Source organism: Hyaena hyaena, unplaced genomic scaffold (assembly GCF_003009895.1).
Source record: "Hyaena hyaena isolate Hyena2069 unplaced genomic scaffold, ASM300989v1 scaffold_24, whole genome shotgun sequence".
NCBI lineage: Eukaryota > Metazoa > Chordata > Mammalia > Carnivora > Hyaenidae > Hyaena > Hyaena hyaena.
In genome coordinates, this window is record NW_024080656.1 from 5,712,503 (window position 1) to 5,988,434 (window position 275,932).

General features: G+C 38.3%; 2 protein-coding genes across 2 annotated transcripts; one reads left to right on the forward strand and one right to left on the reverse strand.

Moving 5' to 3' along the window:
* The first annotated feature begins 116,106 nt into the window (after positions 1–116,106).
* On the forward strand, positions 116,107–240,667 carry GRXCR1 (glutaredoxin and cysteine rich domain containing 1). Its single transcript, XM_039227047.1, has 4 exons — positions 116,107–116,508; positions 187,321–187,563; positions 228,596–228,661; positions 240,430–240,667. Exons 1-4 carry the CDS (start codon positions 116,107–116,109, stop codon positions 240,607–240,609), a joined length of 891 nt encoding a protein of 296 aa, XP_039082978.1. The 3' UTR covers positions 240,610–240,667.
* Positions 226,592–230,035, reverse strand: TRIM61 (tripartite motif containing 61). Its single transcript, XM_039227048.1, is given in 5 exon segments — positions 226,592–226,779; positions 226,782–226,880; positions 226,883–227,010; positions 227,012–227,080; positions 230,028–230,035. Coding segments are annotated over 5 exon segments (492 nt in total).
* Positions 240,668–275,932: the final 35,265 nt, after the last annotated feature.

A 275,932-nucleotide genomic window follows, 5' to 3' on the forward strand; every position in this document is an offset into this window, starting at 1 on the left:
GTGACCCCCTCATTAGTGGCAGTGCATTAGCAGAGCTCTGACCTAAGAAATCATCTTCCAAAATTCTTTCCCATTAAAAGAATCAAGCATTTAATCTGCTTTTCTGGGGCACCTGGATGGCTCAGTCAGTTGAGCGTCCGACTTCGTCTCAGGCCATGATCTCACATCTTGTGAGTTTGAACCCTGCATCAGGCTCTGTGCTAGCAGCTCAGAGCCTGGAGTCTACTTTGGAGTCTGTGTCTCCCTCTCTCTCTCTCTGCCCCTCCCTCGCTGACACTCTGTCTCTCTGTCTCTCAGAAACGAATAAACGTTAAAAAGCATTTTTTTATCTGCTTTCTCTATATGAACTATGCCCCAGGGTAGATGAATAGTTAATGAGGGTATATTTCTCTCTATAATAGTATTATGGTTAATAAATGAAGAATGAATAATAGGATGTGACTATTAACTATTTTGTGAACACTTAATGATAAAGTGGATTGAGGAAATGATCATTTATAGCTATTACAGCTGCAAAAAGAAAAACTACCAGATATTACATATTTCTTGATAGAAGTATGTATCACCATCTATAAAGAACTCTTGCCAAAAATTTTACCTTGAAATAAATCAGGCTGCTAGATTTAATTACCAGCTTACAGGAAATATAGGGCACAGAAGAACATGTTAAAAAAAAAACACCATGGGGAAGCAGACATTAAAATCCAGTGTAGAAAATTTATTAGGCAAATAATCTGAGTTTTTAAAAATTTCTTTAATGTTTGTTTATTTTTGAGAGAGAGAGAGAGAGAGAGAAAGAGGGCAAGCAGTGGAGGGGCAGAGAGAGAGAGGGAGACACAGAATCCAAAGCAGGCTCTAAACTCAGAGTGGTCACCCCAGAGCCTGATGCGGGGCTCGAACCCATGAACCATGAGATTATGACCTGAGCCAAAGTCAGACATTCAACTGACTGAGCCAGCCAGTGTCCCTGAGTTTTTAAACAAATAAATAGAAAAGAGGAGACTGGACATGGAAAATTCTCAGGAGATTTAAGAAACACAACGTCAATTGCAATGTGTGATTTTTATTTGAATCCTGATTCAAACTAAAGACTTTAAAATGTGTAAGGGAATCAGGGACATTTGAACGCTGCTTATTTGGTGATATTAAGGAATAATTGTTAATAGTTTAAATGTGATAATAAATGACATCTTGGCTGTGTTTGAAAAAAATGGCTCTCATACTTAAAGATATACAATGAAGTAAATATGGATAAATTGATACCGATGTCTGGGGTTTCCTTCAACATAATGCTGAAGAACTTGAACCCAATCAGTTTCTTCCAGAGCCTAATGATGATGTTATTCCCTTGTAGTAAAGAAATAAATACAGATAAATAAGCTATTTGTTGGAGAAGAGTGAATTGCCCAGTTTTGTTGATCTTTGGGTCCTATGTAAGGATTGTGAGAGATACACCTATAAAGGTAGATTAGGGCCAAAGTTTAGAAGGACCTTGGGAAATAAGCTAAAGAACTTGAAAAGAAATCATCATTATTAAAAAAATTTTTAAGGTTATTTAAATTTTAGAGACAGAGCATGAGTGGGAGAGAAACAGAGAGAGAAAGAGACACAAAATCTGAAGCAGGCTCCAGGCTCTGGGCCGTCAGCCAGAGCCTGATGCAGGGCTTGAACCCATGAACTGTGAGATCATGACCTGAGCAGAAATTTAGAGTTGGATGCTTAATCAACTGAGCCACCCAAGTGTCCCTAATGGTAGATGAATTTTGATACATACCAGATTTATGAAAGATGAATAATGAATTTTAATAACATATTCTTTTCCTCATAGTGATAGGAGCACTTTTTTCATAATTTTATTTTGATCACCTACATTATAAATTTCTAGTCTTAAAGTCTAGGAGAACCAGAGTTAAAAAATAATATACTTGCTCTGTGTTTTGCCTGGAGAAGAATTGAGCCCACAAGGTTTCCTACTATTATGTTTACCAATTAAGATTTTAAATTCTCTGTGGTGTTTTTATTTTTGTTTTTCCTCAATGTAATGTTTTTTGAATCCATTGTATTATATATCATTTCTAGAAATATTTCCCTCTATAGTAAAATGCTGATTTGTGACTTTGTTTTGCAATATTTTTTTAATTGGACTTTTGTAGAAGTCACCTGAATAATGATTAATAAGAGGCAGAATGAATTTTGTGTGAAAGTTATTTCAAAAGTCATTTCTTGCAGTTGTATGTGACTGCTGTTGCAATTTTCTGGGCAGACTAACCAACTAATTTGAAAATTAAGCTCTTTGTATGATTGTATGTTTCTCTCCTTTAGAGTAATGAAGACATTGGAAAGACATCATCAAAGCAGAAATAGGAAGTTTATTGACTCTTGAATATTTAGTGTTTTATTACATTTACCATAAATTCTGGTTTCCTAAGTCAAGTAATATGAAAAGCATCCAGCTATAACAGAGTTTATGTTACCTAGAGATTTCAATTTAACAATTTGCTTTCAAGTTTGAGATATGATGGAAATCTATCAAGTTTCCCAAAGCATGTCTAGCAGAGCAAGGTTGTACCTAAGTGTGTTAGCTTCAGTTTCTAGAAGCAGAGCATGGGATAGAAATTCTTGTTCAGGTGGCTTATCAAAAACGTACTTGATGAGAAATGAAAATAGATGAAGATGAAACAGGAAATAAAAGACAAATAAGAAGCTGAGCCAGATCGTGGGCTTAGCTGGAGACTAGCTTGTTTGATCCCACAGGAAGCTGTGGGAATGAATTGTACAACAAAGTTTCTCCCCCTGAGTCATGGAACTCAGTCACTGGCAGTGGTCTTCCCATAGGAGGGGTAGGTGGTAATAGCCCATTAGGCAAGGCTGTTCCTGTTCCTGTGAGGGCAAGTTTCCAGAGATGGGAGTAGCTGTGAATCATCAACTAATACAGTTGTGAGGGACAAGTTGACCCTCCTGTTTAAATGATGATGGTTGTTTACCAACAGGATTCTTTACAGTCCATTCTTTGAGTTCAGATACCCAGAGGTCACGGCACAGCCTCTCCAGAATTCTGATTGGAAAACCTTACAAGGGGGTTTCTGGGAGGAGCTCTTTAACTGCTGCTGCTGCAGTTTGCCCTAGGATCACAACTAATATGCATCACTTCCTGCCTCCACTACCAATTCTAAATTCCTCTCCCCAGTGATTAGCACTTCTGCCAATCTGTGCGGTTTACCTAGTGGAATTACCCAGGCATCATCCTTATTCTGAAGGGTGTGAAACCTCTGGTCAGTCTGCCTTTACCCAGTAATGGTTTCTGTGTTTTCCTATTTAGAATTACAGCTGGGAATGAAGGTTACATGGCTTGTCTGAGTGTTCAGCATATTCTTCCTTGCCTCTGATCTGTCACCAAAGTTATATTTCTTCCTGATTATCCTGGCCCATTATTGCTATGAGTATAGTAATCCTTTTCTCCACTTGGTGATCTCCTGGCATAAGGATCCCAAAGTAAACAAGAAGCAGTATCAACTCTAAAATTTGTGGGATTCTTGCTGCGTCCTTGGAGGAAGGATTACACAGAACCTAAAATTGTGGGGACAGCATGTGTGTTTCCCCACATGGGTTTCTGGCGGGGGGGAGTGTGACACTGGTGGGACTGTTTCTTCCTCCATCCCCTCTCAGACAGTTTATTCTATTATTATGGACATCGCACTCTTGTATGGCTATTAGATTAAGGTCTATGCTGAATCATAAAAGATAGGGCCCCATCCTTTCAAGGTGTTCTCTTCAAGCTTCTATTTTAGCTGCTCATTTAAAAGTCCACTTCAATCTCCTATTGGCTTGGCAGCTTAGGTAGGAACAATGGATGCTATTGACACAAGACCACTGCTGCCCCTCCTTTGCTGTATAGTGGGTATGTAGGCATATGGTAATGTTATGCAGGATTCCATGACAGTAAATTAGACATTCTCTGAGCCCTAGGTAGTGGTGCTGGCTGAGAGGTGTGACCTGAAAAGGCAGAGCTGTACCTGGAATAGTGGGTCAAGCACAGACAGGATGAAACAGTCCTCTTTCCATGGTATAAGTGTCTTATTGGTCTTATAGAAAGATAGCACCATTTCGGCACTCTACTGCTGGCTAGCTAGATGTTCAGCAGTGGCGATAGTGAGATCAGTACTGGTGAGAGTGAGATCATGCCGATGCTCCATGAACCCACAAACCATGCAAAGGTCCATTTCTACTACCTGGCTATTCTAGGTCTTGTCTATTCTATTCCAGCACCAGAGAAGCTGAAGACAGAGAGCAGGTGACTGAGTCATCCTGTCTCTTTGGCTGTTGCATGCCTCTTCTGACATAGATTCTCTCTAGTAGATGTTAACATGTGATATAAAGGTCCTCACCTCATTTGAACCTTTTTTAGATATATTGTTTTCTAAGTGGTTGCTTTAGTTTTTTTTTTAATTAAAATTTTTTTTGAATATTTATTTTTGAGAGACAGAGACAGAGCATGAGCAACGGAGGTCAGAGAATCTGAAACAGGTTCCAGGCTCTGAGCTGTCAGCATAGAGCCTGACACGGGGCTTAAACCTATGGACCACAAGATCATGACCTGAGCTGAAGCCAACACTTAACAGACTGAGCCATTCAGGTACCCCTGGGTGCTTTCGTTTTTATGATGATATGTGTAATTGTGATAACAATGTGCTGGAAACATTTTACCACTTTAAGTGTAGAAATCTTACTTCCATTAGGTCCCTTAACCATCTCCACTTTAAAAATTTATTTTCTCTACACACATCATGCACTCCATCATTTGGTATTGTTGTTTTTTGCCTCAAACATCAAACATTATTAAGAAATTCAGGAGAAGTATAGTCTATTATGTTTACTTCCCAACCACCCTCCTTTTTTTTTAAACCTATTATGTTGTTAGTTCTTCCTTTCTGAAGTCATGTACTTTCTGTTTGGAGAATTCCCTGTAGGCATTCTCTATGGGTAGGTCTGCTACCCTTAGAGGTACAGATTCCTTTAGTTTTCCTTCATCTGAGAATGTCTTAATTTGCCTTCATACCTGACGGATATTTTTCCCAGGTATAGAATTTAGGGTTGACAGGTTTTTTTTTTTCTTGTAGCACTTGAAAAATGTGCTGCTTTAGATTAATATAAACCAGCACTTCTTTTATTTTTTTAAAGATTATTTATTTATTTATTTATTTTTAAATAGTTTATTGTCAAGTTGGTTTACATATAACACCTAGTGCTCATCCCAACAAGTGCCCTACCCCATGCCCATCACTCCCCTTCCCCTCCTCCCCACCCCCATCAGCCCTCAGTTTGTTCTCAGCATTCAAGAGTCTCTCATGGTTTGCCTCCCTTCCTCTCCCCTACTATTTTTCCCCTTCTCCTCCCTCATGGCCCCCCGTTAAGTTCTTCCTAATCTTCCTATATGTGCAAATATATGGTATCTGTCCTTCTCTGCCTGACTTATTTCGCTCAGCATAAAACCCTCAAGTTCCATCCATATTGCTACACATGGCCAGATTTCATTTTTTCTCATTGTCATGGAGTATCCCATCATACAGATAAACCACATCTTCTTGATCCATTTGTCTGTTGATGGACACTTAGGCTCTTTCTGTGTGTTGGCTATTGTTGAGAGTGCTGCTATGAACATTGGGGTACATGTGCTCCTATGCATCACCACCCCTGTATCTCTTGGGTAAATTCCTAGCAGTGCTATTGCTGGGTCATAGGGGAGTTCTATTGTTAACTTGTTGAGGAACCTCCGCACTGTTTTCCAGAGGGGCTGCACCAGTTTACATTCCCACTGAGGGTGCCCGTTTCTCCACATCCTTGCCAGCATATATAGTCTCCTGATTTGTTCGTTTTAGCCACTCTGACCAGCATGAGGTATCTCAGTGTGGTTTTGATTTGTATTTCCCTGATGATGAGGGATGCTGCGCATTGTTTCATGTGTCTGTTGGCCATCTGGATGTCCTCTTTGTAGAAGTGTCTGTTCATGTCTTCTGCCCATTTCTTCACTGGAAGAAATGTTTTTCAGGTGTGGAGTTTGGTGACTTCCTTATAGATTTTGGATACTAGCCCTTTATCTGATATGTCATTTGCAACTATCTTTTCCCATTCTGTCAGTTGCCTATTAGTTTTATGAATTGTTTCCTTTGCCGTGCACAAGCTTTTAATCTTGATGAGGTCCCAGTAGTTCATTTTTACTCTTGATTCCCTTGCCTTTGGGGAGTGTCAAGTAAGAAATTGCTGCAGCTGAGGTCGAGGAAGTTGTTTCCTGCTTTCTCTTCTAGGGTTTTTTTTTTTTAATGTTTTATTTATTTCTAGGAGAGAGAGAGAGAGACAGTGTGAGCAGGGGAGGGCCAGAGAGAGAGGGTGTCACAGACTGAAACAGGCTCCAGGCTCTGAGCTGGCAGTCAGCACAGAGCCCGACGCGGGGCTCGAACCCACAAACCGCGAGATCATGACCTAAGTGAAAGTCGGACGCTTAACCAACTAAGCCACCCAGACGCCCCTCTTCTAGGGTTTTGATGGTTTCCTGCCAGACATTCAGGTCCTTTATCCATTTTGAGTTTATTTTTGTGTATGGTGTGAGAAAATGATCTAGTTTCATTCTTATGCATATTGCTGTCCAGTTCTCCCAGCACCATCTGTTAAAGAGGCTTTTTTCCATTAGATACTCTTTCCCTCTTTGTCAAAGATTAGTTGGTCATACATTTGTGGGTCCAATTCTGAGTTCTCTATTCTATTCCATTGGTCTATGTGTCTGTTTTTGTGCCAATACCATACTGTCTTGATGATTCCAGCTTTGTAGTAGAGGCTAAAGTCTGGGTTTGTGATGCCTTCCATTTCGGTTTTCTTCTTCAATATTACTTTGGCTATTCTGGGTCTTTTGTGGTTCCATACAAATTTTAGGATAGTTTGTTCTAGCTTTGAGAAGAATGCTGGTGCAATTTTGATTGGGATTGCATTAAAGGTGCAGATTGCTTTGGGTAGTAATGACATTTTAACAATATTTATTCTTCCAATCCATGAGCATGGAATGTTTTTCCATTTCTTTGTGTCTTCTTCAGTTTCCTTCATAAGTTTTCTATAGTTTTCATCATACAAATCTCTTATATCTTTGGTTAGGTTTGTTCCTAGGTATTTTATGGTTTTTTGTGCAGTTGTGAATGGGATCAGTTTCTTGATTTCCCTTTCTGTTGCTTCATTATTGGTGTATAAAAATGCAACCGATATCTGTACATTGATTTTATAGCCTGCAACTTTGCTGAATTTATGGTACAGTTCTAGTAGACTTCTGGTGGAGTCTGTCGGGTTTTCTATGTACAGGATCATGTCACCTGTGAAAAGTGAGAGTTTGACTTCTTCTTTGCCAATTCTGTTGCCTTTTATTTCCTTTTGTTGTCTGATGGTTGATGCTAGGACTTCCAGCACTATGTTAAACAACAGTGGTGAGAGTGGACATCCCTGTCGTGTTCCTGATTTCAGTGGGAAAGCTCTCAGTTTTTCCCTGTTGAGGATGATGTTAGCTGAGGGCTTCTCACAGATGGCTTTTTGGATGTGTAAGTAAGTTCTTTCTATCCCGACTTTCTCGACGGCCTTTATTAAGAATGGAAGCTATATAGGGCGCCTGGGTGGCTTAGTCGGTTAAGCGTCCGACTTTCGCTTAGGTCATGATCTCCTGGTTCATGGGTTCGAGCCCCGCATCGGGCTCTGTGCTGACTGCCAGCTCGGAGCCTGGAGCCAGTTTCAGAGTCTGTGTCTCCGTCTCTCTCTGATCCTCCCCTGCTCATGCTGTCTCTCTCTCTCTCTCCCCTAGAAATAAATAAAAAAATAAAAAAAAAAAGGGATGCTGTATGAACCAGTACTTTTAGTGCTAATATTTAATTATATGGTTTAAGCCTAAATAGCTTCTTTTGATTGGGAAAAGAAAAGGCAGTATACAATTTTGTTCCTTATATTGCAGAAAATATTTCTTTTTTAGGGGAAATACACATGAAAACAGTTTTTTGGCTGCTCCCAATGGTAGTTGAATACTAGGTACTTGGTTATTGCTTATGTTTTCTTCTGAGACATGCAGAATGTGGAAGCAACTGTTCTGAGGGCAAAGTGGATGAAAACACACACTAACAGTTTTGTCCAAATGAGCAGCCTGCTGTGTCCAAATGAGAGAGAGGAGAGCCAGTTACACAAAAGCAAAAATCCATCTTGGAAAGTTCTCTGAGGTGAAGTGTAGCGAGTTTGGAACCAGGCATGCCTGGCTTTCAATCCCATCTCCACTGTTTCTGAGGTGTATGAATTTGGTGACTAATTTATCCTCTCTAGGTCTCAATTCCCCCATAGGTAACATTGAAATAATAGTACATGGTGTTATTGTGAGAATTTAAACAACAGACTACTAGCCATGCAACTCATTCTCAACTGTCTTTCCAGGGTGTTTCAGTTGTATTTCTTCTTTCCACTTTCATGTAAAGGAAATGTAGGGAAAGGTTAAGGAAAACCCACTAGAAAGGGTGTTGGCTCCATCTTGAGAAACATGATGAACTAGAAAAGTTAAGATTTATTGTGAATGGTATAAGTTGAATCTTTTATTTTTTTTTAAGTCGTGATGTGACTACCTCCTAAGTTCATAGAGGGTTACTATTATTTACTTAGTTTATTAGTTTAATTATTTTCATAAAGGTGAATGTAAAGACAAGCTTATTAGTCTAGGTCAAATCAAGGGAGTGATATAGCAACTTGAACAGGAAAGGTTTTACATAAAGAATTATTAACTACAACAGGACATTGGAGCAATTAGAGCTTTGCTAGTAAGAAGTAAAGAAGACATTAATGAATACAGTATAACAGACATAAGGGCAGTTACTATCCAGGGCTGAGATAGAGAGTTCAAAGAATAGACCCCACTTTGCCCCTCTCCTCCACAGCTGAGATCAGAATCCTATGGGAAAAGGCACAGTCCTTATTGAATATCAGAGAAGTCACTGTGTGGGTACCCTGGGGGAATGTACTGGAAATCTACCCTCAGGAACCGGCCAGAATTCTGCTTTTTAGGGCTCCAGAGAAACTTGAGGAGGTGTCTCATGTGAAACAGTGGTACAAATCTGCCCGAATGTGGTGATGACCACTGTATTGCTGGCCACTGTATTTCAGGAGACTGGCTCTGGAGAAGCTGTATACGCTGCAGGAATCTGGTGCTGGTTCCTACACTATCAGAACGGGACACTGAGCATGAACTGTGGGAGTCGGCCAAGTGAGGGCATCTGACCAGAGAAGCAAAACCCTTTGCTCCGGCAGCATCTCTCCAGCTCCCTCTACTGACAAAGTCTGACATTATGTGGCAGACAGTAGAAGATATTTAAGGGGCCCAGATCCATTCTCACAGAGCAAGCAAAAAGTAAGAATTTGAAACTAAGAGGTAATTATTTATTACTGGCACATAAGAGATGGAGAATTCATGATTGGAAATCTGTGTTAGAACTTAGTAAGAGTGATTGTCTTAATCTTATGAAAAGCATTGGCTTAATTATTCAAACCATGATACCACTGCACCAATGCCTCCTGGCGGTAATAATTTGAAATTGCATTTCATATCTCTGCACCAGTTAGATCTTTTATAATTGAAATTGTATAATGTAGGCTACAGGATTGTGGCAAACATAATACTCTATATCCAGAGTTCCTAAATTGTAAGTTGCATTTAAAAACTTTTTTTCTGGTTACAGGTACTTAGACTGCAACATAGATATTATTGTATAAATTTGAATATGATTTGATTTGATCCTGAAAAATTTATTTTAGTATTAGGGTCAGGAGTTTAAATGATAGCTAATTACAATATTATTGACTATGTTTCCTATGCTGTACTTTTCATCTGTGTGACTTACTTATTTTATAACTGGAAGTTTGTGCCTCTTAATACCCTTCAGCTTAGATTTTGTTTGGAAGTTCTCTTTCCCTTTGTTTTACATGGCCCTATTTATTTTTCTCTTCTAGGCTTTTGTTGTTGTTGTTGTTGTTGTTCTGAAGCGCTTAAAGTGTCAGTATTCCTAAATTCCATCTTTGATGCTCTTTCTTATTCTGTATGTTTTTTTCCATGGTGGCAGTATAACATCACACTTAAAAGCTTAGAGCTTCTAATTAGAGAAATCTTGAATACTAGCTCTGCCACTTCCTGCTTTGTGATCTTGGGTAACTTAATATCTCTAGTCTCAATGTCCTCATCTGTAAAAATGAGGTATCCTCTCTTACCTCCTGGAGATTTTGAAAGGAGATATATGGAAAGCCTTTATCATAGTGTTTGGCATATAGAAAGTGCCAAATAAACAGTACTTTTGATTATCTATTTGTCTACTTCAAATAATATTCTTATGATTCCAGATCTTTAGCTTAGGCTTCTCTGTTGGGCTCCAGATCTCTATATGAGGTAGTTTTAAATGCCATTTGTGCCTGTTATAAGTCAATGATGGGAATTACATCAGTACAAGAGGGATTGAAAAAAAAAATAAAGATGCTTTAGTTGAGTTTTGAATTGAAGGCAAGGTAACAATTAAGTTAACTTATTGAATTAACAATACATTGCCTTTTGTATCAAAATTCATGCCTTAATTTTTGGTGTTGAAATATCCTTTTATAAGAATGAAATGTTGATATTAGTAGATGATAGTTTTTTTTCTTAAAGAACACATCCTGTCTTTTCAAAAGAAAAAGCTGGAAGTCTTAAACTGATCCCTCATATTTATTTGAAAATTTTGCTTGTATGAGAAACCTGAAAGCCTAGGAACCTCTGATCTGTTGGACAGCTTTACTTGAGTAAACCATAAATGCCTCACACTTGACACTATAAAAAATATACTTGTTATCTCCTTCTTTCCCTTCACACAGAACCCAACTCCTTTTTATTATATATTATAAAGGGTGTCATAACTATCCATCCCAGTTAATTGTCAGAAGTGAGTTATCTTCAAACTGCCCCTGGTCCTGTTACTATTACATTTAATTGGTTGCTAAATCCCTTGGTCTGTCTCTTATTATTTCTTGATTCATACCCATTACCGCTGTCATCTATTTTTGTTGAAATTGTTTCCTTCTTGCCCCAGACACCTTTCATTCCAGCTCATCCTATTCTAAGCTGCTAGAATAGTCTTTTATTTTCTGGCCTAACACCCCCCATACCATCTTCTTTGTGGTTAAACCTTTCAGGAGAGATAGAAAGTCCCTCCTTTGCCATCTGCTACTCCTCCTTCACGTGGATCCCTCATGCCTGCCATGATAAACTGTTTGCATCTCTATTGAATTGCCATCTTTGCACAGCCGGTTCTACCAGTTAGTGAATATCATCTCCTCATCTGGAAAATTCCAATTAGTCTTCAAGGTTCCATTCAAGTTTCTACCAACAAGACAGATGTATAAAAACTGTGTTTGGTATGTTGGCACATTTTCATACCATTTACTTTCAGTATTGAATAGAAGGGTATGGCTGAGGGTACAGCAGGGGGATAGGAAGAAGGAATAGAATTCACACTGTTAGCATAGCTATGCATTCTTAGCCTATTAGCACTGATCAATATGAAATGTGGCCTCTCCTTTTAGGTACTTAGCTATGTCTTCTATGCTGTGTGTAATAATAACCAGAAATAGATTTTTAAAAAAGATTATCAGATGAGATTAGCCAATGTAACAGCTTGTCTTCTTGAGGAGAAGTTCTAAAAGCTTGATCATTGTCCACTATTTTCTTAAGGGATGGCTCTTGTTGTGAATTTTACCTCAAGGATCAGAGGATACCCAGAAGTTCCATTGCTTATCCTTAACTATGCCTTTAATCTCAGTCATTATGTCCAGAGAGGCATATTAGAGAGAAGAAGCTCCCTTTCCCACTCAGGGAACTGACTCCAGGAACAGGCTTATATTACCTAAGCCTGATCAACGGCTTAAATGTTTTTGAAATCCATCATATCATCTATGTTCTTGATATTATGAAAGTGCCTTGACACTGTTTCAGTTAAGATGATAGGTCTGCAATTCAACACCCAACTAAGCATTTGAAACATTTTATTCTCTTACAAAGCATATGAAAGAGGCAGTACATCAATTTCATCAGCTCTGTGATGTCATCATGGACCCAATTTCTTTCCATCCTCCTGTTCCTCAGTACATTTAATTTTTTATCCTCCTTTTTGCATCAGGTGGCAATGTGCCTGCTGAAGTTCTAAGCATCACTATGAAATGCCATCATCCCAAGTAGGGAGGAATCAAGATGAGACATTAAAGTCACAATTGATAAGACCAACCATAATCCAGTCCTTGGGGAGGGGCACATTACCAACCCTTTTGTTAGCAAGGAAGAAGGGAGAGAATGGCTATTGAGTAAGCAACTAACATTGTCTGCCACATATATTCCTTCCCTTTTAACTATATGAAATCTAATAGTGTTGTATAAGTGCTCCCCCTTGGCATTTTACTTCTACTATGTCTGTATCCAGACCAATTTTTTTCTTCGCCCTTGTTTCCCTTTGACTTTCTGTAATTTAACCCTCCCTTCTCCTAGGACCTCCCCATCACAACCCAATGGATTTAAGCAAGTCCTACTATATATTTACTACTATATGTTTGGTTGAACGATGTGAACTTACTAATATTAACATAGTTTTCCAACAAAAATTTCACAGTTTGCCCAAATAATTTAAGATTCATAGAAGTAAATGATAACTATGGGAAAGTAAGTACATAAAATTTACTTAAAGCCAACAGAGAATGTTTTAAATGATGAAAAAAATCTAATTTGCAACTGAAACCAGTGATAATTTAATTGGACATCTTCTTTGGAAAAGAGGAAAAAAAGTCACCTGCTAATAACATGAGTCACATTGCTAGAGATTGACAATGGTTGATAAATGTCTATTTTTATTTCTTAAATTTGAGTAACGTAATCTAGTCCTACCTGCAGAGAGAGAAAAGGTGTTATTTTATGACTTTCTTGTAGAGTATGATCTACTATTTATTTACCTTATGCCTTCCTCTATCCAAGTTGGGTATATCACAATGGCTGCACAAATAGTGGCAAAGGAGTCGAACTCAATAGAGAAGAATTAATCTTCCTACAGTAGGATACTTAAAATTAAAAAAAGATGAGTGGAAAAAGCCAGCACAGAGAGGAAAGATAAGATAAGTGTCTCAAACACTTGAACATGGAGAAGATCCAGCACTTTGCAGGGAGCCATAGCCAGACTTTGTAACAGGAGAGGAAGTCATCTGGAAAATGGCGTTTCTCACACACCAGCTGTAAGTCAATCTCCTGGGTAAGAGTATCAAGTTAAACAATCCTCGTAGGTCTCTTGTGTCTATGAATGTAATAAGATTCCAGCAATAGAGTCATTCTTTTGTTCGGTGGTTTCCCACTTGCTGCTCATATCCTGCTAAAGTCATCTTCTTCTCCAAAGTCTTGCCTACCAAATTCCATGTGCTTAGTCCCTTATGTCCCTTTGGTGGGAAAAATAGATCAATAGTATCAGAAGTCGCCCTGAGGTATAGCCAAATACGAAATAAAGCCAAACTGTGATGATTAAATTGTAGGCTCTTTAACAGCTGGACAGGGACTGTATGAGTCCTTCTGAGGAATTATGAAATGAGAAAAAAGAAGAGAACTAAATACAAATACATAAATGACAAAAAGAGAAATCAAGATTGTCAGAAAGTAAGGGGATAAAAACACACAAGGCAATAGCAGAGTGAGAGAAAAGATTTGTAGTAGTTAGGAAAATGTGGATTACAGTTCTGGCTTCACCACTAGTCATGCAATTTTGAACAAACCACTTAATCTTTACTTTTTAAAACCAGCTTCATTGAAATATAATTTACATTCAGTACCATTCACCCATTTAAAGTATACAAATCAGTCTTCTACAGTATATTCTCAGAATTGCATAATAATTATCACAATCTGATTATAGAGCATTTTATTACACCCAAAAGAAATCTCATACCCACTAGAGAGATTTTCCCCTCCCCGTCTTTGACAACCACTAAGCTACTTCTGTCTATAGATTTGCCTTCACTGAATATGTCATGTAAATTTCACTGATGTAATGATTTCAAGGTACCTCTGTGTTATAGCACTTTTCAGTTCTTCATTTTTATTGCTGATTTGCATTGTCATACTTTATAATTTTCTTAAAAAAGCAAAGAGCTATTTACCTAATATTTTAGATCACCTCTGTGAACTTTTTTTTCAGTTAATTATCCTTGAAAGAAAAATAAATTGTTACTCCTTGTCTGGGAATGGCTAAGATCATTATAATTTCTTTTATGAAGCAGAAGTAAAAACTGAGAAACAGATAAACATCTGTATTTTCTGAAATGTAGAGGAAACTTACCTCAGGCCTTGTGACCCCAAGGACACAGTGCCATCTTTCACTTGTTCCTCATTAGTTCATTCATTCAACAGGTGTTTAGACTTCTGTGTGCAAAGAACTATGTATTCCTTTATTGTCCCCAATGGAGGGATATGGAGGTAACTAAGACAAAATTAATTCTTACTACCCTTATCAGAACCACCAGTCCTGGGAATAAAAATGTCTTCATCTGTTGCTTGCTGAAGTGTGGCATCACCAGAACCAAACGGAGAATGAAGAGAGAGACAGCCAAAGGGCTGGGAGGCACTTTCTTCTCAGGTTTTATGGATATGGAGGTCAGTTTGCTCAGACACTTATTGAAAATATAAAATCCTTCTGCTTAGTTGAGCTTATCTCAGGTAGCTTTCTTGTTGTTTTTTGTAATACAACCCTATAGGAAATCTTCAAGTACTGGGTGAGAGCTCTGAGTTGTTTGGGGCTGTGGAAAACTGGAAGAAGTATGTGGTGGCAGACAAGAAAACAGCCAGAGGACACAGTCTCTGAGATCTTAATAAGAAAATTGGTGATGAGGAAGCTTATCTTGGGTAAAAATTTCCTGTGGGTAGAAGGCCTTTGCCTCCACTCACCCACTTTATGTAATATCCTTACTTAAGGCTTCTAAACAGCATTAAATAAAAACCACAAAGTTGGTCTTTGGGTCCCTAAGCTCATTCTTTTATTTTATATACCATTGTGCAGGTAGTTCTAGACTCTAATATTAAGTTCAGTGTTTCACAGTTGAAACATAGGTAGAGACCCTAGAAAGAACTCAAAGGAATGTATTAAGGAGAAATATAAGGCTTGTGTATAAAAATTTAAAAAGAAAGACTCTAAAAAGAAAACATCATGCTATTATTGGCCGTGAGGAAGAATTGGAAATTTATTTCATAAAAATTAAAGAATGGTTGCTCTTTACGGGTCTGAACACAGTATAATTACAAATATACCTTGATAACGGAGCAGCTTAATATTAAAGGAATAGTTTAACAATAAAAAGCCTATCATTTTTTGGCAACTTTATGCCTTTTCATATGAAGCCAAAATAATTGACCAGATTGATCCAAGTTGTGCAGACAAAAGCTAATAGTGAAAATATATATTCTGAACACACTCTGGTGAAATTTACCCAAGAAAAGGGAGAGAAAGGGACATATCTAAATATGCTGAATACAATTACAATACTCTGAAGGAAGAATACTCTTGTATAAAAAAACTTACTTGTAATGGACAATTTCACAGAAAAAAATTACTTAGAAAAATTGAATAAAACTCCAATAAACCCCAGAAAATCTTAATGGACCTATAACATCTAAAGAAACTGGATCAGTATTTAAAAACCTAGTCCCCCTTCCATTTAAAAAAGCCAAAATGAAAACCAAACCAGAAAAAAAAAAAACATATAAAACAAATTTAGATAAATTCAAAGACAAGTTATACTGCATCATCAAGAAACAAATTAATTCCAAAGCCATATAAATCCCTTCAGAGAAAAGAACAGGTAACACTCTGCAAATAATTTAATGAGACTAATATTATTATGAGGCTAAAATCAAATAAGAATTTTTTAATAATGAATGATTAAAAGTCATTCTCCTTGTGAAACAATCAACAAAACTAAAAGGCAACCGACAGAAGGGGAAAAGGTATTTGCAAATGACATATCAGATAAAGAGCTAGTATCCAAAATCTATAAGGAACTCACCACACCTGAAAAACAAATAATCAGGTGAAGAAATGGACAGAAAACATGAATAGACACTTTTCCAAAGAAGATATCCAGATGGCCAACAGACACAGGAAACCGTACTCAACGTCCCTCATCATCAGGGAAATACAAATCAAAACCGCACTGAGATACCACATCACACCGGTCAGAGTGGCTAAAATGAATAAATCAGGACACTATAGATGCTGGCAAGGATGTGGAGAAATGGGAACCCTCTTACACTGTTGGTGGGAACACAGACTGGTACAAACTGGTAAGCACTCTGGAAAACGGTGTGGAGGTTCCTCAAAAAATTAACAATAGAACTCCCCTATGACCCAGCAATAGCACTGCTAGGAATTTACCCAAGAGATACGGAAGTGCTGATGCATAGGGGCATGTACCCCAATGTTTACAGGAGCACTTCCAACAATAGCCAAACTGTGGAAAGAGCCTAAATATCCATCAACTGACGAATGGATGAAGAAGATGTAGTTTATGTATACAATAGAATACTACTTGGCAATGGAGAAAGAATGAAATCATGCCATTTGCAGCAACATGGATGGAACTGGAGGGTATTATGCTAAGTGAAAAAAGTTAGAGAAAGACAGATACCATATACTTTCACTCATATGAGGATCTTGAGAAACTTAACAGAAGACTATGGGAGAGATGAAGGGAAAAAAAAGTTACTGAGAGGGAGGGAAGCAAACCATAAGAGACTCTGAAATACAGAGAACTGAGGGTTGATGGGTGGTGTGTGGGAGAGGGGAAAGAGAGTGATGGGCATTGAGGAGGGCACTTGTTAGGATGAACACTGGGTGTTGTGTGGAAACCAATTTGACAATAAATTATATTTTTAAAAAAGTCATTCTCCTTTGTGAATAGAGATTCAAAATTTCTGAACAAAATTATTAGCAAACCAAATCTCACAATATATTGAATAAATATCTCATGGAAAAATTGGGCTCTTCCAAGGAATTCAAAGAAGGTATAATTTAAAAGTACATTGCAAAGTATGATACAACTCTTCATTTAAGTTATTGTTATCAAAATTATTATCTTCCTGATAATTTAAGAGCCCAATAAGGGCAAAATTGTATCTATTTCGTTCACTGTTTTATCCCTACTTCCAAACATATGTGATTTTGGTAGGCACTCAAATATTTTTTTTCTTCCCATTAAGTTGAATGCCATGTGGTTGGATATCATAGAAATTTAGTTTCAGAGGTATTTATAGAAACCAAAATGTGTCAGATTTTCAAGTCAATTCAAAAGTGGAAAAATTATTTAATCTTTTTAAAAGTTATGTCCTAAGGAATCCTTTCCAGTTCTTTTGCAGTCAAGATGGCAAAAATATGTACCTAGTACTCCATTCTTGGCTAATATTGGACTGACCCTTCATCCCTGAGTCACTGATCCTTCCTTAGAATCCTTTTCAGCATGGTCCTAGAGTTACTTAGTATTAAACAATTGGAATTGGCAGATGCAACACAAATTGGTATTTCTATATTGTCCCAGGGGAAAAAATCACAATTTTTACTGTAGCAAAATATTTAATTATATATTGACTGATGATACTAGCATAAAAGCAGTCTCAGGGAAAGCCTCCCTTTTAATGTAGATTCAGTGTCTCCACTTTTCTTTCCCACTGGAATGAATACAGGACATATGGCAATAGTTCAGGACAGATTATTATTTCAGATTCATCTAAAATCACTTTTGGCGTTTAATCTTAAAAAAAACTTAATGGTTTGGTGAAGAATTTGGATTGTAATTGCAACTTGGTTTTGGCCAAGCCAAACAACGATTATAAATACTCATATGTCTAGATGCTATATACCAAATTATTGTCCTTAAACCTCTTAACTAAATTCTAGCCAGAAACGGAGACACATTTCACAATTACTTTTTGGAAAGTTTATGTTTAGTGGCCAAGAGGTTCAAGATAGTTCTAATAAATCATATAATAGAGACAATCTTACTTAAATTGTAGAGAATTATCTTGCGAATTTAATTTGAGGTTCAGAGGCAAGATAATCAGTATCATTTTCTCTAACAGTCAGGCATTTTTAATTGAGTATTGCTACTCTATCCTTAGGGGTCCTTTTTTCAATTTGAGCAATCATAATGTTAAAAATGTCCATTTCAATTAGTCTTGCACCAGAGGGTACCATTTGGCCATACAAATATCATCAAAGAGATCTAAAGATGCTTTTTCTGTGAGGACTTAGTTATTGAACTTCCCTGATGAATTTATCTTTCTGCATACAAATCTCACTTTCTCTACAAGCAAAGACTGAAAGGTGTTTTCCAATTTTAATTTGCCTTATTATTTACAGATATAATGCTTTTCTTATTTAAATTAAAAAAATGAACTATCAAAGCTTTTCATTTTTTTTGTATCTGTGTATGGAGGTTTAAAATATATTTCCTAGCATTTTTTCAGGTAGTCAACTTAAAATTTTTTCTCTCAGAGTTACATGAAGAGTAATTCAAAAACTTACTAAAGACAACAGCATCTCTTAGAAATATGACCCTATAAAAATTAGAAAAATTATGAAACTTTCTGAAAATAGTTGGAAGCATTGGGCTGGCTGACATAGAATTTGAATGATTCAAAAAATGTGCATAAAATCATAACAGAATAAAAACAGTGCAAATCACTCAAAATATTAGCCTTGTCCTTTAGACTTTAATTTTTATGGACAGATTTAAAAAATTTTTTTAAGTTTATTTATTTTGAGAGAGAGAGAAAGAGCAGGGGAGAGGCAGAGAGGGAGGGAGAGAGAATCCCAAGCAGGCTCCATACCATCAGTGCAGAGATGAGATCATGATCTGAGCTGAAATCAAGAGTCAAATGCTTAACCGACTGAGCCACCCAGGTGTCCTTTATGGAAAAAAATTTTAAAATTAAGTGGTTATATAAATTTTAATAAATAATAGAAATTATTTGGTATATCAAATTATAAAATAAAGAGGTTGTTATACTTTTGTGAGGAGTTAAACTTTCAGGTAGAGATATCATAGAGAAATGGTAAAACTTAACTAAAAATATCAGTGCTTCTAGGAGGAGCTAATTCTATGTGTTGGGAAGAGATATTTCAAGATTAGGCTAGAAATTTTTGTTGCCGAAAGCAAGTACACTTTGAAATGTTCTGATGTGGTGTTGACAGGACTCAGGAGCCAACTTAAAAAGAGCTTTCATTGGCCAAGCTGTGACAATTTGAGCCTAAAAAAAGTTAAAAATTAAACTGATTAAAACAGAAAACAGCAGAGCCTAGAAGAAGCTGTTATTCACAGTTATGCTTACAAGGAAATGAGGCTTGATTTTCTCTTCATACAAAGGGTACTATACTCAGGTTAATTTCTTTAGAGGAAAATAATATTTTTCAAGTTCAATTATGTATATCTGTATGTATATAAAAATTTTAGGATGAGTAAGATGATATCCACACGCAAGGGGTAATAATGGCCACTACCATTGTTATTGATATTTTATGGAATCTACTTTGCTCACTATTCTTGTGTGCTTTTTGATCTCCCTTCAGGGATCATTTGTTCTCTTCTAGAAGTATATTTTAAATTTTTTTTTTTAATGTTTTATTTATTTCCAGGAGAGAGAGAGAGAGACAGCATGAGCAGGGGAGAGAGAGAGGGAGTCACAGACTGAAACAGGCTCCAGGCTCTGAGCCATCAGCACAGAGCCTAATGGGGGCTCGAACCCATGAACTGTGAGAGCATGACCTGAGCCAAAGGTGGATACTTAACCGACTGAACCACCCAGGCGCCCCTAGAAGTATATTTTAAGTGCTCTTATTTAGGATGTAGTAATGGAGGGATATGTTTTCATCTAATAACTTACTTGTTTTGTCCTTATTCTTGAATGATATCTAGTTGGATATACAATTCCATATTGATTTTTGAATATATTTTTTAATACATTTTCTCAAAAATTTTCTGGCTTCCATTGAAACTGCTGACTTGTTTTTGGTCCAATTGTCATACTGAGATACCCTTTCATCTGTGGATGCTTTTAAATTCTCTTTTTGTTCTTTATATGCAAAGAATGACTGTATTTTTTGTTTCCTCTTGTATCCTCACAGCTCAGAATAGTGTCTGACAGTACCTGCTCAATAAATAATTTTTGAATGAATAACTTAAAAAAAAGTTTTACTGTAGCTTGAATCTGACCTTTGAATAAAATGAGACAAAGTGCTTGAAGAATTTAGTATGGTACCTGGCACATAATTAGTACTCAATGAATGATATCTTCCAGTTTTATTGAGAGAAAAATATTATTAATCTATGTAATCAGAAGAGAAGGAGATATTTATTCATCTATGAGTTTACATTTCTAGAAAGTAAGCAACACACGCGCGTGCGCACATAGACACACACACACACACACTCGCACACACCATGTCTTTTCATTATAATTCCAAGTTTAAAAACAAACATTGACTTTGTTTCTTATTTTTTCCGCTTTGGCACCCACCAAAAGTAAGATTTACAAAACAAAAAGAGTTACGTCTCCAGTTCTGTTTAATGGGGCTACAAATATGAAACAAAGATTGCTTGCTTAAGAGCAGGATATGGTCTTTACAATCCGAAGAGAGGTTGAGTCTGCCAAAGGCCATTTTGATGAAACTTTGTTCATGGAGTAAAAGCATTAGGCCAACTTTTGAAATAAATTGTAAATGAAAGGGTTAAAAATAGTGACTCAGGGTAAAACTGATATTCCTGGGCCATGTTGTTATAGATACTTGTTCTTGCAGTATTAATAAAAGGGTTTCATAAACCCTTTTTCATAAAAGGGTCCGATTCCATATATACCAAGACTTTTAAACTTCTCTCTGAATACCTTTAAAGAATTGAATAAAATCTTTTCTAATTATGTTCCAAATCCATCAAATAATTCCATTTGAGATGTCTAAGGAGATTCTATGCCCATATTTTCATTCTGCTTATTTTCTTAAGGTATGGTTATTCAAAATTTCTACTTGGACAGAGTTCATTATATTAGATCAAATATTTAGAATACTTATATTATTCTGGGGGCACCTGGGTGGCTCAGTCGGTTAAGCATCTGACTTCAGCTCAGGTCATGATCTTGCAGTTTGTGGGTTCAAGCCCTATGTCAGGCTCTGTGCTGACAGCTCAGAATCCTGCTTCGGATTCTATGTCTCTTCTTCTTTCTGCCCCTCTTCTGCAGATGCTCTGTCTCTCTCTGTTTCTCAATAATAAATAAATGTTTAAAATTTTTAAATAAAATAAATGATTCTAAACACACACATTCAATAAAAGTCATCATGAAATTAATTATTTGATTAAATTATATTTACTTTGCTAAATGTATACTTTGCTTAAATTTATAAAGCCTGCTTTCTGATAACATCTTATAGATGATGACATTCAGTGTTCTATGTTTTCCACTTGGGGAAATTTGAACCAGATTAGGTTACCAACATTACTAGAAAGACTCTCCAATGTTTTATAAGATGGTCCTTCAGCTTGGAATTTTAGAGTGAGTGAGGTATTGATTTGAACTCCAAGCATGCTTAACATAGTCCCTCAAAATGCTCAAAAACTACCTGCTGCATGAACATCTGTCAGCCATGGAGTAGGGAAAATTATATTTAACAAATGTGAGTGCTTTTTTTTTTTTTGCATGTAGCAGGGAATAGTGAAAATTTTGTTTGGTTCTATATACATATCCCAATGTGATGCATTTATATTACATTTTGTTTCTTTCATGAAAAACTGACCATACCTTGGAAGTTGCAAATCTAAGTGCCCAGATCAGTTTATGGCTTCTCTTTTTCATCTAGCACAAACAAAAGGGTGTCAAGAGAGCAGAAAAAAGTCATTTTCCCAAACATCCAGTGAATATATGTTCTTTAGAAAGTAGAAAGGAAATTAAACTGTGGCTGAACCATTTTTCTTTTTTCTTTTTGAAAGCTGTCAGCTGTTTGATGTCCATGATGATCATTTTGATGACTCTAGAGGCTGCTGGAATAATATACTTACTTAGCAGAGCCTGAATATTTCTGAAAATTGAAAAAGACAAAGTTCGGAAAGATAAATTTTGTTTCTGTAGTCTTTGTTTACAATTTGTATTTGGTGAGACTTATCTATAGTGTGTTGCATTTAGGCTGTGTAGTGGTTGCATCTTATACCAAATTAAAGAAGAGAGGTTAAGCCTGAAGGATGTTTTCATTTACTTATTGGTACTTTTATTTATACAAATTTAGGTGAAAATGATCTCATAGGTTCCTATAAGCTCTACAAATCAATGTCCCAAATGACTCAATGATTGTGCCTTAAATCTATGGCCCTTAAGAGGATTTCTATATTATCACTTGAGAAATAATTTTTACATTTATTTTTAGTAAGCAGAAGTTATGGGGAGCCTGGGTGTCTCAGTCAGTTGAGCGTCCGACTTCGGCTCAGGTCATGATCTCACGGTTTGTGGGTTTGAGCCCCGTGTCGGGCTCTGTGCTGACAGCTAACTCAGAGCCTGGAGCCTGCTTCAGATTCTGTGTTCCCTCTCTTTCTGACCCTCGCCTGCTCATGCTGTCTCTCAGAAATAAAACATTAAAAAATTTTTAAAAATGAAAGCAGAAGTTATATGAATTTATAAGTCGATTATGGATTAACACAGCTGTTGCTTGGAGAAGAGAAGCACTGTATGTTTTAATACCTAATATGACCTTGTTAAGAAATGTTATAATTAATGAGAATGAGTTCAATGCATGGGCATTGGATTTCAGGCTACCCAGGTTTGAGATCTTGGAGTGGTATATCAGTTAACTTCTTTTATTGCAAAGAAACAAATATTGGCTACATTAAGCAAAAAAGCAATAAATTAAGCAATTAACTAATAAATTTATTGGCAAACTATTGAGATATATCGTTTTTAGAGATTGGAAGACCATATTTTGACATAGGCAGAAACCAGTAGTTTTGGGCATGTCAGAGAAGCAAAAACTAAAGGAAATTGCTCAAGATAGGAATAGTGAGATCAAGATGCTGCTTCTGATTGAATGGGACCTTACCATGTTTTAAAACCTCGCACTACTTCCTCAAAAGTCGAAGTCCCACAGAAGAGCAGCTAAACTTCGTCCCTCTTCCATTGCCAGAGTCTAGTGGAAAGATGGATCCAGCCCTTCAACTTTTGTAATGGAAGTCAACTATTTTCTACCTATGAAGACTCTTCTTAATGAATGAGATACAGTTCCCTAAAAGGAACTTGGAATGCTGTGGGAAAGAGTCAGTGATACTGGGGACCAAACAATGACAAGTGTGCATTATGCCTGATTACTTACTAGTAATGTAATATTGTCAAGTTACTCAATCTCTCAGCCTCAGTTTCCTTATCTGTAAAACGATTATAATCCCTGCCTTACTGGGTTCCTGTGTGTTTTAAATCAGGCAATACCTAGAAAATACCAGGTGCATAGTATTCACTCAATATATATTGGTTATTGCTATTATTATTTTGTACATTATATGGTTCTTTCACGTACATTTGCTTCTTTAGATACAATATCTCATCAGGTAACTGTAATAGATTTTATTATCTTTGTTTTATGGATAGGATAAGAAACTTGGACTTAAGAGGCATCACCTGAAGCCTAAAGCCTGGTTTTCCAAACCCTGTGTGTTTTCTATCGTTTTTATTGTCAAATTGGCTTACAACACCCAGTGCTCTCCTCAATGACCATCAGCCATTTTCCCCTCTCCCCCACACTCTCATCCACCCTTAGTTTGTTCTCTGTATTTAAGAGTCTCTTGTGGTTTGCCTCTCTCCCTCTCTGTTTGTAACTATTTTTTCCCTTTCCCTTCCCCCATGGTCTTCTGTTAAGTTTCTGAAGATCCACATATGAGTGAAAACAGATAGTATCTGTCCTTCTCAGACTAACTTATTTCACTCAGCATAATACTTTCCAGTTCTATCCACATTGCTTCAAATGGCATGATTTCATTGTTTCTCATTGCCAAGTAGTATTCCATTGTATATATAAGCCACATCTTCCTTATTCATTCACCAGTTGATGGACATTTAAGCATTTTCCATAATTTGGCTATTGTTGAAAGCACTGCTATAAAAATCGGGATACATGTGTGCCTATGCATCAGAATTCCTGTATCTCTTGGGTAAATTCCTAGTAGTGGTATTGCATTCAGTATAATCCCAAGCAAAATGGCACCAGCATTCTTCTCAAAGCTAGAACAAACAATCCTAAAATTTATATGGAACCACAAAAGACCCTGAATAGCCAAAGTAATATTGAGGAAGAAAACCTTGTGTTTTCTTCTACAGAGTGCAGCTTGCCACTGCAGTATCATTGCTGTGAAAAAAAAGATAAGGGAACAACACTGAGACAGAGGTTTTTTTTTTTTTTTTTTCCTGAGAAATACATCTTCCATCAGCAAGAGAATTGTATGTTCACTGCTTGGCTGCAGGTCAGTTTGGCTGTTGTATATATTTCCTGGAAGCAGATGTTCTGAGAGTGAAATCCTGATACACACTCACAGGATTGTATTTGCGTGGCACTTCCATCCTGTGATCTTGCGGCTTCATGAAAAGCACATCCAGGTTTGTAAACCCATGTTTTGGAAGTACAGCTGCTCGCCCATTAACAAAATGTGAGAGAACAGAGAAGTACCTGTCATACACTGTTGAATTTTCCACAGCAGTTCACAGCTATGCGTGTGGGCAGATCTGCATTCTTCCCTTTCAGCTTGACACCTAGACACCTGTGTGGTGGAGTGGGCCCAGCTGTTTGATAACAAGCATAGATTTTGGGGCAGATAATTTTACTATCTCTGCCAGTGTGACTACTTCAAGTCTAGGAAGGCTGTTTCCAGAAACCAGGAGGAAGCTAGCATTTTCCAGCTTCCTTTCTCTGGGGTCTATCTTCCTTCACTGCTCTCTGTGGAACAAAGAAGCAGAAGTGTGCTGTTAATAGTAAAGAAAAAAATCCCAGTTCTCTAATGCTAAGAAAATGAGCAGGAAAGGGACCAGCAATCGAGGAGAATGCATTTGATTTCTTCTGGGACCGAATGACTGATTTCATGATGGCCTTCTTTATTTTTTCTACATCACTTTCTTAAAGCACTTGAAGGGAGATTTTGAAAACCACCCGTGTTGCAAATTGTCTGCTACGACCTGCTTGGTTTTCAGCATTCTCTTTTTTACTCGCCCTTTGCTGCCTGGCATTTGAGTTCTTACCGATTACATCTGTGCCTCCTGTGAGACTGTGAACTTCATGAGGACTGGAGATGAGAGCTCATCCATTCTTTGCGTCCTTTATTGCTTCTCAAAGCACCATCTGTGGACCAGAAGTGTTGGCATCCCCCGGGAGCTTGTTAGAAATGTAGACGATCCAACTTTGCTGTTGACTTACCAAGTCAGAACCTCCATTTTAACAAGATCCCAAGTGCTTCATATATACATTATAAATTAAGCAATATTGCTCTTTAGCACTTTTCATACATTACATGTTAAATAATAGTAAAGACAGTATGCGTGTGAAGCAGGTAATTATGTATCAGTTATAGAATCCCCTCCTTAACATTCTGTAGTAACCTCAGAATCCTAGAAGCCATGAGCACTTCATACTTCTGAATACAGATGAAGTTGGTAGTCTCAGAATCTCCTTGATCAACTCAAAAAAATTTTTAAGAAGGGAAAAAAAGAAAATTGAAATAAAGGATCAGGCAGTGAGCAGGGATGGAGGAAGAGAGTCATTGTACATCAAGTTTGGCTTCGTGCACCAGACAAGGATAGTGCTTGCTGCCTACAGATGATTGCTGCGGTGAGCTCTAAGGAGGAGTAGGGGTTCTAAGGTGCTAGCTCCAGTTTCCTCATCCAGCCTTAACTAACTCACTCACTTTTCCCTCATTCATTTGTTGATTTCTCTGCTCACACTTAGAAAAAAAAAAGCAGCCACCTCAAAATATGTACACAAAAAATAAGCACAAAACAATTTCCATCTCAAATCCAAAAAGCAAAGTATAAAAACCACTTCACTAAGCCATACATTATAATATCATCAGGGAATAGATTGTTAATGTACTCCATGTACAGTATACTTATTGGCTTTAAAATTTGTAATTAAAGGATAAGTAGTGACTTAAAATTTTTTATGTTTATTCATTTTTGAGAGAGAGAGAGAGAGAGATCACAAGTTGGGGAGGGGCAGAGAGAGAGAGAGGGAGACACAGAATCTGAAGCAGGCTCTAGGCTCTGAGCTGTAAGTGCAGAGCCTGACGTGGGGCTCAAATCCATGAACTTGTGAGATCATGACCTAAGTTGAAGTCAGAGCCTTAACCAACTGAGCTACCCAGATGCCCCAGGAGTGACTTTAACATAAGATTGCCACTGGTGCTTTCTCTGCTCCTCAAATTTCCCCGTCGGAAGCTAACTATTTTGTTTAGCCACAGAATTCATTTTGAGGGTGATTATGGTTGTATGAATGCAAAGTGCTATTCCAAGAAGTTATTTTAGTTGAGTTTTCTGTTAAATATTTAATGATGAAGATGCTCTGTGGCAGGGACTGTGGTAGGAGCTGGATAGATAAAGATGAGTGTGAAACATATCTGCTCTCGAGGAACTTTTAGGCTAATGGGTTGGGCAGACAAACAGATCATTTCAAGAGACTAAGAGTTTGAGCAAGGATGCCCAGGATGCTTTGGGTCTCAGGAGAGACCCAAAATTGTGCATTTGGAGAAGAATCAGGATCAAATCTATATATTTTACATTTTTTAATTTATTTTTTGAGTGAGAGAGAGTGTGTGAGCAGGGAAGAGGCAGAGAGAGAGGGGGACAGAGGATCTGAAGTGGGCTCTGCACTGACAATCACGAGCTCAAACTCACGAACCATCAGATCATGACCTGGGCTGAAACTGGATGCTCAATTGACTGTATTTTGTCAAAATGTCAAAAAACTGTTTTTTGAATAAAGAGAAGTAGGTGAAGAAAGGAATGTTGGAAACACATTCCAGGAAGAAATTGCAGTGAGGCTAAAAATGCTGATATATGAAACAGCATGGTCTGTTTTTCGAACTTTGCCAAGATGTAGGAAACCACAGATGATGAAGCTGAAGAGATAAGCTAGGGCATTAAATATGGAAGTCTCTGGGAAGTATCTGCCAAACTTGCCATGCTTAAGCTTACGTATAGACAAATAATACCACAAATTCTATGTTAGGAAAAAACCCAAACATTTGTTCAAAAGAAAAATGCACCAATTTTCAACTTTATTGTGAAAGTATTTGTTCTTTTTCATTAGGGTGTGATCTTCCTCAATGGGGGAATGTCTTACACAGTTGTGTCCCTTCACAGCATATTGAGGGAAAGAGGCATGAACACAGTGGGAAATAATTATAATTCAGTAAGACAGTATGTAAGTCAACACTGCATTTATTAGGGGCATTGAAAAGATCACTTAATATTTTGTGTGGACTGTTTGTTGTGACTTAGACATGTGTATATGACTAGTGGTAGAGTGGTAAGCTGACATCTAGAAAAGGGAATGAAATTATAGTCTTTGTTTTTGCAGAAACTACTACTGATCCATTGCAAAGTCTAGAAATGTAAAGCAATGGTTATTAGGAAGAAGCATATTATTATTATTTACATCGTAAGGGGAGGGAATAAAGTACTTATGTATTCCCCATATACTCTCTACTTTCTTCTTGGTAAAGAGATGTTTTACAGTAAAAATTAAACTCCATGAGGGCTAACATGTTTTTTTTCCTCCTGTTGAACTCATAACGTTTAAACACATAGTAGGGACACAAGAACTGTTTTTTGAATAAACAAATGCATGAACCAACTCATTAATTTCAAAGGGGATGGGCTGCATTTTTCTTAGCAGTCTTAATTACCTAGATTCTATCATTGATAAAGACAATGAAAACCAGAGGGAATAATGCCCCTAAGCACATGGTGGTGAGCAGTGTCCGAAGGTGGGAAATCCTGTTGGTCAGAGGATTCATCCTCTATTAGACAAGGTGAGGAAGTGGGTGAGGGGAGCTGCATAAAATTTGAGTTGAAAGTAAAATATAAAATTGTCTTTGGAAATTCTAATAAATTTCCAATAAAAATATATATAAAATAAATTAATATATTCTTATTGATAAAATACAAGCAACTACAAAGACATAGTAATAAACCAAATAACGAGCTCAAGTTGCATCTATATATACATGGGATCTGGGATCGATTTACTATGAAGCAAACAAAGCTTAGCTTCAGGGCCCCTTACTTGCTTTAGAAGGGACAAGTAAGTAAGACATTCACATTGTTCTATGTTTTAGGGAAGTTTGCAAGAGTAAGTTATTTTTACCAAATTAGCAAGGACCACTAGCTTTTGCAACTCTGCTCCTTCATTGCACTTCTCTTTTTGTCTTTTGGTATTTGAATGGCCAGGGAACAATCTGGAGTTCATTTAAGAGGAAGTTGAGTTGAGACTGTGCCATTTTAATTGCAATTTGGAAGATATAGAAAGGATATGAACAAACAATATAGAGAAGAAGAAACTCAAAAAGGTAACAAGCATGTGTCAAGATACTCACATGAACTGGTAATCAGAGAACCCAAAACTAAATGAAACATCTCTGTTGTAATTATTACCCCTGTCAGTTGGGTAATGACAAGTGTTGGCAGGAATGTGGGGATATGGGTATCCTCATGCCCTGGTGGGAGCATAGTCTGAGTGTATTCATTTTGGAGATAGTATATTATTAATAAGATATATCTGTTTTCCTATGGATCTAGAATAATGCTATGGATTATTTCTCCTAATGAAATTCTTCTGTGTAAACATGTTGCCTGAAGTATTGTTTCTGGTACTAGGGAAGAGAGGCAATTGAGCCGTCTATCATTAGGAGAGGAGATAGATAGAATGGAGTATGCAGCAGTTAGAAGCAATGGCTGCGGTATTCACATAGCAGTATGGATGGATCCTAAAACACAGGGCTAAAAGAAACCAGTGCAAAGTAGAATTTTAATGTAATATGCAACATCTAGTTAAATATGGAATGCAAATATGTGTACATACATGTTCACAAAACAGTATGCATGCTGCAAGAATGTATCAAAATAAAAGGTAAACTTAAAGACTTTAAAACTTTAAACATAGGTCTCTAACTTGGTTCCTTCCCTCCTGCCTGATTTTCTTCTGACCTTAGTCAGACCCCTTCATTATCAAATTAATGGAATTTACTAATTGGAAAGTAATTGAAGATCTTCCAGAGGATGCTATATAATGATTTCTTATCTAAAGAATCTTTATAGTAGGATATACTTGGTATGTCCTAATTGTTTCTTATAAATTAGTCTTCAGTTCATGGCTTTATGAGCCATAGCTAGATTGAATATTGGAGGCTAATTGTATAGAGTTTCTAGATACATGACTAGAGAGTATAAATGTTGAGAGACCCACAAAATGAAGAGACTTCTTTGTGCTATTTTGTATTGGCCTTAGTGCTTGTCACTCTGAATCCAAAGTGCATCCCAATGTGAAAAAGGGATTTATAAAGATGTCCTCTAATGTGATATGGCTCTTTTCATATAAACTTGAATAATCATCAGTAAAGCTTGGTGCTGGGTATAACTTGGATTTTGTGAGTCTAATTGGTGATTTAGCTAGTGCATTGTGATAGTATAAGCACATTATAATGGTTGCCTGTGGAGTACGGAGAAAGAACTAAGAAGAAGATAAAAATAAATAGGTGTTGGGAGCCATTCTGAGCCACTAGTCGAGAAAACTCCTGGTGAGGTTAAAGCAAGTTTGCACGGTCTCTTGCCAATCAGATGATGACCGATATCTACCCCCACTCAGTTATTTCTGCTTGAGCACTGACCCCTAGGGTACCTTGTTGATCAATGTCGGGAGTGACTTGTCCCCTTATTCCGGCCCTGGTATGATTGCACCTTGTGAAGGAACTTATTGTGGGAACTTCTTCTTTTGATTATGGGAACAGACATCGTGTCTCCAGCAGGTCCTGTTTCCCTCCGTACTTTCCCTTGAGCTATGAACAGGCTAATGACCCCGAGTCATAAAAGATTGACCTTTACACGTACAATTCTGTTTCTACCATTGCGTTAGTCCAGGATGTTCATACAGCTCAACATGTAAATCAACTAACCAAAAATGTCTTTCATGCCCTAGCTATTCAAGAAATCATAAAACTAGACACAAAGGTAAATGCCCTTGAAGAGGCTATTCTATGTATTGGAAATGAGCTAAACTCTTTAAAGGTATGGTTGGCTCTCCGGTGCAATAAAGCATATAACTGGAAAATAAAGTCTTGCCCGGAGACAAAGAGCCTAACTTAGAGAAAAGGAACAGATAAGGGCAGAAGATAAGTTAGTACATACACCTTTGCTAACTGATGGTGTATAGCAGCCCCTTCCCTAAGGCCTACTTTCCACAAACACCTTCCCTTACCCTGGCCGCTATGATGAGGATGGATAAGGGTATCTACAAACCTGTGACAATCTTAGCGTTATTAAAATGTGAACACCTTGTTATTTTCTTAGTTACTCAACCTCACTATAATTGGGGCAGTTCTGCAAGAAGACTTCTGTAAAACCTGTTTTTGTACATTTTCCAAAAACACCGTATCACAAAGAGCTATCCGTTGTAAAAATTCCATTTCCTGATGCCATGTTAACATTTGACCTATAAATAAAGACACCAAAACCGACAGGACAGAGATGCCTGCCTAGTGATCAGAAAGGATCTCGGGGCTCTCTCACTCGCTGACACCGTCCATCCTTCAGGGACCCCTGGACCTTTGGAGCCGGCGCGGCCTCAGACAAATAGGTAAATATTAGTAAATAATATGAATAAGGGAAAGCCTAACTAGGGCAAATGATGATAATATGTTATGAACTGAAGAGGTGATCTAGTCAACTCTCATCAGTGAAGGTCCGATAGAAAACTATATACAATTTAAAGGTACAGAAGTGAAAGTCCCATCCATGTCCCTTATAATAGGTAAAAACTGTTTAGTGTGCATGCTTTTAAATACATATATACTATATATGCTATATGTGTATGTACATATAAATATACATCATCTTTTATATAGACCCATTCTCATTGCTAAACTATGTAAAAATAGAAAGTTTATATATTTGGAATATTTGGATCGTTGTATGTAAATCCTACCTTCATCCTTCCCCACCAAATGTTCTAAATCCTCAGGACTTGTGGAAATAACCCACTTTTCCTCATTGGGATAGAAAGGCCTTCCTCTTCCTTGAAGACTATGCAGAGACTTCAGATGAGGCAAATGCCTGAAAAACAATGCTTGTTCTCCTTATTATCTGTTCCTGCCTCCCTTCCTGGTCACCAGACTCATGTCTAACATAAAATCTCAGTAAACCATACTGGGAAAATGCAGATCCTAGAAAAGGGGAGAAATTGTATACAAAGCAGCAGTAGGACCGCCTAACACCTGCCAGCAGGAGCCATGGGAGTTTGTCTAGCTGTAGATCCTGAGTGTTCTTGGACACTTTGTCCAGGAGTGGACCAAGAAGTTGTCAGTATAACTTTGGATAAGGGCAAGTTTGATAATGACCCTAGGAAGTAATCCCAAGATGCTACTAGAATAAATCTCGGAAGCTTGGAAAAAGTGACAAAGTACTAATCATTGATATGATGAAGTGAGTGTTAAATGAACTAGAGATATAAGAAATGTCACAGCAGACTGTAGAGGAAGAGATCAAAAGGCTCAAAGAATGGATCTGCTAGAATGGATATATTGAAAGATTGGAAAATCTTCCACAGACTCTGTTCCTTGGAAGAGCATGGCAGGTACTCTTTCTTACCAGGTCAGTGAGGTTTGCAGTAGTGCAGGCACCAGCATCTCCAAGAAGCTCAGTGACAACTCTCCTTTGTAGTCCAGGGCTGATGGTAGGAGGTACCCCAAGACTGAGCTCCAAAATGACAGTAGAAAGGATAGAATCCCAGAATAGCAGAGGCCAAATGATAGCACTTAAGTGTCAGAAGCAGAGTGGGAATAATAACTGTAATTGGCAGCAAATTAGGAATAGGGCTCAGCAAGACCTGACCCAAGAAGGCAGGACCACTTCATGGATGTGTGAGTTGTGCTTAAGTGGGCCTCTAAGTTTCTTTAATGCTATGCTGTCACCATCTTGAATTTCATTATAATTCTTTAATTCATTAACACAGAGCCCCACATTTTCATTTTTCACGGGGTCCCATATATTATGTCACAAGGATTTTCCAGTAATCTATGGAAATGGCCCATAGAACGTGGTATTCCTAGGGGCAAAATATATAGGTAGCCAAAAAGGGATATTGCTTAAAATATGTAATTAGAAGAGATCAGTAAAGGATGGGCAGAAGATTTTAATGGAAAGTTATGATCTCTAACCCAGATTTTAGGCCTTAGTGATTTATCAGCCCTAGAACTCATCAGTGGTTGGAGAGGCCAAATTCTCATCATGAAAGGCCTTTTAACACCATAGCAAATGTATACAGTAATAATTCTCTTAGTCCTTTCTCAAAGGAATTTATCATCATTTACCTGCGTAACTAAACACTGGGGTAAAGGAAATTTTCAGATCTTTTAACAGTTATATGCAGAAATTATGGAATATAGGGCCTGACTTTATGCTGAAACCTAGAAACCCAAAATGCCATCATGGTCTCCTCTAGTGCAGAGATGATAGGAGGTGGAGGTGTTAGTATTTATATGAGCAAATAGCTGAGTTGTTAGGCTAAAGGTATGAAAGAAGATTAGAAGGACAGGGACAAGGAAGTCTTGGGAAGAGTCATGCAGATGGACCTAAGGGAGTGAGTACAAAGTGTGAGGATCTTTGTGTTGTATGTTAATGCTCACGAGAGAGCACTTACTGCAGCAGAACCACTACACCACCAAACAGCCTTTGTCCTTGACTATCCCAGTGCTTGTGCAATGGGTTCAAGAATGGAACAGCTACATCCTCAGAGAGGAGCCTATGCATGGGCACAACTACTCAGACTTTTTCTCCCCAAGTTTGTTATACTACTTCTGAGGCAGAATGTTCAGACTACAAGCAACAGAAATCAAGAACCCCTAGTATAATCCTTCTAGGAAACCAATTAGCCACATCAAGCCACACCAACAAGTTGATTGCATCAGGCCCCTCCACCCTAATGTTTCATTAATCAACCACACATGAGAATGAATAAATCTTCAGAAAATGAATTCATTGTCCTTTCCTATGCTTGCTTCCTTCCACTTAAGATAACTTTGGAAAGCAACAGCCAAGCCACAGCACTGACAAGCAGAGATTATGTGACTCTGGCACTTGATGATAATTCATCATGAGTGGGATTGACATGTTTTCTGGATACTCTTTTGTATTTCCTGCCCACAGTGCCTCAGGCAGCACTTTTATCTTAGGGCTCATAAGGTGTATGATCTACCAACATGGGTTCCTCCATAACATTACCTTGGACCAAGAGACCTAATTTAGGGCAAAGGAGGTATGGTGGTGGACACAGGACAATGAGACCCACTTGTCATTCCCCACATTGCACCATCTAGAACTTCACCACCTGAAAGAGTTTTAGAAGGGCCTTTTTAACACCCAGTTGAGCACCAGCTTAGAGTTCATAATCTGAGTGAATGCGGTGATTTCAGAATATGGTATACACCTTAAACCAATATTCATTGAATGACATTCTGTCCAAAATAGGTAGAATATATGATCTGAGAATCAAGAGGTGAAATAGGAGTGGACCTACTCACCCTGACCCCTAGTCACCCATATCTGGGAATTTGTGTTCTGGTTCTATACATTCAGAAGTTCTGGCTCATACTCTGATCAGTGTAAGGCAGTAGGGCTGCTCCTGCATAATGGAGGTACAGAGGAGTATATGTGGCAATCAGAGGATCCAATGGGCAACTGCTGGAACCCCCATTCTCAGTTTTTACAGTACATAGACAAATAGAGCAACCAAAGAGTAAACAACAGTTCAAATTCCTCAGTGATAAGGGGATGGGTCACTCCACAAGACAAAGTAGTTTATGCAGCAGTAATAGGAAATCTAGAATGAGTGATGCCTATCACTTAATGGCCGCATAAACAACTAAGCAGTGGCAGTTGTAGTTTGTCCCATGACCTTACTTTTGTAAGTTTTTCCAGGAATTATGACCAGCCAGAATCTCAGAAAAGTTGCACCTGAATTGAATAAACTTAATGAGGGAAGTAAACAAATCTGATTGATACAAGAGTTGGACTCCAGTGGATGCTATTAGACTTCTGCTCAGGTCTCCTTTACCAGTCCAATGTACTCATCCCTAAATGCTATGAATTTTGTCTGCTAATAGCCTAAGCCAGTCATTCTCTTCAGTGGAACAGAAGCCATCAGAGTTTCCATGCTCTTTCTCCAGGAGTATTCCTTAGCTAGTGACTGATTAACACAGGTGTATAAAAGGCCAGTTGTATAATATTTATGCTCTATATCTCCCTGTGGGTTTAGACTGTAAATTGGACTCTGGGTGAGGCTATACTCTTGGTTAGCCCCTTCACCCCCTCTCTCCTGCTTCTTTTGCTCCCTTTATCTAGAAAGCACTCTCTCGGTACATTATGGGCACCCTCACACCTGTCTGAGGCTCTTCTATGGAATCAGATGTAAGTCTGCTTGAGGTAGGTAGATATTTATTATTTTACTTAATAGGAAGTTCTGAGGTAGGGGAGTTCTGAGTTTGGTTAGTTCAGTGACTCACTGACATCATCAAGGACTAAGACTCTCTCTACCTTTTTGCTCCTCTATCCTTAAGATGTTAGGGTTTATTAATTTTAGGGCCTTTCATTATTGCAAGATGGCCATGGCAGCTGAAAGCATCACATATTTGCAAAACAAATTTCAAAGGCTGAAGAGCCATTGTTCCCTTCTCATGACTCTTTGTATGAGTGAGAAGTGTCCTTAACTCATCTTCTTATCTCAGATCTGAAAGCCTAGAGTTGCTGTTTACTTGCCCATTCTTAAATGAATCTGGTTTAGCCACCACGAAGGGGGATGAATTTACCATTATTGGTTTAATCTAAAAAATAATCACCCTTGGGTGAGAAGAGTTCTAATTTTCTCTGAAAATTATGACAGTAATAGGTAGGAATAGGAGGAGAGAGATTGATATTTGGTCACAGTTGAGAAGTGTCTGCCCTAAACTTGAATTTATTAACTATATGTATTCTTGTATAAGCACTGCAAAAACACTGTTAGGCATATATTTCTCAGTTGTTTTGGGGGGTAGCAAAATTGAGACACCTAAGATAATGCCAAAGCATCAATCTCTTAAGACTTTAGTAATCTTAAAGAATTTGTCATTGTATATTTTTTCTGACTCACTGGTATATAATAATAGCTCCATGTGTTTTTAGAGGAAACTTTTAATAGTAAAGTGTCAAACTAGATTTCTCAAATAAGCTTTCTTTAGCTTCAAAAAAAATACTCTTCAAATCCACTGAATGTATATGGTACTGAGTCATTTCTTGGTGGGGCTGGGAATGTAACAAACATTATTAAGTACCTATTGTATGCTAAAGGATTCTTATTGTGTTCGTTTAGTTAATCATCACAGCAACTCTCTGGAATACACTTGCATACAATCGACTAAGTGTGGCAGACTGTGTTTTCCAAAGATGCCCTAAACCACATTTTCCTTCCCATATTTAAAAAATAACTAATTTTGACACTATTTGCATTAAAAATTGGGTTCTGTATCTCTGCCCCTTTAAAATGGGTGGTCCTTTGTGACTGTTTTGACCAGTAAAATACAAGGAAGTGACACAAGGGACAGGACTTTTGAGGTCAGTCATAGAAGGCAAAGCAACCTGTACCTCATTTACTTGTACTTTGCTCTTAGAGGCTTCAGTCACTCTGTAAAGAGGTTGACTGCTCTGAGACCACGCAGCTGTGAGAAAGCCCACAAACTATCCCATGCACAGAGGCTGCATGGAAAAACTCTAAGGCAATAGGAAGGGAGAGACATGTCTGGACAGTCCCCAGATGTTCCATGCTCTTGCTGTTGTAGCTCCAGCCATCATCTGACTGCTTTCACCCAGGAGATATGGAGCCAGAACTGCCCAGCCAAGCCTTTCTCAAATTCCTGGCTACAGACACCTCAAGACGTTAGAGAATGAGTGTTGTTTAAGCCACTGTTTTTGCAGTGACCGTTATGGAGCAACAGATAACTAAAACAGATTTTGGTATTTGGAGATTGGCTTCTACCATGAAAAAAAAAAACACAAAAAACAATGATACATGTGGACTGGATGGTATGTGAACTTGAGAAGTCTGTTAATAAAATAAAAAAGCAGTTCCCAAAAAGGACCTCAAGTAGCCTGGTGTTAAACGATTAGAGAAGAGTGAAGAATGTTTTACCTGCCATTTCCTTCTTGCCTTTGTTCCCCACCCCATCACTATGGTGGAGAGGTGTTATTAGGGAATCCAGGAAACTGAATCTATAAGTTTCTAGAGATTAGGCTATTGATAAGATTTCCTTTTTCTTATAATTTACTAAGATATTTGTATCTCTATCAGTTAACCATTTGTTTTATTTCCTTTCCTTTGTTCTTGGTCAGCCAGGAGTGCCTGAGGAATATCATACTTATCCCACCTGGGGAGAGGGTACAGTATGTTAGCTTGTACTTTGCCCCCAGCAATACAGATAATAGAAAATGTACTGTTGTGACCAAATCGCGAGTCCCAGAGACCTCCAAGGAGCCGGCACCGATGTAAATACAAAAAGGTCTTTATTACAAGCTCGAGCAGGGGCCCACCAGCCTACCAGTGTCATGGCAGCAAGTTGAAGCGAAGAACAATAGCGAACAGGGTTTTTAAGGAGTAAGGGATGGGGGTGTTACAGTACATGTAGCATCATCACATAAGCACCAATTACAATTGTACAGCACCCCTGGTAATAGCTTTGACCATTCAGTATCTGTGAGGTGTTCATTACTTTTGGTGGGACCCAATCATGACTCTTGAGAATCCTTTGAAAATGACCAATTATGAGGTGAGTTCAAAGGGCCCACGTGGGGTTCTGTCAAGCAGTGAGAAATTGGCTAGTTTGTATCTGCAATTCCCAGCCTTGACTCAGACCATAGGAATGTTTCTTTTTTTCTTTTTGATTAGCTGAACTGAGGGCGGTCTAAGGATGGCTTTAGCCTTGAACAGTCTGAGGCTTTTCCTGGGACTGGGACTGGGACTATGTGCAGCCCGAGGCTGCTCTTAATGGAGGACTTAATTTTTGGCTCTTCAGTACCTAATATACCCAGTTATCTTGCTAAGAATATTTCCACATAGAACATTGAAAGTGCTACCTTGCTTCATCTTACTGCCTATTATAAAAGAGAGAGGGATGAGTTAAAAAAGAAACAGTTCATCTTTCAGGTGTAATTTAGAGGAAACATAAGCAATTAGGGGTTTGGTGGATTTGAAACAGGCTTTTCATTCCTTCCCTCTCCACATGCAAAAGATTCTCAAAGTAAGAAAGTTTATCAGACCAGACATTAAAACTAGAGAACTGTCAGAAAATCTAAAGATAAAGCAAATTGCGTGTGCTTTAAGAATCTTTTATTAAAGTAAGAAAGCTGTGTTTCCTATCTTCAAAAAAAAAAAAAAAACTTGGAATCTGTTGTAGATTCTAAACAGGCAAGTAAGCAAATACATAAAATTTAGTGTCATAGCAGCCCTTATAAAAGTAAGCACAGAGAGGGAAAGGGGGGTGATGGGCATGGAGGAGGGCATTTGTTGGGATGGGCACTGGATGTTATATGGAAACTAACTTGACAATAAATTATTTAAGAAAAAAAAAGTAAGCATGGGGTGCTATGAGAGCATGTAATAGGGACACTTCATGCAAATAGGATATAGGATGGCATCAGGATAAGGCTTTCCAAGAAGGGGCGTATCTAATCTAAGCAGTGAAGAATAAATGGGAGTTAGGAAAGGTCGGGGTGGGAAAGGGGATGTTTTCAAGCGGAGGGAGTTGGGGGATATTATAGGAGACCCTCAGAAAATCTCCTAAAGGAGGCCTGAAACCCTTGACTTGTCTTGTAGTTCTTTTCCCCTTATGTAGGAATAAATGGGATCAACCAGCTCTAAAGATTCTCTCTTTTTTAAAAAGGTTTTTTGTTATGGAATTTAAAAAACATATGCAAAAGAAGAGAGAATTGTATAATGAACCTTCATGTCCCAATTACTTGGTTTAAAAATAGTCAAACTCATGACCAATCTGGTTTCACTTTTGATTACCCCCTCCTGCATTGCATTATTTTAAAGCAAGTCCCAGGCATATATAATTTCATCTATAAACACTTTATCTCTAACGCATAAAGACTCTTTTTGATTAATAATCACAATACCTTGATCACACACACAAATCAACACTAATTCCATAATATTGATGCTTCCTTTTGAACAAGCAAGGCCAATGTTGCTGGATCCTTCTGGGAATTAGATCACTTAGATCATGCTAATGCATGAAAGAGAATTATTCAGTATTTGAGGTCTGTGGTTAAAAATTTCTTTTGGCAGGGGGAGGGGGGATGCCTGGGTGGTTCATTTGGTTAAGGCTCTGATTCTTGATTTTGTCTCAGGTCATGATCTCATGGTTGGTGGGATTGAGCCCTATGTCGGCCTCTGTGCTGACAGCGCAGAGCCTGCTTGGGATTCTCTCTCTCCCTCTCAGTACCTCTCCCCTGCTCATGTGTGTTCTCTGTCAAAATAAATAAATAAACATTTTTAAAAATTCCGGGTTTTTTTGAGGAGGCAAGGAGATTAGGAGTTACACTAGCTTCCTTTTTTAAATATATTTAGGGGTAGTAAGTCCAGAAAAAAATTTATCCTTAATGCTCCAAGAAGTTATGAAAATATAAGAAATGGAAGTTGCTATAGGCTCTTAATTTTGTTTCTATGTATGTTTTCTTTAGGACATTTGTTGCGTTGTACCTAGAGAGGTCTAACTGTTGATTTCAGGCAGTCCTTCTGTGGTCTACTCTTAGTGCTAACTGATCTCATCTTAGACTGGCTTAGGTTCTGAGCTGATCTGGGTTGGTGAAGCTCTCTTACCATTACACAGAGGGACAAAATTCAGTGCTGCTAACTGCACTGTAATAACAGGAAATAAAGAGAAAGGATGAACAGAATCAGACCCAGTACCATTGTACCTTGGGACTTGTGTTTAAGTATGAATTTATAATCATATGCCATCTGGCCTTAGAGTAGTAACTGCAGGTGTGGATGCTCCAATTTGGCTGATCTCAGCATACATGTGCAAAGATTTAAGAGACTTGAGAGCATAACGTGTTCTGAGATCTGCAAGGATTATTGCCGAGTACAGAGTTGATAAGGCAAGGGCTGGGGGAAGTTAGTGAGCTCCAAATTGTAAGTAAAGAAATTAGAAATTATTGGAGTATTTTAAGTAATAGATTTCTGCAATCAGATTTGTGAGAGAGAGAAACATAGGAGGGCACAGCAGCCGATAAGATCACATTTATCAAAACAAGCAAGAGATGATCAGTGCATGACTGAACATAGTGCCATTGAGACTATGAGTGTGGACAGTGTGGAAAGATGTTTACAGCCAAGTCCACAGTACTGGGAGGCCAGTTAGATAGGAAGTTGAGAGGAAGAAGTTAGGGATGGCTCTCATATTTGTAGCCTGTCTTAGAGAACTGTGGTGTGGAGATTTCCAATTGCAATGTTTCCTGGCTGATATGTACATTCTACTGTATTACTAGTCAGTGACCATTGCCATTCTACACCCCATTCAGTACTATAACAGTAGCATTTCTGAGGCTGAGGCCAAGGCCAGAGAATTAATTGGGGGATCAGGGAGTTCATATTGGAGGTAAATGTTTTATTCATCCAACATGTCCTCTGCTCAGTGTAGAAAACAATTCTCAAGTTCCCATGTTCATTTGAACTTCTTCGTATTCCCTAATGCTTTATTTTTAGTTACTCTTACACTAAAATAAGGCTCTATTTGGTCTTTCCATACTGGGGTCTACTTGATCATATACTATAATCTTATAGGTTATAAGAAAAAACAGAAACACACTTTGATTTAAAGGCTATTGCATCCTAAACTTCAAATTAATACTCCCATAAATTAGATAGGACCTCATGTACTAGGTTTTTCCTATATCTTCATATTGATTATTAAAATCTTTAAATTGGTCTTTATCTCTCTTCCAGAAAATAAGTATAGCTCTTGGGCTGTTTTCCTTCTAACTGAAACAGAAGATGCAGCAGAATATTTAAGAATAGATTGTTCTGAGATCCAGCACTGAAACAGGCTTTATAAGCTTGTTCTCTACTTTCCTTGTGAGGACTGGCATTCATTTTATATAGTGACACAAGGATGTGGGGACAGGACCTTTTTCACTTTCGAAGAATCGTTTACACCAGCATTCTGGGCTGGAGGAGTTTCTTACCACCTGTTTTCTCCATAAGCTGTTTCATACCTGTGTAATACGTATTCCTATACCAGATTTCAAAAGTTAGTCCCCTTGCATAGCTGGAGAGAAGTAACACAAAGGCAACATTTATTATCTAGAAGCTAGGCACATTTTCCCCTCATATCTTTAACGTCTAATCTTTTTTTTCTCTATTTTTCTAGTTATTCATGCAGCAGCAAAGTGCACTACCTACCTGGGGTAAATCCACTGACTGTCAAACATGCAAAGACCAAGAAAGGATTTTTGGTAATTTTGTAGTAATAGGACAAATATTTAATAATACTTTAATTTATTATCTTGTGCCCATAAGTTAGTTTTATTGGTGATTTACTACCGTCCATAACTTACTGGGGTCTGGCACTGATGGTTGATTTACTATTCTATCAGTTACTTAATTAGAACGAATTATTCATAGTTTTTCCTGATGAGCGACCTAATTATTATGCTAATCATAATAATCTAAGTCGTCAGTGTTTTCTAAAGCATCCTGCCTAATGGGGTTATTAAATATGTGTATAATTATAGTCTTATAAAAATTCAGAAACATGCTTTGACAGACATATTTATTTATATTTAGGCTTTCAGAAACATCAAATGTAAGATATCTTTCACCCTGAACTCAATTAATTTCTTAAATGTCATTTTCTTTCCTTAATATAAAACTGTGAATGAGTGTGACAAATAAATTGCAACCAACTTCACTACATATACTAAGAAACAGAACAGAATTTTATACCCAGTCAAGTCCTGCCTTTGAGGACTTTGGCTTTGCCAAGAAAATTGTCCTTCATGATATGGGGATTATATTGGAGGCAAAGAAGTGAACTGACCTAATATTTATTGTTAAATGGTCAAATCTTAATTGTTCACAGGAGAGGCAACTGTATTATGGGTTAATTAGCTATTAACTGTTCGTACTTGGGACATTTCCTCCCTACTTCTGTATTTGTTTACAATACCTCAGGCCCAAATTAATACATTTGCATGTGCTTGTCTTACTTCAGGGCAAAAGTTAATATTTGAAGGTATTAGGATATTCTGTTGCTTTCAGTAATAATAACTACATCAAAACCCAACTCCTCAGGGCATCTAATGCTGAACATCTGATATAGAAGACAATTATAAGATATTTGGCTGTTAGATCTCAAACCAAGCATTTGACAGCCCATGGCTAGGCCTATCTAGCCAAATACAAATCATGGTTAAAACACACATTATGCTCAATTTTGTTGTGATCCGGTGGTTAAAAGAAAAAATTTTTTTTGAGATTTGGCAACAATAACTGATGGCTTTTGTGAAACATTAAGATTATTCAAAGAAATAAGATTGGCTCCTCTTTTGGCCATAACTTCATTTTTTTCTTTGGAAACAGAGATAGAGATAATGAAAAGGAACATTTTCTATTATTTAATAGTTTATACTCCCTGTGAGATTTTTTCCTTATTTTTAACTCCATTATTTTCTCTATCATTTGTAAACCATCAGTTTCCATTTGAAGATCTGGAGATTCCAGGAACTGCAAGTGGAAGACATTCGAGGAGCTTCTGGTCTTGCTTATAATTCTCCTCTTCACCCTAGTTCTAGAAATCTCTGGTACAGCTGTGATACAAAGCTAACTTGTGTGCTGTGGTCTGAGCAAAAGTCTTCATGCCCATCTCTCTGGACGTATTGTTGAACAGGCCAGCCCTGCTCATTCCCTTTACACTGTGATGATGATGATTCTCAGGTTGCACGGCAGGGAGTGTCCTTTCAAGTGTTAGAAGGAACATCAACATTACATGGTTTCTGTTCTGCTTGATTTAAATAATTTTTGAAGTTACATGGGATACAAGTAAAAGAAAATTAAACTAACTCCTATTTCTGGCTGAGCCAGCTTCAGCTTAACCTCTGGCTCTGACCTCCTTTTTCCTTTGGAATCTGCCTTAAGTCTGTTCAGGCTGCTGTAACAAAAACACCACAGATTGAGTGGCTTATAAACAGCAGAATTTATTTCTCACAGTTATAGAGTTTGGAAGTCTGTTGTTAGGCTGCCAGCGTGGATGGGTGAGGGCAGATTTCTCACTGCAGCCTCACATGGCACAAGGGACAAGCAAGCCCTCCCAGCCCTCTTTTATAAAGGCACTAATCCTACTAGTGAGGGCTCTGCCCTGGTGTCCTAATCACCTCCCAAATATCTCATCTCCTGGTACCATCACCTCTGGGGTTAGAATTTTAACAATTGCATTTGAAGGGACATAACATTCAGACTATAGCAGGGTCTATAGAGAAAGGACACTACAGAGCTGAAAAGCTTTATCAAGACTGTTTTTCAACTGCCTTGTTTTCTTCCCTCCCTACAGGGGACTTAATCTTAGCTCTGGTTGCTTAGACAGTGTTGTGCATGATTTAGCTCTGAGATACCTCTTCTTCAACCTCTCTTTGAAGTCCAGTTGCTTCACTTTACTGGAGTAGGAGGAGGGAGAGGATAAGAGATAACGATCTCTTGCCTTAATTGGTCAGTAACAATGCCCTTCTTTTGTTGCTTTTTAAGCAACAGTAACTTAACATCACTGCCCTCTCTATGGCAGGTAATCAAATAGGACACACGTGTTAGTCTTTGGAAGGGTGTAGGAGGTGACAAGGCTGCACTTTTCATTGTGAGGTCCAGATCTGGCTCTTTTCCTTCTAGCTCCTCCCAGCTCTGGCCAAAAACAAGCCATCTTTCAGCTTCTTGTTAGGGAGATTATGTCATGGGTGAACTGAGTGGGGGTCTGCCTAGATGGTCCATGTCCACCTCCCTTCTCTGTTGGTCACATGACCTATGGGAACCTCTGGCATCATTGTTGGGGCTGTGATGAACAACTCTGTATATCTCTCTTCAGGGATCTTGTAAGACCTTCTTTGGGAAATACACTGAAGTATGGAACTGCTGAGTCATGTGGTTCATATTTTGACTAGAACCAAGTTGCTCTCCAGAAAGGCTGCACTAGCTTATATTTTCACCAGCATGGACAAGATTCTTAACTATCAGTATTTCTATGAATGGTTGACATTATTCAGCTTTCTAATTTCTGCTGTTCTATAATAACTTGTTTTAATTTGCATTGCTGTAATTACCAGCCACTTTGACTTGTCATCTATTTGTCAGTGTCTTTAGTTTTTTTTCTGTATATTAGATATTCATATTTCTTGCTCATTTGTCTCTTTGGGTTGTTGTGTCTCATTATACATTTGTAAGAGTTTCTTGTTATTGTAAACGTTAATCGCTTGTTGGTTTTGTACTTTGTGAATATCTTCTTCCATTCTGCCAACTTTATATTAACTTTATCCATAGTTTCTTTTATTGACCAGAAATACTTTATTCTGATATAGACAACTTAATTATTTATTTCTTTGTGCTTTTAAAGCTCTGTTTAAACAATCTTTCTGCTCCTCCAGGTCTGTAGCTATTGAATATTTTATTCTACCAACTTTCTAGTTTTATCCTTCACCTTTAGATACTTATTCCTGTTGTTGTCTAGTTTGATATGGAAGGTTAAGTAGGGATTCACCTTGCTCAGACCATTTTACTAAATAATTCATTGTTTTCCCATGAATTTGTGATGCTAGCTTTCTCTTATATAAAAGCTTCCCATATACATGTTTTGTCCCTGAGCTGTTATGTTCCTTTGATCAACATGATTGTTCTTGTGGCAATATCTTAATTTAAAAAAATGTTTATTTATTTTAAGAGAGAGAGAGAGAACACGTGAGCAGGGGACAGGCAGAGAGACAAGAGAGAGAGAGAATACCAAGCAGGCTCCATGTTGCCAGTGCAGAGCCTTACACAGGACCCAGTTCCATGAACTATGAAATCATGACCTGGGCTGAGATCAAGAGTCAGATGCTCAACTGACTGAGCCACCCAGGTATCCCCAATATGTTAATTTTTAAATTATGATTTAAAAGAAGCAATATCTGACAGCTTGGCCCTCTTTCCCCCCCATCTTTTATAATGTTGGCTTCCTTCTATTAAATAATAGAATAAATTCATTTAATTCTTAAAAATCCAACTAGGACCGTGATTGATATTATATCAGATTAATAGAATGATTAGGAAGGATAAATATCTTTGTAATGATAAGCCATCTTACCTAAAAAAATAAAATGTCCATTTAATTTTATATATAATCTTGTATGACCTGTATTAGAGCTTTTGTTTTCTCCATAGTTATTGTGTGTTCTTGGTTATCTAGATATTTTAGAGGGTTTTTTTCCTTTTCTTTCTTTTTTGCTATTGTTATATTTTATAATTGGTTATGGCTGGGGTAACTTAATACTATTGATTTTTTAAGTTGTTATATCCAGTTAAATTTCTGAACTTTCTTATATTTAATTGCTTTTTTGGTGATAATTCTATGGTTTTATTAGATGATAATATTATGTACAAACAGTGACTTTTTTTTCTCTTTCTCCTAAATATTTTTCTTTTCTTCTAGTATCAGTAAGACTTATAGAACTGTATGTCAGTTGTGGTGATGCTGGGTACTGTGTCCTTTTTTAAAGGGTATGCTATCTGTGTTTCTCCATTAAGGGTAGTGTTTACTATAAGGTTTTGACAATGTTCACCAATGTGAGGAAGTTCCCTTCTAGTTTTAGTTTGTTGAGATTGTTGGAAAAAATAATAGGTCCTGAACTTTATTAAAGTCTCTTTGCATCAATAAAGTGATTTATTGTTTTTTCAACTTGCTAATGAGATAATGGTATTGGTGAGTTTCATGAAGCATAGCTATTTTTGCATTTCTGGGATTAACCTCATTTGAGGTGAATGTGAACTTTTTTTTTTTTTTTATGAATTGTTGGACTTAGTTAGCTAGCTGTATGACCTTGGGTAAGCCACATAACCTTCTATGCCTAAATTATTTATCAGTAAAATGGAGATAATAGTCAAAGAGTTGTCTTTGAATTACATATGTTCAGAATTTAGATGAATGCCTAACATGTAATAAGACCTATGTAAAAGTAATATAAGTGTAATAGAAATATAATATAACTGTGAATTGTTTTTGGGCACTATTCAACCTACAAGTTCCAGAAAATTTCACCCCCTTTCTGTATCTCCTGAAACAGCACATCCTGTGGCTCCCCTCCCACTGTTATTGATTCCTTAGAGTGTTTTTACTATGGATCTTAGTATGTTAAACCACCTGAGGCCGTCAGTGCCCAAGAACATTTTTTACTGTGCTCTCTCTCATCTTTGACCTATAATTTGGTTGGATAGAAGATTCTAAGAGGATAGTTCTTTTCCTTTTATTACTTACAAAATATGATTGTGCTGAATTTTTGCATTTAGTGTGTGGTTGAGAAGTCAGATGCCAGTCTGATTCTTTTTCTTTTGTAGGGAGCCATTCTTGCCCTTTGTACTTTTTTTTTTTTAATTTTCCCTTACTATGTTTTTGATATCCTTCATTTTAATAGTAATGCACTAAGGGGGCGCCTGGGTGGCTTAGTCGGTTAAGCGTCCGACTTTGCTTAGGTCATGATCTCGCGGTTCGTGGGTTCGAGCCCCGCGTCGGGCTCTGTGCTGACTGCCAGCTCAGAGCCTGGAGCCTGTTTCAGTCTGTGACTCCCTCTCTCTCTGACCCTCCCCTGCTCACGCTGTCTCTCTCTCTCTCCTAGAAATAAATAAAACATTAAAAAAATTTTTTTTTAATAGTAATGCACTAAGATGTGGATTTGTCCTTCTCTCTTCTGCTTAATAACCTATGAGTTTGTGCCCCTTTTCAGTCTGCAGTCTTTTCTTTCTTGATTTCTGACAATTTTATCCTTTTTGTTTGTCCAAATTTTACTGCTACGTATGTTTTCTCTATTTATAGGAACTCTATTATCTACCTGTTACCATTGTATATATATAGCACACACATATATATACATACGTATATATGTAAATTTTTATTATCCTTTTTTGGTGCCTCTGAGAATGTTTATTTTTTTACAACTCATTAATTCATTCTTCAACTTACTTATCATGGTAATTAACTTAGTGTGTTCTTTATTTTAGCTGTATTTTTCATATCGAATATTTCTATTTGTTTTTTCATCATAATTCTCATTACTGCTCCATGTTACTAATATCTTCTCTATATTCTTATGCTTATTTTGAACTTTTCCCCATATTTCCAATAATTCTGTCTCCAAGAACTTATGTGGTTATTTTTCTTTTTAGCAGTGGTTGCAGTGTTCAAGTATCTGTTTTTGCTTGTTTGTTTTTGTTTTTTTAACTCATGGAATCATATTTCCCTGCATCTAATATGTGTATGGACAGGGCCAGAGACAAGGCCCTCATCCAGAATCATCTGGGTGAACTTAAGGAGAGGGGAGAATAATGATCTCCAGGTACCAAAAAACTACTGATGATATATCTCCCATTTGCTACCATTCCTGCATGCAACTCAAGAGTTTTATCTTTAAATTAATAAATATAATTAATTAATTAAGAGACATTATCCCACGTGAGATAAATCAGACTGAGAAAGACAAATGCTATATTATATCCCTGTGCAATCTAAAAAAGCCACAAAGAGAGTAAGATGGTGGTTGCCAGGGGCTGGAGGGAGACGGGATAGAGAACAGATGTTTAAGGGTACAAACTTGCAACAGATAGAGGTAAATCCTAGAGATCTAATGCACAGTAAAATGAATACAGACAACAATATTGTATTATAACCATCAAATGTGCTAAAAGATTAAATCCTAATTATTTCAACCACTAAAAAGAAATGATAATTATGTGATGTGATGTGATTGAGGTGCTAATTATGGCTACAATAGCAATCTTTACAATAGGTATCAAATTAACATGTACACCTTAAGTTTACACAATGTTGCATGTCAGATATGTTTCAATAAAAATATATTTTAGATCTACAATTTTTAAAAAAATTTTTTTTTATGTTTTTATTTATTTCTAGGAGAGAGAGAGAGAGACAGTGTGAGCAGGGGAGGGTCAGAGAGGGAGGGAGTCACAGACTGAAACAGGCTCCAGGCTCTGAGCTGGCAGTCAGCACAGAGCCCGACACGGGGCTCAAACTCACGAACTGCGAGATCATGACCTAAGCGAAAGTCGGACACTTAACCGACTAAGCCACTCAGGTGCCCCTAGATCTACAATTTTTTTAATAAAGAGGTGCAGCTTTGGAATATATTTGGAAAATCATATATTTTCATGTAGTGTTCACCCTCGCAGAGATTTTGCAGTGCCTTCACCAGGAGGACTTAAACTCATGTTGCTAATTTCTATGGTGAAAGGCTGGGCTATCATCATCCCAAACTATTGTGGAGAGAAAAAAGAGCTGACCTAGAAGTTTTTCTTCTCTTACTGCTGGTTTTAATTCTCATTGGCCATAGGTTGCAGTCAGTCATCAACCTTCTACACCTACTCCAGTTAGAAAAAACTTTGGTTACTCCAGAGTTTTCACAAGTGAGTATATTTTCTGTGTCCTGTGAACTATAGCGCCCTCTTGCTTCTGTGTTCCTCTAGGGTTGGGTTGAAGAACCCAGGAATCCTTACTATTTTGCCATCTGTTCTGGAACTAGGAGACTGTGATTGTACTTTCATTTTGGTAATGTGCTGATTTGACTTAGTAGTCCTGACATGCCCTGGGAGCATTTAGACTCAGAGAGGAACTTTCTGTATTTGGCACATTCTCAATGCTGTGACAAAGGACAGAGTCAAAGCTGATTGCTCTGCTGGGCTTTGACTGGGGGCCTTGTTATTAACTAGCCTCAAATGAAATTTTAAAAGAAAAGGATATTTTTCACATTGGCATTTGAGAAATTGTGCTACAGGAAGCGGTATATACATGTCCTTTCCCTTGACAGAGAACACAAAGTACTGTGGATTGTTCAGGGTTCCCTCAACACATTTCAGCAAAAGAAAAGCTGACATTTTAAATTCATTGCTAATCCTAGACAAGAGCTTACTAAATTTTTCACTCAAATGTATTCACTAAGCTACCGTTAATTATAATATTAGTTACATAACTAGACTCTAAAGTAATCAGTCATTAAATTGAAAACATCCTTCTGAATTTCTTTCATTCTATTATGCTTGGTTTAGACTTGATACATATGCATAAAATGTTGTTCATCATGGCCACTAGCAGTTATCCGTGGAACCAGCACATTATTTCAGAGGGTATTAGACCTTGAGTTGTGGTGTATATGGAAGTGTAAAGCAAGAGATATAATAAGGTTGTATTTCACTCTGGCCTCATCTCTCTCAAGTATAGATATTAGAGTTTTTTCTTTTATTCATCACCATTCTTTTTGATGATAAGGGCCCCATTTCCTATTTTTGGTGGTCTTTTATTCTTTTGGGTCATTGCAAAGAAGAACGTGTCCACCTGAGACAATTAGGTTTAGCAAAGTCTTAGTTGTAGAGAGACATTACTTCTGCCTACGTATTCCATGGACGACATGCCTGAAATTAATAAGTGGCTACTGTCATCTGTGAACACTCTTACCAGATGACAAGGAGAACAGCTAACATGGTTCCTCAACAAAGATGACATTAAAATATTTTCTTAAACTTAGTAATTTAATATCACAGCAATGTTTATTGAGCATCCACTATGTGCCAGGAGCTTTTCTAGACTTAAGGAGATACTACAGTGAGCAAGTTAAATCAAGTTCTCTCATTGTTAACAAGAAGATGAAAAGCAAACAAAGTATGATATAGTAGTACATTGTGTAAGCATGCTGAGTAAGATGATAGAGTGACTGGGAAACTACTTTAGCTTGGGTGGGAAAGGAAAGCCTTATTGTAAAATGACATCTGAGCTGATGCCAGAATGATATGCAAAGATTTGAAGACACAGCATCCCAGGTAGAAAGAAGAGCAAGTGCAAAGCCCCAGAGGCATATGTTTTCATACAGGGAACTAGGATCAGTGTGGATTGAACTAGGTAATGGAGGGAGAGGTGGTATGAAATAAGATTGGAGAGGTAGGTAGGAGCCAGTTCATTCTGGGCCTAGCACCCTCACAAAAGAGCTTGGGTAATGAGAAGCATAGTCAATCCAATAGCAATCCTGTCATCTGTACCTTTAAAATACATTAAAATATGACTACTTTCTTATCATACCAACATTTTCACTTCTTTTAATCAGGAGAATAACTGGATCAAGTGAAATAAAGTAAAGCAAACTTTAAACACTCTCTGCAGAATGTATTGTGGAGAGGCAAGTGTAGAATTAGGGATATCAGTTAGGAGGTTATTTTATGGTGGGAGATAATATTGGCTTTGGCTAAGTCAGCAGTGATGGAGGCAGTAAAATATACACATTGGTATATATATTTTGAAGGAGTAGTTGACAGGACTGCTGTTGGATTGGATATGGGAAATGAGTAAAAGAAAGGAATAAAAGACAGCTTCTAGGTTTTGAAATGAATATCTAGGTGAATGGTGGAACAATTTATTAAAGTGGGAAAGACTGGAGGAAGGACAGGTTAGGGGGTGGAGAGAGCAAGAGCTTTGTTCTGAGATACATATTAAACATTCTAGTAGTGTTGTCAAGAAATATGTTGGGTAAATAAATCTGGGATCAATTGAGTTGAGAGCACATATATGGTTTTTAAAGCTGTCTGAATAAATGATATAACCTAGGAGAGACTGTAGATAGATTGGAGAAGACAGCCCAGGGACCAAACCTTGGGGAACTCCAATATTTAGAAGTTGAGCAGAAGAGAATCTTGCAAAAAAATTGAGAAGGAACCTGCAATGAGGTAAGAGAAACCAGAAGTATTCTATGATTCAGACCGTAAGGGAGGAAAATGCTTTAAGAATAAGAGAATGGTCAGTTATGCCAAACATACCTGAGAATTCATATGAATGAAGACCCAGAAGTAACCATTGGATGTGGTAAGATGGAGAATATGTCTGACCTTGATAAGAGTAAGTAGAAGAAAGAATGAAACATGAGGAAGAGGTGTTAGCAATTAGAGAAATCTCATGAGGAATTTGCTATAAAGGAGACATAAATTTAGGTGAAAGTGGTGTGTGTGTGTGCGTGCACGTGCGTGCATGCACGCACGTGTGATTTCCTTTTAAAGGAACAGAATACCAGAGCATCTTTGGCAATGATACAAGAAAAGGAAAGCTATACAATTGTTGTATGCTTGTACAAGCCATAGTGCTATTGCTCCAAAGGTGTTCATCACTGTGGTTAAAGAGTGAAGCTGAGGCTACTTAAAATAAAGGTGGAAAAATATGGATGAGGTCAGATATATCCCATATGAACATCCACTGTAGGAGTCACTGAGGTATGTGCTACTCCCCCATGCTGAAGCATAGGAACTCCCTGAAAGTAGCATGAACCCTAAACAAAAGTATGAAGAAAGTAAGTGAAGATTCCTTTAATCTCTCCATTCTCCCATGAGACCACATGTCCTGGATCCCAGAATTTTTACAATTCCTTTTATTCTCCTGCTCCTTGACCTCAAAGCACTAATATTCTGTTTGGGGTGACAAACACTAAACAATAAACACTTAAAAATATAATTAGGAATTGTCTCAAGCAAAAGGAGTAGTAAAGAGTGCTATCAGAGAGGGAGGGAGGCAAACCATAAGACACTCTTAAATACCGAGAACAAACAGGGCTGATGGGATGGGGGGGGCGGGGAAAATGAGTGATAGACATTGAGGAGAGAACTTGTTGGGATGATCACTGGGTGTGGTATGTAAGTGATGAATCATGGGAATCTACCCCCCAAACCAAGAGCACAGGGTATACACTGTATCTTAGCCAACTTGGCAGTACATTATATTTTTTTAAAAAGAATGCTATCAGAAAGAATCATGGAGCTTTAGAGGAAAGCTTTAGTGTAAAGTGGTATTTATATGAGCATATAAAAGTAGGGCTTGGATAGGCAAAGAATGGGAGGAAGAAAATTCTAGAAGCATAGTTTGCCTCAGGCAGACTGAGTGAGGGGAGAGTGATGGGAAAGGCAAAGTTGGAAAGGTGGATAAGACCCAGGACTTGATTAGAAGTTGTGCTGTTATTCTAAGTGCAGTGGGGAAACTATTGAAAAGTGTTAGGATGGTGGTAGTGTTTTAATAGCATCAGATTCACATCTTACAAAAGTTACTCTGGTTGCTGTGTGGAAAAAAGGATGAGAGAGTGGGAGACGAGAGTGAAGGAGGTGAGAGACCACTTAGAAGGCCCCTGAAATAGAGCCAGAGAGAGTCATGAGTTGGACCAGGTGCTAGCGTAGAGACCGAGAGAACTGGACACTTTCAGGACATATTTAAGAGCAGAGTTTTAAACCTTAAGCCTATTGACATTTGTTACAGGCTTTCCAGTTCATTATAAGAATATGTAGCAGCATCCCTGGCCTCTCCTTCTGCTGGTAGCATTCCCTGATCTCCCCATTATTAAAAACAAAAATGTCTTCAGACGGGCAGGTAGTCCTTATTAAGTATCCCTTGGAGACAAAATCTCCCCTAACTGATAACCACTATCGTAGAGAGACAATTCATAGGAATGAACAATGGATTAGATGTGGGTGGGAAATATCATGAATGACATTGGTTTCAACAGGCAAATACATGGGTGTTGATTTATGGAAATGCAGTGATTTGAGGAGGAGAATATTTGGGAATATGCGTATAAATATTGGGAGTTCATCTTAGATATGGGAAATCTAGATGCCTGGAAGACTCCAAGAGAAGTCAAGGAGATACTTGCTTATATGAATGAAGGTATAGAATCATGGGATTGGACATGATCACTGATGGGGAGAGTAGAAATGAGAACCAAAGAGGCCTAGGGACTGAACAAAGAGTAACTCTAGTAGTCACAAAAATTTTATATAAAGGAAAAATAAAACCCAGCATGTTTCAATAAGTATGTAGTAAGTGATACTGAATGAGGTGGCAAGTTCCAGTTATGTGAGGATTGACAACTGTCCATTGGAATTGGCAAGAAAGGAGGTAACTCTAGGGGCCAAAGTCATAATGGGGTGGCTTGAAATGAGAATAGAAATTGGACCACATGTGCAGACAACTATTTCAAGACTTTTTTCAAGCAAGGAAAAAGAAGCAACTAGAAGAAGGTGTGAAATCAAGGGAACGTTTTTTAAAAAAAGGCAGATAGTAACATATGACTAAATGCTGCTGGAAAATCCATTAAAGAAGGAGAGAGGTTGAAGGTAATGAGAGAGAGGTAATAACAGATTCACAAAAGTACTCTGGTATGTAGGACACTATTGGCTTTTACCAAAGAGAAAGTTACTTTCTTCACTGTAACAGAATGATAATATTAGTAATGATGATGATGCTAATAATGGTGGTAGCTGATATTTATTGAAGGCTTATTGTGTGTGCCAGGCCTGTCACATGGTCTGAGATTAAATAGGTTTAATCTTCCCAGCAAACTTGTGAAGTGAATCGTGCTACCATATCCTCCGGAAAATGAGAAAACAGGACTAAACAGATTAACTAACATGATCAAGTGGCAGAGCTTAGAATGTACCAGATCTCAGTCTAGAACTCATGTTAAATCACCTTATGCCAGAGCCTAAGCTCTTTAACAGAAGCAGAAGAAAAAATCATGCCAATTAACTTCCAAAAGAATTGTTAAAATCCATGAGCTCTTGGCCGTTACCATGAAGTTTTAGGATGAGCTGGACTTGAATCACAGTTACCTCTCACAATGATATACTCCATGTTTCCGTGTACTTAACCATATTCTGGGGTGGTGGCTGGTTTGGTCTCATATCTTATATTTATTTATTTATTAAATAAATCTCGTAAGCCAACGGGAATGGTCTGGGCTCAGGACAGACTGGTCTTGGATTGGAAAATGCTACAAGGTTCTTGAATTGGCTCCTCTCCTCAAATATCCTTTTCTGGATCAGAAGCAAATGTGGATCTTGCTTTGTGCTAGGGCCTGTTTGTGAGACCAGCTATGAACTCTTGTTATATAGCCTTTCAGAGGTTAGTCACGGTGCCCCTGAAATTGGTTGGTGATGGGCATAGAAAAAAATACCATTGGCTTGACTGACCCTGGGTCTTTACTCCTTATTCCTTACTCCTAAATTCTGGTGACTGTTTATTTTGTATTTACAAGCACAGGATCCCTGATATTTGACCATGGTATCAATCAGGGACTGATCTATCTTGACTTTTGGTTTTCCTTCCAAGCTTTCTACAAATGACCCTTGTGTGTGTGTGTGTGTGTGTGTGTGTGTGTGTGTGCACGTATGTGTGTGTGTGTGTCTGTATCTGTGTGTCTGTGTAAATGTATGTGGTTGTATTTTAAGGATATCTTCTACAGTTCTTTTTTTAATGTTTTTATTTATTTTTGAGAAGGGGAGGGGCAGAGAGAGAGGAGGACAGAGGATCCAAAGCAGCCCCAACACAGGGCTCGAGCTCTTGAACCACAAGATCATGACCTGTGCCGAAGTTGGATGCTCAACCGACTGAACCACCCAGGCACCCCAAGGATATTTTCTAACATCTAAAGCCTGTTATGACAAAATATAACCTTTGGCCATTTTCTGAAGACAAGTGAAAAAAAGCAGTTCAAATTTTTATCTAGACAGGTATATTTATAGCAGTGCCTTTTTTTTTTATTTTACAATGTTCCTTGGATAATTTGCTTCCTTTTTTAGTTTTCAGAGTGATGACACACAAATAAATTAGTGTTTCCACCTCTACTGCCATTTTTGGCAAGAATAAACGTTCTCATGTCAAGGTAACTAAAAAGGAAGGCAGGGACCCAGACACAGTAGACAAAATAGGAGCCTTACTGAGCAATTTATGTGCCAACACTTCTCTTTAAATGTTAACAGCAACAAGAAAGAAAAAGAAAACATTGCTGCACGGTGAATGTGAAATGTGTGGCTCTTATGTTTAGTGTGTAGAAGTACTTGAGCCACTAATATCTTTCCAACCTGGAAAAGTTCTGAAAGACCCCAGCTTTTGACATATCCCTTCCTCCACAAATGTGTAAAATGTAGTCATGTTCTTCCAGAGGTTAGACCTTTCCTTTGTTTTCAGCTCCCTAGAATCCACTCTAGTTACTAGATCAGAAGAAATAACAAGCAAAATGAGAGAAGTACAGTGATACCCTGGTTTGTGAGCATAATCTGTTCTGGAAACAGGCTTGTAATCCAAAGCACTTGTATATAAAAAGAATTTCAAGCACCCTTGGCTCAGTTGTGATCATGTGACATTTGGCATCATGTACTACTCATATTGTAAGACATCGCTTGTTTATCAGGTTAAAGTTTATTAGAAATGTTTGTTCATCTTGTGGAACATTCATTGAACAAGTTACTCACAATCTAAGGTTTTACTATATTTGAAGCCTATGGGGTAGGTGGAAATTGGGGATTTTCTCAAGTCGTGTGAGCTGAAAGTCTTCTATATATAAATGTATATTTATATATGTATATAGACACACAGCCCTGAGACTTTGCAGTCATGTTTCTAGATTGTTCTTTCAGTATTGGAGGAAAATGATCCAATCAGAGGGTTTTGTTTTCAGAAGTAGTCACAGGGTCCAGGTAACAGAGTGGCTTGTACCCCGAGTGGCAGTTTGTGAGTATTGCAGCTACAACCCCCATCTGCACATCGCCCTGCAGGGCATGCCAGCTTCCTGTCTCAGAAGAAAGCATTGTCCTTTGGGCATTAATTGAAACCTTGAGACACACGAAAGGAAATGTAGGAGTTTAGAAAACTCAGCTCTGCTACGGCCAATGTTTGGAGGTACCCAGGGGTCAATGCATGAAGCAACGTAGCGAATAAAAGGCTGACCTTCCTTTCATTTTGAACTGGGGCCTTACATCGCCCCAAGCATTTTACTGTCCAGGAAACCAGATTTGAATCAATAACTGGGAGCGGAGCCAGTTCAATCATGCAGCTCTCTGAGGCCCAGCTGAGTGACTGACAGTAATATGTTTTTGAATGATTTAAGGAAACCCAGAGGACTGTTGACCAGCAGGACATCCCAACATTATTAGCTTCCTTCTGATATGTCAGGGCTGCTAGTGAATTTTAGTTTTCCCAAAGGTTCTTTCTGACCTTGGAGGCAGCACTGAATGAGCTTCCAGACTCTCAGATTTGCACTGAGTTCAACTGATATTTCTTTCTAAGAGTTTAAAGGTTCATAAATTACCACAGGCTTTTGGTCCTGGAGCAGTCAGGGCCCTTGGCTGAGATAAATGTGTTCAGTAAATGTGTGTCTTGATGGACTGGACTTTTGTAACTAGTCCTCTAGTTTTGGGAGAAATAAAAGGAAGTATTATAAACATAAGAGATGAAATATGCTTTATAAAATCAAAATATTTATAAAAAAGGAAAACATTCTAATAATTTGGTGTCAAGCTGGGACTTCTGGTTTAAAAAAAATCTTAAATGTTATGGTGCTTTTACAGTGTTTTTGTACTTTGGCAGGTTTTCTCTGATCCTCAATGTATAATACCATGCAATTTAATTTCTATTTACTTAGTGATAACATTTGGTTGAAGTCACAACCTGGAATTCTTGACTCAGGAGTTTCATTAATCTCAATGTTCCAGTCCCTAACTCTTATCTGTATAAGTAACTATTGCTACAAATATAGCAATATTCAAAGTTTTATTGCATTAAGAAAATGACAAAGTAGTTGGAAGAGAATGTTGATGTTGATTCTAAACAAGTTATCTAAATTCTTAGTCACGTTGAGGAAAGAACGTCAATTGACACTCAGTGTTAAAATCCTATTTCCTTACAACAAGCTAGGTGACCTTGGACAAAATTTTTTGAACTACTTTGATTCTCACCTTCAATATTGGTACAGTGGGGGAACATATTTACCTTCTATAGTATCACTTATTCACTTCACAAATATTTATTGAGTAGCTACTGTGTGCTCAGTACTATTCTAAATATTGGAATACAGTGTTGAATAAGACACACAAAGTCCCTATCCTCATGAAGCTTGCCTTCTAGTTGGGGAAGGCAGACAGTAAATAATTAAATAAATAAACCAGTTCTGATAGTCTTAAGTGTTACGTAGGGTATAACAGTAAGAATGCCTTAGCAGATAGAGGCAGCCCTCCATCAGATTGAGTGATCAGGGCAGGCTTCCCTGAGGACATGACATTGAGGCTGATCTGAATGATAAAATAACACTAGCGTTGTGAGGGATGAGGGCAAGAGTGTTCTATGCTGGAGAGCAGTAGATGGAAAGGCCCTGAAGTAGGACAGAGCTTGGAGTGTTTTAAAAACAAAAGACTGGGGGGCATCTGGGTGGCTCAGTCAGTTAAGTGTCTGACTTCGGCTCAGGTCATGATCTCATGGTTTGTGGGTTCAAGCCCTGCTTTGGGCTCTGTGCTGACAGCTAGCTTAGAGCCTGGAGCCTGTTTCGGATTCTGTATCTCCGAGAGAAAGATAAAGAGAGAGAGCATGAGCAGGGGAGGGTCAGAGAGAGAGGGAGACACAGAATCTGAAGCAGGCTCCAGGCTCTGAGCTAGCTGTCAGCACAGAGCCCAACACGGGGCTCAAACCCACGAACCATGAGATCATGACCTGAGCCGAAGTCGGACGCTTAACCGACTGAGCCACACAGGCACCCCCATAGTAAGGATTTAGATATTTTCTAAGTGCTGTGGAAATTACTGGAGACTTTTAAGGGTTGTGATTACATGGTATGATTTGTATTTTTAAAAGCTAACTGCTATGTAGAGAATGGACTATGGCACAGATGTTAAAAATGGTAGCAGGAGGAACAGTTAGGAAACTACAGCTGTATTCTAGGTAAGGTGATGGTGGCTGGGACTAGTGAAGAAGTAGCAATGGAAATGGAGATAAAATGATGTATTTGGGATCTATTTTGAGGGTAGAAATGATAAAACTTCTGATTGGTTGAATGTGAAGAGCTCAAGGGAGAAATCTGGGATAGTTCCTAGGTTTTTGGTTTGACAAGAAGAATCAATCAAGTAAGGAAAGACTTTAGAAGAAACTAGTTTGAGCAAAGAAACTAAGAGTTCTGTTTTGGATATGTTAAGTTGAGTTGTATGTTGGGATACAAGTAGAGATATCAAATATGTATCTAAAAATAAGTTGAAGAGACAAGCTCGATCTTAGGGCAGAGGTTTGGGCTGGAGACATAAGTTTGGAAATCATTAGCTTTGCTGATAGTTAAAGGCATAGGCCTGTAGGAGATGACTCAAGGAGAAAGAATGAACACAGAATGGAAATGGTCGAGTATGAGCCCTGGGGTACTCCATCATTTAGATGCCAATATTGACAAGAAGGAATCAGCTGAAGATTTGGAAAAGGAGTAACAAGCAGAGGGAAAACACAAGAAAATTTTGATATGTTCAGGGAAGGGTTAATTGTGTTTGTTGCTATTGAGCAGTAAATATGAGGACAAGTGACTCAAGATAAGAATGCTTCATGGGAGCAATGGAGATAAGGCCCGACTGGAGTGGACTCTTATGGGAATTGTAATCTACACAAAGCAAGTGTCTGGTATACAGTATGTGTTTAATATACAGTGGAAATTACTGAGAAAGTATTTGGTGTTAGATTTTACAGATTGCCTATAGCAGTCATTCTCCTTGCTTCCTTCCCCCATCCCCTAATTCCTTTCCTTGGATGATCCCTCCCCACAATTTTTAAAAGTTTTCCACTCTCCCATATCCCTAGGATGAGCCACTATTAGTCCAGGTCATTCTTGGTGATGTCACTGCCCTTGCCAGTGACTAGCCCTGGCCATAGACATTGTGGCCCAGCCCTGCCTTGTGGGATATGAAGAGCAGCCTAGTGAGAGCTTCTGACAAAGATTTTCTTTACTAATAAACAGATACTCATGGGAAGAAATGCACCTCTCCTTTGTATAATATTATTACATCTGTTTGGAATATCTGGAATTGCTGCTGCCATCTGCATAGGGCCTGGTAGAGGAACTCTCAGGGATACGCTATGGATGAGTGGAAACATGAAAACCCATCTTTGTAGACCTAGATCTCAGTCTCATGGTGGTACAAAGCAGTCTTTAAATAAGTGTTTCTCTGGATATTAATTCCACAAAGTTCTCTGTATGATGCTGATACTACTTACAAATTACCTAATGCTAGATACTGTTCTAAGCTTTACTTATTTTTTTGCAGCTGAGTAAGCTGAGACCAAATGACGTGAAGTGATTGATCTAGGGGCTAGTAGGATGTAGAGTGAGAATCCCAACCCAGGTACTGTAGTTATCATGTGAATGCTGCATCTCTATAGGTCATACTAAACAGGGCATATGCAAATAAAGATGTGTTTATTAGGTATCTGTATTTATTTCTTTTTATTTTTTTTTAAATTTAAAGTTTAATGGACATTAAGGCTTTTCCCATAATTTGGCTATTGTTAAAAGCACTGGTATAAACATTGGGGTACACATGCCCCTATGAATCAGCACTCCTGTATCCTTTGGATAAATTCCTAGTAGTACTATTTGCTGGATCATAGAGTAGTTCTATTTTTAATTTTTTAAGGAAGTTCCACATTGTTTTCCAGAAAGGAAAGGGAAAAAATAGTTACAAACAGAGAGGGAGAGAGGCAAACCATAAGAGACTCTTAAGTACAGAGAACAAACTGAGGGTTGTTGGAGGGTGGGGAGCAGGGGAGAGGGGAAAAAAGGGTGATGGGTATTGAGGATGTGATGACTCATGGGAATCTACCTCCAAAACCAAGAGCACACTATATACACTGTATGTTAGCCAACTTGACAATAAATTATATTTAAAAAATGTAAATTCAAATTAGTTAACATATACTGTAGTATTGCTTCAGGAATAGAATTTAGTGGTTATCACTTACATATAACCACACCCAGTGCTCATCCCAACAAGCGCCCTCCTTAATGCCCTTCTCCCATTTAGCCCATCCCCTCACCTGCCTCCCCTGTAGCAATCCTCATTTGGAATTTAAGAAACACAACAGATGAATATAGGGGAAGGGAAGGAAAAATAAGTTAAAACAGAGAGGTAGGCAAAACCAAAATGCAGAGAAATACAGAGAACAAACTGAGATATCTGCATTTATAATGATGGGTTGTTTTCAGATTATTTCCTAATAGTGCCAACTGATTTGAGACTGAGTTTCTCCCTTTGTCCACTCATGGGCCTGGGAATGCCAAGGAAGTGTGTGTTAGCCATCTTTGGTCAGGATACATACTGGCAGTACCAGAATCCAGTTTCCAAAGATTAACATGGCACAAATGAACACCCAAGTTGTATACATGGCTAATTTTAAAATACATATGAAGTAAGAATAACCGCTATTGATATAGAGCTTACTCTCTTCTCATGTGCAGTGCTTAAAGTATATTGTCTTACCAAATCTTCACTGAATCCTGATCTATTGTGTAAATTTTATGATTGAGGAAAGTAAACCAGGAAGAGTTTAAGTATTTTGCTCCAAGCTATTGAATTTTAATCCAGGCTTGTCTCATTCCAGAGACCACATATTTAACTATCAAATGAATGCATTAAATTTCAACTAAAATTATGGCATAAACCTGGAGGCTATCTAGCACACTGAAGTGGCAGATTGTCTGTGAAAGGGTTTGTACATAGAGAAAAGCCTTGGAGGAAGTATGTAATATCGCCAATAGTGTTGAGAATTACATTTAATTTTTGTTCTTTTTAATGTTTCACTGTTATTAAAAGAAAAACTTCTTAGTGTTATTTTTAAAAAATCAGGTTTTTTGGTCTACAGATCTGGTGACCAGATGCTGGGCAGAGATGGATTTCTCAAGGTCATGTAGGATCACTTTGCCACCAACCACCTCCTTTCTTTTCCATTCTAGCTTCAGTTGCCGTCACCTCTAGGTGATGAAATATCCACTACTCTCTCCTTTTCTTTTTGCTCACAAAACCTGTGCAGGTTTTTCTTTTTTCTTTTTCTTTCTTTTTTTTGCAAATCACAAATGTCTTCCCTCTATATCTCGGTGGGCAATACTGAGTAAACAGATTGTTCATGTCTTTGCCTCTCTGCTCCTAAAACATTCTAAAGACAAACAGAAACCAATTGCCTAGCTATTTATTTTTTGTTGCATTCATTGGTACATTAAATAAGTGAAAGCAGTATTTTCTTTTTTTCATCATCTGTAGATTAGTAGGCATGTGTCTTGAGTTGAGTTCCTTTTCTATTAACTCTAGCTAATGTCACATATTTAATTACAGAACATTGGGTGATTACTTGGTAAATAACCCCAATCACCTCTTAGATTTCTACTGCATCAGTATTTGTATAGCAAATGGAACCTTGATAAGACCCAGGTTGATTGAAAAATGGATTTCCTGTACATGGCACCAGTATTTTTTTTCCTGGCAGCCCAGTTATATTTTGCAGGTTTGTATTGCCTTTCAGAATTTGCATTCTGCCACCTTCATATAAAACTTTGAAAGATATTTACGGAATGCTGTTAATGATATTGTAGAACACAGGTGGCCAGGTTGGAATTGAAATATATCTGCAAAAGATCGGAGAGAATTTTTGTAACTTAACTATTCCAGACAGGAAATGGCAGATCTTATTGTGATAAGAGCTGAAATACTATCAAATGCAAGTAATTGTGTTATAAGAAGACATTAAAATTCCATGATATGTCCTGAAATCTGAGTTAAAGGAGTGGCTATTTAATGAATGACACTGTCCATCTCTGCCATCTGTCTTTAAAACTTAACTGTATTTTATTAAAATCTACTGTTTTATTAAAATCTTAAACACACACACACACACATTTATTTAGAGTGAGAAGGAGAGAAAGAGAGTATGAGTGGGGAGAGGGACAGAGAGGAGAGAAAGAGAGAGAGAGAGAGAGAGAATCTGAAGCAGGCTCTACACTCAGTGTGGAGCCCAACGCAGGGCTCTGTCCCAAGAACCTGGGATCATGACCTGAGCTGAAATCAAGAGTCAGATGCTCAACTGACTGAGCCACCCAGGTGCCCTGGGTCTTCTTGTTAAATTTATATTAAGTACATTTGTGTGATTTTCTTCTCTTCATCAGACTGTTGCCAGTCCAGTTAGAGAGACCCAGCTGGAGAAACTAGGAGGGGAATAGGAAAAAGGTATTTTTCCTCTCTTTCCTCTCTTACATAGGAAGGTGAACATTAATTCTTGTGTTTGTTGGCCGCTTATGCTTTTCTTTTATAAATTTCCTATTCATGGGCTTATTTTCAGAAAACTCATAGACAAAAAATTCTCCACAATATTCTTGTAAGATAGTACTGCAGTATTTTTATAAAGAAAGGAAAAGAGAATGGGTATTGATTGAAACAGACTTAACATTTGAATGAAACTCTTAAAATCTATAGAGTGCATTTAAGAAATACAATGCTTTGAGAGAACACCTTTCTTGCTTCAGTAATCAATGTGTAGGGCAGAACATGTATTGCTTTGTAATTTAAAAGAAAGATAATGGAAAAAGTCGAATTTTGGTATAATATGAAATATAACAAACACATTTCATTATAGAGCTCAGAGGGCTTTGCAGCCATTTCTTTGAATTACAGAATCAATTGTGAGTTTGACATTTTGTGATGAAAACACCAAAATGCTGCAGCTGGTTACCAGTTTGGAAGGAAATGTGCTTTGTATATAATTAATAGAGACAAGCTATTACAGAGAATAAAAAATAAAATTAAATCAAATAAGCATATATATCAACTGCTGGGGGAGATGAAATAAAATGAAATAAAATGTAAATCATTTTATTTTGGATGAAAATAGCATGCTTTGATAATTATAGTGTGAGGCTTTATATCCATTCTACTGTGGCACTAAGCATCTTCACTAAGTGAAAGAAACAGTAGATGTGACTTTAAGCAATCAATAGAATTAGCATGAACCTAGAGCCAAAACATTTAAAGCAGAAAAAAAAAAAGAAAGCCAGATTTGTAGATCTGCAGAATGCACATGAAAGATAACAGGCTTACAAAATTCTTGTTATAATTGAGGGTTTGCACAAATGTACTGAACCCACAGTTAGTGAGGAAGAAACTCAAGGAATGGGGTCCATTACCTAGAGCATTAACGTACTAACAAGGGCAGTAGTCAGCGTTGGAGTGTGATGTCTGTGAGTGCACTGTGCATACACTACTTCTTTTATTTGCCACAACTCATGAGGGAAGCGTTATGATCTTCCTAACACCCACAGCTACGGATGGACATAGCTGATTTTCAGAACCGTGTTTCTTTTCAAAGCCTGTGTTCTTACCACTTAGAGATGTTGCCACAGCATTTACCTAACCCCATTACTTTTGTTCTTCTCCATCTCTGCCCCAACTCATGCTTGCATACATTTTATACCAAAATAGTTATAGAGTTCTTAATATACACAATTTCCTGTGCTAAAAAGCCCTTAATATATCAGGGAATTTGATGGCAAAGTTTCTGCCATTCATGGAACTTGATCAGAGGAGACCAAGAATTACAGTCTCCTGATAATCATCATCAAACCCCAAAAGTACCAGACCCATGTCTAGGCACTGTCTATGCAGTCTCTATAATTTTTGCAGCAATGCTTTACTGTGCTGTTATCAACTCCATTTTGCAAGTAAGGAAACTGGGGTTCAGATACATTGGACGGTTCGTTCAAATTTCAGCCAGTGTGCAGTGTCTGATCTGGGATTCTAGCCTCAGCCTTCAGGAACTCCACTGATTCATTACCACATCATACTGCCTTATTCCCATGCCCCTCAGTTCTTCAGTCAATTTCACACCTGAAATACAATTCTCAGTGCCACCATCTTCTGCATTTTTGTCACTGCCTTGTTGCTATTCTTCATCGGAGTCACTTCTGTTGCCAGAATTGCCCACAGATAGGGTCATTTTTGTACAAAGTAATGTGTTTCAAAATAATGTGGTAATATTGTCTCTAACGGCCCTACCCTCATCTCCCACAAGAAACACACACACACATATATATATACACACACACACACTTAATGTGTGTTCACACCCACATGCCCACACCCACATACTCCTTGGCCATAAGGGCATGCATTAAACAAACTAATATTCACATGTTAATTAAACAGTTTCCAGAAAAGTCAGACTCTAGAAGCTTTTTGTTTTTCAAGGCACGTATATGCAAATTCAGAGCAATTTTCAACTGCAACTACATTAGCCATAATGCCTCTAAATCAGTCTTCTTTTTAGGATGCCTCATAATCTTGGGTGATGTGATGCAACTTAGACGCATCTTTCCAAATCATTTCAATCACTCCTATAAATGTGTCATAACCATATGCTAGCTCTGGCAAAGTGATAAATCTTCCCTCTACTGTAAACTATATGCTCAGACTTGTAGGAGTATCTGTTTAAGGAATGTGTGAGCTATAAGAAGCAGCTAGCTCTCTCTTGATATACTTTGAATTCTTTGAAGAGCATTAAAATATTTCAATGTAAAGTATCTTAATTAAACAAGTATTGCAGGGTCCCGATCTCAGAGTGTGATTGGTTGACATCCTCCTCGGGTTAACACAGTTGCCCTGCTTCATGACATAAGACAAGTTACTCAGTTCCAAATTTACTTTTTTAAGAGTGGGTATGATATCTTTAGTGACTAAAACCTGACCAAAAATTCTATGACATACTTCCCATCAACCAGTTGAATATATGTCCCCTCTCTTTGGAATGGGTGGGCTTGTGACTGCTTGACCAATTGAATACAATTAGGTGACATTATGTGACTTCCAAGGCTAGGTCATAAGGGTCATGCAGCTGCCATCTTACTCATAGGAACACTTGCTTTTGGACCTCAGGGCCTCCATGTAAGAAGTCTTTTTTTTTTTTTTTTTTAATGTTTATTTATTCTTGAGAGACAGAGCATGAGTAGGGGAGGGGCAGAGAGAAAGTGAGACACAGAGTCTGAAGCAAGCTCCAGGCTCTGAGCTGTCAGCACAAATCCTGACATGGGGCTCGATCCCAAGAGCCATGAGATCATGACCTGAACTGAAGTCAGACACTTAACCAACTGAACCACCCAGGCGCACTTCCATGTAAGAAGTCTTAAAACTCTGAGTCACTAAGTACTGCGGTTGATGGCATCAGATAAGCCCAGCCTTCCAGCCATCTCCACCAAGGTGCTAGACATGGAAGTGAGGCCATCTTGGGCTTTTCAGACCAGTCCATCTTTCAGCCAGATACCACTGAATGACTTTCATTGACATCATGTAGAAGTTTTACCCAGCTAAGTTCTGCCTGAATTTCTGACCCACAAAATCATGAAACATACTAATTGTTGCTTTAAGCCTCCGTATTTGGATAACTAAAACACAGTCTCATCCATTGTGAGGTTTATTATAAGACTCTTAGCTCAGGGCCTGACTTCTAGTAAACACTCAATAAATGTTAGCCATTGTTTTTGTTTTTTGAGCATCTGTTGTGATCACAAAATTGCAGAGAGTGTTTTGAGGCATAGAAAAGCAAAGGTATACTCTTTGCTCTTACAGTTTTGGAAGCGGCAGTAAAAATGGATACAATGAAAAGATAATGTATGTATCATTAGAATAGTAAAGGTTATAACTGCCAGAGGAGTTCCAAGAAAGGAGAAGTAGCCACTGCAAAGAAAATGGTTCTTGCGCTGAAACTGAGGCCTCATCTTCAGGGGGAGAGGAGAGGAATATTTGTTGGCCTAGAGATTGTAAGATAGTTTATCTGATTTGGGGGAGGGGATTGTATTTAAATTCCCATTTTATAGATTAAAAGATGAGAGAGGTGATACATGTGTTTTGTTCACCTTCTATGATGCAGAGGACAGCTAGGATCAATAGCAGTTAATTAAGGGAAAAGGGACACCTCACCCTATGCAGGGCTACACAGGTTTGTGCCCAGGAGCGGAGTGAACAACCAGAAGCTGTGGGAGGTAGGGTTTACGGAATCAGGAGTGGGCCCTGGTTCCCAACGGAGGATGTGACTTAGCTGATTTCAATAATTCCGAGGGTTTGCAGGGAACTGAAAACTACTACTCAGGGATAAGCAAGAACTGTGTCTGGTCCTTTTGATAAGGAGGGATGTTAGGCTGGGTGACCTTACGTGCTCTATTCCTGCCTGTGAACCAGATAGCTAAGGCTATTTGAGGCCTTCCTGATTTTACCAGATAACATAAATTTTAAAATAGCATGTGATATTGAGGCATGATTTTCAGCCTTATACTACAATATAGCCTGCTTAGGATGTTTGGATTTGAACTCAAGTGTGTCTGGCCCTGTCTGTTCATCTGGCTCAAAGTACATGCACTGGATGCAAATGAAGGGTAGGGCAAGTGTATGAATACCACTGAGTGAGTGCTACTTCTTTTTATGAAATGCTTCTCCTTTTCATTGAATTTAATCTAATTACAAAGCACGCAATACCCTAGGGATGCTCATGGGTGTTATACTATAGTTACCAACAATGTCACCATTGGTGGAAGGGTGCACAAGTGAAGGGTGCGCAGGACTACTTTTCCAACTTTCTGTGTCAATAATTATTTCAAAATAAAAAGTTCTTAAAAATTCTCTCGGGCCTAAGGTTCTAAACTGTGGTCCTGGATCTGGAGATATTCACTGTAATCACTGTGGGGCAGCCCAGTTGTGGTTGATTTTACTGTGATTGATCTCACACTACATTGCTTAGGCAATTATCCACTCTCTCTTCTAGATCGTAGCTTTCCCTCTTAACTACATTATTCCTGTCCACATACAAACATCATTATTTTTTTCCATCTAAAGAAGAACTTTCTTTGCCCCACCTTATTCTCTGACTGCCTGCTCCCCTTGCAGCAAAACTCTTTGAAAGGATTTTCCTTACACACAAACTCTAAATCTTCCTGTCTTTTTTTAATGTTTATTTATTTATTTTGAGAGAGAGAGAGTAAACATGCACATGCGTGAGAGTGGGGGAGGGGCAGAGAGAGAGAGGGAGACAGTGAATATCAAGCAGGCTTTGTACTGTCAGCACAAGAACCTGATACAGGGCTCCATCTAATGAACTGTGAGGTCATGACCTGATCCAAAATCAAGAGTTGGATGCTTAACTGAGTGACCATCCAGGAGCCTCTTCCTGTCTGTCTTTCGAATCCAAACCAACCAGGCTTTTGCCCCTAGCACCTCATGCTGTGGTCATCAATGAAAGATACTTCAAGTCATGGTCATCAATGACATCTTATTCCTAAATTCAGGGTCCATTGGCCTATCAGCAGCATGATAGGCTTAATCAGTCATTCTTTCTTGCACTGTTCTTGGCTTCTACAGCACTATCTCCTTATTTTCCTTCTATACCAGTGGTAGCTCCCTTCTTGATCTCATTTGCTAGTTTCCTTCCCTTTATTTCATATGTTAATTATGAAATGTTCTATATCATAGTTTCTGAACCTCTACTCTCTCTGTCTATACTCACTCCCTTGGTGTTCTTATGCAATTTTATGGCTTTAAATACCATGTGTATGCACAGACCCTCAAAATTAATAGCTCCAGCTTGGATCTCTCCCCTGTGCTATAAGTCCAGAATTAAATGTCAAGATTTCCATTTGTCTAATAGGAAGATCAAATGTACCATGTCCAAACTCAAAGATCCTGATTCTTCCCCCAAACCTCATTATTTTGCAATTATCTCCTACCCAGTTAACAGAAACCCCACAAAATGCTCTTTTCCTCACATTTCTCATTAAGTTGGTCAGTAAATATTTTTGGCCCTACGTTTAAAAATGTAAGCTAATCTGACAGTTTCTCACCACCTCTATTGCCATGACTTTTGTCCAAACCACCTTTGTGGATCATTGCTGAAGTCCCTGTGTGGGAAAAATCTTGTGCCCTATGTCATATACTCTCAACTTACCTTTTTAGTCCAGCCATTGCTTCCACACCTGGCTGCTTGTAAGTGTAACCTGGTGGTACCTCCCCTCAAATTATCTCTAGCTTTCTCATCTCTTGTTTTCCCCCAGGGTTTCTTTGTCACCACTGAGGGTGATATCTATGGGAGCTTGTTCAGTCACTCTTGCTTTCTATTTTCAAAACTAGAAGTTAAAGAGAATTACATCTCCATAGGATAACACTTGGCTGGTGGGGAATGAGAGCTGCTGGGGAAAAAGTCCCTCTTCCATCTTTTGGGTGGAAAATTCTGAATATCAGCTTTGTACATCTTCAGAGGCTTCCCTGCATGGAACCCCACTTACTCACAGCAGCTAAGCTTCATAGAGCTCTTAATTGGCTTTATTTCCCTGTTTCATTCTTCTTAAGTGCCCAGTCCTCTCCTTTGGGATCACTTTACAAAATAAGCTATCTGTGGGCAGCCGTCGTCTCAAGCATTGCTTTTGGGGAAACCCAAGCTAAGCTACCTTCTAGTTGGTCTACTTCCATCCTTGCTTCACAGTCTAGTCTCAGCAGAACTAAAGTGATCCCTTTTAAAACATGACATTTCTTTCTCTTTAAAATTTCAAATGGTTTCCCATCTTATGAGAGTAAAAGTGGAAAAGTATTATAATACCTTCACAGGCCCTGCTAAATCTGTCCTTCCTGAACTTATCTGACCTAATCTATCTCTGTCATTGACTGGTCACTGTCCTATGGTATCACTGGTCTCTTTGCTGTTCCTTGAGCACACTAGGCATACTTTTCTTTAAGGGGCCTTGAACTTACTGCGCCCTTTTCATTCAGTTATCTGCATGACTCATTTCCTTCACCTCCTTTAGATCCTTACTCAGATGTCACCTTCTCAAGAAGGTCTACTCTAACCATTCTGTTTGAAATGGAAAACTGTACTTGACAATGTAATATTCTTTTTCTTGTTTTGTCTTTCTCCATAGCACTCATTTCTCATTTAACACTTAATATTTACTTATTTTAGTATGTTGTTATTTATTTATTTAGCCTATTTTCACAAGGATGTAAGCTCTAGGAAGGCAGGGATTTTTGCTCATTTTCTTCACTCCTGTATCTTCAGTGCCAAGGATAGTGCCTGACACATAGTAAGCATTTAATGTGTATTTGTTAAATGAATGGATTAATGAAGAGTTACTTTTTTTTGGTGTTTCAGTCACCTAGGCAGCTATAAAGATGTTACATTAGGACAATAGACATATTTTCCCCTTATCTTCTTTATCTTTTATTCTGTTTGTAGTGTCTCTCAAATTCAGAAGTTTGAGTAGAGCCAACATACAATAGGAAACTCTGTGGAAGGTTCTGCTATTTATTAGCTACTGAATAAAGTCTTTTGATATGTCACTCTGGGAGGAAGAACTAAGTAGAAGGAAGACACATTCATTATAGACATTATTTGCTTTGGGGATACCTTCCACTTAGGTAGAAGTTCAATTGTGTAAATGAAGTGACAGAAGACAATGAAGATGTCACTGTCCAAATGTCTGGATTACTTTCTTAAGACCAAAACCCACAAGTAGACATTGTGTAGGGACTTCAATTTCTGCTAACATGTAATAACTTGGAGATATAACAAGCAATTAAGGGTTATTTCCATGTGATTACAAATTGTTTCTAATAATATTTCTACTCGAGTATTTGTCACGTTCATTTTATGTCATTTATTAATACATTTCATTTTATTAATTTCGTTAATCTTCCATGGCTAATTCAAATACCATTGAAAAAGAAAATTCACACCACACTTCCCCTCAAAAGCTTACTCCTTCTAATTTAATTACTATTATTGTGTTTTAGCAAGCTACTGCTGCAAACAAAGTTAAGGTTTTTATGGCATAACCTTCTGAACCTAGGGCAAGTATAAATCTCAATTAGATTATAACAAACTTGTTTGTATTTATAATTAAACTTGAAAATTAGAGCTAGTAATTTGGGTCTGATACATTTGAGATATATTTATTTATGTCTTCATAATACCTGGAACATGTTGGCCATTCTTCATTAGAACCTCTCTCAGTATCGTTTTCCATTGATTGGGGTCTTCTGATTTCAGCTTGTTTCACTAATCTAGACCTACTTTGCAATGTATTCAAAACAACTTTATTTTATATGGGTTGCAGGTAGCAAATGAAAAGCAGGCATGAGTTAATGCTTTGGGCTTGGGTACAGAATATTTTGGAACATACATAAGTTATCATTAAGTCTGGATATAAGGTATCTTAATATATAAAGACAGTTGGTCTAACAAATGCTAAGTTTTCTTAGAGGAGGTAGCATGTAACAGCAACATCATAAATATATGTTATTTATGTGTATCCCTCAATTTATAGATTATGTTAGCTTCAGAATTTCTACATAAAAATAATAATAACATTATTTTGGACTCAGGTCCAAAATTAGGTTTAATTAGGTAGAAACTAGGAGCAGACAGCAACAGGGGCCAAGTTGTAAGAAAACAAGTATAAACTGGTGGAGAAAGGCCAAGTAAAGTGAAGGCCATAGAGGCAGCAATATATTTTTTTAAAAAAATGTTTAAGTTTTTTATTTCTGAGAGAGAGAGAGAAAGAGAGAGAGAGAGAGACAGTGTGAACAGGGGAGGGTCAGAGAGAGAGAGAGAGAGAGAAAGAGAGAGAGAGAGAGACAGTGTGAACAGGGGAGGATCAGAGAGAGGGAGACACAGAATCTGAAACAGGCTACAGGCTCTGAGCTAGCTGTCAGCACAGAGCCCGACGTGGGGCTCAAACCCAGGAACCATGAGATCATGACCTGTGCTGAAGTTGGACGCTTAACCGACTAAGCCACCCACGTGCCCCAACAATAGATTGTCTTGAATACGCAGAGGTTCAGCCTGCCCAAGGTGACATTTGAGAAGTAGGTGGAGATTGTGATGTCCATGTCTTTCTGACCCCTGTTTCCTATCCTCTCTGGGGTAGGATGCTCTTGAGGTTCTCCTCTTTTCTTTTGAGAGTCTATGTCCTTTCCAGGCCCACAGTGTTCAGAACCACCTCACAGAGGGTTGGGCTGTCCTGGTCCCTTCTTCCCCTACAGAACTTTCCAGCTCAGGGTTCTAAACCTTGAGGGATTTCTTCTAGACAATTTGGTAACAGAATTGCTTAGGGATTTGGTCACCAAATAAATATCAAAGGATAAGTAGGTCCTAAGGTATATGTCACCTTTTCCAAGCTAATTCTATGAAACTTACATTGACTCAATGAGAAGAAATAGGAATTTCAGGCAGATCAGAAAGGAGACAGTTTCGGTAAATAATTTGCCTTGATGCCTCCAGAATTCCATCTCATAAGAGATCTTTCTAAAGTGTTCAACATTCAGAGAAGAGATTTACCTCAGAATCATAGGATTTATAGCAAAAGAGGGATTATTTCTGTCGATATTTCCTAATCTCCTAATCACTTCCCCTGCACATCTCACATAATGTTTGTTAATAAACAACAGTCACAGAGAAAGAACGATTTCTGTTTTATAATGACCTCTGGTGTCAGTATTCGTGACATGCACCAAATAGTTGAAAAAAAATCCATAATTGAAATATGAAGGCAACTTTTTCCAGATGCTGTGGGACTGAATTGTTATAAGATATTGGCACTTTGGCTGGTTGCTTTAATTCTGATTTGGTTGCTGTAGGTAGAGCATTTTTACAGAAGGCTCTGTCAATGGATGGCAGAAGTAAATCGGCTACTGAAGGGATATAAAGGCTGCTGGAAAAGCCCTCTGCCATCTGCCCCCTAAAATACTTTCCCTGTTTTCTATTGCCTGAAATTCCATAAATGGAGCTCCAGATTTTCCCTTATGCTTCCTTTGCCTGTGAACATAAAATAACAATACAGATTCACCTGGGGAGATACTAGCAAAATCTCCATGCTTGGGCACAACCCCAGAGTGTCTGCTTTTATCATTCTGGGCTAAGGCCCAGGTATTGGTATTTTTTAAAAGTCTTTGGGTAATTTTAGTGTGCAGCCAGTGTCCATCAACACTGGGTCTGTGGGACACCTAGTGTGCTCATTTGCACCTGAAATAGCTGAATATGGGCTTTTTGTTTTTGTTTTAGATCAGATATCTTCCTGCAAATCAGGTTACTAAAAGGGAGAAGGGCTGTAAAGAAAGAGATGTCTGGATGCTAAAGGAAACTGAGCGGTCAAACCAAAGAGAGACTCGGAGTGGAAGACTTGGGGATTCCAAAAACAAGCATTGTCCATTTCACAATACTTGAAGGCCAGGTTTGTTAGTATTAATGACAAACTGAAGAAATGCCAGGTAGAAGGATCCCTTGCCTCTTTTCTCTCCCCTCCCTTCCCCTCCTATTCACTTCCCCTCCTTCTCCTTCCTTCTCCTCCCCGCCCCTCCTCTCCCTTTTCCTCCCTACCTCTCCGCTCCACCCACACCTTCCTCTGGCATTCTTGGAGCCAAACATGCACACACGCTAATCTGGAGACAGCACAGGGAGTTTTAAGACTCTGTGACCACTGTCACTGCTGCTCTACAAACCTCTCAGGGAGATACATCATCTCTCCTTTGATTTGAAGTTCTAGATTAATGGGCCTGAAAATTGAATTAGCTCAGTGACTGTTCAAAGATCCATGGTGAAATGAAAACAAGCTGGAATAGAAATGACCTGTGGCTAGTTGCTGCAGAAGCTTTTCAGCCTGGAGTTCTCAGAGTTAAAGTGAATCTGAAATGGTAATACAACGCAGACAGATCAAAGTTGGGGTTATAGCTAAAATATTAAAAAATAATCTCAAGGGTCAAAATGTCATAGAGTGAACAACCAGTACCTGGATATCCTTCCCAGCTGTAAATCCTTTTCCTTTCTTTGCTTAGAATCTCCTGAAGTTTTCAAAGTAACAAGAGTGGCTAAAGAAAATGAACTAATTGAGGGGTGCCTGGGTGGCTCAGTTGGTTAAGCACCTGACTCAATATCAGCTCAGGTCATGATCTGGTTCCTGAGATCAAGCTCCATATGGGGCTCTGTGCAGTTGCTTGGGCTTCTGTCTCTCTCTCTCTGCCCCCTCCTCTACCCCTCCCCCTGCATGTGCATGTTCTCTTTCTTTCTCTCTCAAAATAAGTAAATAAACATTAAAAAAAGAAAAGAAATTAATTGAAGGTGAGATAAAAGTAGTCTTTGTAAGGAGTTAACTTATCCTTTTAAATTGCTTAAGGTTCTAGAAATTACGTTGGCTCCCTGACGTTGCTCTGGAACCGGTCCCTCCAGGAGTGGATTTCCCCTTCAGTGAAGCTAATGCGCCCCTTTCACCTACACTAGCTCCATCTGGGGCCCTAACGATGAGTTCTTATGGTCATATGTTTTGTAAAATTTGAAGAACATAAGCTATGTTAGCAGCAACCAGCTAAGACTACTTGCTCCCACCAGATTTTCCTTTGACATGCTTCCTCTCCTGGAATGTGGTGTCAGAGTGACCGCATGCATTTTGGGGGGATCTGACTAGGGGATTTATGGGATACTTGGCATAATTTGCTGTCACTTCAGATTATACCCACATGGCTGCTCAGCATCCTGGTGTACACATAAGCATCTTGACCTAAAAGCATAGTATTGTGACATAAACCAGCTCCAGAAACATATAGGTAAAGGGGTGAAATGAAGCTTGGAATATATGGAGCCAGAAACTAGACTATGAAAAATTCTCCCAACTGTCAGGCAGATATATAAAATTGTTAATGGAGGACTCAGTTCACAGTGATACCTAATTAAAGCAGAAGTTCTTTCTAGTCAATTAAACTCCATCTTTTTTTAATGAGAATTACATGAAATAGAATTTACCAAAAATTCCTGTGTTTATAGGACATAAATCTATAGCAGTAGAACAGACTGGTGAAGTTCTGTATTTTGCACATTCCAGCCCATCAGATGGCTCTTTAGCATATCTGGTATGTTTTACCTTAGTGAGATTTGTCAGTTCTAGACCAAATGGCAGATAAAATTGCCTTCAATAAAGTATAACAATCAACCATGGTCAAGGAAAGATTGACTTAATGTCTAATCTCTGTGTTTGGATAATATTTTAAAATTGTTGGGTGATCAAAGGGTATGCAGCAAAAAAAAAATAATGTCAGAAAAGTTAATATAGAGGTATTTCTGGAAAATGATTAATAAATAAATATGTTACATTATTTTTCAGGATTTGGTAATATTTTCATTTTTAGTAAGCTTTAAAAAGTTTGTAATTTGCTGTGATTGCAACTATATAGCCCTTTTATATCTATCTTATATTCTCAATTTTGTTTTCTTTTCTTAAAGAAGTAGCTTCCAAATTGTCTAAGTGTCAGGCTAGACAAAACCTGGACCTGCTCCTCTTTCTGTGGTAGAAATTTTCATGGGCTTGGGCAAGTCATAAAGTATGAGTATAGAAGGGAACTTTACCCCATGGGCAGATACTTTTCTACTTGGTCAAGAGACAGAAGATGGTTTCTCTTCTGGACTATTTATTGGCTGGGTGGACAGACCCACATCTCTGAGGGAGAGATAAGAGGAGAGAAATGCTATTTAGAGAGCACCCAGTAGTAAAATGCCAGGATTCTACTAGTGCTTTTTATTTATACATTATCTCACTTAATTTTCACAACTGGTTTATGAGAGTGGAGGAAGCTAAGAGGAATAGAAAGATGAAGAGCATACCTAAGTGAGAGCACCGGAATTGGAACATATATCTGTCTGACTTTATGGACTGTGATTTGTGTCCTGACTTACAAATTTAAGACTCTAAGCTTCCTCAACTATAAAATGAGTGTAATTAAGTCTTATTTACCTGCTTCCTAGGGTTGTGTCAGCTGTCGACTGAGCTAGCGTCTGAGAAAGGACTTTAGACATTACCCTATAAATATGAGATAACATTATTGTCTAAGGATCTGAATGCAGCTCATATGATTTGGGGCATTCTTTTATTTCACAGCTCTGAGCTAATGCAGCAAGTGGGATTACATGTAGTGGCATGGTAGGTGTTCTGTGCCCACTGAGGTTAGTTGTTTCCTGCTTGGACCCCAATAGGGAAGTGTCTCTTCTTATCTTACAGGTTCTTGATTCCACATCAGGGGAGAGGACATAAGTGTAGAAAGATAACCACAAAGGTAAAAGGAAATAAAGGTCTTAGAGCTGAGTTTGGAGGGGAAAAAAGGCACTGAATATACAGTATATTAGAAGAAGTCATCATCTAACAAAAGTACTTACTAAAGATTTGATCAATTCCATGAACCTTGTACATTTGTAGAGTCTCAGAATAATATGTTAAATAATATGTTAATAATAACAGGCTCAAATAACAAGGCTACTACCAGAATTTTCAAGAAGATAAATCCAAATTGGACCCAAACAGTCTATTCTCCTGGTGGGCTGGATAAGGAAAATGGGTTCTTTACCGAGAAGGAACTTTTGGTTAACCTCAGGATGAGGTTGATGAATTATTTAGAGAAAGCTGTGTATGTTAATATTCAAGTTCAGTGTTATCTTGCTATTTACAGTTTCAAATAGATTTCAAAGTATCTGTTTAGTAGTTTTCAATGAAACCATTGTTTTTCTTCAAACAGTATGAATTTAAAAATCCTTCTAAGTATTTTCACAGATAGGTGCTTGAACCAGGTAGATCATGTCTAATTATTGTAGTCAAGATTCTGGCTTCTGGAAAAAGTAGAACGGGGGTCCGAAGAACTGCTTCACAAGGCATTTTACTGAATGTGCTATGTGACAGGGCAGACTGATAAGTGGGTTCAATCACATGACACCTTTTAGATGGAAATATTAAGAATATATATTAAAGCTTTTATGTAGTGGAGGTGGTGAGAAAAATTTTTTTCTAAGAAGTTATGTGGAGAGACTCAGGTGTTCATTCCTTCATACCAACCAAAATATTTGTCAAACTATTTCCTATTTTATCTGTTTCTTATCTTTCCATTTCCCTTTTATAATTTTCTAACTTGTAGACATTAAAGAACTGTAGAGTGCTGAGACAACTTCTTAGAAGACATAATGCAGATTTTCAATTTAGTTAACTACATTATTCATTCCCCAGAAGCAGACCTTTGTCTGACTTTATTTAGGTTTAGAAGCTCAGCTCACTTTGCAGGCATCTAACTCACTAAAATTATATATGGGCAGGAAAAAATTACTCAAAAGATAAAGTAATCCTGTAAAGGGTGTTTTAACTTTGACTTGATTCTGTCTACTTTAATGGGAGTGAGACCAACTTAGACTGTGTGAATTTATCCCAGGAATGCTATCTCACACATTAGAAATCAGCATCCCAGGTAACATCCTGGTTAGTCTGCCCATTAATTGAGCTCCAGATACAAGTCACTTATTTTATTTTTTCTTTCCTCGTCTAGATATCCTCTTCTAAATTATATTTTGCTTGGTTCTTATTTTTAATCTCTGCTTACATTTTACTGGTTTATTGTGTGTGTTCTGCTGTAAGTCATATTACATCTTTTGTGGAAAGTAATAAGGCATAAAACAAATAGTATTGGCTGTTTCAATTTGTCTTGCTTGTCTCTTTTGTTTTTATCTTTACCATCTGCCTCAGAGTTATCAGAATTCTGATGATATGGTGGTCTGCCACACCCCTGTTGCCCTGACTTTCACTTTCAATTCTAATCCAAATACCACCTATGTTTTCATAGAGAAACAGGTGCTTGGACTGAAGAGTGTACGTGAAAACTTTGACCCTGACATGGGCTGGAATTTTAGGCCTGGAAGTTGATCTGGGCTAAGAATATGAACTTTTTTTCCTGAAGAGAGATTATACCTTACGAGCTGTGTAATCCCAAGAGGAAAAGCCTTGCTAGTGTATGTATGTCATTCCAGGCAGACCTGATGATTGTGAAGGCTTCAGAAGGTCACTTTGATCCTCACTCTGCCTAAGAGAGCACCAGTCAAGTTTCTTCTGGATGTTTGTTCCTGGGACTGAAGTTTCCAGTTTTCACATCCCTGTTTGTGAACAGCAATACTTCCTGCCACTTGTTGGGTTTCTGTCACTTCCAGGTACCCTATTAGCTTGGTATAGAAATAGATTTATGTGTGAGCAAGGAAATAATCACAATCTAGGGGGACCCAGTGGTATGTCTGAGTTAAAACAAGCAGAGGATAGAAGGAGAGAGGAGGAAGAGTGAGGGGGTAAAAGGGAGGAGGGGAGAGAAAAAGAAAGAAAAGAAGGCAAAGAAAAGAAAATAGGAAGGAAGGAAGAAGAAAGGAGGGGGAGGGAAGAGAGAATTAGGGAGAGAGAAGAGAAAGAGAATAGGAAAGCTTCTAGCATGGTGATAAAACTGTTAGAGAAGACATATGACTATAAGAATGACCACAACAAAATGTTTTTTAAAAGACTCAAGATTCTATTATAGCTTTGTAAAGACTTCCTGAAACTTAAAAATCTGATAAATTTAAAATGTAAAAACTGAGCAGATGAGTTAAGCAGAGATTAGTCACCATAGAGATCAGCCTGGAGAGTCAAGTGGAAGACACACTTCAAAACACAGCAAAAACAAACAAACAAGCAAACAAACAAACAAACAAAAAAAACCAAAGAGAATGAAATTGGAAGGAAAAGCAAAGAGATGTGGAGCACAGCATCAGGAATTGTAAAATGTGGAGAATAAGGATTCTACAAAGGAGAAAAGGGAACAGGTAGAAGGAAACCTATTACTCAAAATAACAATTAGGAAAGTAATAGTGGATGGGAAAAAAAGACTTGTATATTCACATTGAAAGTGCCCAGGCAGGATTGATTTCTGTAGCTGAGAGCTGGATGTGAGGAGGAGAGAGAGAAAACAGGCTGGTGGTACTGGCCAATCATACACCTTTGGGAAGTCCATCGTGCTTTTGTTGTGTCATGGAGGAACTTTGATACTTCGGATAATACCATTATGGCCACACCTTAAATTTGTCACATGACATGTGAGCCCTTGTTTCATAGGCTTCTACATGAACTATTGTTATCTAATGAGTGAAAAAATTGTGCATAAACACACCTGCCATGTAAGCAAGTGGTTCTTGTTATGTGAGTTACTTTGAACTCCTCTGCACCCAGGTAGGTTTAGATGTACAAAATTGGCCTGAAAACTGGATTTAGGGTTGGGAAATGAAGAGAGTAAATTTCTCTGCAATTAGGAAAAATTTGACAAATCATAAATAATCTGGAAAGGAGGAATGAGATTGCATGTGGCTGGGGTTTGGTGTAGTGTGAAGTATCCGATGAAATCTCCCACCAGGAATTGATCCCAAGACAATAATAAAGGCGTCTAATGTCTAATGCTCTTGAAATTGTGTTTCTGTGCCATAAACTCTTCATGGTTCTTCCCTTTCTTCATATTCAGTTAAATCTACTACTGTTAGGAATACCACTCTATGTATTTGAAGCAGAAAGTAGTTTACTACACAAAAATACGTGTTTAGGTAATAATTGGAGAGGTTAAAGGGAGAGGTCTAGGTTGGGTTTCCAGAAACATCTTTAGGAAGATTGGATCACTGTCCCACTAGGTGATGGATGTCTCTGAAGCCTCCATTGCAGCCTTGCTTGAAGCAGGGAACCTCTACTCTCACAGAGTCTGCTGTTCAACCCATGGAGCTGGACAGTAGTGGCCACTGGAATGCTGATGGTGGAAGATTTTATATTTCCATGACCTTTCTTGACAGCAGCCATACCCAAGAGTTGCAGGAATATGGTGTTCACTGTATTTCTGCCTTGGGAATTTTATGAAAAGTTATCTGTTTAGCAGAACCTAATTTACTAGCTACAGTACCTAGAAGATATTTGATGTATAAGAAAGACCATCCATAGGATGAAGTCAAGGGCTGATTTCACAGGGCCAATGAAGTAGAGACAGAGAAATCATTAATATTAGTGCATTGGATTGTGTGGGGGCCATGAAGATAGTTCATAAACAGGAAATTGGGGGGAAGTGGGATCTGGGGAACAGAATGATCATGATGCCACAATCTAGGTTACAATTGTCTTTACAAGACACCTTAAGATAATTTTGATTATCTTAAGGTGCCTTGTGATGAGTTAAGATCATGGAATAACTATACCCCCTGTCATATTCCAACTCATGGCAAACATTAAAAATCTACAATGGCCGGGACACCTGGGTGGCTCAGTCAGTTAAGTGTCTGACTCTTGATATCGCCTCAGGTTACAATCTAATGGCTTGTGGGATTGAGCTCTGTGTTGGGCTCTATGCTGACAGTGCAGATTCTACTTGGGATTCTCTCTCTCCCTCTCTCTCTCTCTCTGCCTCTCCCCTGCTCTCTCTCTCTTTCCCTCACTCTCAAAATAACAAACATTAAAAAATTTAAAAAAATCTACAGTACCTGCTATTCCATAGCCCTTAGCATCTTCAATTAAGTCTTTAGAAATTCAATTTACTAATTTACTGGAGTTGTCACTAAGAGAGAATTGAAAACTATTTGCTATCTTACTTGTCAATACTTATGAGACAAACTTAAATAGTCTAACTTGCTGCAGTATCACAGAGCTGTTACCATTTAACACTTGATGACCAAAATCATGTGGGCTACACACAGAGCTACCAGCCATAAATACTATTTGGTATTTATAGAATTTATTAGAAGGCAGTGGCTATGTATGGCAATAGTGAGAAAACAGCAAGTGAACAACAGAGGATACTAGGCAGGGTAGGCTGGACATAAACCTGCCTGTGCTTCAGAGTGGCTGGCAGCTTAGTCCATCAGGTAAAATGTTCTAGAAGAATTAGCAGAACCATTAGCTCCACTGAAGTAACTTACGTTCATACTTGTACCTACTGTTCCATATTGTTGATGGTCTTAAGAAACTTGTTTTCATCCTATGATAAAAGCGTGGAGAAAGCAAATACAAATATACTGATAATGTGTTAAAAAGTTTCCTATGTAACATATATTTATGTATATGTGTGCTCTGAGTTGAACTGTGTCTCTCCAAAAGTCATATGTCCTACCCTTCAATACTTGAGAACATGATCTGATATGGAAATAGGGTAATTATAGATGTTTTTACTTAAGATAAAGTCTTCGGGGTAGGCTTTATGGTCTAGTATGAGTGTTGTCTTGATAAAAAGAGGAACTATGTAACACAGATACACAGGGAAAAATCATGTGATGATAGAGGCAGAAGTTGGGATAGTACTTATACAAGTCAAGGAATCCCAGAGACCATTAGTAAACCACCGGAAGCTGGAGGCATAGACCATATTCTATCACAGCCCCCAGAAAGAAACAACTCTGCTGACACCTTGATCTTGGACTTCCAGCCTCCAGAACTGTTGGGACGATAACCATGTGTTGTTTATGCCATTCAATTTGTGGTAGTTTGTTATGGTGGTTTTAGCAAATGGATACAAAGTATAAAAATTCTAAGAAGTATATAAAGAATATTAATTGACAAAGTAAAAATTAAGGAAAATGAACATAATGACATGTATACTGTGCACAGACTGTGCACACAATCAGGTATCCCCTTTCCAGATGATGGGACTTGGGCCACAAATTTCAATATGGCTGAACCAGCTGTAAGAATGTTCTGTACTCTTATAGACCAATGATGAATTTTAAAAAGGAGGAGGGCACTTGTGATGAGCACTGGGTGTTATATGTAAGTGATGAACCAGTGTATACTACAGTGTATGTTGACTAACTTGAATTTAAATAAAACCTTGGAAGAAAAAAAAAGAATTTAAAAAAGGTACTTAATCTCATAGGAGTGATATGAAAACTTCTGATTAAGAATAGAACATTTGGAAGCAATCCCTAAAGATCATGAATCAGTAAAGGAAGATGAGTCAGAAGTATAAGGTTAGTGTCATTTCAAAAAGTATATGTGGACATATTGCTTCATTTCTGGCCTAAAATGTCCCCTGTGGTACAAAAGATAATCAACTTTCTAGGAATGTCTAGAGTGAAAATTACCTGGCCTATTGACATTTAGATTTTCAAATGAAATTGGGTCTACTTTAATTGTATATCAAAAGCAGGCAGGTAAGTAGATGAACCAGTGCATTCAGCCCAGTGGTGTCTGCCCCAGAAAAGATATAAAGAGGCCACTCTTTATCTAGGAGAAATCACTAATTTCTCCTCCAGGAGAACATATGTTCAGTCTTTTTCAGTTTATAATCAAGTCTTAAACACAACACCTATTGTATTTTGTAGCTCGTTTGATTCTCAATGTTGGAGAAAGCATTTTTTATTAATTTGTAAAACTCTAGCAGTTATACTGAAAAGTTTTTAAAAATTTTTTTTCTTTTAGAGCCCCAGCATTTCTGAATATTTTTGAGAATGTTTTTTTCTACCAGTATGCATACTTTGTAAGAAATAGGCAATTGCAGAAATGAGAAATATTTTAACTTTCCATATCACATAGGAAAATTATGATTATATATTTCTCCCTTTGGGAGAATTTATGTGCTGTCAAAAATTACCATTTCAATGCATTCAGTAAAGGCTTAAGTCTAAGTGGGAAATTAAATATTATAGGACAATATGAGGATTATTTTGCCATCAGTCCAAGAAAGAAACCAAGAACTTCTTGGCATTTATTTAAACTAGGGCTCAAACAATGTTTTGAAAGTTATTTAAGTATTTGTATGAAATTAGCTAGTAGTAGCTATCATTTATGGAATGTTAACCATGTGCCAAGCACTGCATTATTGCCTTATTCACTTATACATACAGCATGTTTATGAGGACCAAAATCCTGTATGTGAAAAACTAGGGAAACTTGAAAGTTGCTGAGCTGAATGGATCTCAAACCCAGGGCTAGAGTCCCCTGTCCACTGAAACACAAGCCACAGGCTATGCTCACGTATTTGAAGGTGCTAATTCACTAATACCTACTAAAAAGCCCGAAAAGGTTTTAATCAATTAAAAATTAATTAACAATAGCAAACAATGAGAATTGGAATGTTCTGCTTTGAAATGTAAAAGGATTTAGTATAGTTGAGGTGGGGTGGGGTGCTCAGTTCAATACTATAAGAGTTAATCACCCTGCGGGCATATTTATTTAGATGTGTTGGTTTGAAATCTCAGAAGTTCCCTGGATGAAATCTGAAACTCATCCCTGCCCATGGAGGGCAAAGAGAGACCAAAGAAAGAGTCCATTCCAGACTTGTAGGTAACAGGTTTAATAACCAAGGGAACTTACGTACGAGCCTTGTCTTAGACAGCTGCAAGTCCAGTAGATTTCTGCACATACCTGCCAGAACCTTTAAGTTTATTTAGTGGCCTTAGCTGGATTCAGTCACATATGTTATCCAGATGGCCTCAACAACACCTTCTCTCTCAAGCCTGAGTGCTTGAAACAGCTCCTACTGTGGGAACGGTGGGCAGAGCATACATTCCAAGAATAGGGGAGGAGGTGAGGAGCCTCTAAGTGCCCGGGTCCAGCTTGAGGGCGAACTGACAGTTCTGTCCCCCCAGAGGCCATCTCGGACATACTGTATAATGTGTGCTGTTTTTAATAATGTTAAAAAGTTATTTATTCTGTTAGGTTTACATGTATGTTTACTAAAAACAAAATAGGAGATACTCAGCATAATTATTTTGAGACTCATCCAAGTTATTGCTTGGATCAACAGTTCATTTTCTACTGCTGAATAGTATTCCGTTGTATGGGATGAACCACAATTTTTATATCCATGGATTTGTTGATGGACATTTAGGTTGTTTCCAGGTTAGGTCTTTTACATATATAGCTGCTTTTTTTTACATGTAAACACGCATGTATCAGTATTTCTATGTACATATGCTTTTATTTCTTTTTTTTAAATTAATTAATTTTTTTTTAGGGGCGCCTGGGTGTCTCAGTCGGTTAAGCATCGGACTTCTGCTCAGGTTATGCATGATCTCACAGTCTGTGGGTTCAAGCCCCACATTGGGCTCTGTGCTGACAGCTCAAAGCCTGGAGCCTGCTTCAGATTCTGTGTCTCCCTCTCTCTCTGACCCTCCCCTGCTAGCTCTCTGTCTCTGTCTAAAGACATAAATTAAAAAAAAAATTTTAACATATATTTTAATTAAAACTTTTTAATGTTTATTTATTTTTGAGAGAGAGAGAGATAAGTGCAAATGGGAGAGTGGCGGAGAGAGGGAGGCACAGAATCCAAACCAGGCTCCAGGCTCTGAGCTCTGAGCTGTCAGCACAGAGCTTGACATGGGGCTCGAAGTCACAAACTGAGAGATCATGACCTGAGCTGACAATGGACACCTAACTGACTAAGCCACCAGGGTACCCCTAAAATTTATTTATTTAAATTCAATTCAAGTTAGTTAACATACAGTACAGTATTGGTTTCAGGAGTAGAACCCAGTGATTCATTACTTACATATAACACTCAGTGGTCATCCCCAAAAGTGCCTTCATTAATGCCCATCACCCATTTAGCCCATCCCCCCACCCACCACCCCTCCAGTTAAGAGTCTCTTCTTGTTTGCCTCCCTCTCTGTTTTTATCTTATTTTTCCCTTCCCTTCCCCTGTCTGCCCCTGTGTTCATCTGTTTGATTCTTAAATTCTACATATGAATAAAATCATATGATATTTGTCTTTCTCTCACTGACGTATTTCCCTTAGTATAATACACCCCAGTTCCATCCATGTTGTTCCAAATGGCAAAATGTCATTCTTTTTGATTGCTGAGTATTATTCCATTGTATATATATACACCATATCTTCTTTATCCATTCATCAATTGATGGACTGTTGGGCTTTTCCATAATTTGGTTATTATTGATAGTGCTGTTATAAACATTGGGGTGCATGTGCACCTTCAAGTCAGCATTTTTGTATCCTTTGAATAAATACCTAGTAGTGCAGTTGCTGGGTCAGAGGATATTTCTATTTTTAATTTTTTGTGGAAACTCCACGTGTTTTCCACAGAGGCTGCACCTCTGTGGTGCATTCCCACCAACAGTGCAAGAGGGTTCCCTTTTCTCCACATCTTCACCAAAATGTGTTGTTTCCTGAGTTGTTAACGTTAGCCATTCTGACAGGTGTGAGGTGGTATCTTATGTGGTTTTGATTTGTATTTCTCTGGTGATGAGTGCTGTTGAGTATCTTTTCATGTATCTGTTAGCCATCTGGATGTCTTCTTTGGAAAAGTGTTTATTCATGTCCTCTGCTCTCTGCGCATTTCTTCACTGGATTATTTGTTTTGGGTATTTAATAAGTTTGAGTTTGGTAAGTTCTTTAGAGATTTTGGATACTAACCCTTTATCTGATATGTCATTTGCAAATATCTTCTCCCATTCCATTGGTTAACTTTTAGTTTTGTTGATTATTTCCTTCGCTGTGCAGAAGTTTTTTATCTTGATGTTCCAAAAGATAGAATTGTAAGGAAAGCTTCCAAACTCATTCTGTGAAGCCAGCAGTACCTTGACTCCAAAACCAGACAACCATCCCAATAAAAAGGAGAATTACATCATATCCCTGATGAACCTGGATGTAAAAATTTTCAACAAGATACTAGCAAATTGAATTCAACGGTACATTAAAAGAATCATTCACCCTGATCAAATGGGATTTATTTCTGGGATGCAAGCCTGTTTCAATATTTGCAAATCAATCAACATGATATACCACATTAATAATAGAAAGGATAAGAGCCATCCTTTGAGCCTCTCTATAGATGCAGAAAAACATTTGACAAAATTCAGCATCCTGTCCTGAGAAAAACCCTCAAGAAAGTAGGGATACAAGGAATATACCTGAACATCATAACGGATGTATATGAAAGACCCACAACTAATATCACCCTCAATGGGGAAAAACTGAGAGCTTTTCCCCTAAGGTCAGGAACATGACAGTGATGTCCACTCTTGCCACTGTTTTTCAACACAGTACTGGAAGTCCTAGCCTCAGCAATCAGACAACAAAAAGAAATAAAGAGCATACAAATTGGCAAGGAAGAAGTCAAACTTTCACTCTTCACAGATGACATGATACTCTACATAGAAAACCAAAAGACCACCAAAAATCCTGCTAGAACTGACACATGAATTCAGCAAAGTCACAGGATATAAAATCAACGTCCAGAAATTGGTTGCATTTCTATACACAAATAATGAAGCATCAGAAAGAGAAATCAAGGAATTAATCCAATTTATAATTGCATGACAAAACACAAGATACCTAGGAAGCAACGTAACCAAAGAGGTAAAAGATCTATACACTGAAAGCTATAGAAATCTTATGAAAGAAATTGAAGAAGACACAAATAAATGGAAAAACATTCCATGGTCATGGATTGGAAGAACAAATATTGTTACAGTGTCTGTACTACCCAAAGTAGTCTACACATTTAATGCAACCCCTTTCAAAATAACAGCAGAATTCTTCACAGAGCTAGAACAAACAATTCTAAAATTTGTATGGCACCAGAAAAGACTTCAGATAGCCAAAGTAATGTTGAAAAAGGAAACCAAAGCTGGAGGCACCACAGTTTTGGACTTCAAGCTGTATTACAAAGCTATAATCATCAAGACAGTATGGTACTGGCACAAAAACAGACGCATAGATCAATGGAACAGAATAGAGAACCCAGAAATGGACCTACAAATGTATGGCCAACTCATCTTTGACAAAGCAAGAAAGAATATCTAATGGAGAAAAGACAGTCTCTTCAGCAAATGGTTTGGGAAAATTGGACAGTGACATGCAGAAGAATGAGACTGTACCACTGTCTTATACCATACACAAAAATAAAATCAAAATAGATGAAAGACCTAAATGTAGAATAGGAAACCATCAAAATCCTGAAGGAGAACACAGGTAGCAACCTTTTTGACCTCAACCACAGCAACTTTTTACTTACTAGACATGTCTCTGGAGGCAAGGGAAACAAAAGCAAGAAATGAACTATTGGGATCTCATCAACATATGCTTTTATTTCTTTTGGGTAAATATTTGGGACTGGGAATCACTGGGTTATATAGTAGCTGTATGTTTAACTTAAGAAACTGTCATAAACTTTGTAAGGTAGTTGTGCTAGTTTACATTCCCATTAGCAGTGTGTGAGTTCCAGTTTTTCCATATTCCCCAAATACTTGGTATGGACAATCTTTTAAATTTTAGACATTCTAATAGATGTGTAGTAGTATCATATTATGTTTTTAATTTGAATTTCCTTAATGATGGATGATGTTGGACATCGTTCATATATTTATCTGTGATCAGCAAACCTTCTCTGCAGAGTGTTCAAAGCATTTACTTTTTTATTGTTTTTTTTTTCTTATTACATGCTGAAAGTTATTTATATATTTGAATAAAAGTCCTTTCTCAGATATGAGGTCTTCAGGTATTTTCTCTAAGCCCATGATTTGGTCTTTTTTATTCTTTTAATGGTGTCTTTTGGAAAGTAGAATTTCTTTATTTTGATGAAGTCCAACTTATTAATTTTTTATTTTATGGATTGTGCTTTTGATAACATATCTAAGAAATTGTGACCTAACACAAGGTACAGATTTCCTCTTGTGTTTTGTTTTAGAAATTTTATGGTTTTAGATTTTACATGTATATCTATGATCCATTTCTGAGTTAATATTTTTCTATGGTAAGAGATAAGGCTTGAAGTTTATTTTACATGTATATGAATTTTTATTTGTTAAAAGACTATTCCCTGAACTTTATTTGAAACTTTGTGGAAAAGCAATTGATTATGTATGTATTGGTGTTTTTCTGAACTCTATTCTAGCCCAGAGAGATCAGTTTGCCTATCTGACAACTGATTGACTTAATTGCTATAGTTTTATGATAAGTTTTAAAGTAAGATGTGAAGGACTCTCTTCTTTTCTTAAGGTTATTTTGGCTATTCTGGTTCCTTTGCATTTCCAAATAAATTTTAGAATTACTTGTTAACTTCTACAAGGTTCCTGGGATTTTCATTGCAGTTGTGTTGAATCTATATAGTCATTGTGGAAGGATGTCCCCTTAACTAGCCTGAGGCTTGTGATGATCCACAGACATGACATATTTCTCCATTCTGTTAAATCTTCTTTGATTTCTCTTTTCAGTATTTTATAGTTTTCAGTGTTAGGACTTGCACATATCTTAACAGATATACCCCTAAGTAGTTCATATTTTTATGCTACTATAAATTATATTTTTAACCACAGTCTTCAGTATTTGCTAGTATATACAAATCACGGTTGATTTTTTTTGGAACATTGATCTTTTATTCTGAAACTTTGAAAACTCAACGTATCACTTGTAATAGCTACGTAGATTTTCTGCAAGGATAAATTACCAGGGCATCTGCAAATGACTAGGTATATATATGGGTGGTAGGACTATGAGGGAAATTTAAGACGACCATCACATTCCTGAGTTGTTTTGTTGGGTTGATATTGATACCATTAATAAAGATGAGAAATAGAGAATTAATGTGTTTTACAAGAAAAAATATGATTAAATTTACTGCTGGATACATTGACTTCTTCATTCCCATAAGAGTTCAAATGAAAATGTTGATTAGACAATCCTATCCATGCTTAGGGGAGGAATCAGGAATGAAGATATACGTTTGAGAGTCATCACTATAGATGGTGGCCTGCCTTGTAGGAATATATAATGTAACAAGCAAAAGAAGAATGTCAAGGAAAGAACTATGGGGAGCACGAACTTTAATTTAGGATGGAGAGACTTGGATATTTTCATGGGCTGAGACAAGAGAGAGGAAATTAGTTTAGAGGAGGACTTTTCAATTTCCGTTTCTTTAGCACATTGTTCTGAGTCACTAATATCTCTTTGAATCCAAAAGAAAGTATGTGGATTCCTACAGGGAATCATATCTCTGTCTCTGGCTTCTGTCTGGGTTCAGGGTTCATGAACATAAATTTGTTTCTCAGCCTGACATTGCATTTCTGAAATTGCAAATCTGAGAGACAGCTTCTATATGATAGTGAGTCACCTATATGTCATAATTACTTTAAAAGGGCTTTTATTAAAATAACCTTTTTTTTATAGTTACAGAACTAATGCACGTGTATGTAGAAAATTGGAAACAAAACGAGCAAAATTAGAAAGAAAACAAATATCCCATTCCCACTCCCTCAGGGATCACCATGGTTAATACCTTAGTACATATTAGTATTGTACACCTTGTTTTGTAAGCTTCTTTTCTTAGTCAATGATCTTCATCTTTCCTGTTCAGTAAATTTCTATCTCATATTAAACCCAGCTTATATTCAAATTCCTATAATTGGCTAAAAATGTCCTTTACCGTTGGTTTGTCTAAATCAAGACCACACATTGCATTTGGTTATTATGTCTCCTGGGTTATTTTAATTTAGCAACATGTTTTTTCTTATGATCCTGATGTTTGTATATCAAAAAATTAAAGACAGTTTTTATTTTATTTCATTTCATTTTTAGGGGCGCCTGGGTGGCTTAGTCGGTTAAGCGTCAGACTTTCGCTTAGGTCATGATCTCGCGGTTCGTGGGTTCGAGCCCCGCGTCGGGCTCTGTGCTGACTGCCAGCTCAGAGCCTGGAGCCTATTTCGGAGTCTATGATTCCCTCTCTCTCTGACCCTCCCCTGCTCACGCTGTCTCTTTCTCTCTCCTAGAAATAAATAAAAAACATTAAAAAAATTTTTAAATGTTTATTTATTTATTGAGAGAGAGAGAGAGAGGGAGATGCGAGCAGGGAAGGCATAGAGAGAGAGGGGAGGGAGAGAAAATCCCAAGCAGGCTCCAAGCTGTCAGTGCAGAGCCCATTGTGGGGCTTGAAACCGTGAGCCGTGAGATCATGACGTGAGTGGAAATCAAGACCTAGATGCTCAACTAATGTAGCTACCCAGGCACCCCAAGACTTGGGTTTTAAAAAAGCAGCCAACTTATTTTGATAGAGTTGTCTACTGGAAAGTACTTCATAACAAAAATCAGTAATGAGTCTACTCGTCAGTTTACTGGCCCACTAGTCCATACTTTGTCAAGTCACGCTTATTTATAGAAGATGCAGACTATGAGAGCATGTATGGTGGAGTAATTAGTACTGCCTCTGTGGGCTTGGAATGGCAAGACCCAGTTTCCCTTCTATTTCTCTTATGATTCCTATGCAGCCTCCTCTCCACCTCAAGCACCAGCCTTTGTGGTTCCTACTCCACAATTTTTGTTTCTTGTATCTTAGTGTTGTCCCAGACATAAGGCTGGTAGCTGCTTCCTCTGTCTCATGGGTTTTAAATGTGTCCCCAAATTCTCTGACATTCTTACTACTAGGAGATGAGGCCAGTGTCCCCTCCCTTTATATCTAGGCCAAACTTACCAACCCACAGAATCTGGCAGAAGTGACAGTGATGTTTGAGGGCAGGTCATAAAAGGGGATGGATCTTCTACCTCTCTCTTTTGGATCACTTGCCATGGAAACCCGACCCATGAAATAAGAATTCTGTGATGGTCATGTTATCAGGAAGATCAGACCACATGGAGAAGCGCTGTGTGAGTGTTCTGGACAAAAGTTCCTGCCAAGGTTCCGGCCAACAGCCAGCATTGACTATCACACATGTGAGCAAGTAAGCTTTCAAGATGACTCCAACTTCTGCCACCATCTGCCATAACTGCATGAGGGAATGCAAGTGAGAGTCACCTAATGGCACCTACTCAACTCCCAGAAGATTAGGGTTGAAAAAAGATAGATTGTTGTTGTGTTGAGCTCCTAAAGTTCAAGGTACTTTGTTATGCAAAGCTAGAGAAATGGAATGGTCAGTGACTCATTTCTGAGTTACTTCATCACAACTGATTTTCTCACTTATCTAGCATCTGTGTAACCGATTCCAGTAAATGTCCTCTCTTTGAAATACCTAGGGTTGTTCTGGTTCTCAACTAGAACCTTACTGACAATCCTTGCAGGCTGGGCCTATGCAAAACAGCCAGGGAAAATTAAAAAAAAAAAAATTCAGATTGCATGTTGGTCTTTTTTAGTTACATGTTTTTGGATGTAACCACTATCAACTGATTTTCTAAAAACAACATTGTAAAATGTTTCTCTTCTCTCAGAAACTATAAATGCAACCTTTTCATAAAGTACAGAAAATTACGCTACATTTGAATAAGTACAAGTCATCAGAATTTCAGTATTTGTTATTTAAAGTTCTTCCAAAATAAATGTGATTCCTTAGTGGCATCCTTTTTTTGCTTTCCTACAGCAAAAAACCACCTTTTACTTGTGTGCCTACTGCCTCAAAAGTGGAAAGGTTTAAAAACATACCTTTAACTTTATTTTTACTTTAATGTGTTTTCCTTAGGAAAGTTATAGCCTGTGTGTGTAAGGTAAGGAAATGTAGTGAAGAGGATTTTGGCACGGAGTCATCCTCACTACTTAAAAGTTGGCTCTGCTTGTGATCTGCGGTGTATGTGGGAAGATGCCTGCTGTTCCCAGAAGCAGTCATGCGCCCTGGGGTGCTTAAGATGAGGGGCTTAGATGTATGTAGATGGAGGCAGTAATTCCAAAGCGACTGTATGGGGACATTCCTCTCAGGGTGTCAGGCTCTGTTGGGTACTGTAGGGGTTTACATTTTATAGCCTCGTAGTGCCTGGGCCCTGAGCTGCTCAGATTCTAGGAAGCTAGACTTTGGTGCCAGTTCCATGGAAAAGAGACACTTCCCAGGACAGACTTTGCCTCAGTTTCAAAGCCCTGTTTTGCATGGGCAGCAAGTCTGCTAATATGGTTAGTACCATGATATTAATTCAGCTCTCACAGTTCCCTTTACCATTAACTCCTTTGTCTCTGATTTTGTTCTGCATACTAACCATGACCTGCGAGAGCCTCAGCCTTCTCCAGTTCAGCTTTGGGCCTGAGATCCTACTCATTTCCTAACACAGGAGAGACTGAAGTAGGAAAGTAGTTGGTCAGGTGGTGGAAAACAAGTTTTGCTGCCAAAACCCACAAAACCAAGTGCAAGCCCCCATAAGGCACTGAAGTGCAGCCTTACCTCAATTTCTTCCTTGTTGATTTCCTTCATTCTGTTGGATTTCTATGTTTCAAGTTCATTGCATCAGGTCCTTCTGGTACTAGAGCTTAGTCCTGAACCTTGTACTCTAATGGGTCTCTGATAACCTGCCTAGTTCTGGCCTAGTTGTTTGCTAGTTCCCTTTTTACTATTCATGTCTGTAAGCTGTCTCGCATTTACTTGGGCACACAATGGAGTCTTTTCCCAGAGAATGAGGACTCAGAACCCCAACTCAGTCCCCTCCCCCCATCTCACCTTAGCTTTGTGTTGAAAAGACCGCTACCCTGACTCTTCTATGGCTGTGCCCCACCTATCCCACCCCTCATTGAATACAGATGCTTTTCTGAATGGGAGATGAGTGTCATACTCTTATGGATACTGATTGTTCCTTTTTAGTCAGTTTTCTCCACCTTGGGTGACACTCATTCCTGGTTTCTTCTCTTTTCACTCCCCTTTCTCCTCTTTTCAGTCAGTCCTTTGTCTCAATCTGCCTAAACAATGACACTCTTCTTTGGTCTTAACTTTTTTCTTGGCCTCAACCAGGCTTCAGTTTCATTCTGTTGTTCCAAATAAAATAACATCTAAAGCTTTGCATTGAAATTTGAGAAGGAAGGGAGATAAATGCCTAGGTAAATGGAGCCCAACAGGTGTGGAATAGAAAGGAAAATAATGGAGAAACAGGTGACCAGCATTTATCAGGAAGAACTATTAGGAAAGAGGATCCATAACAATACTTACAGCCTCAGGTGGCTATATATTCAACAATATACAGAGCACAGCAATAGACAAAGTGAACTTAAAACTTAAGAGCGTAGATATGATCGATCTCTTAGGCATTATTCAGACTTGGTAGCATGGAACAGTGGTAATGGAACAATGTCTCCATTGGAAGCCAGACCTAGTTTGGGTAATGTTCCCAACTATCTGTCCACGAGACCACTCTGGTTTTTTCCTTTGAAAATTGATTAAATGTATTTTAATATCTAATTTTTTTTCTAGTTCTGGGGCTCCTGGGTGGCTCAGTTGGTTAAGCATGTGACTCTTGATTTCAGCACAGTTCATGATTTCATGGTTTGTGGGTTTGAGCCCTGCAGTGGGCTCTGTGTGACACTGTGAGGCTTGCTTGTGATTCTATCTCTCTCACTCTCTCAAAAATAAATAAACATGAAAAAGTTTACATTTCTTTCTAGTTTTGACATTCTGTAAACATTTGCCCATGGACCCATTCTAACGATTGCACCTATAAATTTATGGGTTTAGCCAGCTGCTGTTTTCAGGTCCTTCAAGAGGTACACATGTCCCAGAAATGGAAGAAAAATTATACTTACTGGAAGATGACCAGTAAGTATATGAAACCAACTAGATCAGTAATAAAACATTACACACTGTTGGGCAGTATTCAACTGGGTTCATGGCTACCAGTATCAAGTGAGTTTGTACTGCCATCTCTCAGAGACTTCTGTTTATTTTTTCACACATTATGCTTCCGAAAGAGCTATTTGAGGGGACTCTGGGTGGCTTGGTTGGTTAAGTGTCCAACTATTGGTTTCAGCTCAGGTCATGATCTTGTAGTTTTAAGAGTTCGAGCTCCATGTCAGGATCTGTGCTGACAGTGTGGAGTCTGCTTAGGATTTTCTGTCTCTCTGCCCCTACCCTACTCACACTGTCTCTGTCTCTCTCAAAATAAAGAAATAAAAAACTTTTAAAAATTCAGAATATCTATTTGAGTGAAACCTACTGCATGGAAGCTGTGAGGAGCACAAGTCATAGAATAAGGAAGCATTAAGAATAAGAGGCCAGGAACCAGCTTCCTGGAAGCAGGAACCAGCAGTGTGAGAGGAAAGAACATCAATGAGTTGGGTCTTTCAGTTCTGATACCATGATGTCTGTAATCTGGAGTGCAAAATTCATCCAGCTTTGTGTTTGAATATCAGCTCTGCCTTAATGATTTTGAGTAAAGTATCTAGTGTCTCTGAACCTCAGTCTTCTCATATGTAAAGTTGGAACAATATTACATATTTTGTAGATTTACTTTAAGGACTAAAAGAGGTAACATATGGAACATTTTTGGCACAAAGGAAATCCTTAATAAAAGATATTTTTTTATCATGGTTATTTATTATTTATGAAGCATCCAAAATGGAGACTATCCAGTAGGGAGTGCCAATATAAACTAAAGTGAGTTTCTCACTTCAAATTACACATTTTCAGTATCCGGGTTGTTGGTTCTAATTAGACTTCACAATTTAAAATTACACAATTTAATTTCTGAGACATTAAGAAAACTAGAGTTCACAAATGAAAAACCAAGAATATTTTGGCATTCAAAGCAGCCAATGGTCTAAACTTATCTAAATAGGCCATGAAAATGGAATATGTTTTTATATCTTCCAAGTTTGAGAAACAACTTCTCAGCTGAATGTACCAGTTATGATATTACTTCCAAAATAGCAAAAACAGGTTTTTTCCCCAGGAACACTTCTATTTAAAGGGCTGAGATTACTTATTAATGGTAAGTTGCCACCACGAGCTTCTTTTTATTTATCCTCTCCTGTTATTTGTGAACTAAGTAGACAGTCAGTAGAGGTGGTACAAATATGTCTTTGGACAAACAGTGCTTTTGGACATTTGTGCCCTCAACTGTGGCTATAAAAATATGTATCTTTTTTGTAAAGAAAGTGAGGAAAAATCAGATAGCATCTGTGGAACATTAAGAACTCTTGTGAAGGAAATATTTGGGTAGATTTTCTTAATTTTTCCCTAGTTTGGGAAAAATAATGAAAATAGTGACGTAGAGTTATATATTTTATGGGTGTTTGATAAGCCAGTATTTATAGGTGTTCTATAAAGCATGTTTTTGAATGAATGAGCTACTATCCAGTTTTCTTTCCATTGAGGATGAAACTCAGAAAAATAGTAAATTGTCTATTTATTTTGAGAGCGCACACACACACACACACACACACACACACACACACAAGAATAGGGGAGGGGCAGAGAGAGAGAATATCAAGCAGGCTCCATGCCCAGGCCAGAATCCAGTGTGGGACTTGATCCCATGACCATGAGATCATGACCTGAGCAGAAATCAAGAGTCAGACGCTTAACCAACTGAGCCACCCAAACACCCTGGGAGTAAATTATCTTTAAATGTGCAAGCAATATTTCTCTATTTGCCTTTTTTGCAAAGGGGTTTAGTTTAGCATTCTTGAAAAACATACCAGCAGTAGCCACTAATTTTTTTCTCAGAAACTGTCTATAACCTTCTATGTCTAAGCCTAAGTATCACATCTACCCACTTCCATATTTCTCAGCACTTCATTTATCTTCTCAGACTATACTGGAAGTTCTTGGAGGACAGGGGTTAAACAAGTTTTGAATCCCTGCTGTTTAATGTGACATGTGCTCAATGAAATGGGTTGAATGAACAGTTGAAGAATAGGAACAAGGAAGGGTCTTGGGGAAGGAGCAGGGGTGATATGCATGCCCGCAGAGGCAATGCTGCTAACAGCCACAAGATCAGATTCCTATTTAGATGGGACTTACCAGAGAGGGAGGTATCTAAGATTCCAGAGTATCAGCAAGGCTTTGATTAAGATTCAGTTCCAACTGAATGTATTTTCCAAATCCTCCTAAGGCTATTGGTCTGAGAGAAACTGAAGATAAATCAGTCCAGTGGTTCTTAATAAGAGAATTATTAAGAACCCCACCCTCTGGGGTGGGGGCATTCTGGAAATTATGGGAAAGTATCTTTTATTTAATAATTGGGAAGTGGTTTCCTCTGTCATTTAATAAAGATGGATCCAGGGATACTAGATCTTGCCATGTGTGGAAGAGCCCTGCACAACAGATGTATATCTATCCTGTACAAATTTCTTATTTTCTTAGCTTTGAAACTACCTGCATCTGATGTATGAACACAAGGTGCTTTTTAATAAAGCTTTCATATACAGTTTATTTTCCAGGAAATGCAACTGAGGTGTAACTTGAAAAGGAGTATAGTATTTTGCTCTGTTTGAAAGTTTATCAGAAGTTATTCATCATTTCAGAAAATTATGCCATTGTGTTGGCCATGCAGTTGAATATTGACATGACACACCCTTGCCAGTTTGCATTGTGCCTATTATACCCAGTGATGGGTGATTCTTTGTCCTCGTACAGGCATCAGACCACTTCAGTACATCTGCTACTATGTCATGTCCAAGGGCTTCCATAATGAAATATAGATGGTTTTTATAAATTAGTATCCTTTTATTTCTTCCTCAGGCTAGAGTTAGAGTATATACTGAGTTTCAATGGGAAGGCAGGTTAAATAATTATAAAAACCTTTTTTCTGAATTTCTTAGCCAGAAGCATTTTCAGTCTTTTTTTCAGATTTTAGAAAACTAGTGAAATACATATACCTAATATAATGTAATACTCTCTGTGGAATATGGGACCTAAAACCAATTACACTGATTTTGTTGTAGCAAATATTCATAGTCGATGGGATAAGTAATTTATTCACATCAATTGAAGTCAGGGGATAGAGCCATGTGAGTTTAGGAGCCAAACTTTGATAAAAGTTTTCAGATTTCAGGTTTCAGCTTTAGAATTGTATGGAATGAGTATATTATTTCTATGTAGATCAATTAAAGTGCCTATGCATTTCATTTTGGGATAGTAAAAGGGATATTAAAATATTTGGCAGAAAAGGAGATTTAGGATATGATACAGTTAGGGATCATTGATACAGTTGAAGAAACTCAGACTTTTAACCAACCATATGCAGTGAATCATTGACTGAGTTATGACTTAGCATCTGAAATAATTCCCTAAGGCTAGAGTCCATTCATAAAATATTGAAATGTACAAGCCAGGTTATTTATCTCTATCTGCTTTTACAACAAGGGATTGCACTCAGGGCCACTGGTGCTTTGTTGATATGAGAATGTTATTTAGTCCTCTAAAAAATGAAACATAAAGCAGCAGTTAGAAAAACCAGATGAACTCTCCAGGTTGTTAAAAAGAGGTTTTGTCCTTTTCCATTTCCCATAAAAGCCCAGCTGTACCTTCTAAAATTGGAATTTATTCACATGCTCTCCAGGTGCCAGGGCATAAAAATCAAATGTGGAGAAAGCTGAAACAAAATATTTCAAAAATAGAAACAGGAAATGGGCATAGGGAAAGAAGTAAATGAAAAGCAAGTAAATGGAAAGGTAGAAAGGAAAGAAAAAAATGGCAATATGGAAACACTTTGATGGGGTATAGTGCATGTGTAATTTTATTAAACAGTGAGTTTGTTGGATAAGAAATGACAGTCTTAATTGTTTTAGATAGGTTGGGTGCTCTAGTTCATCCATTCAAATTATCTGGCTTATAATTTTACTTGTAAAAACTCAAATGTGTGAGGTTTTATCTGGCTGCACTCAAAGCCAATTAGTAGGAAGTTTGGAACAAACCCAGATGTACCAGTTCTGAGTGAAGTTTTCTCTTTCACACTGAGGACTTGGGGTGAAGCAGAGACTCTGAGGAGAAAGGACACACCTCAGATATGGTTAGAAGGGCACTCAGGAACACTTGTGCATGTGGCAACCATGTAGGGAAAGACAAAGGGAGAGGATAGGGTGGGAGAACAGAAATTCTAAATCTGCTAAAAAGATTCTTCTTTTGGAAGAAGTGGAAATTATGAGAGAGAAGAAGGTGAGGAATAATTAAGTTCTATTAGATATTTACACTTAGGTAACAAAAGCACACCTTATTGGCAATGTCTGATGGCCATGTGGACATTAAGGAAATAGTCTAGGAGGTAGCTTTGAACCATCAATATGTGTTCATTCCAAGGTTCCATTTCCCTATAGGCAATCTGTGCATAATCAACTCCGGAGAGTTAAAGTTTTTCCTATTTGGAATTTTGGGTCCCAGAGAAGTGAGCTCCAGAGACTTTATGCCTGGATGGTGCTTTATAGGAATAAGAAGGAGCAACCCCTTTGGTGAATTTTCCCCAGTGACTCAGAATTGTTGTTGGTAAGCAGCATAAAGCCATTCAGACCAGGTTAAGTAAACAGGTGATTAACTAGAGGTATACATGGCGGGTTATTATGCCAGACCTCATGAAGAGCCAGGAACTGGAAATCTCTGGGAGTGAAGGCAGCTATTTTCTTTATCTTATTCCCTGTTGGAGGTTCTTAGAATTGCTGTACTCTAATTCCAAGTAATCTTGCTAGGACAGCCAAAGGGCGGGGTTATATGACCCACTGTGCACTTGGGGGAGCTGCTGAAGCAGACACTCTGTAGAGGCTCACCCAAGGCAAGCCGTCTGAAAATATGCCTGCTAAGCGTCATTGGCAAAGCATACTCTTGGGAATGTGGAGGGAGGTGGGTCCGGAAAAGATTGGAGGAAATAACAGCATGGCAACCAATTTGCAAAAACATCCTGCTGTATTAGAATGTTAAAACATTTTTAAAATAAGACTGGATATGGGCTTAGTTGATTACCTTTACTATTATTTCACCAGATAATGAAAGTAAATTTCACTATTTAGATGGGAAATTTTTGTCTCATTCCTTAATTTTCAAATTCATTAACAAGCATTTTTGGAAAACCTTCTAAGTGCCTTCCAGTGCCATCATTCCAGATGTTGGAATATAGCATTTATCACAATTATTTTAAATCTTTGCTCTAGAACAGCTTACAGTGGGAAGACTGTAAGAGATAAATCATTGTGATCTAAAGAATAATAGGGGAGCCTGGGTGGCCCAGTCAGTTAAGCGTCTGAGTTCAGCTCAGGCCATGATCTTACAGCTTGTGGGTTCGAGGCCCGCGTCAGGCTCTGTGCTGACAGCTATCTCAGAGCCTGGAGCCTGTCTTCAGATTCTGTCTCCCTCTCTCTCTGACCCTCCCCTTCTCTGTCTCTCAAAAATAAATAAAAAAGATAAAAATTAAAAAAAAAAGAATAATAAAGTGGGTTGAGGGAAATAGTGACAGATTTTTATCTAAGCTGTCAGGGAAAGCAGAGTGACTATAACATTTACTTTCTTTCTATAAAAATGTTTAATGTTTACTTATATTTGAGAGAGAGAGACAGACAGAGCGCAAGTGGTAAGGGGCAGAAAGAGAGGGAGACACAGAATCTGAAGCAGGCTCCAGGCTCTGAACTGTCAGCACAGAGCCCGATGAAGGGCTTGAACTCACAGACTGTGAGATCATGACCTGAGCCAAAGTCAGACACCCGACTGACTGAGCCACCCAGGCACCCCATCATTTACTTTCTAATGGAGGTATTTTGAGTATGGTAACAAGCACTATTTAGTAATTCTGGAATAACAGACATCAGCTGGGACTGTCCCAGGCAACCTGGACAGCAGTCTGGTCACCCCACTGAGAGTGTGACATTATAAACAGAGACCAGGAGAAATTTGGAAGCAGGTGATGTATTTATTTAGGGGGAAATGATCCAGAAGGAGAGAATGCTTGAACCCTTCTGCACAGACTTTGGGAATTGGGAACTTATAATTTTGGAATTTCTAAAACAAGAAGAGGAATGCACCATGGCATTGCCTTTCCTAGGAATGGCACCGAAAGGATTAGCCATATGAGGCCTGGTTGGCCTGCCCTGTCAAAGGCTGACCACAGATGTAGGTGATTGTCAGTGTAGGCATAGAAGGATTGCCATTTAGGAGACACCTTTTCCCCACTATGGTCACAGAACATGGTGCTAATATGAGGTCGCTTTGTAAAAGGCTGAGCTGAACTTGTGGCTCTGTTTTGAAAAGTCTTTTCTGTCTAGAGACATGGCTCAACCAAAGCCTGATAGCTCCTGTAGAGTAAAAGGTCATATCTAGAAGGAAGAGGCAGCAGTTTACTCTGTGACCATAGTATGACCTTTGCCTCACACATGAACCTCTGCTTCTAGTGCCCTCAAAAAGCTTGGACTGCTCACCCTGGTCCTGAGCTCAAGCTCAGTTCCTTAAGCACAGTGCATCTGCCTTCCTGTGTCCACGTCTTCTCCACATGTCTTGCTCAGCTAGATGGGATCGTGTTCTGTCAAGAAACCATATTCTGGGGTTAGTCAGCCGGGGAGCCCAGCAGCTTGGGGAAGTTAGACCTTATGACATATTATCTCCCCCCTTCCTCCTCCCCTTCATCATCATAAAGTACCTATGGGCACAAAGGGATTGTTCTGGATAACAGTAGGCAACAACACATTAAGATGAATAGCTGTTACTCATTGGGGTGTACTTTTGCCAGACACTTAAATACATTAGGCATTAAAAACTCAAATTTTCACTCACCCGTCAGGCAGGTATAATGCTGTTAGGTTTATCCCCATGAAGTTCCTTAGACTTTATCATTTTTGGCCTACAGAAATGACATTTTCATAGGGGTTTAGACGTAAGAGTTTATAGGCAAAGAAAGTTCAGGGATGTTAAGAAAAATAAACTTACCAAAGTTGCACACCTTGACTCAGAACTGGTGTTTTAACACCAACAGGTTGGCTTTCGGGTCTATGATCCTTGCATTTTGCCTCACTGAGAGCTGTGTTCCGTATAAAATAGATAAATTGCTTCTTTCTTTGGAGAGTTTCAGGATAGAACACACAGATGCAGAGGCATTTGTAGAGCCTATGAATCCCCCTAATCCTGCAGAGAATGGACCCACTGCTGGGACATTTAGATCGGAGGGAGAGACCCTAATACGTAAGCTCATAAACACTAAGAGGGTAGTGTAAAGTCAGAAAGAAAAGGGAAAATGGGCAAAAGAGTCAACTCAGAGGAAATCCTCTTAAGAGAATATGAAGGGACATTTCATATTAGGCAGTGGACATTCATATCCACTCTGATGTGTATGTGAAACAGGAGCCTCCAGAAGCTGGCACCATTTCCCAATGGGGTTCTTCAAATCCTAGGTTCTTCAAGAGATGTCTGAACCGAATAGGCTGGGAAACTAACTATATTCTCCTGAACTCAGACCAGAACCAGTAATGGAAAGGAGACTGGGAACTAAGGAATATTTCTTTGTTTCTCTGTCCTGCTAGACCTTCCAACCCCAAACTCTGCTTCTGTTTTCCTCTGGATATCTGCCTTTCCTCTTTCCCTCTTTTACAAATGGCTTTCTCTCTTTCTTCATGCATATGGTGAATGATTATCCAAGAATGACCCTAAATTTTAGTGCCCACAGACACTGATGAGAATCACTGTGTAAAGTTAGAAATTCTGCAGACAGACAAAGCCAAAGGATTAGGGTTGGATCTGAGGACTCCAGACGCCAGGGAGAGGTTCCATGAACACTCCCTAAAGAGGGGACATGGCACAATAGGAAAACGGACATGTTTGCAATAATTGGTATTAAGCCAAACTAAGAAGCTAGAAAAGTCTATTTTTATGGTTTTTTTTCCTCTTTCGGTCATCTTCAGTCAGTCTTCTTCACAGTCCACCCGACAATTAGGGTCCATCTTCCCTCTTCCCAAGCTGTCCCATACTGTAGGAGAATGTATACTAGCTGTGCTTCAGGTAATAGATGTCTGAGTTTGTAAATAATTACATATTTGACTGCCAACCTCACAGCCTGATTGAAAATTAAAGTTCTTTTTCTCTCTAAGAAGCTATTTGGGTGATCATTTTGCAACAGCAGCTTCTTCAGATCCTATTTCTTTGACCCAGTGTGAAGGACACAGCATGTGAGAGCCATTGGAACTTAAAGCACTAACCAGATGCAAAATCTCACTATCATGGCTTCATGATGAGTTGAGAGGCACCCGGATAGCACAGTAGAAAGTGCTTCTCAAGATTTTTGTCTCAACTGTCCTTGAGATGTCTAAAGATGTCTTTGGTCATCTTTTAGATCACAGAATTTCAGTTGATGACCATTGCCTATTTCTAACAGGAATAAGAAACCTGACCAAAGAATAAAGTTAATGATGCTTGGTCATTTTCTGTACTCACTTATTGATACTTCTTTGGAGTATGTGAACTGTGCTAGCTGAGCCTGGGTTTTGTTTGTTTGGTTTTTTTTTTTTTAACAGACGCCTGTAACAAAAAGTTAGCTGGGTTTTAGGGATGGCTAATGTCTCTATGGGCTGCAGAATGTTATTAAGGCTTGATTGCAATCTCCTGACATGATAAAACTGAATTAAAGAACAGGAACTGCCTGCTTGGCAGCACTGAGGGCAGTTGGAAAGCTCAGCAAAGGAACAGGCATTAAGGAAGAAAGAATGCTGACAGAAGCTGGGCAGGCAGTCGAGGCTATTTAATTAAGAGGGGTGGGTGTTAATTAATTTATTTTGGGTGAGGGAGATCTGATTTCTGAGCTAGACTACAAGCTGTTGCCAGTCTAGTTGGGGACAATATCCTAACAGCTGTAGGAATATCGTCCATCATCTGGGTAGCTGACCTCATATCATTATCCATCTTCCTGTGTCCAGACTCACCGTGCTGTGTCAGTTGGATGCCAGCAGCTCATTTTTCTTACCCTTCCACATTACTCTTGTTTCTTGATTGTCTCTGCTTCTTATAGCTCCAAAAACTCCCCTGAAGCCCCCAAATGATCCATGAAAGAAAGAAGGTAGAAAGAAGGAAACCAGGAGTTGAGCTGGAAATTACCACTCCTTCCAGCGTGGCATAATTTCCAATGTATGAAATCTTGGCTTCCTATCCTTTTAAGACGGGTCAACTGCTATCTAGAAAAAAAAGGTTAGTCGTTGAAATTCACCAAAGCAAATGTCAGGCTTGCAACATCCTGATTTTCTATCTGGTCTCTGCTTTCTCACTGTGAAAAATTACTTTCTCTCAATTCCATTGTTTCACATAACAAAGGGCACATCTCATGATGTCCTCCCACATGCGGTTCCCTGGAGGCATTTATTATAGTAATTAATTTTTCAAGGGTAAAAAAATGGTGTGATATATTATGAAATACAAACAGAAATGAATTAAAATTTGGGGGTAATTTTTTAAAAGTTATTTTGATATAGTGGAAAAAAGCACTGGATCTGGGTACAAAAGCTCTGGTTCAAGCAAGTCCCTTAAAAATCTAAGGAATCCTGTATATATTTGTTAAACTTACCAGTCCATAGCACTTAAAGGGTCAATTTTATTGTGTGTGAATTAACCTGTATAAATACAAAGTGAAAATCTGAGGAATAACCATAATTAGTAAGTATGCAGATAAAACACACTCATCTGAAAATACAGAAACGGACAAAAAAGTCAAAACTAGCCATAACATGTCAACTGTAAGATAATGACATATCTATGTTTTGGTTACAAGAAGGTGACTTAATTATATCGTACTGTTTGGGGTGTTTTGTCACCACGGGGCCATGCAGAGTCCCGGATTTCCCACTTCACGTATTCTCACTTTTATTTCCCTGTTCCGTCTTATGTACACCTACAGAACATATTTGATTTATATCACTCTTGTTAAATACATAGTGTTGCTTTGTGCATGCATTTGTTTTTATTCTACTTAAATGATATGTTAGTGTCTGCAGAACTCATTCGATTTCTAAATTATTTAGTCAGTACTAATATTATATATTAAAGATATATTGAGTTATATGTGAACTTAGCTCGATTCTGATTTCTACATAGTATTTACAGGGCTATTGTTTCCAGTTTCCCAGAACCCCACACGATATTGAAACAAACATTTTCACACATGTCCCCTTATGGACCTTGAGGTAACATCTCTAGGTTATATAATTCTGAGTGGGTTTCCTGGATCATGGGATCCAGAATGTTTGCATAAGTGTATACACCCACCAGTAATTTTAGGAGGCTTTCAATTTTCCACATCCTCCAATATTTATGTATTTAATATAGTTTTCTGTCTATATGTTTTTAAATATAATTCTTTTTCTAAAATTTACTATTAGACTATTTTACCATGACTTTTTTATTATTTAAAATAATATTCTAGTGTTGTATTCAAAGATAGATCTTAATTATTGGACTATTGTCATTTCTTTAGCTGACAGCCTGTTTGGTGATATACTTCTAAGATAGGACAGAAACAAGTCTATGGTTAAGGCAACATAATTCTCAAATTAATAAGTTGAATCACTGATATTTGGACATGGGTAGTGATCTACTTCTTACCAGTGGTGGAGTATTCCTAAGTGTAGGTCTTAGGTTAGAAGAAACTAATGAAACTTTGACTGTATTAAGAGAAATAATTCAATAGGTAAAATGATAAACTGAAGAGAAATAGAAACCTGTTTCTGGAGTAATTCTATGCATGATATGTTCTAATAGTTAAGTTGCTGTGCATGCATTTAGTCAATGATATAAAAAAGCAACAGGGATATCATTGCCTCTTCTGTAGAGGAAGACTCATTGGCCAGAATTACCTTATGCTAGAAGGTAATTTTTAAAAATTTCTCCATTCAGGGACACCTGGATGACTCAATTGGTTAAGTGTTGGACTTCGGCTCAGGTCACGATCTCATGGTTCATGGATTCAAGCCCATGTTGGGCTCTGTGCTGACAGCTCAGAGCCTGGAGTTTGCTTCAGATTCTGTCTCTGTCTCTGTCTCTGTCTCTGTCTCTGTCTCTCCCCCTCCCCCACTCGCACTCTGTCTTTCTTTCTCTCTCTCAAAAATTAATAACATTAAAATTTTTTTTTAAATTCTCCATTCAGCCATATGTTTAAAAGTGGATTTTTTAAAATTCACTTTTTTATATGCTAAACTTTCTTGTATGTTTTTTATGAGGTTGAATAAAATTAAGCTAACAGTTGTGTTATATTCTACAGTGATTCAATATTTTCAGATGTTATATGTACATCTTGGTTATTCTTCCATTACTCACACCATCTCTGATACAAATCCTTAAGTTTTTATTGAGTGTTAGACTGATACTCTGAGAGTGTCAATGATTTGCTATACATTGGTTTTGGAGAATTCAGTATTGACATGTTGAGCAAGAGAGTTGATATTCAGAAATATTTATTTTAGCATACAAAAATGAAATAGATCCATAGACTCTGATTAAGATTCTCCTTTGAAAGAGTCTTCAGCTTTTTATAGTGAAGATATTTTATTCATATAGTGTACATCATGATCAACATAAAAGGAATTCCAGAAATCCTAGTGTAAGAAAAAGAAAGATAAGAGTGCTGATCATGTAAAATGTAACATTTTCTTTTCTAAAATGTAACATTCTGCCTTTGTCTGAGATTTCATTAGACTTTTACATAAGGGCTGGTGAGGAAAACTGAAAGAGATGAAGTAACCGTCAATGAAAATGTTCTTTTTTGATGATAGGATGTTATTCACTATGCACTGTGCTAATCAGGACAGCCTAATTTAAGGCATATATTTATGAAGGACAAATATATTTCTTAATAAGGGAGCTCAAAGCAAACTGTATACTAGGACATGCCGGAATTTTTTCTTGTGTATTTACTCAGAACAACGAGAATATTTTCTGTGAAGAACACTATTTTTTGAGTACTGCCATTTAAGCACAAATGATTGCAGAAACCTTGGGAACTTTTGGAGGTTAAAATATTTATGTTCAAATTGCTCTGTGTTGACATTGGAATTGGATGTCAACCTGGAGAGGAGGAAGTAGAACAGGCCAGCTTCTGTGTCCCTGGAGATTACCTTGTTTGTATTTGTATAGGAAAGGCCAAGGGCAATGCCTGGCACAATAAACCTACTTAAAAGTATTTGCTGAGTAAATGAATGGGTTGGGAAATTAAGCAGTTCAGTTTGTGAGGGACAGAGTGAAAATACAAAGATGAGGACTGTTTTCCTGACTTTCTTAAAGGTTGGTGGCATTCAGCTTCAACTCACATGTTTCATTTATGTAGGACTTAGACTGTAGATGAAACTCAGATGTTTCATTTATGGAGGAGTCAGATGTTTCATTTATGTAGGACTCAGAATGGTGGAGATAAGCAATGAATTAGGAATAATATTATCTTGTTGTGCCTCATTTCCTTCAGTCTGGAAGTTGGACATATTAATATTTACCTCTGATCTTTATTTTTCCTATGCTTCCTTTTTCTGAATTATTTTAAATTTATTGTGTGTTGCTATATTGTATACATTTTTGTAGCCTTCTTTTAGTCCCTGTGAGAATTGGGTAAATATAAATTGAAATAATAATACCTGTTTTGTTTTAAATCAAATTAGATACCCAATAAGTAAGGCTTCATAAATTCATCATTAAGCAAACATTTGTAAACATATGAGAGGTCATTATTAACACATATTCTGCTCATTACCACTTTTTAAAAAGTTTATTTATTTATTTTGAGAGACAGGCAGGACGAGAGGGGGAGGGGCAGAGAGAAAGGGAGAGAGAGAATCCCAAACAGGCTCCATGCTGTCAGTGCAGAGCCCAATGCGGAGCTCGAACCCATGAACCACAAGACCATGACCTGAGCCAAACCCAAGAGTCAGACCCTTGACTAACCCAGGCACCCCTCTGCTCATTTCTATTTTAAGTAAAATAAAAGCTTATTTTCCCCAATGTAAGTCACAGCTAATGCACTGCCCCAGCTCCTCATTCTACACATCCATATTAGAGTTAGTGCGCGGCTCACCATTTAGTCCCGAATCCCTCATCTGTAAAGTGGGTGTTTCATAATCCGCTATTGTCAGGAGTGTTATAAGATTAGATCAAACAGACAGTGTCTCTTTCTGTTTTACCCAGTTCATTCCTTCCCATCCTCCCCCTGCCGGTGGAGACTTCACCCCACCTGCGATGTACATATCATATATGCTGTGAGATGTGATCAGTATTGGCAAGAGAACGTCTTGGGGATTTCAGAGATGCTCCATTCCGAAATATCTGACAGACCTGAGCTTATCCACATAGAGGGGTGAGAGGAGCCACACAGTGCCAACCAGATGGAACTGGAGTCCTGGGGAGAGAGCAGACAGGCAGAAAGGGAGAAGGATAGTAGCGAGATGGGGATGGGGAGGAAGAAATGTTGGATGCCTCTCTGAGGCTGACTTTATTGGATAGAAAGGTGACCCCCTGCCTATAGCAAATAAATTAATAGTTCAGCCTCTGGATCCCAGCATGTTCCAGACCTCTAATAAGAATGCATCCTTTGTGATAATAAACTTGTTTCTTACCTGTGCCTCTAGATGTTACACAGCATTAAATAAAAGTTATGTGTATATGAGAATTTTAGGATATGCCCATATTTCATTGAATCTAACATGCTATCATCTGGAAGATATATCCTTATTTTATGAACCACCGAGAACAACAACAACAACAAAAAACTAACCTAACTTAACCACGGCATGATATTTTAGTATGGCTTGACAATTTTAAACATATGGAAAAAGCTCTTTCAGATGTATTTATATAGAGATTGTTCTCATCTATCACTCTTAAGCATACATATAAAGGCAAATAAATATAAAATAAATTGATTAGGATATTCCTAAATGTGTTTGCACTCAGAGTTTGAATCTTGTTAATCACTTTTCCACTCAGAGTCATTGATGTGTGGCATTTTTCACACAAGTCCTTTCTGCATTCAAAAGCATTGGTGATGCAGTGTTTATTAAAAGTGTATTTTGCTATTATCTTGGATTTTCTTTAAAACTTTTTTTTAATGTTTATTTTTTGAGAGAGAGAGACAGAGCATGAGCAGGGGAGGGCCTGAGAGAAAGGAAACACAGAATCTAAAGCAGGCTCCAAGCTCTGAGATGTCAGCACAGAGCCCAACATGGGGCTTGAACCCACAAACTGTGTGATCATGACCTGAACCGAAGTTGGACGCTTAGCCAACTGAACTACGCAGGCGCCCCAGTGTCTTGGACTTTCTTCCAAGCAAGTGAAACCAGTCTATAAGTTTTAATGTGCAGGCACTTATGTCATGACTATCACAGACTGATCTGAGGGGCAGATGCCCACCAATTTCAGAGATGTTAACATGCATGAAAATGCACATCTTAGAACTGATAAAACCTGGCCTAAATCCTCAACAGTGCTAAGGTGCCCAGACCCCTTTATGAACTACCTGAAAGGCACTCTGGGTTGAGCCTTGCACACTTATGCAATGGTGAACAAATGATGCAGGCTTCCACAGCCTGTGAAAATAAATGACTCCTAAAATTACAGTAGCTCAGAGCCTCCAACAAATGGATGGTTGGACCTCAGGGTCCCTTGCTCCAAAGCCTCCAGAATTACTTCAGGAAAGGGGGTTCAGTGAGTCTCACATGGAAAACGGCACAGCCCCATGTGGCATGCTGTTCCCCTTTGGCTCATGCTTATCAATACCCATTGGCCCCTAAGCTGCCTGAACGGGTCTAACAGATGTCACCCCCTGCCCCTGCCCCTCGTGAAACCACAAGGTCCGTGCCCAGGTTTACCTTCTAATGCTCCAGCGATTGGATTGTTAATCTCCAGAGTGTCAGGGATGTGGCAGTTTCTATGCAGAAGAGCAGACAACAGTTTTCTCAACCCCTCATCCTATTTTACTCCCTGGCTCTCAAAGCATCAAAGCTTATCCCTGGAGTCCATTGAATCTTCCAAGAAACTCCCCGCTTCTGAAGCTAATGGTGGGTAGTCAATATAAATGATTAATGAATTTTTATTTAGTTTCTAATATGACATATATTCATACTGGAGAAAGATTCTCTGCAAACAGAGCAGATCAAAGTCAAATCAGATTAACTAAAGAGTTCCAAATTTATATATGCAAAAGCTTTGGAAACTGCATTAACTCGTTTGCAAAAGATGATGCAAATAGAGATATCTGCAAAGGTCCGCTTTTAACTGTGTAATGGTTACTTTGGGAGATTTGACTGGACCTTGTGCTGTCGGGGGTGGTGTACCTTTTCAGCCGCACGGCTCGGAATCCATTTTGCCTTCTCTTTAGGGGAGTTTGCCTGGCCTTATGGGCCACTTGTGTGCTCTTACCTAACTTTCCAGTTTCTCTGCGGACTTGGAACCACCATCCCACAAGGAAAACAAAAACTCTAGATCTCTGAACAAATGCAGTTGTGTTTTTTGCTGTCTTGGCTTCCTGTTTTTCTTCTTGCCAGCTTTAACCTTCATCTCAGACAGTAGAATCTGCAGTCCCCTGTTACCCTGGCAACGGTGGTGGGATAATAGAATTGGGTTGTCTCGGGGCTGCATTCTGGCATTATGCTTTTGGAAGAAAAACAACAACATGATTATGAAATACAATTTGTGGTAAATTTATGGCATTTGTTGGTAAAAGATAATGTATGTCAAATTTTCAATGATTGAAAAAAAATTCAGCCATAAGAATAAGAGAGGAAGTGGGTCTCAGGATAAGGATTTCTTTAATATGTATTTCCTAGTCAGCTTTGCATGTTTCTCTTGACATTTTATTTTTTTCATCAACTTAAAAATAATGACCAAGCAAAATTTAGCCCGGTAGTCTCTGAGAACATTGCTATTTTACCTGAATAGATTTAAAAATCTGTAAGGATCTTTTACACTTTCTGCAAACACATTCTGGAAAAATAAATTGCCACTCTAGGGATTTGCATGGGATTTACATTCGCATGCTACCACATTCAGCACTGATGCTCTGTTAAAAGCCACCACTGATTTGAAAAACTGCTTTTAGGTTTTTAGGCTGATGTTTCTAAGATTGTGACTCTATTTCTCTGTTCTCTTATTTCTATTCTGATTCTGGAAATGTCTCAAGGATGGACTCTGGCCTTTATGATACTTAGCAGGATACCTTGAGTATCTCTGGATCTGATTCAGTATTTTTAATACTTTATTTATTACTCTTTATTCTCGAGTGCCACTTTCACTCATTCTATCCAACTTTTTCTCCATCCCATAGCAGCTGTATTTCCTTGGATGGTTCCAAGCAGAATTGTGAGAAGTAACCTTCCCATGTATACAATAATTGTATGCATAATTTAGTTCATTGATTATCTCTTTATTAGGAATTAAAAGATGTTGAATCCATATGCCAATATCCTGGAGTAATATTACAGTTAGTTTAAAAATCTTTCTACCAAGGGGCACCTGGGTGGCTAGTTGGTTAAGCCTCCAACTTTGACTGACATCATGATCTCATGATCTTGCGGTTCCTGAGTTTGAGCCAGCATCAGGCTCTGTGCTGACAGCTCAGAGCCTAGACCCTGCTTTGGATTCTTTGTCTCCCTCTCTCTCTGCCCCTCCCCTCCTTTGTCTCTCTCTCAAAAATAAATAAATATTGAAAAGTTAAAAAAGAATCTTTTTACCATAAGACATATTTTATAAGTATTCTACATAGTGACAATCTGATTGAAGAAAGAAATAAAAATTATTTTTCTCCCTTTGAAGACTCTTAGCCACACAGAACACTACACAGTACACATGAAATTCCTTACTCAGGGGAAAAGAGCCAAGTCTTTGTTTCATACTTGAGAAGCAAGCTTGAGAAACCTACTTGTATGAGCTTGAGCTTATAGCTACTTGGTGCTAAGTGGATTGGATGTTTGAATCCCTTGGCTTTTGTAAGTTGAAGGCAGCCAAGTCAAGTTTTTAGCACTAAAAAAGTAAACTTGATTTATTTCTCTTTGATTTTTTTCTGGGACTTGGATTCTATAAGCAGAATACAATATTTACTCTGCTAATCCAACAATTTGAAATGTAGTGTAGATGGTGCCTTTTATGGCACCAGTAGCATTATATGACTCAGATATTTTACCTGAAAATTAAACATTATTTCCCACCTCACGTATGGACCAAAAGCAGGACAGAAAGAGATGGAAGTAATAATGTCAGTTGTTAGTTACCTCTCTCTCCTAAAATGTGAGGTCAGACATTAAAATCTAACTTAGCTAATTTTAATTCAGCAAACATTTTTCTGAGCACTGTTTATATGCAAAACACTCTGCAAGATACAGAGGGGAATCAAAGAAGAAAATTGAACTGTAAAAGTCCATTTGGGGAAGTTGCTTCTCTGGGGACTCTTTATTGATCTTCCTTCATCTGTGGTTGTGTTAATTTTAGAGACTTTATATAATTATCCAGTGGAAATGCTGGGGTGTGTGTTGAATCCATAGCTGGGCAGTGTGGGATTCTGAGAGAGCCATGGTTTCTCAGGATCCATAGTGACAGGATGTAAAGCAGCACTGAAGCCTTCTACCCCCAATACAGCATTTAATGTATGATGAACTCTCAGTCTAGAGATGTAAAGAGTCAACAAGGCTTTGGAAACTGGAGCCCAGGATCTTAGTGATGACAGACTGGTTCAACCTCAAAGCCCTAGAATCAGACCAAAAGCAGAATGGGGATTTCCTTGACTTATGTCAATCAGGTTCATCTGGTTCTGTTTTCTCACTTTCCTCCAAAGAGTACCTACTGTATATTTAACTAGTTCGAGTAACTGAGAAGAATTTATGGTTATCATTTGTTGAGCAGCATGGTAAGCACTTCATATATCTGATTTTATTTAATCTTTCCAAACACTCTTTGCAATAGGAACTACTATTTGACAGATGAGGAAACTGAGGCTCAAGATCACTTAGAGGATGGCTGATCCAAGATTCAAATCCAGCATCGTGTATACCCACAGCTCCCATTCATAACTAATCTGTAAACTAAGAAATCCTGCATCTTTCTTGTTATATAGTAAGAAAATAGTCTTGTTTTCAAAGAATACTTACATAAATGCACTTAGTTTCTTCTCTGATTAGAAGATTTCTATACTTCAAATTAATATTTGAACTATGAATTTACATTTCTCAATATTGTATATGCTGGAAGGTTTCAGGGACAGTTTATTTTCCCTATTTCACTGATGGTTAGTAAATCTCTTCCCCGTCTAGTCACCATGTAGTTAAAATATAAGAATCAATCGGTTCTCTCCATCCAAACAGAAGTTCTGGGAGTACCAGGGAGTGAGTCATGGCTGATTGCTTCCCTGTTTACAAATGTTGCTGGAGAAAAGACAATTACTTTGTAAATGACTGTCAGAGTTTCTGCTTCACTTTCTGTGACCAAATTTTACTGTTTTGAAGATCAAAAAACAAAATAGTGAATGTGTTAGTTATAAAATAGCAGCAAATGGAGACATGTACATATTTACTATGATTGAAAGGAATTTTAAAAATTATGCTCCAAAAGCCAGGAATATGTTTAAAATTACTTTTTACCATGGAATGGTAATCACATACAGAATAGTATGTGGAGCAATATTTGGAGACAGAATGAGTAAAAGAATAATTAAATTTTGATGTCCTGCTTTCTCTACAAATAAGAAAATAATTAGATGTTCTGATTAAAAAACTGATATCTATAAGAAATATCCAGGCTTAGCTCTAGCTGCTAGGTTATCATTTCTATTGGGAACTGAACAGGGGTATTTATTTTTTCTTTGAATTGATCATTAACTGTATTTTCCAAAGTTGTTCTAGTTTTGTTAATACAACATTCTATCCTCTATTTAGCTTCTAGAATTTATCACTTACTATTTTAAACAAACAGATACCCATTCATGCTAAACTTATGAGTATTTGAAATATTTCTATATTAGTAATATGGTTTACAAGTTTTGGTTCAAGTTTTGAAGGGGGATCATAAATTAGGGATAAGGTTAAAAAGGAAAAGTCTTGTTAGTATTGTCTTTAAAAAAAACAACAAACGTTTATTTATTTATTTTGGGAGAGAGAGATAGAATCCCAAGCAGGCTCTGTGTTGATAGCACAGAGCTAACACAGAACTTAAGCCTGAGCCACACTGAAGACCCAGATGCTCAACTGACTGAACCACCCAGGTGCCTCAGTATTGTCCTTTCAAGAACGGCTTTGTAGAATGGAAGTCATGGTTGTTTTCAGCCACTCTGCTTTTATTTAGTTCTTTGAATAAACCTGCTGAGTTTTGGCCTCAGGGCCTTTACACATGCCACCACAGCTGAGGGACTATCTCCAACTACTTCTGCCCACCCCAAACCTTTAGATGCTCAATCTCTTCTGATTTTGGTAGACTCTAATGTCTCATTTTCAGAGAGGCTGACTGTAACTCCCTTCTTTTTTTTTTTTTTTAATGTTTTATTTATTTCTAGGAGAGAGAGAGACAGCGTGAGCAGGGGAGGGTCAGAGAGAGAGGGAGTGAAAGACTGAAACAGGCTCCAGGCTCTGAGCTGGCAGTCAGCACAGAGCCCGACGCGGGGCTCGAACCCACGAACCGTGAGATCATGACCTAAGCGAAAGTCGGACGCTTAACCGACTAAGCCACCCAGGCGCCCCTGTAACTCCCTTCTTTTATCATTTCTTGTTATATCCATATCTTTTTCTTAGTAATGCTTGTTATAATTTTTATTATATCTTTGTTTATTGTATGTTACTACTTCTAAAGGCATGGAACATGTCTATTGTGTTTACCTGTATAGATTCAACAGTTCTCTGATATTTACTAAGGGTTCAATAAATATTGTTAAATGAATAAATGATTGAAAGAGTACATCTGAAGGAAGAGAAGAGGGAACTTCTTTCCAAAGGGAGGATGCTAACCTGGAAAAGTGATTAAAATATAGGGAATAATAAACTGATTCTGGGAAAAGGTGGCTAATGGAGTAGTTAGAAGGTGCTATATTAACATCAAGCAGCTGGAACAAATTGTAAGCAGAACAAGAGTGGAGAGTGCTGTGAATAGTGTTGATGTTTTCTATTGGAGATAACTGGAAACTCGGTTATTTCAAGGAAATGGGATTATATGTTAGCTTAAAATACACTGCATTGAGCTCTTGCTATTTTGGTTAAGCATGTGTTACCAATGGAAGGCATGAGCATAATTTTACATATCTTTATATTTATCATAGTGTCTTACTGTGTTTTATCCTTGAATGGCACTCAGTAGATACTTATGGGATACTCCTTGGCTGAATGAAAGAATAGTTGCAAAGTTACCCACTGAAAAGAGCACCCTAATTTTTACTTTACTTTAGGTAGGTATGTTAATCACAATTATCAAGGCATATTCTCACACTAACAGATACTTCCTTATACTTGCAGCAAGCTGGTTTCCAGTTTACTGGACTTTCAGTTCATCCATAAAGGAGAGATGACTTTTAAGTAGTATCATTATTTTAAAATAGTATATAAATTTAGATATGAATATATATGCATGCATTGATATACATACACTATGTATTTTTAATATATATTTAAAATGTTGAAACTAAGATATAATTAATATATACATTTTTTTTTTTTTTATTTCTAGGAGAGAGAGAGAGAGATAGCGTGAGCAGGGGAGGGTCAGAGAGAGAGGGAGACACAGACTCTGAAATGGGCTCCAGGCTCTGAGCTGGCAGTCAGCACAGAGCCCGACGCGGGGCTTGAACCCACGAACCGCGAGATCATGACCTAAGCGAAAGTCAGGCGCTTAACCAACTAAGCCACCCAGGCACCCCTAATTAATATATACATTTAAAATATCACAAAACTCAAAATCATTTTATTGAATTCTCTCTATCTTTCCAGTATATTTATTGACCAAAATCTTGTATAGCCACAGTCTTGACTTATTCAGGCTAAAATTAGTTGTTTCCATCCAGAGGACACATAGTATATGTATACACCATCACACATTGAGCAGTGTGTTCCAGGCACTTCCAAGCACAATTCACTAAGGTAGATATTGTTTCCTCCTTTTCCAATGGAAAAATTGAAGATTTGAGAGCTGAAAAGAATATTTTCACTGAGGTATGCTGGAATTTGAACCTAGGATTCTTGACTTCAAAATCTTGCTCATGCTATATACCACTCTGTCCAAGTCAAACACCTAGAAAAATGGAGCTGGGAGAGATTAAATGGGGGAGTTCAGGACAAAAATTAATTGGGACAAGCACAGAATTTTGGTATTTTTTTCTTGATTAGGCTCATATTCATGCCTTACCCTATGGTGTATTGTAAAGATCTAGACATTTGGATGTAAAGCTGAATTATTTTTTCTCTTCCTCCCTAGTAAGTATTTCCTCTCTTATGTTCTCTTGTTATGTACTTTGACTACACGCTCTTTTACTCTGCCAAGTTAAAGCCCTTTTATATTGTCACTTAGAGATAGTGGATATAATATTTGATCTTTCTTCCTCTCTCTCTTTTAGTATCTCCCTCCTCTTTTGGCATTAGAATTCTTTAATATTTGATCTCTAATTTGATTAGCCATGAGGTAGAGATTTCCATTTTTATTTCAGTGAGAACTCTATATGAGAAAATATTCAGAATGAAAGTCATCAACAGTATTTAAAGTTGGGAAACTATAACATCACTGAAATACTGTTTTTCAATTTGACAAAATAAACATTGTTGAAAATTGGTAATATGCACTGTTGGCATTGGTCAGAGACAGTTAAATAGGAACTCATATGCTAGTAGAAGTATAAATTACACAACTTTTTGTATCAGCAATTGGCAATTTATATCAAAAACTTTGCACTAAAAATTTTTTTACCTCATCAGTTTTACCCAAAGGAAATGATACTAAGGAACTACTTAGATATATGTACACTGATTTTTGAATAAGAACATTTAGTGCAGCATCATTTTGCTATATATTTAAAAAAATTTTTAATGTTTTATTTATTTTTGAGAGAGAGACAGAGCATGAGTGGGGAGGGCCAGAGAGAGAGGGGGACACAGAATTTGAAGCACTCCAGGCTTTGAGCTTTCAGCACAGAGCCCGACACAGAGCTCGAACTCACAAACCGCAAGATCATGACCTGAGCTGAAGTCAGACACCCAACTGACTGAGCCACCCAGGTACCCCTTAAATAATTTAAACGTCAGGCAACCCAGAAAGAGAAATAAAATGTGGTACAGCTAGTGGAAGACCTTTTAATATACACATTAAATTCATGTTTTTCAGAAATATATAGGAAATGACTCACAATATAATGGTGAAAGAAAAAATCAAAATGTTAAATATATGAGAGCATATTAGGTACTGATAGACACCCTAACAAGCAGTCCTTAAACTTCCATCTTCACTGCTTAACACAATAAAAATTTATTTTTTGCTCATAACATAGTTCAGCGCAGGGCAGTGATGGTTGTGAATCTGTATTTGACAAGCTCAGTGTATGGCTTCAAGATTGCTAGGGTCATCCAGTTAGCAGATGGGGAAGGAAGAGAAAGGGCATGGATGGGGCACTCTCTCTTAACTGCCTTGGTCCACAAATGATGCATGACCTTTGTTCACAACCCATCAGTGAAAGCTAGCACTTGTTCCTTCTCCCCTTAAATTGCAAGAGGCTGGGCAATGTAGTTTCATGACCATCAGAGCATCCCATCTTCACAGATACTTGGAGATGTTTCACAAAATTATTAACATTCTCCAGGGAGGTGAATTGTGACTCTTCTTTTTTTGTGTGACTTTTATTCTCAACGTTGTGCTATTGTTGTCTGTATTTTCTAAAATAAGTGTAAATTAAGTTTATTTTTTATTTAAAAAATTTTTTAATGTTTTTTATTTGTTTCTGAGAGAGACAATGTGAACAGGGGAGGGTCAGAGAGAGAGGGAGACACAGAATCTGAAGCAGACTCCAGGCTCTGAGCTGTCAGCACAGAGCCCAAGGCGGGGCTCGAACCCACGAACCATAAGATCATGACCTGAGCCAAAGTCGGATGCTTAACCAACTGAGCCACCCAGGCGCCCCCTTTTTCTTTTAAATATATTTTTTTAAAGTTTATATCAGATAAAACCATAAATTAAAAAAACATGAAGTGTGGTATGAGGGCCAAGTGTGGATTCTCCCTCTGGAGGTGCAAACAGGTTGGGACATTCACCATAGTGTATGTTTTAATATGGCCCTTGTATCTTAAGAGATTCTTCAGTCACTTGCCAAAGTGTCAGAAGATGCACTGGGCACAATGTCAGGAGGTCCCTTCTGTATGCATGGGTGATTTGGATATACTATTTATTAATACAGATAACCTGGATTGCTTTGCCTGATCTGGCTGGCTTGGAGGATTTTCCATTCTTCCTTCAGTGTCCCTTATGTTTCCTTCCAAAATCTTTCCCTCTGTCTAAGAGAAATTTCAGCTAGCAGAAGTAGGAAGTAACAAGGCAAATGTTCTCTCTTCACAGTTTGTTAAAAAGTTATTCTTTAGCAAAACCACTTGTGCATGAAGATGTGTATTGAAAATGCATCTTATGCAATGCTGACAAAGCTCAAGAGATGATTTAATAAGAACTAATATTAAAAGCTCTATGTTGGCAAGTAGCACGTTCACTGCCCTTTTGAAAGATCACCTGCTGACAGTGGAAGACAGAAGAAAGAAGCACTGGGGGAGGACTATGACACATCCCATCCTACACATTAGATTCCATACTTTATCTCTGGCCTCCGCTTTGGACAGTGAGTTATAGAGATAATCTTCTGCTAAAGATCCTTTCCAGCACTCATTTCCAACACTGAACTTTGGCTTCAAAGTTCAGGTCTTTCGTTTCCTTGCTCCATACTTATTTCTTCTTTCATTACATGCCACTTTCTTGCATTTGTCCTGTTAAAGAGTCCATCGTGGCTATTTAATATTTAAAGGCTGGGATCATTTGCAGGTTTTAGTTTAAAGGTAACCATAGCACATGCACATACATTCATTATTAATAGCAGAGATGCACTGTAAGTTCTTAGGAATCTTCTTTCGATGTTAGTTTCGTATGGGTGCTGCAGTTGCAAGAATGAAGCTCTGATATTCCTGTGTCCCAAGTGGACTAATGCAATAACATTGATCCAGAAATTATGTGAACTGTTTATGTGGCTGTACTTGATCATGCTAAAAAGGGACACAAAGACAGAAAATGACAGGCCACGAAAAGTCCGGTTTCGGATCGCGTCATCTCATAGCGGGCGAGTTCTGAAAGAAGTGTATGAAGATGGGCAGCCATCAGGCTCCCTGGATTCTGAATGTGCCAGCATCTGTGGGATAGATGGACTGAGTGAGTCTGATGGACAGCAAAATGGACACATAGGATCGGAAGTTGATGAGTATGAGAACGACCAGGATAAGTTGCTGGTATTAGCAAGGGCTGCCAGTGAGAAGAGTTTCGGTACAAGAAGAGTCCACATTTTAAGCAAAAATGGCACAGTCAGAGGCGTCAAATACAAAGTGAGTGCCGGCCAAGCTCTGTTCAACAATTTGACCAAAGTATTGCAGGTAAGTCAATGCACTTTGCTCCTCCTGGACTTTATTCCTAACTCACCAGGTCAACACTTCTCTGCCCTCCAGCTGAAAGCAAGCTTCTCTTATTCATGACTCCTACATACTTCATGAGTCACTCCCTCGTCTAAGATATTGTCTCGACAGCCATTGATTAAAAAGAGGGTCATTATGCTTAGCAAATTAGAGGGATTCTCAAAGTCAAATTTCTAAATGGTCTTTTCTTCCAGTGTGTAATGACTAAAACAATGTGTCTGTTTCTTTACCAAGATGATGGTGTTCAAAGCATCTGAGCACAACTTAGGAATTAATTTCTGGTTTAATACCTTCTAGATACCAGAATAGCATTTATCATCATTTGTATAGATTTTAAACCAGAGAAGACTGAGTGCTGCATTCAGTGGCGTTGGATTCAGTGAGGATGTTAGGAAGCTGTAAAGACAAACTTTACCTTGCCCCCACTGCTCTGGGGGTTATAGGTTTTATCTGAGGTGCATTTCTTCTTTCATTTGCCCATAGGAAGTCTAGAGTAGCAATTGAAAAAGTTATCCCTCTGTAAATGTAGAGATGAGATCCAGATTTTATAGGAAAAATGTTAGCCTTTAAAATGTGATAGACTCTGCACAGTAATGTAGGAATGCATTATTCAGGTCCCGAGGCCTTGGGCAATGATATAATGTTTAGACAAGTTTTTGAAATTGCCCAGAAGGATTGGTAAAATGATTTTCTGTTAAATACAGGGATCATTATTTCAGGAATAGAATTCATAATCACTATCATTAAGGTAGCATAGCAATATTTTTCATTATAATACCATTCTGTATTATTTTCAATATTTAAATAAAATCTCCTTGAGGAATTATCCAGTGCCTCTGCATTATATAAAGATGTAATAGTGGTAGGGAGAAAGGATTTTATCCAATAGTATTTGATTATTTTTCATTTCAAAGAAAGTATTTGGAAAGATCACATAACCAGGATTAAAATGAAAGAAATTAAAGGCTAAAAGCAGTTAAAATCAAAGGTTATTTTCATATGTAGAATTTCATATATAGATAGAATTTGCCCATGAATTAGAGATGAAGGTGGAGAATAAAAAATTAGAAACTGATGATTGTGTTTTACTGATTTGGAGAAGATATTGTACAGATTTCTAAAGATCATCTTAGTGGCCTCGGTGTTTCACCTAATGTAGAAATTATTATTGCTAAAGTATAGACCAGGACTCTAATAAGTTTAAAACTGTTTGTATTTATTGTGATTAATTTAGTTTTTGATTGACTCATGATTTGAATTGCTCTATGATCTGGAGGGTCATTTATACAGCTTCTGCACCAGTTATAGTACTTTGATTTGAATTTATTCAGATCTCCCCCCAACATTATTATTTTTGAGTAAATACTTTAAATCTTCAAATCCTACAAGAAAATCCTTTTTCTCCTTATAGCTTTATCCTGAGTTTATAAATTCACATATAAGAAATAGAAGAAATTCTATAATCAAATGTTAGTACTACATTAGTTTATAATAGTTGTATATTTTTCAATGCATAATTCTGTCACCCTTTTTCTTGTGGAAAACAAATCCAGTGAAACTGTCATTTTCTAATAACTTACCCACATTCCATTTACCCTTTGTTTCAAGAGGACAATAGTGGTTACTAGCAGTCCCTCAAAGACTGATATTTAACCATTTTTTTCTATCTGGTCCTTCTTTCTGTATAATGTGGGCAAAGTAATGGCATATTGCAGGTAGTCACAAATTTTGCCCATCATCATTACTTTCATTATCATCATCGCCATCATCATCATGGAATGTTCTCTGATCTCTCCAGAACAAAACATTAAGTTAAAGGAGCTCCTTTCTTGGATGGGGGCTGCTAGTTGTGCTATTTCAAGGGGCTCCATTCACATCATTGTCTGTGTAAATAACACCCCTCGGAGTTGTGCAATACAACCTATGCAGAATTATATAGAGAGCTGACTTGGATGCTTGCTGCTGGCTAAAGGATAAGTATGTCTTTAAGAGTGACAAATGTCTTAGACATGTGCCTTAGGGTGACTCAGTAGGTTTCCATAGGCATCCCACAATGCAGTAGCAGAGAAGCACAAGGGACTAAAAGCAGAAGTTACCATTCAGTTACTTCCCCACATGGTTATGGGATGAGATGTGTCTCTTCCCTGGATCTCTGTATATTTTCCACATCCCTTAGAAAGTAAGCAGCAAAACTAACTGGATGTATCTGTAATGTAGCAATTTTTCTCATGGAGGAAAAGGTGAGGAGTAGTATTTTGGATATTTGATTAAGGTTTCAATGCACAGTCTTATTGAAGCAAGGCGCTATAATTGAAGATAAAGGTTTCTCTTCCTGTTGTAAGTTGTAAAATCTTAAAGCATTCAGCTTGAAACTTGAGAGGAAACCTTAGTTATAAATAAAAACTTTCAAAGAACCTGTAAATAACTTGGCTTCCTCTCTGTTAGTTTCCGATTCTGTTATTCCTGTCTCATAAAATATTGGCATGAACCTTGCAAACATTTCAACTGTGCAGAGAATTGTCATTGATATTATTTGCCTCAAACATTTTTACTTCTTAGGAGCACTTATTTAGAAAGTTGTCTATAAAAGGGATATTAGAACAAATTCCCATTCATTTGTTAATTAGTTTATAGAACTCTGGGCAATTGAGGATGTGCAGTATTAATTCAGGTTTTTGAGGGTAGTCATGGACCATGAGGTAAAGAGAGGGCAAGTTACTTGGATGTGAAGATGGGCCTTGTAGAGGGTGGTTCACTGTTCATTTGTGAATTTCTCAAATTCTCCAACTGGTCTAGATTATGGCTTTTCAGATACAGGTGCTTGGCTTTTCCATTTTTCCCAGAAATAACAAGAATTTAATGCTCAAGTGAGGCTAGTTTGGAAATCTGAAAGCTGGAAATTTGAGAACCTAGTTATGGCCTGGAAATATGCATTTATTAGAAGCTGTTTAGTTGTTCATCCATACAATGAAATTTGAGCATCATGACCTAGTGTGTAAAATGGAAGTTCATCCAGTTTGCTAGAGTTAATTAAAATATTCCTTTAATATTTTTATACTATTTTTTAAAAAATTTTTATTTATTTATTTATTTATTTATTTATTTTTTAATTTTTTTTAAATTTATTTCTAGAGAGAGAGAGTGAGCAGGGGAGGGTCAGAGAGAGAGGGAGTCACAGAATCCGAAAACAGCTGAGCTGGCAGTCAGCACAGAGCCCGACGCGGGGCTCGAACCCACGAACCGCGAGATCATGACCTAAGCGAAAGTCGGACGCTTAACCGACTAAGCCACCCAGGCGCCCCAAAAAATTTTTAATAGTTTATTGTAAAGTTGGTTTCCATATAACACCCAGTGCTCATCCCCACAAGTGCCCTCCTCCATGCCCATCACTGCCTTCCCCTCCCCCCATTCCATCTGCTCTCAGTTTGTTCTCGGCATTCCTTTAATATTCTTTATGTCTTCAATATTTAAGGGTGAAAACAAAGAAGTTATGTATTCATCAGTTAGTTGTTCTTCTGATCATGTTAGATCATCAGGGAGGTCTTTCTTGAGGCAAAAATAAATACAGATATCCTGACAGACTTGTTTCCTATTGTATCCTAATTTATCGATCAGTTGGTTCAGAAATGGTTCCTGAAATTACCAGTACATTCTGATGTAGCTGTTGTGTTTTAGTTTTCTTTAAGAAATTCTGCTGTAAAGATAATTCTACCTAGATAAATGATTTTACTCTCCATTACTGGAAAATTTTAGAAGAAAATTATTTTGTATTTATTTTTTAAAATTAGTGACTCATGCAAGACAAATTGCAAAACTACTATGTAACTCATAGCTCTTGTCACTCAGTACATGATTAGATTTGAGATACACTTTGATCTTAGCAGCAACATATTTCCAAAGCTTCTTGGGGTGGGTCAGTGATGCAGATAATTAAGGTCATTAGTTTTTTCTAATTTGTTCCTATGGGATTAAATTTCAGACAGTAATTAAATATCGGTAATCTTGTCTTGACTCTATTTTCAAATTTGTATAATCTGTTGTATATTCAGTTACAATCTTTTTTCTGTAATTTCTATACTTTTAATTTCCTTTCTTAAAACAAATTTAAAGGGACCGTATTAGAGAAAAATAGATGCAGAGAAGGACAATAGTTATACCCCATATTATAATTTGCTGGCTCCTTTCTAAAAACTCAAACATATAACTTTCATCTTTTTTTTTAAAATATTTTTATTTATTTCTAGGAGAGAGAGAGAGAGACAGACAGCGTGAGCAGGGGAGGGTCAGAGAGAGAGGGCGATACAGACTCTGAAATAGGCTCCAGGCTCTGAGCTGGCAGTCAGCACAGAGCCCGACTCGGGGCTCGAACCCACGAACTGCGAGATCATGTCCTAAGCAAAAGTCAGACATTTAACCGACTAAGCCACCCAGGTGCCCCTAACTTTCATCTTTATATTTAAACACACATCTGTGATTAATGTGCTTATATTTATGAGCATTTTAACATTTCAAGATAAGTAAAATAAAAATAATTTTACATTTGCAGAAGAATTTATATTTTGCAAATGTTTTCAGATACATTATTTTACTTGATTGTTCCAAAGATTTTGTGAGGTAAGCAGGGATAGTGCCTGCTTGTAGTCCAGTGAAAACGAGGTCATACTCTTGATGACTCCTTGGTCCCAGTGGTTTATTTGGAACACTCAGGAAAACAATAACAGTAATACTAAATATTAAGTACTTGCTAAATGCACTGTTGTTATTATTTATGTGCATTGACATTTATTTCTCATAGCAACTTCATGAGGTAGTATCGTCATTAATTATTTGAGCATATTCTCTGTGTATGAAACATTGTTATAGGATTTAAAATCTCAATCAGAAAAATTATTATGTAATGTTCTATCAAAATAAGCATCCACTAATGGGAATATTGCCATTTTTAGCTATCAGGAATAGCAAAAGCTGTAGGATATTTTATGGAATTCCAAATGATGCAAGAAACTACGTTACAACCCAAATATGAGTTGGTATGAATGATATATTTTTTTATGTAAAATTAAACAATTGCAAACTGATACACCTGAAGTCCTGTTGTTACCAGACAGAGACCCAGTTCCAAACTGTGGTTTGGCTGTTTACCTCTCAAAAATCAATACTCAAGAGGCAGGTGATGGTGAGAAAGGAAAGGTTGCTTTATTCAGGAAGCCTCAACCTGGGAAGATGGTGGACTAATGTCTTAAAGACTGTCTTCCCAGTCCAGGTGAAAGTGGAGGGTTTTAAAGGGGAAGGTATGAGAAATGGTGGGGGCTACATGCAGGGGAAGCTGATGCTCTGTCAGTTAATTATATGTCAACACCACCCTCAACAGGCTTGCTGGCATCAATGGCAGCTGTTTTTAATGGGGTCAGGCCTTATTATCCAAGAAAGCCTGGTCCTTTATTCCTCAAGGCAAATGATCTGCAAAATTTCAAGGTAAGGTGGTTGGTTCTCCTACAAACCAGTGGACTTAGGTTAGCAGGTAAGGAACACATAAGTCTGAAGTAGGTTAACCCTTCAAACCAGTTGGAGTGCTGTTATGGCGACCACCTTCCACATACCAGTGCTTTGCTACTCTTAGCCACAGCATTTGACACTGATGCTGATTAGGATTTCAGTAAATGTTTTTCCTTTGAGTTAATGAATTAAATGAAATTCTCTTACAAAGTGATTATGTTCTTCTTTTCCATCTCTTTTGGGTTTGGAGATTTCTCTTATTGGATAGGAATAGATTTTGCATGGTGAAATGTTAGTAGTTTCCTCCATTCAGTTCTTTCTGTTGTGGGCTATCTTCTAGATTCAATCAATCATTTTCTAATTGCCATTTGCTACATATCTATTATGGAGCAGGCACTAAGTAGATAATGTGAGGAATAGGACCCAACTTTCGCCTTCATGGACTATTCAGTAGTGTACTGTGAATTGTTGTGTAAAGTGAGTCCTGGAAGAATTCAGACATAAAACTTGACTTTATTTTCCTTTTCCAGAGGATTTTCCCTCTCTGTTTTCTTATTGGCCTAACATAGCTTCTGCTACCCATTCTTCATTTCTCCCATGCATGTATTTTTCTCAATTTAGTCTTTTTCTTATTAGACCATCATTTTATTGCATCCCTTCCTTCAACTTCTCTTGCTTTCTTTCTAATTTAGTTCCATCTCAGGGCCCAAGAACTGAAGGGTAATCTTTATAATTAATGACTCTTATCTTGATCCTACAAGGCTCCAGTAGTCAGTAACAGTGACTCTGACCATGTGTCTTATCCAAATTCCATGAATCTGACTACAAATCTCTCTCGTTAATTCAATGAGTATCTAGTTGGAATATTTCTTATTCTCCCTTATTCATCAGAGCACTTGTATCATCAGGACATGGGATCACTGTGACATTTTAATTTGTGGAAAGTTGAAGCTTAAACCTAAATTCTGACTTTAGAACAACATGCTGAGTAAACCCACAGATTCCACAAGATGACTTGAAACTGCTTAATGAACTCTTACTGATAGAAAATGGTTACCACATAATTAGGAAATTAGCACCTGATGTTTCCAAACATTATAAGAGCAATATAATATCAGGACTAGACAAACATCTTTGGGTGGCCCTAATCATGCTTACAGAGTTTCTGATATTTTCTTTGAAACCCAGTGCCTTGAATTTTGTATAAAAGCAATATAAATATTTAATAGTCTATAAGTTGATGTATTATATAAATATGTCACTTCTGTCACTTCCTTAATCACTATTGCCTGGAAGGAATTTTAGAAATTATAGACATGCTAAAATGTCATACATAAAAATTTTTAAATGTTTATTTTTAAGAGAGAGAGAGGAGAGAGAGACGAGAGAGAGAGATGGAATGCGAGCAGGGGAGGGCAGAGAGAGAGAGAGACACAGAATTGGAAGCAAGCTCTAGACTCTGAGCTGTGAGCACAGAGCCTGATGCAGGGCTCAAACCCATGGACGAAGATATCATGACCTGAGGTGAAGTTGGACTCTCAGCCGACTGAGCCACCCAAGCATCTCCATACAGAAATTTTTATTAAGGGACTTTGGTTCATGTACACAAGGTATTCAAGTAATATTTAGGATATCTATGCTCAATTTTATTTTTGTAATAATTCATTATCTCACCTAATTTCTGACAAATTATCTATGCCTTAGAACATGTTGTTAGGAAGAAAGAAATAGGTGCACATTTTGTTCATGTAACTCCTTCAACGTTACTAGAACAAGTCATAGAAATATTTATTATTTTTTTGATTCCTAAACAACAAAATTGTGTTAGTTCACAACCTGTGGAGCTTCTTGGGTGAAGTCTGAAACGAGCTCCCATACATGGAGGGCAGGAATTGACCAAAGAAAGAGGCAGGCCACTCCAGATTGGTAGGTGGCAGGTTTAATAAGCAGGGGAACCTACAAATGAAACTTGTCTTGGGTAGCCATAAGATGAGTATATGTCCATACCCACTAGAATTTTAAAAGTCTACATAGAGGCTGTAACTGGCCTCAGCCACAAATGCTATTCAGATGACCTCATGACCTCAACAACACCTTACTCTCTCGAGGCTGCATCCTTGAAACAGCTTCAGCTGTGGGAATAGTGGCCAGGGCATACATTCCAAGGACAGGGGAGAAGGGGAGGAGCCTCTGATTGCCTGTCAATTGACATAATGTCCTCTTGATTAACTCCTTCAACAATTAGACCATGGAAGAGTTAAGTTACCCCCTTTTTTTTTTTTGCACCTTTTATATAACTAATGGTATAGAATTAAAGATCTTTATTGTATGAAAAGTCTGAAAGCTTGACTATTCCACAGAGTGGGTAGAGTAGTGAAAGCCAGGTTGTTGATATGCAAGAGATAGTTTTAGTTAGAAGACAAGGCCTGAGGGAATTGTTCTAACTAGTCAGTGGATATCAAACAGAGAGAAAGATTGCCAGTCTGGTAGAGATTGAATGAGGGTCATTTTAGGAAACAAGAAGAGTTGGATGTGACCTCAGGGGAAATTGGCAGGTCTAGAGATTGGAGAGTGAGCTTTATGGAATAGAGAGGGTCAGCATGGACAAGCTGTGGGATTGTCCTGCTCATCAGTGCTCCAGAACCAGCCCATACTGATAGAGCAGCTGTGCTTACCTGCATGTTACCTTTGATGTAGCGCCAGGTTCAGTGTCCTCTCATGACTGACTCATGAGCACCTTCTTTTGACAGCTGTCAGCACACTGCTTGGGAAACATCTGGCAGAGGTGATACCCTCTCATGCTTAAAGATTCTGCTGAGCTCCTTCCAAACCATTCCAAGTAAATACTGCCCTTTTCAATGACACGGGATTCATCATTTTCCCCAGAAATAAAGAACAAGGTCTTTGGCTTCCAGATTAATTATGTAGTTATGTTGAAGAAAAAAGTGTGTAGTATCCATATTTGAGGGGATTGAACAGTGGTAATTACTCACCTAGTATATTACTTTCCTATTGAAACAAATTGCCGTAAACTGAGTGGTTTATAATAACACAGATTTGTTACTTTATAGTTCTGGAGGTCAGAAGTCTGGAATGAGTCTATGGGACTAAAGTCAAGCTTTCCATAGGACTTTACTCTTTCTTGAAACTTTAGGGGAAAATCTGTTCCTTGCCTTTTCCAGCTCCTGGAGGCTGCCTGGGTCCTGGTTCTGCATCACTCTGACCTCTGCTTCCATTGTTACATATTTTTTTCTAACTTCTTATCTTTTCTCTCTTATAAAGACCTTTGTGATTATATTGGGCCCACCTGGATAATACAAGATAATCTTCCTATCTCAAGATCCTTAGTGCAATAATATCTGCAAAGCCTCTTTTGCCACATAAGGTAACATATTCATAGGTTGTGGGGATTAGGACATGGACATTTTGAGCCAGCCATTAATCTACCTGCCATACCTGGTAGGTACAGTAAACTCACTTTGTCTATGAGAAAACTAAGACTTTATGGTAGATTAAACTTTTCTCCAAATTGGACACACTTCTGTCATGACCATATGTGGATAAGAGTGGACTTCTACAGCCCTTGACATTAGTTTTGGCCATATGACTCCCTTTGGACAATGGGATGGTAATAGATGTGGCACAGGCCAAAGCTTGAAATGTGCTTGCATGGTTGAGTTTTCCCTCTCGTACTCTTTTTATCACCAAGAGGACATACTGCATGATGCTGGCTGGTCCTAGGAAAGTGAGAGACATGAAGAATAGATCTGGACCCAACCATCATTTTGAACCCAAATCCTTCATAGCTTAGCCCCAGTCTGCTGACTGCCAGCTAAATTAGACTCAAGAGTGAGCAATAAATATTTAATATTGCATTTAACTCTGGCGTGGTTAGTTAAGCAGCAGGAGAAAACAGGTATAAGTTCACAGATTTTGAGTTCCTTGTTCAAAGTCACATGATGGTGAGTGATATAACTACCAGAAGGTTTGACTCCAAAGCTCACTGTTTTATCCACTAAACAACTAGTGTCTAACCACTCTTGGATGCCTGAATTCTCTCTACAGTATCTCTGCCAAGGTCTTACCTAGTCTTTGCTGGGGATTTCTAGGAAGGGGGGATTTCCAGGGGGAAGAGATTCAGAGTCTTTGGCAAGACAAGGATTCAAGTCTCACTCTCCTGTGGGTATTGAACATACTGAAACTGATCATACCAGGATAGAGCAAAGGCCATCTGTCACCCACTTCCATGAATGTAATTTAAGACTAAAATAATATGTTTTTGGTGACCACATCATACTGTTGTGATGTTGGCTTGTTGACTCATTCAAACATCTTTTCTCAGTGGAAAGATTTGTGAGGTTAAGACTTTCATTCTCATAAAACATCTGCTTTTATTTAATGTAATAACTGTTGTTAGTTTTTTTATGTGTGTTTATATACAGGACTCTATTCAACAAAATTTAATATTTTTGTGTTAGTCCAAGATGTTAATCCTTTTGGACTCTGGTCTTGTAATTAGCTGTGCCTTAGCCTTTATAGACTTGATGGAACACAGTTTTGATTATGCCAAACTATCAGCATGGAATAACATTGAGTAAAAAGAATTGACTCTAAAGGAAATAAAGTATTGCTAATGAAGAGGCAAATGTATTTTTTTAAGTATTAGAAACCAATAAATTTAAACTAGTGGTCTTTTTAATACAGAAACAAATAATGTGTAAGTGGTGATACCATACACTGTATCAGCCTCAGAGGGTTTCATGAATTTCCTTTTATTAGGCTCTTTAACAATGATCTTTACACATTACTTGTATAGTGCCAGAAACTTTGTTCAGGAAGGGAGCAATTTGTCTCCTAGCAGTCATGGATCCTAATTCCTACAATCTCAGGGAAATAACTGTGATTCTGGGAAGCAGATAGCTTATAGTCATGGCACAAATTTTGTGCATTGAGTCAGTCAGATCAATACTCAGTATTAATGGGTTTCTAGAGTCATGGAATTTTATTCACAATGAAAACACAGCAGCCTGAAAGCTGAAAATTTGCCTCTCTGAGTACCTTGTGCTTTTAACTGTAGTTTTAGGACAACATATAGTTATGCACATTTATCAGTTAAAAGAAAGTATAGGAAATTTCTTACCAGGTTAATACCAATAAACCAACCAAACTTAACTGAGGTTACTAACTCTCTTTTTAACCATACAAAAAACTAAATTATGGAGCTTTGAGACACAGCATCACAGATTCTCTTAATTAATTACAACTATCAGGGCTCCTCTTCTAATTGTGGACTTTTTCTTTTCATATATATATTTTTCATTTTCTTCTTCTTCTTAGTTTTGCCTACTTTAGCATCTTCCATGGCCAGTTATTTCTGCCTCAGTTACAAGTTAGCTTTCTTAAAAAGTGTTTTTCATATTTCTAAGATTTCTAGAATTTCAAGAATTATACCCCCAAAGAAGTGACTTGGTGGTGAGAACGTATGAGGACTGAAGCAGACCCAAAGCCTGTGCTGGAAATTAGGTAGCTCCGCACTGAGCCTGCACAACAGTCACTTCCTCTCTCTTTTCCATCCTTTCTTTCTGTTGGAGGTAAATGTGAGGCACAACCAACCGCTGCTGGAAAGACGATTTGACTTGATTTTTCCATACTAGATTCAAAATGACTATTGGCTCCTATTTCTTAGAGTGGGCAAGAAGTTCTATACTAGTCATCACTGGGGATTCTTTCCCTAAGAATAATGATCTGCAAGATATTCAGGCTTGAAGGGATCAGAAAACCTAGGAATGGTCCTGGTCCGTGGATTCTGGTGCATACATCTGCATCTCTGCTTCTCCAGCCCCTGATGCCGCATTGATACTGCTCACAAGCCCTTTCACGTAAGTTCTCTCTCAGAATGCCCAACTTCTACTTTTTCCAATTTTTGGAACTACCTAACTTCATCTTGTGTATGTCCAGGCTCTTGAAAACATAGCTCTATTAATTATTCACAGGGGAAGGAAGAAAAACCAAATTTCTAAGAATCCCCACTTTTCTTTGTGAGCAAAAGAAGAGACAAGCCATAATTCTTTAGTAGCTTCTTAGATGATTTTTGTATTCTCTTTCCCTCTATGAAGGGGGCAAGGACACTATTCTCTGGAGGGAAGTGACCTGGTGTCAGATGCAGAGTCTGCTATTTCCTGGGTGGGTATTCTGGGGAAATTTACTTAACTTTTGTAAGTCCTTAGTTTCTCATTTCTGAAGTTGGGATAATGATCATGATTATTTCCTATGAACTATTGAATATAAACCATTTTGCACAATGCCTGGCATGTTATAAGTGCTCAATAAATATTGTTATTATTTTTATTATCCATCTTCTCAACAAACTATGAATTGTTAGGGAGGAAGACCTTCCTGTGATCTACAAGGGCCTTCTAGCTGGACTTAGAATCAAATTGACATAATACAGATTAACACAAGAAAATAAAATTTAATAGTGTATGTAAGGGAATCCACATAGACATGTAAATCCCAAGAAGAACAAGGCAACATGAAGCTTACATGAGCTAAGGGAGGGGTAGAGTCTGAAGATACAAAGGAAAGAAAGATCATTAGCAGTAAGGTAAAAGGAGATGTTTTGAAAAACAAAGGTTGCACAGATAAGTGTATTACACAGATAAGTGTATTAGGTAAAAGGGAGTCTCTGTTAATAACTCTTCCTGACACAGTCTGTCCTTTCCAATGTAAATTTAGGCAGTTGAGGACCATGAAGAGAGCTTTTCTACATCTACTGAGTTTTTATTACTTTTAATTCAAAATGATGTTCATGCCAAATTGGCCCATAGAGTCAATCATTGCTAAGTACTCTGCTAGGCAATGAGGGCACAAAGATGAATAAAACATGATTTCTGTCTTCAGAGGAACTAAGTTCTTATGAACAATACAAACTCATAGATACTATAGAATATGGTAAGTACTCAGAGCTTACTGGGGGACAGAGGCAGGACATCTGAATTCTGTAAATCTTATAGATATTCTGTTCCCTTCACATAACAACTTTTAAAACTAGAGTGGCATAGGAAGCTCTGGGCCACCCCTTAAAAGGCATTATGGTACTGCAAGTTTTGTTGGCTGAACTCACTTCCTTTTGGGAAATCTTAGCTTCTGCATCTAGACTTGGCTTAGCCTCTGCCACACAAACCTGTTTTCCTGAGGCCAGTTCCTATGTTTGAGTTTCTCATTGGCTTCAGCCCCTAACTGGGTGTTTGTCTTGGATTCTGTAGTTTTAACTTCCTATGACTACTTACCATGTGTTTGCCAGCCTGGCCACACTGCACTTGGCTCTGTACTTGGGAGCTCAGCCAGCTACCTAAGTGTCTTGTGTCTGAGGATTCCTGTATAACACCTGTCATCCTGAAATCCTAGCGTAGCTCTTCTGAACAGAAGTGGACTCTCTCTGTTCTTTTGTAATAGCCTGGATAGACTTGTTATGCCTTTCAACATTAATCAGGGAATTATTTGTAAATATATGGGGTGTGCTGTGCTATAAGCAACAGATCAGACTACTAGAAATGGCTTAAGATATGCAGACATTTATTATATCAATTAAGGAAAAGTTTAGGAAGGAGGAACCAAATGACAAAACAGCATGGAAAGTTTTTTTTATCCCATCTCATGTCCATGAAATATAGCCAGATCAACACTAAACCATCTTGCACACCTAGAAAACTGATTTGAGATTAACACAACAATCTGCACAACCTGAACCACAGAACTCAGCAGGCACATAGCTCAGAGAGGTGAATTGGGGGAGACAGAAGCTGCTGTGGATGGCACGGAGCTGTTTTTGCTTGCCAAGAGAGGACAGAGATGGTGGGGAGAGTACGGGAAAAGTACTGGTGGAGAGAACAGCTGGAGAGAAAGTGGAAAAGTGGAAACAGCTGCAGGGACTGAACTAAAAAGGGAGAAAGGAGAAAGAAGAAGGTTTAAATTCCATTAAGATTACTATAAACAGGAGGAGCACAGAGTCTGAAACTCTGCAGCTAAATACCTGGCAGTGCTCTGGTGGGAAGGGTGAATCCCCAGGAGCAGAGTGGGGTCCAGGAGGTTCTCAGGCCACATGAGGAGAAGTGGTTTCACTGCTGGAAGGACTTTTTATAGAGGCTGTGCAGCTACCCAGTCCCAGCAGACCCCAGAGAACAACCACATTCACTCTTGCTGGAACAAGGTCATTAGGGAGAAAGCCTGGCACCAGATGTGTGTTGTGATGTTCCATAATCCCTGAAACACTGCTTCTACACAATTGCGGAGCTTTTTCTGGAGTAGACTGGCACCCAGCTGCAGTCTCTGAGCATCATCAGCAGCATGGTCCTGAGAATATTCCTGGGTGTGGCCAGCACCCAGGCATTGCTTGGTGAAAACCTCCCACAGAGGATCTGAGCAGGTCAAAGGTGCAGTCCTTCAGAAGTGAGGGATCAGAAAACACAACCGCATCTGAGATAAAACTCAGGAGGGAGGTGCTGCCTGGCAACATGATATTGTGGTCAGACTGTAAAAGCGAGGAACAGATGGAAGCCAGAGACAAAGGACGGGTGCACAATTGCTGGTCGGGGAGAGCAAAGTTCCAATACTAGAGACTGGATAGCTGGGTGATGACATTTTCACCCCTCCCACGCATGTGCATACACACCTACAGGTGCCACAACAATCTACCCCCGTACACTGACCACTTCCATCTAGTGGAGAACAGAGCCGTTACACTAAGCCCTGCCCAACTGGGTCAACCTTGCTCTTCAGGAACACCACAAATCTCTCTACCTGCTTAGTTTATGGACTATAAAATGCTTCATAGTTTGACTTCTAGGAGAAAACAAGGTCATTTCAATCATATTTCAGTCTGTTCTCTGGTCCATCTATTCAATTTTCTTTTTTTTTGTTTCTTTTCTTTTTCTTGAATACAGAAAGAGAAAAAAATTATTTTATTTTCAAATTTTATTACAAATATTTTTCTTTACCTTTTTCTACTAAATTTTTTATTTTTTGTAAATTTTTCAAATTCTATTTTACTTCCATCATTTCAATTTATCCTATTTCATTGTATTAATTTTCTTAAATTTTCAAACGTTTTCCACCCTCCACCTTTTTTTTCCTCTACTCTATCAAGCTCCTTTCAATAACCAGACCAAAATACACTTAGGATCAAGAATCATTTATTTGATTTGTGTGTGTGTGTGTGTGTGTTGTTTTTAATTTTTTAATAATTTTTTTAATTTTAATTTTTTTACCTTATTAATTCCTTTTCTTCCCTCAAAATGATGAAACGAAAGAATTCACCCCAAAAGAAAAAGAAGAAAGAAACGACAGCCAGGGACTTATTCAACGCAGATACAAGCAAGATGTCTGAACCACAATTTAGAATCACCCTAATAAGACTACTAGCTGGGGTCGAAAGTAGATTAGAATCCCTCTCTATGGAAATCAAAGAAGTAAAAGCTGGTCAGGATGAAATAAAAAATGCTATAACTGAGCTGCAATCTTTAATGGATGCCACAGCGGAAAGGGTGGATGAGGCAGAGCAGAAAATCAGCTATATAGAGGACAAACTTACAGAGAATAATGAAGCAGCAAAAAAAGAATACTAAGGCAAAAGAGCACGATTTAAGAATTAGAGAAATAAGTGACTTATTAAAAAGGAACAACATCAGAATCATAGGGTCCCAGAAGATGAAGAGAGAGAAAAAGAGGTAGAAGGCTTATGTGAGCAAATCATATCAGAAATCTTTCCTAATCTGGGGAAAGACGCAGGCATCAAAATCCAGGAAGCACAGAGGAATCACACAAAATTCAACAAAAACTGACCATCAACAGGCATATCATAGTCAAATTCACAAAATACTCAGGCAAGGAAAGAATCATGAAAGCCGCAAGAGGAAAAAAGTCCTTAATCTACAAGGGAAGACAGATCAGGTTTGCAGAAGGCCTATTCAGTGTGCTGAATCAGAAAAATATGCAGCCAAGAATTCTTTATCCAGCAAGGCTGTCATTCAAAATAGAAGGAGAGATTAAAAGTTTCCCAGACAAACAAAAATTAAAGGAGTCTGTGACCACTAAACCAACCCTGCAAGAAATTTAAAGGGGACTCTATGAGGGGAGAAAAGATGAAAAAAAAAAAAAAAAAACCCAAAAGCAACAAAGACTAGAAAAGATCAGAGAAGACCACCAGAAACTCCAAATCTACAAGAAACATAATGGCAATAAACTCATATCTTTCAATATTCACTATAAACGTCAATTGACTAAATGCTCCAATCAAAAGACATAACGTAATGGAATTGATAAGGAAACAAGATCCATATTATGCTGTTTACAAGAGACCCACTTTAGACCTAAAGACAACTTCAGATTGAAAGTAAGGGGATGGAAAACCATCTATCATGCTAATGGTCACCAAAAGAAAGCTGGAATAGCCATACTTATATCAGACAATCTAGACTTTAAAATAAAGACTGTAACAAGAGATGAAGAAGGGCATTATACCATAATTAAGGGCTCTATCCACCAAGAAGACCTAACAATTGTAAACATTTATGCTCCAAATGTGAAAACAACCAAATATATAAATCAATTAATCACAAACATAAAGAAACTCATTGATAATAATACCATTATAATAGGGGACTTCAAAACCCCACTTACAGCAGTGGACAGATCATCTAAACAGAAAATCAACAAGGAAACATTGGCTTTGAATGACACACTGGACCAGATGGACTTAATAGATATATTCAGAACATTTCATCCTAATACAGTAGAATATATATTCTTCTCCAGTGCATGTAGAATGTTCTCCAGAATAGATCACATACTGGGGCACAAATCAGCACAAAAAGATCGAAATCATACCATGCATATTTTCAGACTACAATGCTATGAAACTTGAAATCAACCAAAAGAATAAAATTGGAAAGATAACAAATACTTGGAGACTAAATAACCTCTTATTAAAGAATGAATGGGTTAACCAAGAAGTTAAAGAGGAAATTAAAAAGTACATGGAAGCCAATGAAAATGATAACACCACAGCCCAAAACCACTGGGATGCAGCAAAGGTGGTCATAAGAGGGAAGTATATAGCAATCCAGGCCTTCCTAAAGAAGGAAGAAAGGTCTCAGATACACAACCTAACCTTACACCTCAAAGAGCTGGAAAAAGAACAGCAAATAAAACCCCAAACCATCAGAAGACAGGAAATAATAAAGATTAGAGCAGAAATCAATGCTATTGAAACCAAAAAAAAAGTAGAACAAGATCAATGAAGGCAGAAGCTTGTTCTTTGAAAGAATTAAGAAAATTGATAAACCAGTTTGATCAAAAAGAAAAAGGAAGAGACCCAAATAAATAAAATCAAGAATGAAAGAGAAGAGTTCACAACCAACACAGCAGAAATAAAAACAATAATAGAGAATATTATGAGCAATTATATGCTAATAAAATAGGCAATGTGGAAGAAATGGACAAATTCCTAGAAACATATGAACTACCAAAACTGAAACAAGAAGAAGTGGAAAATTTGAACAGACACATAGCCAGTAAAGAAATCGAATTAGTAATAAAAAATCTCCCAAAAAACGAGTCCAGGGCCAGATGGCTTTCCAGGGGAATTCTACCAAACATTTAAGGAAGAGTTAACACCTAATCTCTTGAAGCTGTTCCAAAAAATAGAAATGGAAGGAAAACTTCCAAACTCTTTCTATGAAGCCAGCATTACCTTGCTTCCAAAACCAAAGACCCCACTACAAAGGAAAACTATAGACCAATATCCCTGATGAACATGGATACAAAAATCCTCAATAAGGTATTAGCCAACCGGATCCACACCATTACTAAACAACTTTGGTAAGATTTAATTTTTATTTTTTGCAATTTAAGTCACATTAGATCATACTACTTGAATTACAACTGCACTTTAATAGTGATCACATTTCATAACATTTATTTTGCTTATCTTTGTTTTTTTCTGTCTTTCCAGGTTCATTTCCTCTTAATTTTTTTTTTTTTTTACAGTATTCATTCCTTTCGATTTCTGGCTGCTATTTATCTTTCCTAAGACCTAGAGCTTTTTACCTGATTCTCTTATTCTAACACTAAAACTTCACAGCCATCAAATGACATTAGGGGTGGTAAGCAATTTATTATTAACTAACCGCAGTCTAAGTCTAAGCCTATGGACTATCTGCCAGATGCATAGCAGCACACTAATTGTGTAATTTTAAACAGGTGCATTCCACATTTGACTTAAACTGAGCAGTCTAAAACAAAAGAAATTCCCCCAAATAGTGCACATTGCTTTATTTTTTCCTTATGCTTGCCTACATTGAGTCAAAAACAATATAAAATACTGAACACAGTGACTCCAGAGTCGCAGAGATCATTCCCACGGTTTTCTTCCTTCTCTGTCTGACCTCCCCCTTCCCAGCCATTCACCTCAGGAGCTCTGCAGTCAGTGAGGTGGAACTCATTTCACATTTGAGGAGAACAATGATAGGAAAGCTCTCTGCATGCAGAGCAGGGCAGACTCTCTCAGCAAGCCTTTCAGCAATGCTGCTCTGGCTTTCCCGATTCTGTTAGTCACAAACAAGCTTTTTAAAACACTGACTTACAAGAATATTATTAGTACTGGTTATAAGAGCAACCCTTTATTGAATGTCTACATGTGACAGAACTTATCTTAGGTACCTTTCTAACAGTACCGTTTCTTTAATCCTCAGCAAATTTGCAAGGTGGATATTAACTTATTTTACATAATAGAGGCTGACAACATCCCAGAATGATTCAAAGGACAATGAAAAAACATTTGTCCCCAATTATTTTGGCCTTCATTTTGATCTACCACCTGAAATTCTTTTCTTTTGTTTTCCCCCACTTTTCTGCTCCAGCAATGTCTTCCGCTTAGGTTGAAATCTCTAGAAATAGAATCTGAGATTGGGTTCTTGTGAAAAGTGATATACTGAGGGAGTACTCTCAGAAGTAAGGGGTGAAGGACGCAGGTGAGGGCAGGGGAAGATAGCTCAGTCAAGGAGTGGTCTTGGCTGGAGACCAGCTGAGTCTGGGTACTTGGAATACAAATTGTACCCTGGATTTGTTTCCACCTTGCAACAAGGGGCTGGCATTTTGTGTGCCTGTGTCGGTCTGTCATTGACCATTGGCTCTCCATGTACGTGGTTTATGTGTGTGTGTCAAGGCATTACCCATTCTGCTGAGATATTTATCCAGAGAAAGGGGATGCTGTGAGTTTTTAGCAGCCAATATTCATGCTTCTTGGGAGGTGGGTCAGCCAACCTTGTGAAGGGAGTTCTGGGTGTATCCACTACAGTCCACCTCTCACCCTCTCACCAGAAGATTTACTGGCTTCTTCCATCAAATTCATTTCATCGAGGCACAGCTTTGTGACAGTCAGTGGGAGAGTTAGTGGGATATAAATTATAGCCCCCACACTGTGGTTGCTCTCGAAATGATAACTGGTATTTATTGTCTCCCTCCTTTACCATCCATTTTAGAGCCCCTTCTCCTACTTAGCTAGCACTTCTGCTGGTCTAGGTGGTTTGCATGAGTGGGTGGCCCATATTTTTAGTCCTTGTGGAGTCTAAGCCTCTGATCACTATGCCCTTCTCAGGCAGTGGTTGCTGTCTGTGACAACTTACATTTAAAACCATGTGAATACCAAGAGAGGCACCTGAGTCCCAGATATATTTCTGTCTGCCCCTAATATGTACCAGCAGCTCTATATCTTTGAGACAATCAGGGTCAATTCCTTCTACCAATATGATAATTCCTTTTAATACCAAGTAGATTACTGTCATGGTGAACCTAAAGTAGAGAGATATCAACTATAGTTTTAAGTTTAGTGAGCCTCTCACTGTGTTACTTGGTACAAGTATTCTCTTCTGGGACCAAGGGCTTAAAACTAATAATACCTAAAGTTGTAGTAATTTCCCAGGTGGAGGCCTAAGAATGATGGTGAATGGGATCATTCCTACCACTTTCTGTTGGTTCCTGGACCCATGAATTGTAGGTATTGGCAATACAGCACCATATAGTAACCACCATATAAGCCTACCATAGTACTGGCTTAAGGTATAAGTGGAATACTGAAGAATGATGCCTCTTTCCCACAGGGTATCATCTTTGAGCTGATGTATTATCTGTACCTTCAATGTGATACTCTAAAGCTCTATCAGGTGACAGGTTCTGGATGATATAGTACATGGTATGGCATGGTCTTGGTCCTGATTCCAAACCCTAGGGGTTGGTGCTGTCTTTCCACTTGAGGCTGGCTAGAGATTTTGGCATAATGCCCTTCTTCGCTACAGATACTTTAGTAACATGGAATCTTCTGTGTTGTATCAACCACATTTCTAGGTTACTTATATTTCAGCCTGCAGCTGTTCTTTCTATGAGCCCTATCCCAAACTAGCAACCTTCTGTGCCACTTGATAAATGGATGTGTATCTTCCAACACCTGAAGAGGTCCACAGAGCACTTTGCTTCTTTCTTAGAGGAAGAAGGGGCAAAAATAATTTGTCCTTTCCTTTTGAGAGGAGGTTCCAACATGTCTCAAACCACCAGACTCCTAGGTAAGCTCTGTGGAGTTTATCTCCCACACTCTGGAGCAGTGTGTCTTCTATTCAGGTGCTTAGTATTCCTTGCTCATCAGGTCTTATTAAGATGAGTTACTAATACTGGTGTAGCTGTGTGAGGTTCTGTGTAATGTCAATAGTTGGCTGCAGTCTCCTGGCTCCCCCCTGCAGTCTCCTGGAAGGAATTATCCTCTGTTCAGAGGAAGCAGCAGAGAACAGCTAGTAGCCACCAACTGCAGTATCTGAGGACAGTGGACCAGCCTGGTGACAAGGAGGGGTAGGGACACACCCTAGCACCCACTACACCCTGAAAACATAAAATGATGTTATCTGGAGACAAAGGAGGAGAAGCATTGGGTGGGGAAGGGCTCAAAATTGAGGATACAAGGATCTCATGAAAACCGTGCAATGAAGAGCAGTGAAAGGCAGTTGACATTTCGATAAAGAGAGGAAACTAGGGTGCTGGCTGCCAGAGTTCAGAACAGCCTGGGGCTTTCCTGTGGAAGTGGCGCTGATATGGTGGAGAGAGAGTTGTTACATATTCAAAAAATTAGCAAGTCGGTTGTGAAAACTTGACAGTTTGAAATTGGCTATGGTGGGAGTATTCCCAGCACAGAAATCAGCTAACACTGGAAATTAGGGCTTTTTGCCTCTCCCTGAAAATAGTTTACCAGCACATCATTGTTACTAAAACATTTCTGAAAAGAATATCAAAACAGGAAAAGGTGAAGAGTAAGAGAGTCCCCAAACCCACAAACTCCCCCTACTTAATAATTTACCCTAGAGCCAGAGCTCGGTCCTGCACATTTTTCTTTTCCGCAAATGCAATCAGAAAGTGCCATCTGGCTAGCCATTTTTGAGGCCATTATTGTTATTTTTTTCTCATGTAAAAAAAATCCATTTACTTCCAGGGTTTTCTCAGTAACTGTATGTTGCCATAGATATGAAGGAACTCTCCCTGTTCTGGTTTTCAGTCTCTTGTGGATTCTGTCCTCATACAATTGAAAAGCTAATCATGTTACTCCTCTGCTGACAACAAGCCAATGGTTCTTGGCAGCATTTACATACAAAATCAAACTTGAGAGTCTGCTGTATGAGCCTGAGTTCTTCTCAGAAGCAGAATATGAAATGAGGACTTGCATGCAGGTAGTTTTTTGGAGAGGTGATCTCAGGGCAGGAGGGAGAGATGGAGGGATGTGGAAGAGGGAAGGAGATAGAACCAATGCAAAGGTACATTGATTACTGCCATATTCAACTAGGGTCCTTTGATCCTGCATCCTGCTGGGGCCTTCTGGAGAGTATCTAGAATGCCTTTAAGAATCCACATCAACAGGGAGAAGCATTCTTTCCCTTTGGTGAGGATCGTCCCAAGAGATCTATATTCCCCCACTCACCACACACACTTGTAGGCTACATGTGCTTAAGAGCTGAGTGGTCTTCCTTCAGTGCCCCACCCAGAGGAGCCAGAGAAAATCCCAAGCTGGAAGCATGGCACTAAGTCACGGTGAGTATCTATCGGTACAAATTGACACGAAACTTATATGGAACCATTTCTGGAAGCCGTGATTGGGAGGTGGAACAAAGGAGGCAGCAGATATACATGGCATATAAAGCTTTCCTTGATTTTCCAGTTTACTCTTCCAGGCTCGTCTCTGGACATGGTATCCCTTATAGCTCATATGTACCAATCCCTTACTTTAACCAAACTTTGCCATTTTATATCATCTGATTTTTTTCCATTTGTTTTTGGTACGTGCTGATTTCTTTTTCTTGAAATGCTGCCCCTTTTCTCTCTTAGTTAACTCAATCTTTTAAACTAATCTCAGACATGCCTCTTTCCTAGAAGCTTCAGAAGCCCAGTTAGCCTTAAGTGCCTCTCTAGCTCTACTAAAGCCCTATTGCAACATACTATAGCTCTAACACAGAAGTCTGTGTACTACTCAGCCTTCCAACAGCTCTGTGAGGGACTGAATTTTAAATTTCCATGTCCTGGGTGCCTACCACAGTACTTCACTGCATAATACATGTTCCATAAATACTTGTGGACTAAATGAATGAGTACATTTTGATTTTGCCATGGACTACATTTCCTAAACAAAGAAAACCTAATCTAATTTAAGTCCATTCCAAAGAATTGAAAATACATTTATTTTGAAAGAACTTTACTAGGTATCCAAGTGTGTCTCAGATATATATAAAGTAAACAAGGAAATAAAAATTAAACTGTAAAAAATATCAAGCAATAAATTGGTGATAATAAACAGAGGGCTACTGTGCTCAAGAATTAGATATGTAGGACATAGACACATAACGTTATGAATAATAATAAAAGAGAGGAAAAGAACACACTGAGAGATGAAATATTACAAGGCAGTATAATATCTACTAGGAGATCAGAGGATTATGGTATCTTCTGGGGATAGAAGGACAAGAAGGTTTCTAGGCAGTGGGTGAGATTTGAACTAGGGAGTATATGTAGTGGTGGATAGCAGTGACTCTCGAAAAGAACCCCTAGGTTCAAACTCCTAAGTTGCATATCACCCTTTATCTGTGTCATCTTGGGCAAATTTTAGTTTCCTCATATATAAATTTCAGTTAGTAATTATACCTAATTTATGTGGGTATTGTGAGGATTAAAATAAATAATACATTTATAGAGATTAGAACAGTGCCTGGCATATAATACTTGTGTTATATATATTATATACTTACTTTAGAAAATGGGGAGATGAGTCTCTTAGCAGAGAAATAAGATATGTTTGGGAGCCAGGAAAGGAACTAGTTTACTTATAGCAGAGAGTTTGTGTGGGGAAATGGTGGGAGGTAAAACTGGAAAGCTATTTTAGATTCTTAATGAGGAACCAAAAAGTCAGGTATAGCCAGTAATGAGGGTAAAGAGAGGTAAGATGACTGTATGTCTTAGTTTCCCCTGTGGTTTCATTGCTACCTTATTATAATTCTTAGCATACATTTCACTTTCAAAAGTGTCTTGTTTGGATAAAAGATACCTAAAACAGTGATACTTAAACCAGGGTCAAAGGGACTTGTGGAGATTATCTGGCATAAATGTGTAATGTGCACTACAGAAAAATGTCTTATAGGTTGGTAAAAGACTGTTGCTTGTTTGTTTAAAATCATATTTGTTTCCACAGAATCATAAAAACTCGGTATTGAAAGGGACCATGAGGGGCGCCTGGGTGGCTTAGTCGGTTAAGCGTCCAACTTTCGCTTGGGTCATGATCTCGCGGTTCGTGGATTTGAGCCCCGCGTCGGGCTCTGTGCTGACTGCCAGCTCAGAGCCTGGAGCCTGTTTCAGAGTCTGTGTGTGTCTCTCTCTGACCCTCCCCTGCTCACGCTGTCTCTCTCTCCTAGAAATAAATAAAAATATTTAAAAAAATAAATAAAAAGAAAGGGACCATGAGAGAATATGATAGAATTCATTCTTTGTTTTTATATTGGCACACTGTAATTTGCTTTCAACGTGTTTTGAAATGTTCAAAGAAGTATGTGAAGCTGAATTCTTTGTATAAACAACAAACAAACAAAACACACAAAAAATTGACAGAAGTCAAAGCTCCCGGCAAGTAAACTATAAATAGCTCATCGTGGGAAGTCCTTTCGTTCATATGCAAATGGTAGCCCTGAACTATTTCCATATGCCAGATTTGGAATTGTATATATTAGTCAACTGTTTGGTTTGGACAGTGACAACACCATTATGTGGCAGTGTTTGCGCAATGATATCAACATTCTGCACTTTGCCTTATTATCTAATTAACATAATTGAGAATTTGGGAGACTAAAGTGCTGATACTAGTGCTACGGAACATGATTCTTATAATTTTAATAAGGCAAAATTTGAAATCATCAGTTGGCTTAAAAAAACACAAATCAGTCTCGTGTTGAGTCAACCTGAGTTGACCTAAGTCAGCCTAAGTCCACTCATTGGGCAGGAGTAGGAGATGCAGGACAGACCTTCCATGCATGAGCCACGTTACCTTGTACCCACTTGAAGCTGGTCAGAACCCATGGAAAGCTGGTCACCTCAGTAGAGAATGGGATATGAGAGATGTGACATGGTGAAGATCTGAAGTGGTATGTGAAAGGTGTCTGCTACAAAGTCTTTTTTAGATTGCATTGGTATTTTTCATTTCACCTGTACTGACTTTTTCCCTAGAGTTTAGTTCCTTTTCTTCACACACTTGGAATTAGGGTGTGCAGTCACCTTGAGTGGAAGGATATTTCTTTCTCTCTCCACTGACCAGTTTGGTAGTTTCTGGGACCACCGCTTCAGTCTAGAACTACATTTTAAATGGTTACTTAAGACTTTTGTTCTCTAGTGATACCGGGTATGTTTAATATCCAATTACAAAGCCAGGCAGTAGCATGGCTCAGGTTCTGTTTGCAAGGCTCTGTCTTGCCACATTTCATATAAGCTGTATGTCCAGGCAGCTAATGAGGTGATTTCCCCACCCCCCAGGTACCTGTCACGAGATAATAAGTCCTAGCTTAGCCCAATTTCTGGTAATGAGTCTATTGCTGTGGGAGCTATATGACTTCATCCCTATCTACCACTTTTTTCTCTTCTATTTCTGGACTTTGACATGACTATCTTGTTTTCAGTTTTTTTAATCCACTGTTTTTTATTTTAATCTCCCATACTACTTGGAACATTGAGTGGAGACATATCTATACCTAAAGCTACAATGCTATCTTGACTGGAAGTCTCTTGGAAAAATGATTTTGAACAGAAAATTCCCCTTCCAGGCAAACCAGTAATCAAGTATAAGTATAAACAAAAATGTTTCCACACATGCAAAGTTTCAAGAGAGTTTGCCTTCCTCACATCATTTAAAAATAAAAAATAAACGATTAAACATGCACCTTTACAAAAAAGAAAGGTACAAACCAAGAGATGACATGATTTGGAATTTAGGAAACATTCAATCCAATTCAGGAGAGCAGAAAAGAAAAATACCAGAAGAAAGTCTTTAGGCCAGATAGGATGAACAGGATAAATAGTAGTACGTGGAAGTCCTCAGGCATAAAGTGGGGTATCTGAGATGTACAGACACATTAATCAAGAGAAAAGAAAGTAAATTATAAACATCAGGTAAAACCACAGAAGCTGAAAAATAGTCATGATCCAATATGTAGCACATGGAAATTTATCATCTTGAAATGGTAGTCAGTCTTTTTTGGTCTTTTGTGCCATCAACATTTTGAAGAATCCAGATATTTAGTAGACTATTCCTCGCTCTGGGTTTCTCTGATGTTTACTCATGATTAGAATCAAGTTATGTATTTTTGGCTGGGATATTATGTAGGTATTAGATCTTTCTGGGGTATCATATCTGAAGGCACATGTCCATTTATTCCTTTGAGTAATATTAATTTTGGTTACTTTATTATGGTGTTGCCTAATATCTCCACTGTATAGTCATTTTTCTTATTTTAATTAATAAATAATTTATATGGAGATACTTTGAGGCTGTGTGATTATCTTGTTTGTTACTTATCAAACTTCCACACCAAAGATTAAGCATACATTGATGATATTTTCCATGAATAAATTTTAGAATTATGTTTGCAAAATGATAATTTTTCTCCTTAGAGTTATTAGCATTCTTCTGTAAGAAAGAATCTCTGTTTCTCCTTTGTTTATAGATTTATTTATCTATTTATTATCAGTATGTAGACTTGTGGATTCTTATTCACTGGGTTATAATCCATTGCTGTCCTTATTCATTTTAATGCTCTAACTGCTCCATTTTTGGCCAGTAGGAAGGAGCTCCTTAAACTGGCACTGATGTCTTTTTGACACGCCCATGTCAAATTTTTAAACACTTCCTTACTTTTTGACATAAGGTAGTCCAAGCTCACTTTATGCTCTCTGCTCAACCCAGGGATCAACCATTTCTTCAAAGAGCCTTGGTACATTTTGGTGCAGAACAGTATTAGGAAACCAAAGTCTGGATGGTAGGTTTGCTCACAACTGCTGGTTATGTCATTACTTGCCTGTTCCTTCAGTAGACAAAGCTAATGATGATGGTGGAGAGAGCTCGGTTGTAATTTGGATATATATATTTTAGTTAATTTTTAGCTCATGCTATTCTTTCTCTCCTAGCAATGCTGAAGTATGGAATGTGTAGTTTTATTTTTGCTCCTTGTTGATCTTATTTTTAGAGGGAGGATGTGTACAATGATTTGGATTCAGGAAGTCACCATTATGAGTGCTGACCAGAACCTCCAAGAGCTAGTCTTTTGGTATCTTCCTTATCTAAGGCATTTTCAGTCTCCAGGATAATTACAATTTAAGTGGAGATTTTAAAATGCACTAATGTACATGCTGATAAAAACTTTGAGACTAGAAATTAATGCTCTAACTCCCTACCATCTTTTACCTTAATAGTGTGTGGTTGCTTTGGGGTCAAAGAAGGAAGCTTGGGAAGAAATAAAGCCAAGAATTACTTCCTTAAAATGAGCATTGATAGGAGGATAAATTCTGTAATTTGCTTTTATACATTGGCTTCAGAGGCTGCTGCTGTTTTCCCAACATATTTGGCATTCTCTCCCTCTCTTTCTCTCTCTCTCTTTCTCTCCCTCCCTCTCTCTCTCTCTCTCTGTGTGTGTGTGTGTGTGTGTGTGCATATGTGTGTGTATCCAAAAGTGTAATCCTTGGCATTTATGAAAGTCTAATCTGATTTTATTGCTGAAAGCAGAAATATATAAAGGAGAGAAAAAAATATCCCATTTCCTCCAGTATTGACAGCAAAAATGAGAACTTAGTCTTGCATTCTAATGAGATTGTGGCTTTCATTAATTTCCCACTCACTGCTGATGAATGAAAATTGTTTTGTTGTACCAGGCAGACCGCTCCTGCAGAGTAATTAATCCCCAACGAAAGGTGGGAACGACTGCCGCTGAAAATGCTGTATGTGTGCAGCTCAGCTGAGGCTCGCCGGTGAGGGCTCTCCTGGCAACGGCGCGCGACAACATGATTACTTACATAGGGAGAGTGACAAATGGAGCCACTGACACTCGTTTTAATTAAATAGACTCTGAAACAGGTGGCAGTCAGGATGGAGGAGGTACAGAGAGGGCTTCTTAGGTAAGAGCTTCTTAGAGCAAATACGTTTCACTGTGTAAGAAGCTGTCTTGGGTGGAAAGGCTGCCTCATATTTCTGTTCCAAACAGCTGTGAAGCACAAACCATAGTCCTTTATTTATTTTTAAAAAAAATTTTTTAATGTTTTATTTATTTCCAGGAGAGAGAGAGAGAGACAGCGTGAGCAGGGGAGGGTCAGAGAGAGAGGGAGACACAGACTCTGAAATAGGCTCCAGGCTCTGAGCTGGCAGTCAGCACAGAGCCCAATGCGGGGCTCGAACCCACGAACCGCGAGATCATGACCTAAGTGAAAGTGGGACGCTTAACCGACTGAGCCACCCAGGCGCCCCAAAACCATAGTCCTTTCATAGGGAAACAAGATAGGATTTAGACAAAGTGATAGAAAGAAATGAAGTCCTTAATACTTAGTTTTTCAATGTTCCCAGATTGAATATGGAACCTCACTGGTGAGTAGGATGCGTTTTAAGATTCCAGCATAGCCGGTGCTTTCTTATATCCAAGTACACATTGACTCGCTTGAAATCTGTTTTCTATGCATATAATATTTCTACTGAAGTCACCGCGGTGAGTGTCCCCCCTTGTCACACCAGCTTCGCCTTAATGAAGGGGTTTACCTGTGATCACAATCATATATTTCTTGAGCAACTCCGGCCTTCACAAAGTTTTGTTTTTTCCTTGGGGAACTAAAGTTCCCAGAAAGAGTCAAGTCCACTTGCTTCTCACATGTCATGTAAGGACCAGAAGCCGCACCTGGAAGTTTACTGTAAGAAACAGCAGTTTTGGGGGCGCCTGGGTGGCTTAGTCGGTTAAGCGTCCGACTTTCGCTTAGGTCATGATCTGGCGGTTCGTGGCTTCAAGCCCCGCGTCGGGCTCTGTGCTGACTGCCAGCTCAGAGCCTGGAGCCTGTTTCAGTCTGTGACTCCCTCTCTCTCTGACCCTCCCCTTCTCACGCTGTCTCTCTCTCTCTCTCCTAGAAATAAAAAAAAAAAAAAAGAAAAGAAAAGAAAAAAGAAACAGCAGTTTTGGTTCCACCAGACTTTGGGAATCAGAATTGCATTTTAATAAGATGCCCAGGGGATTTTTGTGTGAACAAAAGTTTAGGAGCACTAGCTCTCACCATGGACTTTGCGGTAGCTTCCATTTTCTCCTCCTCATTCCAGCTCCATTTTCTGCCTCTCACTGTTGCTGGTCACAGAGATGGTTCCTTAAAGTTTCAGGTTTGTTTGTCTTGTTCCCTTAGAACATAGATTCTATGCTCCCCAAAAGCATGTCTTATGTCTGCCAGTGGACAATTATACTTGGCTTTCAGTAACTATTGGCTATAATAGATTAACTGATAGATTTGATTGATTGGAAAGTGAGAATTGAAAGAAACCCATGAAAACACCCCCCTACTTCTGCCCCTGCAGGTGCACATGTGGTCTGTGCTGAAGCTCTTTGTGTGTTGTGTTGAAGGAGTAGATGGCAACACAAAGGATACCTGTCCCCTTCTCTGTGGCCTCTCATCAATTTGTAGCAAATTCTTGTGCTTTGACCATCTCTCTTCTGATACATGAATTCCTTTCCAATAGGTGCCTGGGTTTACTCACATGAATAAAGCACTAGAACCCTCTACCTCTTGTATATTTTATACATGCTAAACCTCAGGGTGAATCTATGTTAAGTTCAAGCTGGGAGCTGACATGTCAATAATAACTATCATATGACTTAATAATACTCTGGGTTAAAAAATACTTCTATTAGCTGGTAATATTTTTAAATCAGGGGATTTTGCATAGATACAGATTAGTAGCATCTCTTGACACATCTGGGCCTGCCTTTCCTCAGGTGACATCAGGTAGAGCTGTGTAGTGGCTGGTTGGTCAGACAGGGTTGCACCTTTCATTATGCCACTTTTTCTACTCTTTATTATGTCCCTAACTCCACATTCAAAGGTCCTTGGTATTTATCCTCACCTCTGCACTATTGTTTTCTCTTATACCTGAACCAAGTCCCTCATGTTTACATTGCCTGCTTATTTCCTATGGGCATTTGAGTTTGAGGCCATGGGTCAACCTCTTACTCTACTTTCTTGGACACAGTATTTTTAAAGTGTGCCTTTTTATTTTTGCTTTCCATTTCATAAGAATGCCCTATAAAATGCCATTCTTTGCCAGGGTGTATTTGGGGCACTGTGATTCCAAGCACAGAAAAATTCAGACCTTCAGACCTTTCATATAAGTGCCTTCAGCATTGAGCGCTTGACAGAATTTGAGAAGATTACATTTGAATGACATAGAAACCCACAGGTCATATTTTCTTGGTTGCTCTCCCTGGACCCCTTAGAATACACTAAACCAGTGGGCACTGGCCATTTCCAATAACCTATAATGTACTGGATAAAAAAAATCATTTCCCAGAACTCATGCTTTATTTTTTGCCTGGAGCTTAAAATTTTAATTTCTAGAGATATAAATTTCTGCAATAGTTCTTCTCCACTTGTATTATTGATTTAGAAATTTATCATTGACTTCCGTATCTCTCAGGGAGTCTGATGCATCTTACTGCTGGTTTGCTTTGGGAGATACGGAGTGCGTAGAATTTTCGCATATGTCTCCAGCATGCCTGTGGACTGTCTGCACTGTGTGAAGCATCATGGCTTTTGTGGCACAAGGGGAAGGACCCTGGACCTCCAAGAGAGAAGCAGAAAATCTGGCTGGTGTGAGAAGAGCAGGCACGGAGCCATATACTGCCAACCATCCAAGGGAGAGCTTTTCCACTGCGAGTTTCCTCCGCCTTTCTAGGAGAAAGAGTTTATTATAGGACATGGGATACACTGACAAACGACTTTTAGAACTGGTTGCCTTACTTGGAGTCAGCAATTGGAAGGTGAAGGGGGAGGATAGGGTGGGAGGAGAGATAAGTACTGAGCACAGACAGTGAATATATTCCTTGGCAGTTATCCCAACTAAAGAGAGTATTTTAATGTTTCTAATCATATGCTTACCCATTCAGCCAAAAAGGCTTTTATTTTACAGCTCATGACAAACTCGTGTGAGAACTAATTTGCTTCCCCTGTCATTTGCACTTAATGCACACATCAGGAAGAGCGGCTCTCAAAACCAATTACTGTATTATGATATATATGTTAGGACAAGGTGTCACATAGAAATAGCAAATAACAGTGTGATGTGTGGTAATAATACCTAGAGGAGCTGGAAGCTGAGAGATTGTATAGAACACCCATCGAAAGGGAGCCCAGGTTCTGCTTCAGATCTCAACTATGTGCAGTGCATAAGAGTGAGTCCTCCTCTCTATCAAATTGGATTAATCGTGAAAAGTCGGCTTCCTTTTCCATCCTTCTTTTCCTCACTCCTTCTCGCCTTCCTCCTTCCCTCCCTGTTTTCATCTTCCTATTTCTTGCAAAAATTTCTGAAAAGTAATTTTCAGAAAATCAAATGTTTCATTCTTTTCTCATTACCCACACTAAGCCATTACATTAGTCCTGATTAAATCCTTATAATAGATGATCCCAATAGCTCTTCTGTCTGGTTTTTCTCCTTCAATCTTCTTTAGCAAGCAGAGGCCAATGAATTATTGCCAGTTGCCTTTGCTATGGAGTTATTTTTCAGAGCTGCAATAATTTCCTTTTAAATCTCTATCCCAGAAAATAAGTGCCAATGAGCTGTCCACACTGGTTCCATTTGTACCAACATCCCCAGTTTTACCCATTTCTTGGTTTTCCTTTTTTCTCTAAGTATCATCTAAATTTGGAACTTCAGAACTATATCATGGTTTTGATTACTAAACACCCACTGTGGGAAATACTATGATGGAGGACAGTGGGTCATTTTCTAGTTAGAATGTTGGGGTGGGGCATCTTGTACATAGGAGATACACACACACACACGCAGACACACACGCACACACACACAGAGTCCACCTCTAAAGAGTTTTTTGAAAAGCCTGAATTTGGTGAGATTTACACAATACATGCTTTTATTCCTTTTAAATCATTGTCTTTAAATATGTTTCATCCAATCTCTATTTTAAAAAATTTCATCAACATCTCAGACAAATTCCATAATCAATCCAAACTTTTCTACTCCTAAAGCATTACTTCTCTTATTCCATTCAAGTGTTTTCTTTATTTTTCTGCTGATTTGACTAAGGATGGAAGGATTTGGGGAGATGTAAGGGTGTTGTCTGCTCATAGAACATCCCATCTGCCTTCCTTTCCCTCACCCTCCTTTTTTTTCTTAAGTACCCATTTTTTATGCTTAAGAAGGAGAAAAGTGATTGAAATGGACCAGCGTTTCTCATTTATCTCTTGGTTGACTCTGGTTTGCTGTCCTAGATGCCTCTCTATTGCCTTCCCCTAACATCTGTGGGGTCTGAGGTATGAGTATAGATGGAGGCTTAGACCCTATGTCTAAATATAAAATATATATATCAAGCCAACAAAGTGTTAAATAAATATATTTATATGCTTCTCTGATAGATATACATTCATAATGACCTTCAGGACCAGGTTAAAATTTAAAATTCTTGAACTCCTTGTATTCTTGTGTGTTAACATAGGGTGGAACTCTCCATCCTTAGCCCAAGGCTTACCATCCTTATCTTTACAGTCCTGGATTTGTTTTCCATTGATCATGGCCTTGCACACTTGTGTGTAGTTGCTGGAACCAACATGCCAACCTCTGTTTGACTTCTTGCCACTTGCTGCAAACATCCACCCTTGGTTACTCTTTGGGTGGAGGGGTTGTGCTTCTCAGGGAAGAAATCTTTGTGGGCTCTGGCAGCAGGCTAAGGGTCACCAGGAGAAAGAACTCAGCATATGCTTTGAAGAAGGTACAAGCTTCAGATAGGCACCTTTTTCCCTCACCTTGTAAGGATGGGAGTGGCTATAGGAGAGCAAGAATGAGGGCCTCTAAACAGCAAGCTAATGACTAGCTACTCTAATGATCCTCTCTACCACCCTTTATCTTCTGTTGGTATAAGGTGACGGGGGTTGACGTGAGTGGAGAGGTGGTTGGAGGATAGCATAACTCGTTTATCTGGTTCTTAATAAACCCAGGAGGGTCTGTTGGTCCCCAATTATTAGGTAATCTGTGCTCCTGTGTCCTCAGCTTATATGGCCATTCCAGAGCCAATAAGAAAGCTTCTCAATAACCTAATACGTATGCAAATCAAATATCTTTCCTATTAGACTAGGTAACTTTGCCAATTAAAAAGGAAAAGGACTGTTTAGACAAATATTTACCTTGATCTTTGCTTTTTGTGTATAGAAATTTTCTTTTACTTCACAGTATACAAATAACAAAATTGTAATTTGGCTTAAAAATGTGTTCCTAGCAACATGCAAATTACCAATTTAATCTCTTCTCTTCCTAGTTTCCCCCCATGCTTCTGCACTACCATCTGTCACCAGGTTGGCGATGCACACACACAGTATTCCCACAAACACCAATTCCTAAAAAACCTCCAAAGATGCATCAACATGTTTGGGTTTTTTTTTTTTTCTTATATAATAGATACTGGTTATTTACTAAGCCTCCTTGCATGGGCAAGGAGATATACACCTTCTCAGATGGTGCCTTCACTCTGATATTTCTCACTCAAGGCATCATTTCAGAATGCTAGTGACTGAGCATGAAATTGTTATGAGGATAGCCTTGAATTCACTCTGTATTAAAATGTAAATCACTTATAGGGGCACCTGGGTGGCTTAGTCGGTTAAGTGTCCGACTTTCGCTTAGGTCATGATCTCGCGGTTCGTGGGTTCGAGCCCCGCATTGGGCTCTGTGCTGACTGCCAGCTCAGAGCCTGGAGCCTGTTTCAGTCTGTGACTCCCTCTCTCTCTGACCCTCCCCTGCTCATGCTGTCTCTCTGTCTCTCCTAGAAATAAATAAAACATTAAAAAAAAGTATAAAATGTTAATCACTTATAAACATCATTGTTACTATTGGTAACAATTACCACAAATTGCACAACTGATTGTGATACTAAAAAGACAAGCAATTCCCTTGATCTAAAGTAGAAAAGGCAAAAGACAGCAGGACATGGTAATGAAGACAGAGAATCTGACCTGGGGGGGGAGGAGGGCCCTAATTTATGGAAAGTCCTAGATAAATGGGACAGGTCTTATAATTCACCTTGAAATTCAACAGCACTCAGTAGCTACTACCATGCTTTCACATAGATGTAATACTTTTAGGCATATTTATGTGAAACAGGTGAGAATTGTATAATAAGCACATGTGTGTGCACATATGTGCGTGTAATATACCAGGAATAATGATTGATGGATTAATGATATTACCTGTATTTCACATTTATTCCTTAAAACAACTCTGTGGGAGAAGTAAAGATAATTCCACTTTGTATATAAGGAAACAGAGGCTCAGAGAACTTACATAATCTGCCCAAGTTCATTTAAAAAGCAATGAGCTAGTATAGCCACTATGGAAAATAGTATGGAGGTTCCTCAAGAAATTAAAAATAGAACTACCATATGGTCCAGCAATCCGACTTCTGAGTATATATGCAAAGGAAACAAAATCATTATCTTGAAGAGATACTTGCATTTCCATGTTTCTAGAACAATATTTAACAATAGCCAAAGTATGGAAATAAACTGTCTGTCAATGGGATAAAGCAAATGCGATATATATACCATTGAATATTATTCTGCCTTAAAAAAAAAAAAAGGAAATTCCATCATGTGAGACAATGTGGGTGCACCTGGAAGGCATTATGCTAAGTGAAATAAGCCAGACAGAGAAAGACAAATACCACCAAGTATCACTAGCATGTGGAATCTAAATATATATATATATATGTATATGTTTATGCATGAGTATATAAAGTTAAATATTTATATTTATATCTATATATAAATATTTATATATTTAAATTCTATATAAGTTCCATGGAACTTATAGAAATAGAAAGTAGAAACGTGGTTGCCAGGGGCTTAAGGATGGAAGAAATAGGGAGAAGTTGGTGAAAGGATACAAAATTTCAGTAAAAAGATGAATAAGGTCTGAGGATCTAATGTATAACATAGTGACTATATTTGATAACACCATATTGTATAATTAAAATTTGCTAACAGAGTAGAACTTAAATGTTCTCACATACACAAAAAGTTAAGTATGTGAAGTGATGGAATGTGTTAATTAATTCAATGAGGGGGAATCTTTTCACATGTATACATGTACCAAATCGTCACATTGTATGCTTTAAATAGTTTACAATTTTATTTGTCAGTTATACCTCAATAAAGCTGGAAACAATAACAACAAAAGAAGCAATGAAACTCTGTTGCAATACATGAACTTCTAACTCAAAAATCAATTTTCCTTTCCACTATTTCCTTCTTTCCCATTCCCTTTTACTTCTTTCCTTAACAGAAATTAATGGAGTACTTGTTATGTGCCAGGTATGTTTCCAGGTGCCGTGTATACACCAGGGACTACCCAAAGTTCCTGCCTTGGGCTTGCAAAGGCACGTTGTAATCAAATAAATGAAAAATGAAAATACATAAGGTGGCTTCAGGTGGTGGTAAATTTTATGAAGGAAATTTCTAAAAGGTAAGACAATTGAGAATGAGAGATGAGGTAACAGGCAGGGCGGGGGTAGAATTTTCTTTCAGATATGGAGGTCAGAGATGTCTAGCAACTGATGTGCTTGACTGCTCTATTGAAGTGTCTAAGTTCCCCTTGGCCCTGTAAACAAGATGCATTTGTCAGTGGAAACTCTTAGTTGCTTTCTGCTTTCTGCAATTTGTCTGTAACTCGTGGCTTTTGGTAGCAATGTATGGATGTTCGTCCTTCATAAAAAATAAGTGTGTGAGATGTTTCTAAATGCATAGGAATGATATTTGTCTTTCTCCATCTGACATATTTCACTTAGCATAATACCCTCTAGGTCCATTCATATTGGCACAAATGTCAAGATCCCGGGGCATCTGGTGGCTCACTCAGTTAAGCCTCCAACTTCAGCTTAGGTCATGATCTCACAGTTCATGGGTGTGAGCCCTACATCGGGCTCTGTGCTGACAGCTTGGAACCTAGGTCCTGCTTCAGATTCCGTATCTCCTTCTCTCTCTGCCCCTCCCTGGCTCACATTCTGTTTCTCTCAAAAATAAATAAACATTAAAAAATTTTTTAAACGAATGACAGTATCTCATCCTTTTTTATAGCTGGGTAATATTCCACTACATCTATAGGTTACATCTTCTTTATCCATTCATCTGTCAATGGACATTTGGGTTTCTTCCATATCTTGGCTGTTGTAAATAATGTTGCAAAGAACATAAGGATGCATATATTTTTTCAAATTAGTGTTTTAATTTTCTTTGGGTAAGTTCTCAGTAGTAAAATTACTGGATTATAAGGTATTCTATTTATAATATTTCGAGGAACCTCTATACTGTTCTCCAGACTGGCTGTACCAGTTTACATTCCCACCAACAGTCAACAAGTGTTCCTTTTTCTCTACATTCTTGCCAACACTTGTTATTTATTTATTTATTTTTATTATTAACCTTCTAGCCATTCTGACAGGTGTGAGATGATATGTAATTGTGGTTTTGATTTGCATTTTCCTGATGTTGACATTGTTTCCTGTATCTCTTGACCATCTGTATATCTTCTTTAGGAAAATGTCTGTTCAGGTCATCTGCCCATTTCTAAATTAGATTATTTGTCCTTTTTAGTGTTAAGTTGTATAAGTTCTTTATATATTGGATATTAACCCCTTATCAGATATATTGTTTATGAATATTTTCTCCTATTTACTAAGTTGCCTTTTTATTGGGTTTCTTTCACTGTGCACAAGATTTTTATTTTGGTATAGTCCCAGTTGCTTATTTTTGCTTTTGTTTCCCTTGCCTTAGGAGATATATCTAGAAAAGTGTTGTGACAGCTGATGCCAAAGAAATTGCTATTTATGTTTTTTTCTAAGAGTTTTATGGTTTTGTATCTCATGTTTAGGCCTTTAATCCATTTTGAGATTTTTGGTGTGTATGTGTATATGGTGTAAAAAAATGGTCCAGTTTCATTCTTTTGTATGTAGCTGTCTAGTTTCCCCAGCATATTTATTAAAGGTACTATCTTTTCCCCATTGTATATTCCTGTCTCCTTTGCTGTAGATTAATTGACCATATAAGTGTGGGTTTATTTCTGGGGTCTCTATGCTGTTCTGTTAATCACTGTGTCCATTTTTGTGACAGTACTATACTGTGTTGATTACTACATCTTTGTAGTATAGAGTAATTCATTCCAGAAAAATGCTTATAATCCAAAGCACTCGTATATCAAAGCAAATTTCAAGAACCATTGGCTCAGTTATGATCATGTGATGTTTGGTGTCATGTACCACTCATATAGCAAGACATCACTCATTTATCAAGTTAAAATTTATTAGAAATGTTTGCTTATCTTGTGGACCAGTCACTCACAGAACAAGTTACTCACAATCCAAGGTTTTACTGAAATCTAAGATTGTGATGCCTCCAGCTTTGTTCTTCTTTCTCAAGATTTCTTTGGCTATTTAGGAGTCTTCTGTGGTTCCAGATACATTTTAGTATTATTGTTCTGAAATGCTGTGAAAAATGCTGTTCGTATTTAGAGAGGAATCGCATTAAATCTGTAGATTGTTTCAGTTAGTATAGACATTGGAACAATACTAATTCTTCTAACCTATGAACATGATATATTTTTACAGTTAACAATGTATAATATCAGCCACTGCAAATAGTGACAGTTTTCCTTCTTCCTTTCTGATTTGCATGCATTTTATTTCAATGAATTGCCTGATTGCTCTGGCTAGAACTTCTAGTACTATGTTGAATAGAAGTGGTGAGAGTGGGCATAGTTCTTCCAGATGGAGGTGGAAAATTTTAAGCTTTTTACTATGGAGTATGATGTCAGCTGTGGGCTACTCATATAGGACCTTTACTATGAGTACATTTTTTATTGTCCATCAGAAAAATCAATCCCTAAACAATATACTGGTTTTCAGTGATTTTCTTCTTTTACCATTTCTCCTGGAGTTGCTTATTCTCCATTCATTTATTAATTCAACTCATGTTTATTGAGCATCTCCTATGTTTTGTAGTACAGCTCTTGCTGCCAATGCAAAACTTATTGCTGCACAATGTAAGCTCTACAGTTTATGGGTGAAAGAAAATAAACCATTGCCCAAGCATTATTCTTCTTCTGAACTATTTGTCTTTACCTTTACACCACTATTGACATTACCCAGTATGGAATGGGACCCTCTTAGAGAGCATTAGTTAGTTTAAACCATTCCAAACGATCCAGAGATGACCTAGTTTGGTCGGAGGGCAGGGATGGATCAGCTAGTAAGTCCGATGGATCAGCTAGTTAGTCTTCGAACTAAGACTGAAGAGTTGCCTAGGTTTTACAGTTTAGTATGAAGTACATTGTGTTCTGCTTCAGTATGATGAAGGGTAGTTGTCTTACTGTGAGCTGAGTACCATGACCAAAGATTCTACAGCAGAACCAGATATGGATACAGATACTAGATATGATGGCACCAACACTTCGGGGGCCAAATTTTTAGGGAAATTACTCTAAATCCCTCCTATGGCTATACTTGCATAGATTTCAAAGGAGTGGGTCTGAGGCTGGGACCTTACAGTATTCAACCTATACTTGATAAATTGGCTATGGACTTAAGTACAGATATTTACTGAATAGTTATGTGCTAAATACCATGCTAGGCATTTTCAGGAAGTAGGAAGTTGTTTAAGAGCCAATTTATTTCTCTCAAGTTTTTACATGTCTCTTGGAAGAGACAGATAAACTTATGAAACAATAGTAATAGCAAAAGATGGCTTAAATGCCTAGGTTCAAGGTAGAAAGCAATAGAAGTAAGAAGAAAAATAACCACTTTACTAAAGTCTTTGGAAAGCTTGGTGACCTAGGATAATCTTGCTTTGAAATATGCGAAATGAAAATAGAATAGGAATGTGCTTGGTTTCTGGGGAGGGGGATTTCCCATCAAGGGTAAATGTTTGTTTTAGATTGGGTTCCCCAGATAAGGATTTGAGTGTACCTAATGTATTTGGGAAGTCATCACAGGAAACCCTAGTAAGAGAGTGGAAATTGAAACAGAGAAGGGAAGGAAGCAAAGAAACAATGTTATTGAGCAAGTTACTGCTCTTGACAACCAGAGCTCAATCCTACAATATAGAATGCACTTCAGAGGGGTAAGAAATCTGAGATATTTATTCTCCACCCTCATAAATCACTGGCTAAGGGCTGTTCCAGGGAGGTATTAACTTCCTGGAACTTCCTGCTGAGAGAAAGCCAACAGGTAGAGAGTCACAAGTGTGTGTCCTAGGATCAGCAGCATACCCTGGAACTATACACCATGGTCAGATGGGTGGGGCTCCTACTCTTGGAGCATGTGTGGAAAATAGTCCTACAGAGACTCTCAGACTTGGTATTAAAAACATTCTGATACTTAAGTCTATTAGAAGTTACATTTGCTGCAATACATGTAAAAGATACACACTCAGCAAATAGCACCAAAAGGTATTAGTCCTGAGGATGTTCAGGAAGATTGGTTTCTTATGTCTCTCCATTTTCTCTTAAGGTATGTGCTTATATTAGCAGCAGTGGCCTCTGCCACGTGAGAATGAGCCCCTGCTGGGAAAAAGCTTACAACTTCTATACCAGTAACTCTTTGCTTTGTGTTCTGGATTCTTTTATGAGATGGCCAGTCAGGTGTGGTCACAAGACAGAGGAGAGGCTCAGGAAAACAATGTTTTATACTCACATGCTTCTAGAGAGAGGAGATATGGCGTGTCATGCAGAGCTATATAAAAAAGCCACCAGGGTGTGAACATGAGGCAGAATATAGGAATGAGGGGAGAGTTTGGGCCACAACCTTTATTGGGATTTTCATGGAGAATATGAGGTGGGGCAGGGTAAACAGTTTAGGATTAGCTATTTAAATAACTTTGACAGACTCTCAACTATGTGGTCCTGGAGTGACTAAGACAGAAGAATATTGCCTTTGGGGTACATAGACCAGATAGAAGATTTAGGGTTCTAGACTGGTTAGTTTGCATATATAAGGTATGTTCCTGGCCAAATCCTTCACTAACTCTAAAAATTGGCCAGTCCCAGAAGGGGCAGTCTTTCCCCAGCCAGAATTTTTTTTTAAGATGTCAAAACAAAATATATGGAAAACTAAAAAATGTATTCAGTCATTCCGGAACTCCAGATACTACCTTATTTGGTTGCAGAAATTGCTCACCTGGACTTAATGTCTGTGCTCTGGGTATAATTTCTTACTCCACCACCAGCACCCTCTTACTATACTGCCTGTAAGTTTTATAAAAACAACCAGCTATCACATATATGTAGTCACTTTGCAACTGTGAAAATGGTGCCCAGTCTATGAGCAAGAGCCACCATTTACGTCTCAGATAGCAAGGTTTCAAGAAGGTTTCATCCCAGCAGGCAAACACCAGGGGGTTTGCACAGTGGTGTACACCAGGGTGTGTGTGTGGGGGGGTGGGTAGGGGGCAGAGAACCGTAAAGGAGAGCACTTTCAGTAGGCACTCATGACACACAGCATGAGGGCCTTTGGCAACAGTGTTTTCCTGAAAACTTCTCAGCAGAAATCTTATCAGTAGACGAGAGACAGATGGAGCAGGAGAGGAGAAAGATGGTGGGCGCAGAATGGCTGCTGAGACAATGGTACTCCTTAACATATGTGAGTTCCCTTATAAAAGCCTAAATCTGTTTGCAGGAGGATTTGGAGATTGGCTTTATGTGTGGGGTGATGGACTTGGTAGGGGGTGTGAGGAGGTGAAAGGCAGAGAAATGCCATTTCTTATAGTATCATAAGGGTAGGCTGCCTGGACCTCTCAGACATTTTCTGTATTATATAGGTCACATTTTCATGCAATATTCAAATAGAATGACTGAGCTCCCATCCAATGAATGGTGGGTAACACAACATTCCTTAAAATCATCATCAGTAAATACAACATCACCAACAAAAGAGTTCTAGGCATTTTTATACTCTCTCCACATGTATTACCTAAAATATTTTCATATTACTCCTTGGAGTAAATTCTATTATAATTTTCATTTTAGAGGTAAGGAAACAAGTATAAAGAGGTCAGATACTTGTCTAAGACCACTGCCTTAGTCTTCTGGGACTCCTATAACAGAACCATAGATTGGGTGGCTTAAACAACAAACATTTATTTCTCATAGTTTCAGAGGTTGGAAAGTCCAAGATCAAAATGCCAGCATAATTGGTGTCTGAAGAGAGCATGCTCCCTGGTTCATAAGCAGCCATATGTCCTCACATGGAAGAATGGGAACAAAGGAGCTCTGTGGGGTTTCTTTTATAATAGCATTAATCCCATTCATAAGGGCTCTACCCTCATGACCTAATCATATCTGAAAATCCGCACATACTATCACACTGGGGTTAGTTTTTCAACATATGAATTTGGGGGGGGATTAAAAATATCAGTCCATTACATTCTGCCCTGGCCTTCAAAATTCATGTCCTTCTCACATGCAAAATACATCCATTCCAGCCCAGCAAACTCCCAAAATCCTAACTCTTTTTAAGCATCAACTTTAAAGTATAAAGTCCAAAGTTTCATTTAAATATCATTTCAGTGAATTATGAGTGAGACTCATCCTGAAGCAAAATTCTTCTCTAGTTGGGAAACTATGAAACCAAACAACGTATGTGATTTCAAAATACAATGATGGGAGAGGCATGGAGTAGACATTCTTATTCTAATGGAAAGAAACCTGCATTCATTCATTCATTCATGTAAGTAGACTCTATGCTCAATGTGGAAGTGGACCTCATCGCCCCAAGATTAAGAGTTGCACACTCTACCAATTGAGCCAGCCATTCATGTGGCAATTGTGGCTTTTTCTAGCATGTATCTCAAACTCCTCCAGTCTCTACTATTACCCAGTTCCAAAGCCACCTTCACATTTTCAGTTTCTTACAGCCCCCCACCCCAACTTCTCAGTATCAGTTTTTGTCTTAGTCTACCATTGGTAGACAGAAGAACTGAGCAAGCAGTCTCTAGAGCCTTAGCCTCTACTGTCTGATTTTTGTTTTTTAGTGGATTCTCTGTCTATTCTATATCCATTCTCTACCTCACTTTTGTTTATCTGTCCTTCTTGACCATCTGTCATTACCCTTACACCTTTCTTCATTCCTTCAAAATTTCATTAACATAATAAGTTAGTTGTTTGTAGAAGATTGATAGTAAAGTGTTGGAGACTGAGTGAAGGGGATTCCAGGCTAGCCCAATGCAGCTGGAGCACCAACTTAAGACTTCTTATTAGATATGACAGTGCTAAACATCCATCAGTTGTTCTCTATTGTGCAGTGTTTCTCTAGACCATTTTTCTCCCTGAGTCAGGCCTTATCTCCTCTTTCTCTAGGTTATTCCTTGTAGCAGATTAGATTCAAACTTCTAATCTACATGAAGCAGTGGGCTCATGTTTGTATATCCAGGTATTTGTTTAGGGCATGTTAATTTTGAGATATTCATTAAGTTCCCTGTGTTTCTTGTCCTTTCTTTTTATTCATCTATCTGGTTTGCTAGCCTCTGACATCCAGATCATAGTGCTAATATTGACTCTTACCGAAACTGAGACTGGGAGCCAAAATAGGAATTCATGATTTTTATAGCACTGGTTTGCTCAGATTGGAGTAGAATGGAGTCAGCAAGGTCTAGGTTAAAAGCTAAGGCTTGGTGATAGTAGCTCAGCAATGGGTTAAAATCAAGTAATGTTTGATTTCTTCTTTCTGTATCTTTTCTTGTTTGTGTAACATGTACATTGAATGAGCTGAATTTGTTATAACATGAGTCCAAAACATCTATGCTCTATTTCCCTGATGTCTTTCAAACATATGAGCTAGTTCTTCCCTCAAACTTTGGAAAATTTTCTGGCAGTTTGTGTAGATGTATCCCTTCTTAGAAAATAAAAGGACTTCTGGGTTGGTCACAGGATGTTTCAATAAATATAATGTCCAATCTAGTGCAATAATAAAAACTTTGAACTGCAGTCAAAGTTACTTTTTTCCCTCCTTCAGTTGGGATCTCCCAGATCTGGTAGGTCATCTGTAGGGAGTGGGGTGAGAAGACTTCATCTCTGTTTCCCTACTTTGTTCTACCCATCTATTCATTAGACTTCCTTTATCTTCTTTAGGGATTTTGTTTTGTTTTGTTTTATAAAGTTTATTTATTTATTTTGAGAGAGAAAGAGAGAGTGTGAGTGAGTGGGGGAAGACAGAGAGAGAGGATCCCAAGAAGGCTCCTCACTGTGGATAGAGCTGGATGCAGGGCTTGAACTCATGAACTATGAGATCATGACCTGAGCCAAAGCCAAGAGTTGGATGCTTACCTGACTGAACCACCCACGCGCCCCAGTATAGCAATTTTGTTGTGGGCAAAGGTGAAGTCTCAGGTGTCTGATAAAATGTAAGCTCTGATGGTATCTTCTGGGAGTTTCATCTTTCCAAGACTGCTTCTGTCTCTCATGGGATACCTCTGTGTCTGTCCTTGATATCTGCACTGGGGCCTATCAGTCATTATCCTCTGAATGCATGTAGCCTCAGTCCCTCCAGACCTGCACAGATTCCTTCTTCAGCCTCTGGCTTCCAGCTGCTTGTGGTCCCTCCCTTGGAGGGGTCTTTCCACAGCAGTGTACTTGGGCATGACTTCCAGCAGCTGCAGAAAGCTTCCTGATTCAGGGTCCACATTTGGTACACACAGAGGAAACACATCAACCCTCCAGAGTTGGTTTCAGTGCAGTTTGTTCTCAATGTCACTTCTTTATTGTGCAGCCAAGGCCTCTTAGCCACCCTCTTGCCTGTAGACATTTTCATAAACTCCAAGAGGAAGGAGGCCAAACTCTATTTGTCTTAAAGCCCCCCTCTGCTTCCAACTAAATAAAGGACAGAAAAATGCCACAACCCTCCAACAACATATTCCAAGGAAATACTCTTCTCCTTTTCCTTTCTGGCTTCAATTCTTTTATATGCTTAAGGTCAGTGAAATTAGGGTTAAAGCTAGCATTAGCCCTTTTGCATGATCCATGCACGTGGATTGTCTGGGGATGGTGTTAACCTGTGGGACAGGATCTGATTTCGTAGGTTTGCCTTGTGGCCTGAGACTCTGCATTTCCAGCAGGGACTCAGGTGATGCTCTTGTTGCTGTTCATGCAGCACACTGGTCACCCATGTTAGAGAACATCCTTTTAGAATACAGGAGTCATTTTGGCACCTGTGAATTTATGTCCACTTTAAGTCACAGATAAAATTATAACAGTAAGAGTGCTGTCTCATCCTTCTATCAAATGTCAAATAGTGAGATAATGGCCAGGAAACCTTTTAAGTGTGTTATTATGCTGGATGAGTAGTCCCTTACCCAGGTACTCCATTAGCCTATCAGCTAAAAATTGACCAAGTGCCTCCTCTGAGTCAGGAGGTTTTCCAGAAGCTAAAGAAACTACTGTGTTGCTATACACAGACAGGATTCTAGTTTATTCATATCATTTGCCACTCCTTTTTGGAAAGTCAACACCAAAGTGTGGAAAGCTGATGACCAATGTCTTTCCTGATTCAGTATCATACATTGAAATTTCAAATGTGGTTGAAGGCATCTCAGAATTCATAAGGTAAATATTTAAACACGGATCAAAGTGTCTCTCTCGGAGTTACTGGGTGGCTCAGTCAGTTAAGTGTCTGACTCTTGATTTTGGCTCAGGTCATGATCTCACAGTTCTTGGGATCAAGCCCTATGTTGGGCTCTGTACAATTCTTGGGATCAAGCCCATGTGAGGAGCCTACTTGGAGTTCTCTCTTTCCCTCTCTCTCTCTGCCCCTCCTCACTCATGTTCTCTCTTTCTCTTTCAAAGTAAATAAAGAAGCTTTAAAAAATCTTCAATAAATCTCCTTCTCTGGCCTGTAAAGCATACAAGCATCATCATGAGCAGATGAGCATCCTCAGAATGCAAAGACTAGGCCACATTGTTAAGGATCAACCACAGGCGGCTCTAGAATAAATAAATGAATATTTTTTGAGCAGCGGCCAGGACACTGTGCCACATGTGGGGCCTCAGAGAAGTGTGAAACATCTCTGTCCTCACAGTTGCTTGCAGTTTATTTGTTGAGAGAGAATTTATTTCCTTTTACCCTGGAAAGACCACGGCTAAGTATAAAAGGAACTAAGTGCTCCTGAGGTTTAGAGAGCTTGCCGCAGTTGGAGATGCCTACCTCCCAGTAGAGTTTGCTAAGAAAACTTTCCCATTCATTGACCGCCATCCTACCCCTTGAGGTGGAGAGGGAAAAAGTGTGCTGATGTCTCCTTTTTTTTTTTTAAGCTAAGGAAGGTAGCGAAGAGAGTGATGAGAGATTCATCTGTGATTTTAGGGAATCTCAAAGAAAGAGAGACTACCACTTTGCTTGACTTAGACATGTGCTTCATGAGAGAACATTCTAAACTGCCAATGTATGTTAAAGCACAGGAAGAGAGAATCAAAGAAAGATGACATGACGAGAAATTACTAAGCAGAGAGGAAGCCAGGAAACATTCAAGAGAGGTCACTTTTCCATATGCCTGGCTATTGAGGGCAGTGATGCTGGAGTCTTTTTGGAACCAGTGCTTTATGGAGGGTAAAGGGGACTGGGTCAGGGGGATATTGCCTGAATCCATGAGCTGGAGATCATCCAGAAGAAGTGATCTCATTTTATAAGGGGCTGTCAGAGTGGAGCAGTGCTGCATAGGCCTGTAAGAGCTGCGCCCATGCACACCTATGTCCTGGCAGGTGCTAGAACAGCGGCCATGCTGCATGGAGGGGAAGCCAACATGCTCATGCCCTTTCCCTCTTCCTCTTCCTCACCTACACGGAGGAGGGGCTGGTGCTCTGAGAAGGGAAAAAGGGAAACAAAGAGCAGACTACATGGCTCCCTTTCCTTCTCCCAGGTGAGTTAGACACAAGGAGAGACATAGCTGAATAGGGAGGAGGAAGAAGAGAATCTGCTTTAGGTTTGAGAGTGAAACTTTAAAACCAGAAGTACTATTTAAAATATAAATGATGCTTTTCTAAATCAGAAAGGAGAAGAGAAGTTCTGGAATCCTTAAGGAGACCTCTTCTTTCTAGTGGTATTTGATAAAGCACCATTTGGGGCAGTTAACTGGAAAAAATAGAACAGTTTGATGCTTAGTTGAGACTGTAATATGCCCATTGAATATGTATGGTATGATACCATAGATATTCAAAAGTATCTACATGGTTTAGCATATCTTAAATGAAATAAAAAAGGTTAGAGGAGATGCACCAAACGATTTTGTAATGAGACAAATGGTAACTCAGTTTGACACCTGCCGCTGTACCCCCCCCACACACACAGAGTCCCTCTCTTTTCTTTATGCCTGAAAACGTGGATTAGCACTTCTTTTCATAGAATTCATGTAATTTTCTTGAGAATGCTAATCTATAGAGAGGATTTTGAGGTTGCACAGAAAGGAACAAGTTCTCTCTCTGTCTTAGCTAACAGGATACTGCATATTTTCCAAGCCTTCACTCTCTCTATCACCTGACAGAGTTAATTTATTTTACTTGGCTTCTGTTTTGTTTTTTATAAAATATTTTCATTTACCTTTTGTCTATGTTTATATTAGAACTGCTCTGTGAATAAATTTAAAAAGAATCAGAGCCACATATGTAACAGCCTAAACTAGTGCCTCAGATGGGTTCATGTGCAAATAGGGGCTTGGATAAGAGATTATTGGTGATGACAAGACCCCATCAATGAGGCCAGAGACAGCTCAGGAGTCTGGTTATTCTTATGGTTAATGGCACTTTTCTTTGAGATATAGTAACTTTGGTTAAGAACATTTCCTCCCCAGAATCTGAGTCTGGGATTGGGATTTTGGTTGGAGATCATGGTAGGTACTTCATACTCTTGGCTTCTGGTGATAGAAGAAATATTCTTTTTTTTTTTTAATGTTTTATTTGTTTTTGAGAGAGAAATAGAGACAGCATGAGCAGGGGAGTGTCAGAGAGAGAGGGAGATACAGAATCTGAAATAGGCTCCAGGCTCTGAGTTAGCTGTCAGCACAGAGCCTGATGTGGGGCTCAAACCCACAAACCACGCGACCATGACCTGAGCCGAAGTTGGACGCTTAACCGACTGAGCCACTCAGGCATCCCTAGAAGAAAGATTCTTAAACAAATTACTTGAATATGCAGATGATTTTGGAAATCCTCAAACCATGACTTCTCAGGAACATGTTAATACAACAAATACTTGTCATGTATGTTGAACATTACATTTGGTAGGTTACCATCAAGTGAAGAACTTAGTTTTTGCTTTCCAACAATTATGTAAAAGAAAAGGCACACACACACAAATAATTGCCAAGTTAGTAGTTTCTCTACTGAAGTGTATAGATTTCTAGTCCTAAGTACTAAGAATGGTCAGGAAAAACAAAACCAGATAAACACCAGATGGTCAATGGAACATATTTTAAGAAATACTGAGTGGAGTCATTGGACATTGTGCAGTCAGTGGCAAAGTAAGTATCATAGACATTAGGAGGAAGAAAGAAGAAATGGTTATGGTCAGGAGAGATCAAGGAAAGCTTTGTGCAGTATTATAACCTAAGTTGGTCCTTGAAAGAGGGAAGACTTTGGAGAGGAGGGAAGGAAGTATTTCAGATAGTCAGGTAGGCATAATGTCCTACACAAGTCTCAGAAATGAAACTAATCTCCAGATTAAAAGAGAGGAGCTTTGTATGAGCAGAGTTTTGTGGTGAAGGAGTCCAAATATGGGCCGGACACGTAATGAAGGATGAATAGACTGTAGAGTAGAGGAATGTGAATGCTAGGAAGAGGCATCTGATATGATTAAGAAGAGCACTTTAACTTCTATTAAAGGTCTTTTTCTTGAATGATCTGAATGCACTTTGTTATTTTTTTTATTTTACGAATAGTTTATTGTCAAATTGGTTTCCATATAACACCCAGTGCTCATCCCCACAAGTGCCCTCCTCCATGCCCATCTCCCACCTCCCACCCAACCCATCAGTCCTCAGTTTGTTTCTCAGCATTCAAGAGTCTCTCATGGTTTGCCTCTCTCCCTTTCCCCCACCATTTCCCCCCTTCTTCTCCCCCATGGTCCTCAGTTAAGTTCCTCCTAATCCTCCTATACGTGCAAACATGATATTTGTCCTTCTCTGCCTGACTTATTTCGCTCAGCATAACACCCTCAAGGTCCATCCATGTTGCTACACATGGCCAGATTTCATTGTTTCTCATTGCCATGTAGTATTCCATGGTATAGATAAACCACATCTTCTTGATCCATTCGTCCGTTGATGGACACTTAGGCTCTTTCCATGTTTTAGCTATTGTGGAGAGTGCTGCTATGAACATTGGGGTCCATGTGCTCCTATGCATCAGCATTGCTGTATCCCTTGGGTAAATTCCTAGCAGTGCTATTGCTGAGTCATAGGGGAGTTCTATTGTTAGTTTCCTGAGGAACCTGCACACTGTTTTCCAGAGGGGCTGCACCAGCTTTCATTCCCACCAACAGTGTAGGAGGGTGCCCGTCGGAATGGGAAAAGATAGTTGCAAATGACATATCAGATAAAGGTTAATATCCAAAATCTATAAGGAACTCACCAAACTCCACACCCGAAAAACAAACAACCCAGTGAATAAATGGGCAGAAGATATGAACAAACACTTCTCCAAAGAGGACATCCAGATGGCCAACAGACACATGAAACGATGCTCAGCATCCCTCCTCATCAGGGAAATACAAATCAAAACCACACTGAGATACCACCTCACGCCAGTCAGAGTGGCTAAAATGAGCAAATCAGAGAACTCTAGATGCTGGCGAGGATGTGGAGAAATGTGCACTTTGTTATTTAAAAATATGTATGATGGCCATACAAAGTGTCTTTACTCTAGGACTTCCCAGTCTTCTACACTAAAGGATGCTGTGGCTTTTCAAGAGAAGAATGTAATATTTTTTGAAAAAAGCTCCCATTTTAATCTCATGTTTTTCCTGTAGAAAAAGTTTGTAATTTTATAAAATTAGATTTAGAAAATGCTCTACTGGGCATTTTTCTGCTCTCCTCTTGGAGAAGCAGAAGCAGAAGAGTGAGAAGTATCCTTCTTTGGAGCGATTCTGTTTCTTTGTCAAATAATAGAAATATTAGAAAAATAAGTGTCATTTTACTTATCATTTCCATAAAAATTACAGTACATCAGAATGTGCTGATATTTGAGACCACATACCAAGCTGAAAATTGGCCTTTAATGAGAGAACAACATCCAATTCTCTATTTTTAATTAACTATCTGAGTTATAGCCAACTATTAGTATTTACATTAGTTTGTGAGCTTTTCATTACTAGTGTTAGATTTTTTCATGTTAACATTTGCTTTTTAAAAATTAAATGTTTTATTTAGAATATTTTATTTTATTTTATTTTATTGAGAGAGAGAGAGATTATGAGCAGGGGAGGGAGCAGAGAGAGAGAAAGAATCTTAAGCAGGCTCTATGCCAATATGGGGCTCGATCCCATGACCCTCAGATCATGACCTGAGCCAAAATAAAGACTCAGATGTTCAACTAACTGAGCCACCCAGACACCCCTATTTAGAATAGTTTTTACAAAAGAATTGTGAGGACAGTACAGAGGGTTCCCATTTATCCCACGCCCAAATTTCTCTATTATTATTAACATCTTAAAATTAGTATTGCACATTTGTCACAATTAGTGAAGCAATAATACATTATTAACTGAAGTCCATAATTTATTCAGATTTCCCCAGTGTTTACCTAATCTCCTTTTTCTGTTCCAGGATCTCATGTAAGATAGCACAGTGCATTTAATTTCTCAGACTTGGTTTTGATGACTTTGATAATTTGGGAGTGTATTGCACAGATAAAGAACTTCTCTAGTATTTGTTTCATGTTTTTTTCATGATTAGACTGGGGTCATATGTTTTGGGGAGGAAGATCACAGCTGTAAAGCACCATTTTCATCATATTTTGTTAGGGTACCCTCTATCAACCTGATTTTCCACAGTTGAAGCTGAACTTGACCGCCTGGCTAAAGCAGGGCTTGTCAGGTTTCTCCACTGTATACTCACTCTCTTCCCATACTTTTCCTGCTGTACTCATTGGAAGGAAATCACTCTGTATAGCCTACCCCTAAAGAGAAGGAATTAGCTCCATCTGCATTTCACAGAGGTTACTCTTCCTCCTTAGCCTGGCACAACCTGGGGGTATCTTTCTTGGTTCTTTACTGTGAGAACCTATTGGGGTTCCTGGAAGTAAATCACGAGAGTGTGGAGATCCCCCTAAGACAGCAGCCACACTATCATGTTCTTCTATACTTGGCCTCCAGCAGTATCAAAATTACCATTTATGTGCCCTACCCGTTTACGGACCTAAAGACTTTGATTCTAGTTAAGCAGAAATCAGCTGTGTCTCTCTGAATACATCTGTCTCTTTGGGTTTCAGGGTGGCAGCTTGCCATCTGTACTTTGATGGACCCCACCAAAAGTCAGTGATTTTAGTTTTATCCGGCTTTTACTTGGAAGGGACAACTTCCAAACTTTTACATGTTGGAGCTGAAACCAGAAATCGAAACTATCAAATGATTATCTCATTTGGTATTTTGGATTCAAATAAATTGTCAGTTCCTGTGATCTGATTGTAGCTATAGTACAGTCCAATAAATGCATCAAGGAACAGTGCCCACTGGTTCCTAGAACTCTTTTCTACTTCTGTTATTCTGATTCTATGACTTTATTAACTTAAGGATGGCATTGATAAGACACTTTTTAAAAAATTTATTTTGAGAGAGAAAGAGAGAGCATAAGCTATCAAAAAAATTTATTCTGAAGGAGAGAGGGGGAGAGAGTATCCCAAGCAGGTTCCACACTGTCAGCATGAAGCCTGATGCAGGGCTCAAACTCACAAACTGAGATCATGACCTGAGTTGAAACCAAGTGTGGGATGCTTAACCGACTGAGCCACCCAGGCGCCCCGATAAAACATTTTTTAGTTAATTGTAAAATTATTAACATTTTAGATAATTTACCTTTTGTAAAAATTTACTTCCATTCTTATTCTCTAGCTTATTAATAACAACTGGTCCTCTATGTACACAATGCTAATTCAGTAATTTAGAGACATCAAAGATAACTTTGATTATTTATTACTTTAATGGACTAGAACATTAAATAATGTTAACATATAAAATATTTCCTAACTTTCACATATTATTTTTATCCTTCATCAAGTCTCTTGATTAAAGTTTGTAACTTGAATATTTAATCAACTTTGAAATTGATTAAGCCTCATTTACTCTGTCGCATAATGCTTTCTAATTTTTTTAATGGAATTTTGGGCATTTATTAGAAATGAGATTTACAAAGGTATTTTTATGACATGGAGAAATGCTCCTGACAACATGTCATATAAAACATATCAATTAGAAACCTAAATTAAAAATAAAATCAGAATTATACAGTGTGATGTCTGAATTCAAAATGTGTGGAACACCAACCAGAAGAAAATATGTCGAATGTTGAGAATGGTACATTGCTTCCAGGGAGCAGGTTCATGTGAGTAATTATTGTTTCTTTGGTTTCTTTGCACTTAAAAAAAGAAATGAATCCAAAGCAGAATTAACATATCTTAAACACAAAACTTGAAGATAACATAAGGCAATTGCAACGTGAAAACATAAGGATTAGTTTGGACAAGTTATTTAAACTCTCTATGCTTTGATTTTCTTCTCTGGAAAAGAGGGATTATAAACATATACCCACCTCATTAAGTAGTTATAAAGATTACAATGAGTTACTCTGAGTAAAGTCTTTAGCTAAGAGCCTGGTGTTGAGTAAGAACCTGATAGATGTTAATTTTTGTTATCTTTATTATAAGGTGATTTCAATTACCATTACTTGTTATTTTAGAATCACATATGGTTAAAGCTGAGAGGTACTTGAAAAACTATCTCACTCAGGGGCCATAAGTAGCTTGTGGGCTAAATTTGACTTCCAGAAGTTTGGTTAACACACTGTTTTAAACTTATTTCCAATTCGAATGCCTTTTGAGATGGCTGAAAATCCAGTCCTGATAATCCCCATTACCTGCTGTCATCTTCCGTTATTTAGCTCCCTATGCTTGCTTTACCTGCCTAGCTCCTGAGAAATCTTTCAATTTGTGACCCTGATCTAGTCCACTCCTCTCATTTGATAGAGGCTAGTGAGTTCTGGAGGGATTATATAAAGGCCCCAAAGTTGTGGCCAAACAGGACACAAGATCTGGGGCTTCTGATTCCTAGGCTAGTGTTATTCCCATCACACAATAGTGTCTGCTGCAGTTGGGATTGCTTCCATCAAGTCCTTCTTTAATGAAAATAGATGGAAAGGCCTAAACTGGACCAGTCATCTTATAGTATCTGTCAGCGGGGAGAGTGTAAATTCTTAAGGATGCAATTATCCTCACGGTTAAAAACAAAACAAAAAGCTAAACGAAACAAAATGAACAGAATTTTAAGGTATATGGCAATGTCCTCTTCCCCTATTTAAAATGATGTAGATGGATCAAGTTAGGAGACCATCAAGAAGATTTTTCTTATCCTTGTTAACTTGGCATATCCTCTAAATTAAACAGCAACTTGAGCACATTATTTAAAAATCTGCTCACAAGGTTTTCAGTTCACAACCTGTTCTTGTGCTGTCTCTAACAATTAAATGTAAAAAATTAAAAATTAAAAAAGGGGGAGCGCCTGGTTGGCTCAGTCAGTTGGGTCAGCTCAAGTCATGATCTCACAACTTGGTTTGAGCACTGAGTTGGGCTTTGTGTGGACAGCTCAGAGCCTGGAACCTACTTTCAGTTCTGTGTCTCCCTCTCTCTCTGCTCCTCCTCTGTTCATGCTCTGTCTCTGTCTTTGTCTCTGTCTCTCTCAAAAATAAATAAACATTAAAACACTTTTAAAAAAAATAAAAGAGGAAGTAAAAGAAGTAGATTTATAACTACAGAGAATAAACTGGTGGTGGCCCGAGGGGAGGCAGTGGGGGCATGGGTGAAATAGGTGAAGGGGATTAAGAGGTACAAATTTCCAGTTATAAAATAAATAAGTCACAGGGATGAGAATTCAGCATAGAGAATACAGTCAATAATATTGCAGTAAGTTTGTAGGGTGACAGATGGTAACTACACTTAACCGTAGTACGCATTTGGTAAAGTATATAATTGTTGAATCACTATGTTGTACAGTTGAAACTAATATATAATTGTATGTCAACTGTACTTCAATTTAAAAATATCAAGTTCTGTTTGTACTTCAAAGAAAGAGAGTACAGCTGAAGTTATTTGTGTGGGACTAGAGCATCATAATTGGAAATTTCTGGTCATAGGCATGGTAACAACAATGAAATCCTTTTAACAAACTATAAGAGGAAGAAAAATTATACTCTTAATTCTGAATACTCTATATCTGGTGAACCGGATGCAATGTGAAGCATATACAAGTATAAAAGTTGGAGAAGTTGAGGTTTATGTAAAATGAGATGAGTGTTTTAATGATGATTTGGGTTTTTGTGTAAGATTTCACTCTATCTTTGGGGCACCTGGGTGGCTCAGTCAGTTGAGCATCAACTTTGGCCCAGGTCGTGATCTCACAGTGTTTGAGTTCGAGTCCCACACGGGGGCTCATTGCTGTCAGCACAGAGCTCACTTCAGACCCCTGTCCTCCTCGCTCTGTCCGTCCCTCCCCTCCCCGCTTTCTCTCTTTCTTTCTCAAAAATAAATAAGCATTAAAAAGATTCACTCTTGCTTCTGTTACGTTTTCTTCACAAAATCAGGCCAGGAAATAAGACAGGTGCAGGTGCCTGCACCTGACTTACTGTCAGCTCCGTGGGACGTTTTAATTAGGAGCTCTTCTTTCAGTAAGAAAGAGAAAAAGGTGTCAGTATCATCCACTGATAGTTATCAGAATTAGGCACATTTCCTATGAAATGTTTGTTTACTCTCGAGGAGGCACAAATAGAATATGCTGTTTAAAAATTCCATTTTGTGGCAAGAACATGCAGAGACTTCGGGTTTCGGTGATTTGTGTACTGTGGTGTCCGTAAGAATCCTCTGGGGTTCCTATTTCAGCAGAAGAGCTACGGCTCCGGAATCAGTGGGGGGCGGGGCCTGGGATCAAGATCCAGTGGCTCTGACGCAGGTGCTCTGTGGGCCATATTTTGAGAAGTGATAATAATGTGTCTTGTTTCCTATAAGAATTTTAGAAAATTTGAGTTTCTTCCCTCCTTCTTTCCTTCCCTCTCTCCCTTCCTCCTTTTCTCCTTCCCTCTTTCTCTATGTTTCACTCTCTCTCTCTTTCTCTATGTTCAAATTTAATAGACAGATGGAAGACTTGAAGATCTGAATATTGCCTTCTCTCAATTATTTGTCAGATATAATGCCATTCATGACATAGGAAAGCATAGATCAAAGGGTAAGGAAGAATAGGAAGATGCCTCGATGGAAGGGCTGAGATGTGTTAAGTTAGCGGAAGTCGCTGCATTATCAGTTTGGGAGGTAGAGGTAGTAGGGTTCAATTCTATTTCCAAGTCGTTTTGTATCTCTGAGTCTCAGCTTCCTCATATTTCTAAGAAATGAAAACATTTACATTACATAGTTGTAATGCGCGCGCGCGCGCATGTGTGTGTGTGTGTGTACCTTTGTATAGAAAATCAGTAAGTTACCAAGAAGATTTGAAGAAGGGTATTTTGACATTGGCATAGAGGAGATATTGCAGAGGGTAGAAAATAGAATTAGACAGGTCAGTTAGGATATAATAACCTAGGCAAAAGGTGATGAGAGTTTAGTGTTGCATGAGGGCAATAAGAAATTTATAGGGACACGACCACAGTAGAAACTGGTTTATGATGGAATTTGATCAATAGAGAGGAGTGGATGGAGGTGACTTCAGGACTCAGTAGAAGAGGGACAGACCAAAGCCAGAGTTGGAAGATCAGGGAGAACATGAATTTGGGGAAGAATCTGACTTTAGACTTGCTGAGTTTGAGGCTGTGTCAAGATTTTAAAAAGGGAATGTTTGTTAAACTAGCTCAGGTGAGAAGAAAGGAAAAGAAATATTGACCTGAGAGCCAGGAGCAGGATGGTGGTAATTGAAAGCAATCAAATAGGTTAGTCCTTCAAGGGAGAGAACTTATAGAAAAGATATCAAAGATTCAAAGATTTATTCTTTTTTAAATGTTTATTCATTTTTGAGAGAGAGACAGAGAATGACTAGGAGAGGGGCAGAGAGAGAGGGGGATAGAGGATCCCCCAAAGCAGGTGCTGCACTGGCAGCAGCAAGCCTGATGTGAGGCTCCAACTCACAAACCATGAGACCACGACCTGAGCTGAAGTCAGATGCTCAACCAACTGAGGCACCCAGGCTCCCCTCGAAGATTTATTTTTGAGAATTGCAAGTAATTAATAGCAGTTACTTATGCATAGCTGTACAGACTATGGTAATGCCATGCCACCCACTTTGTTTGATTCTTTTAAGAGCTGGGTGATGTGGATGCAGGAGGGTTTTACCTATCTTATGAATATGGGAATCAATTTGTACTGTTGCTTTACTACAGATTAGCAGAGATGGGATTCACAATGTAGGTTTCCTACCTCCAAATTCAGAATTCTTTCTTTTATTTATTATTATTTTTAAAAATATGTTTAAAAATTTTTAATGTTTATTTTATTTTTGTGTGAGAGAGAGACAGAGCATGAGCAGGGGAGAGGCAGAGAGAGAGGGAGACACAGAATTCGAACCAGGCTCCAGGCTCTGAGCTGTCAGCATAGAGCCTGACGTGGGGCCCAGACCCATCAACCGCGAGATCATCATATGAGCTGAAGTTGGCCCGTAACTGACTGAGCCACCCAGGTGCCCCCCAAATTCAGAATTCTTAATACCATGAAGTCAAGAGGGAAGAGTTCAGCCAGCCATTCCTGAGGTCTTCAGCCAATGATTCTATTTTGAGCCTAGGTTATATATGAGTATAGAAATAGGCTATGTCCCAAGCATGTGAAAAGTGCTAAGTCTGATTTCCTCTAAAAAAAGGTTGTTTTTGGAAAGATTTTTATTTCTGAAGAGAAAAATGTCATCATTAAAGTTCATCGTGTCTGCTGAAATCCCGGATATTTTAACAGCGTCTTTGGTTGTTGTGACAAACATGACCAACTCAAAGCAAAAAACACAGGAAAAGGAAGTTATGTATCAACTCATGTAAATAAACCATGGCCATGGCAGGGATGGAGAAGGAAATGAAAGGGTAAATGGTGTTGCAAACTTCTCTTTTCAGTCTGTTTCCCTCCTCCTTTCTTCTTTCTCCGCATTTGGGGATGATGAGAACACCATGTCAGGCATCTTCTATACCTAATTCTCATAGCTTGAGAGCCAGAAAGGTGGTTTCTCTCTCCCAGGGATGGCTGAGGGTATGACTGTGACATGCAGGTTTGGGATTGTGAGTTGATCTCTTCAGAGGGTGGTTGTTTATTTCTAGACACTTTACATACTATTTTAGTAGAAGCTGCCAGGTAAACGGTGGATGACAATAAAGACAACAAGCCTTTCCTTGGGCATCGCTAACATCTGCACAAGCATTTAACCACATCTTTGATGGAGACTAATGCAGAAAAATGATGTTCTCTATTCTATTTTAAAGGTGGTTAGCCAGTTTTTATCCTACTTTATGCTTCATATATGTATATGTATATGTGTGTATATATATATGTATTTGAGTAACACTTTATAGTCTTATCTTTAGTACTTCTAAAATCATCATTAATTTGAATAAAACCACATTATTTCATCTTAATTGTTTTTTTTTTAATTTTTAAATGTTTTATTTATTTCTGAGAGAGAGAGAGAGAGACAGCATGAGCAGGGGAGAGTCAGAGAGAGAGGGAGACACAGAATCTGAAGCAGGCTGCAGGCTCTGAGCTGGGTGTCAGCACAGATCCTGACACGGGACTAGAACCCATGAACCATGAGATCATGACCTGAGCTGAAGTCGGACGCCCAACTGACTGAGCCACCCAGGCACCCCTATTTCATCTTAATTGTAAACACAAGTCTTTTGGTCTTTTTCTTCTCTTTATTGAAAGAAATAAAATGAGGACAAGTGAAAGCATCTTTTGATGATTTGTTTTTTGAATGCATCCTGTTGGCTACTATGCAACAATCAGCCTTCAGCTCTTGGCTTGGCAACGTAGTATTGAATCAGAGATAACTACTATAAAATTTTCCTCTCCAAAATTACAGACGCCTACTGCAATGACCAAGCAACAGCAACAACCTGCATTTTCTCCTTGGGCATTTTACCTAGAGCAAATTAGTTATTATGTCAAAAACTTGTTAATGACATAGAAAAATATTCACTGTAAATATTTCTTTAAGTACCAATCAATTTGATGGTATAATAGTGTGGTTTTGCTTTTTTTTTTTTTTTTTTTTTTGGTTTTAAAACAGCACTTGGGAGAGTTTTCTTTTTTTTTATTTTCCCCCATATCATGCTATATTGTGTTATATTATAGTGGGAAATGCATATTTTAGGATCTGACATTCTTAGATTTAAATTGTGGTCTGTTCTTCATTCAGCAAATATGTGTTTAGTGCCTCTGATCATGCTCCAGGCATTCTACTAAGAGTAGAGGATGCAAAATTAAATAACACAAATCCTTTGATCTCAGGAAGCTCATGGTGTCATGGTGGAGGAAGAGAGGGTGGTACAGAGTGAATCTGGGGGTGCAGAAGATGGCCAGCACCTATCCCCTTGGAGGGAGGATGGAAGAGGCTCCCTTGAGAGCTGTTGGATGTGAATGTTGTCTGTTGAGAAAGAAGAGTGAACAATGGAGAAAAGTGTGTTAAAGGCGAGAGGAGAGAAAGTCAGAGGCACTAAAGGACATGGCATATTTTAGTAAAAATATTTTGCTGCATCTGGAAAACTTGGCACAAAGTTGGAATTTATAAATATTTGTCAAATAAATAATCAGTACATGACAATGAGTGCTATGGGAGACAAGCTAGGGGAGAAAGTAAGAGCCACATCACAAAGGGCTTTATAGTATTTGACCTTCCTGAAACTTGTGGGAAGCAATTGTTTATTGTTATTTTATGGAAATAAATGGCATGATCAGATTCTTACATGCACTCTGGAGAATGGATAGAAGAGGTCTACTTTAGGGGTATGGGTTCAACAGGAATCCTAAAGTAAAGAGGCTGTTATAATTCCAGTGAGAAATTGTAGGAATCTGAATTAAAGTTGGTGAAGTGGGGACAGAGAGGAGGATACAGGCATGAAACACACAAAGAAAGAATTGATGGGACTGCTTGATTTATAGAGTATGGGGGGTGGTGATACAGGAAAGCTCTAGAGGAATCAGGACTGTTCCCAGATTTTAAGCCACTGGTTAAGGAGGTATAGTGGCAATGAAGAGGTTAGATTCAGGCACTCTGAATTCTAGTAGAGCGTATATCCAGGTGGAAATGTTACATAGGTAGCTGGGTATCCAATCTGGATTGGTGGAGTGAAGTCTGAGCTGAGGATATACCCCTGAGAGTTCATTAGCCTACGATTAGCTATTGAAACTTTGGATGAGATCATCCAGAGTGAAGGAGATAGACCAAGCTGAAAGCCCAGGGGAAACAGAATTCTTAGGGAAAGAAGAATAGCCAGACATGTAAAAGAAAATCTAGGAGAGGTAGTGTTACATATGCCAACAAGAAAACATTTTTATCATTATGTGACTTGAGAAAATTTGCAATCTCTCTGTGACTTTTTTACTTTGTTGGTGAAAATAGAATAATCATACCTGTTGCATTGTATGTTATGAAGATTTTTAGTGACAATAAATGCTTTCATTTGACATAATGCCTATAACATAAAATTCATCAATGAATATGTTATTGTTTCCAGTATTGATCAGGTTACTAATAAAATTATTCACGATAAAATCTTCCACTTAATGGGACTTACTATTTTGTTCAATAATTTAGTCATATTTCTTTCCTAATAACTGAGTCTCCAAAATGCAATAATCAGCTCCAGTCAGGAGCTCCTGGTATCAAAGCAAGCAGTGTCTGTTGAGAAACATTTCTAGAAATTATTTTCTTCCTTCCAATAATACTGTAATTAACTTATTTAAAAACACCTGCATTTCTTATTTGAATATACAATCAATATCAAGTAAACTTCCTTTTACAAAATTATGTCGGTCATCCCAAATAGTATGGTATATACTTGAAAAAAATATATGACTTGTAAGGTTTTGAACATTATTCTTCCTTCACATCTGCTTCTGTGGCTACATGTGCTTCACAATTTAGTTACTTTAATTAAAGCAACCTGATTTGGGGGAATTTGAGAAGACATGAAAAAGCAACATTTTCTTGTCTTTGAAATCTTACGGTTATTTGTTTTTCTCTTTGATAAAGCTGAACTGATAGATTAGCTAGTTGCTTTTGTGGAGAATACAGACAAATTCAACCTCTGGCTTCATGCAGAAATTTCAAACATTTTCATTGTGTTTTCCTTTTCAGGTAACACAAAGTACCTCTCTTATTTAATTATGCTTAGTGTCTGCTTTTCAGAGCAATTTCTAAGGCTTGTTTGGAGGAAGCAAAACATATTTCTAGGTAAGAGGTAGTAAAGGGAGATAAAGCACACTGGTTAGTAAAGATCAGACAAATCTTTCTTTCTTTCTTTTTAAAGTTTATTTATTTTGAAAGAGAGAAAGCATGAGTGGATAAAGGGCAGAGATAGAGGAAGACAGAGAGAATCTCAAGCAGGCTCCACACTGTCAGGGCAGAGCCTGATGTGGGGCTCAAACTCATGAACCATGAGATCATGATCTGAGCCAAAATCACGAGTTGGCTGATTAACCAACTGAGCCACCCAGGTACCCCACATTTTTTTGATGTTCTTCTTTCTTTTTTAATACCCTTTCCATGTCTTCAGTCGCCACTTGGAGACAGTTCTATTCACAAGTGATTGTGTCAGAAGTCTTAGAAGAACGAAGTGTTTCATACCTACCTTACTAGAATTACCTCACTTTGTGTTTATAAAGCAAGCTGGTAAGCACGATGAGGAAGATGTAGTTTAATAACCGGAAGTTTGGGTGTATTCTTAACATTGCCATATCTTTGTTCAAGTTGGACTAAATGATTTCCAAATTTCCTACCTAAAGTCCTTTTATCTCTATACCTATGATCCAGCACCTTAAAATCTATCTATCTAGAGTAGGCTAAATAATGGTTTTCTAACACCACCACCACCTCTGTCCTGTTAAAGGTGTCTATGTCCCAATTCCTGGAACCTGTGAATATGTTACCTTACAGCAAAAAGGACTCTGCAGATGTAATTAAGTTAGAGATTTTGGGATGAACCGATTATCGTGGATTATTTGATGGGCCCAATGTCATCACAAGGGTACTTATAAGGGGGAGGCACAAGGTACCTCGGTGGTTCAATCAGCTGAGCATCTGACTCTTGATTTCAGCTCAGGTCGTGATCCCAGGGTCGTGGGATTGAGCCCCATGTTGCAGCCTGCTTGAGGTTGTCCCTCTCTCCCTCTGTCCCACTCCCCGGCTAACTGTCTCTCTCTCAAAATTAAAAAAAAAAAAAAAAAAGACAGAAGCACAAAGGTCAGAGTCAGTGAGGAGATGTGGCAATGGAAGTAGAGACTTGTTATAGTATATTTTGAAGATGGAGGAAGAGACGAAGATCCAAGGAAGGTAGGTGACCTCTAGACCCTGGGAAGGGGAAGCTGATGGATTTTTCCCTAGAGCCTTAGTGTGAGACCATAGCCCTGCTGACGCCTTGATTTATGCCTAGTCCCATTTGGAACTTCTGACTTTCAGAATTGCAAGGCAATATATTTTTGTTGTTTAAGCCACTCACTCTATTTGTGGTAATTTGGTACAGGAGCCCAAACTAATATAATATACTATGTATCTAAAATCTATCTATCTATCTATCTATCTATCTATCTATGAAACTTTAAGATTCGTGAATCCTGTATCTGTCCCTTTAATATCTTGTTCTCTACCAGATGAAATAAGGGTATAGATACATTCAAGCAGAGTCAATACATGGCCAATAGCACCATATAAAGATTTGAGTTCTATGATTTACTCACATCAAGTACTAGCTCCATCATTTGCTACCTGTCTGGCTTTAGACTTGTCCCATACTTCTCTGTGCCTCAGTTTCCTCCTCTGAAAAGTTAGCATAATGATAGTGCCTCTGTTCCTTATAGAACTGAAGGACTCAATGCTTATAAGATGCATAAATCAGCTTCAAATGGCAGCTTCCAAGCTTTCTATAGTTTCTTCTCCTGTGTGCAATGTTTGGAATCTGGAGAAGAGCATATTTAGGCAAGGGTAATCATGACAATCTGAATAGTCAGAGGGACATAAGAGTTAAACATGGATACCCTGGGAGGAGACAGGAATGAGAATTTGCCTGAGGTTTGGTCCAATTGTCTCAACTTCTGAGTTTTTACTGCCTTTGTTGCTCTTGGTTCTCAGTCTATTCTGGGAATTCCACAGTGACTAAGATCACTGCTCTTCATCACACTGATATGTATGAAACCATGAAGCTGAGATGAGATGCCAATATTATGACCTTTAAAGGAGATTCTTACCACATCCCAACCTATTAAAAGGGGTTGATCTCATTTAGCTGATTATTCAGCCTTTTTCTTTGATGTAGAAAATTGAAGAATATTTTAATATTTCATTGTTTGATTTTTATTTATAATATGTATATATTTGGGAGAACAGAAGACAAAGGGCACCTGTATCTTTAAGAAAGAGTGCGAGGTTTTTGTACAGTAAAAAGATGAAAGACATTAGGAAAATGGTCAAGGCAGGACTGTCTAACCACTTATTATTCTGATGTTATTGTTCAACATTTTCACCCATTCTGGTTTTGCAATGTGAATTTTTCATAGGATGAATGGGAAAGTATGTTTTTTCACTGTCTCCAGTTGCAGGATGTTCCTAATTCATTTGCTGCCTGGCTTTTCACTGTTGTAAAGCACATCATTTTGGGATTGGATGTTCCTGAATTTGATTTTGTCACTCACTTTGATGTCAGTTTTATCTTCAGAGATGATCAGAATAACAAAAGCCAATAAATAATATTTGTGATGATGTCTATGGAAACCAAAATATTCATAAGGGAGGAGATATTTGGTTTGGTAGTAAGGTGGTCTCCATTAGAGGCTTGTTCCTTTTCTCTTGGCTGCATGACTGGTGAGTGATGCCAGCTGGAGTGTTTATAAAGCGTTGTAATTTACAGTGTCTCTCCAGGTGCATTTTACACGTGATTCTACAACTCCTTTGTCAGCTGGATTATAGCTATTCTCATATTAGAGAAGAGAAATCCTAGGTCCAGAAATGTAAATTGATTTCCCCAAGTCCATACAGCTACTAGTGCCAAAGCATTGGCTCAAGATGTTTTTTCCCCCACTACATGTTGCTTCCCCAAGAAAGTTGGTTCAAGTAAAAAAAACTGTGCTTCAGTTTCCTCCCATATAAGGTGAGTGTACAGACTCACTATACTAGATGCAACATCACAAGCTCTGATTGAAAGGAGTAATGCAGGCAATGTTAATGCAAGAAATTGTCTAGATCTAAGGGAATGGTATTACTTGTGGTATCAAGAGACATATGCTACTAAAGAGGGTAGCTGCCACCAAGCTTCAGTTATTGTTTTTGCAAAAGAATGCAACAAAACTAATGTTGCCAGATTCTGTTTTTTGAAGAACAGACAAAAATCTAGATTTTCAAGTGAAACCTCCTTGTGTTTGATTAGTGCAAAGTTGGCAGAATTATGACATTTTCCTAACGTATCTATGGTGGGGGAGTGGAACACCTTCATTTTCATTAACTTGGATGTGCTATAAAATCATTGTTTCAGCTTAACTTTCTGGAAAATATTTTTTGTTTGTTTATTTGGTATGAAGGACTCATTAGGTTCATTGACTTTTCAATTAATGTCTAGGGTAACTCAATAATTGATTTGGACAAATAGATAATTCCTAAGGTAATAACTGAAATTCATTTACTTATATGATCTTAGAGCATTACAAAAACAGAAAACACACTATTCACAAATCCTTGCATGCAAAGATTGTGCTCATGCATTTCTTTCACATCACCAAGGGGGTCCCCAGAATTAGAAAAGGAAAGATTTTTATGGCATCTGATATATATGCTCCACTTTGTTGTTTTCACTCTTAGAATTGATGTAAATAGTAATGTAACTCATTAAAAAGATTTATTTTTTGATCATTGTGAAATCATGAGGTTAACTCTGCCATTCAAGGTCATGAGGTTGATGACATATGTGAATTTGGACTTGGTATTCCATGAAAGGGACGTGTGTGCAAACTGACCTCCAAATGCTGAAGGAGCTGTGAGACTGAAGAAAAAGAGTGATAAGTCCAACTTGATAAGAAATGGCTTATTAAGGGGGTTTATGGACTGCAGTCATGGGCTTCTGCCCAAGATGAGGAGATGTCCACAACCCCACTTCCTGTAAGACCTGCTTTTGTAGCCTAGAGGCTGGGAGTACTGATGAGGAAACAAGTGGGGGGAAATGTTTGAGAATAGTTGTGGGTCACAGTCATAGCTCCAGGGCAGGTCAAGAACACTATGCCTCAAGGGTGTACTTAAGGGTTATTAAGTGTGTGGTTAAATACAAAGAAACAATGTGGAGGGAGGTGCTGTGTTCAAGAAGGCTTCAGGGCTCTGAGTGGTTATCATGGTGGATTTGTCCAAGATGTAGTTAGTCTGATTCACACAGCTGGTTACAATGATGGGGGCGATAGTGCTGTTGCTGGTGTGTGTCAATTACATTTTATAATAATGATAATACTAATAATCAAAAGGTACCATTTATTGAGTGTTTATTATGCATCAGGCTTCATGCCAAGGGTTTTTCTATTCATTAAATCATTGAATCCCAAAACATCCTTATGAAGGAGGCATTAGGGTTCCTATTTTATAGATAAGAAAAACTGAAATTTGAAGAGATTAAATAACTAGTACAAGAATGTCCAGCTTTTCAGTGACAAATTCAAACCAAGTTCTAAGTAAATATATGGGAAAGAGGCCAGGAAGTATTTATTGAGCATCTATGATGTACCAGGTCATATTTTGGGTTCTTAGCTCTAGTAAACAAAACTTAGTTCCTGATTTATTGGGGTAATATATTATTTGGGGGGAATAGACAAGAAATCAATAACCAAACACAATGTAATATCTAGCAGTACTAGGTACTCTAAAGTAAAGAATTGGGTATGAAGATGGACGGCCCGTTTTTCATATGATGATGGTGGAAGGCCTGGGTAAGACAATGATATCTTGCCAGAGATAGTAGAATGATGTGGAGGGATGAGCAAGAGGAATTTTAGGACTGTCCCTGTAACAGTTCTTCCATGGTATATTTCACCACTTAGTTCTAGAACAGTATGGCCCATTGGTTGGCTGTATTTAAGAGGGTTATATAGTATCTTCTTATGGCAAAAACAAGGACTTAGGAGACAGAGCCAAGTTAAAATTTTGGTTCTGTTCCTTTTTCCTGAGGTATTTGGGCACCTTAAGTTTATTCTAAGCTTTAGTTTCCTTATTTGTAAAATTTGCATTATAATCCTATGTCTTGATAAATAAAATTTCTACATGTAAAGTCCCAAGAACTACATATATATGCACAGGAGTCATACAGTAACTAATACTTATGATAATTATTTTTATAATCTTGTCTTATAAAGGGACAACAGAGAAGTTCCCTGGGAGTGCATTCCAGAACATGCTTATAGCTACAGGGATTTACAGAATAGGATAGAGAGGGAACGAGAGAGAGAAACAGAGACAGAGAGAGAAAAAGAAAAAAATATAAAATTCTCATCCTTTACAAAGGCCCACAGGCCGGCTACCACAGGCATGCACCTTTATTTTTTTTTTCATGTGCTATCCATATATCCTTTTATTTTATTTTATTTTATTTTACAAATAGTTTATTGTCAAATTGGTTTCCATATAACACCCAGTGCTCATCCCCACAAGTGCCCTCCTCCATGCCCATCTCCCTCCTCCCCCCCACATCCATCAGTCCTCAGTTTGTTTCTCAGCATTCAAAGTCTCTCATGGTTTGCCTCTCTCCCTTTCCCCCACCATTTCCCCCCTTCTTCTCCCCCATGGTCCTCAGTTAAGTTCCTCCTAATCCTCCTATACATGCAAACATGTGATATTTGTCCTTCTCTGCCTGACTTATTTCACTCAGCATAACACCCTCAAGGTCCATCCATGTTGCTACACATGGCCAGATTCCATTGTTTCTCATTGCCATGGAGTATTCCATGGTATAGATAAACCACATCTTCTTGATCCATTCGTCCGTTGATGGACACTTAGGCTCTTTCCATGTTTTGGCTATTGTTGTGAGTGCTGCTATGAACATTGGGGTCCATGTGCTCCTATGCCTCAGCATTTCTGTATCCCTTGGGTAAATTCCTAGCAGTGGCATGCACCTTTAAAATGGCAGTTCCGTGGGGCACCTGGGTGCCTTAGTTGGTCAAGCGTCAGACTTCAGCTCAGCTCATGATCTCACAGTTTGTGGGTTTGAGGCTCACGTTGGGCTCTGTGCTGACAGCTGGCTCAGAGCCTGAAGCCTGTTTCAGATTCTGTGTCTCCCTCTCTCTCTGATCCTCCCCTGCTCAGTAAAATGGTAGTTCCAGGAGCACCTGGATGGCTCAGCTGGTTAAACATCTGACTCTTGATCTCAGCTCAGGTCGTGATCTCTGGGTTGCGAGTTCAAGCCCTGCATTGTGCTCCATGCTGGGCATGAAGCCTACTTTAAAAAAAAAAAAATTAAAATGGTGGTTCCTAGAGCCAGGTTTGCCCATTGCCTGATAATCAAGAAGTCTGTCTGGCTCTAGCCTCAGTTTATCTTCTGACATGCTGAATGGCTCTAAACTAATCATTTCACCTCTTTGTTCTCCGGTAGTGGAGAAAAGATCTCTACACTTTCCCTATCTCAAAGGAATATCTTTAGACTGAAAAAAGAAAGTTTAAAATGCTGCTCTTGAGATGTTACTTCCTGTTACATGTGGGAGCATAATTTAGGAAAGAGGCAAATCCCTTTAAATCACAAACATTATCTCATGGGTGATGAATTAGGTCTATAGCCATCTGTGTTTGGGCAACAATTTTATCCTGGGGAGACAGTAATAAGACAAGGGGGTGATTCAGTGGTTCATCTTGGCTCAGTGGAAACATGTGGATTTTGGAAAGGTGTGCATCTAGGTTCCAGTTTTCTAAATTGCTGAATTTTAATTCTGTCACCCTGCTTAGGACACTTATACCCTCTGAGCCTAGATTTCTCAGTCTACAAATAAAACAGTAGCAACATGTAAGAGATTGTAAGGACTAAATGAATATAAAGTTCTAGCATTCTATCTACCATTGATGTTTTAAAATGGTACTTTAGGTTTTGTTTTTCACTTTTGTTTAAGAGTGGAATTCCTGGAGGTGTCTGGGGACCCCTGTTTCAGGAGGCCTTTTCAAACCCTTGCCAGGCTAGACAGGCAAAGGGTCAAGTGGAAATATGCCATTGGATTTGCTCCAGCCTGAGGAGCTGGGTCTGCTCCAAGGATCCTCTGTCAGGGAGCGGTAGGGACTAATTCTTGGCCTGAATTCCAGTGGCAGTTCCTATGGGTGTGGGGGCTCCAGTGGGCATGGGAGCTCTGGAATTGCTCCAAGATGATGAAGTGACTGAAATACTATCATTTCACGGTGGCTATTGCAGGACAGGTATAGGTTGAGGACACAAACTGTCTATTGGGTAACCTCTTTGTCTAGTTCACAACAATTTCCATCCCTTGCCAACATATCTGCATTTGCTGCAGGCTCTTGTGAGGCTTCAGGCCACTCCTAAGATTCATCTGTTTAATCAATGGAAGGGAAGAAGTGGCCTGCCTTTATTAATATCTAGGTCGGCTCTCTCAAAACAAGCAGACTGCAAATCCCAATGGCTTCTCAGCACTGTCTCAAATGCACCCATCCTTCATTACGCTATTTCCATGGTAACTCTAGGAAGCGAGAAGAAGGACCGCTAACCATTGAGTGGCTAATTTTAGATTTCTGGCCAGATGCTTTGACAAATCTGTTGAGGGACAGAAAATGAAACAAATGTAGAAGAGGATTTTTTTTTTTTTGCCAAAGACAGTGTCATTTAAATTCATATTATAAAACTGGAAAAGATTTTGAGAAATCATTCAACCTACTTTTCTACCTCTAGGAGGATCTGCTTCCAAATAACAAAAAATTGTTCAATAAGATCTTTTTTAGAACACTTTACTGAATAGCTTATTCTAAAAGATAACCCAATTTCCTACCCTGATTTTATCCCGTATTCAATCTCAGTTCTCAAACCCAGGGAGTTGGGGAAAGCCTGAATAAGATCGCTCAAGTTGTGGGCTGTAGTCGTGAAGGAGTCATTCACTTAGACCGTGCTGTACACATCTGTGCAACTATATGCACTGGCCCTGCTGCACTTACTTTTTTTTTTAAATGTTAATTCCTCCCTTCTTCCTTAAAAACCTTGAGGAATTTCCCATTGCTCTGAGGTGAAAGCTCATAGATCTTTAAAGTGGTTATAAAGGTACAGCATGGTATCGATCCTGCATACCTGTCCAGAATCATTAGTACTACAGTAGTTCTCTTTCTTTGTGTGTTAGCAAAAGATTTTCTTAAAAAAATTTTTTTTAATGTTTATTTATTTTAGAGAGAGAGAGAGAGAAACAGAGCACGAGCGAGGGAGGGGCAGAGAGAGGGAGATGCCGAATCCGAAGCAGGCTCCAGGCTCAGAGCTGTCAGCACAGAGCCTGACTTGGGGATCAAATTCAAGAACCGTGAGATTATGACCTGAGCAGAAGTCAAATGCCTAACCAACCTAGCTGACCGAGCCATCCAGGGGCCCCAAAAGACCTTATTTCAGAGTCTCAAACATGCCGTCTTCCTCCCATTTCAAGATCTTTGCCCTTGCCTGTAATTACTCCATGCTCTCTTACTTAATTTCTCTAACTCCTTGTCCTTCAAAGCAGAGCTCAAATATCAGAAACACTTCCTCCAACTCTGAAACAAGCAGAGGCTTACCTTCAATAGCCTCTCATAACAGCTTGTGCATTTCCTTTCCAGCACTTAACAGTTTGTGACTCTGTATTTATTTGTGTAGCCTTTTTAAAAAAACTATGAGCGGGGCGCATGGGTGGCTTAGTCGGTTAAGCGTCCGACTTTCGCTTAGGTCATGATCTCGCGGTTAGTGGGTTCGAGCCCCGCGTCGGGCTCTGTGCTGACTGCCAGCTCAGAGCCTGGAGCCTGTTTCAGTCTGTGACTCCCTCTCTCTCTGACCCTCCCCTGCTCACGCTGTCTCTCTCTCTCTCTCTCTCTCCTAGAAATAAATAAAACATTAAAAAAAATAAAAAAATAAAAAAACTATGAGCTTCAGGTTGTTAGGGAACAATATTGTTTGCTTACCCTTATGTATTGAGTACCTTAGCACCATGCTTGGCAAATAAATTATTCTAGTAACTGAATGAATGACTAAAAGTTATTTTAAAGGAACAAACTCAGTTTCTCTGTCAGGTCAAGCTAGCTGTCAATGTGATTGCGCTAGGACTCCTTAAAATGTAATGTGAATCCAAATTCCCCAGAGAACTTGTTAAAATGCAGATTCTGATTCAGGAGATCTAGGATGAAGCCTGTTATTCTGCATTTCCAGCTGGCATCTAACTAGCTCTAGAATATGGTTGCACATTGGAATCACCTTGAAAGCTCTAAAAAAATCACAGTTCTGAGATTTCACCCCTAGTAATTCTGATTTGTTATATACTTGCCCTGGGCTTTAGGGATTTTTTAAAACTCCCCAATGTATTCTAATACCCAACACATTTGGACGTCTGTTTATTGCAGGTGAAGCTCATCCTCAACAGGAGGTAAAGGGATATCTTTGCTTCCCTTTACATTAAACCCCATCCAACATGGTCACTAATAAGGTCCATCTTATTACTACTTTTTATTTTTTATTTTTTTAAAAATGTTTTATTTATTTCTAGGAGAGAGAGAGAGAGACAGCATGAGCAGGGGAGGGTCAGAGGGAGAGGGAGTCACAGACTCTGAAACAGGCTCCAGTCTCTGAGCTGGCAGTCAGCACAGAGCCCGACTTGGGGCTTGAACCCACGAACCGCGAGATCATGACCTAAGCGAAAGTCGGACGCTTAACCGACTAAGCCACCCAGACGCCCCTTATTACTACTTTTTAAATGCATGTTTCTTAGAGGCACACATAAAAGTGGTACCTAGCAAAGAGAATCCTACATGAGTTGGTTAACATGGCAGCAGAATGGTCCAATCTTAAACTCTTCCACCTCTATTCATGGGGGAAATGTGTATCTTATCAAATATTTCAAGAATAAGTGTAGCTACTGGAAAAAGGGGAACATTTTGGTGCAACCAAATGCGGTTCTAGCAGCCTTTGCAGCCAGAGGAACAATGCATACTTAATGCACGTAATGTCATCAGAGAAAAGAGAACCTGAGTGCACTCCAAGAGCTGCAGTATTTGTAGTGTTTCTTGATTCCCTACTTGTCCATAACCATGAACATGAGGATGACTCATAGGTTCTTGGGCATTTGGTTACTCCTTTTGAAGGTCAATACTTCTTAATCTTAGGGGCTAAGCTGAAAACCCAGAGACTTGGAGGGACCAAATAGGTATAAGAAATGCTGGGCCAGACCAGAAGTAAAAGAGACCAGAAGTAGAAGAGTTAGTGACAGGTAGAAAGTCATCTGAAAGAGAAAAATGTCACTTGGCTTTAGGCAAGCTTCAGGCTGTCAGGCATGTTACTCATTGTTGTCAGACATGTTTGTTTGTTTCTCCCTCTCTCTCTGCCCCTCCCCTGCTCATGCTCTCTCAAACAAACAAACAATTATGTCTGACAACAATGAGTAACATGCCTGACAGCCTGAAGCTTGCCTAAAGCCAAGTGACATTTTTCTCTTTCAGATGACTTTCTACCTGTCACTAACTCTTCTACTTCTGGTCTCTTTTACTTCTGGTCTGGCCCAGCATTTCTTATACCTGTTTGGTCCCTCCAAGTCTCTGGGTTTTCAGCTTAGCCCCTAACTCTATTGAGGAAGGCAGTGATTCTTTCATCTTTAATATATTTTATCATCAGGAAAAAAATGGCCTCTTTCTTGGTGAGGTGGAGATCATTGCATTGCCATCTTAATGACTTCAGACCTTTTGAGGATTATCTATACCTTCACATCTGATGGATATTCTAATTTCTTTGAATACAAAGTGATGGAGCTTAGTATCCTACCTTCCAATTCTAGTATTTAGGTATCTGGACTGGTTTCCAAAGAGTTGCCTTAACAGGGCTTTATAAGTAGCGTGCTTGTGTACCAACAACTGTAGCCTCAAGAAAATTCACATATCCCTTGGTCTCATGGTATAGTTGTATTTCATTTAGTCTCCTTCAAGGAAAACTGTGACAGGGAAGAAGAGGATCTTTCCTAATGTTGTCAGGGACTATGTGGTGTGGCCCTAGCAGTTCTGGACAGGTTTTCCCAGGAATGAAGTCCCTGATTGCAGATGTAGCAGGAAATATAGGAAACAAGATTCACATGTAGGGAATCATCTTGGTTTTAAGAGTTGCTTGGCTCTGTTGAAGTGTACCTGTTTCCTTTGTCCCTTCCCATGCCTGGCTCTGACCTACTGCCCACTATGGTGTTGGCTTCTATGCACTCCCTCTGAGTCACGTGTTGCAGAGCTTTTTCAGTATGCACTGGAGCTCTGTCACTCAGATTGCATGCACATTTGCTGTGCTACTTAAGCCTCAGAACAATCCTATCATATATGTCTTGTTATTTCCAGGAAATTGTGGCCCTAAGACTATAAAGTTTGGTAAACTGATATGTAGGATTTTCAAATGGTTAAATACTAACCTTGACTGTTCTGTCACATTTTTTACTTTGGGTTTAAGAGGCAGATATAGTAATTGAACAATGTGTATGAAACACAAGAAAGATCATTCTTATTTTACCACATGGTATGCCATGTGAGACATCATCAGTTTAAGATACACCATTATTTGGTTTGCCACTGAGAACAGATAAAACACTGTCAATTAAATTATGCCATTTAAATTATGTTGATTGTTATCCCCTTTTAATTACAGATTTTCTATCATAAAAATATGTCATAGAATTGACAAATATGGCACTTCAACTTTTACTTTATGCCTTTAATGTATAAGACAATTAATTAAAATGTTGATTGTCTTAAGATAATAAGATATAAGAAAGTACATGCAAATATTTACACTGCAATGTTTTTCCTTCAGCAACCATCAACTGACCTAGAATTTGACCGTGTAGTGATTTATACCACTTGCCTTCGTGTGGTACGGACAACCTTTGAAAGATGTGAACTGGTTAGAAAGATCTTCCAAAACCATCGGGTAAAATTTGAAGAGAAAAACATAGCTCTAAATGGTGACTATGGAAAAGAGCTCGATGAGAGATGCCGGCGTGTTTCTGAAGCTCCTTCCCTCCCGGTCGTATTTATCGATGGCCATTACCTTGGGGTAAGTACTCTGCTAAGGAAAATCTTCTTTTTTATTGAACCCAACCAGTGTTGTTAGAAATCTATATGACAAGGCAACTTGAAACATAACTCCTGGGACATTTGCTATTTTTTGAAGTTCAAACCAAAGGAATTGAAGCACTTACTTCTGTCCCAAATGATGTGTTACTAATAGTGTTCATCCCTACAGAAGCATGGTGAGATAAAGTCAACATTAAATTGCCTTTTTGAATAGGAATACATTTTTAGAATGTTCAGATGACTTGAGTTTTGCATTATGAAGCTTGACATGTGAGATAAAACTATATTTTAATGCACACAAGAAAAATAGAGTATTTATAAGATACACATTTGTGAATTCTCTTATACCCCATTATCGAACACTCAGTTTCCTACCTAATGAAACCAAGATTGTGGTCCTAAAACAAAATTAGTAAGAAATGGGGCCTGAAGGCAGAATTTTATCTGCTTGTTGTTTAAAATTATTTTGGATTTTGGTAATTTGACAGTGTGAGACACAAATTTAGACTTACAGGAAGCAGAGAAAACTCCCAGAGAAGCAAGGAAACATGACTGCTTCATTTCTCTTTGAATAATACTGTTAGCGTAATTAACCCCCATTGATCTATGAGCACAAGCTCGCTCAATCATTAAGAAGCCTGAGAAAAGGGCTCTGGAGAGTGCACTTTAGAAAGGGAAAGAACAAAGAGCCAAGGGACATCAGTGGTTGATGGGGTGGGACTGACTCCCCCAGATCACTTATCAGAGAACAAAGAGCTGCTGTCAAAAGGCAGATGGATATTTGGATCTTGGCTTTGTTTCGTATCTGGTCTTAACCTTCAGCTTTCAAGGGAGGTTAGCACAAATCCAGAGCAGGAAATGCTCATGTTTTGTTACGGGGAAACTGTTCTGATATCCTGTCTAGAGCCATCACTGTTAGAGACAGCCTGTCATCTTATGAAAAGATAAATGCAGAGAAGCCATGATTCACTGGGTATGACTTCTGCAATCCTACTTTTAACCTGAATTGGACACAGACTACATTCTGAAGCAGAGGAATTTTTATTTGAAACACTGAGTCTCTTTTATTATATTTCAATATGTACCCTTAGGTCCCAGAAAGCTACAACAATGGCAGTGATGAGTGATAAATTAATAATAATAGTAATAATCATATTGTACTGCACTCAGCTTTACACATTCATCTCCTTGAATCCCCTGGATAGCCTTAGAGAACGCCTCTGCTCTACTGGTTGAGAAGGAAGACAGCCTTGTTTCAAATTCCTGCTCTGATACTTCTATGTGATTCTGGACAATTTAGAAATCACTCTGTGAAAAAAAAGAAAAAAAAAAAAGAAATCACTCTGTGCCTCAGTTTTCTCATTTGTGAAAGGAGAACCATAATAGAACTTTTCTCACAGAATAATTGTTAGAATTTTACCATATATAATAAATAGAAATGCTCAATTCCTATGCCTGGAACAAAGTATGCTTTTAATAACTAGTAACAACTTTATCATTATTTTATAAAAGAGAACATTAAATATTTTTCTCCAAGTCACAAAGCTGGTCAAGTGACAGGGCCAGGACTTGAAGTTAGGTCTGCCCGACTCCACAGACCCCAGCTTTTTGGCACATCACCTCAAGGAAAGGGATCTTTGATCTTTGTCTGCTGATACAGTCTTAATAGCTAGAATATGGTTTTGGCACAAAGTGCTCAGAAATGTGTGTAGAATGAGTGTATGAGTGATGCTCTGTTGTCCTCATGTATTGTTTTCTTCTCTCCCTATGACATTCTTCCACCATGAAAGGATCTGATAAACTCACCCCCACCAGGGAAAAAAGTCACTGATAAGGGTTGTGGTCGTTTGCCTTTTAACCTTGGAAAAATTCTGATGATAATAGAAGATGTTTCCCATTGTGGAATTTTGATTTCTGTAACACTGCCCAATTAAACTTAGTGGGTGATGACCTCCTCATACCAGTGGAAGGTTGGCCTTACCTGATGCACTGCTTTTGACCATACTGATCTTCTTCCTACTTCTAGGACAATCTAACAGGCAGTAATGCTATTTTTCTTTCCACTTGATGGACAGAAGGAGAGTGCAACAGAGAAGGGAGGTGGGGTGCAGATCCTTTTTCAGTTACTTTTTCCCGTGATTACTTTATTAATACAGTCGCCTAGAGCTGGAAAGATCACACAGATGCTACCTAGCTGCTTTTAGAATCTGAAACTAATGCCCCAAATCTGGAAAGAGACCAGGGACAGATTTTTTTCTCTTTCTTTTTCTTCTTATAAAAGGAGAATTACTTCTAAATCTATAATTAAAAATGGAGGTAAACACTCCAGAAAACAGCTTCTACAATAAACTCCCTCTTACTACAAAAACCCTTTTATTTAAATTCCAGTGCACAGTTGTAAATGGAATACACTGCTGGAATTAGAGAGCCTTTTCCCTGCAGAATTCATTCATCTGAAATGGAAGGATGCCCTCTGCTGGGTTTTGGCACACGGTGAAGCATAATTTTTAGGGAGGAAAAGAAGCTGATGTTGGTAATTTGCTTAACATCTGTGATGTTTTAAACAGTCACACGAAACCATTTGATTTAGTTTAAATTTAGACAAGTGAGAAAAATCAAGATGTTTGAATCATCTGTGTGATACAACTGTTTTTAAGGGTGGGAGAGAGAGAAATCGAGAGGGTCAGAGAATGAGGTCGACAGGGACGGAAACAGACAGATGGAGGCACACTGTGGGAGACAGTGAGATGGGATGTGGGGAGCGTGAGGCCATTTTGTGGCAGCTCCCTTATTCTCCTGCATCATTGCTGTCAGACCCAGGGATGGGTGGTGCAAAGGAATTCAGTTATCTTCACTGCAGGGCTGATAATAGAGTACAATGGGAAAGAGCAGAGAAATTAACAGGAAAGCTCAGCTCTTTTTTCCTGATGACTCTCATTCCCAGCCAGACTTCTATGTAAAAATGGAAGCCATGAAACAGTCAAGGGAAAGATATTACTTTAGAAAACAAATCTTCACTGCCCTGGTATGCTCCATTGGGGTAGAAGGGTCAAGGAGCTAGTTGGGGGCTGAGAGGGGTGAAAGGTGGGGTTTAGCTTGAAACTTGCTTAAAGCAATTATCCTGTTGATTTGGTATCAGGAGATCTTTACACAAAAAGATTGTGTTCCAATAGTTTCGGCATAAATTGTCTTAGACTTCTAGTAGGAAATAGGTTAGAAATAGTGTGTTGAGGGGCGCCTGGGTGGCTTAGTCGGTTGAGCGTCCGACTTTCGCTTAGGTCACGATCTCGCGGTTCGTGGGTTCGAGCTCCGCGTCGGGCTCTGTGCTGACTGCCGGCTCGGAGCCTGGAGCCTGTTTCAGCCCTCTCTCTCTGACCCTCTCCTGCTCACGCTGTCTCTCTCTCTCTCCTAGAAATAAATTAAAAAAAAAAAAAAAAAAAAGAAATAGTGTGTTGATTCTGGACCAACCGTAAAACTTTACAGTAGAAACGCATAAAGCCCACATTGGAGCTGAGCTATAAAACATAGAATGAACCAGAGTGGGGACTCTGGTAATGGAGACTAGAAGAGCTATTGATCTAGGCAGGTCTCTTAAACTATTTGATGTTGAGATGTGACTGCTTGATAATTCTGTAACGATTGAAAGTGCTATTTTATTCAGTTTAAGAATAAAGGTATTGTTATTGAGCATAGGTGGTTTATACACTAGAAGTATAGACTCTAAGCAAGCATTTAGGGAGAACTTGGATAACTTCTCTGCAGAAATGGGCCACTGAAGAAGCCTGTGCCACAATCAAGAAGCTGTTGGCTCCAGATATGCTGTCTTTGGTCCTCTCCAGCAAGACAGATGATTTGTTCTCTGCTCCTTTTCCTTCATAATTCTGTTCCTAAGTAAAGTTTTGAGTGAGTGAGTGTATCTGTGGTTACTGAATCAGTCACATATGAAAACAATGAGGGAAAATGGGAAATGTGGTTTTTAGCTTTCTAGCCTCTACAGTACAGGGAGACATTTGAGGAGATTGGATCAGTTATGAGTAAGCCAAACGATAGTATCTGCCAGATGCACTGTTTTGTTTGTTTTAATCAGATTATTGAGGTGCAATTTACATATAATAAACTGTATTCATTTAAATTGTAATTTAGTGGGTTTGGACAGATATGTACACCCATGAATCTATCAATACATTTGAAATACAGAGCATTTCCAACCCTCTCCCCCAAATATTCCTCATAACAATTGGCAGTTAGTCCCTTCCTCCAACCCCTGTCCCTTGGTGACCATCAATCTTTCTGTCAATAGAGGTTTCTATTCTTCTAATGTCTTTGTCTGGTTTTGGTGTCAGGGTGTTGATGACCTCATCAAGTGAATTTGGTAGAGCTCTAACTTGTGCAATATTAATTTCTGGTTCTATTTATTCTTTGGTATAGAGTACTAAATCATTTGACATCACTTTCCTTTTATGTGAAGGACTTCTTTTACATTACTATTGTAGTGTGGGTATTCTGTAGATGAATTCTTTCAGCATTTTTATGCCTGAATAATTTTTATTTCACCTTTGGTTTTTATAAGTTATCTTTGCTGGATATAGAATTCTAAGGTTGAAAGTTTTTTTTTCTTTTAGTACTTAAGAGACAGTGCTCCTCTCTCTTCCATTTGCGTTACTTCTGATAAAATGTATGGCGTCATCCTTATCTTTGTTCCTCTGTATGTGTGTCTTCTCCTTCCCCTGGCAGCTTTTAAGATTTTCCTTTTAATCACTTGATTTCAGAAACTTGATTATGATATGTTTTGGTATCGCTTTCTTCATGTTTCTTTTGCTTAGGGTTCATTGCCATTCTTGGATGTATAGTTTTTTTTTTAATCAAATTTGGAAAACTTTCAGCTATTATTTTTTCAAATATTATTTAGATCTCCCTTTCTTTCTCTTCTTTTCAGAGGCTTTACTTACATGCATATTAGGGTGCTTGAAGTTGTTTCACAGCTCACTCCATTTCATTTTGGATAGTTTCTCTTGCTATGTCTCCTGAATCCCTAATCTTTTCTCGTAAAATGTATAATCTTGTATTAATCCTATCCAGTTTATTTTTTTATCTCAGGAATTGTAATTTTATCTTTAGACATTTAATTTTTTAAAAATATATACTCCATGTCTCTATTTAACATGTTCAATATTTTTTCTAGCTTTTTTTTAACATTTGGGATATAGGTCAATAACTTGTTTTAATCTTCTTGTCTGACAGTTCTAATATCTGGGTCAGTTCTGGGTTGGTTTTAATTGATTGATTTTTTTCCACATTGTGAGTCATATTTTCCATTTCTTTACCTGCCTGGTAATTTTTTTTATTGGGTTCTGCATATTATGAATTGTATCTGATTGGGTAAAAATATTCCTTGTTGGGATATTTTTGAATCCCTATAAATGTTCTTTTTTAAAATATTTATTTATTTTGAAGGAAAGAGAAACTAAGCAAGCGGGGAAGAGGCAGAGAGAGATGGAGAGAGAGAATCTCAAGCAGGCTCCACACTGTCAGCACAGAACCTGATGCAGGGCTGGATCTCACTAACCTATGAGGTCATGACCTGAGCTGAAATCAAGAATCAGATGCTTAACCAACTGAGCCACCCAGGCACCCCTGTATTCCTATAAATATTTTTAAACTTTTTGCTGGGATGTAGTTACGTTACTTGGAAGAAGTTTGCTATTTGGGGTTCTGTTTTTAAGATTTTCTAGACAGAGCCAGAGAAGTGTTTAGTTGAAAGTTAATTATTCCCCAGTAGGGAAGCATAATATTGTGGGATCGTTATCTAATGCCCCACTGATTATAAGGTTTTCCAGTCTGGTTGATGGGAACAGGCGTTCTTCTTGGACCTTTTCCTAGGTACTGTTCCTTTAAATGGTTTCAGATTCTTTTGCTGGCCTTCTGTAGTTTCCTTACATGCATGTGCTGGTGATTATGCTGCTGAACACAAGCTAGGCTCTCTGAACACCTTCAGAGTTCTCCGTGAAACCCTTCATTCTCTAGTGCTTTGTCCTGTGAACTCTAGCCACCTTAGTCTCCTGGGTTTTTGGGGTCTGTTTCCTCAACCCAGGGTGTCTACCAGGTTGTGCTTAGGTTCCTTTTTCCTGTACGCAGCTTGGAAAACCAAAGAACTCACTTCATTTATTTCCTGCCTCTCAGGAAGGACAAGTGGGGGAGGGTGGGGGATCTTTGGTAATTTTAGTTTCTTTATGGGAATGTGTTATGATATGAAATAACAACTAGTGTCATAAACCATCAGTGTAATCAATGTAAAGTTAAATGTTTTTGTTGGGTTTTGAAGCCATTCTGTTTTAAACCTCTTGAAAATATTTCCCATATATATGGGAAGTGGATTTTAAATGTTGGGGCCATATTCTTGAAAATATGATGAAAGTTATAGACCTTCTCATTATAAATGTATACAATCTTCTTTACAATATAAGGGCTTTCTGAGAATTTATCCCTAGGTAACTAACTTTTCATTAAAAAGTCTACTTTGGAGATGGTGCCTATTGGAGTGTACCCTACTTCTTAGTTGTCTTTGAAGATTGTATTTAGTAATGTGACCCACTTCATTACAAGTAAGTACAGTCATATTTGTATTTAATTATGGAATCAGTGAATTTAGATCTTTGCCTTTTTTTTTTTTTTTTAAAATCATCAGTATCCTTTGTGCTCATTTCTTTAATCATTAGCAATTTCATCAGAGGTCTAGATGGGAGGAGAATCTCCTGAAACATTCAAGTCTACCCGTTGTCTTGGATCTTATTTGTAATAGTACAGTAAATGTTTAATCTTCAAGCCTTCTTCATCAAAGTCATAAAGTATTTGTTCCTGGCCTGTTCACTCCACTTCAGAAAGTCCGGGGTTGGAGGAGTCTGAAATTTAAGCCTAAGTGAGGTTCTTGGAATTTAAATTAAGCAATATTTCCTTGTGTGATTGCTTCTTTGAGTTTTTTTCCTATATAATTGAAGATAGTTTTTATTAGCAACAACAATGACAATAACAGTAAAAGCTACCTTGAATTATATACTCTGTCAAGCTTTTTGCCTCCTCGATCTCTTTTACGTTGTATGATAGTACAGTGAATTGTACTACTGTTATCTTTCCCACCCCAAGTTTGTACCTGAAGAAAAGGAAGGCTTAGAGAATTTAAGAAACAGTTTAAACACCTTCAGATCACAAGCGGCAGAGTGAGGACTCAGCTTTGGGTGTGTCTGACTCTAGAGCTTGGACTCTTTAAAATCAAGGCTACAAAGTTCTTAACCTTCATCTCCCTGGCTTTAGGTCTACTATTTAGCAGCGTATTCACACCTTGAATTACTTCATCACGTGAAACTTCTCCACATTCAAGATATTAAACTTAGAAACATCCTGCTGTGGCCACAATTTTCTGTCCTTCTATCTATCCCCTTGTTTCTCTATTAAACTTGCTCTATCATCAATGGTATTGTATGTCCTTTCCCCTTTTCTACTTTTCTCAGCTTATAGTCATATTTTGGTTTCACTTGTTTCCTTCCTTTACTGTATTCAGGAATATGGTAATTCCTAGTCTATAATCACCTGCTGGACAGGCTTTGTGGAACTCCCAAGTTTGTCGATTCCCAGTCCTATGCAACCTCCATCATCTATTTTTCCTCTTTTATTCTAGTACAACCAAGGGCATTATTGGAGCAAATCTCAAAGTCATAGCAAAGAAGTCTCCAATGAAGTTGTATTATCAGCATTATCTAGGTTCATTATCTAATTTTCATATTAATATCTTGTTGGTTTTCTTTTGTGACCCACATAACCAGCTGCTCCAGTGTTTTTTAATTTCACCAAAAGAGGTCCCTTTGCCATCTTCTGCTCCCTCTTTATCACCTCCATTATTATCTTTCTTTCTCTGGTCTTCATATCTATTTGCAGCTTTAATATTGTAGGGTATTTTAATTTTTGCAGATATTTTACCTAAACATTTAAAAAAACTAGCACAGAATGATGCCTCATCATTAGTTACTTATTTCAGTTCTCTAGTTTTGATTAGTGACCCCACAATTTTCCCAGTTACAGAGACTCAAAATCTTGGTTTTCTTTTACTTCACCATCTTTCTCTTACTCATATCTGGTCACTTGCCAAGGTTTACAATGTATCCATTGGGATCTTAATTTTCACATTTTGGGTGCTCCTCCCTGAAAATAAGAGTAGCAAAGTGGAAGCAGACATCTGGATATGAGAGTAAATTCTTTTTCTTGTTAGTATGGGCATTGGTCAAGTTATTTAATTTCTTTAAGATGAAGATAATAAAATACCCTACAACATTGGGTATTTTGAGAATTAAGTGAGATGAAGCATAAATACTCACAGTGTCTGGAAAATGATGCACTTTAAGTAACCCTTTGCTAATATTATTAAGGTGAAAGCTTTAGAGAAATCATATATTTAGGGTATATAGGTAGGAGGAGATAGAGATAATAAAAAGAATTAAGAAAGGGCTGGATCAATAAATAATGAGAGGAGAAAAGGTGGAGTATCATTCTGAGTCCATCCTCAGATACCAATGTCCGAGAGGTCTGATTCATGGGGGTAGGATGCCACACAGCATTTAAGCTTCTGGATAGTGGTAGTGTTTTTAATATGAAGCAAACATTATGGTCAAATGCCATTCAGTTTCATATGAGCTGATATGGGGACTATTAGAGATATTCCATCTCAGTTCATGACACTTTTCCATGATATGAAACATAATTATTTAAATAGTGTTGGGTGCTTGGGTGCCTCAGTCAGTTAAGTGTTCAGCTCTTGACTTCAGCTCAGGTCGTGATCTCAAGGTTCATGAGTTTGAGCCTTGAATACAGCTCTTTGCTGTCAGCACAGAGTATGCTTCAGAGCCTCTGTCCCCTTCTTTCTCTGCCTCTTTCGTGCTTGCACTCTCTCTCTCTCTTAAATATAGATAAGCATATAAAATAAGTAAATAAATAAATGAAGTTATACTTATTCACTTAAGTACTAGGGAAGTTATTAATAACTTTACTAACAATGCTATCTACAACAAATTAATGAGAGTTAATAATAAATGAGATTTGAAAATTATTAGCAACACACCTATTTTCTCTTAAGATAAAACATAACAGTTACATATAAGATACTCTATACTTTGATTTTTATTTCCTTACAGTATGACACTGATTTTTTTCTCTCTTTTTAAATTAATTTTTTAACATTTATTCACTCTTGACTGAGAGACAGAGCATGTGGGGGGTGGGGGTGGGCAGAGAGAGAGACACACACATAGAATCTGAAGCAGGTTCCAGGCTCTGAGCTGTCAGCACAGAGCTTGACTCAGGGGGCAAACCACGAACCATGAAATCATGACCTGAGCCGAAGTCAAACGCTTAACCGACTGAGCCACAAGGTGCCACTCTCTTTTTAATAGTAAATACAGTTTTACCTTATTCAACTCAGAAAGCATTTTGTTATGTGAAAATGCCAAAAAGTGACATGAAAATGGCAAAAAGTGACATCTGATTTGTTCTTTATTTTTAGAACGAAGCTAATCCATTTAAATGTGTGCCCAAATAAGAGGGAGAAGGCTGAAGGAATTAATTTCTTACATTCTTCTGTTAGCACCTCTTCTCTCTCATATCCTCTCAGATCAAGACCAAGTTGGGAGACTGGTGGGGCTACTATCAAGATGCGGTTGCAGAAGATTTACTTTGTTAGGTTTTCTAAAGACAAGTGTAGATAGATGCATGCAGATGTTTCATATGGAAGCATAGAATCTTAGATTAAGAAGATCAACTTAGACATCAGCTTCTCAAATGTTTCTCTCAGTACATGAATTCTTTCTACCATATCCCTGGCAAAGGTGAACAATCTTTGAACACACCCAGTGACAACAACCTCACTGTGGTTCAAGGAAACTTATTTAATTGTAGTACCCCTTTAATTACTAGAAAGTTTTCCCTTTAACTTCCTGCACTTGTTTGTCTTAGTTCTTGAACCTAGAACAATGCAAATTAAAATTGTTTCTTCATTCATAACTATAATTTCATTTACAAAAATGTTGGGAAGTTTTCTCTGTGGTTCCTTTAACTCTTACTCTTATCTCATGGTTTTCTGAATTTCCACATCTTAGTTATTCTCCTTAGGACACAGTCTGGTCTTTAAATGCATCACCCAAAACTAGAACCAATCTTCTAGATGATTATCTCTGTGAACATTATCTTTATCACTCTATTAATGGAGCCTACATTTATGCATCTATGCCATACAATTAATTATACTGAGTCTGAAGCTAGTTAAAATACTTATATAACTTTCATGTGAACCATTTCTCTTTTTTTTTAATTTTGATTTAAAGACATGTTTTAATGTTTTTTTTTTTACTTATTTCTGAGAGAGAGAGAGAGACAGCATGAGCAGGAGAGGGTCAGAGAGAGAGGGAGACATAGAATCTGAAAGAAGCTCCAGGCTCTGAGCTGGTTGTCAGCACAGAGCCCAATGCGGGGCTCAAACCCACAAACCATGAGATCATGACCTGAGCTGAAGTCGGATGCTCAACTGACTGAGCCACCCAGGTGCACATCATGTGAACCATTTCTCAAAATAAAAATTTCTTATAAATTTGGTTTTTAGGTCCATTTTAATAGGTCCCAAGATTCCTTTCCCTTGGATATGTGGTTAGTAGACAATAATTAAGAAAACAAGGAAATATAACTTTTCTGTGAAATATAACCCACTATTTTTGATGACTATCATTCTCTTTCTGTAAGCAGATCAGTCTGGTGCTAGTGTCATTCCTTAGATCATGCAGTAAAGAATTTATCACGTGACTCAACATTCCATCTCCAGAAAAATGTGGTCATGGACTAGAACAAACCATAGTCAAAGTTTGGCATAAGATGGAAGTAACTTTAACAGCTTTTGCTATGTAACCCAAAACTTAGTGGTTTAGACCAACAATTGCTGTATAAACTGTGATGTTGCCTGGGCTTGGCTGCTCTTTGTGGTCTACTTGTGGCTTGGCTAGAGCTGAGTGGTCTAAGATGATCTCACTTATGTGGAAATTGGTTCCTCAGGTTTTCCCCTTTTTAGTAGCCTAGTTGGAACTTGTTACATGATGGCAAAAGAGTTCCTAGAGTGAAAAGGGCAAGGCCTGAAGCTCAAGCACATTTAAAACCTCTGCTTAAGTCACGGTTGTTTTGTCCCATTGACTAGATCAAGTCATAGGGTCGGGCCCAGGTTCAAGATGGAGAAAACAGACTCCACCTTTTGATTGGAGGACCACCAATGTCATGTCCTGGAGTGGTGTGCACACAATGAGGCATGAACACATTGGTGTCAATTATTGGTCTAAACTACCAAAGTGCCAAACTTTGACATCATTTAATCCTGGCTTTTTGCCCGAGTCAGATGTGCTCCATGACATTTTCTTGTTGGAGGATTGCATACTTTTTTATTTACTGTCTGTTAATCATTCTTTAACACTATATTTGGTCATGAAATTAGTTTGTGTAAGTTTGGCATTCAATGCACAGCTCTGTGGAACTAAATCAAGGCATCAGTCCTCTTGAAATTGCCAGAGTCACATACCATCATCTTAGTCCTACAGTTACCACCGATATCTTGTGATGTGCTTAATCCACTGACTGAAGCTTCGCCTTCAGATCTGCTGATTTGTTTGGCTCTTACCTTATTCTTGCAGAGGAAATGTGGAAGTACTGTGATTACAATGTTTTCTTCTCATATTTTGGGTGCTGCATTTAAATCAATGACATAAAGAGTCTTATGGCAGTAAGTACCTTGAAACCCGTTTATGCGCTATTTAACTTACATTCCAGAAACTTAGAGTCAGTTAAAGAGAGAGGTTTTGAGGCATATAGGCATTATGTATTCCAAAATTATAGGCTCAAGGAACAGCTTCATCCATATAGTCTTTCCTTATATATCCTGGCTTTATCATTTCACAAATTTCAGTGAATTGTCCCACTTGACAAAGACTTTGCTGCATTGAGTTTGCCTGCTATAATTTTCTGTATAGCAGGATACTTATAAAGAGTCTGGTAAGTACGTTGTTCAATTACTTGCATAATATGTCAAAACTTGAGCCTTAAATTTGATGCTATGTACCTAAGCATTATGAAAATATAAAATACTTGTGTTGTGGGGAGCCTAGATGGCTCAGTCGGTTTAGTGTCTGACTTGATTTTGGCTCAGGTCATGATCCCAGGGTCATGGATTGAGCCCTGCACGACGCAATACACTGAACATGAAGCCTGCAAAGATTCTCTCTCTCTCTCTTTCTCTACCCCCCCACTCCCCCACCCCGGCTGCCCCTCTCCTGCTTGCACACCTGCACATGTGCTCACTCTCTCTCTCCCTCTCTCTCAATAAAAACAAAGAAAACAAAACAAAAAACCCAGTTGTGTCTATTTGTGACTTGGGCACAAATTAAAAGAGAACACAGAGCATACCACCTAATAAAGGACTCCAGGAGCCAATTTGCCTGTGTCTCAATTTAGGTATAAATTGCTAACTACTCCCAATCTGATTGAAAAGAAAATATATTTGTGCATAATCAGTGTTTTCTTACTTGGATTTAAAGACATAATGTAAGCATTTAAGCTCTTTTTTTTAAATAGAAAATGCATAAAAATAATGTACCATTCTACAAGTAGGTGAGAGTTAATAGAAATTTTAATGAGCATCCATTTCTAATAGAACTTGAAATCAGTATCTCAGTAAAGAAAAGCTTTGGTTGGTAATGAGCTGTATTTCTGTTCTTGTGAGCATAGAGATTTAGGGTTCTCTCAACCACCAGAGGGCTCTCACAATATAAGAAAATATGTTAAATATATAGTAGAATAATGTGTTCAATTAAAATTAAATGTTTTAAATATATGGATAATAGACAAAGTTTCAAATCTATATTTCCTTTTAGGAAAAGAAAAAAATCAGAAGAAACAATTTTAAACTATTCAAAAACTTGAAACAAATGTAATAAATAGTTTACACTTTGGGGGCCTATGCCTAAATCAAACATTTATACCATTCATTTACATTTTGAAAGGAACAAAAAATAAAAGGAAAGTGCATGTATTTTCTCTGAGAGTTTCTGGCCCTTAGGACCTATTTTTCTATAAACATCTAGTTTGTTACCATGATATTGTATATGATTACAACTGAGCACACATTTCACACAGGGATTCGACAAGGTAAATAGCTCCTGCGCCAAGTGGCAGGCTTCCTTATGCTCAGGTAGGATTATGATACATTGTGTTGTGTTGTGTTTTGTTTTTAATCACTCCTTGGACTCCCAGCTTGGTTGAACTCAGCCCAAGATGCTTTTCTCTCCAAAACAAAAATTAAGCTAAAGACTTGACCATATGTTTGGTCCTGGTGGTGTTTATTCTCTGGATTAGGTTCAAAGAATCAATAAGATGAATAAAACGAAGCAAAGTATCTGTCTAACAAACTAGTCCTGAAATGCTGAAACCAGAGCTGCACCCTGGGCCGCCTCATTGGGTGTAACAAAGTCAGTCCTGTGGGAAATCAATAGGGTTCAGTGGCCCCAGGGGCCAGGGCTCATCCATTTATTGTGGATTCCAGTGACTATCTCAGACTCCTGTGGCCTATTTGAGAATCTGAGGAGGCGAATCAGAATTAGTGATTATCAAAGTAGTCTCTGTGGTGCCCCTGACGTTCCCTCAACCTTCCCTTAAGGGGCACCTGATGGGTAGTATGAGTGGGAAGGAATTCAAGCTCTCCTCAGAATGCCAAACTATACCCTGTGATCCACACATTTATTTGACAGTCTTCCACCTATGGTTTCTGTTGAAAGGTTTGAAATAAACAGAAAAGTTCAGTTGAGGAACTTAGGAAAACACAGAAACCAATGTCTCGGGTTTTTTTTCATTCTTTCTATATTATTTTAACTTCTCTGGAACTTGGGTCATATTGCTACAGTTCAGGGTGGGAGTCATGATCTACAGTAGGTGGGTCAGGTTTGGATGTGTCCCTGTGTATGGCCTCCAGGCTATGGTAAAAGTAGTAATCCCAAAAATCCTAGAAGTAATAAAGTGAATAGTTATGGAGCAAACATTGAGCACCCTCTGTGTGCCAAGCACTGTGCAGTGTTCTAGAGATTCAAAGATTTTAAATCCACAGTCCCTTCATGTAGGGTCAAAATGTAAGAATGAGGTGTGTGTGAGGGGGAGAAGGAAGTGAGCATGACGCATGCTATGTCACTCTAAACCAGTTGTGCTAGGTTAATCGTAAAAGCATAGAAGGTGAAGAAAGATGTCTTTCAGTCAGGGCAATGAGGGAAGGTTCTAAGGAGGCACCATTTGAGCTGTGCTTTGCAAAATGAGTAAGATTCTCATAAGAAGTGGTGGGATTGTGCCCCTAATTCTATGCTACATGTATTCCTAGCATAAGAGATATCTAGAGCAAAATCTAGGGTTATGCCTAATGGTGGATGTCTTTGATTCTTTCTAATGAGGTATGATTCAGTTTAGTTCCAGGAAAGATCTAGGTGTTGAAATGTAGGGTAAAAGAATTCTAGGGATTACTGGTTTTTCCTGTAGGTATAACAGGTCAACTTAGATCTCTATAAAATGGTATTACCTAAGGAAAAGGTTTTTATGAGTTCTTTCTGACATACGGCTTAGCTCTGTGCTGATTGTATCCAGCTTCCCTGCCACCCCTGTGGTTGCCAAGTCAAAAGCCCCAAAGGCATTAGTGTCCACAGAGGGCAGGGACTTCTCTTTGGGGTCCTCAGGTATCACACAATTTTTGGAGTGTGCTGTGCTTTGGAGCTTGAAATGACCTTAGTCTGAACTTTGGTCCTTTGGTTTAAACTTGAATGAGGCAGGGGAGTTTAAATATGTAGTAAAGGTGGGTGAGAAGTTAGATGGAAAGATCTAGGTGTTGCCTTGGCTATGGGAATATTTGCAGAGGATCCTGGCTCCTCTCCATCCATTGTATTTTGTTCCTGAGGAAAAAGGAGTAAGATGTAAATTTTCAGATTTTTACAAGTCAAAATGGGAAGTAAATCAATTTCATTCCATCACTGACTGAGAGCCCTGATGCAGAATGATAGCAAATCTCAGTTCCTTCTCAGGCAAAGGATACAATAAAAATCACAATATGATTTTTCCTGAATTTGCGGAGCTCAGTCTACCCTTTCACTTTGGGTAGTGCAGAACTCAGGGACAGGGGGATTATTCACAATGAATATTCATTCAAGATCATTCTTTTCCCTGGGTTCAAAAACATATATTTAAAAAACGCATTGCAATTCACAGTATAAAGAGTGGGGATTGAAAATATAATTGAATGTTTAATTATATTTTTATTTTGTAGAAAAATATTTGCTGTATTTTCCCAAACTTCTCATCATTGACTACTTTAATACTTCTGAAATGACCAATAAATGAATGAATGAGAACCTATTATGTGCTATGCCAGGCCTTTTGGAAGATGTAGTAGCAATATAAACCGTGATGTTTGCATGTCACAAGCTTGCATTGAGACTGTGAAGACAAGAGTATGTGGAGTATTCTTTGTTCCATATGGATTTTTTTTTCCAGGTTATAAGGGGTATAGGACATAAGAGGAGAAAAAGATCAAAGAAAGATAGAATCATCCGGAAAGATTTCTTGAACTCATAGAATTTCATTCTTTCATAATCTCTCCCTATACATTTAGCTCAACTTTCTGAGTGACCTTGAGCACATTAACTTAGCACTGCATATGTCCGTTTCCACATGTATAAAAGAGGAACCATCCTATCTGCTTCATAGGATTATTTTTTAGGTATTGTTTTAAGCAATGGAAGTGTGGAAACAATAACATCTCCGTCTCTGCCCACAAAGAGCTCACAGTGTGAAGGTTGACACAGAAACAAATGTGTGTCCCTCGGTGTGAAAGTACAGTGGAAGAAGTATGTGCTGTGTTATTATGTTATGACATCTGGAGGCATCAGGAGTGACTGCCTGAGGTGTTCTGGGCAGGCTTCACAGAAGAGGAAATGCTTAGTTGTGTGTTTCAAGCAGACTAGAAATGTATAAAGTGAGCAAAGGCAGCCACAAAAAAAGAGAATGTGCAAACTCACGGAGATAGTACTTTCTGTATGTGCTTTTAGTTTGGCATGACTGAAGGACCAGCTGTGTTCCAGATATCAAATTCCTTGTTACAAGTCCCCCAAAGTTTAGTGATTTAAAACCATTTCTGTTCTTTTTTTTTTTTTAATTTATTTTTGAGAGAGAGATAGAGACAGCCTGAGCAGGGGAGGGTCAGAGAGAGGGAGACACAGAATCTGAAACAGGCTCCAGGCTCTGAGCTGGCTGTCAGCACAGAGCCCGACGCGGGGCTCAAACCCACAAACCGCAAGATCATGGTGGGACGCTTAACCAACTGAGCCACCCAGACGCCCCTAAAACCGTTTCGTTTGTTTCACAATTTCATGGGTTGAGTGCACTCAGCAGGGCAATTCTTCTGCTCCGTGTGGCATCTGCTAGGGCTCCTCACTCAGTTGCATTTAGCTGCCAACTGGACTGAGAAGCACAAGGACCCTTCACTGAAAGGTTTTGTTTGTTTGTTTGCTTACTCATTGTTTTACTGTTTTAGTTGTTATTCATTGTTTTACTGTTTTAGTTGTTATTCATTGTTTTACTGTTTTACTTGACCCAAAGAGCATATTTCTGCCCCTCCATGTGGCCTCTTAAGGTAGCTGTCCTGGGTTTCTTCACAACATAATGATCTCAGTGTAGCCAACGTTTTATATGGCATCTGAATTTACAAAAGGGAAGAAGCAGAAAGTGCTAGACTTCTTAAAGTCTGGGCTCAGAGGTTCCAGAACATCATATCCCTCAGTGCCTTTTGGTCAAAACACACAAATCATAAGGCTGTCTTAGATTCAAGGTGAAGGGACAGACTGCACCTCTTCATGAGTGGTGAGACATATGTCTACGGGGAGAGAAGGAAGTGGTGGTGGCCACCATTAGATGTTAGCTATCACAGGTATATCAAGTGTATGTAGGGAGCTGAGGGAAATAAGACTGGAGAGGTTGCTGGAGCCAGATAATGGAGTCGTCATGGGTCGTGTCTATTGTCTGGAGCTGATTGGCTTTGCTTATGAGTTTTAGATCCAGACTGTGGTGGTTGAGGAAACGTGCCCAGTATTTTCCACCCACGTTGTGAACTGCCCTAAAATGGTTTTAGAGTCTCCATAATGATAAAGTTTTTTTTTATGGTTTTATCGTTTATTTCATAGGACTACATTTTTTTTTCGTCTTTCTCCTGCTGTGGAAAATGTGGGCTCCGTATTGTAGAAAATACTGCAATAAATATTTCTGTGAATGTAATTTTTATACAGTTAAGACTATCTTTTTTTACAGAACTTTCCCAAAACAAGAAAACGGAAGCCAAGGGCACTAACATTTTAATGTAATTCAAATTTGGAGCAAAGAACACAGACATTTTAGTATAATCAGGACTTGAGCTGTTAAGTCCTCTTAAACATAATTTTAAATTTATGACCTTATTATTTTCTTCTTCTTGCTTTGATAGGATACCTTTGATGTTCATTTTGCAATTTCTTTAATTTATTTTTTTAAGGAATAAAAACTCGTGGATTTGAATTTACTTCTTAAAACTGTTTTCACTACGTATGTAAGATTGATCTGCAATATATTTTTTTTAAGTTTCTTTATTTGAGAGAGAGAAGGTTTGTGCACCTGAGGGACAGAGAGAGAATCTTAAGCAGGCTTTGCACTCTCAGTGTAGAGCCCTATGTGGGATGCTAACTCACAAACCCTGAGATCAGGACCTGAGCCAAAATCAAGAGTCAGATGTTTAACTGACTGAGCCACCTAGGCACCTCAATCTGTAACATTTCAATTTTTATGTAGTTAAAATAGTTGGTAATTTCAGGGTTTTATTTTTTCTCTTTGACCTAATTGTTCTCTGGAGAATTTATTCATTTCCAAGATTTTTTTTCCTGGTTTTACATTTAACTATTTGTTTCTAATTGTGTTGCATTGTGGTCAAATAATATGACCTATGAGATGATTACTGTTTATTGATTGATGTTTTCTATGTAGTCTAATATATAATAAAGTTTTGTAAGATTTTCATGGATTCTTGGGAAGAATGTATAACCTTTATTTTGATAGATACATAGGTATAAATAAATTGTTTTTAATTATATAATTATATCATTCAAATACTCTGATTTTTATTTTAATCTTTTTTTCTATCAAATACTTAGAGTCAGCTAATGTACTTAGTCTTTATCAATGTGACTTCATATATTTAAATATGTAGAGATAGATATATTCATGGCTTTTTCCAATAATCATCTTTGATAACTCAGTGCTTTTTGGCTTGAATTTTTCTTGTCTTATAACACTGCTCACACAGCCCACTCCATATCTCCCATAGTGTATTTATATATTTTGTTTTCGTTTGCCTATATTCTTTTGCTTAGTAATTTTGATTTAGGTATTTCTTTTGTAAACAAAATTATAATTGAATTTTATTTGACATAATCTGTGAATCCTTATATTTCAGTAAGAGAACTAATCCCTTTAAATTTATGGTCATCCCTAGGGGGCCCCTGCATGGCTCAGTCAGCTAGGCTTCTGACTCAATTTTGGCTCAGGTCATGATCTTACAGTTTGTGGATTCAAGCCCCCCGTCAGGCTCTGCACTGGTAGTGAGGAGCCTGCTTGGGATTCTCTCTCTTCCTAGCTCTCTACCCCTCCCCTCCCCTGCTTATACTCACTCTCTTTCTCTCAAAATAAATAAATAAACTTAAAAAATTTTATTGTCATCACTTAAATTTTTTTCTTTAGTGTTGTCATTGTATTTTATGTTTTGTGTATTTTTCTACTTCCTGTTATCTTTAAAAAGAAAACCTAACTCTGGGACACCTGGGTGGCTCAGTTGGTTAATTGTCTGACTCTTGATTTTGGCTCAGGTCCTGATCGTGGGATCAAGCCCCACAGTGCGCTCTGGGTTAAGCATAGAACCTGCTTAAGATTCTCTCTCCGCCTCTCCCTCTGTCGTTTCCCTGTTCACTCTCTTTCTATCTCTCTCTAAATAACAAACAAGCACACAAACAAAAACAAAAAACTCTTTTGTTAAAGGTACTGTGCCTTTTTTTTGCAGTCTAAGGAGAACCAGATGGGGATTGCACATGACGTATTTGCAACAATGAGCTGCCTGCCTCTTTCAGTGAGGCCTCTAACGTGTGTATAGCATTGTGAGAGTGGGCTCTGCCATCACTGCTCCGTTGTCCCTGGGTCAGAAACCCTTCTCTGAGGCTAGTGATGTATAATAGTGTTTCTCAACCTTTTTATTTTTTTGTTATTTCCCCCTATCTGCTTAGGTTTCTATATACTTATAAGAGTATATATCACTTTCTCCCACCCCTAAGAATCAACTTTCACCTCCTTGGAGATCACTTGCTGGACAGAGGTCTCCTGATTGCCACTCAGCTCTGAATGAGCAGGTGTTGGTCAAGTGTTTGAAAGCATGCAGTTTTCCCCTGGTCATGCAGCCTCTTTAATGGCAGAGTTCATGGAAATTTCAGTCCTGTTTGTCCTTGCTTTTACAGTGTTTCCTTTAAGACCCTGGGATACGAATGTTACCTTGTCCTAGTTCTTTTCACTAAATCAAATTTTCCCTAACTCTTACATCCCTTTTTCTATTCTGGGGAAATTTATTAGTGGAGGATAGAGGACTTAGACCCATGGGGTAATGTCACCATCTTACCTAGATATTCATATGGCTGCTTCCTAAGAAATTTCTGGAACACAACCATGGGCATGGTGTTAAAATGAAACTGAGCAAATGCCCTTCTTCAAAGAGCTAAGTAACTTAATATGACTGATAATTAATAGTCAGGAGAAAGAGAAGTGAGACAAGTCAAACCTGGGATCATCATTTCATCAGGATGTCAATTTCTCCACACACCCAAAGTCATTCTTTAAAGTAATTAGAACACAGATGACTAATTTGTTGTGATTTTGTGCTTTATATATTATTACATGAGATGTATTTTGCCGCTTGCTATTTTTTTTCTGCCTTTGAAAATTGCTAGCACTCTATTATTAGATATGTAGTTTTCATTTTTCTCTCTTATCACAATTTTCCTGCTTAGAACTCTAATATTAGTGTGGAAAAGAGTTGAAAATAAGATTTGTTCACATTATATTATATACATTCATAGAGGATCATGCTCTTTCCTTAGTGACCTGAAAACCCTTATCCTTGTTTTCATAATGGGACCCAGAAGCCCATAATGTTTGGTAGCTTGATTCAGGCACATAACGTCCTGACAAAATGCCTTCGCACTGCTTGTGGCTGACAGCACCTGCAGAGTGTTCAAGTGAGCTGATTGTGAGTGGGGGGTAAAGTTCACAAATTTTAGTATAATTACTTAAATATAAAATATAATTAAATGGGCTTTTAAAAAAGATTTTAAAGTATTTTTATAATGATGTTAACATTTAGTTCTTTTGGTTTATCAATTTTTAAAGTGTCTAATATTTCTTTCTTATATTTCCAATTTGGGGAGAAAAATAACAAAAGCATAGTTTTTCTTGAAAACTCTTTTTTTCTCTTTTCTCCTTTCATAGCCCCCATTACACATACTACACTTTATTTCAGTTTTGAAAATGGCAAATGCTGCTTTAATTAGTGGGAGGATTTCTTTCTTTCCTCCCTTCATTTCTTCCTTCCTTTCAGCTAAAGTGTGTTTTATGTCTCACAGGAAAAATATACGTGAAATTAGAGGAACAGTTGAAAATGTGCTCCTGGCCAGATGGAAGCAATTCACTTCTGTAACATCTTAGGAACATCCCCTTCATCTTCATTATCTGTCTCCTTCCTGCTTTTCCTGAACTCTGGGTTATTAATTCCTTGATGCATAGCTACCTTGAGCTGGAAAAGTGGGAAAATGTAGTGAGGGTGGAGACTTCTGCTTTTAGCCTATTGTGCCAATTTCTGAACAATAAGCTCTAGTTTTCAATCAGTTAAGTTCAACTAAAAAATATTGTGAGGCTCCAAGTGGGCTGTGCTGGATGCTGTTGTATATTCCGAGGAGTGGGACAGACATGTCTCTTCTCTCTTTCATAACTAAGCAAGTGTGGAAGAAAATGGACCAGAGCTCTGTGAGCATAGCCTTTATTTGATCATGGCCACCATAAGAAGACTTGGCAGGAGCTTATTACTTGGGAAAAGAAGAGGAAGGGCACCCGGGTGGCTCAGTTGCTTAAGCATCCGTCTCCTGGTTTCAGCTCAGGTCATGATCTCACAGTTTCATGGTTCAAGCCCCATGTTGGCCTCTGCGCTGGCAGCACAGAGGCTGTTTGGGATTCTCTTTCTGGCCCTCTACTCTGTGTCCCCACTTGAGCTGCCTCTGTCTCTCTCAAAATAAATGTAAAAGAAAAAAAAAGAGGAAATGTTTTATAGGAGCGCATCAAGCATAGGTCAGTGGAAATTCACCAGGTTTAATGAATAATTGGCAAAAACCAGTTCTTGAAAGAGGGACCATTGGGTTTTTTTGTTTTTGTTTTTTTTTTTTTGTAGATTAGCAACAACTGCTCGTCAATTTGGATGGTATCAGGAAGGATGGAGGGAACGGGTTAGGGGCTGAAGTCATGGTGCAGGAGGGTATGGAGGAGAAACAGCTTCAGGGGGCAAAGCTGCTTCAGGAGGCAGCCCACATGAAAATTATTCAGTCTTTCAGTGTGTCTCATTCTACATGACATGAGAAGTTGATAGGAGGAAATAAAGAGACAGAGATTCTGATTAACTCTGTCCCAGTATACTAGGTAATTCTAAGATCATCAAAATTCTTATGTGGATTGGTGAAAATTGCTAATTGAATGAAGGACCACACCTGTGCCTTGCTTGTCTCCTGCTGCTACTGAAGGGGGGCAGGAAGCTGTGCAAGTTAGATACCCGACTGAGTACATACTGCCCTTCAGTTTATCCCTCAGTGACAATGACGTCAGTATAGGCTCATCAGTTGTAACCATGGGCCACTCTGGTGGAGGATGTTGATAATGGGGGAACAGAGAATATATGGAAAATCTGCCTTAATACAATCAAGTTCATTTTTCTATATTACTTTCCAGTATGTATGTATGTATATATGTATATACATGAACATGGTAATGTATATTTTATGGTGACATTCCACAATGAATGAACAATTTTTCTCTGCTTCTTAAGCCTAATATTTATAAAAAACAGTATTCACTTTTCCCCTAGTACTTATAATAATTAAAGTCGAGAATGGCTTTACTTTATATTATCATGGTGCCATCTTTGAATTTGTTAAAACCTTTTGCTCTTCTTCGAAATTAATCTTTCTAGTTTTGTGGTTTGCTTTATAGATAATGTTGGATATAGATTTTTGTTCCTGTTGAACTGTGTTTTGTGGAAACAATCCCAGAGATAGGAATATTAAGATCTAGTTTTATTTCAGCAATATTCATCAATAAATTTTAGTTTTCCTGCTTGGACAATTTCCAATGTAGTTTTTATTAGTAAAAGTTTTTTAAGTGGTTATTTATACATGTATTTTCTTTGCACATGTAGAAGTGATCCAATTGAAAATATTCCTGGTAGTAGTAACTCTGTTTGTTTGTTTGTTTCTTTGTTTTGGAAGGGAATGAAGTGGTATATATTATTTTTCCCCTTCTTTTAGATTTTGCTGGAGATAATTTGCATAAGTATGTACCAACCACTAGGAGTCACTAGTTTACCACATCCACACTATAAGGAGCTTGCTCCTACAATCCTATACACACAGCTGAATTGGGCAGTGTTTGGGAAAGCACATCTGGGGCAAATGTTACTAAAATGCCAATGCATCTGCTGCCTTAAAAAGTACATTAAATTAGGGCGCCTGGGTGGCTCAGTCGGTTAAGCGTCCGACTTTAGCTCAGGTCATGATCTCATGGTTCATGGGTTCAAGACCCGCATTGGGCTCTGTGCTGACAGCTAGCTCAGAGCCTGGAGCCTGTTTCAGATTCTGTATCTCCCTCTCTCTCTGACCCTCCCCTGCTCACTCTGTCTCCCTCTCTCTCTCAGAATAAAAAAGAAACATTAAAAAAAGTACATTAAATAAAAAGTACATTAAGTATATGTATACCACACTTTAAGTCAGTACAATGAGTTGGCAAATTAGGAAATGATATTGTAGACTTTTAATGGTTCTTCTTTCTAAGGCAGTGTGCAAATAAACAGAATTTTTACCTTAGAAGAATTGGAGGGTCCACTCAGCCAGCTTAAGACAAGGTCTCATCGAGTTTGAGGGCTTAGAAGTTGCTTAAAGCAAAACTACTGTAATACTTGCTCAGGCAAAACCCGGCCTTACCTACTGCTGTTTACTCTTACCAGAGAACACTTCAGATAGAAACATCCTGAAGCTTTCAGATTTCATTACCCAACTTTATCATGGGCAGCATTTAATCAATAAAGAGTAGATACCATTTTTTGAGACTATTGTGGTTACTTTAGAAACCTGCAGAAAAAAATGTATATTTTCTCCAAGTAGGTTTTTAAAGATGAAATTTAGGGTTAAACTGATTTCATTAGAAGCAAAATTATTATGGGAGTAAAGTGGAAATTTAATCTGATTTTTAAATCCTGCTTATATCCAATGTCACAGAAATCTATCTCTAACATAAATAGAGTTACAGTCATCTGTCCTTGTGACTTGTGGTTTGCTCTGCTGTGGCTAATATGGTCTGATTAAAAACACACATTATGGCAGGGTAGAAATAGCTTTGGTTACAATATGACAGAGAACAAAGCAAAGACATAAATTTACTACATCCACTGCTTTTTTATGACCCTAATAAGTCATCTTTAACTTTGACCTAAAGTTACTTGGAGAATAAATCATCTTCATTTCTTCGACTTCTGCTTTTTGATACGTGAACACTTTGATTTGCACAATGAAATTGACTAATAATCTATGTATTTGGAAGATATATTTTTGTAATTCTAGTATCTTTAAAGATTTGCCCATGACCAGTTTTTACTTTTGCTTTAAAAATTGTCAATTATTTATTGTGTTGCAAATTTACATTTTAAAAGCATAAATCCTCCAAGTGTAGATTTACTGTGGAGAGCTGCCATCTTTAATTAGTGTTTTGAAGATGGCTCTGTTACGTACCCTTGAAACTGCAATGATAAAAGGTGGTAAAAGAGTGTCCTGACTGTATAAAAGTATAAACTCCAGTAGATACCATGCATTTTATAAGTTAATATTTTGTACTAATAAAATAGATATTGATCAGATATGAATATCTCACAACATGCATGTGTATTCCTCTTTGATTGCATCACTCACAATGGAATGGTCACCCTTGGTTACAATCCCTTGGCCTACAGGAACTCTGGATTCTACCTCCTGAATATTGTTTGTTTCTGTTCCTTTTCCTTAATTCCTACCACATTCATTCAGGCTCTTATGTCTATAACCATTTTGACAATTTATTGAGCAAATGAATGACATACAAACTGTATGTCATTTGTGGATCTCTTACTTGATAGATGTATAAAAATATTCTATATTAATAGGAGATTATTACACATAAGTATGGTACATTTTGGGTAGATAATGTCTTAAAATAGATCACTGAAAGTTGAAATTTGGATTACCTATATGCCATTTTCCTTTTTCTGCCATCTATGAGAACCTTCAAATATTTGGTGAAGTTAACAATAAATTATGGAAATATAAATGATTCAATAAAAGTCATCAAAGCGACCAAATTTTATTAGGGGAAAAATATGTGTCTTTTCACCGAAAAAATAAAACACTCAAAGAAAATACAGCAGAGTCTGCATTTGAGCAGACATACTTGACTTTCACAATGGTTGCATTTCCCAGCAGTGAATCACCTAATCTGAAAATGTCAGGTGTGTCCTGACTCATAATGCAAAGGGTTTTGTTTCAAGGAATAATCACCCCTGAAGATGGAAATTTAAACAATATTTTGTTTTACTTTTTTCATCTTGCTTCTAGACTTTGGTCATTGTTCAGTTTTGTCTGTCACAGTTAATTTTTTTAAGTTTATTTATTTTGAGAGACAGTGTGTGAACATCGGCAAGCAGACAACAAGCCTACTGCATTCGGTATCAGATGATTCCTGGAGTTTAATTTCACTTTAATATCCCTTTTGTTATTTGTGATGATATATAAGCCTGCACTGGTTATGTTATCAAACCACATGGTGGGAGGAGGCTAAGATCATATTACCAATTCATGTTTTTTTTCAGCCATACACTAGGGATAATATGTGTAGCTATAGGCCATTTTCCTCCGTCTTACATTCAACTCTTCCTTCTTTCTCAAAGATTGTTGGATGCCTTTGTATAATGGCCAAAATTTCCTTTCCTTGATCTTCAATTAACTGTGTTTGTAATAAAATATTCTTCCAGTGAGCCTCCGCTTCATTTCTTTGCTTGCCTTAAATATGGTTGTCTAATTTTGTTAAGTTAGATTTTAAATTCACCTTAAGCAGGGGCGAAGGCCCATCATGCCTCACTGGGTGATAGCTTGGCATGGGTTCGATGCTAGACTTTGCAGAGGCTCGTGCTTGCTCTCTCAATTGAGTTTTTGACTCTTGGAAAGTATCTGATGTAAAACACTGAATTCCAGGACCAGTGACAGTTATTTATTCTGCACTATGAGAAATGGTGTCTGGATTTATATGGAGTTACTCTGGAGGAGAAAACTATTTATCTGTGTTCTTCAAAGTATAATTCCTTAGCAGTGTGTGTACCTTACTGGGGGCTTCTGAATGCCTTGCTTGTAATTGTTGGGCATGCATGCAATATCCATCTTATATTTTAGTTGATTTGTTCCTGAATGCTGGGCTAGGTGAACCAGTGCGATGATTTTTCTTTTTTCCTGCTTCCTCTTTGATTCTGATCAGAAATGTCAGGGATAAAGAGATGATAGTTTATTTTGGTCTCATAGAAAAAGGTATTGATACTTTGGGCCTGATGTAGACAAAACCAATAGAATTTAGTTTCTGAGTGTTTGCTGGCATCTTTAATTTAAAAATATGCCCATCTGTCATGGTAGACTTTGAGAGACTGGTTAGATGCGTTTTCTGATTTGTAGACCATTCTTTAGCTTTAATTCTATGCTCCTTTTTTTTTTTTTTTTTTTTTTTTTTTTTTTTTTTTTTTTTTTTTTTTTTTTTTTTTTTTTTAATTGCCGATGTCTGATCATTTTTGTTTTGGCAATGATGGCAATGCCATGTCATTCAACCTTATTTTGTTCAAGAACAAAGAGCCACTGAAGCACANTCTCATAGAAAAAGGTATTGATACTTTGGGCCTGATGTAGACAAAACCAATAGAATTTAGTTTCTGAGTGTTTGCTGGCATCTTTAATTTAAAAAAATATGCCTCTGTCATGGTAGACTTTGAGAGACTGGTTAGATGCGTTTTCTGATTTGTAGACCATTCTTTAGCTTTATTTTTATGCTCCTTTTTTTTTTTTTTTTTTTTTTTTTGTGGGCTGGTGTGTATGTATTAGGTTGAACCATAACAAATTGCCGATGTCTGATCATTTTTGTTTTGGCAATGATGGCAATGCCATGTCATTCAACCTTATTTTGTTCAAGAACAAAGAGCCACTGAAGCACAGGAGACTGTGACCGGATTGCAAACTATACCCATCGAGGAGATGGCCACAGAATTCAATCTTGTTGTACCTAGTTATCCTAACACTAATATCTAAGGTAGGCAGTACTCATGGGCAAGTGAGATGCCAGATGTGGGTGAAGGGCATAGAGACCAAGCATCCTGCTTTCTGTTTCTTGGTTCTGTCTGAATCATGAGGATTCTTGTCCTCTAGAGAATCCAAAATCTTGGAAAGGAAGCCTACAGTGTGGTGTTTCATTCAGCAAATATTTATGAGAAATTAATAGGAGTCCAGTCCCACACCAGGTGCCAGTTATATACAGTGTTGAATTAAATAGCTTATTGTCTCTGAGTCCATGGAGCTTACATTCTACTAGGGGAGATGAGCAGGTAAATAAATATGTACTGAATTACAGATAGTAAACTGCTAGGAAGTTAATAGGACCTGGGATTCAGAGTAATTACAAAAATGTTTAATTAATGTGGGTGATCTGAGAAAGGTTTGTCTGAGGAGCTGTGACTTAAAGCTAAGACTTGGAGCATTACGATGGGGCCATTATAAAAGGTCCTGGGAGTTGTGTTCTGATTGTAGAGATTTGGAACATTTAAGCATATGCCAACACTCTAAGGCAGGAACAAACTGGCATGTTCTAGGAGCTAAAAGAACATGGAACAAAAGCCCAGTGGGAAGTTTGTGAACTTGAGACAGAGGTGAGACTGAGGTGGCTTAGAGAATTAGGACCATGGTGCCTAGGATCCTACATGTCACAGTAACAGGAATAAAAGCAGGGAATAGTAGTAGAGGTGATAAGAAATGGGTGGATTCAAACTGAACATTACAGGCGAATCAATAGGATTTCCTGATGGGTTGGACGTGAGGTAATGAAGTGAGGAGGCAAGATCGACTGATGGCTACGATGCTGCTTTTGACGAACTGGCTACTTGGTGGTGCCTTTTATACTTTAGTAACTAGGTGCTTTGGCTTTGAAAGCCTGGTAGTTTCCATACAAGGGTTTATGCTTCTAGCCTTAGAGGCTGCCTCATTTATGTGTTCTAATAAACCTCTTTGGCTTTTATTCTCATACCTCGTAATATCTTAACTGGCTAATTTCCTATTTTCAAATATTTTTTTCCCATTTTGGTTTATGTTTAAAATATTTCTGGAGCTCTCTTTATCTTAATTTTCTTAGTCTGCCATGTCCTTGGTTATAATATTTTATTTCACTAATATCTTTTTCCTAGTATTTATTTGCTTCATTTTCTCTAGTTTTCATTGATTATATTACATTTCTTTTTATTCTTGGAATCTACTTTTTTTATTTTACATTTTACTGCTTTAATTTCTCTTAGTTTATTTCATCTTTTTAGTATTAGTATATTCTTTATTATCTATGACTGTGCTTTACCTTATTAAATGGTTGGTGAGATAAATGATTATTTCCTGGATAACTTTTGCATTAGCCCATCTCCTAAGTAAGAGGGCTCATGTTTACTCTCTGGATGCCCTGAAACACACTTACATATGTCCTCTGACAGATGGCCTCTATTTCCAACCATTTACTTCTACCTTCTGGAAGGCAAATAGGAGAACTGACACAGGTCAGGATTTTAAGGCAGAAGTTTGCTATGTTGATGGCTTACATGAAATGCTGAAGCAGTCTATGAGACCCAAGAAATGACAAGATCTAAAATTTATGTTCTTTATCATCTACCATCACTGAACATTAAATAAAATTTGTAATATGTTAATATCATGATGTATGAGGATAGTAATAAAAGTTATAGTAATAATAGTAGTAATTGATATTATTTTTAAAAAAATTTTTAGAGAGTGAGAGTGAGAGAGGATGAGCAGGGGGTAGAGGGAGAGGGAGAGAGAATCTTAGGCAGGCTTCATGCTCAGTGTGGAGCCCAATGTGGGGCTCGATCCCATGACCCTGGAAACATGACCTGAGCCAAAATCAAGAGTGGGACACTCAACTAACTGAGCCACCCATGTGCCCCTGGTACACTTATTATTTTCTATATTAAACTGTGGCTTAATGTGTGTTAGTATCATGCTTTATTCTCATAGTATCCCTTAGAAGTAGATATTGTTTGTAAATAATATCCATATGTATGTATATACATGTATATGGAAAAAGTGAAGTTCAGTGAAGAAAGCATAGTCTTTGGAACCAGGTAAGTCTAGATTTGAACCTTGACTCTGACGAGTATTAGCTGTGTGATGCTCTTGAACAAGCACTTTTGTATCACTTGTACTTTTATAATCTCTTTGAGTCTCAATTTTCCTATTTTAAAGAAGAGGATTTTTTTAAAAAATTGTTTTTTAATGTTTTATTTATTTCTGAGACAGAGGGAGAGAGACAGCATGAGCAGGGGAGGATCAAAGAGAGAGAGGGAGATACAGAATCTGAAGCAGGCTCCAGGCTCTGAGCTAGCTGTCAGCACAGAGCCCAATGCAGGTCTCGAACCCACGAACCCTGAGATCGTGACCTGAGCTAAAGTCGGATGCTTAACCAACTGAGCCACCCAGGTGCCCCTAAAATTGAGGATTTTAAAAGATGACTTGCAAGGATGCAGTAAAGATTAAATGGGTAATGCTTGTAAAGCACATGGTTGATGCTGGGTGCTCAATCAACTATTAGAGGCTTTGCTTATAGCAATCGCTCAACTCCCTCCTCCCCTCCTCCTTGAGAACTGTCCTCCTGGCATTGTCCTACCACTGTGACCGCCAAGTTCCTCAAGAGATGAATCATGAGAGCCTTATAACTTTGAGAAAATCCCAAGCTTCCTTCCTTTGGAGGCCATAGAGGTCAAGACAAAGGGAGATGACAAAGGAGTACCAGGCTTTGTTCTCAGTCCAGATTTAGAGACCTGAATTTTAGTCATCCTTCCTGACCTGCCTACACAATTAGTTCCTCGGTGTCCTTCTCCAAATAGAAGACACTTCTGGCAGGGAGAGTTCCTAAAGGAATGGAGAAAGAATCTAAAAATATCTACAAGAAATCTCTCTGGACAAGACTGTTATTGCCATTGTGTTTTACTACTTTTCCTAAATCTTATAGCTAAAAAAATTCTTAAATTTTGGACAGTACCCAGAAGTTTGTGCTGGCCTCCAATTCACTTCAATAGTGTCATCCTTATCCTATTTCTATCTTCTCTATCTCTGTCTTTGTCTCTATATCTGTACATAAATCTGTCCATCCATCCATCCATCCATATGTATATGTATCTACATATGTTTATGAATTATAAGTTAGTGGTTCAAATAAGGTAGACATTTATTTGTTTCTCAAATAAGTCTGAGCTGGTAGTGGTCCACAGATATAGATGATCTCTGCTCCATAAGTCATTTTTGTCTTACTGCATTTCCCTTCAGAGTAAGTCCTTACTTCATGGTTAAAAATGGCTCAACTCCATCACCTTTTTTCCAGCTTGTTAAAAAATAAAAAGAAAAAGAATAGGATGATCTGATTGTTTTAAGACTCTGGCCTGGAAGCTGTATGCATTACTTCTGATCACATCTCACTGGCAAGGTCTGTCACATGGCTACATCTAACTACACATGAGGCTGGGAAAAATAGTCTTCCACAAAAGCTATGCCTAAATCAATTTCAGATGATTTTTGGACTGAAAAGTACAATGAAGAGTGGATAGTGACAGTGCAGTGGAGGTAATATTCTTTCCACACTAGTAATAGAAGGAGAGTCCCACTGTAAGGAGGTCACACCAGTTGATTTAAAAAAGAAAACAGTTGACAATGAGTCCTTCAAAATGGATCTTTGGAATTAGGCTCAATGGAAAATCCATTACTTCTATTAATCTTCTGAAAACAACAAAAAATAAACAAATATTATTTTCATTACTAATGCTCTGTGTGTGCCTCATACTATGCTAAGCATGTAAAATGCATTATTTCACTTATTTCTTACAACTGTACCTGATAGTGATATTTTCTCTTCACTTTGTACCTGAGAAAACTGAGGTTTTGAGGACTTAAGTAACTTGCCCAAGCTGCACACCCAATTAAGTAACAGAGATAGGATTTAATATATGGCTGAACCCACAATTTTAACTCTAATGGTTCGGCCTTTCCAACATATCTTGTTACTCATGTGATTCAGTTCCTTTCACCATAGGATTACAGAAAGGTTCTCATCATTCTTATTCTCTTCTCCTAAAGACACATAATAAACAGACTCAAACTGGGATCATCTCCAATAGAATGAAAGAAATCATGTGATTCATGGCTGGTGGGCTGGTTACTTTCTGTTTTCCCTTCCAGATCCATTCTCTCCCCTTAATGATCTATTTTGAGCCAGAGAAAGGCAAACTTTACAGATGCCACCACACAGATGCCTCCGCCTTCTGACTTCAGTCAGAGAGAGGCTATGGGGGAGATCTGAGTGAGGTGAGGTAGAGAGGTATTTACATTCCCTGCTCCCATCACACCGAAGTGCAGTTTGGGCAGTTGCTGAGTTCCCATGGCTACTGTATACAATGGCTTCCTCAAGATTTTTAGACCTGGGGGTAGTTACAACTTCATTGCTGCCCATCCCTCGGTATTTCACCAAGCCTACTGGTTTATTTACTGTTGTCCCCTAAAGTCTTAGGGCATCCAAGTTTCCTGCTGGGATCCTGAAAGATGCATTGGATCATTCTCACAAGCTTAAAAGAAACAATTATTAGACAGCTCATGACTCTTTAGCATTATAGTACCTCATAAATGGGACATCTGCTTCATTTCATGACCATGAACTCAGTACACTATAGAAAAGTCTTTCCAGTAGCAACTAGGTAGAGGCGATAATGTTACTAAGATCATAATACTAAAGATAAGGTAATTTGTATTGAATTTATAAGGTACAGTGATGGTTCTTCAGTAGCCTGTCTGTGTCTAAACATCCTTGCATCCCATCAGGGATTTAGGCCTATTTAACTAGCATCTCCCTCCTATTAATGGAATTATAATTGACATTTGGATCAACTAATTATATTTCTCAATTACCCTCACTGCATGAATCTTCCTCATATATTTTTCTTGCTGAGTGATTAAATTCTGTGTTATCCAAGAAAAGTAATCGACTCAATTTTCTTCAGTATCACTATTCACTAACTGTCCTCAGTTTCTGACTTTCCAGAGAGCCTTGGATGAAGGCTAGTTAAATCTCTCATAGTATTTTAGCAATTCTACAATGTAGCTAGAAAGTCCTCAAATTTCATGTCACCTTTCCTTTTTATAAATGCAAAATTGAGACTTTAATCCCAATATTTTACATGACCCTCTACCTCCCTTTTTTACTACATTCTTTTTGCTTTATGGTGGCATCATCTGAAAGCAATGTAAAACTTTTGTTGACCTCTATTTTAAAAAGTTATTTGTTGGCTCTAGACAGGAAATGTTTGTGGACCGAATATTGTATGTTCAAAATTGATCCTAAATTACAAATTTTCTCAAAGAGTTCAATAATAATAATAACAATAAACTACTACTATTTTTTGAATTTCTAATATGGGTAATACAATGTTCTAGACTCATGTAATCGCTACAACAACATTATAAACATAATTATACCCAATTTAGAAATAAGGAAACTGAGTGTTAATTTACACTATTTGTCCAAGTTAAATTAATATGTAAGTGGGGACACTAGGAGTTAATCTGGAATCTTATTTAGAAAACCTTTGAATGGGGTGCCTGGGTGCCTCCATTGGTTAAGCATCCAACTCTTGATTTTGACTCAGGCCATGATCTCACGATTCGTGAGTTCGAGCCCCATGTCAGGCTCTGCACTGCCAGCACAGGACCTACTTGAGATTCTTTCTTTCTCTCTGCTCCTGTCCTGCTTGTGTTCTCTTTTCTCTCTCAAAATAAATAAATGAACATTAAAAAAAAAGAAACTCTTTGGTTGTAAAAATATACAAATGGGACTATATCAAACCAAAAAGTTTCTATACAGCAAAGGAAATCCTCAACAAAGTGAAAAGGCAGACTATCAAATGAGAGAAAATATTTGCAAATCGTATATCTGATAAAGGATTAATATTCAAACATACAAAGAACTCATACAACTAAATAGCAAAAAGGCAAACAATCCAATTAGAAAATGGGCAGATGATCTGAATACATATTTTTTCTAAAGAGGACATATAGCCAACAGATACAAGAGAAGGTGCTCAATATTACTAATTATCAGGGAAGTACAAATAACAACCACAATGATGTATCACTTCACACTTGTTAGAATGGCTGTAATCAAAGGCAAGAAGTAACAAGTGTAAGGGAGTATGTGGGTATAAGGGAACCCTGTGCACTGTTGGTGGGAAAGTAAATTGGTACAGCATGGAGGGTCCTCAAAAATTTAAAATTGAACTACCATATGATCCAGCCCTTTTGCTTCTGGGTATTTATCTAAAGAAAACAAAAGCACTAACTCAAAAAGGTATATGCACCCCTATGTTCACTGCAGCAATATTTTCAATTCACTAGATACAGAAACAACGTTAGTATTTATCAATGGATGAATGAATAAATAAATTATGATATACATATATAAAATATATTTTTTTCAGCCCAAAATAAGAATGAAATCTTGTCATTTTTGACAGCATGGACAGACCTTGAAGGCATTATGCTAATAAGTGAAGTCAGGTAGACAGAGACAAATACTGTATGATCTTACTTATATGTGAAATCTAAAGGGAAAATAAACCCTGAATTCATAAATACAAAGAACAGATTGGTAGTTGCCAAAGGTGGGGGCACGGGACAGGGAGACAAAACAGGTGAAGGGGGTCAAAAGGTACAAACTTCCAGTTATAAAATAAATAAATACTGGGGGTGTAATGTGTACAGCATTGTGACTACAGCTAACAATACTGAATTGTGTATTTGAGAGCTTCTGAGAGTACTTCTTAAAAGTTGTCATCACTAGAAAAAAAGTTGTAGCTATGTGCAGTGATGAACGTTAACTAGACTTATTGTGGGGATCAGTTCGCAATATAAACAAATACTGAATCATTATGTTGTGTACCTTGAACTAGAACATGTTATATGTCAATTATATCTGAATAAAAAAATCTTGGGTGAACTTAATCAGTGCATTCTAAAAATCAATTTACTCAGGGAATTTTGTGACATAGTAGACAGCAATCTTAAACCTATTAAGTAAATCAGTCTTATGGCTTCTAGCTCAATCCCCCAATATTATCTTTTATTTTTAAACCTAGTGACTTGATGTAACTTTTATGTGATTTGATATTAATTTTAAGGGGACCAGAAAAAATAAATTAATAAAAGAACAAGAGAGATGGCCTTCTGCCGTAGAAAAGAGAATAATATATTCTATGATCATCTACTTTGATGATATGGCTTTTATTATAAAATGATCAGATGGGGGGGTGGGATGGGCATGGAGGAGGACACTTGTGGGGATGAGCACTGAGTGTTATGTGGAAACTAATTTGACAATAAACTATTTGTAAAAAAAAATAAAAAAATAAAAAATAAAATGATCAAGATTGGCCTCCATGAGAAAAGTGTTCTTTGTAACTATGCTGAAAAAAGTGGCTCAACATTAATTACAGAAAACCGAAATCACTGCCCTTGGTAGGCGTTTTTCAACACCCAAAAGTCTGCATTATATAATTAACACAAAACAAGTCAACTAGTTTAGAGTTAATTTTGCAGTTAATTCTTCCTGCCAGGGACACAGGAAAACCATGCTCTTTAGAGTGAGATTTTCTGAGGAGATTTATTGTGGTTTTTTAAGACACTAGAGGGATATCTCTACATCTGTTTTGAACATCTTCCAGGCCTGTTTGGTGTAGGACTCCAGGGTCTCCATGGAGTTGGTTCATGTACTGGAGATGATCCCAAGCCGATTCCTGAAGCAAAGTCTGCCTTTGTCAGCAGGGCTTAGGTGGCCTGTCTCCAGGGTTGATGTAACCTCCCTTTCTGGTGGCCCAGGAAGCCACAAAAACAAACATTTACTGAGCACGTCCTTTGGCAGGTGTCATGCTAGGTGCTGGTTGAGGTCCTTGAACACCAGCCCTGCCATCTGCTCTCCTGATTACACAGCAGAAAAATCCTTTAGTAGCTGGCACCAGACAACCCAGCCTCCGAGCCATCATGAAAGCACAGCCTCCAATGGTTTGCTCTCCACTTCCCGTCCTGTGCCCAGGTAAAGGAAGTGATGGGTAGGGGGAAGCCATCATGCAGTCTCCGTACCCCTCACTCCTGGAAGTGTTTGGCATTCCATCATCAAATCAAATCAGCTTGCAGATTTACCTCCACCAAGGTGCATTTTCATTTATGCCTTTGCTTATCTTTCCTTTTTGTTTTTTCTTTTAATGTTTATTGATTTTTTTTTTCAGAGAAAGACAGAATGCAAGTGGGGAGGGGCAGAGAGAGAGGGAGACACACAAAAAAAATTCAAATTTTATTTTATTAGATCATTATATGGATTCTTTTATTCCAGGCAACTTTCTTTAAGATGAAGTGGTATATGAATTAATGTAAATAAAGATAAAAAATAATATATAACATAGGTGTATGCACACAATATGCACATATGCATATATACATTAAAATTTCTGTTTGGTTTCGGTTTTTAGTTCTTCTGGACCTCTCAGAAATTTCAGGTCAATAGTTTCCAAAATTGGTGTTTTATGTGAAATCTCAGAGACTGGATATCAGTGTGGAGATACATCAGCCTGGAGGCAGCTAAAGCCTGTGTGTGTGATTTTAAGTAATTCTTGAGAAAAAATACTTAAATGTTTGTATTTTTTTCTTCTGGTTTTTGATAATGATGTTTGGAAACCCTTGACCTAGCAACTCTTCACAGAGATCTAGAAGAGTATGGTCAATTCAAGCTGGCTTATACTAATCTAAAGTTTTCCTCATCTTATTGGTAAAATAGATCGCTGAACCTGGCCTGGTATTTAGCTATGTTTTCCAGGACACTAATCCAAAGTACTATGCAGAATCTGATAGGCAGGTTCATTGGACATAGGTTTTCTTATTTTGAATGAGAGAAAATGGTGGCCACAAAGGATCATGTACATATGATATTTGGTAACCTTATTGCTCTAATTAATTTCCTTCCTTCATCTATCTAGGTGCTCAGTTACCTACTATCATTTGTAAAGATAACAATTTAATCATTACCTTATGGAGTTCTCCCTAATCTAATTGATTAGGTTAATCACGCCTTTTTATATACACTTTCGCAACATCTTGGACTAACAACTCTCGTAGTATTTATCACTTATATAAGTTTACGTTTATTTGTATGATCTTTTGTTTAACATCTGTCTCCTCCAAAAGATTTTACGTTCTCTCAGGAATAGGGAGCCTTTTTCTTTTGCTTATTGTTTATATCTTAAACACTTAGCACAGCATCTAACCCATAATGGAGGCTCAAAATCGTGTTGAATGTGGAAATAAATGAATGGACATGAGTATGAGTGAGTATGGTGGCCCTTTTATATATTCATGGATCAGAAATGGTGGGTAAGTGTCTGGTAGCCATAATCAGCAGGGGATGATGTCTTTTCTTAATCTGTTCTTGTTCCTTGGAGGTGTGAGTCTCTTTTTTGGTGATTCATATGAGGAGAGATTATGAAGACTGTCTGATCTCTGTCTGGGAAGTTCGTTATGTATAAAATAAAGTGACTTGTTCACATGTCACAGCTCACTGCTCAGAATTTTAAGAGGGAAAGAATTTGAGAATAGAGTTAATTTCATGTATTGAAGTTTATAATGAATTAAGTCCTTTTCTGGAATACGCAATGTATTTGAAATAACCGAATAAGGCATGACACTGACATAAGAAAATAGCTGCAGTGTCCCTTAGCTTCTCTGACACATTCATCCTGTTTGGAGTCATTGCAGTGAAGGCTTTCCTTCACTGGACTTCCTTGGGATCCACTTCAACAGTGACTCCCAACCATAGACTGTCCTGTTCCTCAGACTGGGAGTTATTTGTACCATTTTTTTTCACTAATAAATTATATCAGTGAGCAGTCAGCAAGCATGGCACAATGGAAAGAATGTATGTTTTATAGACAGCATGACCCAACTTCAAGATCTGGCCAGGCTTTGTATTGATTAAAAGTTTCTGGGCATGTTCCTTATTTTCTTCAAACTTCAATTGCTTTATTTAAAAAAACTGAGACAATAGTGCTTACCTTGCACTGATGATTAAAAGAGCCAATGTCTGTAAAGCACCTAGCACATTACTAATGTCTTTAATTTCAGGATTGTATTAATTTTCATAAAAAAAGTTTCTGAATCGATTGAAAAATGCATCAGAAATATATCCATAGTATCTAGGAAGTCTTGGCAAACCATGCCAAATAATAGAAAGAGTAATTAATTTCTACTTGCGTGGAATTGAACTGAATGGTAGACTTACATTGTAAAAGTTAACAAACTCACATGTGATACCCTTAGCCAAACACCAAACAGAAAAAGATTATTCCCTAAGAATGTCAATACTTAAACAAATAAGCTCTCTTTTTTAGATGCACACGTGTCTTTACAGACCAAGTAATAAGTAGAATGTCTTTGATGGAAAGCTGCAGGGAATGAGACCTTTGCAATAGCTAAATGCAGTGCAGTGCAGTACAGGTTGAGAGCTATCCAAGCCTCAGGATGGGAGGAATCTAATTTTTCCCGACAATTGCCAGCCAGGCTGAAGTCCATCCTACTGCTGCTGCTGCTAAGGAGCAGAGAGGGCAGCAATTTCCTTGCCCTGCCCTGGAAAATCGTGCACTTTGATTCATCAAGGACAGGGTCAGGTGGAGGTTGGGGACTTGGAACCAGGTGAGGAAGCAGAGGATTTTGACTACGGTTTCTGCTCAGTACTTGGCAAAAGAGCAAAGGGCTCATTCCAAGGAAATGATCTGAGGGCCAACCAGGTGGAGCTGTGGGTGGGTACTGTATTGAGTAGCAGCAGTGGAGAGGGGACCAAGTACTCCGCTCTCAGGTCTCTGTTACAGAGCAGAATTTTCCCCGCTTTTAGCACTTACTACACCACCTGTGCACCAGACCCAGGTGTGTCTTGAACAGAGCACTGACTATCATGCATTTAGGTATATTGCTTAATGTGAGCAAACCCTGTGTTTCTATTGAAATGTCGAATCAACTCTTGTCATATTGACGGTGCTGGAATTATTTGGCCGAGGCAGGGCAAATTTCATGTGTTGATGGTAATGAGAAAGGCCTTTCCTGGCCTATGCATTGGATTCTAAACAGCTGACTAAGGAACCCTGACGGCTAAGATAAGAAAAGAGCTGGGAAGCAGATGCCGGATAGCTTCTCTGGTGCCTTCATTTTGCCTGGGGTCATTGTGGTACATTTTCTTTTATTGTAGAAAAATGAGTCATATATTCTCCTTGCTGCTTTAGTTCGTGGACCAGAGTCCCCAAGGGCTTTTCCCATTTTAGCGAAGCTAACTCTTAAAGGAAATAGAATGCAGCAAAGGTAAAATATTACCAGTTATTGCTATGTTTTAGAACTTAATGTTTTGTTTGGTGCTTTCATCACCTTGGTTCTCACTTTAGGTATATGTCTTCTGTACCCCTGGCCAAACCACCCACAAATTAAAGAATAAAACCTGCCTTGTACAGTTACATATATCCTCTCTAGCCCTGTGTATTCATTCATAGTGCTTTTTAATATATCAAGTTGACATTTCTGATGGTGATTAAGATGACATGAGTTTTATAAGATAAACTGAAGTAAAATAAAACCCAGAACTAAAGGCTCCTATTCATCACTATGAAAATTGCCTACCTCATCTTAGAAACCTCCCCTAAGCTTCAAGGTCCAGATCAAATGCTGTCAAGCTTGGAAAGCCTTCTCTACCCTCAATAAGCAGATCCATTTCCCCCATGTTATAATTTCCTGGCTGCCCTTCTCTGCAGCCAGGAAACCTCTCCTTCTCCCCTCCCCTCCCCCTCCTTCCTCTTCTTCCTCCTCCCCCTCCCTTCTTCCTCCTCTCCTCCTCCTTCTTCTTCTCCTTTTTCTCCTTCTTGCCATATTCCTTTAACTGTCATGCCAAAGTTTCAGGGGACCTTAAGGTTTTATATCTATGATACATAGTTTTAACATCTGTCAGTAATTCCAGTTCTCACCTCATATATCTGCCCTCTATCTCCTTTAATAGATGTTTTAATGTGGAAAGATGCTTTGAAAATGTCAGGTTTTCATTTAGTTTCATTAAAATATCCATCTCTTCATCTTGTAATTGCCAAAGAACAGTCTCTTGCTCATTTTTGAGAAAGAACATAAATTGCTTGAATTCAGACTTTATTTCTTCTTCAGTTCCAATGATTTTCTGGATTGCATAGTTATCCCCTTTTCATCTTGTTCTGCTGTCTTCCTCCATGGTTCAGTGCAATTCTCCAGTCTCTTCCTGAGATGGGGAACAGCCTTCTCTCTGGGTCAGATGTGATCGGTGGAGAAACTACACTGTGGATATAAAACTTTCAGGTCCTCTGACAGAAGAAGGCCAACACTTAATTATGCTTTTCACATACAAGCTTCTCTTCCTTCTTCTTCCTCTTGCTTCTTATCTGTAGTAGCTTAGCAATTTCAAATTGCCCAGCTGGGGATTGCTTGTGAATTTCCTTTCTGGAGAGCAATAATGACAAAAGGAACAGAGGAAACTATCATTTAGATCCTTCCAGGACAGACTGATGCAAGAGACACAGAAGCTATGCCCACCCTGGGTCTCTCAAGGAGTCCAGATATATGGAACAGCTAGCCTCTATTTGGAAGTCTGCCAGGGATGTCACACTCCACTGAGCCATGGACAAAGGCGGTGGATGAGGCAATATGTCCTGTAGTAAAGCCTGGCTCGCTAGCACTCAGGACCCAGTGAGCAATGGCTGTCCCCCCCACAGACCTTGGAAACTGACCAACTTTAATTTTCACCGGATTGGCATGTTAATGATAGCCTGTATAAACCTGTTTATCCCTTTGCCCCTTAGCTCTACAGTCTGTTGCCAAGAATACTCCACAGGCTGCAGTCTATTACATCCTGGAACAGATTAGCTGGGCTGCTGTTCTTCCCACTCAATGATGTAAGGTCAGGCTTAATGACTTTGCTGTTCAAGAAAGTAGCTTTAGGTCCAAGACTAGGAATCTTTCCTGGAACAGATGGCTGAGCCCCTCTCCAGCCGGAGACTGCTGTGGCCCCAGAGCCTGGTTCCAACACCTCTTTTCCATTCTGCATTGTGGTTTGCTTTGTTGCATGTTTACATAAGAGTCTATAGTGACCTCCTTATGAACTAGGACCTTTTAAATATCTTAAGTGAGTTTTTGTTTTCCATTCTGCCCAGCACAAATAGGAACCCAAGAAGTATTTACTATTTCTCCCTGTCTTGTTGATTAATCAAAAATTGATTCAACATCTATTCTGTGCCAACAACTGTTATTCCGTGCCAGGGAGATGTTGTGAACAAGGCACACACGGTCTCTGCCTTTGATCAGAAATAATGTCCTTCCTTCTCTATGACTCCACTTTGGGAAATTGAGCAGGAGAATGTAAGAAAGAGGCTGGAAAGGGAAGGAAAATGGGGTAGTTAGGAGAAACACTGTGAGCTGGTTGGAATGTGAATACATTGCCTCATTCTCGTTTTCATAGTAAAGTTTTAGAAGTTATAAACAATGACTCTGAAGTGAGATCCCTGCTTGTGTTAAAATTCCCATTCTGCTTCCTTTCGAGATGGCCTTGGAATTGTTATTTAACCTCACCGAGGCTCACTTTGTGCCATTAATAGAGTCTACCACTTCAAATTAGATGATGTTGGGTGCCCAGCTCATAATGTGTGATTAATTAGTGTCAGTGGTTATTAACTGTATTAGTATTATTGGCTGCCACTATGTCTACATGTGTGACTGTAAGAAGGGTCATGTCAACACTGCTGGGAATAGGGTGAGACAGCTGAGGCTGGGAATTTGCTCAATGATTTCCTTTCCCAGATGGCAGAGCTGCCTAAAGGCTCTCTGAACAATTCTGAAGGGTGTGCTGGAACCTTCCATATCTGGACATAATCTGACATTTGTGGGCTTCCCAGCTCTCAACTACTGGCAGACTTCCTCTTGCTCCCGCTAAAGCTCACTAAATGAGAGAATATGTGGAGGAAAAAGAAATTTCCTCCTTTCTTTGGCCTCTTGGTTGTAAGTTTACTTACAAGGGAAGAATGGTGTTCAATATCTTGTGGGTTAAGCTCTCCTGGCTAGAACTTTGTTTTCTCCAGTACTAACAAAATGGATTTTCTTCCCCCCCCCACCCTTTCTTGTTAATAGGGTGCTGAGAAAATTTTGTCAATGAATGAATCAGGAGAACTGCAAGACCTCTTAACCAAAATTGAGGTAATTGTGCTTTTAGCAACTTATTTTTAGTAATCAAAATGTTAAACACATTCTGATTGTAATTGGGTTTTCCTAACTGAATTTTTCTCCCATGTTCTTACAAATATGTAACAGGTTACATGTGGCAGTTTTAATTTGATATCACCTGCCTTTAGGTTTGCTGTAGCTAGAGTCACTTTAGTGTTAGCTTCTCCCCACCTCATCGTATTAGATGAGAATTCCAGTCAGCTTTATTAGAGCCTAATTCTCTGTAATAGAGATGTTGATGAGGTGTTTCAGAAGCAGGCACTTGTCTTGAAGCACATTTACAATTTTTCATTTAAATTATCTTTCCCATGGACCAGCTTATCATTTCTAAAGATTACAGAAAAATTATTTCTCAAAAAATGCACACTTTCATTTTGTTCTAATACTTATAATTATGGCATCAGAGAAATGCTTGTTCAAATATGTAACATATCAAATCAATATGGAACCAGGAAGTCCTCTGCTAAACTATATTATCAGCCTGTTTCTCTCCATACGTAGGGAAGTCATATATTTTCTGGCCCAAACTGGGACACTTTGAGAGTGAAAAGGGTGCATTAATAATTGTTCTGGGACAGCAAATATGAACCAGGACATTCCCAGGTGAATTAGGCAATATGGTCACCCATATCTCTAAGCCCCGCCAGCTCTGCTTGGCCTAGTCTCCTTCACTGACCTCATCTCTGATTCTCTACCACTTTTTGTACTTTAGTTGAAAGAGACAACTATCTGTGTCTTCTTCCTACCATTCTGTTGTGCAAGCTGTCTTGTCTGCCTAGAATGCTCTTATTCTAATTCGTTTACTCTCACCATCTTCAGGGCTGGTCTATAGTGTCCTTTCTTCCCCAGATCATTCCTGGTCTCTCTCACCTTAGACTTTTATAACCTCTTTTTGTTGGGTGCTTATCAAAATCTTTTGACTTTTATATTACTTCTTTTTGGGTATTTGACTGATGTCCCAAATGAACTATGTGCTCCTTGGTTTTAGGAATCATTTTATTCGTATTGTGATTTCCCACAGGACAAACACAATGAAAGCATGGGCTACCTAGTCTGAAACTTCTCTCAGCTTGAAAATCTATGGATGGATTTATTTTCTTTCCTTTTGTCCCTATACTTGACTCCAACTCCATGAAACCATTAATTTAGGCTAATGCATATCTTTTATTTAAATGATTTAACTTGGTTATTGTGTATTATTATTTTCTGTGTACATTTTTAATTTATGTAATGCTGTTAGGTAATATACCTAATTTTGTTGAAAATTATTTTCACTAAGCACTATGTTTTTAAGGACCATCTGTGTTGCTATATGAACATTTAATACATTTCTTCTCACTACTCCATGATGAAAATACTTTATATCTGTCCAAAGTAGCAGCCACGGGCTGTATGTGGCTATTGAGTACTTATAGCCACTGTTATAACAAGTAATATGGCTAGTGTGACTGAGAAACTGAAATTTTAATTTTATTTCATTTTACTTGATTTAAAATTAAATTTAAATAGCCAGATGCAGCTAGTGGCTCCTGTTTTGGACAATGTAGCTCTGTGGCACCTACCCACTATTTTTTATCTACCTGCTTTTCCATTGATGGATACCAGATGTCATTCAATACCCTCCCCAAACACTGTTGCCAGGAACAACCTTGAACATGTTCCTTATGGATTTCTCTGGGAAAAGAAATTGCTTAAGCATACACTTAATTTTCCAAGTAAATGGCTCTCTGGAATGGTTGCACCTTTCACACACTCCCTGTTGTAGGGAAAGATGTTTTGTGTGTTCCCACATTCTCCTTCCTCCCCATTCTTGACAATATTTTATACCGTTCTCTAATTTTTGCTAGGGTAGTAGGGTAAAGATATATTGCCTTATTGTTTTAATTTACATTTTTTTGATTACCACTGAGTTTGAGTATCTCTTGTATGCTTGTTAAATTTTAAATTTCTTGGGGCACCTGGATGGCTCAGTCAGTTAAGTATCCAACTTGGGCTCAGGTCATGATCTCCAAATTCATGAGTTGGGGCCCCGTGTTGGGCTCCATGTTGACAGCTTAGACCCTGGGGTCTGCTTCAGATTCTGTCTCTGCCCCTCCCGGCCCCTTCCCCCCACTCCCTGCACTCTGTCTCTCTCTCTCTCTCTCTCTCAAACGTTAAAAAAAAATTAATCTCTTGTGTAAATCATATAGTCTTACACCTTCCCTGTAAAAATCTTAGAATTGTCTTTTTTTTGGTTGATTTTCAGAAGATCCTTCTATATTCTAAATATTATTTGTTGTTTGTTTTAGTCATTGTCAATATTTCCTTTCCTTTTTTCAGTTTCTTTAATGATGTCCTTCACCCAACAGAAATCTTATGATATAATCAAACTGATCATTTTTCCTCATGATGAAGTACTCTTTCATCCTAAGGTCACATAGATATTTTCTTACATTTCCTTCTATTAACTTTATAATTTTTCACATCTAGATCTTTAATTCATATGGAATGTACTTGCATTTTCTTACCTATGATGAGATAGCTCCCCCAAATCACCTACTAAATAATCTACTATTTTGTTTATTGCTTTGTTGTGCAAATTTTACATCATAGTAAATCCCCATATATGCATAGGTCTTGGTTTAAGCTGTCTACTGAGTTCCATTGTCGGTCATACTGTAGCAATATCAGCCTGTTTTTATTTCTGTGGTTTAACAGAATTCTTTAGAGTCATATAGGGTAAATCTCTCTCATTACTCTTTTTAAATATTGATGATTGGCTTAGCTATTCATGGACTTTTATTCTTTGAGTCTATAATCAGTTAATTCTGCAACTTGGTTAATACCAATAACCTCTCTCTCAGCTCAAAGAATTCTTAAAAGAAGATTTTATTCCCTTCATTAAACCTGTCTCCACTCTACAATGACATAAATAAGATGCAAATATTTAAGACTATTCTTAATGTTGAAAAGAATTGTATGATACTGCTTCTGCTGTTGTAGGAGTCGTAAGGTATTATAACTCTGTTGGACTGCTTTTCCCATGTAACAAAACTGGTAGAGAAATTGCAGCCATCCAAAAAAAGCCCTACACTTGCCTGTGAGAAAAGCTAGGGCTTAAGGCACACTAGCCTAGGTAAAGATATTGACCCTCAAGAGAGGCAGTTGGAAAAGCCAAGGAAAGTGGATAAAGGATGCAAAATTCTGGTTTAAACCCATCCCATTCTTCAAGTTGATTTTTGGTGGTGGAGTAGGAGTTAAATATTCATGAGTTTGGAAATATTGGAATTTTTACTATGTAGCAAGTAATATTCTTGATGTTCTGTATGTATTAAATTATTGAAACCTCACAACTCTGCAGGTTGGTTTCTATTACTATCATCCTCATTTTACTAACAAAGAAATGGAGGCATAGAGATTAAATTACTGGCTGAAAACCTTACAGACAGTGTTTGATTCATGATTATAATCATAACTCAAAAGCCCATGGTCTTAAGCATGAATCTATGCTGCCATGACTCTCAAATTAAGTGGCATGTAGTTGTCTGGGAAATATGACTATATGTGTGGTAGGACCCAAAGCTCAAGTGAGAAGTATGAGTATGAGGTCCAGGGAACAGACTAGATTTTAACCCTGGGCTCTGAAACTAGAGGGGAGGCCATCGTGGAAGATGGGTAAATTGGTGATAACTTCAGAGAAACCAGACAGATCTTGCCAAGTTCTAGTTTGCTATTACTTTATGCTACATGGTAGATGATGACTATCCTGATTCTCATAATTCAGGTCCCAGTTTTCAACAGTTATTGCAAATGATGGTGAGGAAAGAGACATAGCAGTTATGGTTGGGCCATTAGAAATGGAGTCAACAAATAATTTAAAATTTCCCGAAGAATCGTAGCATATATCTAGCCCAAGTGAAAATTGCTCTGGGAAGTCAAGTGGGCCTGATTCTTTGATGAAGATTGTCAGTGGACTTAAATATGAGGAGCTGGCTAAAAGCCAGCAGAAGCAAGTGAAATATAACAATAGGACGTGTGGATACTTAGATTCAATGGAGGTAGGGGCACCAGTGGGGATTCTGTTCCTGAGATGGAATTTGCAGGGGATCCTCCCTAATACAGTGTGAGTTCCATGTGGACACAAGATCCTTGTCTCTTTTGTTCTATTCTGTACCTTCAGTGCCTAGAATAGGGGTTGGCAAATAACAGACAATAAATATTTGTTAAATGAAAAGATGAATGAATCTCTTTCATCCAAGGTTTCTTTTTTGAAAAAGCAAACCAGTTCGCTGATGAAAAAGAAGAGAATGATAATTATTTTATGTAGGATAATGCTTGAGTGAAAAGGATGAAATGAAAACACCATTTGAATAAAATTCATTCATTCATTCTTTCATTCATTCATTCATTCATTCATTATTTATATTAATACACAAGCTGGAGATTAGAAGCGAAGAAGTGTCTACAGTTCCCGCAAAACAAGAACCATGATGGATAGCTGATCTTGCTGGTGTGCACCCAGAGAAAGCCCGGGGAGCCTTGAGATGTATTAGCAAGCACCTGTTTATGGCAGATACTGAATTAAAGATTGCAGATGGTAGAGAAGCTCCATGTAAGCTCTCGCCTTGCTATTTTTTCTAAAGTTATGAACAAACATTCTTGTCATTTCTAATGAGACTGCCGACATATGTCTGTTTCCTGTACTTTTTTCTTGTAAAATCTGACTCTCCCTGAGGGCTGGTGACTATTTATTTATTGTTCGTGAAGAGCAGAAGTAAGATTTTCAGCTACACATGGAGGATGCTAGAAATGGCACTGGCTATTTTTACAGGGCAGTGGAGCTATCAGACACTGTCTTAACCCTCCCTGGAGAAGCGTAGTTCTGGATGGTGGCCCCTTCCAGTGTGTGTGTGTGGGTGGGGGGGTGGCCATGGCATATTCATAGACGTAGCAGCAAAACACCACCTACTCACTTGGGAAATCAGGCCGTGTACTCTGTCTGCCTCTCTCTGAAATCTGAACATCTTTTTAAGTAGGCTATGGCAGTCCATCATGCTGGGTTCAGGAAATCAGACTCATATATTTAGGCTTAGGCACTTAAGATTATAGGCTATACATTTCCTCTGTGTCAGCAGTTTGTTCAGTAACTTCTTTCTCAAGTCTGCAAATTGAGGATGCTGAAAACTCTGATTATCAGGAAAGATTGTGTTTATTAGCAGCTTGATCAGACAGAGGTGTTCAGCAGGCACTTTAACAAGCATTTGGTGAATTAAATTGTTGAATATAGTTTAAAACAAAATACATAGACAGAGGTAAATTGTCCAGAGATGATTATAATTCCAAGTGTGCCCTCTTTAACAATTTGTTTTTTGGATAAATTTGCTTCATAGACAATCTGGATGATGAGGTTTATGGTTACAGGAACTCAGATAAATTACTTCCTCTTTAGTGGAATACTTAAGAGACTTTCAAGTTCTGCTAGAATAGAAATACATAATCTGAGGTTGAAAATAGTAAGTGCATCCGTTTCCTAATCTCCAGGAAGATTGTGAAAGCCCTTGACATTAGCATCCTGTTTCTATATTAGATAATAGGAAAATCTCTTTATATTTCTGAATTTGAGTTTGTGCTACAAAGAAAATCCATTTGCCAATCATTCACGAGCTCCACCCTTTCATCTTCATCCCGTTGGTCATTTGTGAGAGACTGGAGTTGTGTGCTTTAATTCTGATGACTATGGCATGGCATGGACCCATTCAAAGACTTAAGGGTAGGGCTGAGAGCTACTATGAAGTGAACAGGGATGTGTCTGGCTCACTGTCTTTGTGGAATGAATGAATAAATGGAAGTGTCTCACCTCCTGAGTATTTTTTAAAAGTCTCTCACCAAGTATATGAGAACAGAAAGAGGTAAAAAGAAAGGATGATTTCTCGCTCCTTTTTTTCTTGAATTCCACCCCAAAGGGACTTGCCTTTACCCGAACCACTATTCAAAGGAGGGCCATTCTGTGGACCCAGTGCTCCGTGTGCTGCTCTCACCCAGGTCAGCATGGTTTCTTACTTTGCTGGGCAACAGGGAACTAAAGAACCAATTGCTTGAAGTTCAGTGTTTCTGCAGTAAACCTCTTCATTGAAAGTGGAAGTCGAAGTCTGTTTGTTGCTATTAATAATGACTGTTGTTAACCTCAGTTCCTTCTTCCTCCTTCCTAGAATGTTGTCCACATTTAGGGCAATTTTCTAGCTCCTTTTACACCTGTACTGAGGGCACAACCATCTACTTACCTGCATCTAATACATCTAACACAAGCCAGTTTTTTCTCATTGTTGGAACTCTTTAAATTGGAACCACAGTCTAACAAAAGTACAACATAGTAACAAAAGTGCTCTCTGAAGGAGACAGAGAAGGATGACTGAATTATTTATTCTTATTAGAAGAACAAATGGAGTAGATTGTACCGGATGGTGTCACAGGAATGAGATACCTGGAGGCTAATGGAGCAGTGAGAGCTCAGCACCACTCAGAGCCACCCTCCCCGCTTCTGCCTTGGTTGTAGTTTTTGAGGATTCCATGTAATAACTTATTTGAGAAAAATATGGATATAAATAAAGGTTAAAAACTGATAGTAAAGAGGAAAGACCATGAGATTTGCTCCTTTTTAAAAAGCTTTTATTTCAATTCCAGTTAGCATACAGTGTAGTGTAAGTTTCAGGTGTACCAACATGACCATACAACACCTGGTGCTCATCACGTGCCCTCCTTAATCTCCATCACCTATTTCACCCATCCCATCACCACCTCCTCTCTGGTAACCATCAGTTTTTTCTCTATAATTAAGAGTCTATTTATTGGTTTGCCTCCCTCTCTCTTTTTTTTCCCTTTTGCTCAATTGTTTTATTACTTAAATTCCACATACGAGTGAAATCATGTATTTTTCTTTCTCTAACTTATTTCATTTAGCATAATACCCTCTAGTTCAATTCACGTCATTGCAAATGACAAGATTTCATCCTTTTGATGGCTGAGTAATATTCCATTGTCTGTATATGTATGTATATATATATGTATATATATAGTGTATATATATGTATATGTATATATATATGTGTATATATATATGTGTGTATATATATATATATATAATCACATCTTCTTTATCCATTCATCAGTTGAGGGACACTTGGGCTGTTTCTATAGTTTGATTATTGTAGATAATGCTGCTATAAACACTGGGGTGACATGTTCCTTTGAATTAGTATTTTTGTTTTCTTTGGGTAAATATCTATTAGGTGGGAATGCAAACTCTTGCAGCCACTCTGGAAAACAGTATGGAGGTTCATCAAAAACTTAAAAACAGAACTACCATATGATCCAACAATTGCACTACTAGGTATTTACCCAAAAAGATTTGCTCCTGAAGAATGTTCTTCAATTTCCATTTTTCTAGTTCCCCTGTGAACTAACCATTTCTTGTACTCATTAAGAGTTTTTGTTTCTTCGTTTATGAAATCTTTGCCATACCAGGTAGGTGTGAGAATTAGGTATAGACTCTACATAATATGTATGCCATTCTTTTCCTCTCCTAAGTTTATGGCTGCAGAAGCTAATTTTAACTGAGAATGGAAATGCCTTCAGAATCTTGCTGGCCCTGTGCTCCAAGACATCAGAATTCATATGTAAATTGAAGTGCATTTATACTCCCTTTCTTACAGTGCCAAGACCTTAAACCAGAAGACTATATATATATATTGTTCAAATAAGATGACTATAAGAATGATAGATGATGGCTGTGTCACATGACCACAATCAATTTAACTTGGGGCGGCAGCTAATAAAAATCACTTCAAATAAGGATGTATTAATGGAATAATGGCTAATAATGACTAACCTTATTAAGTGGCTACAGTGTATCAGGCAAGATCCCATTCATTTTGTGTGAATAACTCATCAAATCCTCTCAGTGACCCTTTAAGTTATAAAGAGATCTTATAATAATAGCATTGTGTGCATTCTGACATTCCTTTAGAATGGCCTTGGTCTATTTGTGAGTCCCTTCAAAAATGACAATATAGGGGCACCTGGGTGGCTCAGTCGGCTAAGCATCCGACTTCGGCTCAGGTCATGATCTCACGGTTCGTGGGTTCAAGCCCAGCTCTGTGGGTTCACCGGGCTCTGTGCTGACAGTTCAGAGCCTGGAGCCTGTTTCGGATTCTGTGTCTCCCTCTCTCTCTGACCCTCCCCTGTTCACGCTGTCTCTCTCTCTCTCTCTCTCAGAAATAAATAAAAACACTTAAAAAATGACAATATAGCTTTTAGTACTTATATATTAATTTTATAATAGGAAATTTACTTGCTCTGACTTCTGGATAAACTATTACAAAACAGCAGACTCATGGCACTAGTGGATTTAACATTTGGTATTTTGGCCCTTTGAAAATAATCTTTATAAGTCATATTGCAGGTGCATGATGTAAAATAATTTTTAGTTGTGTTGAGTTACAATTTGGAGGAAATGACATGGTTAGTGAACGAGCCTAGGAAGCTGCCTAGAATTCACATTTATTCCAGCTTTGTTCTTTGCTTGTTATCACCAATGTATTTTGTGGAAAAAACATATATATTTAAGAATTTGGCCATTCACAAATGTCTTGGTTCATAGAAAGGACTGATATTCAGCCAATGGGCACTGGTGAAGCTATACTGATTACTGAAAATATTGAAACATGTTTATACCAGTTAAGATGTTGAAATCATTTATACTGGTTGCAAACAGCTGCTTTACCAGGATAGCCGAGCAGCTCATCTCTTCCCTGTCAGCAACTTCCTTATGAGGGATGCCATACTAAATACAGACTGCCCTCTTAGTATAAACCGCAGATAAGTGAGAAATAATTGTTAGTTTTTGTATGTCTCATGCAATGTTTGGGACATATCTATAGAAAAATTTATTTGTAGTCTCTCTGAAATTCAAATTAACCAAGCATCTTGGGGGTTTTTGTTTTTTGTTATTTATTTATTTATTTTAATTTTTAAACTTTGTTATAGTTTATTGTTAAGTTGGTTTCCATAGAACACCCAATGCTCATCCCAACAAGTGCCCTCCTCCATGCCCGTCCCCCATTTTCCTCTCACCCCCACCCCCATCAGCCCTCAGCTTGTTCTCGGTATTTAAGAGTCTCTGTGGTTTGCCTCCCTCCCTCTCCTTAATTATTTTTCCCCTTCCCCTCCCCTATGGTCCTATGTTAAGTTTCTCCTGTTCCACATATGAGTGAAAACATGGCATCTCGTATTTTTAATTGCAATATTTGACAACACTATTCCACTTGAAATCCAGATCTAGTTATAATCTAACACTAATTGGTGAAGTCCCAGAGTCAGGGGCCTTAAAGGCCTTTTCTCTAGGACCCACACCAGCCCAACATCTGTTCTGGTAGTAGATGATCTTGCTATACAAGTCACTATATATGTGTATATATATATAACATTTTTTTGAGAGAGAGAGAGCACCTGTGTATATAAACCAGGGAGGGCAGAAAGAGAAGCAGAGAGAGAATCTTAAGCAGGCTTTATACCCAGCATGGAGACTGACACAAGGTTTGATCTCACAACCATGAGAGCATGACCTGTGCCAAAATCAAGAGTGGGATGCTTAAGCAACTGAGCCACCCAGGTGTCCTACAAGTCATTATGTATTTTTAATACACATTCTGGCACAGCTCTTGTGAATGTCAGGAATCTATCTACTTTATTTTATTGTTTTTAAGATTAGATAAGAACACCATTATTTACTAATTATATTATAATTTGCTCTTATTGTATTATTTTTTTTATAATTTTCTTTTAAACTGTCCTCTTTTTCCATCACTGGGTTTGGTTTTACTCATTTTTTTTTTCTAAAGACACTTTAAAAACATTTTGATATTATGTAAAATTGTAAATTCACTATACCATGTTTTGGTCAATACTTGCACAGAGAAATGATAAAAGCCCACTTACAAAGTAACTAAATTGCTACACGCACTCAATCTAACTCTTTGGAAGAGTTTTGAATCTGTAATTTTTTAAAAACTTTTTTAATGTTTTATTTATTTCTGACAGAGAGAGAGAGAGAGAGACAGCATAAGCAGGGGAGGGTCAGAGAGAGAGGGAGATACAGAATCTGAAACAGGCTCCAGGCTCTGAGCTAGCTGTCAGCACAGAGCCCGACGTGAGGCTTGAACACATGAACTGTGAGATCATGACCTGAGCTGAAATCGGATGCTTAACCAACTGAGCCACCCAGGCACCACTTGAATCTATAATCTTGATAAAGCTCCTCGTTTGTGTCATTCAGTTGGCCAGCCACTACTTTCCATCAAAGTAATTCTGTGCCACTAAAAATGAGGTATTACATGGATTTTGCTATCTGGACATAATAGCTAAGTCAAAGTGTAATTGTGAGTGAACTTTGCTATATACAAAAGTGCATATCTGAAAAGTGGTCTGGGACCATAAATTTTGAGGCAATCGTGTCCTTAATGTTTATTTCCCAGAGTACATTCCATAAGGTACTAATTGTGAGAGAATTATGTTGTTTCCTGAAAAAAGGGTTATCATAGCTGTAAGTACTGGAGAAAATTATGGGTTAAACCCAGTTAATCAGGTTTCTTTTCATTTGACTGCTTTGGAGACTCTGGTACGTGCAGTTGTGAAACCCCAGAGAACAGCCATGCATATGTGTATGTAAAATATGTTTGAGTGTGCTTCTGCGTGTGTGCGTATCAATTCACTTACCTCAGTCTTATTTTAGCAATTATTCTCTTTGCAAAGCCAAGGTTTCAAACATTGCTGCAAACTCATATTTCGCAAGTCAGAAACTTGGTATTAATTCACTTTTCGCTTTGTCTTCATTCTGTAACGGCTCCTAATCTCCCCACCGCTGAAGGGTACCACTAGTGGACTCCAGCAAAGGATATGTGCTCAAAGAAAGAAATAGAAACGTGTGTGAATAATTTTCAAAATATTATCTCCAATACACTGCCTGGTTACTTTCATTCTAGCAGGAGGGTATTTTATCTTTACTTGAGGGAGAAAAGCCATTGTGGGAAGTTTTATGGACTTGGATATATGTCTTAAGATTTCTATGCCTATTTCCTTAAATCTAAAATGAGAATAAAAGTGCCCAAATGTCTGCTTTACAGTAGAAGGTGTCTGTCTGTGTAAAGGATGGGATGAGGGAAGAGTCTATACAATTTTGCATTTGAAAGTGCTTAAAAAAACAAAGCATTATTCAAATGTGCAATGTAACAATAAATCTTCAGGTGATAGTGGCTCTTCCACATTCAGCTTTTAGTGTGTTGATTTTCCAGACTCACTCTCAGTGATAAGATTCTGTAAACAATGATATTAAACTGTTAAGAGGTACTCAAGGGAAAGTTACAGTACTTCCCTCTAATGAAAATAACCATTTCCTGAATTATTTGGTTTGTAAACATGTGTTTTCATATGATAGATTTCCTGAGATATGGACCCTTTACCCTAAAATGTAGCGGTCTTCACAAAACAAAGTTGTGCTATTGATGGCCATCGATGGGGTAATAAAGAAAACTTCAGCTAGCTTTTCCCCTGGGTCTAATGTGCATACGTGGTAGGTGATTTCAAGTCCACAACCATATGAAGTCACTATTGTTTTGCGACCCTCACAACTCAGGAAGACAGGAAGGCTGGTCGAGTTGTTCATGCTAATGCCTTTTCTGTCTTCTCTTGTCCCCTGCCGCCCTCTACAGAGAGTGCAGCATCCACAGGAGTGTCCTTCCTGTGGAGGCTTTGGCTTTCTTCCATGCTCAGTGTGCCACGGGAGCAAGATGTCAGTGTTTCGAAACTGCTTTACAGACTCTTTCAAAGCTTTGAAGTGCACTGCTTGCAACGAGAATGGCCTTCAGCGCTGTAAGAGCTGTGCTGGCTAGCAGGAGCCCTCCCCGCAGGGGAACCTCCTACTAACTGAAGTCAATCATATGGTTTATACGTGGGTTTTTTTTTAACTGTCATGTTTATGAACTAATCAATAAACTTTGTTTATTATAATTGCCTTTGTTTTGAATTTTTGCTGTGGCCATTTTCATTGACTTATTAAATAAACGTTTGTTTAACAACCATGTGCCATGCCCTTTGCTAGATCCCGGTTTCTAATTGAAATTAATGGACTGCCCAGTACTATTTCAGGAAATCCACACTCTGATTTCTTAAATGTGTTTGAGTTTCTAAGGAAAAGACAAAATATATCTAATGATGTCTATTGCAATGTCACCCTCTTGTCTAAAATGAGTTACTCAAACTCCCTAGAAACATAACACATTTCTATGTATCTCAGCTACAGAGAAAAGCTCTGGACAGTGGAAAATAATACGGTCATACTTATACTTAGAATTTTTTAAAGCTATAAAATAGTGTTGAAGCTGATAACAGTAAGGACAAATCACTAATGTTATCAGGTGGGTTTCTCAGTGATGATGTAAAAGTTGCTACAAGACTTATGTGGATTTAGGTTTTTAAGCATTTGTGCTATTGTTACTGAAAGCCCTTTAAAAAGGTGCTATTGTCAGGGGCACCTGGGTGGCTTAGTTGGTTAAGCGGCTGCCTTTGGCCTCAGGTCATGATCTTGTGGTTCCTGAGTTTGAACCTGCTTGGATTCTGTGTCTCCCTCTCTCTCTCTGCCTCTTCCCTCCTCACACTCTCTCTCTCTATCCCTTTCTCTCAAAAATAAATAAACATTAAAAAATAAAAAATAAAAAGATGCTATTGTTGTGCTTTTGAGCTGGACATAACAAAAAGAAATTATGTTATTATTGGACACACCTGTACCTGTGTCTGTATTCTGATGGATTCTCTTATGAATGACCTTAATACATCACATTCTCAATATTTGTGAGAAGGTAATCAAACCATTTTACACCTCATTATTGTAAAAAGCTATAAATCTTTTCTGAGTACTTTCTAATCACCGAGGTACAGTATAGGGTATAGTTTTTGTTCTCATACAACTTATACTCTAAGAAAGAAGGAAGCATGACACAAGTAACTGTAAACAGGATGAGTCTTATACCACAAATGGTACAGTGTGCTGTGGGAATTGGAGCAGACGTACCAACTTAGATGAGTTAGAAAAGGCCAGAAAAGACTTTATTGAGAAACTGATATTTCAACACATGCATGAAAGATAATTGAAAGTAAGTTAGCCAAAGAGCAAGGGGGATTGTGCTTTAGGTAAAGGAATAGTATATGTGGAGACCCAGAGGTCAGAAAAAAATTGTGTGTTTAGGAATTATAAGAAATCCAATATGGGGAGTTTTTATTGGTAACAGTGGAACAGTGTAGAGCAGACTAAGCCTCCTACTAATAACGCATTTATTTGGAACAAAATAATAAACAACTGTTGAAGGCATTGGAAAGCAACTAAAACCAGAAAGGAACTGGAAAGAATTCAATCACTGGAAGAAGAGAAACAAACAAAATGAACCTACATTTATCCAGCTTATTCTCTGAGAACACTTTCCAGTTTACACAGAATACAGCTCATAAGGAAAATGCAAACTTACTGGATTAAAGAAATAAATATTGACATTTGGGCCTGCAGGATGCCTGGAATTCAATGGCAACTTCTAAGAAATGAGAAGTGAGCCACCAAATCTGCTTATTAATTCCACTTAAATCCTCGGTGGATTCCTAACCTACCTACACAGAGTAATATTCTGGGACCGGTTCCAGTGTGTGTGTGGTGGGGGGCGGGGGTTACCCATACCATGAAGCAATTCTCTAACAACAGCTGGCTATCCTACAGTTCAACTCAATTCTACACTGTCTAACCAGGAGAGAGCGTCAGATCCCACAGGTTAAAGGCTCAGTCCCACAAGACAGCCTTCCTATTACCACCACTTCAGATGTCTACCAAAAAGTCTAGGTGTCACCTGTGATTCTAACCAATCAACTAGAGATATGAGGTTCCAATGACCCCAACATGGGAATGATTAGAGAACTCAGAGAAAAATCTTATGTACTAGATGACCAGTTTATTATAAAAGGCTATAACTCAGGAACAGCCAGATGGAAGAGAAGCTTAGGGCAAGGGGTGGGGAAAGGAACTTCCATGCCCTCTCTTAACACTTTGAGCACACCACCCTCCCAGCATCCCCACATTTTCACCAACTCAGAAGCTCTCTTAAATTCTAAGGGTTTTAGCTCTGTGCCAGAAAAGGGCACAAAGGCCAACTATATACTTATTATAAACAATATCACCCAGAGGAAAGAAGTAGCTGAGAGACCAGAGAGTTGTGCAGACATATCAACAGCTGCCTATGTTGCAAAGTCAGAGTTTGGAGTTCAAGTGGTAAACACGATGAAGAGTTCCTTGAAATCCCAGAAGGGCCCAATATCTAGAGTAAAGCCAAGGATTGGGGGCTATATTGTAAAGCTAAAGGAAAAAACAAAATGCACTTGCCTTTAGAAAGCCAAAAACAAAACTTTCATGATATTATGGTATTTTTGGCTGCTTGCTAGAGCAAAACCCAATACTTGAACTAGGAATATAAAGGAACTCATTGAATATGAAAATCTATAATTAACATTATACTTACTGGTAAAAATATTAAATACTTTCCCCCTGAAATCAAGAAGACTACATGAATGTTCACTTTTATCACTCCTATTCAATATTATGATGAAGGTCCTATCCAGCGAAACCAGCAAGAAACAAAGTCATAAATGTTAGGAAAAAATAGAGCTCATTATTTGTAAACAACATGACTAGAATGTAGAAAACCCTAAGAAATCTACAAACTACTAAACTTCACAGTGAAGTTAAAATTGTTGGATTTGAGGTCATTTTATAAAAATTAAAAATACAACACACAAGTTAACAAATAATTTGAATATAAATTAAAATACAATTTATATTACTATCAGCAAACTTTAAGTATGTGGCATACAGTTTACAAAATATGTGTAAGAGCTCTGCATTGCACACTACAATGTAAATCTTGCTGAGAAATTATAGAATCCAAATGCATGAGGAAATATGCCACATTTTGGATTGAAAGATGATATTTTTAAAGATATTTATAGTTTCAATGAAATCTCAATTAAAAGCCATCAGACTTTCTGTAGAATTTGACCAGTAATTTTAAATTTATATAAAAATGCAAACAATCTAGAGTATTCATGAAAATTTTTAATAAGTTAAGTAATATAAACAAATAGACAAGTGGAATAAGGAATAGAGAAACATACACACACAATAAAGTCAGTTGATTTTCAAGAAAGATGTCAATTCAGGGCAGTAGAGAATGGAGAGTCTTTTTTGACCAATAATGCCAGAACTATTAGATTCACATATGGAAAAAAAATGACCTTGAAAACTACTACTACTACCACTGCCACCATTCCAATATCTTACAAAACACAGGACAACCCTCACCCCTCAAATGGGTCCAGTCTGTAATGTCAACAGTGTTAAAATGGGCAACCCCTGATCTAAATGTTAATGGTAAGGGTACCTGGGTGGCTCAGCTGGTTAAGTGTTAATTCACCTCAGTCTTGATCTCACGGTTCATGAGTGTGAGCCCCACGTCAGGTTCTGTGCTGACAGCTCAGAGCCTGGAACCTACTTTGGGTTCTGTGTCTCCCTCTCTCTCTGCCCCTCCCCCATTCACACTCTGTGTGTGTCTCTCTCAAAAATAAATTATCATTAAAAAAATGTTAATGCTAAACCAGGAGAATATCCTTTACAATCCTGGGATAGGCAAAGATTTTTTGAATAAACCACAAAGCCCCTAACTATAGAAAATGATAAATTAGACTTAATTAAAATCTCCTCATTAAAAAATACAAAGAAGGAAACCACAACTGGGAGAAAATATTTACAGTACAAATATCTGTTCAAAGACTTATAACTAGGATATATAAATAACTCTGAAAAATCGCTGATAAAGACAATCTAATAAAGCAGTGGACACTTCACATGAAAGAAGACTATGGATAGTCAAAAACAAGGGGAAATACACGTATTAATCACCAGGGGAATGTGAATTAAAACCACAATGTGACATTACGGTATCATATTTAGGATAGCTAACATTTAATTTTATTTATCATTATTTTTTTATTTTAGAAAGAGAGAGTGAATGAGCAGTGGAGAGAAGGGCAGAGGGAGAGAGAGAATCCCAAGTAGACTCCATGCTCAGTGTGGAGTCTCACTGAGACTCTGAGAGCCTGAGACTCAGGGTCCATCTCACGACCCTGAGACCATGATCTGAGCCGATATCAAGAGTTGGATGCTGGGGGCACCAGGGTGGCTCAGTTGGTGGAGCTTTTGACTTTGGCTTAGGTCATGATCTTATGATTCATGAATTCTGTGAGTTTGAGACCTGCATCAGGCTTGCTGCTGTCAGCACAGAGCCTGCTTCAGGTTCTCTTTGCCCCTGTCTCTCTGCCCCTCCCCTGCTTACACACGCAGTCTCTTTCTCTCTCTCTCTCTCTCTCTCTCTCTCTCTCTCAAAATAAGTAAACATTAATAAAAGAGTCAGAAGCTCCACCGACTGAGCCACCCCAAATAGCTAACATTGTAAAAGATTGAAGACCTAACGTGTGGGTGTAGATGTGGAATGACTGCATCCCTTACACATTGCTAATGAGAATGTTAAATGGTGCAACCAGTTAGGAAAACCATTTGATAGTTTCTAATAAAGGTAAACATACACAACTGCATGCTCAACAATTTTACTCCTAGTTATTTATTCAAGAGACATTAAACACCTATGTCCACATTGTGTAAGTGTTTCATGGAATCTATGATAGGCAAAAGCAAAATGCCCGCTGACACGAGAATTGATAAGAAAAGTATGGTATATTAATACGGTATATTATTACTAGGCACACTACCTAGTGATAAAAAGGAACAGGCCCTTGGTTCTGGCAATAACATGGATGAATCTCAAAAACAGTACGTAAATAAACTAAGCAAGATGTGAAGGATATATACCATGCGACTCCACTTGTATGAAGCTATAGATTAAGCTAAAATCAATCTATAGAACAATTGCCTCATGGGGGTGAGGGGGCAAAAAGAGGAAACTAAATATGACCAGAGCTAAGACAGTGGTACAAATTATAGTTGTTGAAAGTAGGTTTCTCTTCTGTCCAGAAAGGGGGGAAGAGTTTCTCCCACGAATGAGCAGATTCTCAATATAGTTGCAACGTATTTCTGAGGTTCTATTAAGTAATAGGGGCTATCCAGAAATTTCCTAACTATTCAGGCACTGGCTATGTGTCTACAAATTCAACCATACTCCCAATATCTTCCTTGTTTGGGGTATACCTAGGATGGAGAATTAGAATCGTACAACGGATTCTAATTTTCAGGCCCTATCTCAGACAATGAGCTTGAAGGACAAATCTCTCTGTCAGTTGTGTTCAGGAGAAATTTGTTTTTGTTCTATCTTTTATTCTTTATGTCATGCATTGGCATGGAATTAAAGTGTTATGTTTTCTGCTGATTATTTGTGAGCCTCTAAAGAAAAATATTATGGATGAGTAATGAAATAAAAAAAAAACCAAAAATCTCAGACATCTCGTAGAGCTGCAGAAGTTAATGAGACTAATAGGCTCATAAATAGGCTTACTTAAAAACAAACTTATGTTAACTTTATGAAAGAACTTGATTTAGAAGTTTTATGTCTGTTTCAGTTTTTATAAAATGTAAATAGGAGATAATTATACCTGCTTTAATTATCCCACGTTGTTGTTCTCTGTGATTAATTAGAATATATGGAAAAGTATATCTATTTTAAAAACACAGAGCACTACACAGAAGCGTAGAATGATCCCATAATTACCATAAAAGTTATGCATCAACAGTGTATCTTTTTATTGGCCAGATAAGGAAATGAACTAACATTTATTGTACAGCTTCTGTATGCTTGGGGTTTTAGAAAATGTCTCATGTATTCTTTACCATACTGTGAAGAAACTGTGACTCAGAATGTTAATTAATTTTTCCAAAGTTTTGGCATTTTTATTAATTATTGTATCGTAAGTGTCCATATAAGCTGGATTTATTTCTGGTATAAAGTGGGAAGTCAGTCAGCAAATAAAAAACTTGCTCAAAGATAAACACCTATATAAGCAATAGAAGAGGAATGAAAACAGTCTGCCCTGTGCTCTTAGGCTGTTACCGTTTCATATATTCTTGCCTGAAATTCTCCACATATTTAAAAAGCCTGGCAATGCTGGCTGTTGGCAAAGGCTATATAGTGATACAGTCAAAGCAAGGATGGTCCAAGAAAATATTTTTGACCAAGATTAGTGGTGGTGGGAGGAGTGGGGATCTTAAAGAATGATACATACCTTATAAATATAAGAGAATATTTGCTTTTTAATCCTCTTGTCATCCTAAGGTCTTTTCTAAAAAGGCTAAATTATTGTATATTAGAGTTTTGACTCATCTTTCATACACAAACATCACACCCAGTAGTCAGTCTGGAGTTCCTCAAAGCGAAATGAAAATTTAAAGACTATTTGGGCAAGCAATTTGATTGTAATACCTTTTTAGATTTGGGGAATTGTTTCTCCTGCCTTTTTTAAACATTTATTTTGAGAGAGAGAGAAGAGGAGCAGAGAGAGAGAAAGACAGACAGACAGAAAGAATCCCAAGCAGGCTCCACACTGTCAGCACAGAGCCCAATGTGGTGTTCAACCTCACAAACCGTGAGATGATGACCTGAGCTGAAATCAAGAGTCAGATGGCCAACTGACTGAACCACCCAGGCACTTCTCTCCTGCTCATTTGTAGTTTCCTCACCCACAACAATTTGACAATAATATTTTTAGTACTTGATTTTATAAAGTTATTTCTAAGGCATCAAACATAATTTTCATAGAATAAACATTTTTCTCTTCGCTCTTGTATTTAACCAGTCCATGTAACATTTAGTTATAACAAATTATTTCACTTAATCAAAATTAATGTGATTTAGTTATACAATCATATCTATAATTACTAACACAATTAGAAATCTAACAGATTTGGTTAGAAACAACTGATTCACGGGAGATATATTTGTCTGCTGGGAGTCCAAGTATGCAGGCAGATAAGAGTGTTTCTCACAGCTGCAAGCATCAGTGGGCGGAAGGCATTAGAAGGAATGTATTACAGAGGGAAGGAGGAGCACATGTCAGCCTAGAATGTATGTGAAGTGGAACTTGGCTAAAAAGCTTTAGCTTGAGTCACGTGGGTGGCTCCATCGGTTGAGCACCTGACTCTTCATGTCAGTCCAGGTTATGATCCCAGAATCATGGGATGGAGCCCCACACTGGGCTCTGTGCTGGGCATGGAGTCTGCTTAAGATTCTCTCTCTCCCGCTCCCTCTGCCCCTCCCCCATTCTCAGGAGTGCTCACACATGAGTTCCCTCTCACTCTGTGTCTCAAAGGAAAGAAAAGAAGAGAAAAGAAAAGGTAAAAAAAGAAGCTTTAGCTAACTGATGAGTGATGGGACCATAACAATAACCAAACAATAGCCAAGGGCATTGTTGATAATATGCTCAAGGTTATTCACCATCACCATCCTCACCACACTTTTTAAATTTTTTTAATGTTTATTTATTTTGAGAGAGAGAGAGAAAGAAAGTGCGAGCAGGAAAGAGGCAGAGATAGAGGGAGAGAGAGAGAGAATACCAAGCAGGCACTGCACTGTCAGCACAGAGCCCAGTGCAGGGCTCAAACTCACAAGGTCATTAGCCGAGCTGAAATCAAGAGTCAGATGCTTAACCAGCTGACCACCGAGCATCCCTACCCTTCAGGTTTATCAGCAGCTGCTATTGCTTAGGTACCGCATTTCTTTCTTTCTTTAAATTTTTTTAAAAAATGTTTATTTATTATTGAGACAGAGAGAAACAGAGCATGAGTAGAGGAGGGGCAGAGAGAGAGAGGGAGACACAGAATCAGAAACAGGTTCCAGGCTCTGAGCCATCAGAACAGAGCCCGACGCGGGGCTCGAACCCACGAACTGCGAGATCATGACCTGAGCAGGTCAGACGCTTAACCGACTGAGCCACCCAGGCGCCCCGGTACAGCATTTCTAATGCAGGCTGTTTGACCTGCAGTGTTTGACCAGAGATTCAATGACTTTGGAAGGCCAGTTGCTCTCTGCAAGACTGAAAGACGCCCCCTCACCTGTCTCACTTAGAGACAGTCTCTTTCCGTCTCTGGCTTATTTCACGTAGCATAAATGTCCCCTTCATATGGAACCTAAAAAACATTGAGTACATAGAATCTGCCAGTAGAGTGGTAGAGTGGCAGGTAGCAGGGTCGGAGTAGTGGGGAAACAGAGGTGCTAGTCAGAAGGTACAGGGGCGTCTGGGCGGCTCAGTCCGTTAAGCAACCCATTTCGGCTCAGGTCATGATCTCACGGTTCGTGGGCTCGAGCCCCGTATGGGGCTCTGTGCTGACAGCTCAGAGCCTGGAGCCTGTTTTGGACTCTGTGTCTCCCTCTCTCTCTGACCCTTCCCTGTTCATGCTTTCTCTCTCAGAAACAAATTAAAAAAAAAAAAAAAAGTACAAAGTTTCAATTATGTAGGACGGATAAGTCTTAGAGAACTAACACATCATAATGACTGCAGTTCAAACTAAAGCACTGAATACTAGAAATTTGTTAAGAGAGTAGATTTCAGGGGCTTTTTTGGACACACAGACAAAAAAGTAACTGTGTGTGGAGATTTTATATTTAAATACATATCTGTGTATACACACACACACACACACACACATTTAGTGAGAGAGTGTGTGCGTGCAAGTGGGGAGAGGCAGAGAGAAAGAAAGAGAGAGAGAAAGAGAATCCCAAGCAGGCTCCATCCACTCTCAGCATGGAGCCCCACACAGGGCTTGATTCTATGACCCTGGGATCATGACCTGAGCCGAAATCAAGAGTCAGGAGCTCAATCGACTGATCCACACAGGTGCTGCAAGGAGATATGTTAATTAGCTTGACTATATTAATCATTTCGCTATGTGTATCAAATTATCATGTTGTACACCTTAAATATATAACATTATATTAAAATATAATATTAAAATTCTATATTATAAGCATAAAATAAAATATTAAAATTATTATAAAATTATATTAAAATTTTAAAAATAATTTTTATAAAAGAGACACAGTCTCACAGAACATGCAGCCGCAGCAGACTTAGGCTTCCTGGAAGTGATCTCAGGGAAACACTTCCCAAGAAGGATTCTCCTTCAGAGAACCACTGGCCTCTTTGGAAATTCGTGGATGAGAAAAAACTGTCGTCCACCTCTGGGAGGTAGATCCATGTCTCAAAGCACACTCCTTCAAGAAAAGAAAGATCGCTCATTCTGATGGAAATGTTTCGCTCTGGCCCCATTCTGAACTGTTTGAACTCTTTCATTAAACTTAGCACAGAACACATTGAAAAACTCAGAATGCACAATTTGGTGGCAAGGTGACTTTGAGTGGGAATATAGCTTTCATAAAAGAATATAAGATGTCCTGAAAGCATTGCTGACATGCGGCTAAACCGAAGACTACCCTTAATATTAATCGATATCTGGAAAATCCATATTGATTCCCCACACTGCACCTGCCTCAGGTATCATTCTGCACTCTTGTATTTTTCTCTATATATTTTCTGTGATCTTAACCCTTTCCTCTCTGCAACCTCTTCTGGGGAGTATCAAAATAAAATGTTATCTGAATACCTCAAATAGAGGTAACAGAAAGCAAAATGTGTGCAAAATCTGGAAAGTGGTGGCATGGAAGTCTGGGAAAAGTGCTTATTTATTATAATAAAAGAAAAATGTGAAGACTGATAGGAATAGTGATCTTCGAAAATCTTTTTACACACCACTGATGGCTTTGGTTCACATATTGCATATATTATGTATTGCTTTTGCATTTGCTGAACGAAGCCATTGGGAAGCCTGAAAAGCCCCTAGGGGGAGCCCTCGTTCCAAATCTAAGGTGCTGTGTCCTGGAGGAAAAGATGCCACTTCGCTGCTCTGAAGTTTACATATTTGCTTTGACCTTTAGAGGTCTATTTTGAGTGGTTTGCTGTCTGCTGTAGATTTTACCTGGAGACAGAATTGTCGATATATTTTCTGTCACATTTTTGTTTGCTGGCTAGAAAATATTACAGCAAGCTTTATTCTTAAGAAAGAGAAATATATTTCTCAGAACATTCTTCCCTAAGGTAAAATTGTCTGTACTTTTAGTGTTTTTTTTTCCCAGTAGTTGCTGCGAATTCTTCGTTGTTATAAATATGTGAGCGGCTACCAGTAGCTGTGTTACCTCCACCAAGCGTGTGCTCTTCCCATTTCCTTCTCCTTCCGTGTTTGCAGAAATAGGAATTGGGGACGGCTAGACTATTGAGCCTACTTAAGAAGTAGAAGTTTCTGAATAAAACATTTAAGTTAGTTAGTAATATTACTGGGGTAAGTAATTGTAGAAAACTCCCGAAGTCCTGGAATAAAAACGAAGCCTGTAACTCAGTCAAAAAATGTACCAGGCATTGGGAGGGATACAGAGATGAGTATAATGTGGCATTGTCTTTACCGTGATTAGCGAGATAAGACATGTCATAGATAAATGGGATGTAAGTTCTGTCATGAGATTATTGTCCGGTAAGGACACTAAATATTATAAGGAGCTCGAAACAGCAGAATATTTGAACATGGGAGCCTTTGGGGGGAACTTAGCTTGAAGCTGTGCCTTTGATAATAGCTAGGATTTCTAGAAGCCAAGATATGGATGGAAGTTGTGGTCCATGGTGTGCATGATGCCTGGCAGATGGCAAACATTCATGACATGTTCCAAGTGACTCCAGAGATGATGCTGATAGGCAACATGTCACAGTGGTTAGGAGTGCAGGCTCTGAGTTTGGACTCTCTGGTTTTGAATCCCAGTTCTGCTATGTACCAGCTGTGGCTTCAGGTAATTTTCTTACACTCACTGTGCCTCAATTTTCTTATTTGTAAACTGGGAGTGACACTGATACCTAGCTTATAGGGTTGCTGGGAGAATTTATGTTAATATATATAAGTATTTCAGTACATGCCACATAAGACTAGAGATGGACTAGAAATTGTGAAAAGCTTTGAAAGTACCAAGCTTTGTATTTATCCTGGAAGCAATGGATGCTTTTTAAAAAAAAAAAAAAATTATGCCTTTATTTTATTTTGAGAGACAGAGAGCGACTGGGGGAGGGGCGGAGAGAGAGGGAGACACAGAATCCCAAGCAGGCTCCAGGCTCTGAGCTGTCAGCACAGAGCCCGACGCGGGGCTCAAACCCACAGACTGTGAGATCATGATCTGAGCCGGTCGGACGCTTAACTGACTGAGCCAGCCAGGCGCCCCAGTGGATTCTTTTTCAATCACGTTATTTACATCATGAAAGATTGGTTTGGAAAAAACAAAGTGATTATATATTAAAAGAAGTAATAGAATTGGGAATAATAAGAATTTAGAGTGCCATATATACTCTTAACCAATGATAGTTTATGGTGCTGGGTTGCTTTTTGTTTTTGTTTTTGTTTTAAACTCTCAGAATATATGAATCTGGGAACCAAGAGGTAGAAGTAGGTATGGAATCTCTAAATATTACTCTTCTAGTTTGCCTCAAAATATTTTTGTCTCTATCCCCATGATGTTATGCTATTGTTATCTTAGCATTCAAAGGACGAGAGCTTGCATCAGGCCCCAAACAATGGTGTGACTAACAGAGAGCTGAGACTTACGAAAGGGCATTTTTAGCTTTTGGTGACACCAGACCTACAGACTAAAAAGTTACTGTTTGGCAGACTAATTGGTCCTGCTTATCAGTGGAGAATAGCATTAGTGCTAAACAATGTATGCAAGAAGGGAGAGATCTGGAATTCAGGACATTTTTCAGTCACCTTCTAGTTACTGCCATATCCAGTGACAAAGGTTCACAGAAGATTACAGTCTTGCACTAAAAGCACAGTAACCAAAAGGTAAAATAACCTAGAAAGGAGGTTTTGAATCACTCTACTAGGAAAAGAACCCAGTCGACTGAGGTGCTGACAGAGAGCAGACTTAATATGGAGTCAGACGAGCAAGAAATTGGGAAATACAAACCAAGTTTCATGACCCGTTGTAGAAACAAGGATGAGAGTAGCTATCCATGTGTTGTAACTTTCCTCATGGTCTCTATATGCATCTCTATATGTATCAATTAACCTCTGTATTTTCTTCCCCCTCACCTTCCTCTACTATGGTGCACAGTGTAGATTTTGTAGTTAATTTGATCATTGAGTCCATGTGTAACTTTCAATTCATATCCAAATCTCATCAGTCATTGTCATTGTCTCTGTCCCTGGGTCAGCTTCATTTCTTCTCTCTAGCTCAGCTACAATTTCATTCTGATGTTTAGGAATAACCCGGGTTAAAGTCAAAGATGTGTGGGTCCTTGTTGGGGGAGATATTTTCAGCATAGCCTGTAGCTGATGAGAAAAGCTTTTTAAACACCAAGCTAGTTTGTCATTGTGCTTTGGAGAACAGTGACTGGAAATGAGAGTATGAACTAAAAAGAATAGATCTGGGGGCACCTGGGTGGCTCAGTTTGGTTAAGCATCCAACTTCAGCTCAGGTCATGATCTCACAGTTTGTAGGTTCAAGTTCCACATTGGGCTCTGTGCTGACAGCTCAGAGCCTGGAGCTTGCTTTCAACTCTGTGTCTTCACCTCTCTCTGCCCCTCCCCTGCTCATGCTCTGTCTCTCTCTCAAAAATAAATAAACATTAAAAAATTAAAAAATTAAATAAAGAAGAATAGATCTGATTCCTTTACTGTGTCCTGGACAGGGATCTGGAAGAAGAGGCGTATCTCACTAAGACGTGACAAGCACCAGTCATCAAACTGTGCAGGATATGTCTTCAGTATTGGCCCGTGGCTGTAAAAATCATGCCACCAGTGGGATGATCAGATACTAGGTCAGGAAACCAGAGTCTCCCAGGATTTTGGAAAATGCAAGGGCTTCAAATATTTTCAACTGAGAGATATTTATTCCCTGCTAACGAGGAAGATGCGTCTTTCCAAGCAATTGCTTGAAAAATCAAAGCAATGTTACAGTAGGCTTTTATGCCAGCATATTTTCTATGCATATCTGAGTTGCAGGAGTGATTTTTGATTACTAAATTTATACATGATCATTGTAACTTTTTTAATAAAGACAAAACTAAATTTTCTTAATAAAGATAAAGATTGTGCAATGCACAGTTTGATATTATTTCCTTTAAAACTTTTCACCTATATTTGTACAAACTGTGTACATTTGGAGCATTCTTTTCTATTTCCAGCTTTTTGAAAGTATAACGGGCCAATTAAAAATTGTATATATTTATATTGTACAATATGATGTTTTGATATATGTATGCATTGTGAAATGATTACCACAATCAAGCTAATTAACTGCTTTTAACTACTTCATTTAGCTATCTTTGGTGCCTGTGTGTGTGCCTATGTGTGTGATAAAACATTTAAAGATCTAGTCTCTTGGTCTAGAATCACCATGTTGTACATTAGATCTCTAGAATGTATTCTTACATAACTGAAACTCTGTGCCCTTTCACCAGCATGCCCCCACTTCTCTGAGCCACCAGCTCTTGGAAGCCATCATTAAACTCTCTGTTTTTGAGAGGTCAATATTTTTAGATCACACACACACACACACAAAAAGTGATAGGAAACAGTATTTGTCTTTCTGTGATTGACTTATTTAACTTAGCCTAATGTCTTCTGGGTCCATCCATTCTGTTGTGAATGATATGATTTCCTTCTTTTTTAAGGCTAAATAACGTTTTGATGTATTTATATGTAACATTTCTTTCACCATTCATCCACTGATGGACATGTAGGTTGTTTTCATGTATTGGCTACTGTGAATAATGCCACAATACAATGAGAGCACCAATATCTTTTCTAGATATTGACTTCATTTCCTTTGGATATATCCGGAAGTAGGATTGCTGGATCATGCAGTAATGTTATTTTTAATTTTTTGAAGATCTTCTATACTGCTTTCCACAGTGGCTGCACCAGTTTGCATTCTCACCAACAGTGCACAGAAGTTCACTTTTCTCCACTTCCTTATCAACACTTAATTATCTTGTCTTTAATAGATTTTTAAATGTTTTTTTAAATTTATTTCTGAGACAGTGAGAGAATGAGTGGGAGAGGGGCAGAGAGAAAGGGAGACACAGAATCTGAAGCAGGCTCCAGGCTCTGAGCTGTCAGCACAGACCCCAAACGTGGGGCTCCAACTCATGGAGTTCATGAGATCATGAGATCATGAGATCATGGCCTGAGCCAAAGTCGGATGTTTAACTGACTGAGCCACCCAGGCACCGCTATTTTTAATAACAGTCATTCTAATAAAATGAAATGAATGAATTGTGATTTAGATTTGCATTTTCCTGATATTGGTGATACTGAGCACCTTTTCATATACCTGTTGGCCATTTGTATGTCTTCTTTGAAAAAAGAAGTCCTTTCCCAGGTCCTTTGCCCATTTTTTAATCAGGTTATTTGTTTTCTTGCTATTGAATTGTTTGAGTTCCTTATATGTCATGGATATTAGCCTATCAGATATGTGGTTTGTAAATATTTTCTCCCATTCCTTAGGCTGTCTCTTCACCCTGTTGATTGTTTCCTTGGCTGTGCAGAAGATTTTTGGTTTGACAATGTCCTATTTGTCTATTCCTGCTTTTGTTGCCTGGATTTGGGGATCATATCCAAAAGAGCATTGCCCAGACTAATGTCAAGCAGACTTTCCCCTAAATCTTCTTTGAGCAGTTTTACATTAAATCTTTAATTCATTTTGAGTTGATTTTTGTATGTAGAGTGAGATTAGGGTCCATTTTCATTTTTCTGCACAGAGGTATCTAATTTTCCCAATAGCTTTTATTGAAGAGACTATCCTCTCCCCATTGTGTGCTCTTGGCACCTTTGTTGAGATTAATTGACCATATATATGTGGATTTATATCTGGGCTCTCTCTTCTGTTCCACTGCTCTGTATGTCTGTTTCTATGCCAGCTTCATGCTGTTTTGATTACTACAGCTTTGTAGTATATTTTGAAATAAGGTGCTATAATACTTTCAACTTTGTTCTTCTTTCTGGAGATTGTTTTGGCTACATGGGGCTTTCTGTGGTTTCAAATAAATTTTAGAATTGTTGTTTTCTATTTCTGTAAAAACGTGCCATTGGAATTTTAATAATAATTGTGTTGTCTGGATCAGCAAGTAGGTAGGTCTGGTGCCTGAGTTCACAGGGTCCAGCCTAGACCTTTGGTCCATGGGAGTGGGGTTAGAGACTCTGTCCCTGGTGTTATGCCTGAAGCCTGGGTCCGTGATGGCCAACCTAATGCTGGGGAAAGTGTGGTGCCTGGGGCCATGGGGATGAGTCTTGTCCTGAGTCTGCGACTGGCCTGTCACCCAAGTCCAGAGATAGGCCTGGTGCCTGGGCATCTAGGTGACTGGCTTGTTGCCAGAGTCAGGTTTGATGTCTATTGATGCCTATAGACATAGGCCCTGAAGCTGTGAGGACTGACCTGGAACTGGGTGCAGAAGGGTAGTCCTAGACCCTGGGTCCATTGGAGAGGACCTGGACTTTTGGTTCTCTGGAGACTTGAGCCACAGATGTTGTTCTGCCAGTGGCCCAGGAGCCTAGGGCTGTGGCCTGGCCTGGCACTGAGGAGGGTCTGATGGTTGAGGTCCATGGATGGAGAAGTCTGGGGCTCACTACACTTTTCTTCTCTCAACCTGCAGGGGGGCTATCCCTCTCTGCTTCAGTGTCTCAGCCTGGGGAATAAGTGACACAGGTAATGTGAAACAGTCCTTCCTACACTCTTCTATGTGCTTTTTCTTATTCCTGTGCTCCATCCAGGTGCTGTAATCTCTTACCTGTAATCCTTAGTTCTTGGGAAGGTATTTTTTACATGGGTAGTTGTTCAGATGGATGTTTCTATCAGGGGATAAACCCTGGAAACCCATTCTGTGATCTTGCTAGCATCACTCTCTGTATCTTTCTGTGTGTATATTTCTTCTTGCTAATTAAAAAAATTATATTTATTTATTTTTGAGAGAGAGAGAGACAGTGAGCTGGGGAGGAGCAGAGAGAGACACACATACAGAGAATCTGAAGCAGGCTCCAAGCTCTGAGCTGTCAGCACAGAGCCTGTCACGGAGTTTGAAATCATGAACCATGAGATCATGACGTGAGTCAAGGTCCAACACTTAACTAACTGAGCCACCCAGATACCTCCCTTCTTGCTAATTTTTAATCAAGAAATATAGAACTATCTCTTCTTCAGCACTTCGTTTGAGTTTGGCTTAAATGTCATGGCAACCAGAGAGCTTCCCTGACTATCCTATTTAAACTATCACCCCCCCACCCCCATATTGTTTCTCACTTTGCTTTTCTTCGTAATATTTATTGATACCTAGAATTGTATTATTATTTTCAAAAAATTTTTAATGTTTATTTATTTTTGAGAGAGAGACAGAGTACAAGCAGGGACGGACTGAAAGAGAGGGAGACACAGAATCTGAAGGAGGCTCCAGGCTCTGAGCTAGCTGTCAGCACAGAGCCCAATGTGGGGCTTGAACTCACAAACTGTGAGATCATTACCTGAGCCAAAGTCAGACGCTTCACCAACTGACCCACCCAGGTGCCCCCCCACAAAATTGTAGTATATTTAGTTGTTACTATGCCAAAGATTTTGTTTACTTATCCCTAAATGTTAGAATAATGACAATTATGTTGTAAACACTTAGTAAATACATATTGAAAAAAATTATTAAAATATTTATATAACTCAATAAGTTTTATTTATTAATGTAGGGAATTCAAATATTTTGTTAAAATTATTGTTATTTATTCTACTTTTTTTGCTTTCTTATTATGGTAGAATTATTTTTCTGTATCCTCCTCTTTTCTTTTGTTAAAGTTATTATGATGAATGATTATGTTTTCCAACTGTATTTCTGAGTGATTTATATGCAATTTTCTTTTTGAAAGTTGGTTTATAAAACTATTTTGTATTGGCCATTTTTTTAACTCAATTACTGAGTCTTAAAATATTAAAATTGATTCACTTGAGTTTTGCATATAGATATTTATATATTTGGGTGCTGAAAATGGTTGATTGATTGGTTAACTCATGGAATATTCTGAATAGACTACAACCTTCCTGTTGGTATTAATAATATATTTTAACCTTTATATTGTCAATGCTAAGGGTGATTCTTTTTTTAAAATTTTTAATGTTTATTTATTTTTGACACACAGAGAGAGAATGTGTGCTAGCAGGGGAGGGGCAGAGAGAGGGGGAGACACAGAAGCTGAAGCAGGCTCCAGGCTCTGAGCTATCAGCACAGAGCCCGACGCAGGGCTTGAACTCACTCACCGTGAGATCATGACCTGAGCTGAAGTGAGCCACTTAACCAACTCAGCCACCTAGGTGCTCCTCTAAGGATGATTCTTGACTTATATTATATTCCTAAGATTTGCTAGGTGACTACCTGATTGCCCCTGCACTTTTACATCTCTTGTCACTCAAATCCTGTTAAGTACAGAAACATACCCAGAAAGAAGGGCCAAAGGAATTAATTCTGACTGCAACTGGTCAAAACCTGAATTATTGAAAATTTTGAATTATTTATTCAAAATAAGTGAATAATTTCTTTTGGTCCCGTTGAAATCCTCTTATAAGGAGGGAGAGGAGGAGGGGTAAATGGGGAAGTTCCATAGCTTCATATGTGTCCACAGCCATGCAAATAACTACATTTGTTGTCAGGTTGAGGAACATCAGGTTTCTATTCTTCCCCTACTCTTCCCAATTCTATTCTGAGACATACTCAGTGACTCAGAAAAAGCTAGGTAAACCACACTCATAGAGTCAGCACATTTATCCATGTTCTCATTCCAAATGTAATGACCCATCAGTAGGTCTAGTGGCCAGAAAAAGCACTATGAAATATACAGAGATTAAATCCTTTTCAGAGATTCTCCCTAGACAGTAGTGATGATGTTTCTGAAGATCCACTGCCAAGTGAGTGCAAAGTTTTAGAGGAATCTTTTAACTACTCCAACTATATCCATGGAATCACTGAATTTAAGGAAGAGCCTGGATCAACTAGTACTACTGTAATCTTCATAAAGCCCTTGGCTAAATTCCATGTGTTTTTTCCCTCTGTAATAGAGTAGAAGAAATTCTTGCCAATAATGTTTGATTAATACTACCTTCCTCAAAACAATCTATATATTTTATAAATAGGAGTGCAAATATAACAACATGACTTAAAAAAAAGTATATGTAGAAGTGATGATTCACTCCTAAATTTTACTTCATGGTTTGCAAATATTGCTACCTTTCTAAAGAGGTAGGGCAATCACAATTCAGATTATAAATGAAAGTTTTTCTAACATTACTTAGACCTCCCACACAGAGCATCAGTCTACATCTAAACTTTTTTTGTTCTTTAGAGACAATTAATTCTCCCTCTTGTTTGCCAACTGGTCCCTGTGTTGTGTAGAGAAAAATGCAATGTGCATTCCAATGCCACAGAGATGCTGAAAGGCAAAAAATGGATGAAACTGATTAGAATACTCATGAAAGATTGTTGAAAAATAATAGGACAGAATTAGAAACCTTTAATTTACAAAACAAAAGAAACAAACTACCTCTATTACCTTTACATATTTGTTTTAAGTAGCATCAAAAGTATAATTATAGGGGCGCCTGAGTGGCTCAGTGGGTTGAGCATCCAACTTCAGCTCAGGTCATGATCTCACCGCTAGTGGGTTAGAGTCCCACATCGGGCTCTGTGCTGACAGCTCAGAACTTGCTTCAGATTCTGTGTCTCTCCCTCTTTCTGCCCCTCCCATGTTCATGCTCGGTCTCTCTCTGTTTCTCAATAATAAATGTTTAAAAAAATTTTTTTAAGTATAATTATAGGGGCACTTGGGTGGATCAGTGAGTTGAGCATCTGACTTTGGCTTACATCATAATCTTGGGGTTCATGAGTTCAAGCCCTGCATAGGGCTCAGAGTCTGGAGCCTGCTTCAGATTCCATGTGTCTCCCTCTCTCTCTACCCCTCCCCCCCTTGTCCTTGCTCTCTCTCTCACTCTTTCTCTCTTCCTTTTTCTCTCAAAAATAAATAAAATATTTAAAAAATTAAAAAATGAGAGAAATATAATTATAACCTATATATTTTGCAGTTTCTGATGTTCTGGGTTAATATATTCATACTAAAGTATATTCATCAATATTCTATTTCCTGTATTTTCCTTTCCAGGTACTAGAAATTTCAGTGTTACTTAGTAGAGGTCTTACTTTTTGGCATGTTTGAAAGTGGCATTCTATAAACGTATAATGAATTTAAAGTTGAATTCTAGAATATCTCACTTATTTTTGGAGTTTATTGTTATATAAGTGTGCTAATATTTTTCTCACTGGTTCAAAGTGCAAAATGTTTGCTTGTCTTATATCAATAATTTTAAAATCTGAAATCCAAGGAGATGCTGAAAGACATTCATCATTATTCAAATAAAATAAACAAGTCTTAAAATAAAAAACTGGGTGCCATTACCTTGTGCTTCTTCTAATATTTAGTTGTGCTTGTTAAAGAAAAGTGACATAGGGCTTAGATATTACTTTGTAGACTCAATTAGTGCTGACATCCCATCTGACAGTTTGTTTTTAATAGTTTATTTATTTTTGAGATAGAGAGATACAGAGCATGAGTAGGAGGGGCAGAGAGAGAGGGAGACACAGAATCGGAAACAAGCTCCAGGATCTGAGCCATCAGCACAGAGCCCAAAGCGGGGCTCAAATCTACGAACTGTGAGATCATGACCTGAGCTGAAGTCGGACACTTAACTGACTGAGCCACCCAGGCGCCCCTCCATCTGACAGCTTTGAAAGAGATTTTTAACTAAATAATTTAGTGATTTTTTTTATGGGCCAAAACAATGATCCAATGAACAAAAATTAACAACATGCATAATTACAGCCCCCACCCACCCACTATATAATTTCCCAGACTGCATTTGTACATGTTGTTCCAAATAATTCTACCAATTCTTTCTTGCATTGGAAGTTATAACAGGAAGCCTACTAATATTTCTAGATTTTTTTCTCCCTTGAATGTCAGAATAGGGTATGAACTCAAACACAGTTTGGAAGATTTGACAGTCTGAGATCTGAATAAAACCCACATGGTTATATAATTTTGACAAGGAAATTGATGGTAAGTTTTTAGTAAAATACCTTCTTCTGAGATCTGATGTAGACATACGCTTTCCTTTGAAATTCTTGTTGCCTCTTATGTTGAGAGCTTAAATATAGCTTGAGGGGGATGAATCTCTAACTCTTCTCTAATGGACTCTCAGTTTTATTTAACTTTTTTCTGAGTAGATGACAGATTCCTGACACCATCCTCCTTGGCTCATAGTTCAGAGCAAGGGAATAGAAAATTGTGATTTTTTTTCATGCTTTCTTCTTCCTCAAACTGTCGTCTTAAGAAAAGCCAAGTGATGAAGTGGAGTATTTGCTAAAAACGTGCTGCTTGATGATATACTAACACTTCCTTAGTAGTTTGAAAAATAAAGTCTCTAAAAAGTCATCTGAAGTTTTGATAAGTGAGGATGCCTTAGAATTTGTGGTATAGCACCTGCCTAAGTTATAGAAAAAAACTGATTGAGACTCAACACAGGTAATTATGTTCATAACTTTTTTTCTAAAACAGGGAACAAGGAAGTGGATGAACACAGTTCAGAATTTAATGTAATCAAAATAAAATGTTCAGTTTTTTTTTTTTTCAGTCTTACAGATATCTTTCAAACTCTTGCCACCATAGCAAATCTGGGTGAAATGCAGTGACTTTTTTTTTTTTTTTACGGTCTGAAAGAAGGTTGTGACTGCGGCTAATACATGTGGTACTATTCTTAACTGCTCGACATTCCATACCCTGGAAGTCTGTTTTGTTTTAATGTAGACATTGTTCTATAATAAGAAAACAAGTTAAGGAAATCCGTCCTACTTGAAGAGCAAAATCTCGGCATGCAACTATTAGTAGGGCTGTAACAGTATAACTTAACCAATTGGTGGTGCCAAATTTTGCTGAAAGACTTTCATAAAGAAAGGCTTTGATAATTATGAATCCATCCTCAACAATATTTTCCAAATAACTGTAAGCTTTATCTCATCACTTCCAAAAAGTCTAGCCAAAAGAAATAAACTACCAATAGACATGTTTATTTTAATGTGTGACATTCACAGTAGTATGCAACGCCTTTGGTTTCGAAGTGAAAAGGAATGTTTCAACAGCTGGGTTTCAAAGACCATGCAAATTTGAACAGGATGGACCACTGAAGTGTGAATGAAAGTATTGCCTTTGGCCTGCTCATTTGGAGCCCCTTTCTAGCTGTGCACACGTTTTCCAAAACCATTCATCTCATATTGGATTTCCTGCAAACATACAGACACTTCTGCCCCATTGCACAACCCACCTAATGCTTTATTCATTTGATTTGATTTATTTATACTATGCCTATTTCTCCCAGGGCTCTGATGTGAACTTAATACAAATTCAATATCCAAGGCAAACCCAGCAGCCAAAACCGGTTTTAATGAAAGTAAATACTTACTAGGAAAGTAAAGAAAGAGGAGCCATGTGTTATATGCTAAAGATCTTCCAAAGGAGTTCCAAAGGTGTTTCGAAAATAAAGATACTTTTGCCTCTGAAAACTTTTAGAGCACACAAAGGGTTGGCAGTTGCTCTCAAAGCAGCACAGAGTGAGAGAAAAGTACAGGTTTTGGAGGCTGCTTTTTCATGATGACTGGACTGTGAGCCTTTTTGTGTGTGTCTTTATTTTTATTTCTGAGACGGAGAGAGAGAGAGCATGGAGAAAGGGCAGAGAGAGAGAGGGAGACACAGAAAAGACACAGAATCAGAAGCCGGCTCCAGGCTCTGAGCCATGGGCACAGAGCCCTATGCAGGGCTCCAACCCACGAGCCATGAGATCATGACCTGAGCTGAAGTTGAACGCTCAACCAACTGAGCCACCCAGGCGCCCCTGGACTGTCAGTCTTTAAGACTAAGTTATAACCATTGCCAAACTCCATTCCCACAGGTCTCTCAATATATTAAGGGAAAATAATACATTTAAAAAGTAGTGATATTATACCTTTCTAAAAAGATATACAATGTTTTGTGGGACTTCAGAATTTGAAAACTTTTGAGAAGTTTGGTCATCTTCAGAGAAAGTAACCAAGCTCTAGATCAAATAAGCAGAAGTATTATTTAAGATGAAAATGATATAATGGAATGTCTGGAATTTAATTGTAGAATTACTGAGAACATAGACTCTGGGGGACATAGACTCTGTGCATTCCACAGTGTATGAAAAACATCTGACAGCAGAATTCAGTAATCTTTTTATCAGACATGGGACAATCACAAACACAGAAGTCACTCATGTGTTCTCCACATAAAGGTTTGATACATGAATGACTGAGATTCGCAGGTTTGATATATGAATGACTGAGATTCGCAGGCATTGGAAGAGCTGGCGTCAAAGGAACCAACATAGAGGATCTCAGCCTGAAACATCAAATGGATGGTTCTCAAGTCCTTACCTGGAAACCATTGTACTTGTTAAGCATCTCCAAGAAGGCTGGAGTCTTCAGTGCTCAGTCTTCAGTGGTGAGGCTGGTGGTTCTTTAACTCCCTAGGATGACTCTGGGTCTCACGATTGTCCACACATCTGACTGCAGCGGCCTCTGGAAAACAATGGCTCCTTAGTGATCTCATGCAAATGCCTCTCTTTGGCAAGTTCTAGCTCAGAACCACACAAAGAGGTTTGTGGACGATATAGATTAGAATCCTTACCTTTATAGTCCTTACTAGTCCTATAGTCCTGAATGAGGATGTCAGAAGGTATGGCAGTCATGATAAATTGACAGTGAATTCTCTAGCCTGGCTTTTGAATTTTTTCATTTCTATAGTGAGCCAGCAGGGCTGGTAGGGGAGGGGGCGGGGGAAGAGCTTGTGGACCCTGTAGCCCAGTTTTTGAAGACAACTTCATGGAAGTACAGGAAACTGTGTTTCAGATATGAAAACCTGAAAAATAATGGCAAAAGTAGACACTGGAGGGAGAAAATTTGACATTCAGTTTACAAACTGTCTTATACTTGCATGCGCAAACTATAGAATCCAGGAAGTCTGATTTCTTAGTGCTTGGTAAATTACTTTAGGAATGCCAGTTGTTAAAGGATGTGACCTAAAAGAAAAATTTGCTTTAAAATGGTTGAGCTACAAGCTTCTGTGGTGAACATATATTGAGTTTCTGCCCAGCTCATGAACCAATAAACTCTTCTTTGCTATTGAAATTTATGAGAACCCTAGTCCCCAAAGCCACATAATGAAATCTTTGTTCAGAGTTGATCTGACCATGGGAAGGCAGATGGGTCAAGGGAAGCTGAAAAGATTCTTCCTCCAGGGAATTAGGAGGAGTCTGGGCTTCTCTTGCGCATACCAGATGTAAACTCAGTAGCTTGGGGTTAGCCAAATCTCGCTGCGCTGTGGACGGGGAAGCCAGTTTATGAAGGGAGAGAACTCCAGAGCACACCAGGCTGAGGGGCATAATGAGAGCTCTACAACTTCCCGATTCCTGATTGCAGTTTCCTTTGGAGTTGTGGAATTGTCGCCCTTGGATTCTGAAATATCCCTGTGTCCATCTAGGAAATTCCATCTCCTCTGCCTGTCTGAACTATTTTTTCTTTTTCTTTAAAATATCTTGAGTTGGATTACTTGCAACCACAAACCACCAACAAAGGATGTTCATTACATTTAAAATACAATTCAATTTAAAGAATATCTCAGGGGCCCCTGGATGGCTCAGTCAGTTAAGCTTTCGACTTTGGCTCAGGTCATGATCTTTCAGTTCATGAGTTCGAACCTTGCACAGGGTTCTGTGCTGACAGGTTGGAGACTGGAGCATGCTTCAGATTCTGTGTCTCCCTCCCTCTCTGCCTCTCCCCAACTCGCACTCTGTTTCTCTCTCTCTCAAAAATAAATAAAACATGAAAAATTTTAAAAAGGCATTTTACTTAAAAATAAGAATATCTCAATTTAATTCAAGAGAGTATGTAATGAACAAAATGATTGCATTATTGCTTACTGTCTTTCAGATTCACTTCACCACTTCTGTATTCTTATTTATCCTGCTGTCCTGTGACTTTTGAGCTTTTAACTGACCTTCTTCCTCCTGTCTCCCACCTTCCCAACAGGTAAGAAGATGAGAGGAGAAATAAAATCCGAAACTTAAACAGTGTAGTTTGGACTTTGCTAAAAGTGGCAGTAAATGTGAGACAATTAAATTTAATGACAAAAATGAGGTTCTTATAAGGCTTCAAGGTAGTCTGTTCCTAAGCCTGTGGGGCAAATAAAGCACAATGTTATCTCTTAGCAATATAACCTAAGCCATACCCTAGAGAGAATGCATTGGATTGCACATCAAATGACAGATTGCCAATTTCTCTCCAACAAGGTAATTGGCCACACTGGTAAGTATATTATTGCTAATATAAAATATTGTAATAGGTAATAAGAAACCTGGACTAGCAATAGCAGATTTAGAAGTGAGTTACAAATTTGGCAGAGAAGCATTTATTTGCAATCGACTTTCATATAAGTTTAAGAGACAGAGAAGGATAGAGACAGAAGGGAGCAATTTCTTGTTGGCACAAGGCTTTACTAAAGATATAAGAAGAAATGTATATTATTGCCAAGATCTACTTCATCATTCTCATAGGAAAAAAGACATGACAATCACTCCATGTATTATTTCTAACCATTGTTTTCGTATTACAGCATTAAAGTTGATTTTATTCACTTAGGCCAAGACATAAAATGTGACCACCAAAGCATTCAACAGGAAACATTTATGCCTTAAATAATTCAGCCAGCAGAAGAATTTAGATTACTTACTTTCCTTTAAATAATTTAGGGGTGGCACTCAGGGCACTGAATAACCCACCTATGAATCAAGGAACAAGATTATGGTGCATAATTTTTGGTATTTAAATCTTAGATGTCTTTCCTTTTCCACTCCAGCATAATGAATCTGGAAGGAGTTGTTTTAAATGGAATGGGTTGTGAGTAGTCTCTGAAAGTGCCAGCTCTTAACAGCTTATCAGCACTTCTCACAGCTAGTGCTCTGCAGGGAGCCGGGCGGTCATAGAATCTAAGGCCCATGCATGTCAACCCTGCTATTCTTTTCCTGCAAGACTTACATCACACAAATCATCTTCCCTTTTCTGACACTGTATTTTTTTTATTTTTAGAATGACCACTCTCCTTAGATGCTTGATATATTGCTCTTAAGTGCTGTTGGTCCTGTAGCAATTAAAAAAGCTTCTAGTTTTAGAAGAATAGATAAATTGTGTTCAGGTACCTTAGAGTCATGACACAGCTTTTGGTATAAAACATTTCAAATAATTTAGAGGAGATCTGGATAAGGAAGTCACAGAGTTCTTTACCAAGCCAATCCAGGGATTTGCTAATTGAGTTGTTTGGTGTTAAAACACAACATTATATTTTTTTCTTAAACAGAGCTTAATTAAAGTAAATTTAAACTATTAGGATAAGGAACACCTTAAAGAAATAAATTTGCACTATGAAGCCGTTTGGTTGAAAAATTTTGTTTTTATATGGGATTTTATTAAAGCTATAACATTAAAATTAAGAGACAAAACTAACTTAAATACTAACAAGCTTATTATACTTACTAGCTGATTTTCAAGAAACAGGTAGTTTACCATCTCATGGCTGTTTATTAAAAATAATTCCAGGGGCTCCTGGGTGGCTCAGTCGGTGAAGCATCCGACTTGCGCTCAGGTCATAATCTTGGGGTTCGTGGGTTCGAGCGCCGTGTCAGGCTCTGTGCTGACAGCTAACTAAGAGCCTGGAGCTTGTCTTCGGATTCTGTGTCTCCCTCTGTCTCTGACCCTTTCCTGCTCATGCTGTCTCTCTCTCTCAAAAATAAATAAAAAACATTAAAAATTTTTTAAAATTTTTAAAAAATTATTCCAAAGAGAACAGGCTTTTTAAAATTTATCTTTATTGATATTTTACTTGCTCTTTTGTTTTCTCAGTTGCTATTGTTTTATTATTACCAGCAATGTTTTATTTTAAAATCAACTTCAATGAGATATAATTGTATATAATAAAATTCAGATTTGTGAATTTTGACAGCAGTGTACATCTGTCTAACTAACATCCCAAAGAACATAGCACATTTCCATCCTTCCAGAAAGTTCTCTTGTGCTTTTGCTGTCTGTCAGTCCCTCCTGATCTCCCACTCTCCAGATACAGGGAACTACAGATATTATTTCTATTATTATAGGTTAGTTTTGCTTGCTCTAGCATTTCTCATCAGACAGTAATATCTAAAAAGACAGTATTTTTTTGTGTCTTCTTTTTTCATTTGGTATAATGCCTGTGAGATTCATCCATGTTATTATATGTTCATTCCACTTATTTGCCTAGTAGTATTATGTTGTATATATGCTACACTTTGTCTATTCATGTTTTGATGGACATTTCACTTGTCTCCAACTTTTAGTTTTGTGATATTTAATTAACTCTAATTTGCTATTTATTAAAATACCAATGGCTTAGTCTTTCCTTGCCTTTTACGATTTTAATATGTTTTAAAAATTTTTTATGTTTATTTATTTTTGAGAGAAAGACAGAGCACAAGTGGGGATGGGGCAGAGAGAGACAGAGACACAGAATCCAAAGCAGGCTCCAGGCTCTGAGCTGTCAGAACAGAGCCCGACATGGGGCTTGAAACCATGACCTGTGAGATCATGACCTGAGACAAAGTTGGACGCTTAACCAACTGAGTCACCCACGTGCCCCTGATCTTAATATTTTTTGATGATTACAGCCATCATCAAAAAAGTTTCCTTGTGGAATGTTCCTCAGTTGGGATTTTGCCTGATGTTTTCTCATATTAGATGTAAGTTATACATTTTTTGGCAAGATTATCAGAGAAATAATGTTGTGTTCTTTTCATTGTATCCTATTAGGTGGAACACAGTTTTAATTTGTCTGGTTACTGGTGATGTTAGCTTTGATCATTTGATTAAGGTGGCATCTGCTGTGTTGCTCCATGTAAAATTACTCATGTGCCCTTTTGTGATTAATAAGTGTTTTGTGGAGAGGTACTTTGTGACTGTGCAAATTCCCATTGCTCATAAACTTTAATCATTTTAGCATCCACTGATATGCCTTGGGTGAATTAATATTACTATGCCAAATTGTGTTTTTCTAATTCTATCATTTACCTTACATTTATGTTGAAGTTATGCCAAATAAAATGCTTTCTCTTATCAGCACATTTTTATTCATTTATTTATAGCAGTATGGCTTTGTGGATTCCTATTTTTTAAACAGCTTTTAATTTGTTACAATTTAATTGTCTTAAATGTGGCCAGATAATCTTTTTAAGCCAGTTTTTTGGTTCTTTTTGTTCTTTTAACATGTCTCCATTGCTTGAGCACTGTCTTCATTCTAATTCAAGTTTTTACGGGCTTATATTTTATCCTCTGCCTCAGCTTTAAAATTAGCCATTCCACCAGAAATAAGATCTAGACGTGAGAATTGTTTATTGCTATGGGGAGGGTGTCGGGGGGGCGGAAGCACTACTTCAGAACTTTCCATTGGACAGAATTAGGGGAAGTATATTATACATGCTTAAATATATACATATATAATATTTATCTATCTATATTTACATATATCTATGAATTCAAGTGATATCTTCAATTCTAGTTCTGTAATAGTCTTCATTCTAATTCACTTCCTTTCCATAAACGACACTCTCTCCCTTAGAGAAACAGAGATCCTCAAATCTTCCGTCTGTAACTTAGCGAATTCAGTCTCCCCACATGTGTCTTATTGACCATGGCCACTGTCACCAACCCCTTACCCCCTTGTGTGGATGCTCTTCTCACCCTGTTTAGGCTCTGTTAACAACTCACAAGGGCCACTGACCAGTGAGCAGAAAACCTCTTCATCTTCCTTTGGCTCCAACATCTTATGTCAAATGGCTGCCACTGTCCCCAACCCTGACTGACACCTACCTGGCTTGCCCCCTCCTAATGGGTAAATTATTCAGGAAGAAAGAAAAGAAGAAAGGAAAGAAAGGAAGCAGGCAGAAGTTATATTTTAGGAGTTTATAATCTCAAAAGAGAATTTTTGAAAATTATCTATTTAAATCATTACTTCAGGGTAACTAACCAGATAAAGAGAATGATTTATGGATTTTCTATTTTTATGTAAGGAACATATTGATTAACATATTATTCATTTGTAACTACTGAATTTAAGAACCATCAGATCAGTGGTTTAGAACTAAAAGAGGAATTCGAATTCCTTACCAGTCACTTTACAGCTAAAATGGGGTGACGTGGGATGATGTTCTCAAAGTCATATAACTGGTAGGCATTAGAACATTTGAGTTTAGTTAACAAAATCAGAAAAAGATGTTTCTGTATCTTTGATTTTTGTCTGACAATTTATATTTCATTTTTCATTAATGTGATGAGGACCTTTCAGAATGATTCATTATTTCTCTAGTGTAGGCAAAAACCCCCAAACCCCCAAAACACTAACCATCATTTACTGGAGTGCCTACTAGGCAGCATACACTGTAGAAGCTTTCCATAGGCTTATTATTGATCATTTGGATTTTACTATTTGTATATTATAAGAAAACGGGGTGCCTGGGTGGCTCAGTTGGTTAAGCATCCAACTTCAGCTCAAGACATGATCTGAAGGTTGGTAGGTTCAAGCCTCATGTCAGGCTTTGCATTGTCAGTGCAGAGCCTGCTTCAGATTTTACCTCCCTCTGTCTCTGTCCCTCCCCAACTCGTGGTCTCTCTCTCAAAAGTACACATTAAAAAAATCTTTAAAAGAAAGAAAAAGAAGAAAACTGAATTGCAGAGAGGTTAATTCATTTACCCAGAGTTATAACTTTGGCAGTGGTAGAATTAGGATTTAAACACAACTGTGCATCATTCTAAATCTCTTCTGCTATGCTGGGAAACCTTGCTATATTTTAGGCAGAGGCCCATGCACTAGTATTAATGAAGCTGGCTTAAGAAAAACAATGATTTTTTTTGTTGTTGTTCATATACTCGAAGAGTCTTGGGCTAAGTCTGATTTCAGCTGCAGCTTGATACTAAGGCCTTGTCCCAAGTTATTTCTCTGTGTTTCTTGGCTCAGTCATGCATCCTTCCATATGTTTCTCTGTTCCTAGTCTCCATGAGGGGCAAGTTAGTTGTAAGAGTTACTGTCACATCCAACCAGAGTTAAGGTCAGGGGAAAGAGATGGAGTCTTTTTCTTCTGGATTCCCTGAAGAGCTCTATCCTGAGTCATGATTTCTGGCTGTGTCATGTGTCCATCCCTTGACTAATTACTATGGCTAATTAAAACTGTCTGCTGAAGCAAATCTCCCAAATCCCCTAGCATGTCATGAAAGCAGGTGTAAAGGCACTTTCCACATGAAATTTGGAGTACTGTTTTAAAAGAAGAAAACTAAAAGGGTGTTCAATGGCAGAAGCAAAGGATATTTACTAAGTGTCATAAGGAGTTATTAGCAAGTAGAACTCCTGATTCTATCATAGTTAGCTGCTATTTACACTGCCCCAAAGGGCCACTATACCTCCCACTGCATGGTATTGAATGTGCCTGAGGCTTCATGGGTGTTCTGGGCCTTAGAGTCCAGTGGGAGTAGCAGACTATACTTTCTCGCCAGCATCTGTAAAGCCTACACATGCTACCAGTGTCTCAGCCACAGGTTTTAGTCACTTTTCCTGATCTTTCTTAATTCCCATAATTTACCATTAGCTTACTTCCCTGCTGGGAGCCACACCAGCCTCTCTGGATGACAGTCACAGAGAGGAAATGGCAGCGTTTGCACAGCTCCTGCCATGAGAAATGAAAACTAGTATCTCCTTCTGCTACTACTGGCTCATGTTGGAAATAAGCCTGCTGGTATTGACCAGGCCTCACAATATTCCAAATCAGACCGATATTCCCCACACAGATTCCTCATAAGGAAAAGCCTATTCCTGCCTTTTCAAAGGAGATTTTAGGTGAAAACATTGTGGATGATTGTCAAAAGGCTCTTCCTATGGGTGCAGATCCAAGACTTACATAATAAAGGGGGCTAAGAACACAAGAGTTACAATTGAGTCTGGCCCTGAGACAAAGAGCCTAATTTAGAATTAAGGACAGATATCCACCCCCATCCAATTGTTTCTGCTTGGATGCTTGGAGCACCACCTCCACCCCCCAACCAAGGCGTTTGTGATCAGTATTTGGAGTGACTTATTCTGGCCTTGAATATGCTGATTGCTCCCTGTGAAGGAATCTATTGAGGGACTTCTCCTTTTGTGATTATGGGAGCAAACGTGTTTCCTGAAAGACCTGTTTTTCTTAATATTTCTTAAACAAGCTATTGACCCCTACTCACAAAGAAGTAACTTCACCCTTTTTATGCTAAAAACATTGTCGGTATGCTAAAGATAGCTCTCTTCCCCATAGGATAAGCATCCAAATCACTTACCTCCATCACTATTGATAAAGGTTATGCAGGAGTCTTCTACAAATCTAAGTTCTGGGAAATTCTTACATATCAAAGAAGTTTGTCATCAGAAATCATTGTCTAAGGCAAATGCCACTTCTGTGCCGTCCCCCAAACATTTAATTATAAAATAAAGTTGAGTCCCAGTCAGAGCGGAGATGCCTGCCTGGTGATCAGAAAGATTCTCGGGGCTCTCTCACCCCTCCCTTGCTGACACCGTCCATCCTTCAGGGACCCCTGGACCCGCCGGAGCTGGCCTCTGACACTTTCCTATGCTATCTGCCTTCACTTCACTTCAGATTTCTACCACCTCTCTGATCTTCCCTCTCTTAAGTGCCAAGGAAATTTCAAAAGTGAAAAAAAGGCAAGTCCTAATTTTCTCATTTCAGTATTCAGAAGGATGAGCTCAACATTAAAGTTCATACATCGTATTTCTTTTTTGAACCTTTTATTTTTTTTTTTAATTTTTAAGTTACATTTATTTATTTATTCTGGAGTAAGAAAGAAAGAGAGAGTGTGAGGCGCAGAGAGAGAGAGACAGAGACAGGGAATTCCAAGCATGCTATGCGCTGTCAGTGCAGAGACTAAGGCAGAGTTCCATCTAATGGATGGCGAGATCATGACCTAAGCTGGAATCAAGAGCCAGGCACTTAACTGACTGACCTACCCAGGAGCCCGTTTTTGAACCTGTTAGTAGGTAAAAGGCTTACTATACAGGGATAATAAAATGCATTTATCTTGTCATCAAGTAAAAATTTAACCTCTTTCCTATTTTTCCATATTGTATGGTGAACTCTTGAAAAGTAGTTCTCAAGTTGGGTGATTTTGTTCTAATCAAAAGTACAAAAGATAGAAAACCCGTAAGTGGAAAATTTGATTTTTTTTAAATGCCATAATTAACATCACAGGTAAGAATTAGATCATGAATAAGTTAAAGGAAGACTAGATGGAATTGTTAAGTCATATCACACAGAGATGTCAAAACCAGTGTTGGCAGCATATTGCTATTGATTTAATAACTTCTTGCCTGGGTGTAATTCAATCTTAGGACTTCTTTTCTTCAGTTAAAACAGTGTTTTTTGTTCTTTTTTTAAATGGTTCTATCTGTAATGGTTAGAATTTGCTGAATTTGACCATACATAAGAATCAGGCATTGGCTAATTTTTGGATCTCCGAAGTGTGGTAGAGCTTTGAGGAATTTGGAATCACTCACAGTCACTGTAATTCATCTGTTACTGACTTGGGTCCTTGGTCTCTCCAAGCAATAGAAATTGACTAGAGGCCAAACGGGAACTCCAGACAAGGCTCTTCCTAGGGCTTATGCTGAGCACAAGGGAGACAGCATAAAGGAAAGGGGTCTTCAGCCTGGTTCCCGGAACAAAGCCCAGGAAATTTTTAAAGGGACCAATAAAGAACTCAGAATTGGACCCACAAATGTATGGCCAACTAATCTTTGACAAAGCAGGAAAGAGTATCCAATGGAAAAAAGACAGCCTCTTTAACAGATGGTGCTGGGAGAACTGGACAGCAACATGCAGAAGTATGAAACTAGATCATTTTCTCACACCATACACAAAAATAAACTCAAAATGGATAAAGGACATGAATGTGAGACAGGAAACCATCAAAACCCTAGAGGAGAAAGCAAGAAAAAACCTCCTTGACCTCAACCGCAGCAATTTCTTACTTGACACATCCCCAAAAGCAAGGGAATCAAGAGCAAAAATGAACTACTGGGACCTCATCAAGATAAAAAGCTTCTGTACATCAAAGGAAACAATAAGCAAAACTAATAGGCAACTGACGGAATGGGAAAAGATAGATATTGTATATCTAATTAACATGTTAAATCTCCCTGCTCCCCATGATTTTTAGTATTATAATGAGAAAGAGAGTCCATGAAAGATCAGTGTTGGAGTCCACCTGGACACATTTGGTTGGATCTTCACTAGTCTTTGTAGTGGAGTCTGTCCTTCAGGTAAGCATCCTGCTTCTACTTCCCTGCAAGATATGCTACTTGAAGAGCATGGAATTTCAGCTCTCTAGGAACACTGGATTTTGTGATTCAGATTTAGGGGACCCAAGTCCAGTCTCTCCTCTGTCTCATCACCACCATTTTGTTTTACCTATTTTGCACATGCAAACCACTAGTCTAGGAGTTCCTAACCACTGACTCATGAATATCTTTTTTGTCGTACTCACAGCAGATCAACAAGTTACTCTAACTGAAGATGAATATATAATTACACATTTACACTATTCACTTGATTTTCTCAAAACTTATACCAAGATCTTAGAGCATTGGGAGAGATTATAATGCCTACAACATCCATTAACACTTGATTCATAAATTGTTTGCATTTGATACCAAAATATGGAGGGTGGATCCTTTCAATTTGCCATTAATAATGGTTCACAATTGTGTGTTCTGCTAGTTAGTTAAAGAGAATAGAAACGTTTTAAGGGGGAGTTGCTTAAGCTCCACACCCCAAAATACATGCCACAAGGTATAAAGGGATGAGAGTGTGACAAACTAAATAAACAATCTAAAGAATTCTTTGGAGGATGCATTGGGAAGCAGTTTCATTCTCCTTCATAAGACCTGCTATGTGGAGCCAAACCCTCTCTGCCATTTCCCATTCTGAAATATGGTAATATGGAAATTCTTTTTAAAAAACAAATAAACAACAACAAAGAATAAACAGTATGCAGGCTTCAAAGTAGTTAAAAAGTGATCAACTCTAAATAGCAACAGTTCTTTCTTGTTATGACCATGTTAATAAGCTAAATTAAATCGTGTTTAATCCTGATATAAAAATACATTTAAAATCTTTAAAAAGGCATTGATAATAATTATCGCAGAGAAATCCTTCAGGATGTGCAACTACCCAAAGATTGCCTTGCATTAGTTGCATTGTGTTTGAAGAGTAATTGGTGTTACCGGCAACTACGGAACCAAGAGCTAAATCTCTAGATGTCTGTCCATACCCTAGGACTACTTTGAATTATGAAAGAGCAGGGCTACATCTTGGCACTGGATGATATTCCACTTCAGAGAGTAGCAACAGCGTTGGTTTATTTTGTCTCCTCATGAGCATCTAACATATTGCTTGGCACAAAGAAGTGCTTAATACATGTTTGCTGAGTTGGATTAGTAATCACCCTGTAGTGAAGTTCTTACTGCATTGAGCTGTGATGGCTTGTTTACTTTTAATTATTTATTTGCTTATTTAACTTACTGCGAGTAGGTCCCTGTCTTTTCAATGCCAAATGCTTAGTCAAGTGTAAGGCTTGGCACCTATCAAGAGTCCAGTAAACATTTGTACCACAAACAAATGAAAGTTGAATTAATTATCATGCCCTTGAAAAGTACTAGATGACAGGTGCTGTGAAGATACCCAAGCTAACCACATAGAGAGACCACAAAAAGATAATAAAAAAGGCTGACCAGCTGCTATTCCCCCAGGCATCCAACATGGTATAAAGAAACCATCTAGGGGAGGGGGCAAGATGGCGGAGAAGTAGGGAGCTCCGTACTTGCACTCGCACCCATACATCACACGGAAAAGATCTGAAGTCATTGGAAACCTTAACAAAACCTGAGAGATTGGGAGAAAAAGGATGCAGAATCCACTGAGAGAGCCTTCTGACGTGAGTGCGAACCGGGGAAGATAAAATCGGGCCGGGATCGGAGACTCCAGGGTCGGAGGTGATTCCCCTCTACCCTCTATGGGGAGTGAGAGGGGAAAAAGAGAGTCCGAAACAGAAAAACCTCCACTCGGGGGGAAAATCCTCCACTTGGGGCAGAGAAAGACCGTACTTGCCAAATACCAGCACGCCAGGTCCCCTCGCGCCAAATGGTCCTGGGGGGCTGAGCACACAGACTCCTTCTTTGTGCTGGATCCTGGCGGCTGGACTTCAGAGCAGCGGCGCGCCTACCGCCATTGTAGCTCCCGGGTGGCTGGGGCCCCTGAAAGAGCCGCGTGACACCGGGCGTCCGCGCTCCTGGCTGGCTGGAACTCGAGAGGGAAGGCAAAGAACTAAAAACTGGGAAATTTGCCTGTGAGTTCGTGTTTCAGGTGATGAGCCATAGAGGGACCTGGTTTTCCTCACTCCAGCGGGCTCGGGCTCAGCGCACCCGGCAGGCAAGCCCCTGCCCACGCGCACCAGCCAGACCCAGAGAAGGAAGCAGCGATTTTGACTTCACCCCCAGAGCTCGGCAGGGGGCCTGGAATTGCCCCGAGGGGGTTGCCTGGGAAGCTGTGTCTAAGGCAATTTCAGTGGGGTGCGCGGACGGGGATTTGGAGATTGGGACTGGCCTGAGTTGAAGAGTGCAACCAACTTCGGCTGCGCCCCCGGTACGGGGAGTTTACACGCCCAAAAAAGCAAGGAGCAGCGCTTGGTTCAAGAAGGGACTGGAGCACCTTCACTCTCTTCCCCACAACCGCCAAGGCAGAGCTCCCGCCTGAGGCATTGGATCACGCCACGCCCATCCCTGCCTGAGAGCTGCCCTCCTCCCTTTTTTTTTTTTCCCTTTTT

What these genes read in the sequence shown, in the direction of transcription:
- GRXCR1 (XM_039227047.1), top strand. Translation starts at nt 116,107, where the DNA reads ATGTGGCTGTACTTGATCATGCTAAAAAGGGACACAAAGACAGAAAAT. An exon ending in TCGATGGCCATTACCTTGGG is followed by an intron (nt 187,564 to 228,595) that starts GTAAGTACTCTG and finishes TCTTGTTAATAG; the next exon opens with GGTGCTGAGAAAATTTTGTC. An exon ending in ACCTCTTAACCAAAATTGAG is followed by an intron (nt 228,662 to 240,429) that starts GTAATTGTGCTT and finishes CGCCCTCTACAG; the next exon opens with AGAGTGCAGCATCCACAGGA.